General features: G+C 40.2%; 2 protein-coding genes and 1 pseudogene across 3 annotated transcripts; 2 read left to right on the top strand and 1 right to left on the bottom strand.

Moving 5' to 3' along the window:
* The first annotated feature begins 48,536 nt into the window (after window positions 1-48,536).
* LOC126183820 (presequence protease, mitochondrial) lies at window positions 48,537-141,129 on the top strand. 2 transcript variants are annotated; one of them, XM_049926073.1, is made up of 6 exons: window positions 48,537-48,757; window positions 75,404-75,603; window positions 123,527-123,731; window positions 123,856-124,080; window positions 130,462-131,464; window positions 138,974-141,129. In XM_049926073.1, the coding sequence occupies exons 3-6, from the start codon at window positions 123,528-123,530 to the stop codon at window positions 139,351-139,353; spliced, it is 1,812 nt and encodes a 603-aa protein (XP_049782030.1). In that variant the 5' UTR covers window positions 48,537-48,757; window positions 75,404-75,603; window position 123,527; the 3' UTR covers window positions 139,354-141,129. The 2 variants fall into 2 exon arrangements, with proteins under 2 accessions (XP_049782030.1, XP_049782029.1); XM_049926072.1 differs by lacking the exons at window positions 123,527-123,731; window positions 123,856-124,080; window positions 130,462-131,464; window positions 138,974-141,129 and adding an exon at window positions 93,684-96,979 and having other exon boundaries at window positions 48,547-48,757.
* Window positions 141,130-146,088: 4,959 nt separating this feature from the next.
* On the bottom strand, window positions 146,089-264,197 carry LOC126184771 (actin-like protein 6A). Its single transcript, XM_049927324.1, has 4 exons — window positions 263,500-264,197; window positions 205,001-205,252; window positions 171,794-171,973; window positions 146,089-146,751 (listed from the first exon to the last, which is right to left on the bottom strand). Exons 1-4 carry the CDS (start codon window positions 264,109-264,111, stop codon window positions 146,542-146,544), a joined length of 1,254 nt encoding a protein of 417 aa, XP_049783281.1. The 5' UTR covers window positions 264,112-264,197; the 3' UTR covers window positions 146,089-146,541.
* LOC126186144 (5S ribosomal RNA) lies at window positions 231,711-231,828 on the top strand (annotated as a pseudogene).
* Window positions 264,198-288,358: the final 24,161 nt, after the last annotated feature.

Genomic DNA, 288,358 nt, shown 5'->3' with positions numbered 1-288,358 from the left:
GAGATTTATGCAGTGCTGGATGTGTTCAGTAGGGAAAAAAAGTTACAAAACGTTTTACTACGGTTAACTCCGGCGTATAAAGTCTAGATGACTCTAGTGTTGATCTTTATGTCTACAGCTGGTAAAAATCTTTGCTTAAATCTAGATTACTGTAGTTTGTGTAGTTAGAGTCTCATATTAATGAAATAAACTATATAATAATTATGTAGCACCTCTGAGAAAGTAATTTTTAAATGTAATACTTTAGTTAAAACATTAATAAATCACTGATAAACTCTCCACTGCACTTATGCATGTGTTTTGAATCTGTAGCAACCCTGTGCAGATGTCATAGGCATCAAAAACGTTTCATATGCGATATGTGCGTTTTGGGGAGAATTGGTCATCATTATGCAGTTTTTAAGTTTCATGCGGCATTATACAAAACTTGTAAACGTTCTGAACACACCATTGACAACTGCTGTGGCCTGAAAATAAGTACGTTCATATTTTGCATAGATATGGGGCCCCAAGCTCCAAACTGAGTCTTATTTTCTGAATATATTTTGGCCTTGTTTGAGGTTTGATTAAAACTTGTCTGGTCCTCGGGGAGGAAGGGGCAGGGGATGGAGGAGGGGGCTCCAGTCTCGAGGCCCTCGAGATTTCTGGGCCCCGCTGGACCAGAGGACCGGGACTGGCTGCCCCATCCGCGCCCCTCCGCTTAGTCCACCACTGCATTAGTGTGTAACCCAATGACATTTATCATCTGTATTACGTAAATTTTCTTTGCCATTGAACTTGACCTTCTCTATTGAAGAAACAACAGCAGCTGTCCCTCACTGATTCTGCATGTCTCGAATAAGTGCTTCACTGTCCTGCTGCTTCCTGACTCTGCCTCCAAGTTCCTTGTATGACTTACATATCAATACAAAAATTAACCACATACATGTGCTCCTGATTTTTCCTAAGGAAGTTGTGCAAATAGCAACATGCTAATACTATAATTTTTACTTTGGTGGGAAACAGGTTCACAGGTTTTTGAAATGCATCACATCTTCATTCAAATCTTCTAAAATGCATTCTCTAAAACACTAAGTCTTCGATGGTCGAGAATTAAAAATTCGGTGTTCCATTTGTAACCCAGTTTAAGTGAAAAGTTTCAGGAAGTTATCTGTCAGTGGAAAAGCATCGACACCCCTCAAAGACAAAAGGAAGTTTCTTGTTGCTATTTGGCAATATAAATGTTCACTCCTCGCATTTTTCGGTATTATGTAGATCATGTGAAGTCTTTTGTCAAACTAAATCTGGTATTCCATTTCTGTACATCACCGTTTCTAGGCATTCTTTGAATTATATCAGTAAGATTTATTTTATAGGATATAACTGTTTCTTCAACTTAAATACATGAGTGTTGTTTTGCTCATCAACTCAAAATTTTGTTAGATGCATCTTTCCATACCTTCCGCCTGACAACTGAATTCGTCTGCTCATGTTAGCATGACAGCTGCACCCCACATTATCAACGATTAGCCTTACATACTCAAATGTAGGGCTGCCCCAGCCAGTCTTCTCCCTAACCATCTCTTCAGCTACTGTTTTCAGCACTGACTCGTGTCGTGATGGCCGGTCCACGTTAGTGATGGGACAATCGAATGGTTTAACAGCCTGTTGGCCTGTCGATTGTCGTCTCGTTAGACAATTTTTTCTGTTGAATAAAACTAGTCTCTGAAGCCATGTTAACTCTATGATTTTTTTCACTCACTCTCTGGGTATGAGTGGTTTCACTTAATGTGAGACAACCGACTGACACAAGACTCTGACAGTTGTGGCAGTTATATGAATGTTTTCACTGAGTCTCCCGGTTTGAATAACTTCATTTTCATACTTTTTCAACCTTTTCGGTTATACTGGGCGATCAAAAAGTCAGTATAAATTTGGAAACTGAATAAATCACGGAATAATGTAGATAGAGAGGTACAAATTGATACACATGCTTGGAATGACATGGAGTTTTATTAGAACCAAAACAAAATACCAAAGTTCAAAAAATGTCCGACAGATGCCACTTCATCTGATCAGAATAGCAATAATTAGCATAACAAAGTAAGACAAAGCAAAGATGGTGTTCTTTGCAGGAAATGCTCAATATGTCCACCATCATTCCTCAACAATACCTGTGGTCGAGGAATAATGTTGTGAACAGCAGTGTAAAGCATGTCCGGAGTTATGGTGAGGCAATGGCGTCGGATGTTGTCTTTCAGCATCCCTAGAGATGTCGGTCGATCACGATACGCTTGCGACTTCAGGTAAACCCAAAGCCAATAATAGCACGGACTGATGTCTGGGGACCTCAGCGGCCAAGCATGACGAAAGTGGCGGATGAGCACATGATCATCACCAAACGACGCGCGCAAGAGATCTTTCATGCGTCTGGCAATATGGGATGGAGCGCCATCCTGTATTTTGTTTCTAATAAAACCCAATGTCATTCCAAGCATGTGTGTCAATTTTTACCTCTCTATCTACATTATTCCGTGGTTTACTAAGTTTTCAATTTATGATGACTTATTGATTACCCGGTACATGAACCACAAGTACAGATGCCAACCTTTTAGAGACAAATGGCATACCTTATTTCAAGGAGAGGTGATTAAAAAGTATATTTTTTTAAAAAATGGAGTGCTTTAAAAATTTATGAGTTTATATAATTAAAGACGAATGTTCTGTACTTTTGGCATTAAATGTGGATTTTTTGGCTGATTTTACAGGTTTATAGATGGTGTTTTCATTATAATTTTATGTTTAACCCTTTCAGACCTGATTTTTTATTTACTTATTAAAATAATATCTGGCATCATTTTTACATTCAGGTGAGTCTCCTGACAACATTTTTCTAAGAAAAAATTTCATGTGATCTCTAGTTTTCTAGATATTTAATGTACACAATTGTGTTCATCAGGTCTCGAGCTTGATGTCATACATTATGGAGGTTAACACTATGGATCAAGTATGCCACTCTTTATTTCACTTTAAAACAGAAGAAACAATAAAAATAATTCCAAATTACAGTTCTTTTTTAAATAACAATGGTCAAAACACTGATTTTAAGGTTTCGTATGAAACTGCAAAAAAAAAATCTGTCCTTTTGGAGACATAAATGTGCTTTACATTTTCTGCACTGAATTCTAGAACGCCCTGTACATTTTGGCAATTTGCAGCGACTTGGAACTCCTACATCATGCAAAGGCAAATGGTCAATGGAATCAAACTGTATCTCTGTAGCTAGTCATAATTCTCCTCTTTTTCTTGGTATGACTCTCATGTCTGAAGCCAGTCCTTCATCAGTCGCCCCCTCTTCTTTTCGGTCACTTTCTTCTGGCACAGTATCAATCCATCTGCTACCCTGATACGAAAAGAAAGAAGGTCCATTTGCTTCTTCTTTGGGATAGGCAGGTTGTCTGCATCTCGTCTGTATGCCAACCAACTTTGCACGATGGCAAAGTCAACAGCATGAAAAATCATACTGAAAGGCCATTTTTGAGATCTGATGAAAACTTTGTAGTGGCTTATCAATTGATCAAATAGTTCCACACCATCCATTGCATGAATACATCTTCTCAATATTTCAGGTCTTTCTACTTTCACATATTTATGGTGTTTTTTGTCCCAACACTCAACTTCATCCACTAAGCCTTTACCAACAAAGTTTGAACACAATACAACTGGCCTATTGTCTAACCACTTACACAGGGTAATGTCATCAGCACTTGTGATTTCTTCTCAGTAACCTCTGGTTTGTTTCATTATTGTTTTATCATCTGAAAAAAGGCAAGTTCTTTCCAAATCTGTTTTGACAGACAGTACCTGCTGCATTGATGCCTTGAGATTTCAGAACTTGAAACAGATGATAATGTGAAAGGAAGTTGTCAACGTATAATTTATGACATTTACCTTTTGAGAGTGGAACAGAAAATTCTAAACCAACAGCAGGAACTAATCCAAATTTTTTGCAGTATGAGCGGTATTTAGTTCAGTTGTAGCACCTTGATACAAAGGGAAATCATGCACTATTCCAATCTTTTCACATGAGGACTTTGATTCCTCATGGACCTGGTTTCCCCTTGACATACTGCTTTGCAGAAAACTTCCCAGTGAAAGGACTAATTCCTTCACTGATACAAACATTCTCTTCTATAGGAAGTTCACTGCAGCGTTTTCGAATGGCTGTGTAAATTGGCCTGACTTTGTAAAATTTATGTGTATTTTCAGGTGGCTTTTCCAGATTGTTCACCAAGTGTAAATTTGTTCATAATTCTAAAAATCTGTCTCGTGACATGTTTCCCAAAACATATTTACCTTCAGGTTTGTTTCCCAATACATTCATAATCTGGGAAATTTCAAGGTGCCAGTCAATATATGCAAACCAAATAGCTTCTCTAGTGCTTGAGGAGTTGTCTGCTTGAATGAGGATTTGCCTCGTTGTAATGCATAAATATGAGTATGTGCTGCCATGCTAGTGAACAAATCATCTAGTATATATCTTTTGAAGTATTGCACTGGAGAACACAAGAGAGATTCTTCAAAATTTGGAGCTTTGTATGTTTCTGCAATGGTACTTAGAAGCTTTCGTTTCCATTTTATGGATTCTTTAGGTGTCACCATTATGTTGTCACACAGGTTATTCAATTCTGGGTTGTTTTCATTGCATAAAAAGTTCATTTCAGCGTCCACCACCTCTCCATCATCTTCATCTTCAGATATGGTGTCTCTACACACATCATTCAAGCCCACTTTATTTGCTCCAACATGTTTTACTATTTGTGGAGCTTGCCTTTCAAAAAGTGGTACACTGTCATCCTCATCTCCACTCAAACTAATGTCAGAAACGCCACCATTTTCAATTATGTCGATAATCAAGTCCCAATCTTTCTCCACAGAAAGATATTCCTTATCCATATTTGTAAGTCAAAAGCCAGCAATATAAAATAAAATCACATGTACAGGTACTTTATTCTCCTCCTTGCTGCTGGTACTGAAATTAATGGAAAAACTACCACATATAACTACCATAGCCATGCAAATATAGTGGAGGCACATTTTACGTTATGTTTCATATTTTACACCATTAAGGACCTGTTGTACACAAATGTGTACATTAATCTTACCTGATACATAACACAAATATGAACTGAATGAAATTGCTGAAAATTCCACTGAAAGAATGTCTAATGTTTCCAAAAGAAGGAAATCATACAAAACATTCATAAACAAAACCACAATGTGACTATTATAGCAATAAAGTCAACGAGTAATGGCTTCCCACAGAGAGACAACACCAGAGAGTATATTTTACTATGTGGTTCACAGACTGCTCACAAGAGAGCAACAGGTGCTGGAGCATGGCTCAAAGAAACATACACAAATGTGCACAGTGGGTTTGGATGCACCTGACATTTCTTGTCAGTGAAATATTAGTGAACAAACTTTATGTACACGATTGTGACCACCAGGTCTGAAAGGGTTAAATAAATGAACATTTATTTTTTATTTAAACATGTTGCTCTGTCTCTCTCTTACCACAGACTTGCACACATTGCCGATAATTCTCTTTCGGTAAATTCTGAGGTGATATTAACGGAAAGCATATAGAAAAGAATATTTTTTAAATGTTTGGTAGATTAATCATTTGCTTTTTAACCTATAATGCCAGTTGTTGTTAGTTTTTTTATGGGAAATATTTGTTATCGTCTGTTAGTTTTCATTGCATTTCATTAATTAATTTACACAGTCCAGCGACATTAATGTGACCATCTGTCAAAAGCCTGAATAACCACCTTGACCAGTGTGGACATGAAGGAAGAGAGTCAGTAATGTGGAAGGTACCATTAGCGACATAGAGCCATGCCAACTCCAGTGCTGTGGACAGCTGTGCTAGATTCACAGTTGAGGATTCCCATAGATACCCAGTTGGGTTTAATTCCGGGGGTTTTGTGGCCATAGGAGTAAGATAAACTCATTATGGTGCTCATTGAACTATGCATGTACACTGCAAGCTGTGTGACACATTGTCCTGCTAGGAAAAACAAACTGCATGTAGGGTTCCACATGGTCCCCAAGGATAGATACATACTTGTGTTGGTCCGTTGTGCTTTCCAGAGTGACGAGATCACCCAGGGAATGCCACGAAAACATTCCCCAGACCATAATGCTCCCTCTTCTGCCCTGGATCCTTCTGACGATAGTTGCAGGGCCATACATGCCAACCATGATCTGTCCAATGGAGCATAAAACGTGATGCATCTGAAAAGACCGCCTGTCACCACACAGTGGGCGTCCAGTTGCGGTACTGGCGTACAAATTCCAGCCTTCGTCGCTTATGAACAGCAGTCAGCATGGGTGCATGAACATGGTGCCTGCTGTGGAGGCCTATACACAGCAACGTTTGCTACACAGGTCGTTGAGGAGATGCTGTTGGTAGCTCCTTGATTCGTCTGAGTAATACTCAACAGTTGCACGTGTATTCATTCACCTGTACACATCTCTGCAGCCATCATTCATCACTGTCGTCTACACCGATGAGCCAAAACATTATGACTACTTATTTAACCCTAGGACACCGAAGGGGGTTCGTTGAACCCACAATTTTTTTATGTCCCCTGCTTTTGCCCAAGTAGCTTTCATACTACATATTCCCTTTCAGTTATTGTTTGTTGGCTATTTCATGAAATGTTAGTGTCAATATATTTTATAGAAAATAAACTTATTATGGGTCCAATAACCCCCCCCCCCCTTAGGCTTCCATGCTATAGAAAATTTCCCTTAGTAGAATTTCGTATTTCTCACCTCTACAACAATGCAAGTTGGTTTCTTGTTGGTTGGTATTCTTTATATTCACAACAATCGGTTTACTTTCAGAGGAAGTGATTGTTGATGTCAGTCAGCTGTTATTTATCTTGTAAACTTGCAGTGAGGTAGTGCAGTTCCCTACTGTTCATACCCAGACTTAGAAATGACTAAAAGAATACGTGACTCGTCTTTAGAAAGGGTTCTGAATGAAATTTTAGATGAAGATTCTGACTCGGGGAGTGAAAGTGAATATGGGGATGGTGTTATGGAGTATGATCCAGATCGGGAAAGTGATGTGGATGGAACTAGTGAAATTGCAGGTAGAAGAAAGAAGTGGCAATGCAAGAGGGTATCTAACCAAATTGTTCAATCAGTGGAGACTATTCTACAAAAGAAAATCAAAGAAGTGACAACAGAAGCACGTCAGCCTCCTGCAGGGAAAGGTCATGCCATATTTGTGTAAGAGAAGCTAAAACAAAGAATCAGAAGTACAACAATCTAAGTAAACCAAAACAGTATTGTGGACAGTGTCATAAACATGTGTGTAACACACATTCAGAAAAAATTGTGAAGTGTGTCTCTTGCCTTGAAGTTGAGGACTCAGAGTAGTCTGTTGTATATGAACACATCTGTATTTTGTATTGTAATATGTCAATTTTTTATTCACTCAATCCAATATTTATAACAATTAACAACATTTATAAACCAATGCCTTATTTAAAATACATAAACCATTTTGAATGTTGTAATTTTTCGTCAGTAAACTTATTTAATACCTGTGGGCTCGCCGACCCCCTCCCCTCCCCCCTTAGGCATCTAAGTTAGAAAAAAAGGCTTGGGCGTCTTAGGGTTAATAGCGTGTTGTTCCATTTTTCAAACACAATAAAACAGAGATTCTACTTGACATGCATTTCCACAAGTCCTTGACAGGATTCCAGCAGTATGTGGCACTATATGTCTACGCACAGATCAAGCAATTCCCGCAAAATTACGGGGTGGTCGTATACAGGCATGCAGCTGACGTCGATATGTGTTCCAGGGGGTACAGATCAGACACATTTGCTGCCAAGATATCAACCACTGTAGCACGATTCTGACCTTTGAACATGGACAGTTATTCTCCTGGAAGATATCGTTGTAGGGGACACTTCAAGCATGAAGAGACGCAGGTGGTCAGGAATAATGTTCACGAAGTTCACTGCTGTCATCATGGAAACCCAACTAAGCGTACCCCATAGCATAATTCTGCCATCACCGGCCTTCATCTGTGGTGCAGTGCATGTTTATGCAGCCATTCGTGTGGATGACAGCGTGTAAAAACCCAACCACCGACCTGGTGTAACAGGAAATGTGATTCATTCTACAGGCGACACGTTTTTATTGATCCACCATGAAAACTCAGTGATGCTGTGCCCACTGCCAACATAACTGATGATGTCGCTGGGTCAAACACAGGAACACGTAAGTGTCATGTAACGCGGAGCTCCGTGTTCAATAATGGCCTTTGAACAGTGTGCTCCAAAACACTTGTGCCTGCACCAACATTGTACTCTGTCGTCAGATCTACCACAGATAGCTACTTATCCTGGACTACATTTTGTGATGAGACACGGTCCCCCAGTACCATGCGGCCTACTCGTTATTTCACCATCCTTCAACAGTTCCCATAAGTGCTCACGACAAAAATACTCCAACAGGCGATCATCTTTGCCACTTCATAGAATTTCGTTTCCCCCTGCAGTACCACAACACTGTTCCCTTTGTCAAAACCCCTTATATGAGTGGATTTCCGCATTTACAGTCCCTATCTTCGCTATAATGACAGCCCATTCGTCTCTCTTCCACTTACAGTCTTTTCTTACTGCATCACATGCCTGCAACATCACCAGGAGGCATTCAACCTCGCAATTGGCTGTGGTCATAATGTTTGGATCATCAATATATGGCCCATGGTGCACCACAGTTGTCTCTGTGCTTGGTCTGGATAGCGCCTTTTTGTCATGCACAGTGTACTTTAATACAGCAGCACGCAAACAGTTTCCAGACTTAGTTGTTTCAGAAATGCTTCCACCTTTGGCCCAAATGCCACTGGTTGTGCCAGTTTAGACGTCAGACAAATCGCTCCATTTCTGCATTATAACGACTGCACCGGTTTCCGCGCCAATAGGATGGGGCCCCTCCACGCCCAAATCAAAAGTTCTACCGTCACCTCCGTATAACATATTAGTTTTCAAATCGTGAGTCACAGGATGCGGGCTGTGATGTTGTCCATGTGTCTGGGTAGGATTACTTATTGACATGGTCCATCAGGAGACAGAAAGTGACGAAAGCGATCGAAGGGTAGCGGTTTGTAAGGGCAGAGGGGATAAAAGTGCCAAGGCAGGCGCCAAGGGAAAAAAATCTGTGCGATAGTAGAATGGGTAGTAAGGGCAGTAGTGGCTTGCTAGCTGCGACAGTGCATGCAAGGTGTGGTTATGTTAGTGCGAGGTATCGTACAATCGTTACCTTTGTTGTTGCGGGTGCTCGTTGTAGGGCTTGCTGCAGCTGCTGCGTCCCTGTGACAATTCAAGTTCGTCATACATTAGTGGGCGATCGGTCATAGATCAGCTCATAGTTTAGGGGGTGTGTGTGGCTGGTTTGCGTGCTGTGTACAGTACGGTTTCCCTGCGATTGCCTGTTTTTCGGCGGGTTGAGCATCTAGGGTTGCTGGTAGTAGCTGTGTTGCAGGGGCTTGCCAGTACTGTCGTGTTAGCGTGTTATGGACTATAAATGTTTAGTTTCTTGCTATTAGTGTCTTTGGTCTATTATGTTTCCATCTATGGTTGTGGTCGTAGTTACCCAGAGAAAGGATAAACGGCTTACGCGAGTGTCTCGCGTTTGTGTACAGTCGTGTGGAGAGTTTTTGGAAAACCTGCAAGATTGTATCTAGCCGATATTCCCGGTGAAGATCCGCAGTGCATGTGTAGCGCGGAGCGTTGCTTATGACTCTTGAGTACTTCGTTGCGTATCAGCTGCAGACGGCGCAGGCGTGTGGGGGCAGCGTATCCCCAGACGGGAGCAGCATACGTCATCAGAGGTCTGATAAAGTTTCCTCCCCGTCATGCTTTATATACCCTCCACTGTTAGTGCTGCCATCTGCCGCCTGTGAGTGGTACTGCACGTCGACGTCGAACACAAGTGTTCATCACATTAATGTGACTTGACCGTACAGAAGGTGCAACCGCGTAGTTTCCACCTTTGGCAAGTAAGTCTGTTTCATTCTACACCTTTGGCAAGTAAGTCTGTTTCATTCTAGACAGAACCCTGTCAGACTTATCAACAACAGTATGACTCATATCTGCATGTACGAAGGTTACTTTCTTCTCTTGCAGCCTCTCGAATTTCTCCTTGTCTATTAACTGATACTGCAGAATTTACTTCCATGGTTCGGTATGTTAGGCAATCGATCTTGTCCCAAGTATCACTACACAACTTATTATTGAGGAAAACATGTAACTCTGTTAATGTACAGGTCACAGTGACAAGGTCCTCGGAACAACGCTGACTCTCGGAAGAACTCCTCACTTATACTAACCCTGCAGAGATGTCTCACTTTAGGCAGGAGGTCCGTAGAGGATGCTATAAGAGGCGTACAGCATGACTGGAAGTGCTTTTCCACCCGAGTTTTGTGGAGACTGACAATCTGTCCTTGGACTGTCTTAGTGAGTCGTTGTGTAGGATACTTTCTACCTGTTGTGCCGAAAAGCTCTCGAAGTTTATGTCCCTTGCAGAAGCAGTATCAGCGCCGTCGGGTTCTCTGTAAAGCGCAGTTCTACTCCCTGTGATTCTAAGTGATGAACAGGAAGCTGTATTGTTAGGAATAACGTTCAAAAGGGGCGCCATTATGATGTATTTATTTACTGAACACTATAAACTGACAATACCGACGCAATTGGTAGCGATTAACTGGAAACTAGCAATATCCTGAGAGCATGGTCTTACGACAGAACTAGACTGGAAGGCATAAAACTTAGTATACAGAATTGTAACTGAGTCAGTAAAAACAGAAAATCGGCCTGGAATCGAACCCAGGACCTTTTCCTTTCATATAATCAAGAGTTGTTTAACCTGTAGAATACTGTAGCTGGAGCGTAAGGCTACAGAATTAGGTTTACTTAAGAAAATAAAGCGAAAAGGAATGCTGTGCATGAAATTTACAAAGGGAGAAATCTCCATGGAGAATTTCATAAATATCAAATATGAAGATCACCAGAAAAATTCTTCGAATACACGTGAATGAGCAGAGGAGCATTCGAGTATCTCATCAATAAATTAAATACGAATGTTTTTTTTACATGATCAAGGACTTTTAACAGCCAATAAATGCGGAGGAATGAGCACTACATGACTAACTACGCTAAATACAAACATAAGTATTTAGATTGACATTACGGAACAGAGACGAGTTGAGGTCTAGGGGTGCCGGCGCGGTAGCTCAGCGTGTTCGGTCAGAGGGCTGCTCGTCCTCTGTGATAAAAAACAGAGTAAAGGAATCAACGATCAACTTGAACGGACGTCTTGTGACGTCCGCCCAGATCAAACGCAACGAACAATACCGAAGAAAAGGGGGAGCGTAAACAACGCGTGATTATGTGAAAAGAAAAGGTACTGGGTTCGATTCCGGGCCGATTTTCTGTTTTTACTGACTCAGTTACAATTCTGTACACTAAGTTTTATGTATACTGTTTACACTGCATCGCTAAGTATATTTTTAAGGTCTTGACAAATAACTTGATCTTCACACCTATCCCAGCATATCACACACATTTAATTCCTAATAAATCGCCATGAAATTTTACAGATATTTGATGTTGCGAACGTAATTAATCAGCAGTCAGTGTTAGGGCTAAGCGTTTCAATTACTCTCAATAGTATGTAAAAGTACAGCTTACAAAATGTTTGAAAAGAAAGTCAAACATTTTGTGTAATGATTTGTCTAAAATTATGAAATTAAAAATATTAGGGAAACGTTTGGTGCACCTCATTTTCTGCTCATGATTTCGATCATCTACATCTACATCTACATCTATACTCCGCAAGCCACCTGACGGTGTGTGGCGGAGGGTACATTGAATACCCCTATCGGTTCTCCCTTGTATTCCAGTCTCGTATTGTTCGTGGAAAGAAGGATTGTCGGTATGCCTCTGTGTGGGCTCTAACCTCCCTGATTTTATCCTCATGGTCTCTTCGCGAGATATACGTAGGAGGGAGCAATATGCTGCTTGACTCCTCAGTGAAGGTATGTTCTCGAAACTTCAACAAAAGCCCGTAGCGAGCTACTGAGCGTCTCTCTTGCAGAGTCTTCCACTGGAGTTTATCTATAATCTCCGTAACGCTTTCGCGATTACTAAATGATCCTGTAACGAAGCGCGCTGCTCTCCGTTGGATCTTCTCTATCTCTTCTATCAACCCTATCTGGTACGGATCCCACACTGCTGAGCAGTATTCAAGCAGTGGGCGAACAAGCGTACTGTAACCTACTTCCCTTGTTTTCGGATTGCATTTCCTTACGATTCTTCCAATGAATCTTAGTCTGGCATCTGCTTTACCGACGATCAACTTTATATGATCATTCCATTTTAAATCACTCCTAATGCCTACTCCCAGATAATTTATGGAATTAACTGCTTCCAGTTGCTGACCTGCTATTTTGTAGCTAAATAATATGGGATCTCTCTTTCTATGTATTTGCAGCACATTACACTTGTCTACATTGAGATTCAATTGCCATTCCCTACACCATGCGTCAATTCGCTGCAGATCCTCCTACATTTCAGTACAATTTTCCATTGTTACAACCTCTCGATATACTACAGCATCATCCGCAAAAAGCCTCAGTGAACTTCCGATGTCATCCACAAGGTCATTTATTTATATTGTGAATAGCAACGGTCCTACGACACTCCCCTACGGCACACCTGAAATCACTCTTACTTCGGAAGACTTCTCTCCATTGAGAATGACATGCTGCGTTCTGTTATCTAGGAATTCTTCAATCCAATCACACAATTGGTCTGATAGTCCATATGCTCTTATTTTGTTCATTAAACGACTGTGGGGAACTGTATCGAACGCCTTGCGGAAGTCAAGAAACACGGCATCTACCTGGGAACCCGTGTCTATGGCCCTCTGAGTCTCGTGGACGAATAGCGCGAGCTGGGTTTCACACGATCGTCTTTTTCGAAACCCATGCTGATTCCTACAGAGTAGATTTCCAGTTTCCAGAAAAGTCATTATATTCGAACATAATACGTGTTCAAAAATTCTACAACTGATCGACGTTAGAGATATAGGTCTATAGTTCTGCACATCTGTTCGAAGTCCCTTCTTGAAAACGGGGATGACCTGTGCCCTTTTTCAATCCTTTGGAGCGCTACGCTCTTCTAGAGACCTACGGTACACCGCTGCAAGAAGGAGGGCAAGTTCCTTCGCGTACTCTGTGTAAAATCGAACTGGTATCTCATCGGGTCCAGCGGCCTTTCCTCTTTTGAGCGATTTTAATTGTTTCTCTATACCTTTGTCGTCTGTTTCGATATCTACCATTTTGTCATCTGTGCGACAATCTAGAGAAGGAACTATAGTGCAGTCTTCCTCTGTGAAACAGCTTTGGAAAAAGACATTTAGTATTTCGGCCTTTAGTCTGTCATCCTCTGTTTCAGTACCATTTTGGTCACAGAGTGTCTGGACATTTTGTTTTGATCCACCTACCGCTTTGACATAAGACCAAAATTTCTTAGGATTTTCTACCAAGTCAGTACATAGAACTTTACTTTCGAATTCATTGAACGCGCCGACCGGAGTTGCCGAGCGGTTCTAGGCGCTACAGTCTGGAACCGCGCGATCGCTACGGTCGCAGGTTCGAATCCTGCCTCGGGCATGGACGTGTGTGATGTCCCTAGGTTAATTAGGTTTAAGTAGTTCTAAGTTCTAGGGGACTGATGACCACTGCAGTTAAGTCCCATAGTGCTCAGAGCCATTTGAACCAATCATTGAACCCCTCTCGCATGGCCCTCCTCACATTACATTTGGCTTCGCGTAATTTTTTTTTGTCTGCAAGGCGTTGGCTATGTTTATGTTTGCTGTGAAGTTACCTTTGCTTCCGCAGCAGTTTTCTAACTCGGTTGTTGTACCACGGTGGTTCTTTTCCATCTCTTACGATCTTGCTTGGCACATACTCATCTAACGCATATTGTACGATGGTTTTGAACTTTGTCCATTGATCCTCAAGGCTATCAGTACTTAAAACAAAACTTTTGTGCTGAGCCGTCAGGTACTCTGAAATCTGCTTTTTGTCACTGTTGCTAAACAGAAAAATCTTCCTACCTTTTTTTTTAATATTTCTACACTCCTGGAAATGGAAAAAAGAACACATTGACACCGGTGTGTCAGACCCACCATACTTGCTCCGGACACTGCGAGAGGGCTGTACAAGCAATGATCACACGCACGGCACAGCGGACACACCAGGAACCGCGGTGTTGGCCGTCGAATGGCGCTAGCTGCGCAGCATTTGTGCACCGCCGCCGTCAGTGTCAGCCAGTTTGCCGTGGCATACGGAGCTCCATCGCAGTCTTTAACACTGGTAGCATGCCGCGACAGCGTGGACGTGAACCGTATGTGCAGTTGACGGACTTTGAGCGAGGGCGTATAGTGGGCATGCGGGAGGCCGGGTGGACGTACCGCCGAATTGCTCAACACGTGGGGCGTGAGGTCTCCACAGTACATCGATGTTGTCGCCAGTGGTCGGCGGAAGGTGCACGTGCCCGTCGACCTGGGACCGGACCGCAGCGACGCACGGATGCACGCCAAGACCGTAGGATCCTACGCAGTGCCGTAGGGGACCGCACCGCCACTTCCCAGCAAATTAGGGACACTGTTGCTCCTGGGGTATTGGCGAGGACCATTCGCAACCGTCTCCATGAAGCTGGGCTACGGTCCCGCACACCGTTAGGCCGTCTTCCGCTCACGCCCCAACATCGTGCAGCCCGCCTCCAGTGGTGTCGCGACAGGCGTGAATGGAGGGACGAATGGAGACGTGTCGTCTTCAGCGATGAGAGTCGCTTCTGCCTTGGTGCCAATAATGGTCGTATGCGTGTTTGGCGCCGTGCAGGTGAGCGCCACAATCAGGACTGCATACGACCGAGGCACACAGGGCCAACACCCGGCATCATGGTGTGGGGAGCGATCTCCTACACTGGCCGTACACCACTGGTGATCGTCGAGGGGACACTGAATAGTGCACGGTACATCCAAACCGTCATCGAACCCATCGTTCTACCATTCCTAGACCGGCAAGGGAACTTGCTGTTCCAACAGGACAATGCACGTCCACATGTATCCCGTGCCACCCAACGTGCTCTAGAAGGTGTAAGTCAACTACCCTGGCCAGTAAGATCTCCGGATCTGTCCCCCATTGAGCATGTTTGGGACTGGATGAAGCGTCGTCTCACGCGGTCTGCACGTCCAGCACGAACGCTGGTCCAACTGAGGCGCCAGGTGGAAATGGCATGGCAAGCCGTTCCACAGGACTACATCCAGCATCTCTACGATCGTCTCCATGGGAGAATAGCAGCCTGCATTGCTGCAAAAGGTGGATATACACTGTACTAGTGCCGACATTGTGCATGTTCTGTTGCCTGTGTCTATGTGCATGTGGTTCTGTCAGTGTGATCATGTGATGTGGAAATGGCATGGCAAGCCGTTCCACAGGACTACATCCAGCATCTCTACGATCGTCTCCATGGGAGAATAGCAGCCTGCATTGCTGCAAAAGGTGGATATACACTGTACTAGTGCCGACATTGTGCATGTTCTGTTGCCTGTGTCTATGTGCCTGTGGTTCTGTCAGTGTGATCATGTGATGTATCTGACCCCAGGAATGTGTCAATAAAGTTTCCCCTTCCTGGGACAATGAATTCACGGTGTTCTTATTTCAATTTCCAGGAGTGTATTAACGGTTGAAATCATCGATGCAGTAACCGCTTTATGATCGCTGATTCCCTGTTCTGCGTTAACTGTTCCAAATAGTTTGGGTCTGTTTGTCACCAAAAGGTCTAATATGTTATCGCCACGAGTCGGTTCTCTGTTTAACTGCTCAAGGCAGTTTTCAGATAAAGCACTTAAAAAAAAATTCACTGGATTCTTTGTCCCTGCCACCCGTCATGAACGTTTGAGTCTCCCAGTCTATATCCGGCAAATTAAAATCTCCACCCAGAACTATAACATGGTGGGGAAATCTACTCGAAATATTTTCCAAATTATCCTTCAGGTACTCAGCCACAACAGCCGCTGAGCCAGGGAGCCTATAGAGACATCCAATTACCATGTCTGAGCCTGCTTTAACCGTGACCTTCACCCAAATTATTTCACAGTTCGGAGCTCCGTCAATTTCCTTCGATACTATTGCACTTCTTATCGCTATAAACACGCCTCCCCCGTCACTGTCCAGCCTGTCTCTGCGGTATACATTCCAATCTGAGTTTAGAATTTCATTACTGTTTATATCTGGTTTCAGCCAACTTTCTGTCCTTAGTACTATGTGGACATTGTGACCGTTTATTAATGAGAGCAGTTCTGGGATCTTTCTGTAGACGCTCCTGCAGTTTACTATTAGCACATTAATATTGTTATTCCCTGTTGCACTTTGCCTACTCCTACCTTTCCGCGTCTCAGGAGGCGTCTTGTCGGGCCTAGCGAGGGTATTCTCTAACCTAAAAAACCCACATGTGCACCCCACACGTACTCCGCTACCCTTGTAGCCGCTTCCTGCGTGTAGTGCACGCCTGACCTATTCAGGGGGACCCTACATTTCTCCACCCGATAGCGGAGGTCGAGGAATTTGCACCCCAGATCTCCGCAGAATCGTCTGAGCCTCTGGTTTAAGCCTTCTACTCGGCTCCAAACCAGACGACCGCGATCGGTTCTGGGAACGATACTACAAATAGTTAGCTCAGATTCCACCCCGCGAGCGAGGCTTTCCGCCTTCACCAACTCCACCAACCGCCTGTACGAACTGAGAATGACCTCTGAACCCAGACGGCAGGAGTCATTGGTGCCGACATGAGCAACAATTTGCTCATGGCAAAGGCAAGTAGAACGTTTCTCTGATCCACTTATTTCTTTTACAAAAATAATTTCATAAAATATTTTACTGATTTCTTTCATTTTTTAATTTCAAGTTTTATTCAGAAATCATGATCTTACTGACTCCTCGTTTGCCTTCCTAACGTACTTGATTCGAAGGAAGCCTTTTTGACATTTAAATACCGCACCAGTTTTTCTTTTCATGTGCAAAATAGGTAGGTCTTGAACAGATGAAATTTTCGACACTTCATTTACATAGCTTGGCAGCAGCTTTTCGTGAAATATTTCCATTTTTCCTCAGCATATTAATTAGGTTTTCGTTAATTACCTTGATTACTTTCAAGCAGTTAAATATTTTCGTGCCAAACTAGACCTCATGCTGGTCACTTTTATTCCCCGTTTACCCGTTTCTCTCCCTTTGTTTGGCTATGAAAATTTGGACAAAAGCTCGTGGTGTAAGTTATAGGGAGTCTCGTTTTCGCTCTGCTCACGTGATTACAAAAAGGTATCGAGTGTTAATCATATGATAAAATAGTCCTTTCTGCGTGCTGTCATTTCCAAAATTCGTCAGTTCGATACCTTGAACATTTTATGAGATACGACGATTTTTGCGGCCACTTGATTCCCGAGGCGCAGGAAAGGTTTGGACGCGCGGCGAGCCATCCGTCCGCTTCTACAGGGTGTTACAAAAAGGTACGGCCAAACTTTCAGGAAACGTTCCTCACACACAAATAAAGAAAAGATGTTATGTGGACATGTGTCCGGAAACGCTTAATTTCCATGTTAAAGCTCATTTTAGTTTCGTCAGTATGTACTGTACTTCCTCGATTCACCGCCAGTTGGCCCAATTGAAGGAAGGTAATGATGACTTCGGTGCTTGTGTTGACATACGACTCATTGCTCTACAGTACTAGCATCAAGCACTTCAGTATGTAGCATCAACAGGTTAGTCTTCATCACGAACGTGGTTTTGCAGTCAGTGCAATGTTTAGAAATGTGGAGTTGGCAGATGCCCATTTGATGTATGGATTAGCACGGGGCAATAGCCGTGGCGCGGTACGTTTGTATCGAGACAGATTTCCAGAACGAAGGTGTCCCGAGAGGAATATGTTCAAAGCAATTGATCGGCGTCTTAGGGAGCACGGAAAATTTCAGCCTATGACTCGCGACTGGGGAAGATCTAGAAAGACGAGGACACCTGCAATGGACGAGGCAATTCTTCGTGCAGTTGACGATAACCCTAATGTCAGCGTCAGAGAAGTTGCTACTGTACAAGGTAACGTTCCCCACGTCACTGTATGGAGAGTGCTACGGGAGAACCAGTTGTTTCCGTACCATGTACAGCGTGTGCAGGCACTATCAGCAGCTGATTGGCCTCCACGGGTACACTTCTGCGAATGGTTCATCCAACAATGTGTCAATCCTCATTTCAGTGCAAATGTTCTCTTTACGGATGAGGCTTCGTCCCAACGTGATCAAATTGTAAATTTTCGCAATCAACATGTGTGGGCTGACGAGAATCCGCACGCAATTGTGCAATCACGTCATCAACACAGATTTTCTGTGAACGTTTGGGCAGGCATTGTTCAATGGAGCACGTTATCATGATTTCATACGGGATACTCTACCTGTGCTGCTAGAACATGTGCCTTTACAAGTACGACACAACATGTGGTTCATGCACGATGGAGCTCCTGCACATTTCAGTCGAAGTGTTCGTACGCTTCTCAACAACAGATTTGGTGACCGATGGATTGGTAGAGGCGGACCTATTCCATGGCCTCCACGCTCTCCTGACCTCAACCCTCTTGACTTTCATTTATGGGGGCATTTGAAAGCTCTTGTCTACGCAACCCCGGTACCAAATGTAGAGACTCTTCGTGCTCGTATTGTGGACGACTGTGATACAATACGCCATTCTCCAGGGCTGCATCAACGCATCAGGGATTCCATGCGGCGGAGGGTGGATGCATGTATCCTCGCTAACGGAGGACATTTTGAACATTTCCTCTAACAAAGTGTTTGAAGTCACGCTGGTACGTTCTGTTGCTGTGTGTTTCCATTCCATGATTAATGTGATTTGAAGAGAAGTGATAAAATGAGCTCTAACATGGAAAGTAAGCGTTTCCGGACACATGTCCACATAACATATTTTCTTTCTTTGTGTGTGAGGAATGTTTCCTGGAAGTTTGGCCGTACCTTTTTGTAACACCTTGTATAACAACCAATATCTGAAGAATGAAAAGAGATATCATTCCGGTCTCAACTTTAAATACAATTTAGATACACTCCTGGAAATGGAAAACAGAACACATTGACACCAGTGTGTCAGACCCACCATACTTGCTCCGGACACTGCGAGAGGGCTGTACAAGCAATGATCACACGCACGGCACAGCGGACACACCAGGAACCGCGGTGTTGGCCGTCGAATGGCGCTAGCTGCGCAGCATTTGTGCACCGCCGCCGTCAGTGTCAGCCAGTTTGCTGTGGCATGCGGAGCTCCATCACAGTCTTTAACACCGGTAGCATGCCGCGACAGCGTGGACGTGAACCGTACGTGCAGTTGACGGACTTTGAGCGAGGGCGTATAGTGGGCATGCGGGAGGCCGGGTGGACGTACCGCCGAATTGCTCAACACGTGGGGCGTGAGGTCTCCACAGTACATCGATGTTGTCGCCAGTGGTCGGCGGAAGGTGCACGTGCCCGTCGACCTGTGACCGGACCGCAGCGACGCACGGATGCACGCCAAGACCGTAGGATCCTACGCAGTGCCGTAGGGGACCGCACCGCCACTTCCCAGCAAATTAGGGACACTGTTGCTCCTGGGGTATCGGCGAGGACCATTCGCAACCGTCTCCATGAAGCTGGGCTACGGTCCCGCACACCGTTAGGCCGTCTTCCGCTCACGCCCCAACATCGTGCAGCCCGCCTCCAGTGGTGTCGCGACAGGCGTGAATGGAGGGACGAATGGAGACGTGTCGTCTTCAGCGATGAGAGTCGCTTCTGCCTTGGTGCCAATGGTGGTCATATGCGTGTTTGGCGCCGTGCAGGTGAGCGCCACAATCAGGACTGCATACGACCGAGGCACACAGGGCCAACACCCGGCATCATGGTGTGGGGAGCGGTCTCCTACACTGGCCGTACACCACTGGTGATCATCGAGGGGACCCTGAATAGTGCACGGTACATCCAAACCGTCATCGAACCCATCGTTCTACCATTCCTAGACCGGCAAGGGAACTTGCTGTTCCAACAGGACAATGCACGTCCGCATGTATCCCGTGCCACCCAACGTGCTCTAGAAGGTGTAAGTCAACTACCCTGGCCAGTAAGATCTCCGGATCTGTCCCCCATTGAGCATGTTTGGAACTGGATGAAGCGTCGTCTCACGCGGTCTGCACGTCCAGCACGAACGCTGTTCCAACTGAGGCGCCAGGTGGAAATGGCATGGCAAGCCGTTCCACAGGACTACATCCAGCATCTCTACGATCGTCTCCATGGGAGAATAGCAGCCTGCATTGCTGCGAAAGGTGGATATACACTGTACTAGTGCCGACATTGTGCATGCTCTGTTGCCTGTGTCTATGTGCCTGTGGTTCTGTCAGTGTGATCATGTGATGTATCTGACCCCAGGAATGTGTCAATAAAGTTTCCCCTTCCTGGGACAATGAATGCACGGTGTTCTTATTTCAATTTCCAGGAGTGTATATTGGTTACATTTCATATGCAATAATGTATGGCCTTAAATGAACTACACGGGAAGACTACACAATATGATTTTACCTTCGCAAATTCTTAAAAATTTCGTGCAGCAATATAAATATTGCAAACTTTAGGGAAAGCCTACAGCAGCTAGACTGGGATGAAGTGTATAAGGAACCTGATGCAAACTTGAAATACAACTTATTTCTCGATACATTTTTGAGGGTATTTGAAAATTGTTTTCCCAAGAAAATAGTTAAATATAATTCCAAGAAAACATATAAAAAACCTTGGCTAACTAAAGTAATAAGAATATCTTGCAACCGTTCAAGAGAACTGTATCTAACAGCAAGAGGGAGTACTGACCCCAAAATTGTTCAATATTATAAAAACTCTTGTGCAGTACTAAGAAAAGTTATTAAAAAGTACAGAAGCATGTGTATCATGTCTGAGATCAGTAACTCTGATAATAAAATTAAAGCAATTTGGAATATTATTGAAAGGGAAACAGGGCAACCAAGAGCACAGGAAGACTTTAGTGCCATAAAACTGAATGACAAGTGTACTAACAAACAATCAGAAATTGAAAATATTTTCAATAATCATTTTTTAAATGTTGTGGAGAAAATAGGATCTAGATCTTCACTAGAAGAGGCAAGGCTACTAATAGAAGAGGCCATACCTGTGCAGTTTGATACAACTGTAAATCCACCAACCTCTCCCTCTGTAATCAGTAAAATAATAAACTCACTGAAAAGTAAAATCTCTTACAGAATGATGGTGTTTCCAGCAAGCTACTTAAAGCTTGTTCCCCACAGATAAGTAGGATTCTCAGCCACGTATGTAATAGCTCTTTGGAGCAGGGTGTTTTCCCCAATAGAGTGAAATATGCCATTGTAATACCACTGCATAAAAAGGGGGATATGTCGGATGTTAGCAACTACCGCCCAATCTCTCTTCTGACAGCTCTATCTAAAAATTTTGAGAATGTAACGTATTCAAGAATAGCCTCCCATATTTGTAAAAATAAAGTACTAACAAAATGTCAGTTTGGTTTTCAGAAAGGCTTTTCAACAGAAAATGCTATATACGATTTCACTAATCAAATATTAAATGCTCTGAATAACCGGACATCACCCATTGGTATTTTTTTGATCTCTCAAAGGCCTTTGATTGTGTAAATCATGGAATTCTTTTAGATAAGCTAAATCATTATGGTATGAGTGGGGCAGTGGACAAATGGTTTAATTCATACTTAACTGGAAGAATGCAGAAAATTGAAATAAGTGGTTCATGTAATGTTAAAACAACAGCTGATTCCTCAAACTGGGGGGTTATCAAGTACGGGGTCTTAGGTCCTTTACTGTTCTTGATATACATTAATGACTTACCATTCCACATTGATGAAGATGCAAAGTTAGTTCTTTTTGCTGATGATACAAGTATAGTAATAACATCCAAAAACCAAGAAGTAGGTGTTGTAATTGTAAATGATGTTTTTCACAAAATTATTAAGTGGTTCTCAGCAAACAGACCCTTATTAAATTTTGATAAAACACAGTATATACAGTTCCGTACAGTAAATGGCACAACTCCAGTAATAAATATAGACTTTGAACAAAAGTCTGTAGCTAAGGTAGAATTTTCAAAATTTTTAGGTGTGTCCATTGATGAGAGGTTAAACTGGAAGCAACACATTGATGGTCTGCTGAAACGCCTGAGTTCAGCTATTAGGGTTATTACAAATTTTGGTGATAAGAATCTCAGTAAATTAGTTTACTATGCCTACTTTCATTCACTGCTTTCGTATGGCATGATATTCTGGGGTAATTCATCGTTGAGTAGAAAAGTATTCATTGCTCAAAAACGTGTAATTAGAATAATTGCTGGAGCCCACCCACAGCCATCCTCCAGACATCTATTTAAGGATCTAGGGATCCTCACAGTAACCTCACAGTATATATATTCACTTATGAAATTTGTTGTTAATAATCCAACCCAGTTCAAAAGTAATAGCAGTGTGCATAGCTATAACACCAGGAGAAAGGATGATCTTCACTATGCAGGGGTAAATCTTACTTTGGCACAAAAAGGGGTAAATTATGCTGCCACAAAAGTCTTTGGTCACCTACCAAACAGCATCAAAAACCTGACAGATAGCCAACTAACATTTAAAAATAAATTAAAAGAATTTCTAGATGACAACTCCTTCTACTCATTGACTGAATTTTTAGATATAAATTAAGGGGAAAAAACAAAATACAAAAAAAACTTAAACATTAGTGTCATGCAATATTTTGTGTAATGTAGTATCTTGTACAGACATCTTTTATTAACCTGACTCGTTCCACATCATTACAAAGTGTCGTATTCATGATCTATGGAACAAGTATTAATCTAATCTAATCTAATCTACTCAATTTCGTGCAGCACAGAACTATGACGAATAATGAAAATAAATCCAGACCTTTATCGTTTAAAGATATCAAGCTATAGGTTGCGAAAGAATCAAATTTTTTCACCGAATGGTTTTCTTAAAATCGGATGTTAAGTAATTCATAACTGCCGTCGGGTCTGCTCCGCTGCTTTGCCAAGCAGACATGTGGCTGTCGCTCTCTGACGCACGTGCTGCAGCGACAAGATTCAAACACGTTTGAATTCAAACGTCGCCAGTTGCAGTGGGAGACAGGCAACGACACAGATGTCGCTCACGTAGGACACTTCTGTAGCTACACCTGTTGTTGTGTTTTTCGCCTGAAGCTGCCGCTTGCTTCTGTCGCTCACGTAGGATACGGCCTTATTCCCAATTGTGTGCGTTCTGCAACACCACCTTCACTCACTGAATGCTACATGATATCTGCAGATGCGATACGAAATTGTAAAACTGGAAAATAAGGAAACAAAATGTGGCTTCAACCTTACACTCTGTGCAATCTTAGATCCGATGTGCAAATGCCAAATGAAGTTTCTCTTCAGCCTCATAAAAATCACTGTTGTTGACATGTACCGGCATTGCAGCAAAGAGGTGAGAGACCTAACTATATGAGATCTCTTCCTCCTTGTGCCTTACAAATGTTTTAACTGTTCATGATACGTTCTCTTCACAAAGGCATTTAATCATAAAATGCAAGTCACACAACTGCTATTTGTGTTATTGCTGATATTTGTTTCTGGCATTAGGCCGTAGTCCAAGACATAATTCTCTGCCTAACATTTTGTCTCAATACAGATACAATATTTTGCAGTGATACTGCATGCAGTATGAAACTTTCCCAGATGCTACAGAGAATTTTGAGTGTAGTAGGATCGTGTAACAAGAAAGAACTCTCGTAAATCACTATTCAGAAAACAAAAATTCTTCCTTATCATGTATTTACATTTCTGACACTATTATATAAATCAAGAAATATGTACATGGAAATCTAAACCTGTGCCACAGAAATGAAGAATATCCATGACTGTAACACATGGCAGGAAAACGAATTTCCATCCTGAATAAATAAAAGTTAGTTTAAATCAGTGAGGGACATTAGATTATCATAAAAATATTGACAACAGGATGTACAAAGAAGTCAAATATTTAGATATTACGTCAAGTCATAATGTCAGATTGGATAATTTGATTGATAAATGTTTCTAATGCCTAGAGGAATTCCTCAGGAAGCAGTCTGTATAGAAATTTATGGACTTCTACAAACGGTTTGAAATTTCACAGTTTTGTAAGGAATTTACTTGAGACAAACAGTGCCATAAACGTTGCCTTCAGATGCATATCATCCGTAATTTTTTTTTCGTTGTAGAAATTACGACTCTTTCAGGTACTTGTACCTAAATAATAACTTGAAGAAAATAGGGTATTTTGTACTGTAATACAGTTCTAAACTATTTCATGTAGTTTAAGTATAAAATATATACCCATAAAATCATTTTTAAAAAAATCTACATCTGTCCTCTGAAAGTTACTGTCAGGTGTATGGCAGAGGGTACTTCCCACTATACCAGTTATCACAGCTTCTTCCCACATGGGAAACAGAAGGAATGATTGTTTAAATGCTTCTTTGTATGTTATAATTAGATTAATCTAGCCTCCACTCTTCTTAGCCAGTGATACATAGGGGCTTGTAGTATCATCCTATATTCCTCGCTTAATGCTGGGTCTTGAAACTTAATAATCTGGTTTTTGGTAGCATGTTGCGCCGAATGGTGACTCATCATCGGATGTTGAAGTAATTTCAGGTGTACCTCAGGAAAAAGAGTTGGGACTCTCGCTGTTCATTTAGTATGTTAACGATGTGACATACAATCATAATAGCGACCACAGACTTCTCATAGATGATGCAGTTATCGGAAATAAAGTAGCTTATGATCTGAAAAAAATGTGCAAATTTTCAGCCAGAGCTTCATAAGTTATTACAGGACACAAATATTAGCAACGGGCTTCGAATGTTCACAAATATAGAATCATGCACTTCACAAAATGTAAAAATGCAGTATCCTATAACTACAATATTAGTGAATCACAGTTGGAATCAGTGGATTCATACAAACTGCTCGATGTCACAATTTGCAGGTGTGGCGAATGGAATGATCGCGTAGACTCAGATGCAGGTAGCAGGCTTCAGTTCACTGGTAAAACACTGGGAAAATACGCTCATTATAAAAAGGAGATTGCTTACAAAGACTTGTGCGAGCCACTCTATAATCTTGCTTTGGTGTGTGGAATCCATACAAAATAGGACTATCAGCGAATATTGAATGTATACAAAGACGAACGTTACATGTTCGTATGACTCATGGGAGAACATCACATAAATGCTGAAAAACCTGAAGTGGTGGACACTAAAAATAGACGTGAGCTATCCCACAAATGACTACTCCCCATATTTCAAGAACCAGCATCATTTGAGGAATCACAACCACTTATGTATACCTTCCATTGAGACTGCAAAGACTAGACTATATTAATAATTACACCGTGCACAGCGCTATTTAAGCAGTCATTCATCTTGCATTATACATACATTTTCATGTAAGATTGTTTCCTCTAAGTTGTCATATATGGAGCAATAATGCTGACTGGTACTTCGAGGTTTTTACACAGCAAAGAAAGACCTACTGTCACTAGGATCACATAAGAAACCATTTATTGGTGGAAAACCTGAGTTACAGACACAGAGACCTGTTATGTTACTATACAAATTCTTACACTGTTATAATTATTACTTAATAAGAGTGTAATGTTTTGTCAGTGTAGACAAAATACTAAATTTTTGTTTTATTCTGAGCCACACAAGGATCTAAAATATTAATGCAAGTAAGTAGATTGAAAGATGGTCAGTGGGAGCAATTCTTGATGGTGACACGAGTGGTGAAAGAATCATGAGAGTGTGACCTTTGTGAAATAGAAGCAGGCAGAATATTGTCAGATTTCAGTCTCCAACGTTTTCTTCCAAATGTGAAAATGTTTGTTAACACTCACCTACATAGGGAGAAACGATCGTTTTCATAAAATAAGAGAAAGTAGAGCTCACATGGAAAGATTTAAGCGTCTGTTTTGTTGAGTGGTACTTAAGTAAATAAATTAGTGAAATCAAAGTGAAGTAGAAATTAGAATATAAATGAAAAACTTGGTTTAGTTTAGAGAGTTACATACTGGCATTCAGCGGGCAGAACAGCAGAGACAATGACCGTGAAGTCAGCAAGTTCCACATAAGCGGGCGCTGTTGATTCAGCCGTCAGGGCATCGCCCAACCGGCTCACGTATTTCTCAGTTGTCGCATGTGAGCAAAGGCCCTCGCCTACATCCCAAGAGCCAATGACCGACGTTAAGAAGATTCTTCGAGAAGCTTTTCAACGTGACAGAAGAGGCAATGACCGGCTCACGTGTTTCTCAGTTGTCGCATGTGAGCAAAGGCCCTCGCCTACATTCCAAGAGCCAATGACCGACGTTAAGAAGAATCTTCGAGAATCTTTTCAACGTGACAGAAGAGGCAATGGCCGTGAAGTCGTTCACCTCCTGAAGTGAATAAATACGCGAGACGCAGTGGGCCCGACAGATGAAGACGAGAGGAAGACGAAGGCGAAGACGGAGACGAAGACGGAGACGAGCGACGAAGAAGACGAAGAAGTGAAGAAGCGTAGCAGTTGTTTTAAGTTAGTTTCGGTGCTGAAGACCGTCATGCAAGAAGAGACTACATCATGCACAGACGCACCAAGTCCGCCGCTGTAATGGAATAGCAAGCAGCAACCTCGGCGCCAGAAGACAGAAGTTAAAAGGTATTTGAAGTCTGATCTTTACGTACCCGGGTGACTCGTGAGGACGGGAAGGAGACGGCCTCACTTCAGCAGTCACCTGTGAGCTGGGATGAAGACCTGACAGCCGAAGACTGGCAAGCGGGAGTCCGTGGTTCGAGTCCGGGACACTGGCCTTCCCCCGCCGCGCCGCTCTGCTGGCCGACGCACAACACACGCGGCAGCTTAGAGAAGAGAAACACTGGGACGCCACATTCAAGGTATCACCATCCGATGCACGACGTCGCTCGCAATAATTAAACGGGCCACCTCGCGCTGCGCGTCTCCGGTCAGCTGGGCGAGACGGCGACACGAGATACACACCGCTACGCGTAATCAGACGCCGCCGCCGCCGCCGCCGCTGCCGCAGCAGAAGGCTACGTAAACGACACAGCTGCCGCTCTCCGAACCAGAACATCCCGTAAGATACAGTTGTACAAATCTTCAATAAAAGTTATCTTATGTAAAAAGGATGTTTCATTCGACCTCATACCCGAGCCAAGGAAGAACCCACCCTGCCCACATGTTGTTAAGAGAGAAAAGTTAATTTATTTAATATTTTCACCCTGACAGAATGCTTTAGAATGCTCATCCAGACAATTGACAGCATCAAAAGAAAAAACCCAATTACATTGAGTGACATAGGTGTCACATTTAGTAACACAACTGTTACAGTTTCTCCAACATAGTGGATTGAGAGTGGAACAGTTAAGAAACAGAGTGAAAGTGGATCAATGAACACTCTGCCAAGCACTGAAGTGCAAATTGCTAAGAAGCCATGTAGATGTAGATGCAAAAGCTCGACATTGTGTGGGAAAGCCTCGAGACAGCTGGGGCAGTCAGCAAGTGTTAAACGGAGGGATTGTCACCATCTTGTGAAAGCTTGACTGAAAGACGTTTTATTAACCGACGTTAACACTGTAGCTACAGTTCAGAACTGCATTTACACTCCTGGAAATTGAAATAAGAACACCGTGAATTCATTGTCCCAGGAAGGGGAAACTTTATTGACACATTCCTGGGGTCAGATACATCACATGATCACACTGACATGTAGGATCCTACGGTCTTGGCGTGCATCCGTGTGTCGCTGCGGTCCGGTCCCAGGTCGACGGGCACGTGCACCTTCCGCCGACCACTGGCGACAACATCGATGTACTGTGGAGACATCACGCCCCACGTGTTGAGCAATTCGGCGGTACGTCCACCCGGCCTCCCGCATGCCCACTATACGCCCTCGCTCAAAGTCCGTCAACTGCACATACGGTTCACGTCCACGCTGTCGCGGCATGCTACCAGTGTTAAAGACTGCGATGGAGCTCCGTATGCCACGGCAAACTGGCTGACACTGACGGCGGCGGTGCACAAATGCTGCGCAGCTAGCGCCATTCGACGGCCAACACCGCGGTTCCTGGTGTGTCCGCTGTGCCGTGCGTGTGATCTTTGCTTGTACAGCCCTCTCGCAGTGTCCGGAGCAAGTATGGTGGGTCTGACACACCGGTGTCAATGTGTTCTTTTTTCCATTTCCAGGAGTGTATATAAACTACCAATTTTGTTGATAATACAACATTCATAAAAGATATTTGCAACAGTGATTTTTTTTATCTCTCTAAATCATTGTATAGTAGTGACCACGTCCACTGTAAACTTTCTGCCAAAAATTAAGTGAGGGACGATATTGGAGCAGGTAGTAAGCTGTCTGACATCTCCCCAACATCACAAGTAAGTGAACTCTTCGACTACTTGCAATTATGATAAGACTATTTACAAGCGATAGACTTAATTGGGTTTAATGCCTTTCATTTTATTTATTCTGCCACTGTTCTGGTTTGTTGCTGGGATCTTAAATACTAATTTCTTCAAATATAATCTCAGCAGTAAAATTGATAAGAAACTTTTATTTTTCTTATCAATTTTATTGCTGAGATTATACACACACACACACACACACACACACACACACACACACACACACACATATATATATATATATATATATATATATATATATATATATATATATGTGTGGATTAAGCTTCTTCCAAGAATTCGGTAGTCATTTTCAGTGCAATTGCCCAATGCTTTTTATTCAGAGCTCAGGTTGATTTGTAGTAGTGTAATTAACGCAACAAGCTTTACTTTTCTACGACCGAATACGCGGATAAGAGGAGAAAAGGCAGCAGAGAGTACATGTGAAGAAGACTACGGCCTAGCCTGTTGACAGGGGAAGAGATTTTTTGTTACAGGTTTTGCAACCCCCAGCACAGCGAGAACAGAGAGAGTTCGCTCTTCTTACGACTTCACTTGTAGGAATTTTGTACTACGCTTGTGTCGTATCTCACTTGCGAAATAAATGACACTGCAGAATGTCCCAACAAAGTGCGGGCAATGTATGGTCAATAACTTCTAGCACGGTCTGCTGTCCTCAGTAGGACGGTGGACGTACCCAATCACTCTAAAGTCTAAATATTTAACACAATTATGTTTGCACAAGCCTTTGTACTAGTAATGAGACAACCTAGCAAAATAAAGATTAATAAGTAATGGAATTAAGTGTGCAATAGTTAAAAAAACACCAAACGATAGTAATGTTGGCTAAACTTTACTGTTTTCAAGTAGCTTTAGATATTTAATTCAGATATGCAAACATACTCTGATCAGCCAGAACATTACGACCACCTGTAAAATAGCCGGTATGTCTGCCTTTGGCATGGATAACAGCAGTGACACATCTTGGCAATGAGGCCTTGGTATGTCGTTGGAAGGAGGGAGTTGGCATCACATCTGGACACACAGGTCACCTCATTCCCATAAATTTCAGGGAGGGGGTGATGAGATTTGACACCATGTTCAATCACATCCCAGATGTCTTCCTTCAGGTTCTGATTTGGCAAGCTGGGGGCCATCACATCAATTGGAAGTCACCACTGTGTTCCTCCAACCATTCCATCACACTCCTGGCCTTGTGATAGGGCGCATTATCTTGCTGAAAAATACCACTGCTGTCAGGAAACATGATGGTCATGAAGGGATGTACGTGGTCTGCAACCAGTGTATGATACTCCTTGGCCATCATGGTGCCTTGCATGAGCTCTACTGGATCCATGGATGCACATGTGAATGTTCCACAGAGCATATTGGAGCCGCCGCCAGCTTGTCTCTGTCCGGCAGTATAGGTGTCAAGCAGCTATTCCTATAGAAGACGACGTGTCCTCTCATCAGCATGATGAAGAAGGTATCGGGGATTATCAAACCATGCAACGTCTGCCACTGCACCAACATCCAGCGTTGATGATCACGTGCCCATTTCAGCCACAGTTGCCGATGTTTTTGGTGTTAACGTTGGTACATGCATGGTTTGTCGGCTGCAGAAGCCCATCGTTGGGAATGTTTGGTGCGCTGTGTGTTCAGTCACACTTGTACTCTGTGCAGTATTAAAGTCTGACGTTAGTTCCGCCACAGTTCGCCGCCTGTCCTGTTTTACCAGTCTGCCCAGCCTACAATGTCCGACATCTGTAATGATGGGTGGCTGCCCAACCCTACAACGTCTGGAGGTGTTTCCATATTGGTTTTACCACATGTTGAAGACACTCACCATAGCACTCATCAAACACCCCATAAGTCGTGCATTTTCTGAAGTGTTCGTGCCAAGCCTCAGGGCCATCACAATCTGCCCTTGGTCAAACTCAGATACATCATGCATCTTGCACATTCTACACATGGACACTCACCAATACTAAATGTACTGTGCGTGTGTCTGACTGTGATAGACGACACTGCTATCACCTGAACTGGTTTATGTCGATAATAGGACGGTGGTCATAATGTTCTGGCCGATCAGTGTATGCAAATGGTGGCCTCATACATTTAAAACTGAATGAATCATTGGTCAATATCTGAACCAGGAGAGCAAAATCTCTAAGCACTTTGTGCAGACAGAGAGCATTTATAGACAAGAGGGTGAGCTACATAAATACACACAGTTGTGCACTAATTGGCGAAAACCGTATCACTTTCTTAATGTTTGTCAGCATGATCTCTCACTTTATTAACAGCAAATCTAAATTTTATAACTGTCAGTGGTGGCCCAATTAACTTCATCCGGGTCAGTCACACAATTCAAATCGATTAAAAGCAGTGAATCAATAATTCCTTACTGAAATCAGAGTTCAGGAATTTACAAACTTTCACTCGCGACCTCGAAATAATTCTGTGTCCCTATGCCCACAGAACGAAATATGCGAAACATACCCCGCCCAGTACCTTAGACAGGGTTCACACACGCAACTAATGTGGCGCTACCGCTTGCAGCTTTCTGTAGTGGCATTGTGAGCTACCGTTCAGACAGATCGCCACAAATTCCACATAGTTGCACAGCTTTCAATATGGCGTCAGATGAAATCATATGGGCGGTTATGAATATCATAGTGCAGTTTGTGGCATCTTACAGTTGTGACAAGTGTTAAATATAAGGAAGACGAAACCCAAATGTTGAATCCGAAAATAGACTCTGCACAGGGGTAAATCAGAGGCTGCAAACACATTTATAAAAGAAATAACACTCGGAGACGAAACTGCTGTCTGCAATGTCAAACTAAACAACAGATGGCATGTAAATATCATCTGCAGACATGCCACTCTTCCGTGGTTTAAGAGTCTTGTCGTATTCGTTGATATAGGCTTTTAGTGTAACTAATTTTTAGTTTAACAATGACACATCACACTTGAGAACTATTTCCTGCATGCAATTCACGATTTATACAATGTTTGGTCCCATAAATTACGAATTTTATACAACTCTATATTTTGGTTACATATATTAAGTTTATTAGCTTATTCAACCAAAAATCTTTCAGGATGGTGTAATACATAATTGATTTACAAATATAGTGCACGCGCACACACACACACACACACACACACACACACACACAAACACACACATACACACTCACAGACACTCATACACTACTGCAGAAAATCAAACATAGGCTGCTGTTCTTGTAGTTCCAAGAAGTTGCGAAAGTGTACCTGTCGACCATTGTTTTCACTTTTTTTCAGTATTAAAACGAAAACACACTGAAATCGAACAGAGTACAGCAGCAGTTACTCCACGATAACTACGACAGAATATACAAGTTTCGAAATGCTGCCACGAAGGAGCAGTTGTGAGAGGCAAGTGGTGCAACAAAGTAGAACCAAATTTAACTTTTTGTGGCATGACGGAAGTTGCATCACTGAAGTTGAGCCAGTAAAAACTGGGAGTTCACACACACAACTACATTGCAACTGCAGTATTCAACTAGCTGTGGCGATACATTTGTTACATGTCTGAACCTGGCTTTACCACACCACCGCATACTGGCAAAGCTCCCTTCTGAAAGACAGAAGATAAAAAACGGTGTGCTCTGGTGATCTGTTGTGGATGCCTATTTAGACTTGGTCACATGACCACTACTTGACTCAATGTAAACACTTTCAACCTAACAACCACTCAGGAAATATACAACAATGTTACATAAATACATATAATATATCATTAACTGAATTTTTTGTCGACGTTTGGCAGAATATGATGATAATATTAAAGTATAACACTTCCTAATTTCCTGCAAAACTGTATTTATTTGGTCCTGAACCAGCTTTTGGCTTCTCAGGCCATCTTCAGGTTCAGACCTCCCTGCAGCAATTGAGCCAGCTGGTAATTGCTATATGAATTAGCACCATATCTCGCTGTTTGCATAATGGCAAATAACACCAGTAATACCTTAAATACTGATTTGTGACAAAAGTTGTGTAATAATTTCTGGGTGGTGAATCACTCACCATGAATACAATCATTAGAAACATTTATGTAGACATATCAACATATACCATAAATTATATCTCTAATCTAAAAATGAATTTAATAATTTTATTAAACAACCTTTGACTGATCTGCCAAAAAAAATAATTTTAAATCTAATAGGTGCCCATTTCAGTATTTGTATATGTTCTACTCAAGTTAGAGACAAAAAACACTTTCACTTTCTCACACAGTTGGTTTTGCAATTGCACCAGTTAGATGCGACTAGATTCTTGTGTCCAGTTCCTCATTGGTGTGTCTGTAGATATGCCATATCTGTCAATGTACAGCCAGGAGTGCTGTGTGCCCTCAGCCATATCGTATCAAAATGTTCAAACAAAAGACCCCAAAAAGTCATTCTTCAAACAAACAACCCATGACTCCCCCCAGTGATCAGGCTACAAGAAACCTCAGTGGTTCACCATGTGCCCACTGTATTTAGTTCTCAGTTGAGACATATGAAGGAAGCAAGGCAAATGCTTAAATCTGGATTAAGATTAATTCCCATAACATTCCATATACTTCAACAAATACCATTTAAATTTTAATGAGACTCATTTGTATTCCACAAATTACCTACAACACTAATTGACAATAATCAAATAAATCAGTTCCTGCTTTCCCAGCTGAATAAATACCCACCAAACTATTAAGCTAAACCCATATCTATTGATATCCATAATTCTGAACATAACAATTACATTTACATCCTTATATGAAAGAGAACTAATAAATCAATGAAATGTACTGTTTTTGATTTAATCACAATCAAATCCTGCTACTCATCTCACCATAACACACCAGATGTAACCCCCATTTCTAGTTTCCCATGCCACTGTTGTACATTTGGTTAATTTCTGACATTTTTCCATATGTGTGCATTCATATATGTCTCATACAAATATCCAAAACGCATCCCTTACACCTTCCAAATGAACATAATTTTCAAGCAACCTGAAATTTTCGTATGTGTCCACCTATATGCGAAAATAAATTCTCTTAAATCGTCGTTTATTCTTGAAAAATGCGAACATATCCGTGTTACACAGTCATATCCTCGCTGCGCTCATTTTGATGAAGCTTCAACCATCAGTATCATTTACATGAGCTGCGCCAGTCATATCACACAACATTCACACACCATGCAAATTACATATTACAATTAAAACCCCAAAATACTTACGATTGCACAACATTTCTAATGAATAAAGATACACTATTACACTTAATAAAGAGCCCATACAGTTATTCCACTGAGAACCATAATAAGCACACTCCACATAATCATACTCATCTTCCAAAAAACCATTATTTCACCACTTATAAACCTTACAAGCCTTTTTCCTTGTCCTCCATTCATATTCAGATTCATCCCAGCCGTGCACATTACATCACACAGAAAACATGCTATTATGGCTACACTGTACAATGAAAAGCCCCCAAAATAGCTACACTTACCCAGAAAGTCGATAAATAAACACACACTTCAACATAACCATTGTCTTATTTTCTTCTTCTTACGTTTTTCAATTTGTTCTGCTTTTTCGTCTTTATCCAAATACTCCTCATAGCCTTATCTAGAAGCATCTAATAAAAACCTTTCATGAAAAACCTGTACTTCCACTTCTACCTCAAGGCAAATTTCGTTAACAACACTTCCATTACAATAATTACTTTCACTTCACTCTCTTATTTAACATTAACATATTTAATATCACCTAGTACACCCACTGGTACAGGCACAACCTCAAAAAATCTCATAGAATATCCACATTATCCGCTGCATCATCACCACTTAAACCTCAATGCCAGGCACTTGCTCCCTTTGAACAGACCCATTGATTATCCATTAATCAAAAATACCATAATCACAAACTTAACAGCACATGCACCCTTCGAGCAGGGCCACATAGAATAATCCGCCGTTAATAACTTGATTTCTACTATCTAAATTGCTACTCAGCTCCAATTCTGCACATGTTCCCATTTATGCACCATCACTGCCGTTATTACAGACAATGGAGTAATTGCAGTTAATGCCAACTCAATGATGTTCATTTTCATTTTATCCGCATTACATGTACCACGCAATTTAAACATGATAAACATAAAAACATCACTTTTCTTATAACTACTATGTATATTATGCACATCCATCCCATTTACCATACACTTCTCTTTCTTCATTCCCACAATTTTCTCCTTTCCCTATAACAGACTCACTTTGTCATTGATTGTAGTCTCCCTCTTTTCATCCTTACCATTGTCTAAGCATCTATTTTACGAAAGAAAGCGTTCCAGCAAACTGGCAAGACACTTTTACCATAAAATTTTGCTCTCTTCCTTGCAAAAATTACAGCACATGTACTTTCCATGCCCCATGGCAAAATCTACCAACAAATTTCCTTGCTCAGCACCTACACTGCACATGGCTTCTTTTAAAATGAGTGACTTTCCTTCGCTTAAACTCTCAATACAGTTATACTTCCATGCCCACTGGCTAATTCCACTGATGAAATTCCTCCCCAAGATGCTTCATTGAACACAGCATTCCTGGAATGAAATGTTTCCTCCTGGAGGATGCTCATCTCCATTATGAACTTTTGATTAGTCTAATTTGTGCCCTCCTTGCATTTATTTACACCTGAACACCTGAAGTTTGCATTTCTTAGCAATTTATACTGCACATGCTTCTGCATTTGTACCACAATATGCCAAAGACCACAAAACACAGATTTCACATCAACTACCATTCCCTCTTCGACATTTTTGAGTTATGTACAGCTCCCTTCTATATCGCTAATTTCTTTCTCAATTTTAATTTCAGTTTCTGATGCTCTATCCTCACCACCAAATACTTAATTCTCAATGTGATCTGATTCATCACAGACTACAATTGTTTCTTCATATGTTTCCCCATAACTAATGTCAACATTCTCACAATCCGATATATCTTCCCCAAGATCATATGCCACATTTATCTTGCTAGAATTGCTCCGCTTTACCACGTCATCAGTTTTTGATTACAAATTATCAAATCTCTTATCTAATACTTCGCTTAACTTTTCAAATTTACACCTAAATTGAGTCACAATTTTTGTTAACACTGCAGTCTCATTTCCTAATGCACTGTGGTATTCCAATCCTATTTCTTTTTGCATACTTATTCTGTCTAAATCACTTCCGCTATCCTACAGTCAGTCATCAACATTACTTACCTGTCAGCCATGGTTCATGATCAGACTGATCTGTATGCACTGTGAATGTCCATTACAAATTTTGTTGACATTTTCGGAAATGCCATTTTCAACTTTGTTACATTGATTTGAAAATGGATCTCGGCCTGAAACTAGTCATCGAATGAAAAATAAAATATTTTGCAACTTGGACTGGCTTTCGTTCCATTGATCAGAAATAACTGTACAATGCAGCTGCTGATAGAACATAACTTGTGTTTCTCCCCTGACGTATACTGCTTTTGACTACAAATTATCAAATCTCTTATCTATTCCTTCCCTTGACTTTTCAAATTTACACCTAAAATCATTTGCTACATTCATTAACACTGCAATCTGATTTCCTAATGCACTTTGGTATTCTGTACCTATTTCTTTTTGCAAACTTATTTTGCCTAAATCAATCATAAACATTACTTTCCTCTTGACCATAGCTGTGAACCAGAAACAACTTTACAATGCAGCTGCTAACTGAAAATAACTTGCATTTCTCCATTGACATATGATGCCAGTTCATACAGGTTGTCATGTCGCAGCATGTCAGAACATTCGTAATGCATGTCAAAGCGCAGCATTCACACTGGCTGTCACATTGTGTCATATCACCTCGTAGCACCATCAAGGTTTCTCGAGAACAAAGTTTTGACGGAGGATGACACTGTAGATCGCTGATCACGTGACCACCAAGCTCATTTTCTGGTACACAGGCATGCTCTCGTCCTCCATACTTCGTTTCGTTGTGCTCTCATGCGCTTATGCCTTTTGTGCTTGATATCAATCATTATCCAACGTCTTTTTTATTTGTTCTCCATTATTTTTTGTTATTTGTTATGGATTGAAAACAGATTAGGACAACCATGTGAGTTGAGATCATGTGACTTGAATTGCCTTGATGTGACCTCACATGACGTGATGCACAGTGTGAATACTCCCTAATATAATGGTGCTGTGATGAGACGTTGGCAGATGACCAGTGTGAATTGGCTGTATAACATTTTGTATATTGGTTTAATTAGAAAAATGATCTGTTCATGTGACTGCTCTCATCAACAGCATTTCATTTGGCAATAATTGTAAATTGTGTAACGGGTTCTGTTGTTACAGTTTTATAACTAATAACAGTACTAAGTGTTAATGACTTTTTAAACATTGGAATTACAGACATGGTTTACGTTTCAGTGAGATCGGCCCATTGGAATGGTTCCAAATGTGTCATTACTTTTTTCGTACCAAGCTTGTAAGGCATTTTGTGTATTTTCAATAATATTACATTCAGTATCAATATTTCGAGTCACAGGGTTTCTACAGTTTAGTGCATACTGTAACCATGGTGCCAGAGCTCACACACACCTGACTACCTCTGTTCATCATCGCTTACCTGCCACTAGAGTACCTGTGCTTACCACTCTGTCCATTTCAGCTTGGCTGTCTGCAGTCCAGCAGACACCTGACAAGTCCAAAAAACATTCATGCTGGCCTTCAGCCAACCTGTCAGATTCAATCGAGCCAGCTGCTCATAACGTCCATTTCTGTAGTCAACTTTTTTTTTGAACTTGGAAATGTTATAATATTCAATGTGACTAAAATGAAGTTCAGTACCCATAAAATTCTTGTTACCTCTAAAGGAAAGGTGATTGTTGTGATAACTAGCACTTGATTTAAATACCCTAAGCATTAACGAAAATTACAAGGGGTACAATAGGAAGCATCATTTATCATGCATTTCATGGTGGTTTGCAGAGGACAGCCATAGAGGTATATAAATCTAACAGTTTTTTTTAGACTTACTACACTTTTCCAGTATTGTACCAATGAACTGAAGTCGGCCACCTGCTTTATCTGTGACTGAAGCGATGTGATCACTCCATTTCATATCCCAAGAAACTGTTACATCCAGGAATTTGTATAATTTGACTGCTTCAAGCTGCAACTTATTGATATTGTAGCAATAGGATTACGTTCCTTTTAGTTTTAGGAAGTGTACAATTTTACATTTCTGAACATTTAAAGCAAGTCACAAATCTTTGCACTTCTCTAAGAAGATCTGACTGAATATTTGCTCAGAATTGTTTGGAGACCGATTCATTGTATGATAACTTAATTAATCCTCACATGGTATCAACTGTGGAAAAAGATATTGTATGCCTGGGGTCTTTCTTGCCCCAAAGTGATTCAAGCAACTTTATGGCGATAAAATTCAAAATATGACCACAAAAGTAATTATAATTTATTGAGAAACATGCACAATGTTGATATTACAAATTAATAGCTTCTTAATATACACTCATGGAAATTGATATAAGAACACCGTGAATTCATTGTCCCAGGAAGGGGAAACTTTATTGACACATTCCTGGGGTCAGATACATCACATGATCACACTGACAGAACCACAGGCACATAGACACAGGCAACAGAGCATGCACAATGTCGGCACTAGTACAGTGTATATCCACCTTTCGCAGCAATGCAGGCTGCTATTCTCCCATGGAGACGATCGTAGAGATGCTGGATGTAGTCCTGTGGAACGGCTTGCCATGCCATTTCCACCTGGCGCCTCAGTTGGACCAGCGTTCGTGGTGGACGTGCAGACCACGTGAGACGACGCTTCATCCAGTCCCAAACATGCTCAATGGGGGACAGGTCCGGAGATCTTGCTGGCCAGGGTAGTTGACTTACACCTTCTAGAGCACGTTGGGTGGCACGGAAGACATGCGGACGTGCATTGTCCTGTTGGAACAGCAAGTTCCCTTGCCGGTCTAGGAATGGTAGAACGATGGGTTCGATGACGGTTTGGATGTACCGTGCACTATTCAGTGTCCCCTCGACGATCACCAGTGGTGTACGCCCAGTGTAGGACATCGCTCCCCAGACCATGATGCCGGGTGTTGGCCGTGTGTGCCTCGGTCGTATGCAGTCCTGATTGTGGCGCTCACCTGCACGGCGCCAAACACGCATACGACCATCATTGGCACCAAGGCAGAAGCGACTCTCATCGCTGAAGACGACACGTCTCCATTCGTCCCTCCATTCACGCCTGTCGCGACACCACTGGAGGCGGGCTGCACGATGTTGGGGCGTGAGCGGAAGACGGCCTAACAGTGTGCGGGACCGTAGCCCAGCTTCATGGAGACGGTTGCGAATGGTCCTCGCCGATACCCCAGGAGCAACAGTGTCCCTAATTTGCTGGGAAGTGACGGTGCGGTCCCCTACGGCACTGCGTAGGATCCTACGGTCTTGGCGTGCATCCGTGCGTCGCTGCGGTCCGGTCCCAGGTCGACGGGCACGTGCACCTTCCACCGACCACTGGCGACAACATCGATGTACTGTGGAGACCTCACGCCCCACGTGTTGAGCAATTCGGCTGTACGTCCACCCGGCCTCCCCGCATGCCCACTATAGGCCCTCGCTCAAAGTCCGTCAACTGCACATACGGTTCACGTCCACGCTGTCGCGGCATGCTACCAGTGTTAAAGACTGCGATGGAGCTCCGTATGCCACGGCAAACTGGCTGACACTGACGGCGGCGGTGCACAAATGCTGCGCAGCTAGCGCCATTCGACGGCCAACACCGCGGTTCCTGATGTGTCCGCTGTGCCGTGCGTGTGGTCATTGCTTGTACAGCCCTCTCGCAGTGTCCGGAGCAAGTATGGTGGGTCTGACACACCGGTGTCAATGTGTTCTTTTTTCCATTTCCAGGAGTGTAATTAAGTTACATATAAGTTGCAATTATTTACTACATTTGTTTGAAATATGAAAACATATTTTATTTAGTTTGTTTAGCTCCAAAATTATTTTACCACAAAATATACATAACCCACACACCAGTAACAATACTGTAATTTATTAATATTATATGTAATGTCACTTACATGGAATTTTATTAGAAATACGCTGCTACTCGCTCTCCATGCCGTATGATGAACAATCATTACACAGTACACTTATCCTAGGATGTTCTTTACAGACAGACTCGTGACACCCATCACATTGTTGATTGTTTCTTGTCCTTTGACCTTATGCACGAATCACACCATTTACTTTTCAGATTTGCAACATCGGCTTCCTGGTTATTATGTTGTTTGATCTTTAGAAGATCCTTGAAGCCTGAGGATATTATTACTGAATGAATGTATTGTATTCTGCACTGGGGCGATAGGATTTGTCATTCAATGTGAGGTTTGACAAGTTCTTTTCCTTGTTCTGAGAGGAATTCTCTTCTTGCATTTTTGTTTCTCATATCATGTAAAAATTTACAATACAGAATGTAAGCACTGAGACAAGCTAAAGCTAGTACATCAAAACATATAGCAAGTGGCCACCATCATGTTCCTTGTTTCACTGAATAATGTCTAGCCATCTTATCAACTGTATCAACTCCTGACTTTTTTGAGTCACAGAACATTGTTTTTTCAGGTTTTTTGTGCTAATGCTCACTTACATCAAATGTTTGGTGTAAAGTAGCCAATAACATGACTGATTTATTTTGTGTAGGAACATATGAAGCTAAAACTGTATTATACCCATATGCAAAAGTGATCGATAATGGACACGTCTATTTTGATGGCAAGATTTCGTTTGGTATCCCCTTTCAGTCGGCCTGAACAGTTCCTACAAGGCTCAATTTATTAGCAAGAAATTCTTGTCCCAAATCAAAACTTGTAAAGAAGTTATCAGTGAATGTTACTACCTCTTCCCTTCAGGCGATAAACTAAATCATGTATCACTAATTTCCTTTGATTTATTTCCCTTCCTTCAGCAGATATCCGCATATTTACTTGTGCAGTTATGACGTAATTGGTCTCACAATCTACAGCAGCTCACACTTTTATCCCATACTTTCCAGGTTTCGAAGGAATGTGCACCTTGAATGGACACTTTTATCCCATACTTTCCGGGTTTCAAAGGAATGTACACCTTGAATGGACACTGTCCCCTGAAAGTACACATATGCTCATCAACTATAATATAAGGTCCAGGGACATAAGACGAAGTGCATGCATCAACGAACATTTCAAACACAGCCCTTATAGGTTCAGCTTTTGATCCAGAGGCAGCTTTTCTTTCTTCCCCTGTAAGTTTGTTATCGAACTGGAGGCACATCAAAATATCACGAAATCTGGAAAAGCTCATTGTGGCTCCAAAAATAGGTAAGCCATACTTTTCTGATCAAAATTCTCTCAAAGGCTTCCCATGTGCCTTATGCAAGCCAGCTATTATTAGTAGACAAAAGAATGCGTGCAGCTCTGTAGAATCAAGTTCAATGCAGCATTCAAAAGTTGGATACAGAATTATATTATCTTTTGCATGGTTATTGGTATGCATTGCTATTACACTCTGCATATGATTGGTGATAAAAAGTCTGAAACAATCTGCCCTTGTCTGTAATTGTGGTCTAAGCTGATGTGGAATATGTGCAGTATCACATATTACATTCCTTGAAATCTGCTTGGGCACATCAGGTGGTACTGCATTATATGTTATCTGTCCATTTCTAGACAGAAAAGTAGATGCACTTGTTACCTGAATACCATTATCATCTTCTTCACAGTCACTCATATCCACTTCATCTCCAACCTGTATATCTTCCTCTGTCATATCTCCATCAGCATCAATGTCATCCTCGTTCCCAAAAATGATTCATTATCACTATCACTCTTCTGTAAATCTACCAAAGCCTTCTCGAGACTGTAGCCCCTTGCAAAATGCATATCACCATTCATGATGAATAAACGTCTTCCTTCCACAAAACTCAATTCCAAACTGCGAATTTGTCATAACAATGCAAGTGAATGTAATTTGTATTCATTGTTTACAACAATGTACAAATGAATGTTAGTTTATAAGGTTCATGTTGCCAAGACGTATTTTCATAACAAGACTTATATATAATACTGAAAAATCACATATTGTATATCTGGGATATTTTCCGTCCCCACTGCAAAAATTTCAAACTGCTGTGCTAGAAACTGTGATATAATCATAAATATTTTACCCAGATATAATAAAAAGTCCGTGAATAGCGTATCTGGCGGGTGAGTAGTCTACACCCACATTATAAGTGTTTATTTGTAGTTAAACGAGCCTTGGGGTCTAAAAAGACCCCAGAGATCATGCAAGGGATAAATGCAAAACTTCCGATATTACTATTGATGGTCATTAACATGCAGCAAAAACAGAAAGGGTCCAAATACGCTTCTATGGCGTACACCTGAAGTTACTTCTACGTCTATAGATAGCTATGTACTGCAGATAACACACCACCAATAAATCCTCAAACTAGACACTGATTTCATTTGATAAGTCTTATGCTCGTACTTTTATTAATAAGCATTCGTGTGGTACTGGGTCAAATGCCTTTCGGAAGTAATCTTCCAGGCTAGTGTTAGTCATGATTTTGATGATGTTATGTGAAGAAAGCACGAGTTGGAATCCTCATGACAGATGTTTTTGGGAACCTTGGTGGTTGGCATGGTAGATGTCATTCCGTTCAAGATACCTCATTATGATTAGCTCAGAATAAGTTCTATGATTCTGCAATAGATTGATGTCACAAAAATATTGGACAGTAGTAAAGTGGATCACTTCTGCTACTGGCCAATTAAACGGATATGACATGCAGGGCCAGTTTAATGTCCATGCAGAACAAGCCAAGCTGAGAGGACAATTTGTATACAGGGTGTATTTTATAATTATAGTCTGGTTCATGAACGATGGTGATTCACACAGATCGAGGTGGTGGTGGTTAGTGTTTAACGTCCCGTCGACAACGAGGTCATTAGAGACAGAGCGCAAGCTCGGGTTAGGGAAGGATTGGGAAGGAAATCGGCCGTGCCCTTTCAAAGGAACCATCCCGGCATTTGTCTGAAACGATTTAGGGAAATCACGGAAAACCTAAATCAGGATGGCCGGAGACGGGATTGAACCATCGTCCTCCCGAATGCGAGTCCAGTGTGCTAACCACTGCGCCACCTCGCTCGGTGTACACAGATCGAGACACGGGTGGGTATAGCATTGTTGCCAGTTCTAAGGAACAGTTGTGGTACACACATACACATGATTTACACGTAAAGTAAGTGTAATCCTGCAAATTATGTCTCTCATCAGCTTATGTAGAATTTGTCACTTACGACCACCATTAGCGATGACAACTCGCAACAAATGGAATAAAAATCACTTAATAACTCGCTATGTTCACGTTTAATGTCCACATAGACTTCTACGACATTCACACCAGAGTACTCAGAACACAACTTAACGCTAATAGGATGTAAGAGAACGCATGACGTAAAATTTCCAATACCCTATCGCGGTCAGGTTCGTTTAGACCCTGTTTGACAACATGCTGTGGGACACTCAATGTTATGGCAAGAAGGCGGCTTAGAGGGGTGCGTAACACTTTCTGGGGACTGACCTACTACCTGTCGGTACTCCATCTTTGCAAGCCAACGGCACTGCTTCAACCTCAGAAAACTCACCTGCCTGTATCTCTAGTGCAGTGATAGCTACGCTGCTCTCCAGCACGTGAATTCTGCCTGGTTTTCTTTACACACAACCACACTTGGGGAATTTGCATTGCACTACCAATAAAGAAAAACTAATTCTCATAAAAGTGAACTATATTAATGGAGCCCCAGTGTCCTCAAAATAAGTGGTTGTACAGTCCTTATTACATCAAAACAAATTCAAAATTCCCATCAAAATCAACATAATTTGCACAAACGCGAGTGAGACATTAGCAGTGGTAACAAGAATGCACACGAAACTGCATGCATGTAAGAGTTTACGATTTATAAGTGCAACAACGCAGCTAATCTGTGTTGCAAAGACACCATTCATGTTTTTTGTCGTGCACGGTGTATCTCACCTCGTCAGTGTAGTAAGGAAGGCCGTAAATAACTACTATGTCAGTCTCCAAGTCAATACATCTCACAAATTGAGAGTCGCGACCAGAGGGGTCATCGGGACTACAGTACAACAACACTCGACTGTTTAACAATCGGCAAATGATGACTGAAACGATCACTGTATCAAAAATTCTACAGTCACTGAATGCTGGCCCCTGATTTGACTGGACCAGAAGTGCAATTCTTCCTACTCGTTGGTCAGGAGGCCTGAAGATGGCGTAATATATCGCCAAAACTGCTTGCTCAATAAAATGTCAGTTGGAAATTTAGACGTCTGAAACGTGTTTTGATTCGACATTCTGTACTGAACAGCCGAGCTCCCGCAACCATCTGTATAAAAATGGACATACAGAGAAAAGTAAAGGGGTGTCCACCTCCGAGAACCGCATTTTAACTTTTCCACCGTCTCTCTTCTGTGTAACCCTGCCCCTGCATCTACCATTTCCACACTCCTCTGGCATGGTCTGCCATGCTGACTGGCGATATTGGAGTCCTTCGTTTATGCTTGGCCCCAATCGTGCTATCGCGCCTCCCTGCATTCCAGCTATCTCTGCATCAGTTCTGATAGGTTTGTCTTAATTACAGCTTAACTATCTCTTCTCTCTTTACTCTGATCTATATGGTGTTTTTACCATTATTCTTGCAATCACTCCTGCATCATTTAACATTTAACATTTAACATTTCACACGAATTATGTTATTGCTTTATTATTCTTAATTGGGTAAATAGTGAATTATCAGCTTAAGTGTACGCAATGTTATGACAGCACACTGCCATGTCTTAGTGTCGATGTGTGGAACAAGGGCGAACTCAACTGCCCATTGTTCGTGACTCCGACTACAGTAGCAAAAACTGACAAGGTTAGGTTAGGTTACACTAAAGCACATTGTAACAGAAGCAAAACCGTGTCAGTAAATGTGGGATGGCAAATGTGACATTTGCAAGATAGTTGTGAATGTATCCTTACAGACTGCCACTGCCTTCAGTATCAGGTGGTTTAACCCTGGTTTCACCATGTGTTGAAAACGCTTACCACAACTATCCTCGAACACCCCATAAGGTGTGCAGTTTCCGAAATGTTCATGCCGAGCTGCTGGCCCACCACAATCTGCCTTCGTCAACCTCAGATAGATGACACACCTTCCCCATTCTAAACACACACAACATGCTCACTGAAACTACATGCACCATGCATATGTCTGGCTAGAAGTCATTTCTCGCCAGGTGACACTGCTATCACCTGGGGCAGGTTTATATGGATAGTAGGTCGGTGGTCATAATATTCTGGCTGATCAGTGTATATTAAAGGAAAAACAGTCAATTTTCACAATCAATAGATTTATATTTATTTGTAAAGATGTTCCTGAGAGATCAAGGAAGGTCAATTGATGTTTCAGGGAGGGGGTGGGGATGAGGAGAGCGCCTAATGAACTGTCACTTGGGTGGAAAAATATTCTCGACCGTCTCTGATGACATTTGCTAGCTTCTAACAACTGGGCGCAGTTTGAGGCAAATCTATGGTTTGTTGTTTTTAAGGGGAGGGGGGGGGGTAATGAAACCACAAATTCTATATAGAAGCAGATAGGAGTGCCATTTGGCTCTGGAGTTTGTTTCAGTTTTAGCTATTCCAACTGTCTCTCATCGCCTCTGCTATATCTACGTCTGTCATTTTACAGTGGTGAGAGAATTGAACATGTAACAATACTCCTGAAATTTCCACCATAAAGGAATATTTCAAAACGAAGTTAAGCATTTCTGCTTTTAGTTTGAAACTCAGTTCCTGTGTCATCCACGAGCACGTGAGTGCTATCTTTCCTGCTATTGACAGCCTTTACACATGACCAGAATTTCTTTGGGATTTGTGAGAGAACTTTCGATAAGATTATATTATGGTGGTCGATGGCCAAACGCAATTCATTCAGTATTCCTCTATCCGTTTTTGTGTATTGTTTACATTAAACCAATTGTGCAGAAGCCATTGTTCCTATGGATGTTTCATTACAGTTATGTATCATATCATTTTTTGACAGACTTGTTCCCTGTTATATTATACCTTTACAAAAAATGATGACTGTGGATCGATGTACTACAGTAAAATACAATTAAAATTGACCCATGTTGTATGGTATTTGTTCATGTCAACGACTGCATTACAAAATGTATGAAACAGTTTTTCTACTTCTCTCAGCGACTAAAGCAGAAAAACTATTTTATAAGTCCAACACAGACTGTCCAGTTGAACATTTCGTTAGTATTATTTTCTGTCTGAGACTCTCATGAAGTTGGATTAAGGCAAGTTACACTAGTCATTACAGCACTGTCACATTCTGGTCCTGTTACATCAGGGTGTACTCACACTGTCCATCACCACTTCATTTCATGTCAATTCAGTTTAAGTTGTGCGATCTTAGCTTGCATGGCTGTTCTGTTTTCAATCTATAACAAATAACAAAGAACAAATAATAAACGACGCATAACAAAGACATAGAATAACTACTGATATCCGCCACAAAAATCATGACCTAAGAAAGAACATGGCTGCGTATTGGGAGGAAATGAGCTTGGTTGTCATATGATCAACAACTTATGCGACCTCTATCCAGGCCCTACTTGCTGATGCCCTCATTGGTATGAACAACTCAGGCGCTAGGAAGGTGTCTTGGACGAATGATATGATCGCAGCTTTCGAGTCACTCAAGACTGCCCTCTTCCACACTGTCACACTGGCTCACCTGGTACCCAATGCTCACATTTTGGTTACCACAGACATGAGTGACTCATTGATAGACGCGGTATTGCAGCAGCACATTGCCGACACAACTGATCCTCTTCAGTAATTTTCTAAGAAACGTTGGGCCTTTCAGCGCAAATGGTCAACATTCGACAGCTATCTTCTCGTGGTCAACTTCCCCAGCGATATCGAGGATGCAAATTCACCATCTTTTCAGACTACCACTCACTGGTTGATTCCATCCATAGCCCTGGAAACGATGTTCCTCCTCGACAGCTCAGGCATATGAACCTCATATGCCAGTATTCCACAGGTGCATGGTATATACAAAGGTCTGATAGCGTCGTCACGGATTATTTGTCCCATGTAAACATTATCTCGACTCCCCTAGACATGAATGAGTTGGCACTATTACAGACATATGATCCTGTGGTAGCCATTATGTTGGTGGCCACAAAGTGCTCTTTAAGGCTTGAGTGTTGTCTCCTCCCATGTTCCCCCACAATAATTGTTTGTGACACCTCAACAGGCACACTACATCTGGTCGTGCCAGACCCTCTGTGCCAGACGATTTTCACATCCCTTCACAGACTGACCCACCCGGCTATAAAAGCTACCATGAAGCTAACAATTGAAAGTTTCGTTTGCCCACGAATAAAAAGCGGTTGTCATGCTTGGACATGTGCATGTATCCCACCTCAGAGGAGAGATTGGACAATCTAGCATCTGCAAGAGTTGCCTATGCCACATCCATATTGATGGGACGATTAGCACCCTCAGACGGTTTTCGCTACATTTTGTCTATCATCGATCCAGTTACGAGGTGGGTTGAAGCCATTCCCATCTCCAACAACTTGGCTGAAGCAATTTCCCATGCTTTCGTTAACTCCTGGATGCCCCCGTTTCGGCGGCCCCTCATCAATTACAACCAACCAGGGCCGTCAATTTTAATCCTCAGTCTTCTCAAAACTTTGCGAACTGTGTGGTGTCAACAAATTACACACCACAACTTACCACCCACAGAGCAATGGTCTCGTGAAACGTTTCCACCACACACTTAAGGCACACTCATGTGCCATAGCGGTTCCTGGTCAGAAGTGCTACTGTGGAACCTTTTAGGAATACAGGGTCCTTACGAGGAGGACCTCCAGCCATCACTCACAGACATCTTGTACAGTGAGCCCTTTGTCCTACCTGCCGAATTCGTTGTGCCTCTTACTCCCCTACAGAACAATGAGCTTCCGGCATTGGTTGACTATTTAAGTGCAGACATCGCGCACATCTATATGCCATGTCCTCAGCCACATTCTACCCGATGTTTAAGTCCGCAATGAACTGGCTACTGGCGATTATGGGATGCTCCACGCGACTCTGTTTGCGCGTCATCCAGTGTTCTTACTCGGGTCCTTACAGACTTCTTGCTTTCGAACAGAACACCTTCGACATACTATTTAGCAGTGAACGTGAGACGATGTCTGTTAATCGATTGAAACCCGCCTCGTCACTCTCTGGCGACCTCACTCAGGTTGCACCTACCATCCCTCTAGAACACCTTATAATCCCTCCCCACTTTGCAGCCTGTGCTTCATCTTTCAGTGATCTTTTTATCTCGTGAAAAATTACTTGTTGTTTGGGAAGAATTTAAACTTTATTTCGTTTTTAGCTGTGGGGTATATTTTCGAGGACTTTTTTTGTAAAGTAAACTGTAGGTCCTAAAAGCTGCGTAAGCGCCTTAGATACTTCGACACGTTCTGAACTCTGTGACAACTTACACGAGTATAAAAACTTAAGTAATTAAGAACTTTGAATTTCGCGCGGAATGAATCAAACAGTTCCTTGTCCTAAAGGTGATGCAAGCTTTCGCTGCCTGCCACCAGGAATCGCAAACCTGAGCGCATTCGATCGGCATCAAGATTTGCTATCCGTAGACACAAGTAAATTCTTGCACCGAAGGAGAATCTCTTTGCGTAGCATATTTATAATACACTTTGAGATTTGCGGTAAATATGTGTTGGTGGGTGTGTGTTGTTCGATTGCAGTGTTCTTGTTGATATTACGTGTTTAACAATACGATAGGGACAGTTCAGCTGTAAGGTAAGAAACAAAATGATAGTGTAATACTGATGATTGTGCACATAACTACAATAATAAAAAAGCATGGCGCGCTACTGTCATTGTTTCAGAAATCATGTATTAACATATATTGTATTGGTATTGTTTGAATCGGAATTTTGTTCGTGACTGATTAAACATCTTCATTGCGAAAAGAGTATTGTTGTGCAGTAACGATGCGTGTAGTGGAAGCATCCTTTCCTTTTTAGCACTGTCGTAAACGTATATATAATTTAAATTCCCGATTTTATAAAAATGATGCCCTTATTATACGATTGCATGGAGCTGCTAAATATAGAAGGTACTTAAAATTTGCGCTGCCCGCAACCTCGTAATATACTTAGCGAGGTGTCTCGTTCAACAAATGTGCTTGTTTCAGGGAAGGGATTTTTCATGGTAGCAAATTGAGTTATAAACCGACCGAGATTTCAGGGGGTCTGATATAACATTCTAGCCGCAGGTAAAGCATAATTTTGAAATTACCACTTCATTTTGATTGCGTCATAATTCCATCATGAAAGGTATGTAATCAGCGAAATTGTTGGGGTAACTGTTTGTTGATTTTATTTCTCGTTTCTTTCGTTTTGAGCCAGTTTACATGTACTTCTGCCGTTTCGTCACGTGAAACGCATTTGAGTCAAGAGTGGTTTTCGACAAGCATGCGATTTTTGAATGGTATGTGATGAAGCAGGTTACTTTTGGTGCAGTTTGCACTATTGCAACCCACGTCCCCCCCCCCTCCCCCCCCCCCCCCCCCCCCCCCCCGGAGTCAGCAGCTAAACGCATTATGACATCAGTTGTCATTGTGTTGGCTCCTGTATTGAAGAAATAAAGTGTCACAATGTGTTTGAGAAATTTTCTACTTCAGATAAGGATAACTTGGCTGAAGGGCCTGCATGTGGTGCTGGACTTATACGTGACAGCCTCTTATTGTATGTGATAAGGAAAATTTTTGAGACCTGTTTATTACACACAGTAAAAGAGCTCTGTGTCCCCTTACAATGAGCCTTTACAGCCAGCTCCATACCAAGTCCCTGTGCTAAGGCTGGTGATCTGCCACTTAACCTCAGATACTGATGAAGTCCCATACTCCATAACAGAGTGTAGGGTATGATGCGGGAGACCTGCATCGCCGTACTAGGCAAGATCGTAGTGGAGGTGGTTTGCCATTGTCTTCCTCCGACCGTAATGGGAATGAATGAATGATGATGATGATGATGAAAACAACACAACACCACCCAGTCATCTCGAGGCAGGTGAAAATCCCTGACCCCGCCGGGAAGCGAGAATGCTACCGCGAGACCACAAGCTGTGGACTAACATCAAATGGTGACTCCTAATGCTGGGGGCCTGTAAAACATTATCCATGCTGCAGGCACCTGCATATTGTACTGTTGCTTGCCAACCAGTGGAAGGATTTTTTAATAATAGACAGTGATCAACAAGGCCCTAAGGTACTTTTACAAAGCACTGCCTTTCAGAAGTAAATGTGGCTGATTTTAACGTTTTATGGCAATGTAGGAGCAGATCTCCACATTGGCTCCTGCAGATGTAGATACTTATTTTAGGTGGGCATCACAGTTTTAATATAGTGTGTGCTGTTGGCTCAAAATGGATTGACATCGCTAGGTTGTTCAGTCATATTCCATGTTGTTTCATCAGGATTTGTGGTCTGAATTAATACAACCTATTTACTGCAGAGTTTCATGTGATCCTGGAGGCACTAGAGCAGATGATGTGTCTTCAGAACAAAAAGAATCACGTGTGCTCCAATTCCCTTAGTGCTCTACATGCATTGCAACAAGTGTAACCAGCGGAGATAATGATCCAGTTAATATAAGACAAACTGATCTTTCTTCACCAGCAGGGGAAGCATGTTTAATTCTGCTGGGTATCAGGGCACTTGAGAATTTGGGGAAATGAGCAAGCAGACCTTCGAGGATCACAATGTTCCATTTCCCTGCAGACTGTCTCTTCGCTGCTGGGGCGGGGAATTGTACAACTAGGAGAAGAACAGTGGCTTGCTGTGAGGGACAATGAGCTGCAGCTGTTTGGAACCATTTATATGATGGTGTGTCCCTCATACACTGTTCACACTGACGAGATGAAGTAACCTTAACTCCTCCAAATAGGCCACTATCCCTTAACACATCGCTTCATACTGCGTCAGGCGCTCTCTTCATCCTCCCTCCCTCTTGCTCTGCGATTCCTTTGATATTCATATGCCATATTTTAACTGAGTGCATCTCGTATTGTTGCGAGGGGGAAAAAAGCAAACTTACATGTTGGTCTGATGTCTATTTTATCTGATGATGAGACAAATTTGGTGATGCTTTTAAAATTTTGTTTAGTGTCTTATCTTCTTCGTGTGCTGCAGAGTGGCAGGCTCATCACATTTATTCCAGCAATCAGCCAACTACAGCTGTCTGTTCTACTATTTTAATTCTTTCCTCTGTATTTCTCTTTTAACTATCGGTTAAGCAACTCATTTGGTGAGCTAAATTTTCATGACTGTGTAAAGTGTCATTGAATGTAATTAACCCCACTGGCGAAGTGCTTGAGAGCTCCAGAGCAATTTGTTGTTAGCATTGACTGAAATTGCAGATTAGTTTTATTAAAATGTACAAACTGCTAAACTAAGACTTTTTTAGAGCTGCTGCATGCATCTCTTCTGTAGGTTTCAGGATACAGAAAATGGTAAACATTTTGGAGGCCATTCCTACTTTAAAGGTTCATATATTTGCTGATTTTGTAGAGCTGGTGCCCAGGTGAACTTGAATTTTAGGTGTCCATGCTACTGAAAGATTTGCTGTTATTGTAAAACTGCATGAAGTGTCATACTCAGCTTTATTTTAAAATCAACAGATGCAAACTGCTACTAATTTAGTCATGTGTTATCAAGAATGCCACTCTAGTAGTGTTAAAATGATTGATTGGTCTTTTGTTGCCATTTCAGTTAATGTAATAATTAGCATCATACTTGGTATCTGATTCTGTTACGAATGTTAATACTCAAATGTTAATTGAACCTACCAGTAACAAATTTAGTATTTCACTTCTGAATTGCTTCTATATTTACCTTCAATCTATCCTGGTGGGGATCACAAACACCTAAGCAGTAGGTTACTCAAGAATGAATCACACAAGTGCTATGTATGCGGACTCCATTGTAGATGAACTAAAACTTCCTAGAATTCTCCCAGTAAACTGAAATCGACCACTCGCCTTCCATCCAACCAAACTTTTGTGCTCATTCAATTTCATGGCGTTTTGCAATGTTATGTCTAGATATATAACTGATGTGACTGTATCGAGTAGTGCACCGCTAATATTGTGTTCAATTATTGCAGTATTGTCTTTCATACTCATCTATATTAAAATGCATTTTTTCAGATTTAGAGCAAACTGCCACTGATCACATCAAATAGAAATGCTACCCAAGTCATCCTATAATCTGTACAGTTATTAAATGGTAACACTTCCCCCTTATGTGACAGTGTCATCAGCAAATACTAAGGGATTGCTAATATTCTTATCTCTTAGATAAAGTTCTGTGGTTCGTCGGATACATGTCACACCACTTGCTGATGATTAGTATGCCACCCAAAGCTAGTAGTGAATTACAAATCTAACTGCATACTTAATAACAGAATCATCAATCAAGTAGCTGCCCTGCTGCAAAAGTGGAATGTGTATTGCACACATTTTGCAAATGCACCTTAGTGAAGTAAAAAAACACTCTCTGTAAGTTTTTCTGGAGACCTACAGAATTATTGAAGACAGGAATATCATTTCTATTGAAACCCAAACAACACATGAGGTGCTTGAAAAGTTAAGTGCTTAAATAACATATTATTTTTGCTTAAATGCACTGTACATACTTTTTATTGGGAGTGATATCACTTGCAATCTTATTATCAATGTATGTACAAAATATTCATGGATTTAGTGAGAACTAAGGAGGCACCAGAAATGTAATGGTAATACATTGGAAAGACAAGTGCCTTTGTGTTAACTTTTCATTAATTTGTGTAGTCTGAGTGTCTCAAATCTAGGTTTATTCATTTTCTACTAAGATAAATATACTTATAATCATAGATATTCTTTTAAACGATATTTGTTTTTCTTCAGAGGTAGGCATATGTTGTAAAAATGGAGAAGAACCACACACCTTGTGATTTAGTATCCAGCTGATATCAAGGTCATTAGAGGTAAAGCAAAGTGTGGTAAAGAATGGGAAGCAGTAGATTTGCCACCTTGTGTGGTACCTGCATACAGTATTCATGCAATTATCTGTTATGGCACACCAGATGACTTAATGTCACAAAGTTAACATGTGCATCCACTCTACGCCGGTCAAGAAGAAATGGGATAACTGAAGCAGCTGATAAAAGCTGTCAGCTTTGACCCATGATGTCATCGAGATGGTGGTCACTGTCATTTCATCCTTGTGCAATATGACTGCAATGACATCATACATTCAAGATGCAAATAGGCAAAAACAATCCCATTACACAAAATTTAACCAAAGTAATATGAAGAACAAGATTCTAACCGGAGAACTGAGGGAATTAGGAGGGTTTTGGGTGGGGTCAAACAAAATTAATGCCATTACTAACATAAAACACATACCCAGACTAAAACTCATTCGAAAATCCAGAAAGCCAACTTTAGAAAAAATCCACAAAATTAATGCAAACAAAGACCCCTCCACCCCTACACACACTAAAAACAAAACAATAACGATCATAAGTAAACGAAACAGTGTCAGGAATGCTCAGCCTAGACTTATGTACATCAGTACTCGGCAAGCCACCTTGCAGTATGTGGTGGAGGTTGTTGGGTATACCACTGTCACTACCCTCCTTTTCCTGTTCCAGTCGCAAATAGTCTGTGGGAAGAACTATTGATTGTAAGCCTCTGTGTGGGCTTGAATCGCTCTAGTTTTATTTTCATGATTTTTTTCACAAGATATATGTAGGAGGAAACAATACATTTGTTGACTCTTCTAGGGATATATGCTCTCGGATCTTAAACAATAAACCATAATGTGATGCAGGGCATTTCTCTTGCAGCGCCTGCCACTGGAGTTGGCTGAACAGATCCACAGTGCTTTAATGCTTACTAAATAAAACTAACCAAAACGGCCTTGCTGTGCTGGTACTGCGAACGGCTGAAAGCAAGGGGAAACTACAGCCGTAATTTTTCCCGAGGGCATGCAGCTTTACTGTATGGTTAAATGATGATGGCGTCCTCTTGGGTAAAATATTCCGGAGGTAAAATAGTCCGCCATTCGGGATCTGCGGGCGGGGACTACTCAGGAGGAGTCCTTAATCGGGCAGGTAGGTTAGAAAATTTAAAAAGGGAAATGGATAGGTTAAAGTTAGATATAGTGGGAATTAGTGAAGTTCGGTGGCAGGAGGAACAAGACTTTTGGTCAGGTGACTACAGGGTCATAAATAAAAAGTCAAATAGGGGTAATGCAGGAGTCGGTTTAATAATGAATAGAAAAAATAGGAATGCCGGTAAGCTGCTACAAACAGCATAGTGAACGCATTATTGTGGCCAAGATAGGCATGAAGTCCATGCCTACCACAGTAGTACAAGTTTATATGCCAACTAGCTCTACAGATGATGAAGAAATTGATGAAATAAAAGAAATTATTGAGATAGTGAAGGGAGATGAAAATTTAATAGTCATGGGTGACTGGAATTCGGTGGTAGGAAAAGGGAGAGGAGGAAATATAGTAGATGAATATGGATTGGGGCTAAGAAATGAAAGAGGAAGCCACCTGATAGAATTCTGCACAGAGCACAACTTAATCATAGCTAACACTTGGTTCAAGAATCATAAAAGAAGGTTGTATACGTGGAAGAAGCCTGGAGATACTGACAGGTTTCAGATAGATTATATAATGGTGAGCCAGATTTAGGAACCAGGTTATAAATTGTAAGACATTTCCAGGGGCAGATGTGGACTCTGACTACAATCTATTGGTTATGAACTGTAGATTAAAACTGAAGAAACTGCAAAAAGGTGGGAATTTAAGGAGATGGGACCTGGATAAACTGACTAAACCAGAGGTTGTACCAAGTTTCAGGGAGAGCATAAGGGAGCAATTGACAGGAATGGGGGAAAGAAATACAGTAGAAGAAGAATGGGTAGCTTTGAGGGATGAAGTAGTGAAGGCAGCAGAGGATCTGGTAGGTAAAAAGAGGAGGGCTAGTAGAAATCCTTGGGTAACAGAAGAAATATTGAATTTAATCGATGAAAGGAGAAAATATAAAAATGCAGTAAATGAAGGAGGCAAAAAGGAATACAAACGTCTCAAAAATGAGATCGACAGGAAGTGCAAAATGGCTAAGCAGGGATGGCTAGAGGACAAATATAGGGATGTAGAGGCTTATCTCACTAGGGATAAGATAGATACTGCCTACAGGAAAATTAAAGAGACCTTTGGAGAAAAGAGAACCACTTGTATGAATATGAAGAGCTCAGATGAAAACCCAGTTCTAAGCAAAGAAGGTAAAGCAGAAAGGTGGAAAGAGTATATAGAGGGTCTATACAAGGGTGATGTACTTGAAGACAATATTATGGAAATGGAAGAGGATGTAGATGAAGATGAAATGGGAGATATCATACTGCGTGAAGAGTTTGACAGAGCACTGAAAGACCTGAGTCGAAACAAGGCCCCTGGAGTAGACAACATTCCATTAGAGCTACTGACAGCCTTGGGTGAGCTAGTCCTGACAAAACTCTACCATCTGGTGAGCAAGATGTATGAGACAGGCAAAATACCCTCAGACTTCAAGAAGAATATAATAATTCCAATCCCAAAGAAAGCAGGTGCTGACAGATGTGAAAATTACCGAACTATCAGTTTAATAAGCCACGGATGCAAAATACTAACGCAAATTCTTTACAGGCGAATGGAAAAACTGGTCAAAGCCGACCTCGGGGAAGATCAGTTTGGATTCCGTAGAAATATGGGAACACGTGACGCAATACTGACTCTACGACTTATCTTAGAAGCTAGGAAAGGCAAACCTATATTTCTAGAATTTGTAGGCTTAGAGAAAGCTTTTGACAATGTTGACTGGAATACTCTCTTTCAAATTCTGAAGGTGGCAGGGGTAAAATACAGGGAGCGAAAGGCTATTTACAATTTGTACAGAAACCAGATGGCAGTTATAACAGTTGAGGGGCATGAAATGGAAGCAGTGGTTGGGAAGGGAGTGAGACAGGGTTGTAGCCTATCCCCGATGTCGTTCAATCTGTATATTGAGCAAGCAGTGAAGGAAACAAAAGAAAAATTTGGAGTAGGTATTAAAATCCATGGAGAAGAAATAAAAACTTTGAGGTTCGCCAATGACATTGTAATTCTGTCAGAAACAGCAAAGGACTTGGAAGAGCAGTTGAACGGAATGGATAGTGTCTTGAAAGGAGAATATAAGATGAACATCAACAAAAGCAAAACGGGGATAATGGAATGTAGTCGAATTAAGTCGGGTGAAGCTGAGGGAATTAGATTAGGAAATGAGACACTTATAGTAGTAAAGGAGTTTTGCTATTTGGGGAGCAAAATAACTGATGATGGTCGAAGTAGAGAGGATATAAAATGTAGACTGGCAATGGCAAGGAAAGCGTTTCTGAAGAAGAGAAATTTGTTAACATCGAGTATAGATTTAAGTGTCAGGAAGTCGTTTCTGAAAGTATTTGTATGGAGTGTAGCCATGTATGGAAGTGAAACATGGACGATAACTAGTTTGGACAAGAAGAGAATAAAGCTTTCGAAATGTGGTGCTACAGAAGAATGCTGACGATTAGCTGGGTAGATCACATAACTAATGAGGAGGTAGGATTGGAGAGAAGAGAAGTTTGTGGCACAACTTGATTAGAAGAAGGGATCGATTGGTAGAACATGTTCTGAGGCATCAAGGGATGACCAATTTAGTATTGGAGGGCAGCGTGGAGGGTAAAAATCGTAGAGGGAGACTAAGAGATGAATACACTAAACAGATTCAGAAGGATGTAGGCTGCAGTAGGTACTGGGAGATGAAGAAGCTTGCTCAGGATAGAGTAGCATGGAGAGCTGCATCAAACCAGTCTCAGGACTGATGACCAAAACAACAACAACAAATGAAACTGTAATGAAATGTGCTGCTGTTCTTTGGGTATTTTCTATTTCCTCTATCAGTCTTATTTGTATGGATCTCATACTGATGAACAATGTTCAAGTATTGGTCAAACGAGTGTTTTGTAAACTACTTCCTTTGTTGATGACTATTTCCTGAGGATTGTTGCAATGAATGTGTCTGGCACCTGCCTTACCTGCAGTTAATTTTATGTGATCATACTACTTCATATTGTTCTGTCTGTATACCCCTAGATATTTTATGGAAGTGTGCCTAACTGCTTCCAGTGATTGTTCTGCATCCGTGTAATCATACAATAATGTATTCCCAGTGTGTTACATTTGTTTATCTTGAGGATCAATTGCCACTTCTTGCACCAAACATCAATCCTCTGTAGGTCTTTCTGCATTTCACTACAATTTTGTAGTCTTGCAACTTCTCTGAATACAGCAGCATCATCTGTGAAAAGCCTCGCAGAACTTCTGGCATTACCTCCTAGGTCATTTATATATATTGTGAAAAGTAATGGCCCTATAACATTTCCCTGGGGCACACCAGAAGTTACTTTTGTGTCTGAAGACTTCGCTCTGTTCAAAATTACATGTTGTGTTCTATTTACTAGAAACTCTTCAATCCAATCCCACAGTGTATCTGATTTCATACGCTCATATTTTGTTCGTTAGGCAGCAGTGCGGAACTGTGTTGAATGCATTCCAGAAGTCAATGGGCACAACACTCTCCTGGTTGCCTGTATCAACTACTTTCTGCATCTTGTAGACGAACAGAATGAGCTGGGTTTCACACGGTGTTATTTTTTGAATCATTGTTGGTTCCTACAGAGGAGATTATTGACCTTCAGAAATCTCTTAATACACAAGCATAAAACATGTTCCAAAATTCTACAACTGACTGATGTCAGAGATCCTTCATGAGAATGTGAATAACTTATGCTTTTTTTATAATAGTTGAGAACACTTCGCTCCTCCAAAGACCCCCAGTACACTGCTGCTAGAAGGATGGCAAGTTCTTTCGTATACTGTATATACAATCATACTGGTATTCTGTCACATCCAGATGCCTTCCCTCTATTGAATGATTTCAGCTGCTTTCTTGCCCCATGGTCACTTGCTTTGATATTGGCCATTTTGTCATTCATGCAACAATATAAAGTAGGCACTACAGTACGACCCTCCTCTGTGAAACAGTTTTGGAAAAAGAGGTTTAGTATTTCAGCCTTTTCTGTGACATCCTCCATTTCAACATCATTATGGTCACAGAGTGCCTGTACAAGTGGTTCGATCCATTTACTGATTTTCTGTAGAGCCCACAGATAGAATTTTACTTTCAGGTTCACACATGACTCTCCTTATGCAAATTTTGGCTTTGTTTAGTGTTTCTCTGTGAGGCTTTGGCTATGTTTAAATTTACAGTAAGGCTCTCTTTGCTTTTATAGCAGTTTTTTTTTTTTTTAAACACAGCTGTTGAACCACTGCAGGTCTTTTTCATCCCTAATAACTTTGTGTGGCATATACCTGTCTAAAGCATATTGTACAATGGTCTTGAACTTTTGCCATTAATAATCAATGTTGTTAGTGCAGGAGATGATAGTTTTTGCTAACAGCTCAGGTAATCTGAAATCTGTTTCTTGTTGGTCTTGCTAAACAGAAAGATCTTCCTGCCTGTCTTTGTATTACTATTTACAGCCTTATTCAGTGATGGTGTAACAGAACCCATCCGAATAGATTGCCAGACATTGTCATAGTGACAACAGCACGTACATTCATCCCGAATCCAAAACACATAAACTTTGGTTAATTTTATAAATTACCCGCAAAAATGGAACTTAACATAATTGGCAACTGGACCATACAACATGAGGACTTTTGTCTTTGTCATCTTATCATTACACATTGCCATGCAGCAAAAGATTAGTGGATTTTCTAGTAACAACAAACATAAAGCAAAAATTAAATCTCCAACCATTAACAGCATGCCGAACTAACATTTCCAATGCCAAAAACAAATTGGTAGCCAATAAATATTGACATTACAATAACTCACTAACTAAGCTCCAAACACTCAATTACAATATTACGCATACAAGTAATATGCAAAGCCTGAACAAACAACACTACACCAGTCCAGTCACTCAATAATGCCACTCGAAAGCAATTTTGAAACATACATTCAGTCCAAGAGAGTGCCATAACGTACTAATTTTTATGTCATCTCGTTGTCTCTACAGAGCTGTACAATGGGAAGCAAGAAGAGGATGTTGTTTGGTGGCCGGTATCCTCTTTAGTAACTGAGTTCTTTACTCATAAGAATGGAAAGTTTACTTAACTCAAGATATTTATTGTGGTACAAGCTCTTCTCTGTAAAGTCCATGTTAGCCTCACTACTGGTGAAGTACAAAGTCCACTACATACACTATTATGATTGTTATGTGCTGCTTGTCTCTGAGTTAGTGGCGGTGCTAACTGCTACTGCGATTCCCGCTGGGCTGCGACTGATGACACTGGAACTTATTCAGTGCGACAGTCTCGGTCCGCGGCAGCTATCTAAATACTGGCCACCGAGAGGGCATTGGCGGCACATTTCCTGCGAGTCTGTTTTTGGCCTCTATCTATCGGCTCGTAACCTCTTTGTCACATGGTGTGGTTACGCCAGCACAATAATTAGACTTGATATACCCACCTCTATGAGACACTTTAAATGGCAAAAGTTTGGGCTACAGCTGTTGTTTGTAAGAGTCAATCTATATGTGATAGATGTGGTTCAGAGACTCACGAAGGAGAAGAATCACATACTGATCTGCCAAAATGTGTAAATTGCTTATGTGGTCATCCAATACAGATCTGTGGCTGCTGTTCTTACACAGAGAAGAAGGAAAATTGAAAAACTGGAAGTGGCAGGGAGAATGCCCCGTGATGATACTAAGAAAACCTCCAATGCTGCAGCCTTCAGCATTTGCCACCTCTTAGGCAAAAGTTCTTGAAAGCCTTTCACCCAGTAATCAACCAAATATAAACTCATATGAATATGTATACTCCTAGCTGCTCTTGTCTGTAATTCCCCAACTGCCCTGAAGCCAACAGCAAGTACACCAGTGACACTCAGAGATAATATTCTGTTTCAACCACATAAAAAGTCAGCACCCCCATTCACACAAACACCGCCTCTTGTAAGTAAAAACATGACAACATCAATAAGTTGTTCAAACCCTAATCAATACACATTGAAACCATTGAACCTCAGATTACTTCCACTGATCAGTAATGAAGACAATAAAAAAATAAAAAATCAACTGCTTTTTCCTCCATCATAGGCTGCAAATCACCACAGCAGAGAGAAAAAGCAAAAATAAAAGCCTCACTGATTGAAAGCTATTATACTTTGTTTAAATGTGAATAGATTCAGAACTCATCTGGAAGAGCTCAAACTTTTTTAAAGGGAAAGAAAGGAAGAAAAAAAGCACTTTGCCTGTATCTATAGGATATAAAACTGATACTCTGATTTCCCGCCAGTACAAGTCTATGCCTTCCACAGGCAAGAAGACATTATAGCAGTAGGACTAAAGATTCATCCCATTATTCATTAGCAATACTCATCACATCTCACTTATCCCACTCACCATCAACTTGCTGTCAGTAGCTGTAGTCATCCATGCTTCAATGAAAATCATTGAACACACAGTGTATTTCCCACTCATGATGAATGATGAAGAAAGTAGTCTAATTAAATCTATGGGGGCCTACTTATTAAAAATGCCCTTTTCAGCCAGAAGAGACCTCAAAAGGAAGATGCAAAAATGGGCATTCAGCAGAGCAAACTACGCATTATACCGCCTGCTTGACAGGATTTAATGGCTCACATTAGAAATTTGAAGCAACCATGGCACAGACCTTCAGACAACTGAAGAGGAAGCTTGCTTTTTGGTAGAATTATAAGTCCTGATCTTCAGTGATGGTCAGTAATGTGAAGGTTCAAGTCCAGACCATTATAGAGAACCTAATAGCCTTTCTTGGTCACAAGGGTGAAAGTTTGACAATTAATTAGAGAGATCAGTAATAGATTACTGCAAAAGTTTGTGGACTCCTTTAATAATTACACATCAGCTGAAAGAGAGTGCAACAGTGGCAAGTATTGATCTTTTGCAAATAAATCTATATCAGTTGGCAGCCTAGACTCACAAAAACAAATATGTGCTGTACTGTTTGGCAGGAGTGACCACAATTATGATTGTTATGTAATGTGACTTATCCAGTTGAGTCTATCATGTGATTGGAATATGCCTCAGCATTTTTTCTTTCATTTTGACTTGATCTTGAAACTGCTAATAGTTATGTACATTTGGTCATGCGAATGCTGTTATGTCCTTAAAAATGACAGTGGGTTTAAAATTGGCCACTAGTGGCAAATAATGCCTCAGCAGAACCATGATGTCTTTTAATTGTTCTTTGAAGGACATAAACACAAGTAAAATAATAGGTTTGCTTTTTAACTAATGTATCAGACATAGGCCAGTAAATAACTAATTACTTTAATAACATAATATATGTTGGCAGCAAAGGTAACACTTTGTTAGATTAGAAAGAAGCTGCAGACATTAGACAATTTCAACAACAAAGATGAATGAAGCTGGCCTTACCGTATGTGAGTATTGGAAAACATCCTGTCTGTTGATAAGTTTGCAGTCCCTGGACTAGATACTATTATTTATGTCAGTTGTGTAAAGAGTTGAAATGAATCCTCCTGGATCTTTTTACCACATATAGTCACAAGTACTGTATTCATATGCATAGAGGGCTGTCACTATGGCCCCCTCCCAAAAAAAAAAAAGAAGAAAAAAAAACCTGGGAGTATAGTATCTTGGTAAAAAGTTGCTGTAAGGTTGCTCTCACAAGCTGTGTAAGAAAGACCAATGGGTAGTTATGCGCCACAACAGTGTGTGGCTGAAAGAGAGGAAGAAACTCAGTAAATTGCTTCTGATAGTGATTGAGGAAGTATTGTTTTAGCCTCGATAATTTGACCCTGCTGGATGTGGCTTTACATGAAGCATTCCCTATACAGAGAGCACCTCTTAATTTCAAGGGACATTTGATAATTCATATAACAGATGGCTGCAGAAAAAGTTATATACAGACAATGAAACTCACTTCTTTCCAGAATATAGATATTTATCCTATCACCCAGTGAGCTTTCTGACTCCAGTTGTCAATATTTCTGAATTGTACTGTACAGGTATCGGTAGGCCTTCTCATGATGTTTGATGATGTGGAAATATAAAGAAAGTCCATTTGGAAATAAATGCAGTATTTAAACTCATTTTCCTGTAATATGGAGTATGGAGTACAGTTAGGTGAACCCAGGACAAGCAAAGAATGATAGACTATCAGCCAGCAAAGGTGGTCTTGGAAAGACATTGTTTTGTCAGAACAAAGTCTGAAAAGAATTAGGAGAGGAGATGGTGCATGTCACATCTAGCTGAAGACTGGAACCAGAAAGATTATGCTGCCGTGGACCGACACACTGGCTGCATCCTACAACCAACACATTTCTCTCCTATACCTATTATCGGCTGTTCAAAATGTGGTGCGTAAGGGATTGTTGGTCAGCACATTTTACAGAACAAACATCCTATATGAGGTGAGCTATAATTTTTGTAAGTGGTCTGAACAGAAGAAAATCAGGTAGTAGGTCAGGGCTATAAGGTAGGCATAGCAATACTTATCGGCCCAAATTTTTTATCTTATTGTACTTTTTGTACACTATCACACCTTTTCGAGAAGGCACACTGATATTTTCTTATCATGTGTTTCACTTTATGTTGAAACATGTTATAGTGGTACTCATTGTTCACATTAAATTTCCTATAATAATAATAATAATAATTAGTAGGTCTAGAGAACCTCACAAGATCATTGGTGTTCATAGTGGTGAATAATTTCCATTTCTGGTTGTAATATGGTATGGAAAGTCATTGATATTCCATTAAAAATCATTATTAGTTCACAACACATCCGGATAATGCTGACTTTGTGGTCTGGGATAAACTGCTTGGAATATGTAAAGAACATTTTGTTATAAGTGAGCTTGCCATGAATGATTTAATGCACAATTGCAACATTAACATTACACAAATCAGCTGTTGTTGGTGTTTTTATAAGAGACAGTAAAATGAAAATTAGAGATGGAAAAAAAGTAAGTAAACTGTTTATTATTTCAAAAGTAATCTCCATGTGAACACATTTATACCGAGGTGAAACAAGACAGACAGTGTCTTCGTGGAAAAATGTTTACGGTTGCCTACGGGACCATGATCATACCCAGGCATGCACTTCTTCATCAAAAGCAAATTGAAGACCACAAATGTCTTTCTTCAGGGTTCAAAAATATGGAAACCCTCATGGGGAGAGATTGAGGCTGTATGTAGGGTGCTAAAGCGCTTCACAATGAAACTTCTGCAATGTAGTCGAAAAAACTTTGCAACATGTGGGCAGGCATTATCCTGCAACATGATAATGCTGTCTGTCAACATTCTTGAGCATTTGGTCTTGATGGCATGCTTCTGTTTGTGCAAAGTGTCCACATGACTCACATGTTACTAAGGTCGTTTCGACTGTGCTGCTGAAGTTTGACTGGAAAGCCCTTATGCGTCCCACGAACAGTCCTGATCTCTCACCATGCAATTTCCATATGTTTGGAGCCCTGAAGAAAGACATTCATGGCTGTCAATTTGTTTCGGACAAAGAGGTGCATGCCTGGGTACAGTCATGGTTCCGTAAGCAACCACAGGCATTTTTATGTGAAGGCATTGACCATCTTGTCTCACTGTGGGGTAAATGTATTAACAGTTGTGATGATTACTTTTGAAATAATAAACAGTTTATTGATTTTTTTCCATCTGTCTCATTTTCATTTGACTGCCCCGTATAAATATTGGCTTTACAAAGTAGTTTATTTATGTAATCTTGTAGGCCATTGGTTGAGACTTCAGCTGGTCATCATTGTGCAGTGAATGTCAGTGACAGTTCTTCTTCACAAAGAAATTTACCATACCTCTTGCTAATTCTAGACGGCCGATTATCTCACCTACATACATGTAACGTTACACACCTCCGCTTAAATGTGGCACATTTGCATGCTAATTTGGGACATTAAGTTGAACCAAATGTGACATAACTTATGTGGCATGATAAATACATACATAACATAATAAACAGAATACCCTACTTTTATGTCAGAACAATAGAGTAATTTTCTTTGTGGTAATGTGTGACCAGTATGTACCTCCTGGGATATGTGACATTATCAGCTTAAATTTTCTGAATGTAAAATAAATTATAAAATTACAGCAAATTAGTTAAATGCCAGAATACACATATAAATTTAAATAAACTCCTGAGTCAGATCATTCTTTTCAAAAGTTTTTAGTGCATTTGCACTCATTTGATAGTACCTTTTGCTTTGACTGCTACATTGTAGCACTTCACTTTCACAGACGCAGCACACTATTGGTTTTCTGGCATCAAAGTCTAGATAGCTTGCAGTCCAGCTGCCACTGCAGGAATTCATGTCACCCTTGGTCAAGTACTAGAACATGCATCATTCCACAGTCACTGTCAATGCTGAAGGACGATAGATGTTAATATGACTGTGGTGTAGTTGTCAGTATGTGACTTCCCAAATTCCCATAGATCAGGCACTGAACACTGGCCTCAAGGATCTTTCAGAAGCTAATGTTCACCTCTCTGATTCTATTTGGTCCTGCATAACTACTTAAACTTCAGTGTATATACAGTGTTTCCACAGTTTCTATTACAGCCCTCTAGGAATTGTAGAGGGGACTTAGTAGATAAGTTTTGAAAAGAATTGCCTGTCTGGATATGTACCGTTTGGATATAAAATAAGTTTTAACATCATATCACTTTCAAATCTCTTCCTTCACAGTACACACACAATGGAGACAATGAGCTCTGACTTATATGCTTCACAGGAGCTGCCCCAAGAGGCAACCGTGCTATTCATTGCACGAGGTGTATCTGTGATGCCTGCTTTCATACACGTGATCCACAAACCAACATACCATTTTTGTGCAGCTATTGTTGTAGTCAGACAAAGATGGTGTGTAATGACCTGAGGCAATCTGGTAAATGTTCTAGATACACGAGTTGTGCAACTCTATCATTATGTACTGTACCGTGATGTGGAAGGTTTGAAAGTGATCCAGTCATACTTATTTCATATCCAGACAGTTAATTTCCAGATATAGTGTTCCTTACCAAAACTTTGCCTGTTAAATATCCTCCTACAACCCCTAGGAGCCTGTGATAGGAATTTTGAAACACTCTGTGTACTGACGGCTCCAGTGATGATGAGAAAGTTGGCTGTGCTTTTATGATAAAATGTTTATGAATAACACTACTTCCTCCCATATAAAATATCTACATGGTGAAATAATACAGAGCTTTCACACATCTACAACCTTTTCACATAGATATTCTTCTGTGCATTAGTTCTCACAGTAGTTTGAAGCCTGTTGAAATTTGCTCTCCAACTCAACCCTTGGTTTTCGTGATTCACAATATTTTGTATGGTCTTCATAATATAGGAACATCCAAAGTATTTCTCTGGATGCCAAGGAAGATAGGCATCCCGGGCAATGATTGTTCTGAAGATTAACTGAGGAATCTTACACAATGGATCTGCTGCTGATAAAAATCCTAGATACTGAATACAGGCATGTGTCAGAAGCTGTGTCTTTAAAAAATAGCATAAGAGTGGATAACCAATGGCTGATCCAAGAAACTTTGCTTGATGAAAGCCTCCAACAAAAAGTGGAAGTATTTTGTCCATCTTGAAGAGAGACTATAGGATTATTCTTTGTATTTTTTCTTGCCCATCTCAGATTTTGATCAAACTTGGCTTATTTGTTCCCCCTTTGGAGATAAGTAACTATACTACATCTCTGAGCAAGTGATAACAGTGGTTTCTTTTTGGACAGGCATGACTAAGGAAGTAGCTAGCTTCTGAAGAGCTACCTGTGTGAAAATGCATAGCATGCTTTTTTGGTCTTCGTTGCAATCAATGCACTAAACACGTTACGGTGCCTCAGCTGTATTCCTTGGGGAGCCGACTGAGCACCTGCTGAACTGAATTCCTTCCTTATTCTTGTCCTTTCCAAGCCTTCTGCTCTCTATCTCTAATTGTCTCATTGTCAACAATCTTCTTTCCTCCATTCACATTGTAGTCCCATCGCAGCCTCCTTGTACTTCGTCTCCCCCTCTCCATCGAGATGCCCACAACTCATTAGTGTGCACATGGGTGGCAAGCATGGGGCCCCAAGCTGTTGCAGTATTCCTTCCTTCCAGTACTGCACTGCTACTGTCTATTTTTTTCTCTCACTTTGTCTATAGGACGGCTTCCTCGTTGATATACTGTCTTTTCAGTAGGACGTAGATTATTATTACTCGTTTGGATTTCACCAGATTTTGTTCTTCATCAGTTCTTTCAGCTAAATTACATTTTGTCCGATTTGAAGTTTATTCAGAATTTTACAGTGGTGTGGGGAAAGTTGTTCAATGTATCACACATTCCACCCATTTTACAGTTCTATCTTAAGCACTTTTTATGGGAGTGAATCACATTAAGTGCTTGAAGCCCAACACTGTACCCAATCTGTTTGGGGGCAGGGAAGAGTGTGTCATCAGGTACCAACATAGTCATAGCCTCCTTACAAAGCAGAGAACACTGTGATGGTGCAAGAGCTGAAACTTCCCGCATGGTGAGAGCCTCTAGTCTTGAGTGTTTGACACAATGGTGGATGATCTGCAGTGAAGAGGATCCAACTTCCTTACATGGGTGGCCAACTGTGAGTCCCGTCCCTCCCTACCCCAGGTGGTTGACAACTTTTTATAGTTTTTATTTAAAATAAAACTCCTCCAGTTGTACTTACGATTTCATATTTATTTGGCTACTAGTTTCGACATTGCATCAACGCCACCTACAGGCCCTATATAACACACCATACATAAAACAAATAATGTGAGACATCAGTAGTCTGTGAGCTATATATATATTTTTTTTTCCCACGTGGAATGTTTCCCTCATATATATATATATATATATATATATATATATATATATATATATATATATATATATATATATATATATATATATATATATATATATATATATATATTTTAATGTATACACACACACTAGGTGACAAACCGTTACTCTTAGAGATAATAATATAGGCATGAAACAGTACTAAAATTGTGTTAAAAGTGAATAATAATACCTTAAACCCTTCTTTGTGTGCACAGTTAAACTAACAAGAAGGAAAATTTAGCTAACAGGAAGGAAAATATGCATTGCCAATCAGACATATGTAAGGTATGATTCCATTGTTTATAAATAGTGAAAGGTGGGAAATGTGGAAAGGAGTTACGTTTGCATAACACTGTATCGTCATCACTATAAGGAACAAAGTGAAATAGGTTACTAAAACATCATAATTCATAATGATACGAAACACAAGTGAGGAGGAACTGGAAGAATGGTATGGAACCCAGTTAATATATTAAAAGGTAGTTAATGGTGTAAAATAAATACATATGACTCAATTCATTAATCTACTCATTCCAACAACAGAAATGTAAGCTAACATGCCACCAAGATGTACCATTTCAATGTCGGTGCTTCATTTAAGGCCGTAACTCAGATCTAAAATAATCCAATTGTGATAGGCCTGCATTATTAAAAGAACGATCAAGTACATAACAGTGCTCCAAATAGAAGTAAACAGGGTGTTGTCGGTCAAAACAGTTCATCACATATGTAAAATACTCATAGTTGTCGGTCAAAACAGTTCATCACATATGTAAAATACTCATAGTTCCTCTAATAACTAATTACTAAAGAAGAGTACACAGTAAGGTATACAAAGTATAACTCTCATATTGTTATACATAATATAGTCAAGGGTTGACATAAGTCAACAACCACCATTGAAACTCCTAATCATCCACTTACTTGGAAGACTAAAGTCTAATGTTTATATCATCACTACACCATAAGTACTCGCTCATTTCTCCTATCTTTATAAACCTGTTCTTTTATAAAATTACTAGTCCATGAACCATGGACCTTGCCGTTGGTGGGGAGGCTTGCATGCCTTAGCAATACAGATGGCCGTACCGTAGGTGCAACCACAACAGAGGGGTATCTGTTGAGAGGCCAGACAAATTTGTGGTTCCTGAAGAGGGGCAGCAGCCTTTTCAGTAGTTGCAAGGGCAACAGTCTGGATGATTGACTGATCTGGCCTTGTAACAATAACCAAAACGGCCTTGCTGTGCTGGTACTGCGAACGGCTGAAACTACGGCCGTAATTTTTCCCGAGGGCATGCAGCTTTACTGTATGGTTAAATGATGATGGCGTCCTCTTGGGTAAAATCCGGAGGTAAAATAGTCCCCCATTCGGATCTCCGGGTGGGGACTACTCAAGAGGATGTCATTATCAGGAGAGAGAAAACTGGCGTTCTATGGATCGGAGCGTGGAATGTCAGATCCCTTAATCGGGCAGGTAGGTTAGAAAATTTAAAAAGGGAAATGGATAGGTTAAAGTTAGATATAGTGGGAATTAGTGAAGTTCAGTGGCAGGAGGAACAAGACTTCTGGTCAGGTGACTACAGGGTTATAAACACAAAATCAAATAGGGGTAATGCAGGAGTAGGTTTAATAATGAATAGGAAAATAGGAATGTGGGTAAGCTACTACAAACAGCATAGTGAATGCATTATTGTGGCCAAGATAGATACGAAGCCCATGCCTGCTACAGTAGTACAATTTTATATGCCAACTAGCTCTGCAGATGACGAAGAAATTGAAGAAATGTATGATGAAATAAAAGAAATTATTCAGGTAGTGAAGGGTGACGAAAATTTAATAGTCATGGGTGACTGGAATTTGGTAGTAATAAAAGGGAGAGAAGGGAACGTAGAAGGTGAATATGGATTGGGGCTAAGAAATGAAAGAGGAAGCTGCCTGGTAGAATTTTGCACAGAGCACAACTTAATCACAGCTAACACTTGGTTCAAGAATCATAAAAGAAGGCTGTATACATGGAAGAAGCCTGGAGATACTAGAAGGTATCAGATAGATTGGATAATGGTAAGACAGATATTTAGAAACTAGGTTTTAAATTGTAAGACATTTCCAAGGGGAGATGTGGACTCTGACTACAATCTATTGGTTATGAACTGTAGATTAAAACTGAAGAAGCTGCAAAAAGGTGGAAATTTAAGGAGATGGGACCTGGATAAACTGACTAAACCAGAGGTTATACAGAGTTTCAGGGAGAGCATAAGGGAACAATTGACAGGAATGGGGAAAAGAAATACAGTAGAAGAAGAATGGGTAGCTTTGAGGGATGAAGTAGTGAAGGCAGCAGAGGATCAAGTAGGTAAAAAGATGAGGGCTAATAGAAATCCTTGGGTGACAGAAGAGATATTGAATTTAATTGATGAAAGGAGAAAATATAAAAATGCAGTAAATGAAGGAGGCAAAAAGTAATACAGATGTCTCAAAAATGAGATCGACAGGAAGTGCAAAATAGCTAAGCAAGGATGGCTAGAGGAGAAATGTAAGGATGTAGAGGCTTATCTCACTAGGGGTAAGATAGATACTGCCTACAGGAAAATTAAAGAGACCTTTGGAGATAAGAGAACCACTTCCATTAACATCAAGAGCTCAGATGGAAACCCAGTTCTAAGCAAAGAAGGGAAAGAAGAAAGGTGGAAGGAGTATATAGAGGGTCTATACAAGGGCGATGTACTTGAAGACAATATTATGGAAATGGAAGAGGATGTAGATGAAGATGAAATGGGAGATATGATACTGCGTGAAGAGTTTGACAGAGCACTGAAAGACCTGAGTCGAAACATGGCCCCCGGAGTAGACAACATTCCATTAGAACTACTGATGGCCTTGGGAGAGCCAGTCCTGACAAAACTCTATCATCTGGTGAGCAAGATGTATGAGACAGGCAAAATACCCGCAGACTTCAAGAAGAACAAAATAATTCCAATCCAAAAGAAAGCAGGTGTGACAGATGTGAAAATTACCGAACTATCAGTTTAATAAGTCACAGCTGCAAAATACTAACGCAAATTCTTTACAGACAAATGGAAAAACTGGTCAAAGCCGACCTCGGGGAAGATCAGTTTGGATTCCCTAGAAATATTGGAACACGTGAGGCAATACTGACCCTATGAATTATCTTAGAAGAAAGATTAAGGAAAGGCAAACCTGCGTTTCTAGCATTTGTGGACTTAGAGAAAACTGTTGACAATGTTGACTGGAATACTCTCTTTCAATTTCTGAAGGTGGCTGGCAGGGGTAAAATACAGGGAGCAAAAGACTATTTACAATTTGTTCAGAAACCAGATGGCAGTTATAACAATTGAGGGGTGTGAAATGGAAGCAGTGGTTGGGAAGGGAGTGAGACAGGGTTGTAGCCTATCCCCGATGTCATTCAATCTGTATATTGAGCAAGCAGTGAAAGAAACAAAAGAAAAATTCGGAGTAGGTATTAAAATCCATGTAGAAGAAATAAAAACTTTGAGGTTCGCCGATGACATTGTAATTCTGTCAGGGACAGCAAACGACTTGGAAGAGCAGCTGAATGCAATGGATAGTGTCTTGGAAGGAGGATATAAGATGAACATCAACAAAAGCAAAACGGGGATAATGGAATGTAGTCGAATTAAGTCGGGTGAAGCTGAGGGAATTAGATTAGGAAATGAGACACTTATAGTAGTGAAGGAGTTTTGCTATTTGGGGAGCAAAATAACTGATGATGGTCGAAGTAGAGAGGATATAAAATGTAGACTGGCAATGGCAAGGAAAGTGTTTCTGAAGAAGAGAAATTTGTTAACATCGAGTATAGATTTAAGTGTCAGGAAGTCATTTCTGAAAGTATTTGTATGGAGTGTAGCCATGTATGGAAGTGAAACATGGACGATAACTAGTTTGGACAAGAAGAGAATAGAAGCTTTCGAAATGTGGTGCTACAGAAGAATGCTGACGATTATCTGGGTAGATCACATAACTAATGAGGAGGTAGGATTGGAGAGAAGAGAAGTTTGTGGCACAACTTGACTAGAAGAAGGGATCGGTTGGTAGGACATGTTCTGAGGCATCAAAGGCTCACCAATTTAGTATTTGAGGGCAGCGTGGAGGGTAAAAATTGTACAGGGAGACCAAGAGATGAATACACTAAGCAGATTCAGAAGGATGTAGGTTGCAGGAGGTACTGGGAGATGAAGAAGCTTGCTCAGGATAGAGTAGCATGGAGAGCTGCATCAAACCAGTCTCGGGACTGAAGACAACAACAACAACAATAGTTTAAATATATTGACTATCCACTCACTTACAAGAACGATCATTAGAGTGTGGGTAAAACTATACTGAATAAAAGGCCCATCAGATGATTAGAATAAAACTGGATTATAGCACTGACTCGTATAAATGAAATATAATGTGTCAAGTATAGATTCTGTCTAAGGAAGGCTTGTTCTTTCATCGAAGTGACAAACATTTGGACCTCCATAGTACATACAAACGAGTGGAGAAACATGAACTACTTGTCTTGTACTTAATACTAAAGGGAAAAAGCTTTCCACCAGGGGAATCAATCCAAATATACAAGATTCGACACAATCTAGAGCCAAATTCCCATATGTAAGATGGATAACCGTGAAAATCCTTTGTAATGATTGGTATAATGGTTACCAGACATCTGGTAACCGTTAACATGAGGTCATATCTTGCGATAATGCATCATGTGATTGGAGGAATAATGTCAGCCATATTACAACACTACATTTGTAAAGATCTATGATACTATTTATCCATATTAACAAAGAAACAAAATTTGGAGTCCAATTACACAGTCATTATTACTGTGCAATAATCGTGAAACAGAACACATCAGCATCATTATTTCATCACCAGACTACAACTACAATCTCGTGCACTGTTTAACCATAGGTGAAATATAGTCTTATTTTCTGGTGAGAATGTCATTACTGTCACTGCCAATAACTCTTTTATGGGTATGTGTGTGGTGATCATGGGCCTTGACTCACTGGAGAACCAGAGCCCCTGCACCTTCAAAATAGGAAAAGCCATAAAAATATTACCATCAACTTCAAAAAATAGTACTTGCGATTGACAGATTCATTAATTACTAAATGTAGGCTTTTTATTTACCTAGTCTCCTTAACTGAATGTGTCGTCATGTCACACATAACATTACTTCAGTGAAGTTATGAGTCAGAGACCCCAAGACAGGCAGAGCAAGCCGAGCCATTCTCTTTAATGATCAAACCCAATCGTCTTTCACTTTAGAGAGAATACAGCACTCATAGTGAGGACATTGTTTTCATCTTCAGTCCATTTACAGGAGAAAATTTATTTACTCTGTATTATTCTCATGAAACCACTGGAAGCAAACTATCATCTGTCAAACATTAAAATATCTGTTACATTTTGTGGGTGTGGGAGTGATTTTTAATTGGGAAAAAGCACGAATTCCAACTCAGGAGCAGAGAAACTGCATATCAAAACGTAAGCACTTTATATAGACAATGGAAGCAAGTTTGAAAACTTTCTGGAAGATTGTTGGATGTTCATAAGCAAGAAGAAAAAGATGTTTTGAAAAACTTAATGACACTTTTGACATAGCACATGCTAGTCCATTAAATATCACTACTGTTGAGATAGATAAACAGTGTTCGATTACCCAAGGAATGAAAGGACAGTGAAGGTTTGTGTATGGAATCGACCACCAAGTGCTTAAGAAAGATAAAAGAAAGATAAAAGAGTATCTGAGTGAGCAGGGCAGCTGGGAAGAGACAAGAATGAAGTACGTGTCAAATTCAACAATTTGTTCTTGAATTTACTTTGTGTATATAAATACATTTGAAAAGAAAAGAAAAATCCACTACCCATGCAGTGCTGATAATTTCACTCATAGTTTGTTCATTTAACTTGCAATCATTCATATAGCTCTTATCATTTTTTCTCAAACCAATTTGCCAAGTTCATGATACCAGGTTCAAGGAGTGTTGAACCAGAATTACTGGTACTTGATCTCAAGGTTGGTTGTGGAACATGAACTAATAAACTGTTTTGAAACTCCATAGCCACAAGTAAAAAAGAAAACTGGACACCAAGCAGTTATTACTTCCAAATAGGCTGCTGCCTTTGATAAATGTAGCACCAGACACAGGGAAGCAGTTCACATAATGATAGCTACAAACAGAGTGTAGTTCAAGATATCTGAGATTTTCCACTTGATTGACTGAGACTAGGTTATCATTGAGGAAGTGTGAAAGAGCCACTCTTATTCTCTATATATATATATAAATGATCTGATGGACAGGTTGAGAAGCAAGCTGTGGCTGTTTGCTGATGGCACTGTGATGTACAGTTAGGTGTTGTTGTTGAGTGACAGTATGTGTATAAAAGGTGACTTGGACACAATTTCTGTTTGGTGTGATGTGTGGCAGATTGCTCTAAATATAGATAAATGTAAGTTAATGCAGATGAGTAGGAAAAACAATTGAATAATGTTCAAATACAGCATTAGTAATATGTTGCTTGAGATAGTTATGACGTTTAAATATCTGGGCATATTGTTGCAAAGTGATATGAAATGCAATGAGCATGTAAGGACAGTGGTAGGAAAGGTTCTAGAATGAGTGCAAGATCTTTTAATGACCAAACATTAGTTCTTCATGGAACATATCAAACATAACTTTGGAGACATGGCAACATTGCAAAAGATGTGGAGTAGCTCCCTCCAGATCGAGACGACAGACTACACTCAGTATCGAGTCTTGCATTTGTGTAATTCAGGGTATGCCAATTTATTGTACTCAATACAACAGTGACCATTATCTTTCATCAAGATTTGATATTACGATCTGATGACGAAAGATGTGCCAACCTGAAGGGCACAGTTCATCATCTGTGTCCACAAAGTGTCGAAGAATAATAAGAACTCATCTGAGAGCAGGGTTTACCATTGTGTCACCAGGCCCTACTAACCCTCCCTATGCATTGTGGTGTATTAAGGGTCTCCATTTCAGATACATCTTCTCGAGGGCTCAGTGAAACCATCTATGGCAATTGTGGACACTAAATAGTGTGGCAGAACACCTAGTCTCCATTCTACAGCATGTCAAGTCAGGACCCACCGAAAAGTAACTGACAGTCCAAGACTAGAATACCTTAGACTAATTATCGTACTTTGATTCTATAAAGAAGGTGTATATCTTCATGCTGTTGATATGAGAACCAGTTTTGCACCAACTATGGAGAAACCTTGCTGCTCATCCAGATGACATGTTTCCTTACCCTCCCTCATTTCCCTTACCCAGCCGTTCTCCCCTTCTCTCACCCTCCCTCTTCCCCCTCCTTACCCGCCCCCCTCCTTACCCGCCCCCTCCTTACTTGCCTCCCTCCTTACCCGGCCCCCTCCTTACCCGCCCCCCTCCTTACCTGCCCCCCCCTCCTTACCCGCCCCCCCTCCTTACCCGCCCCCCCTCCTTACCCGCCCCCCCTCCTTACCCGCCCCCCCTCCTTACCCGCCCCCCCTCCTTACCCGCCCCCCTCCTTACCCGCCCCCCCTCCTTACCCGCCCCCCCTCCTTACCCGACCACCTCCTTACCTGACCCCCGGTCCTTAACAAACAAACAAACACACACACACACACACACACACACACACACACACACACACACATCCTTACCCGCCACCCCCCTCCTTACCCACCACCCCTTTCCTTCATCTGATGCCCCTCCCAGCTCCCCATCTCTTCCCCCTCTTTTCAGGCCTTTTTCTATCACTAACCCCCTGTTGCTTCTCTTTCTTTTTTTCAGTAATAGAACTCATACCTAATTTTACGATGTTCTTATTGTAGCTTTGTCAGTTTTCCTCATAGAGTATTTGAAAAGTCATTCAGTATCCTTGTGCCCTGGAAGTCAAAAATTAATATTATGTGTGCTGTTACTGATTCCAACATTTGATGATGTGTGTCATCACACTTGTGTATACAAAATGAAATCAATAAATTTCATTGTAGTATCAACCATAAATGACTGCTGCTCAAGGCCAGTGCCTGATTGAGAAAGCTTATTTATCTAACTGGTTCGTGACATATACTGCTCTTCTTTTCAGGATGAAAGATGCCTGTGAAAATAGAAATAATTGGAAGTAAATGGTAAAGAACACACATCATTGGCATATTCTTAGGCATTGTTGAGCTGTGTTTGAAATTTAAAGATATGCAAATTTCTCATTTAGAAACATCATATTGAACTATTAAAATATGGTTGTGTTTTGACCAGTAACAAAATAGTTGTTATTTGTGTGTACTTGGTCTTGCCACAAATCATGTCATTATTTCATTTACAGCTTACTTGGCAAATGGCGAATGGACGGCTTCACTGCCAAAAACAAATTTTTAGGTTTGAAAATGAGCATTCAATCCTTAAGGTGAAACTGTTGAGTACATCTTCGAGAAACACTTCTGCTACAGGCTACAGTGTGCTTAGGAAATAATTGACTTTCTCACAAAGTCTTCCTGTACACAGTTCACACACAATATAGGGAAGGTAAGAAATCTTAATTAATTACTAATATTGTCTAAATAGTCTGTAAGGAAGTCATGCAGAGCTTTGAAGAGAGGCTCTGAAGTTGTGTCATTAAGGAGGACATCAATTCAGTGACATTATTTTCTGAACCTAATTAATATATATGGATCTCAAAACTAAAAATGTTGTTATTTAATGTAAAACATTTTTATATAAATAAAACAGAATAACTTATTCACTAGTGAAAAACGTGCATTTCCTCAGCTCCACCCTGCGCTAACCTAAAGGAGGTTGAGGAAATGATTTTGTGATATTATACTGGGTGGTGACTTACCTGGGAAGCCCATAAAATAGGCAGTTCTCAGAACAATTGAATTCATCACATGGCTTTGAATTTGTCATTCATACAAAAGCAAAGGATTTTTATGTAAAAAAATAATGGATTCATATTTGAACGTGCATGTTTTTAGATCACCACAGAACATTGAGATTTTGGCACTTTCTGATTGGTTTCATTGTGAAGTAGTACTTTGCCAACTTCCTCACAGTGCCATTCATGTATTCAGTAATGACCATAGTGTGAAAAGCGTCCAGTTTGATACGCGAGGCTCTGGTGCCATCAAATTCTATTATTCCATTCCAGTGACAACAGTAGGAACCATGTTCGTGTGAGGACCTCTCCTATATGAGGTTATTTCAAACTGTGCTGACAAAAGTTCAGAGGTTGTTCAGGGATATTTCTTGTGTACTTTGGTGTAAGGGACCTGTGGTCTCCATTGGCCCATAACAGACTAATTTCAGTTTGTGTTTTGCCATTATTATTACAGCGTGTATACGGCCCAGGACAGCCGGGAGATCCAGGAAAAACCCGGGAATTTTTTCATCCGGGAGAAAATTGAGAAAAACGCAGGAATATTTTAGAATTCCAGGAATTTTTCGTTTAGTTTTCAGTAAATTTTTGTAATTTTGACTGGTAAGAATCAATACTCTAACAAAGGATATTACTGTATCCCGCTGCTGCAGAATAATACTGCAACAATAAAATGTGAACGAGGAGAGAGGAAAAAAAAAAAAACTAAAATAAAACATAAATTCAAAGGAAATGTGCCATATACAACAACAAAACACAGTGCTCATACAAGCATTTGCCAACAGCAAAATGTGTCAAAGGCTTTAGGAAGACTATGCAATGCTTCATAACAAAAAATTGCATCCGATGAACGTGACGTCACAACTGTTTACATTAGATTTGTTTTAGCAGTTACGAGTGGGCTCATGCGCAGTAGAGTGGCGTATGAGTAGTACCTTCTCCCATTTCTGGCTACAGAAATGTGGCTGCTGCTGTGTAAGCAGTCGCAGCAAGCACCTAGATGCAACCAGGAAAAATTTTACTGCTGCGCCCAAGCTGCCAGATTCACGCATGTGCAGCGGGCCCAGATCTAGAGGAAGGGGAGGGGGCGGGGCACCAAATTCATATTCTTGATGAGTAAAAACGTATTTTCACAAAGTGCCTAGCATCCAGCGCACGTTGGTGTATCGATTACTCAAATGACTTTGATGCGCATCCCTGTCGGTCTGAAGCGACTTGTCACGGTTCGCGCGGCTCCCCCCGTCAGAGGTTCGAATCCTCCCTCAGGCATGGGTGTATGTGTTGTCCTTAGCGTAAGTTAGATTAAGTTGTGTGGAAGCCTAGGGATCGATGACATCAGCAGTTTGGTCCCATGGTAAAAAAAAAAAAAAAAAAAAAAAAAAAATCATAAGTTGATTTTTGAATGCGTGCATAGCATACGTGATGTCTCTGTCAGGGGAATCCTCATCGCATCTAGGAATAAACTTTCCTGCAGGCAAAAGGGGACTGAGCTATACAAGCTGAGCAGAGTAAAGCCGAATGAGTGAAAGCCAATCGCTGTCTGATTATGTGGTTGATTGGGTTTGCGAATGATCAGCGTTGTTATAATTACTAGGGAAATCCATAGATTCAGACTACCAGAGTGGAAATAAATGACTAACAGGAATAACAGGTAAGAAAGATTACATATTATCTTCTCGGTGTATCCAGGAAAATGAAATGTTGTCAGAATATTTTTGGCCAGATCACTACACTAGTAAGGGCCAGTTGTACAGTCTCCATCTAGCAGCCGCTTAAGTTCTATTCTGGAAGTAGCATGGAAAATGGTTTGTAGGAACATAACAACGCCTAACCGGAGAATAATCAGGGATACCTAAACCGGTGATTGTGGCTGGGTTAGTGAAGTTAACCGGCGAATAAGTTTTGACAAAGGCAGGAATAGTTCCAGAATTAGTCATGATAAGCTTGTTTGTTAGAATGAGGAAGGAGAAGAAACAGGGACATCACACAAATTAGGGAAGTATATGACGATTCCAAATTTATATTAAAATCTCGTACTACTACGTTTTGATCTCATGCTCGAGAAACTGGAGCGTATGAATGAAATGAAATGTGAAACTGTTTTCTAACATAAAGCTTTTTGCTTATAGGAGGCCGAATAGGCATTTTATGTTGGTCTTTGTGAATTATATTCTGACGTGTTAAAAAATGACCATTTGTGCCAAAACAGTCTCGTTTATTTGGTGTCTGTTAAAATTTCTGCAGTGTTAGAAAGGCCTATTTTGTTTTTTTTAGCAGACAGTGAGAAAATATACATAATCAGATCAAGAAACCACACCAGTCTTGGATACTATTTGTATTAACAGCCTACGCAATATTAGACAACGATATTTCGAATTTTCATGTAGCAAAATGTTTGACGAACTTTGTTGAGGTAATAGATTCTGTTGCAGAAAGGAAAGAATGCTATGTAAAGCTGTAGCAAGATTAGAGAGAAAAGAGTGCTAGCAGAAAAGGGTTGAAGAAATGTGTACTGTATTGTTTGTCTCTTGTCTTTACTGGTTTTATGTATCCTATATTTAATTTTATGTCACCCAAAACAGAAAGTTATTAGACAACAGGCAATAAAGAGTGCAAATTTTCTGAAGAGTTTTTGTTCTCCCGATTACAAATAATCCCATCCAGTATTAAGTGCAAGTTTTTTTAAAAAAAGAATAAGAGGGGCAAGACGTCAAACCGGGCGACTGGTGGTGGTGGTAGTAGTAGTAGTAATAATAATAATAATAATAATAATATCCCCTGGGGAGGTTTCATGTAGGCTTATGAATCTCATTTCATAACTGACAGTTTAGTAGAGAATGGTCAAGAAGTGACAAACTAAATTGACTTTTTCTGCGGGTTCCATTTGTTTATTGCCCTCAGCGTGTGAAGTCTTTGAGCAAGATAGCTGAGCAGACGTTTCTGTGTATGTCATTCTGGTATAATGGGCACAGTTTTTGTTAGATTTCTTAATTTAGCTGCTCTTGCTTTATCAAGAGCACATAAAGCCCTGTCTAAATTAAATGGTATGTGGGTCATTCCATGTCAGTTCAACCAGGGGCTCCAGCTCAGTCTCAGATTTGACTGAAATTTAGTACAGTAATTCTACCATGTGTGGAACACTCGTGTACAAAGTATTGGTTTCCCCTGCCAATTAGTTCCAGAATTATGACTTGTGAAAGAAGGTGGCGTGACCCGGAAATTGCAACCCGCATCCGGCAATCTATCTTCAGGCCCAACTTCAGGTCTTAATAACTTTGGAACTATTCCACACAGTCCAGTGAAATATTTACAACCTAGTAACATCCATTTAGAGAACACACTCCATGAATCAAAACACCAACAACATATTTCTGAGGGAAAATAAAAAATTCCAAAGTGTGATTAAAAAAATGTAATACGTTAAAAGGTACATATTGTAGGCGCCCTCTATGCCAAATATAATTCACTCAAAAAGGGTATAAATTTTTTTGTGGTAAGCTTAATGTGGCCTAAACACACACAGAACTACTCATACCCATATCAGTCACAAAAACTGAGTTACATGCACACGAAAATACAAAAATTACCTGTAAAACATGTATTTTCTAAGTGTGGTAGCACAAAAGGGACAAGTGGTATCCAAGCCAAATTTCACACACTGCATAAGTAGACCATAATGATATATATCTCAAAATTTTAGCATGTTATTGCAAGACATTTGTGTACAGTGGAAGTTGACAGATGTATTTGGTGATGTGGCCATTGTTCCACAACACAATTTTGTAAAAACATATCGTAAAATGTTCTGCCTCTTCTTATCCTCTCCCACAACTGTTTAATCACTAAGCAACAACATATAGACAGATTAACACAACCTATCATTAATGTTTACTGCACCTTAACTGCTAAAAACCAGTCAATTGTGCTTCGAACAGAAGTTCTCCCACACTTTAGCTACTGTACTCTGTACATTGAGTGGCAAATTGTACAGTCTTCCTGGCACTGTGGTAGGAACTGGAACTGTCATAAGAACATGTTCAAAAGGAATCCAACACCTGTCTTTCAAACGTGGCCAATGAAATGAGCTTGCTGGTCCTGCTGGTGCCATGAAGTTCACAAATACATCACCTTCTGCTTCACAGCACTGTGCAACACATCCTAAGTACCATTTGTCATCATAAACCGCAATAACATAGCAACCTGGTTGTATGTTGCTGCTTTTGATTCTGAATCCTGAGTCAGACAGACTGTGAAGACACATGTTGTGCATGAAGCTATAGTTATAACCGGACAGTCTGCTCATCTGCACATTGTCAGAGTCCACTGGACAGAAGTGATGATGGCTTCTTGTGCCTGCAACAGTTTTAACGTGTTCTAGTCTGCTTTTTAGCAACACTTCGACTGATTTTACCTCATCTTTCGAAACATAGAATGGTTGTATGCCAGAGATATTTTTCTGTACCCAGGTAAATAATTGAAGAGGTGTTAGATGTGACCTTCTGTAGGGTGCTGCAGACTAACTCGTGATGCCATGCGCTTAATGGTAGCACCAATACCATCACATTCATTTTTACCATGACTTGCTGCGAAAAAATTCCATTCTGCATGAATCTGAAAATCATGGTATTGCATGCATAAATTTTTAAGATTTTTACAGTTTTTGTACTGACTAGCTGCCCCATCACTGAGTGCGAATGTGGGCATGAACTGCAATGGCATCATGAATTAAACAGTCACTAAAAACACACAGGTTCATGACAGACACATCACCTGATTCACCTCTATAGTAAATCGCAAATGGCTGGAGAGTTGCTTGACTGTTGTCCCAATGATATCCTTGGATAGAATCTTGAACTAAAAATGCATAATTTTCAGAAAAGTCTAATATTACTATAATTTCATCTTGTTTCAAATTATCCTTACAAAACTGGAGATAAGCCAATTGTGCTGTTGCTGTGAAGCTGTGTGTGGTCAGTTTGTCCGTTTTTTGACAACACATTTCAACAAAATCTTCCACTGTACTTTGCTTTGTTTCAGGACTTGTGTGATCCATGTGTGTCCATTGTTTATAAGAAACAAGTTCATCATCATTCATAAGGAGTTCACCATACAGTTTGTCATTCATGTGTTCTGCAAGATTTGACTTGCCACGACACTTCTCACACCTGTGTATCATGCACTGGTAGGAACTGATGTCACACATTAGCAACTTCATTGCACCTTTGTAATCCAGACCAGAATCCTTTATAGCAGCAAACATCAGCTTAGCATTTTGATGGGTCTCACATACACAGACATTGTGTGTGCCCCTTGCACTTACAGGAACAACCCACTTTGGACGAAGATTGAAAAAAGATGACAAACCTACTTTGGTATTGGGATACTTTTCCTTGAATTCTACATATAGTTCCGATATGTTGCATAGCAACAGTCTGTTTTGCATCTTTACATGTACATTTCCCATTTTCACCATTACATAGTCTTTTTTTTCCAGGCATTATTCGGCTGTAGTCATTATTTTCATAAAACTCCGACACTAGCACCTTTATTTCTGAACTCAATTGCTTACCCTGAGCCTGCTGAAGTTGTGGAAGCACTCCTTGGATTGCTTTTATTTTCCTAGCTTGCTGTACCATATATGTAGAAAAATTGAATTCCTTTGCAGTGTAGTCAATAGACCAGCTGGAAGGTGCAAGGATAAGAATAGCTACTTTTTTCTGGCGTGTGCATATGGCACATTTTTCTTTTAAATCATGCACGATTTAGTCCAAATCAGAGAATTTTCTGGCATGATTTCTGTTCCTTTGGAGCTGATAGTTCTTCCTCTTCCACCATTAGTGTGTCAGCTATTTTGTGTTTTAATTCCATTTGAGCTTCTTGTAGTTTTCTTCTACCATAGCTCGGCCTGTCTCTTTTCTCAACTTTGTGTGTCTTCATGGGAGACAAACCAAGAGCAGTCACTGAAGTATTTAATTGCTCATCCGCTGTGGTTGTTAGGTGGCTGATACTCTTCGTCACTGTCATGTAAATTATCAGAATATTCTTCATTTTTTAGTAGTGTTACACACCAGGAACATAAATTTTGTCCTGGTTTCATGTTAAGTCCCATGCACTGATTCACTTTCAATTCTGATTTTATATCAGTTTCTCTGAGGCTACACTTCACTGTCTTCTTATGAATCCGAAATGGATCAAAACAACTTCTTTGTAGGAAAGAATACTTATCCAGAAACACTTTCATATGATGATAACAAACACTAAAGTTTCCTGGAACTGTACTTCTTGTGCCCGCCCACAGGGTGTATCCCTGATCTCCATAGCAACAAATCTTGGTCTGATTCATCCAGATCATACAGTACAAAGTGAATGCCACATTTTGTTCCATATGTTGTTTTATGACATTCAGATGCTTGTGCTCTACCAATACTGCAACTTGTTTGAACAAAAGCACCACTAGTACACTCTTCCACCTCCATACTGACTTTCCACAACAGGAACGACCAGTCTGAACTAGAATCTTAACAACATGAGTAACCTGTAATTGTTGCTTGTTTCCTTTGTTGCTCCTGCCTAAGAATGACTCATTCTGTCCCTGAAAACTACCAGTGTTTAACTTTCTGTTGCCTAATGGTTCCCAACAATTGCTGCAGCTTTATCTGAAACAAGCTGTCTGCATCGTCACTATTACTTGCTAAATCGTGTTAAAAGAAACGTAACCAAATACAACTCTGTCAACTTTTATTGTACACAATTGCCTTGCAACAAGAAGTTGAAATTTTGCCACATATTATATTATCGTCTACTTATGCAGTGTTTGAAATTTTGCTTGGATATCACTTGTCCCTTTTGTGCTACCACACTTAGAAAATACATGTTTTTCAGGTAATTTTTCAAATTTTTGTATTTTCGTGTGCATGTAACTCTGTTTGTGCAACTGATATGGGCAAGATCAGTTCTGTGTGTGTTTAGGCCACATTAAGCTTACCACAAAAAAAAATTATACCCTTTTTGAGTGAATTATATTTGGCACAGTGGGCACCTATAATATGTACCTTTTAACATATTATATTTTTTTAATCACACTTTGGAATTTTTTATTTTCCCTCAGAAATATGTTGTTGGTGTTTTGATTCATGGAGTGTGTTCTCTAAATGGATGTTACTAGGTTGTAAATATTTCACTGGACTGTGTGGAATAGTTCCAAAGTTATTAAGACCTGAAGTTGGGTCTGAAGGTAGATTGCCAGATGCGGGTTGCAATTTCTGGGTCACGCCACCTTCTTTCACAAGCCATTATTCTGGAACTAATTGGCAGAGGAACTTAAAATTTTGTACATGAGTGTTCCACACTTGGTAGCATTGGTGTGCTAAATTTCAGCCAAATCTGAGACTATCAGCTGGAAAATTTTCTCAAATTGGTTGAATTGACATGGAATGACCCATGTTTTTGTGAAAGGATTGCAGCAGTACTTTTGCAGGAAACAAACTGAGAGAGAAGCAAGGCTTCATGAATCTGTTTAAAGGTCATAATGAGACCATAATGTCAATAGTATTTACTAAGCAAGTCAAAATTCATTCAGCGACTCAAGTTCTTTTGACAAACAACCAGTTGTGTAATGTGGTATGTCAGGAGCAACATCTGAGTCCATCTGTCCTCCAGAAAATAAGTTAGCCACTCTTGTGCTAAAACACCTTGAAAAGCCTAGTAAATAAAAAAATTCTATTTTTTGTGCGTGCTTGATGTCTTAAGTTGGCAACGAATTGTTCAGTGTCCTCAGTGGCTAATTTCTTGGTTGTAATTCGAAAAGAACAGACTACCTATCACCTATAGATGGTTGTACAAATGTAATTAATATAGTTTATTACATCTGCCCATAGTTTTTTTCCAGGTGCACAAGGGCTAATGCATCATGTGTGTTAAGTGTTGGTGGCAGCCTGGCTGTTAGGGTGATAATTGTTGGTGGCTGCCACTGACCACTTGACTGAAGCACATGTTAGCCAGTGTGTGTATGGAAATGAATATGTGCACGTGTGTCTAATACTCAGAGTACATTTCTACAATGATTTGTGGGTGAGTAGTAGCCTTTTCTCCTTTTTCTTATTATTCCTGTTGTGGTTTCACATTCTTGTTATAATTTCGTGGTTATGGTATGCATAAAAAGTAAAAATATTAGCAAATGTATAAAATTCCAGCACATCAAAATAACAAAAATCTATCAGCATTAAATATAACAATAGTGAGTTGTGTTGTACCACAATATAATGTACTTGGTGCAGCCGAGTAAAATCCAGATGCCTTCCACGGCAACATGATGCCTTCCCCAACAACATAAGAAGCCAAGGAAAGTGGGTCAAGCTATAATGGCGGGACTGAATTTCAACAAGGGGAAGCCACAGATACCACTGTATTATGGACGCACCACCGAGCTGGTTACTTCACACCATAGCCAGGCCGGGCAGTCAGAGGCACCAAAGTACAGACACAGCAGGAAGATGGAGCATCCACAACTCGGATGGCTGATTCCCCATGCCCAGGCTGCATCTCTGTTGGGAATTGAGGTGAAGAAACTACTACGATAGCATAACAATCATGGGTGAGGCCCGAATAAGTATTTCTTATTTTCAGTACAGATATATGCAGCCAGTGACCTGCAATGAGGAGGGACCGATCCTGGACCGCCATTTACTTATCTAACGATCTATAAGCATCCATTTTGCTGCATATCCCACCCTGCAGACATGGGCACTGTTAGCCAAAGTGCTGCTATCCATGCAGAGTCTGATGTGGAAAACTTAGTCCCCTTCGATCAGTGGGCCACTTCGTGGCCTCCAGCATGAGCCTGGATGGGTGGCCACTCTTCTGCCATAGTATGGGCATCTCCTGTCTGCTGCTGTAGGCAGACTCTGCAGCAGCTGCTGCTGCTGGCTGCCTCTTCTGTCAAGAGATTGCAGCATGCCATGTCGTGCCTCATGCACTGCTGTTCAGCTGCCGCCAGGCAGTGTAGCTGATGTGCAGTGGGCAACCCACTACCTCAGCAGACTTGGGCACCTCTGACACGACATGGTCCACATGCTGATGTTGGCACCTTCCTGGTTGGGCATTCACTGCCACTGCTCAGATTCCACAAGCAGCCTGCAATGTTGCCACATCATCTGTGTATTGTTAGACAATAAGTGTTGGGTCTTTAATGCCGTTTTACTAATGCTCATTGGGCATCAGACAAGCACCTGCTCACCACGCCACTATGCACATGCATCCAGGGATAGTGATCCATCAGCATCCTGACCGTGACGTGCCCACAACCGCCACTCAACATAATGTCCATCGCCAGAGTCATTACAGTTGGTAATATTTAGCAGTATGGCATCAAAGTAAGCACAAATTTGGTAAAATAAGTGGTAGCTTCTTTAATATATTAATGACTTCTAGAACACACACAAATAACTTTTGTAGTAAAATAGGATTGATAACAAGTAACTTTCCTGGAGAACTGCTGGAAGGCACTTGGTGTACTTTGTGTATTAAAAAAATTACCGCAGCAAAGAAAAAAAAGTTTAAAAATTGCCACAGTTTATTTTGTCCCCTAATTTGAGCTTGTGTAACACAAAAATGGTGAATGACTCAGCCTTGAAATTTTTTAAAGTGTGTAGATCACGTTTTATGAACTGTTGTGGCCGGATTCAGCTGAAATAGACCAGTTTCAGATTTAACGTTAGAACAAAGAGAAATAAATAAAACATTGGTTATTGCCTAATCCCTAAATAACTAATGATTTAAGTTCTTGCCTTCTGCAGCTGGCTGCATAGATTTCACTGCTAGCAAGAGTCGCCACTGTTATCAGTATCCAATGTAAATGGTGATACTAGTACTTCCTGTTTAAATCTGCACTTAGGGTAAGTAATGGCAGGGTTTATACCATTGCCGGTGTTGGACGGGGGAGGGGGTGAGGCATAGTTGAGGTGCCCACCAAGAGATCCAGCAGCATGGCCAGCTCCAATGACCTGGCATGGTCCTGTGGCAGGAAGTGGAGTTGGAGGCAAATTTGGTATTGGGGGGGGGGGGGGCGCTCATCTATGTGCTTATGAGTGTGGCATAGGTTGTGCCTGTGAGTGGATGGCAAGGGGCACACAGTTCAGAGTTTTGGCTAGTGGCACAAAAAGGGGCACACAGTTCAGAGTTTTGGCTAGTGGCACAAAAGATGATTGCATAGGTGTGAGCTCTTTCAGTTAGAGGCAATGGGACTGTTTATGAATGCAGTTGCAGTTGGAGCTGGTTTCAGTGACAGGCCGTGACCTTGGGACCAGCCGCAACATCAATCAGCTGATGTGCACTATGGCCTAGGATGACCCCATGGGTCCTCCATGTATATCAGCCAAATGTGGGCACCCGGGCATAGGTGTCCTCCAAATGGCCGAACCTGTACTTCAGCTGGACATGGATGGTGGGAGGTCTAACAGGGTTCGATGCCTGCATCAGTACAATATTTCAGTTGTACTGGCCCCTTTGACAGGGGTGGACTTATACTTGGTAATGAATCTGTTTAGTGCTCCCTCGGTCAACGTTGTCAACAAGGTCTCATGTTTCAAACATTCTGACTGACTGCACAGCTTCTGAGTCAGGGCCGCGTGGAAGGGGGAGGTGGTCAGTTGTTCAGTGCTGTTGTAGTGGCAGAAGACTTTGGGTTTGGATTGCATTGAAGTAAACTGGGATCATTGTCTGGCATCAGTTTGTGTGGTGCTACCTCAATTGCAAAGATCATAGAAATGGTGTGGATGGTAGCATGAACAGTTGATGATGGTATCCACATCACAAAAAGGAAGTCGGAAAAAGCATCTACCACTAACAATCAAGTATCTCCCTGAAATGGCCTGGCAAAATCAACATGCTTTTCTCCAGTGGGTGGTGTGTGTGTGTGTGTGTGTGTGTGTGTGTGTGTGTGTGTGTGTGTGTGTGTGTGTGTGTGTGTTATATTCCCTCTTTCCCCCTCTCCTCTCCCATGGATAATCATGGCTATGGAGAGGAATGTCATGCAGGAGCCATCTGCTTCAGGGAGCAGGTACAACAGGAGTGGAATGCGTGTTCAGCTGCACAGTCACTACTAGACTGGTACATGTGCTGCCAACTTCCTTCATGTGCATTATCCCCTAGTGACCCATGAAGTAGTTCAAGAATGGTGAGTCATAGCGGAGGCAGAATGAGGACTCATCATTCATAGATGTCTGTGGCTAATGTTAAGATGCTGTTTGTTGCATTGAGCCTGTGCTTCATCAAAAAATTGCTAAGAAATCCCAGGTCTGCTTGTTTTGGTAAATGCTCAGGCTACCCCAACCGCGTCACTGACATTTGCAGTACCAGGTCGTTGGCCAACACTTTGGGCACATCATGCGCTGTCAGTAGGATGTTCCAGGATTTATCACAGGTGGTGGTAGAATGCAAAACGAACCGTTTCCTGGGGATCAAATTGTATGTCAGGACCAATGGGAAAGCAGGACATGGTGTCTGCATTGGCATGTTGATGTGTAAGGTAGAAGTGTGGCTTTCATAGTTATAACTGCTTAAGAACAATGCCTGTCACTGCAGACTTGGCCCTGTTTTCTCCTTGAGCTTGGACCTGTGCTAGAAAAGCAGTATCAATGGCTTACAGTCAGATGGAAATTGCTGCTTCACAAATATACATCAAACTTACTCACATCGTAAAGTATCGCTAAAGTCTGTTTTACATTCTGTGACTAGTTTATTTATACTGCTGTTAATGTTTGAGTACTGGAGGGCAGTGTTGAGGGTAAAAATCATAGAGGGAGACCAAGAGATGAATACACTAAGCAGATTCAGAAGGATGTAGGCTGCAGTAGGTACTGGGAGATGAAGAAGCTTGCACAGGATAGAGTAGCATGGAGAGCTGCATCAAACCAGTCTCAGGACTGAAGACCACAACAACAATGTTTGAGTTATAGACAATCTTTTGGAGCCATTTGAGATTTTATGGGGCAAAACTGCCGCAATCCCATATTGTGGTATATCAATTGGGAGCATCAGTCACATGTCCGATGTGTACTTGGCTGTTTTTAGATAATCTTAAAGGTATTGAAAAGCCTGTTGACATGATGCTGACCACACAAATTTGATGCCTTTTTTCTGTGTCTGGTTGCTGCTTTGGGTACAAACATAGTACAGCAAGTGAGTCTGCCGAGAAAAGACCAGTTGTTTCCGGTAGGTGGATGCTGGAAAGTTTTATAACGTCAACATGGTCACACATGGGTGCTGCTGGAAATGTGGTCCAGGTCTTTAATGCCAGGGGCAAAAAAGCTGCACTTGTCTGACAAAGTAAGTGTTTTTCCAAGAAAATCATAAAGTCCATAAACAAAGCAGTGCTGTTGTATGTGTAGCAATATGACTCTTGACTAGACACTTCATATAGTGTGAAACCAGTGCCAAAGGCAGTCTTTCAGCAAGGTTTACATATGGATTGGCAGTACCACCCACATGACACACCACTCTTGCTTCTCGCAGCCATCCATTGTGACTTCCCTGTTGCTGATTTCAAACACCTCTGTTACCCCTGCTATCATAGCTGCTGTAGGCAGGGACACTACCCTCGTCAGTTGTCCACCAAGAATTTTTGAAGTATCAGATAATTAGTTTTCATTTGGGCAATAGTGGAAAATTTTAAACAAAAGCTTTGGTCATAAAAACCAGTCATTGCAAAGATAGGACAGTGAAATTTCAATGAATTTTTCTTAAATAAAAGAGGAAACACTAGCTGTCTCTGGCCAATATAACATGGATGTCTTGCACCAAGATGCCCTGATGCCAGCTACGAGCACTTTTCACTTGCTGTGTTACGAGATAAGTAATTTAGCTAGTAATTAATTGTTTTTGCAGTATATTCTATAGTATTTACGTGCATTAGTGTCAGCTAGACTTGATAAATTGAAGATTTCAGTTTTTTATTTGTGTCTGAATAGGAAAAGCGAAGATTCTGTTTATAACAGTTTCGCGTGTACGCAAACGTTTGTTTACATTCTTAATTGATGTTAAATACATGGGATTATCAATTAAATCAGTGTACAATACTCAGTATTTATTTTTATTAGTGTCATTTAGACTCGATACATTGAAGGTAGCAGTTTTTTATACGTTTTATTAGGAAAAGTGATACTGACAGTGAATTCTCTAACCTCACTTGTATACATTTAACTAGTGCAACTTGTGAGTGTTAACAGTTAAGCAAATGTAAAATATGTGGTAAATTAGTGTTACATTACAATATCTGAGTAAATCAGTGTTCTGAGCCCTTCTTACACACGGTTTAGTTAGCAGAAAGCTAAAACTCACCTCGCCGTCTGCTTAAATTCCTTAGCTTGTTGTGTGCTTTACATTCTGAACTCTTATTGTTAGCTAAAGGTTTTGTTTTGTACCTGCATCTGTCAGTGTACAATACTCAGTATTTACATTTATTAGTGTCATTTAGACTTGATACATTGAAGGTAGCAGTTTTTATAGTTTTATTAGGTCATTTTGGTGTGTACATAAGCATTTGTTTACATTATAAATATGAGGGATAATCAGAAGTGTAGCTTAGCATAGGTTACTGTTGTGTGCAGATGCAGGAGTAGTTGGCCACAGTCCAAATGCAGCTGGAAGGTTTGTTTGCCACAGTCAACAGGCTCCTAAATGCCACCTTTTGGTGTGGTGGGGATGGGGTGCCTGGGGCAGCCTCTGCTGTACTAGATGTGTAGAGGGCAGGGGGGGGGGGGGGGGGGGGGGAATGTCACAGCTCTCTTGTCACTGAGCTGACATCAGGTGTGACTGAGCCGGCCAGCCCACTCTCACCTCAGTGTGGGTGGCGGACTGTGTCAAGATCTTGAACCTCAAGGCAAAGGCTGCATGGAGAATGCAGGCTCCTGCCAAATCCCATGCACTTTGCTAGTAGATTCAGTGTGCTGTCTGATGCTGGGGGGAGCGGGCTGAGCCGGATCAGAATGTACCTTCTGCCAGGATAATGGCCGCTCCTTCAGCACGGTCCGGGCAGGCCCATGGGGATAGGGGTTTGTTAGTTATTAGGAGCTCCAATGTTAGGCGGGTCATGGAGCCCCTCAGCAGCATAGCGGCTAGGGTGGGGAAGAAGTCCAACGTTCACTCAGTGTGCTTGCCAGGGGGCCTCGTCTGGGATGTGGAAGAGGCTCTTCCAGCGGCTATCGAGCGTGCGGGGTGCAGCCAGCTCCAAATTGTTGCACATGTCGGCACCAACGATGCCAGTTGTCGAGGTTCGGAGGAAATCCTTGGGTCCTTTTGACGGCTGGCTAAACTGGCAAAGGCGGCTTCCATCTCTAGAGGAATGGAAGCCAAGCTGATGATTTGCAGCGTCATACCCAGGGTTTGAAGTTAAGTGGAGAATCTAAACCAGAGGCTACATTGACTCTGTGGCGAAAATGGTTGTAGATTCCTCGACCTACACTATGGGGTGGAAGGTTGTAGGACGCCCCACGATAGATCAGGGGTGCACTACACACAGGAAACAGCTATGTGGGTAGCACAATACTTGTGGTGTGCACATGGAAGTTTTGTAGACTAGGTTCCTCCCCACGAAAAACAAACCATTGGCCTGAAAAATTACCAGTTCATGACACGGATGTGGGTGGGCCAACTGTAAAAATTGTTAGTTCACCTAAACAGGTCATTCCAAAGGATTTAAGTATACTAAATCTCATGTTAATAAATTGTTGAAGTATCTGTAGCAAGATCCCCGAGTTACTCTCCGAAATAAACAGTAGTAAAGCCAATATTGTATTAGGTACTGAAAGCTGGTTGAAATCAGACATAAATAGCAGTGAAATTTTGAACTCAGATTGGACAGTATTTAGGAAGGATAGGACTGATGCTATGGGAGTTGGTGTGTTCATTGCATTTAAAAGCTGTTTAAATGCAGTTGAGATCGATACTGGGTTGGACTGTAAAATAGTCTGGATAAAGCTGTCAATCAGACAAGGAGTGACCATTGTATTAGGATGTTTTTATAGACCACCAGCATCCACAACAAACGTCGCAGAATGTTTCAGGGAAAGTCTTGAGCACATAGGAAATAAATATCCAAATTATCCATTAGTTATAGGTGGAGACCTTAATCTGGCATTGACTGACTGGGAAAATTACACGTGTATCTCAGGGGGCAGAAACAAAAACACATGTGAAGTTATTGTAGGTGTGCTCTCAACATACAACCTTTAGCAATTGGTTAGGAAACCAACTCGAGATGGGAACATATTGTATATCTTGGCAACAAACAGACCTGATCTTTTTGGGGAAGTCAATCTAGAAGAAGGTGTTAGCAACCATAATGTCGTTGTGGCTTCTATGTCAGTGGCAGTTGCAAAAAAACCAAAGAAACAGCATAGAGTTTTCTTGTTTGGGAAAGCAAATAAAAGTGTCATTAATGAATATCTTCAAAGTCAGCTCCAAGCATGCACCACAGGGCACAAAGATATTGAGCATCTTTGATCGGAATTTAAAGTTATTGTCGAACACGTGCTAGAGAAATATGTGCCTAGCAAAAATATAGGGGAGGGAAAGGATCCATCTTTGTTCAACAAACATATTAGGAAGTTGCTGAGAAAGCAAAAAATTTTGCACAGTCATTTTAAACGTAGTCACTGCCCCACTGATAGCCGTCAAAAGGTCAATGAGAGGTTCTTTTAACGAATTTGAAAGCAATATTTTATCTGCAGATTCTAAAAAAAAAGTTTTGGTCGTACGTAAAATCTATGAACACTACAAATAATTCAATATCTTCACTTGCTGACAGTATGGGTAATGTAACGGATGATGATGATGATGATGATGATGATGATGATGATGATGATGATGATAATGATAAACAGAAGGCCAAAATTCTAAACCTAGCTTTCAAAAACTCATTTACGGTAGAGGATTGCAGCTCGATTCCCCCTTCCAATTAACGAACAAACTCAATGATGGCTAACATAGTGTTTAGTGTATCTAGGATTGTGAAACAGTTAAGATCCTTAGACACCAGGAAGGCATATGGCCCAGATGGTATCCCTGTAAGATTTTATGTTGACTATGCTACAAATATATCACCACTCTTATCCATAATCTATCAGGGATCATTGGAACAGTGGAGTGTTCCATGGGACTGGAACAAGGCCCAGGTCATAGCAGTCTATAAAAAGGGTAGAAAATCTGATGCACATAATTACTGGCCAATTTCACTGACATCGATTTATTGTAGAGTCATGGAACATATTTTGTGTTCAGACATAATGACCTTTCTAGACTCTGAGAAGCTCATGTGCAGAAACCAGCGCAGTTTTAGGAAACAGCACTCATGTGAGACACAGCTGGCCCTCTTTGTACATGATATACAACAGGCTCTAGATACTGGCTCCCAGGATGATGCCATATTCCCCGACTTTCGAAAGGTTTTCGACTCAGAGCACTGTCGCTTGCTCCAGAAAATGCGCACTTACGGTCTGTCCGATGACATATGCGGTTAGATAGAAAGTTTTCTAACAGACAGAGAGCAGTATGTCATCCTGAATGGCGAGACTTCAACAGAAAAAGCGTAACATCAGGTGTGTCCCAGGGCAGCGTAATAGGTCCACTGCTTTCTATGATTTACATAAACGATCTGGTTGATGGTATTGACAGCACATTAGACTGTTTGCTGATGATGATGTAGTCTACAGGAAAGTAGTATCACATGAAAGTTGTGAACAAATCAATGAGGATTTGCAGAAAATAAATGTGTGGTGTAATGACTGGCAGTTATCTCTCAATATTATTAAGTTAACCTACTGCATATAACAAAGCGAAAATCCCCTTTAATGTATGCGTACAAAATAAATGCCCAGTCTTTTGAAGCGGTTACATCCGTCAAGTATCTGGGTGTGACTATTCGAAATGATCTCAAATGGAACCATCAGATTACACAAGTAATGGGTAAGGCGAACTCTAGATTGTGGTTTATTGGTAGAATCCTGAAGCGATGCAGTCTTTCAACAAAGGAAATTGCTTACAATACGTTAGTTCGTCCAGTCTTAGAGTATTGTTCATCTGTATGGCCATTACCAGTAAGGTCTGATTCAAGGGATTGAGAAGGTTGAAAGAAGAGCGGCAAGATTCGTGACTATTACATTTAGCCATCGCGACAGCATTACAAATCTCATAGAAAGTTATAAGTCACACACACTTGCAGATAGATGACACGCTAAACGGTAGGGACTGCTCACTAAATTCCGAAATCTGATCTTCGCTGAGCATGTGGAGCATATATTATTACCACCAACTTTCAAATCATGCAATGATTACTATTCAAAGATAAGGGAAATTAGAGCTCGTACTGAGGTGTTCAGAAAGCCGTTTTTCCCTCGTGCGACCCATGAGTGGAACAGAGGGGGGGGAAATATGGCCTTGGCACGAATAGTGCCCTCCACCACACACCGCTTGGTGGCTAGCAGAGTATATATGTAGATGTAGAAATATTCAGCTCATATTCTTTTGGATCAGATTGTTTTTAATTTTAGCTGTTCAAAATGGGTCCTCAACTTTGTGTTAAGTTTTATATGCCATGTGTATAGGCAGATCTCTCCTTTACTTTTCTCCCAACGGCATATAACTTGAGAGTGTTAATTTTAAATTTTTAAGTACTTTTAGCTGAATATGTTGTCAGATATTTACTTATGGATGACAAAATATATATTTTCTTTTACAGGAACTGATTGTCATCAGAAGTACAAAATGTGGAAATTATCTCGTTATTTGAAGTTTCATCAGAAACATTTTGATACGAGGATCCAATTGAGATCAGATTCCACAGTCTCCTCGTTTCAGGAAGGGAGAGAAATTGAAGGTTTTGTTGTGACACAATCTGGAAGTGTTTCAGATCATATTAAAGCCATATGTTTAACACATTTGGAAACTGGGGCACAGTATGTTCATTTACAAAAGAATGATCAAAACAATGCTTTTGGGGTTGGTTTCCGAACAATTACTGCAGATTCCACAGGATTACCTCATATTCTGGAACATACCACTTTGTGTGGGAGCAAAAATTTTCCATGTCGTGACCCCTTTTTTAAAATGATTAACAGGTCAATGGCAACATTTATGAATGCAATGACTGGTCCTGATTTTACTTTGTACCCATTTTCTACTCAAAATTTCCAGGACTACAAAAATCTGATGGCAGTTTATCTTGATGCAGTTTTTAATCCTCTCTTAAATAAAAATGATTTTCTGCAAGAAGGCTGGAGATTAGAGCATGAAAATGTGGAAGACAGAAATTCTCCAATAATCATAAAAGGAGTTGTTTACAATGAAATGAAGGGTTTGTTCTCAGATAACCAATCCTTATTCTCTCAGCATTTGTTAAACAGTATTCTTCCAAGCCACACCTATGGCCATGTTTGGGGTGGTAATCCAATTGATATTCCAAAGTTAACGCATAGTGACCTGATAATATATCATAAGAAACATTACAATCCCAGTAACGCATTTTTTTACTCATATGGAAACTTTCCATTGGAATATAACTTAAATTACTTGAGCAAAAATTATTTGTCTGGAGCAAAATACTCGGAGCGGTATGAAGTTCCCTCTGAGAAAAGGTGGTCTTCACCACTACACAAGCATGTTGGTTGCAGACTAGACCCACTGATACCAGATAAAGACAAACAGTCAACAATTGCATTTAGCAGCCTTTGTTCTGATGTTACTAATATACAAGACACTTTTGAAATGTCAGTTCTTAGCACACTTTTGTTAAAAGGACCTAATTCTCCTTTTTTTAAAAGCTTGATTGAATCTGGATTATCTGCTGGGTTTGCGCCAGTCACTGGTTATGAAAGTCAGACTAAAGATACTATCTTTACAGTTGGTCTTCAGCATGTGCGTCAAGCTGATTTTGATCAAACCAGCGAAGTGTATAATAGTACTATTGATAAAGTGATTAATGAAGGATTTGACAGCAATAATATAGAAGCGGTGTTACACGAAGTGGAACTATATAATAAATTGGAGGGAGAAAATTACGGCATACGCCTCTTAATGAACATTGCACCCATGTGGAATCATGGTGCCAATATTGTAGAGAGCCTGCAGCATGACAAACACCTCTCACTTTTGAGAAACAAACTGAAAGAAAATCCAAAATATTTCCAAGATAAAGTTCTACATGAGATTAAAAATGAAAAACATAGACTAGTTTTAACAATGTCACCAGAGGAAGACTATGAAGCAAAGAAAATTTCTGAAGAAGAGAAGGTATTGAAAGACAAGCTAGTTGCTCTATCACCATTAGAAACATCTGAAATCTTTAAACAAGGGTTGGAACTTCACAAGTCACAGTGTGCAGTTCAGGACGTTTCATCATTGCCTACATTGACTGTTTCAGATCTTGCTCAGTTTGTTGAAAAAGTTCCTGTTACAAAACCATTTTCATCAGAGGTTCCCTTTTATGTTTATGTTCAGCCAGTAGATGAAGTTACCCATTTCAGAGCTGTTTTCAGTACAAAGGAACTTGACTCTGAACTAAAAAGTCTTGTGCCATTATTCTGTACTGTTGCACCACAGATGGGAACAAAAAACTATTCATTCCGAGAATTTGAACAGTTGGTGCGTTTAAAAACTGGAGGATTTACCTTTAGCAAACATATTTCAGAAGATGTTTTCAAAACACATACTTATGAAGAAGGTGCTGTTTTTTACTCTCATTGCTTGGATAAAAATGTGCCTGATATGTATTTATTAATGTCAGAATTTCTATCTGGTATGGATTTAGGCGATATTCAAAGATTTGAAACTCTTACTAGACAGTTGTCTGTGGACTTGCTTAACAGCATTTTTGATTCAGGCCATCATTATGCTATTTCATCTTCTGCTTCACTTGTAAGCCCTATTGCACGTCATGTTGAAACTTGGACAGGGCTTACCTACATCAAAAAGCTACAAGAAATTGTACAGCAACGTAAATTTCAGGAGGTCCTTTCCTTACTAAGTAACTTACCATCTGAATTAATACATAAATGCGTCTCCAGGGCTGCTGTCAATCTTTGTGAGAAGAATGCAACTGATAGTGTGGAAGAAGCAACCAATTTTTTGAAAAGGTTTTCTGCAGTTGGTAAACCCATAACAAAAACAGAAGAGGAGGACTTCAAACAGGTCTCAGATGCAGCTGTGCATCATGTTCACAGCATCCCTGTAAATTTTGTATCTAAGTCAATAATGACTGTGTGTTATGGTGATCTCCATTTTGCTCCACTTAGAGTTCTTGCAAGATTGTTGTCAAATTTATACCTGCATCCAATAGTACGTGAAAGGGGTGGTGCTTATGGATCAGGTGCACACATTTCTCAAAGTGGAGTCTTTAGTTTCTTTTCTTATAGGGATCCAAATTCAACAGCCACATTGGACACATTTGACAGTGCATGTGATTGGGTTAGTGCAAATAAATTTTCTGATACAGATATCGAAGAAGCCAAATTGGGGATCTTGCAAAAACTTGATGCGCCAGTTCTACCTGAAGACAAAGGAATGAGAGAATTTCTTTATGGCATAGATGACAGTATATTTAATGGCCATAGGCAGCAAGTCATGAATGTAACCAGGGAGCAAATACATCAGGTGTCAGAAATGTTTTTGAGATCAAACAAATGTGGTAAGGCGATTGTAGGCCCAAAAAATAATGAACTGGGAAATAGATTATCTGAAAATTGGAACACCATTAATTAAGAGGTATGATATTGGAAAAGATGCTATCAGTTTTTGAAAATATATTGTGGTTGAAATGTAATTCTGATTCAAAAAGTTTTTCATACTTCAGAGAATAAAGACTGCCCGTGTGTTGTGTTTTATTCATTTGTTAACTAAGAAATCTGAACTGAAACGTTGCAGCATAAAAATTTGATGTAGTCTTATTTTATAAACTCGTGTGCCAATTAATATTAATATTTATCATTACTCATGTATGTAAATGTTTATAAAGTTTTGTAAATAAATTTTTCTGTGTGATGTAGTATTTTACTTTTTGTGGTAGCATGAGGACCTTGAAATATAGTAAATATAAGCATCATTGATATTTAGAAAATTTCCAAATTTCCTGGTTCATAATGACTTACATTTATTGTATACTTTGTTATTCATAGAGATACAAGTTGATTAGTGCACACCTCCAAGAGAAAAGTACCCACTTTATGTGAGGAGGGAATATGGCAAAAATGAAGGAAAAGTTGTGTCAGAGTAGCTCAAACATTATACAGCAGTAAATTCAGTAAAATGGTTAAAAGGGAAAGTTTAGAAGAAAACTAAATATAGGGGTAGAAGAAGAGAACAAACCCAAAGTGGTAAGGATAAAACAAATAAAGTGCAGTAAATAGAGTTAAAGGGAGGAACCTAAGTGGAATAAATGTAAATAAATAAAAATCCCTGTGGAATAAGGAAAAAGGACAGACTAAGATAGATTCATTTTAAAAATCCTCTCCTCTTGCCCCCCCCCCCCCCCCCCCCCGCCCCACTACCCCCAATTCCTCCATTGGTGTTTGTTAGAATTCTTATTTAATTATTTTGTTTGTCTGTAGGTTCCCACTTCTAATTCTGTTAACTACACTTTATTTGTATTGTCTTCCTCTGACCCAAGAACAGGATTGCAATACTTTAAAAAATTAAGCTGCCTGACAAAAAAGGAAGTACTCAGAAGGGACGGAGGAAATGAAATGACACTTCACGAGTGAAGAGGGAGGGTAGATGATGATATTCCAGTGATTATGAGATAGTCTTAAATTTACGGAGAACTTGGCAGTATGAGCCCACTTATCAGTTTGATGTTTCATGCCTTCTGGCCTGGATGCATGCACCGATTTTTGGTTATGAAGGGTGTCGTAAAGCGGTTGTATCCTCTCCATAGGCAAGCTGGTCCTCAGCTGTTCAGCTGTTGTAACTGGTCCTTGATATCCTGGACACTGGCTCAGGGACTGAGTCGATGTATGAACTTCTACCATTCGTTCTATGGGGGACATATATGGGGATCTTGCTGATCACGAGGTACCTTAACAGTATGCAGGTAGTTTATAGAGACATAGGCTGTGTGTGTGTCTTTTTGAATAATGGTACAACAATATTGTCCCATGAGAGGTAACACATGAGGATGGGGGATGTCCTTGATGTACCATTGTGCTGTCATAGTTTCCTTGAACGCTACCAGCCATGAACTGAGATCATGCCTAATGGCTGCCAACACCATGATGCCAAGAGTAACACTGCTGTGCCTCTCTGAAACAATGGGAGATTGGAATCTCTCTCTAGATTATTGCCATACTCGCCAAGTGTGGTCATTTGGAGTATCGCCGAACTGCAATTTATCTCTGAACCCAACGTGACACCAGTCAGTAGCAGTCCATCTTTCCCAGTCATGGCACCACCACTAATGCAGCTCGCTCATTGTGTTAGGATGCGGTAATTCCTAGTCCAGCAGCTGTTATTCTCTGACAAATGGTACAGGAGAACACAGAATGTAGCAGGGGGTGCATTACTTGTTCTTGGATGGCAGGTGCAAATATGAAGGAGTCACGACACGCTTGGTGCACAATATGGTGAATCTCACTTTTAGTGGTCAGATATGGTCGATCAGGACCTTGATGACAAGTATGCCTGCCCTCACATTCTCATGCAGTCCAGCATTGGGCCAGAGTCACATCCAAATGCCCCAAAAATCTGGATATTGTGTAATTCAACCAGACAACCAAATGAAGACCCAGAATGAGGCCACTTTCAAACTCATCAGGTGGTGATAACTCTGTCTCGTGCAAGTACACAGCATCTCCATGTCCTGCACAGTGATCACTCAACATCTGATGCTGTTCACACTCCTTACATATCCTACAGGTCTAGTATAAGCACTAATGCACTCTGGTGTCCAGCCTACGAGCCACAGAGAATTACATCTCTACTTGTTTACATACCTACCAATGGTGTGCACATGTACCAAGTTACACAGAAATCTTACCGAGTCTTGTGGGTGCTTCACTTTTTTACACAGAGATTTCACACAGGCATCACAAATGAGCACTGGAATTTGTGGTTTTCCTACTACTTACACAGGAATTATTCTTAGTCCAATAGGTTGTACATTGGTTGTATTGAATGATTTTTTGAACATTCACATAAATGAATTGCACAATCTTTTATGAAATTCAGTCATGGAACAGTAATTTCAAACAACATAGTTTATGAATGTGTAGCAGAAAAAAAGCAAAAGAATACACATCCCACAGTACAAATTATGTCTGAATAACTTTTACAGGTGGGACACAATTATTTTCTTTTTTTTTAATTTATAGTACTAAGAAAGACATTACATTCTGAGTATTTAAACACAGATTTTGAACAATCAGTTCTTATTTCAGTAGCTCATCTGCTTTGTTTTCCAGTGAGTGAACAGAGTGGCAGATATTTACTCTATTTTCCTTACAACCAAATTGGGATTTGGAGCCATCTTTGGTCTTTTCATGGCAGCTGGTTTTAGATCATCAGGTTCAGTCATAGAACTCTATCATTCATCAATGTAAAAGTTCAAAACAAAGAGACGTGTGATGGATTTTCTGTTGACTCCCATGAGTTGACAGTGACCAAATCAATTAAACAGAAAAATATCCTTATAGACCACTTCCTTGCCCTTGTTGATATTCAATAATGGGAACTCATTCTGTCACAGAGACCCATACCTCCCAGTGATGTGCTTCATACACAAATACATTTGGGTTGCTGTGTTTGAGCATATTACTATACTTTTTGTCCTATCTTTGAACTATCCTAATATTATGAGCACAGGTATAAGTGAATGCTTTAGTAACAGAATGATTGCCCGTCTATTTCACAACTGAATTTTTCCCAACTCCTTTGAAAAATCTAGGAAAGGCTCTGCTACCTCTTTCTTCTCTTTGTCTGCAGTAAGTTTGAATTTGATCCTTGATGAAATACAGCGGGCTAAAAAATGTTCCTACTGCATGTATTTGTCTTTGAAGCAGGTATTCTAACAATGAGAGGAAAGTGAAATACAAATCAGAGTACATTATGTACTTGCCAGAAACTACCCTCTGTATCAGCTCTTTGATAACAGACTCTGTAGTACACAAAATAGGTTCTGGGTGCCCAGTAGGCCACGTACAAGTTCCCAGGTAAATGAAAAAGTCGAGCTCCAGTACTATGCAGTTGCTAGCAGAAAATTCATCAACCCCACTGGATTTGGTTCATATCTTCAGTTGCTGCCTAAGAGATGTTCTCCAATAGAAAGCAATTGTTTGTTCATCTGTGGACAGGTGCTTAGGAGGAGGAAAGGAGAGACTTTTTGTTCGTGCCATGTCACTGTTTGGTTGCACTTTCCGTAGCTTATTTTTTACTTTGGTTTCATCTAGAATGTTTAAATTGTCTACAAAGTGCAAATAATTCCCAAGTTTGATAATTTGATTCTTAAGCAGTACTGTTAGTGTAATGAAACACTAGCTTGTTACTTTTTGAAGTAACGTCTTTGCAGTACTGTAGAAGCAAAACAGTTACCTGAAGATCTGTACAAAGGACATCTACAGTGTTTAAAATGGAATTGACAGAAACATTTTATTGACAAAGATGAAAGTGTATTTTTCCAACTGAATTTGAGTGAAAGCCTGAAACATGTCTTGGCATAATAAACCTGTACTTAAAGTAACTGGTTGCTGTATTTCATAAAATAATGTTACAGTTAAGTATGCAAAGGGTTCATTGTGCTGGGGTTCAAAATTCTGAATTCACAAAGCACACAAGGTTAAAAACAGAGCTGAAGTGGTTAACAACTGTGAAAGGGAATTAACATCTGCACAAAAATAAAATTAGTGTGCCTACGGATGTGAAATTAGCATCATTTTGGTTAAAACTTAGGCAAGAAGTTTTGAAGGAGTGCTTTTGCTACTAATAAGTTCAGTAAATGCTGAACATCATTCGATAACTGAGATACTGAACCAATGAAAAGAATGTGGTGACTGTATAGGCACATCATCATGAACAGATAGCTTTCACATGCTTGAATAAATGCTTCACGGAGCTCTTGCTATGTTAGATGTTTCAATCTTGAGCTTTAGATGACTTCCTCAGTTGTCATCAACAGGAGGCTAGATTTGAGGTGGCTGTTACATACTTTAATTGCCCGAATTATGTTATGGAGATATCACAAAGTCAAGGAACTTCCATAAGTCACCAGAGATTATGTTTATGTATATGACTGAAGAATAATGGTAGCAATACTGATTTCATTAGATGGTGGATCAAGTACCCGTTTCCAGTAACCACTATGGGTGTATCCACTGTGCTGGTTAAAGTTGTTATTCTGATCTCAGTGACTTCTTTAGTGATAGAATCACTAGGTAGATACATGGGATAATATTTTTGTTTTATCAGACAAAATCATATGCTTGTTTGTGAGCAACAGCAGATTTGTCAAAATAATGATATTAAATATGGCATTGGTGTTAGTGTGCAGCATTCTGAAATTGTTCTTATTGTCAAGAATGTTGCTGCGATAAACTGTCTCAATAGCGCTCACTTGCATTGAGAAAAATGGAAAATAAATAAATTAATAGACACAATTAATCTTGTGCTATTTTACTTCTTACAGTTATACAGGGCTAGTCAGAAGGAAAGGTATATGCTTTGACGGGTGATAGTATTAGTGATTCTGAACAAAAAAAGTCACATGAACATATGTTTTGTTCTTAACTGTTTTGGAGGAAACTAATGAAAACAATGGGGAACAGGACAAGTACAGGTGTCAGTGAATGGAACATTGTGATCTTATGTTTTGTTTAATTGTGTAAATTTCCTCACAAAAAATGTTCAAAAAGTCCACTTTGTGGCATGTGGCAGCTCTTGTAGACAGCTGTTGTGTTGCTGATTTGAGCTCACTTGTACTGTCCTTTACTTGAGTACAGACATGTAAAACACAAGATAGAAGTTACTCATTTGTGTCCACTCTGTACTTGTAGACATCGCTCTGAAAGCAACCCCCCAAACTGTAATCTAATGAAGTAATATCGAGTGACCTCAGTGACCAAGAAATGACTCCACGGTGACCGGTCAAATGCCCATGATATGTTTCAGTGAGGTACTGTGTCACTAGCCGTACGGAATGTGCAGGAGATCCTTCATGCTGAAAGTCATGTTGCCAAAGGAATTATCCTCGATGTATTCTTGTAACACATTTTGAAGGAAATACGATACTGTACCCCATAAAGATGGTTATCTAAATCAAATGGCCTGATGAGTTGGGTCGTCATCACCCCACCGTGATCAAGTGAAGAGTGCATTGAAATTGTCGGTAAAGACAACACTACTAGCCCAATGGTGTTTTGGTTGTACTTGGGTGCAAGTGCTGGTGAAGGGCATGCGACTGACACACGATTTTTGAACAGCTGTATGTTGGATACAGTTAAGAAAAGAGCATATGTTGATTTGAAGTTTTCTGTTCTGAATGGCCAATACTATTAGCCCTCAGAGCATGTACTTTTCCTTCTAACTTGCCCTGCATAGGTGTAGGAATCACAAATGGGGGAAAAAAACTGTCTTTACATTTGCAAACAAGTATTCATTGTTGTACTGCAGTCAGGAAAAAAAAAAAAAATCTGTAGTGTTTTCGGAAATTCTAGTGCTCAGAACAAACCATCCTTCTTCTCATTAGTAATGTCTCCAGCTGTGATTATAGTAATGCTTCCGAAAGTAGATGAAATTCCAGTGCTTTCACAGATATGAGATGAGATGAACACAGTCAAAACACATTGCACGACTGTGAAGCTTCAGAGATGTAAAGTATGTTTAACTGCTTGTTTACTGTGATTGTGTAAAACAGTCACATGTTAAATATGTCCACAGGACAAGTACAGGTGTCAGCTGGAATAAAGTACTTGGTTTTAGAAAGCTTAAGGGGAGTACAAATGCCATATCCTTGTTAATGTTAAATTTAACATATTTACATCCCATTTCCTCAGGAACTACCCAAGATAATAAAACAAAACTTTGCTGGGATATGGAGTCATATCTTATACATTCACTAATCTACGATCAAGTATCTAACTTTATTAGGAAACAAGATATGAATATCTTAATGAAGGTTGTAAAAAATTAACTAATTATGTTATGAGCAAACTATGCTATTTCTACCATTGCAGATGTACAGAAACATAATACCACTGTCAGTAAGAGATAAAAACATCAGAGCTTTAGTTAAAGTAGTTTCTGAGAGATGGGAAACATTTGCAAAAAAAATAGTTTTTCATCATTTTTGGGCACCCAGGTCAATTCAGTATTGTTGAAAGACTCGTGTGCATTTTGAGTTTTTCCTGTGATGCTATTCTTCAGAAGATCTGGATGTGCTAGATCTCTATATGTTACCTTTATTACTGCTCCAAAACCTTCAGGCATGGTGTTTCTGTGGGTGTATTCGGCCCCTGCTGCCTCAGCTTCGTGGTATTTGCACCAGTCAATCGAACACAAGTTGTGTAGTGGCTTCTCATCACTTGATGTCTTGCGGAAAAACAAAACGTTGTCCATACTGCTTTTCTCATTTATTCCAGATTTTTTTGTATTCTTTCCAATGGCTTGGCCATAGTATTCACTTAACTGATTGCTTGTTTTATCAGTCGAATGCCCTCTAATAGTCTTGCCATCTTCAAGCTTTTTGCTAGAAAAGTTTTGCCTGATTTTATGCAGCCGGGTACCCATTCATTTCTGCATGACTGACACATTCTAAATTTTCCAGGGTTAGGTCATCATAGGGCCTGCTGTCAGTTATTGATTTGAATGAACTGGAATTGCCATCGCCAGTGAATATAGCATAACAAAACCCATGTTGTTCTTGAGAGCACTGAAAGATCTTCGCAGCTGAAGCACTTTCCATTCCTCTACTGGATTCCGTATATGTTTTGTGACAGTTGTGTTCATGCAATTGTTTCTTTTCATTATTAGTATGAACTTTTGTATATGCATCCATGGCAATGTTTTGACAATACTTCAACATCAAGCTTGTTCCTGGTATCAATACTTTTTTCAGCTGGCCCCTTTTCTGCCATGATCCATCAAATGCAACACATACATCATTCTTATCATTATTTTCTTTGAGTGCTTCCTCTGTTGCAGAATTCAGTGATTCTTCTAAAATTACTTATACTGTTTCCCCTGAGGCATGTGTGTATCTTGAAACATTAGTAGGGGCTTGACAAATTCATAAGAGCTCACCAAAGTTCCATTCCTAGGGCCTTCTTCAATGCACCTCAGCCTATGGAAGTATCTGATGTTTGTCTCAAAAAGGTTATTGTTTTTACTTTTTTTTAGATATTGAAAATACTTTCTTACTCTCACAAGTTGAACGGGAGACTTCCAAACAAAGAACTAAACCATTTCTTTTGAAGACATTTTCAGAAATTATTTCTCCACCATGCAAATTAAAGCATGCAGTTTCATTAAACATTAATTTAGTACACTTACTCCTAATATTAAACTGGTATCACTGGTACTGGTTTCACTGTACACTTTAATACTGTTCATGAGCTGCTTCTTGGAAGCACTTGGTGGTGAAGAATTCTTTTCAGTGTTGCTTGCCCTAACCTCATTCTCTGGATTTAAACTTCCAACATGACGTATTCTGTAGACTCTCTTGCCCTTATTTATTCTCTCTTAAATATTCCCAATGGTGGAGTCATATTAAGAAGATAAACACAACTCAATGAGCAACAAGTCCAAGTGAAATGTGTAAAGCATCTTACAAAACGTGGATGATACCGTGCATTCTACCACATACAGGAAGTGATATCAAAGCAATCAATGTAGCCAACTTATGCAGCAGGATGTTTACTATAAATCAACGTAAAGCACTGCCTTCTATAGCAAACAGATCCCAAGATATCTTGTCATGAGTGAAAAACTACTCATGAAACCTGTAGAAATTATTTGTGCAGTAAATTATGTCAAAATAAATTAAAAACCAGTGAAACATACATCAAATTAAAGAGGGAACTCCAAACAACAGTCTTCAAAAATAAATAAGTAAAAATTGACATTTTATACTCATACCACCTTTTGTACTCCCCTTGACCCCAACGAATTTTAAAGAAGATCCAGATCTGCTGTTTTTAGTTTGGTCATGTGTTCCAGGAATATTATGAGTGCTCAGGATATCCAAGAATCCTGCATTGCCGAAGACATTATGACAAAAATGTACAGTGTAACTCAGATACAATTTGTGTGTGTATTATTATGACTGTTATATAAAGTGCTCAAAATGTTGAACTTGAGCATTGATACATGCTATAAAGTGAGTCCAGACAGACAATACTACACAATGAATTTAATCTGGATGTATCACAGCACAGGTTCATGTAAGACATATTTTCTCCACAGATAAAAGTCCAGAGGTGATAAGTCTAGTGTATGTGGATGCTATTTTGTATTTCTTAAGCTACCAATCCAACAATCTTTAAATTTCTGTTAACAACGTTTCTATTTATCTGTGCAGAATGGGAAGCAAACCAGTCACACTTGCACAACATGGATTGCCTTACGTCCTATTAGATATCTTTTAATAACTGCAGCAATCTCTGATTTAGGAACTATTGATGCATATTGCTATTTAGATTCCTATCAGCAATTCACAGACTAATGATGCAATTCTTGAAAAACCTGCACCGTGTACTGAGAGACAGCTAGCATGGATCTTCAACTGTTCTGTTGTACATATTGTGAAGAGTGATTTTCTTATGGTTTACAAACAAAATATTGTATAGAAACATCACATCACATTGCAGCTTTAGTAGATACTTGTCAGCGGACTATAATAAATTTTGAAAGTTACCGTATATACTCGAATAATCCGCGCATGTTTTTTCCCGAATTTTTAGGACGAAAAACTGGGGTGCGTGGATTATTCGAAACATTGTTGGTACTGCTCCGCCTCCAACAATACATCCCATTATACTATTACATTGTTGCGGCCTCAGTCTGTGACGCATCAGTAACACGTTAGGAGTGAAGTATTAACGTCTTCAAACTTGTTAATTATGGCTACAAGTTCTCGTTATCGCTCGTACCCTGCTAAAGAAAAAGTGAAAATTATTGAAGAAGCCGAGAATATTGGAAATCGTGCAGCAGGAAGAAAGTACGATGTGAATGAGAGTTGTATTCGCGATTGGCGAAAAAATAAAACGCATCTTCAAGAAACTAATAGTAATCGCCGGGCATTTCGCGGCCAAAAAGCGAAACATCCGGACCTCGAGAAAAGGCTCTGCGATTATGTACACTCCTGGAAATGGAAAAAAGAACACATTGACACCGGTGTGTCAGACCCACCATACTTTCTCCGGACACTGCGAGAGGGCTGTACAAGCAATGATCACACGCACGGCACAGCGGACACACCAGGAACCGCGGTGTTGGCCGTCGAATGGCGCTAGCTGCGCAGCATTTGTGCACCGCCGCCGTCAGTGTCAGCCAGTTTGCCGTGGCATACGGAGCTCCATCGCAGTCTTTAACACTGGTAGCATGCCGCGACAGCGTGGACGTGAACCGTATGTGCAGTTGACGGACTTTGAGCGAGGGCGTATAGTGGGCATGCCGGAGGCCGGGTGGACGTACCGCCGAATTGCTCAACACGTGGGGCGTGAGGTCTCCACAGTACATCGATGTTGTCGCCAGTGGTCGGCGGAAGGTGCACGTGCCCGTCGACCTGGGACCGGACCGCAGCGACGCACGGATGCACGCCAAGACCGTAGGATCCTACGCAGTGCCGTAGGGGACCGCACCGCCACTTCCCAGCAAATTAGGGACACGGTTGCTCCTGGGGTATCGACGAGGACCATTCGCAACCGTCTCCATGAAGCTGGGCTACGGTCCCGCACACCGTTAGGCCGTCTTCCGCTCACGCCCCAACATCGTGCAGCCCGCCTCCAGTGGTGTCGCGACAGGCGTGAATGGAGGGACGAATGGAGACGTGTCGTCTTCAGCGATGAGAGTCGCTTCTGCCTTGGTGCCAATGATGGTCGTATGCGTGTTTGGCGCCGTGCAGGTGAGCGCCACAATCAGGACTGCATACGACCAAGGCACACAGGGCCAACACCCGGCATCATGGTATGGGGAGCGATGTCCTACACTGGCCGTACACCACTGGTGATCGTCGAGGGGACACTGAATAGTGCACGGTACATCCAAACCGTCATCGAACCCATCATTCTACCATTCCTAGACCGGCAAGGGAACTTGCTGTTCCAACAGGACAATGCACGTCCGCATGTATCCCGTGCCACCCAACGTGCTCTAGAAGGTGTAAGTCAACTACCCTGGCCAGCAAGATCTCCAGATCTGTCCCCCATTGAGCATATTTGGGACTGGATGAAGCGTCGTCTCACGCGGTCTGCACGTCCAGCACGAACGCTGGTCCAACTGAGGCGCCAGGTGGAAATGGCATGGCAAGCCGTTCCACAGGACTACATCCAGCATCTCTACGATCGTCTCCATGGGAGAATAGCAGCCTGCATTGCTGCGAAAGGTGGATATACACTGTACTAGTGCCGACATTGTGCATGCTCTGTTGCCTGTGTCTATGTGCCTGTGGTTCTGTCAGTGTGATCATGTGATGTATCTGACCCCAGGAATGTGTCAATAAAGTTTCCCCTTCCTGGGACAATGAATTCACGGTGTTCTTATTTCAATTTCCAGGAGTGTATTATCGCGAATTGGTAATGCGGATCAAATGCCAGTCTATTTTGAGATGCCGCTCGACAACACAGTGAACAGGAAAGGAGAATCCAGCATCATGATACGAACTGGCATCAGTGAGAAACAAAGATGTACAGTGAGGTGTGTAACTGGCGATGGATGAAAGCTACCACCTTAAGTGATATTTAAAAGGAAAAGTATTCCGAAAATATCAGTAAAAGGCATACCGGTATTAGTGAGAGCGAATCCGAAAGGTTTGATGGACAATTATCTTATAATTGACTGGGTGACACATGTTTGGCAACGTCGTCCTGGTGCGTTACTGAATGTACGCAATATGTTGGTCCTGGACAGCTTCCGCGGACGTACAACTAAGGAAGTGCGAGACAAATTACAAAAAGGGAAAACTGACTTGGTCATTAACCCTGGAGGCCTAACATCCATCCTACAACCACTAGATGTCTGTATAAATCAGCCATTCAAAGCTGCACTTAAACAGCGATATACGCAATGGATGGCTGATGAAAACAATAAGTTCACACCTAGTGGAAAAATCGAACGTCCGGATTTGTCCAAGATTTGTGAATGGGTGAAAAGTTCATGGAACTCCATTCCGCAACCACTGGTGAAAAAATTCTTCAAAAAATGTGGAATCACAAAATCACTGTATGGAACAGAGGACGACGCTCTATGGGAAAATGGTGAAGACAATGATTCTCCCGCTAGTGATGACGATGAAAGTGATGAATAGAGTGGTAAGAGAGGAATCGTAGCGGTATTGACTAAAATATTTTATTGCACGTACCGTATTAACAAATTCTTAAATAAGATAATTCACATTTCTTTTTTTGCTACTGTCCCGGCTGGAGGTGATAATGTTCCCCGTCCGCCCGCCCGTCTAATGGGCCAGCCGGCGAGCGGCATGCCGCTGAATCGGTTGCGTTTTAACGATGTATCAACCTGTACAGCAGCGTTGCTTCAAACCAGTAGTTATTATACATACTTTTGAACACATCATAACGTTGGAACAATTTTTTTAAAAATAAAACAAATTAAAGCAAAAAATAAATTTTTCCCCCTCTTCCTCAAAATTGGGGTGCGCGGATTATTCGAGTATATACGGTATTACCATGAAGCTGCTGGTGTAGCAAAAAATGGAAAGGATGTAATGCATGGGAATGTAGTATTCACAGAACACTCCTTGGCTGATCCCATTAGCACAATGAAACTGCCTCATAGTGCCGTGTGGACTGCATGTTACCTCTGCTGAAACGTTAGTTGAATCTCTCTCCTTGGTCTCTGTTCTGGGGAAATATTTTATTCCAAATTTCCAGTTTCTGGGTTTTTTCTAAAGGTTTCCAGAAACATTGTGAGGGCTTGACACAATCACAATACTTTTCAACATGCAACTACACTGCAGCTGTAGCAGTTTGGCAACATTCACTACGAACAAAAACCATAATCACTTTTTTGACTGCCATATAATACATTATACAAGTCTGAATAGCTTCATGAGCAAGCTGTATGATCACAACAGCAGCAGTGCACAGACTGTTACGTGAATCATACCTGAGTTGTGTGTTTGCTTACTTTTGGTACAGAAGGGTAAACATTTGTGTGATTTCTTTTCGTGATGGTGGGACAGTATTTTGTAGCACTGGTACTGTATTACTATTTGATCCAATTCCACACATGTTGTGTCATGAAAATCCTCTTCAAAGGATCTTTTCTATGTCACAGAAAAAAGTATACAGCTCTGTTTAAAAAGTTAAATCCATGTCGTAATTCAACAGCTACAAATGTTAAAAATTTCTTGCATACATCAGAAAATTTTCCACACTGTCCACTATACCATAGCAAAAATTTCATCTTGATATATTTACTCATTCTGGATACATTTGGAATGACCTGTCTTGGCTGCCTTTCAATCTTTACATTCTGAAGGTAGAACTGTCACTAGGGAGTATTGTACATAACTACTGAACAAACTGAACAATGCAATTTAGGTTAAACATATTAACAAACCAAGGAGAGAGTTGTCTTGTGTAATAAGATTCTCCTCCACGTCTAGGATAATTGTTGCAAAACTGTATGACATGCTTCCACATTACACACCATCAAATTTAGCTCCCAATGATTCATTTTTGTTACCAATCCTGAAGAAATGGCTGGGTTGAAACATTCAAATAAAGATGAAGCTGAAACTGACATTTTACACAGATGGACAAAATATTATTTTTTCTAGTGGTATTAGTAAGTTGGAACACCACTGAACTAAATGTATTTATAAGGAGCCTCGTAAAATAAATAAATCATTATCTCTGGTGTTTTTTTATATTACAGCAATGCATGAAGAAAAAGAGGGATTACAAAATTATTTCAGTAAATCCACATTGCTACTGAAATTAACTTGAATTAGAAATTTAAGTAAACTCACAGAAGGTAGATGAAAAAAAAAAAATAAGAATTGCAACAATAAGAAATAAGAACCTATAGAAATGTGCATAGGTTTCCATGTGGCATTTAAGGGAATGCAAATCTCTTCTATCTCTAATGTTCACTAAGTAAATTCAGCAGCTCTTTATTATTTTGTCCACATTACTTCAAAGGCCATCAGTGAAACCCAACACCTCCCCCCCCCCCCCCCTCCCCCACACACACACACACACACACACACATACACACACGTGAGTTAGAATTTATAGGCATGGGCAACACCCTGTGTGAAGTTCACAAACTAATATTGCAGTTTGTTCTAATTGTTTCTCTGGGCTAAGAATATTCTAAATTGTTAAACAAAGTAGTACTGAAACATGCTGTTGTGCGGTAAATAGAACATAAGTTAATAAGCGTTCATATTTTAGTATTGGTGATGCGAGTACATCTTTCATTCAGTTTTTGCGTAAGCTCTTGAATATGATATTTTCAAGATTTGTAGAATTGTATCTTCAGTCTTTAAAATTTAATGAGCATGACTTTACTAGTTCGTTTGATCACCTAGTGACAGTAAAATTTCACTTTTACAAGAAACAAACTATTTTCAATATGTTTTGTTTTAGTTCAGTGACAATCTGCTCTCTGTGAGCCATGAGATGATCTTACTCACTAGCCAGTTTGCTAAATTATTTGCATTATATACCTTTCACAATGAAATGATACGGGCCGTCTATAAGTAAAATGTTTTCTAACCACCTGTCATGTTTAGTGGCAGATGTTTGATATATAATTAGGACAGAACCCTTGGCCAACTCCCTCACTTTGAAACACCCAGTATATATTTTTGTGTTGCTGCTTGGTTCCTGAAGCTATACTATGACTCTGACAACAAATTATGTTTACTGAGATGTGTTTCTACGTTGCCATAAATTACCTTATCAGAATCCTTAAAAAACACTGGCAGCAAGGAAATTTCCCTGTATTTGAAACATTATTTCTTTCTTCCCTCTTATAATGTAGTTTTATTAAAGTATGTTTTTTTTTTTTTTTTCTGCCTCGAAGCACGCAGCACCCCGAACATACATTAAACAATGACTGAGTATAGGAGTAATGTATGGTGCTATTATTTTTATAAGCGTACTTCATATTTCATAATACCCAAGTGAGTTTTTACTCGTCAGAGATTTAATAATTGATTAATTTACTCTGTGCTTGTTTGCTGTAGTCGTATGCTACATAATTGTCTTGGTGCACGAGCAGCAGCTTGTACCAATAAAATTTTGATCTAACTTGCTAACTACTAGTCATGAGATGGTTACTAAATATTTTGCAAATCTCTGATGGGTCACTAACAGTTATGTTCTCCTACAGAAGAGAGAGAACATTTTGTGACTCAACACTGTGCACAGATTTTTGTTTTTGTGTTTTCCACAACGGACCATATAGTTTTTGTTGTAAGTATGCTTCTTCTACAACACATGTTCTATTAAGCAGAACTACAATTAAGTCATAGAGAGTACTAGTTTCTGACTCTTCAGGAAATACACAAAACAAAAGACTTCTGGAGGTGGATATACGTTGTCAATACAGTACTCTGAATATTTGTTGAATAACTTGCACATCAGTGCTGGAGAACTCCTGGGTACGAACCACACTCTCAGTTCACCCATATGATGCCAGTTCATTCACTGAAAAAACAATGGTAAGTTTAACAATGAATGCAAGCTGTCTCACATCAGGCAGACAGGCAAATCCATATGCTAGCCAAATGTCATTGGTAGGTTCCAACAAAGTCCAAACCACATAGCTTAGGGCCTTCATCAATGGATACACCAGAGAGCTTGCTGTAAACATGGGGTGGTTGACAAGTGAGACCATCACGGTCTCTGGCAACCCTTAAATTTGCTGTGGATGTTTGCCACTTGACCTGACACCAGCAGATGTGTCCTCCCATGCCACACCAGACACATGCATAATACGTCCAGTGCGGTTACAAGATCACTCCCCCCTTGAATCAGCCCATAGGGCCAGAACTATCCTGGCCAGAGCAGAGGAGGATGACGTGTGGCTTTGGGTGCTGTCAGTGGTGGCGGAGCCATTTCTGGGTATGGCACCAGAGAAGCAGGAGACAATGGTGGGCCATACTCTCAACTTGCTGTTAGTTCCAGAGAAGACTGTGAGTTTGACATCAGACCCAGGACACACTGGGAAGCATATGTCGAGGTCCTGATCCATAACCATGACTCAAGGTGGCTGGAAAACCAGGAAGAATGAGGCTCCCGCCCCTGGGATGTCGTTTTTGAACCAGACCCTTATGTCTCCTGTTGTTGGTCTGTGAAATGGGCAAGGTGGTCTGCCCCCACATGTGTGCCAGATCCAAAGGTGGATCTTACTGCAGAAGAGGCAGACAGAGCTGGTTCAGGTACCAGCAAAAGATGCCGTCAGGTGTGGGGATGCCTTGAGATATGGTCATCAGGACCAGCTGGCAGCCGTGATTGGATGGTGATGGAATGTCTACCCATACAGGGACGGTCACCTTAAAAATGTGGCTGCTTCTTCTTCTTGTATCAATGGAGGCTGAAGTAGATCTAACACGAAATTACTGTGCAATAGTCCTGCTGGGCTTTTATCATGATCGGTGCCACCCAGTAAGACAGTAAAAAGAAAACCCGTGCAGAACTGGTAGCCATGGATTTTGATAGGTCTTCCATCTGTGGTTTAAACACTCAGACAAAATGTTTAGCCATCCAATTAGAGGCAGGGTACAACAGAGGTGTGGTAATGTTCTTGATTCCATTCCAGGTACAAAAATCAACCACATGGCACCTTGGAAAGGATCCTAAAAGTCTGCATCCACCTGATCCCATAGCTGGATAGGCATAAGCAATGGCTGGCAAACTTCAGGCAGTGCAGGTTGTTGTGTCTGACAAGCTTGGCACTGTTGAGCCACGTGCACAATATCCTCATTGATCCATGGCCAATACACTTGTTGCCAGACCAGATTCTTCATTCTGAAAATGCCCCAGTGACACTGATACAGGAGTAGCAGTATATGGGAATGCAGAACCTCTGGACTCACTACTCGATACTGACTGTTATCTTGACTCAATAATTTGTGAAAAGAAATAATGAAGTTCCTGTGAGGATGGCATTAGAAGGGCCTGTGGCCAGCCGGTTTGTAAGTTCATAGAAACTGGCAAACCTGTCTGCAACATGCCTGGAAGTGATGGGAAACTTTTCCATCAACTGTTACAGTTGTGAACCAGTGTGAAAGCAGTCAGTCTTGTTTATCACATTTTTCATTGGGACCCATAGTAACTGTGGCAGCACATCTGAAATTCACGTGTTGGGTCAATATACGATAATGAATGGAATATTGGTAATTAGACAAGAGAAGAGCCAAGTGTTGTAACCTCTGAGACATCCATTTAGGCAACTTTGACTTAGGGCCAAATATGGCTAACAACAGCTTATGATTTGGGATCCGATGAAATTTATTGTCGCACAGGAAAATGAGAACTTCTGGATACCAAAGATAATTGCCAGTGTCTCCTCCTCTATGTGGGAATAATTTTCTTGTTCCACAGGTAGTACCATAGAGGCAAACACGATATGTGAAAGAAAGGCCCCATTGCCATTTGATGATGTGTCCATGGCCAACACTAAAGGTACATGAGGCTGATACCAGGTCGGACAAGTAGTAGTTTGGAGACATTTCTTCAGCTTAAGAAATACTTGGTAACAGCCCACGAACTACTTGAAAGGGGCCCCTTTTCTCTGCAATTGATTCAACAGTTGGGCTAGTGTTGTAATTTGGGATATAAATTGGGCATAATACATGACCTTGCTCATAAGAACCTGAAGCTCCTTTATGTTCTTTGGGTAACCTATGATGTCAGTTTAAGGTCTTCCCAGCTAAGGAAATATCCTATATAATCAACACAAGCCTGAAAAAAAAGGAGCATTTTGTCAAGCTACACTTTAGCCCAGCTGTCAAAAGCACTGAAAATATTTGCCAGACATTCAATATATGCTCATGAGTTCTTCCTGTGACCACTATGTTATCCAGATAACTGATGCATTGTGGAATGTTGGCAATAGTTTGTTCCAGAGATTTCTGAAAGATTTCTGGTGCATTAGCAAAATTATATCAAGTGATTTACAGAGTCTCACACCATTCTTCAGTAATTTGCAGCATTGTCAGTAGTCAAATTCTGTAACTGACCTGTCATTGTCTTTAATTTTATGATACAGCTTCAGTTTCATCCTATGTGGTATTCTAATACCAATAGTTATTGAAACTGACTGAGTAGTAATGAATTTCTGTTTTTAATTTTTTTACAGAAAAAGAACTGCCAAAGGCAGATTTGAAGCTTTGTGAAAATTTAGTAAGTTTGTCATTCATTTTATATCAAGGAGGGTTTTATATTGAGGAATATACTGTTTGAAGTGGATATTTTTGTTTTATTTCTTGCAGTTAGGGCGTAATAGTGAACATAATACTTGAGGCCTGGCCTTTTTGGTTATTTAAGGGTACATAGTTATCAAAGGTTTTGAGGGGAGGGCTTTTCTAGTTCTTGGTTCTTGGCGATAGGTTGCCACAAAATTATGTGGTTCATGTACAGTTGCAGTGGGGTTGGTTTCACCTCTACCGTTAGGTTCTCACATCACATATACACCTTTGGCATACGTCTTTAAGCATTAATGAACATCTTTACCGGGATAATGTCTGATATTTGGGACCCTTTGTTAAATTTATACAGTAGTACATTGTGTTGATTTAATGGTTAGGTTTGGAAGCAGCGAAAGTTGCCTTTTTAGATTCCATTGTTTTCACATATGATGACAGCCATATGTTTTGTGACTGTGATTCAGGTTTCTTCTCTGTTTATGTTTTATACGCTAATACATTACTGGACTAGAGCAGGGAAAAAAATAATGGAGGTACTACATACGTACTCTGTTGGTACTTCGCAGAATATTACCTTAAGGTTGCTTCAACTAATACATTAGAGTACCATAATTTTTATGTTTGTTGTCTTATAGTTGTTTAGTTTTCAAATATTGGAATTGTGTACATGTTCTTTGGTAGACAGGGCCTGAGGATGATAGTAGTGAGCTGCCAAAACTAGCCGTGTGATAGAATAAAGACATTCTCAAGATACAGCTGTGGTAGTACTTTTCTCATATATTTGTCATTCAAGTTGTCAGTATTGTAAACTGCCTGCCAAGTGTTCAAGATATGGAGTCATATCACAAAATCTTTTTTATTTTTTTGAAATACAATCAACTTGATTCATTTCAGTGTCAATATTTAACTAAAAAATAATCAGTGAAAGTATTGTAAATGATTGTGCCACTGTTTCTCTTTACTTTAGTTTGATAGTACACTGTATTATGAGGTTTTAGTTTTTAGTAGCACCATCAACATTATTTTCCCTGGAGAAACAGTCAAAAAGGTCAGGTTCCATTTGACTGATAAAGTCGTCCTTTTTTGAGGTATGCAACCATTCAGATTTGGTGTATAGTAATTCCTTGGAAACGTCTTGATCGCTATGTAGTTCACTTATGACGTGTTTTGAATAATCATCAGACAAAATATGCTTAGAAAAGCTCATACAAGTAAAATTTACTCTCTTATGTGCAATTGCCATTAAGCATCTTTTGAAAATATGCGTAACAGTAGTTACACAACAAAGGTTCCTCTCCACTGGACTCTTTGACAGCTGACCAAACATTCAAAATAAAACAATCAGAGCACATAACATTACTGATGGCCTCTCTTCCAGCTGTCTGTGCCCATTTTTTTCACCCCCTTCCTTCACAGACTGTGTAGTTACTGCTTAAGGTACCCTAATCGTGCATGAAGGTTATAGGTTATAACTTTCTGTTACTCTATCAATTTATCTGAACTATCTATACTGTAGCTTGAGGTGAATTCCTTGTTTGATTCCCAACTAGTCTCCCCACTACATTTACCAGATGAAACTACACTCAACTCTCACTAATCCGGTCCTCAGTATTCCGGCTTCTCAGTAATCCAGAGTAAATCCAAAAACACGTGCACAATGAATTATCGTGTGCAACAATGCTTAGTTAAACAGTGCTTTATATACTGTATTCGAAATTGTAGCTTTCTTTACAGTTTGGAATCATGTCTTCTAAAAGGAAACATGTTACACTAGACCTCAAGCAGAAACTTGAAATTTTAGATAAGTTAAATCGAGGTTCTTTACAGAAAGCCATTGCTGCTGAGTTTAATGTTTGACGATCATCTATTTATAACATCAAAAAGAAAGATGTTATTCGACAGTACTCAACACAATTTGATAGTGAGTTGGGAAAACGGAAAGTTATGGGGAATAGTGAGAATAAAGAACTGGAAGTAGCAGCTTATAGATGGGTCATACAACAACACAGTAAAGGAATTCCAGTCAGTGGCCCGATTATAAAGGAAAAATCAGCTGCATTTAACAAATAACTTGGCGGTAGTAACTTGTTTGCAGCGAGCGAAGGTTGGCTATCAAACTGGAAAAAATGACATGGCATTCGGCAGCTGACAGTCACCGGGAAAGTCGCTCAGCTAACAATAAGGATGCTGACGAGTTTGTAAGCAAGATACAGAAGATAATACAGGAAGAAGATTTAACTGCTGATGCCTTGTATAATGCTGATGAAACAGGACTCTTTTACAAGACGCTTCCTTCAAAAACATTAGCTGCCAACAGTGAGAAGGAAGCTCATGGTTACAAGCAACAGAAAGAGCACATAACATTAATGGTGGGTTGTAATGCAAATGGGACTCATAAACTACCACTTATGGTGATTGGAAAAACCCAATGTCCATGTTGTTTTCAACACACTGACATAAATACTCTACCAATACAGTTTTGTGCTCAGATGAAAACGAGGATGAACAGACAAATATTTTCGCTGTGGTTCCATGAAACATTTGTACCCCCAGTGAGAAAAGAGCTAAAGAAGACAAAGCTTCCACTGACAGCTATCCTTATAATTGACAATGCTCTCAGTCATTCTTCAGATGTTTCTCTAAAGTCTGATGATATGCAAGCACTCTTTCTGCCACCCTTTGTGACAGCCCTAATACAGACCATGGACCAGGGAATTTTGGAATCAATTAAATGTCATTATCGACATTCACTTCTCATCTCCTTGCTGAATGAAAGTGAGACTATGCTGAAGGTGTGGAAAGCAATTAACATATGTACTGTTGTTTTGTAAGGAGCCGAAGCATGGGATAAAGTGGACAGCGCTACCATAATGAAGAGCTGGAGAAAACTGTAGCCATCCATTGATGCTGAGTTGGATCCAGTAGTGAGTGACACAATGAGCCAGTCAATTTGGAATTATCAATTACTTTGTACACTGACATGTTCCACAACCCTCCAGGAGGAGAAGAATTTGATGACGAAGATATTACTAAGTGACTGAATGAGGAAAACTGTGATGCGGACCAAACTTTAACAGATGAAGAAATAATCAAAAGCGTGCAAGAAAGTAACAATGAAAGTGATGAAGAGCATCACAGACTTACAGTTACCTATAATCACTAATGGTAACCTTCTTTAACAACAACACTCAACCTTTCTTATTTGTTGAAAAATAACCAAAAACAGACAGAACTTGCCCTCATGTGTGAACAGCAAGCAAAACACAAGCTCAGAAAATACACACTGCAAACAACCGAAACTCACTCTGTATTAGGCTGACAGTAACAATTGTAGTCTGATTATGGTTACATGTTTCACAAGTCATCTAGTTCACCACATCAAAAATTTTGGATGCAGAGCACCATGAGGGAGGGAATTAGGCTGAGTAGAAGTGCATTTAAAACATGCTTCAGTTTCCGACCTCTGCACCAAAGTTCATAAGTTCCCACTTTACACCATGTGGCAGCTTCTCATTGTGCAACACACTCATAAAATGTTTTCATACTTCAGGGGTTTGTGTACTTATGCGTGGAATGAAATTTTAAGAGATGTTTGTGAATTATGAGGCCTTTTGGATTAATGTAGAGGTATCCTTCAGAAAATATTGATGTGAAAAGATTTGGGTGCCGGCCGGAGTGGCCGAGCGGTTAAAGGCGCTACAGTCTGGAACCGCACGACCACTACGGTCGCAGGTTCGAATCCTGCCTCGGGCATGGATGTGTGTGATGTCCTTAGGTTAGTTAGGTTTAAGTAGTTCTAAGTTCTAGGGGACTTATGACCACAGCAGTTGAGTCCCATAGTGCTCAGAGCCATTTTAGATTTGGGTAAATCATCACCTTGATTCCTTAGGAGACCTAAAACAGTGTAACATTTAACTTACGTAAGAGTTGTAGATTTCCATTTGGCAATATTTTAAATTACCATCAAAATATGCTGATGGGTTTATGCAGAATCCAACCCCACATTCAGTTACTTGGGCATTTTTCTGACATTGTTCTTCTGTTTATCTTCCATATGAATTCACTGCTGAATTTTGTAGCACTCTGGGAGGAATGGAGCAAGTGAATCATGATAAATGGAAGAAGTTCTGTCTTCTACTTTGATACCTGAGTACTTTTTGGTCTCTGACCAAACTGTCTATACAATTGAGTACCTACTTCCTTCTCTTCCTTTAAGAGCAAGATAATGTTATACCATTCTGTTGGGCAAAGCACATTGAAATGCATTAAAAAAAAGAAAAAAAAGCAAGCTCACGCAGGAGTCAAGAAGGCTTATGGGAACACTCCTTGGTGAAGCATCACTCCCCCTCCAAACACCTCCTCTCAGCAAGCAGTAACCTCATCATTGGTTCGAAGAGAAGACTCAATAAGAGGAATAGCAGCTGGGAGTAATAACAACATACTGTGTTGGGTAAATACAACAGTCCTGTCACATAGTGTATCATTCTGGTCAGACTAACTTAAGAAATCTTTATTTTCACTTCATTTACATATATGTCCGCGTTTTTGAGATCCGTGAGTGTGTGATGAACAAGCTGTATACAGGCAGTCTTGTTGTGCACATCTGGCACAAAGTAACAGAGTTGTAAGGAAGCAGTACGGTACAATGAATCACAGTCAGCACCAGTTTAAATGTCACTTAGTGTCATTGTCATGATAGGTGAGGTCTCTCATGTTGTAAGACCCAGTGCCAGGACTGTTATTTTCTTTTAAGTGTTTGAAGACATACAACCAGCATAGAATGTCTATAGCTAAAGACCTGGTAACAGTTTGTTGTCTTATGTATCCTGTGTCCCATGACTTCAGCAACACATCAGCAGGAATCAACAAAAAGTTTCCATAAATTAGAACGTCCCTGTTCTTTGTTCTTCATACATATTTGGTGAGGGCTGTATCGTTTTTAGTATACATATCTGACATAGTTTGTAGTGGAGGTAAGCGCTGACATGCGACCTGCAAAATTTATCTTGTTCTGTGAGTAGAGATTGTTATATTTTTTTATACATTGTGAAACAATGAGACTCACTATTTACAAGGTAAATCATTTAATTCATATGCTTAGTCACTTTAAGAGAGTGCTGATATGCCCCACTGTATTTTCCCCATTGTTGTCCATTGTCCATACATTCAGGAGTCTCTCTTTCCCCAGTAATGCACTGTCAATGAATTTATAGCTTCCCTGATACCTCAAGCAACATGCCAAGTTCATTCTGCCAGTTCAATAATGCACTCTGCAATACTGCGTAATTTTTCCTGTATCAAATCCTTACACATATATTTTTAAGTTACCATCAAGGCTTTCTTAATGTAGCAAGTAGATATTTGGAAACCATAGGTATGTTGCCTAACTGTTACATTCTGTACAAAGGTGCTAGAAAAAAACAGAAAGAATATTAAAAGACAGCACATCTACATATCCAGAAAGAGCAAAAGGTCAGCCTTAAATTACAAATCTTCTAAAATCTTGTATCAAAGGACAATTCTGCACAATGGGAAATATACAGCAGAACTAATAAGTAAAAATAATTCTGCAGTTATACAATAAAATTTCAAATTATACAAAAAATTTCCACCTTACTTTTTCCCCAAAATATGTTACAGCCTCATTGTCCATTTCTCACATCTTCTTTTACAAGCATCTCTCTCTTTCCAAAGATCTCCTTTCATCCTTCCTTCCATTAGTACCATCATTTGTTTTATCTAATTCTATCTTGCTTGCCCCCTTCCTTTTTCTTCGTCTTCTCCATTATGGCTGCAGTTCCCATATATTCCCTTGCCAAAAATCTTACTCCTTTCATCTCATGACAGTAGAATAAAGAATACTGAGGAAAGAGGAACTAGTTCTGGTGAGGAATTTGAATATTTAAGTCTGTTATTTGCTAAACAAGAGTGTAATAAGAGAGAAATTTCAAAAGAATATCTCAGGTAAAACTAACAATAAATAAAATGAACTCATTGATATGGTAAAAAAATGATGACGGTGAGAAAGAAAAGTTTGTATGGAGAAGTTATTCAAATTACATTACTCTGTGGATCAGAAATACCGAAAATGACTTTTTGAGGAGAAGTTGTTTAATAGTGAGACTACAATGGAGGGTTAATAATGAAATAAAGTGGAAGAAAGAGATGTCCTAAAAGAAATAGCAGCATAGGCTGAAATGGTATAAGCATACATAGTTTTTGCTAGTTCGTAATTAAATACAAGGAACAAGTACTCACTTGATACACACACTAAGGCAATATCCAAACAGCAGAAACAAAGTTGATCACAACCATGAACAAGGGAATGAGAAGTGGAAAAAAGTCATAAATGTAACGAACAGTAAATAACTGTGTGATAAGGTAACTGCTGTCAATATGTACAGTTATAAACTTGACTTCTTGAAGTGTTGGATGTTCTACCAGTATATCAATTTGTCATAGGAGTGTTGCTAAAATTTTTGGATTTTAAATAAAATTTTTAAATAAACAAGTAATGTTTATTCATAAAATTTCCACAGCTTTGAAAAACTGGGTTGTTATAGAAAATGAGAAAAGCAATCAGAGATACTTCAATAACACCAGCAGTTAGAAATGAGCAATAAACATGACATAAGAATTAGTAGAGCATTGTTGAGACAATAAGGTTTCTTTTGTCCCCACCCAGAAGCAGTGATCCTTTCAATGTGTGGTGTTTTTTTTTTTGGGGGGGGGGGGGGGGGCAGTGTAAAAGGTGTATGCCAGGCTTGTCATTTGTAGCTCAAAAATATTTATCACTGGCAGGAAGTTCTGTGGCTTCTGAAGGATTGGTATCGTCTTTGAATAGTATTGTTTTAATGAAAATAGTCGACTTAGATTCACACACTATAGAATGAGTATTTATGAACAGAGTGGACAATGAAAATTGTCCAATGGATTAATTCAATACTGAAATTTTAACTCTTGTCAAGTAATTGTTCCTGCTAAATATTCTATTTTGTGCATTATCAAAACAGTTTATTTTACTTTTTTGAAAGAGCATTTTTAGTTTTTTCATCAAAAAATAACTTTTATGCTAATTCTTGTTAGAAAGTAAATATATTTGACTACAATATATTTTAGCTCAAAAATATTTATCACTGGTAGGAAGTCCTGTGGCTTCTGAAGGATTGGTATTGTCTTTGAATAATATTGTTTTAATGAAAAGAGTCAACTTAGATTCACACATTATAGAATGAGTATTTATGAACAGAGTGGACAATGAAAATTGTCCAATGGATTAATTCAATACTGAAATTTTAGCTCTTGTCAAGTAATTGTTCCTGCTAAATATTCTATTTTGTGCATTATCTAAACAGTTTATTTTACTTTTTTGAAAGAGCATGTTTAGTTTTTTCATAAAAGAATAACTTTTATGCTCATTCTTGTTAGAAAGTAAATATATTTGACTACAAAATGGGCTTCCCTTTCGAAGTGTTTAAGAAAAAGATCACTACAAATTTTACACAAAATCTTTGTCTACCAGTTCTAAGAAATAATAAAAGAGAAAGGAAATTAAGGCAACAGTAGAAAATTAAAAACTTAAAAATTCATTCATTGTTTGTATTAGAAATAGAAAGTAGCTGATCTGCTGCCTGTGTCTACAAAGTATGCCTTTATCCATTTTGCAGCCCTTGGAGATGGACAACGTAACATGGAAAATTTTAGTTCTCCAAACTTAGTTTTCATACTTTAGCACTGACTATTTGTTATGCCCCAATAGTTGTATGAGCCTCTCATTACTTTTTAAGAAAAGTAGGAAACAGTATATGGACTAAGTTTTATTTTGATCTTGAAGTGTATAATGCAAAATTCTGAGAGAGTCTTACCTTTATCCGATCTCTGTTCATTGTCTATGTTTATTACTGGAAATAATAGCAATAAAAAACTGAAAATTGGTTATTTCAGGAATCAATTATTTTGAGCAGTTTTAACAGACAAGTTAAACTGCAGATAAAAAAAATTAAATTAAAAAAAATCAGTATAACCGAACACCTGTAGTTTCAGGTGCACCTCCAAGGTCGGTTCTGTGTGTTACATCCCTCATCTCAGGATTTTTTTAATGGGCATAGGCCACATGCAGAATGTCTAGAATTGACCATGGAGATGCTCCAGACTGAAAATGGAACACCAGCTTGTGCCCTGGTGCAGTGGACCAAAGACGGAATTGTTCAGAATGCTCATAGTGGGATTCAGTCACAGAATGAATCCCTAGAACTGACCACAGTGAGAGGAGGCCGTAGGCATAAATAATGGATCTGTTCCTCTCAACTACCAGTCTCAAGTAGCACCTTATGAAGACGATTTACATTGTCAAAATATTGTGCATGGACAGCACTAATATCCAGCAGAACACCTGACACCTCAAGATGAGAACATATTCCCAGGAAGCCTGAATAATTACAATTATAAACCTCACTGGTGTGGGCATACAAGAACAAAGAATAGTGGGACATCAAAAAAAGCTTGTACAGAAAAATGAAAGGAAAAGACCAAGGAATCATTGCTGCTAGAAACATTGAGAACACAAATTGTTAGATAAGGTCTGATGCTGTAATATTCTTAATAATATTAATGTCAGTAAGATAGCAGATTCTCATGCCTCATACATGTGAGTTGCAAATCAACAATGATGATTATTTGATAATAATACGTATTTTCAAATGTTCTTCCTATGTAGCCTTATATACATCCTCTATTCCATCCAGACTATTGCTACTTTGAGTCTGAAAGTCCAGACATAAGCTAACTGTTCCACAATTTCAGGTTGACAGTAATCAAAAACTAACTTGACAGATCTGTAATCTGTTCGGAATAGTATTCAAAAAGGAATTATATTTCTGTAGTAGTTTTGTGTTGGAGCACTTAAGAAACTAGTTTTTATACCACAAAAAATGTTACTTTAAATTAACTGTACATCTTAGCTTCAGGATTTTTTTTTTATTTTTCAGAATGTTACCTGAAAATTATGTCACTTTCGAAGCATACTTTCGGGATGCACTTGCCTTCCTGAAGGAATATGACTGGCTTTATTCATGTCCAGTAACAGAAATTTTGATTAATGATATTCTGAACAAAATACCCTCTGCATGGTGTGAAGCACTTTTAACTCTTTCAAATGAAGAATTAAATCAGCTCCCTACAGGTTATATTAAGGTTAGTAAATGTTATTCTTTGTCATTCAAGCCTATGCAAGTGTTTTAAGAATATCTTTTTCTTAGTAGGATAAAATGTTATAAAAGCATGGGAAAACTTATTTGTGTGACTTATCTCTTGGCAGGATGACTGGCCAGATTCACTAAAATATTTCTGCAAAATGTGCCAAAAACTGAAGTCGGTGGTTAAAACATACATTTTAAAGGAAGAGTTATATTGCATTCCTTCTATTATATGCCATCGTTTATCTGAGAAAAAGCTCCATGAAATATGTCATTTGGCTCAAGTTATTCATGACGAGTGTCAATCAGGTGGCATTAGAAGAATCGTTGATTTTGGATCTGGAATGGTAATTACAATTAATATTTTCAGTCTTTTCCTAAAGCAGTATCAATTAAATGCTAAGAATTTCTGCTGGAACACTAACTTTTAACTCACTGCAATGTGATACTGTAAGTATCTCAAAGTTAGGAATGAAAACATTATTTTCTGTATGACTATCTTTTACAGAATTTTCAACAATGCATGCCTGCTGCTATTGCTTTATGTTTTGTGCTGATTCAGAATCCTTGATGTTCATAAAACAGATTTTAATTACAGTCTGACCTCTAAGACCTACTTGTCCCATATATTTAATGATGTGGTACTTACCTTAAACAAAAGTCTTTCAACTCTCACTGTTAGAGCTGTAGTTGTCGCTGATTGCTTTTGGACTACAATTCGTGTCCTCACCCTTCCAGTTTTAATGGAACCAAGTGGGGTGCCACATTGATTAGGATGATGTTGTTGTTGTGGTCTTCAGTCCTGTGACTGGTTTGATGCAGCTCTCCATGCTACTCTATTCTGCACAAGCTTCTTCATCTCCCAGTACCTACTGCAACCTCCATCCTTCTGAATCTGCTTAATGTATTCATCTCTTGGTCTCCCTCTATGATTTTTACCCTCCACACTGCCCTCCAATACCAAACTGGTGATCCCTTGATGCCTCAGAACATGTCCTACCAACCGATCCCTTCTTCTAGTCAAGTTGTGCCACAAACTTCTCTTCTCCCCAATCCTATTCAATACCTTCTCATTAGTTATGTGATCTACCCTTCTAATCTTCAGCATTCTTCTGTAGCACCACATTTCGAAAGCTTCTATTCTGTTCTTGTCCAAAGTATTTATCATCCACGTTTCACTTCCGTACATGGCTACACTCAATACAAATACTTTCAGAAAAGACTTCCTGACAAATCTATACTCGATGTTAATAAATTTCTCTTCTTCAGAAACGCTTTCCTTGCCATTGCCAGTCTACATTTTATATCCTCTCTACTTCGACCATCATCAGTTATTTTGCTCCCCAAATAGCAAAACTCCTTTACTACTATAAGTGTCTCATTTCCTAATCTAATTCCCTCAGCGTCAACCAACTTAATTCGACTAAATTCCATTATCCCCGTTTTGCTTTTGTTGATGTCCATCTTGTATCCTCCTTTTAAGACACTGTCCATTCCGTTCAACTGCTCTTCCAAGTCCTTTGCTGTCTCTGACAGAATTACAATGTCATCAGCGAACCTCAAAGTTTTTATTTCTTCTCCATGGATTTTAATACCTACTCTGAACTTTTCTTTTGTTTCCTTTATTGCTTGCTCAATATACAGATTTAATAACATTGGGGAGAGGCTACAACCCTGTCTCACTCCCTTCCCAACCGCTGCTTCCCTTTCATGCCCCTCGACTCTTATAACTGCCATCTGGTTTCTGTACAAATTGTAAATAGCCTTTCGCTCCCTGTATTTTACCCCTGCCACCTTTAGAATTTGAAAGAGAGCATTCCAGTCAACATTGTCAAAACCTTACTCTAAGTCTACAAATGCTAGAAACGCAGGTTTGCCTTTCCTTAATCTTTCTTCTAAGATAAGTCGTAGGGTCAGTATTGCCTCACGTGTTCCAACATTTCTACGGAATCCAAACTGATCTTCCCCGAGGTCGACTTCTACCAGTTTTTCCATTCATCTGTAAAGACTTCGCTTTAGTATTTTGCAGCTGTGACTTATTAAACAGATAGTTTGGTAATTTTCACATCTGTCAACACCTGCTTTCTTTGGGATTGGAATTATTATATTCTTCTTGAAGTCTGAGGGTATTTTGCCTGTCTCATACATCTTGCTCACCAGATGGTAGAGTTTTGTCAGGACTGGCTCTCCCAAGGCCATCAGTAGTTCTAATGGAATGTTGTCTACTCCGGGGGCCTAGTTTCGACTCAGGTCTTTCAGTGCTCTGTCAAACTCTTCACGCAGTATTGTATCTCCCATTTCATCTTCAGCCACATCCTCTTCCGTTTCCATAATCTTGTCCCTTGTATAGGCCCTCTATATACTCCTTCCACCTTTCTTCTTTCCCTTCTTTGCGTAGAACTGGGTTTCCGTATGAGTTCTTGATATTCATGCACATGGTTCTCTTTTCTCCAAAGGTCTCTTTAATTTTCCTGTAGGCAGTATCTATCTAACCCCTAGTGACATATGCCTCTACATCCTTACATTTGTCCTCTAGCCATCCCTGCTTAGCCATTTTGCACTTCCTGTCGATCTCATTTTTGAGACGTTTGTAGCCCTTTTTGCCTGCTTCATTTACTGCATTTTTGTATTTTCTCCTTTCATCAATTAAATTCGATATTTCTTCTGTTACCCAAGAATTTCTACTATCCCTCATCTTTTTACCTACTCGATCCTCTGCTGCCTTCACTACTTCATCCCTCAAAGCTACCCATTCTTCTTCTACTGTATTTCTTTCCCCCATTCCTGTCAATTGTTCCCTTATGCTCTCCCTGAAACTCTGTACAATCGCTGGTTCTTTCAGTTTATCCAGGTCCCATCTCCTTAAATTCCCACCTTTTTGCAGTTTCTTCAGTTTTAATCTACGGTTTATAACCAACAGATTGTGGTCAGAGTCCACATCTGCCCCTGGAAATGTCTTACAATTTAAAATCTGGTTCGTAAATCACTGTCTTACAATTATGTAATGTATCTGATACCTTCTAGTATCTCCAGGCTTCTTCCATGTATACAACCTTCTTTTACGATTAAGTGTTAGCTATGATTAAGTTATGCTCTGTGCAAAATTCTACCAGGCGGCTTCCTCTTTCATTTCTTCCCCCCAATCCGTATTCACCTACTACATTTCCATCTCTGCCTTTTCCTACTATTGAATTCCAGTCACCCAGGACTATTAAATTTTCGTCTCCCTTCACTACCTGAATAATTTCTTTTATCTCATCATACATTTCACCAATTTCTTCGTCATCTGGAGAGCTAGTTGGCATATAAACTTGTACTACTGTAGTAGGCATGGGCTTCATGTCTATCTTGGCCACAATAATGCATTCACTATGCTGTTTGTAGTAGCTTACCCGTAATCCTTTTTTTTTATTCATTATTAAACCTACTCTTGCATTACCCCTATTTGATTTTGTATTTATAACCCTGTATTCACCTGACCAAAAGTCTTATTCCTCCTGCCACCGAACTTCACTATTCCCACTATATCTAACTTTAACCTATCTATTTCCATTTTTAAATTTCCAACCTACCTGCCCGATTAAGGGATCTGACGTTCCACGCTCCGATCTGTAGAATGCCAGTTTTCTTTCTCCTGATAACGACGTCCTCCTTAGTATTCCCTGCCCGGAGATCCGAATGGGGGATTATTTTACCTCTGGAATATTTTACCCAAGAGGACGCCATCATCATTTAACCATACAGTAAAGCTGCATTCCGTAGGGAAAAATTTCGGCTTGCTTTCAGCCATTTGCAGTACCAGCACACCAAGGCCGTTTTGGTTAGTGTTACAAGACCAGATCAGTCAATCATCCAGACTGTTGCCCCTGCAACTACTGAAAAGGCTGCTGCCCCTCTTCAGGAACCACATGTTTGTCTGGCCTCTCAACAGATACCCCTCCGTTGTGGTTGCACCTACGGTACAGCCATCTGTATCGCTGTGGCACGCAAGCCTCCCCACCAACGGCAAGGTCCGTGGTTCATAGGGGGGTTTTCTGCATAGACATGAACAAAGTTGTTCATTGACATGGTTTTGTATTGTGCAACATACCTGATGAATATTATATTCCACCTTGGGAATCATTTCTGTAAGTTGGGACTATCTCTAAGAGAACGCAAGAAGTTTTTCTGTTGGGGTGACTTACTTATTTAATGTTATGTTTGTAATGTATTCCTCTGGTAATTTAAGAATTACCTCCAAAGTACATGAAGATGGCCATGTTGTCGAGTACTGTATTTCTTCATAACGTACTATAGACTGGAAACGGTTTGCTTCCAATGTGTGCTGAATTTGGTTTTGTGAATATGCAAGCTGTTAGAATTGAAAACGATGCGGAGAGAGTGCACCGTATATCAACACATTGTACAGGCTACAACTTGTAATCTGCAAATATAGACCAGTTTGAGTAGGCCTGCAGTAGATGTTTTGTCCCAGCATTTCATTGTCTTTTCTTCATAACAACACACCAATAAAAGGAATGTGCCAGCTTCTTCTGCCTTAAACTGAATATCTGGATGGAGCTATTAGATGCTGAATATAGTGTCACTACTACATTAGACCGCATTGCAAATGGGGTCATCCATGCAAGTACTGGTCATTAAATAAAAGATTTGTTGAAATAAGCAGATTTGTAAGTAATACCACAATATCCAACCAAAAGTTTCTACCAGTGAGCCATGAACAGCATGTAAATAAAGAAACTTCATTAAAACTAAATAAAAGTTGTGACAGTTGTAGTTACATCTTCTTTAGTTTGTCTGTAAAATATGAATATGTGGTTGCAGTTTCCTACTAGAGGACCGAGTAATAACGTAAAACATTTGGCTGAACTGTGAATCAACACATTAATGTTGCTAAAAATAGGAAGGGAAGAAAATTAAGAGTTTAACATCCCATTGACAGTTCACTAACACAGAGTACACAAGCTCAGATTTTGAAAGGATGGGAAGGAAATTGGCCATACACTTTTTAACACACAGACGGCCAAGTGGCCACTGCTGGCCACAGCAGAGCCTTAATGCTGAACGATGTGTGCCTGGCCTGGCAGTGTAACATCTGTCACTAAGCATGTGGCAGCCAACATGTTAGAGAAACCATTCCAGTATTTGCCTGGATCAATTTAGCAAAGTCCTGAAGACCAAAACCTGGATGGCCAGATAGGGATTTGAACCATCACACTCAAAATAAGGTGAATTGAAACTCTTTGTTTTTTATCTTTGTGAAACTTTTAGAGGCCATGGATATTGTACAGGAACAAACTTGCATAAACCCTTAGTAACATTGTCAGGAACTAAGCATCTTCTCTGAATCATACCATTTCTGCCATTATTTAATCTGTTTATTGCACAACCACCAAATAATATGTAATCTTGACACTATATTTGAAATAATAATGTTTTGTCAGTGTGTAAAATGGCAATACCTACTCTTCTCTCAATGCTTAGAGGGCTACTGCTTCTGCTAAGGAGATGTTGAATTTTGTAGATGCAATTGGACTCGTAATTCAGACTAAGATCTTTACAACAATTGCCAGCTTCATACATGCATGGGACAATTCTCCCTGCAGTAGCTGAATATTGCCTTAGCATGGCGTATCACATTATGTACAAGAAGACTGAGGTTGTAATCTTCCTTCCTCGACTATATTGTAAAGGCAGAGTAAAAATCCACACAATGGATTATTTCGTTAATACAGATTCGAGTTCTACCTCAATCTACTGCAAGTCTTGATCTTTATGTTGTTAGATACCAAATTTCTGATGGTGGCCCTGCTGAAGCATAGTGGATAACTCAGCTGGTAACAAAGTTTGGTTTTGATACCAACCACAGCAGCATCATAAATGTAGTAGCAACGTTCTTATGCACACATGACATCTTGTCCTCTATTACATATGAACAGCTCAGTAATCCAGACCACCAATTGCTGCATAATGCTGTAAATATTTGACTGCTTTTTTATTTACTTTGCATTTCTGATACTAGATATTTTGAAACATGTTTCACAGAGACATTATTTTACTGTTCACATTCGTGTGAAGTAACAATGAATGTCCAGTATATCAGTTCGATCTACCCAGCAACATCATTGGATCATCTATTTTTAAAATACTGACAGTATTCTCAGAGCGACAATACCTTGACTAAAAACATTGGGTTGACCTGTGATAGATTAATGTATTAATTTTTGTTGCACCTGAAGATTCAGCTGTAAGCTGTGAGACGAAGTTTGGTAGATTAAAACCACATTTAACCAGCTGTCAGCGGTGTTTTCGTTTATGATGATCATGGCTTTTTCTTCACGTTGAAAAGATTGTATGTATTATAACTTCAAAGTTTTTGTGGCAGAACCTACACAGTAAATAACTGTGCACATTAACTTACATTTGATGATTTATCTGTTTGTGAGTGAAGTAGCAGGTATTTCTTGATGCATAACATTGTTCAAAAACTGTTTCAGACAGTGCAAGTTCAATAATTTATTTCTTATCCTACACAGTATGCACTCTCCAGCAGTATGTAGAGAGAGAGAGAGAGAGAGAGAGAGAGAGAGAGAGAGTGTGTGTGTGTGTGTGTGTGTGTGTGTGTGTGTGTGTGTGTGTGCGCGCAACTGAACACTGACACTGAGCTCAAAAATGCACTGATATGCAGCTTCAAAATACTTCTCATGAACTTTTTTGTTTCTTTGCAGGGATATGTTGGCCAGTTACTTCATGCAAAATATGGATACACTGTGCTGGGTTTAGAAGCTAGGCCTGAACTGGTTGAGGCAGCTGCCAGACGTCAAACAAAAATTTGCTCAGCTGCACAAGTAGTTTACACCACAGTTGAAATAAATTCAGATACTGAAGGGAACATTGCACAAATAATTCAAGATAAGATGCCCCCTGATTGTTTGCACAAGTGTCATTCTGACTGGCCTGGGGGTAATATCATATATAATCTGAAATCTGCCAAGAAAAACAAACATTCTAGTGAAAAGAGCAAAATGGGAATTATTGCTAAAGGACAGAGTGGAAGTAAAGGATTAATTAAAATCACAGAATCTAGAACAACTGATCATTGTTGTGAAACGAACTGTGGTCCCTCAAAGGATAAGACCAAATATGACAACATGGGACACATCAATGTAAATACCGCAAATGATGGAAAAGTTTATTCACAAGAAACTGAAAGTAATGTGACCTCACTGTGTGCTGATAACCCAGCAAAGGTATCCAATAAACCAGATAGTGGAAGAACTACACAAAGAGAGGCTCAGGACTCTGTCTGTCTGATTGGGCTTCATGCATGTGCTGACCTCAGTGCAAATGCAGCAAAGATATTTGCAATGGTCCCTACAATCAGACGTTTGATAATTGTTCCATGTTGTTATCATAAGATGTCAGCAACAACCTCTTCACAAAGAGAAGATATATATCACCGACCAAACTTGGCTCTGACCGACAACTTCAAAAGACCTAGTGTACAAAGTACAAAGCAAGAGAAAATTAATTTTTTTCCAATGAGCAGTACTTTAAAACAGTGCATTAAAGAAATTCCTTCCAAATTTCATGTTGTCTTGCAGAAACCTTTCTTGAGACTTGCAGCTCAAGAGACAGGGATTAGATGGAAGTCCGCTTCAAAAGAAGTTCACGACATCCATGCCTTAAATCTAATGGCTCGAGCAGTATTATACCTATGTGCTTATGAAGGTAATACAACATTTTTCATACTTAGGTACCATCTGCATACTGCTTGTTGTCGTTGTTGTGGTCTTCAGTACTGTGACTGGTTTGATGCAGTTCTCCATGCTACTCTATTCTGTGCAAGCTTCTTCATCTCCCAGTACCTACTGCAACCTACATCCTTCTGAATCTGCTTAATGTATTCATCTCTTGGTCTCCCTCTATGATTTTTACCCTCCACACTGCCCTTCAATACCAAATTGGTGATCCCTTGATGCCTCAGAACATGTCCTACCAACCGATCCCTTCTTCTAGTCAAGTTGTGCCACAAACTTCTCTTCTCCCCAATCCTATTCAATACCTCCTCATTAGTTATGTGATCTACCCTCCTAATCTTCAGCATTCTTCTGTAGCACCACATTTCGAAACCTTCTATTCTCTTCTTGTCCAAACTATTTATCATCCATGTTTCACTTCCGTAGATGGCTGCACTCTATACAAATACTACTTTCAGAAAAGACTTCCTGACACTTAAATCTATACTCGATGTTAATAAATTTCTCTTCTTCAGAAATGCTTTCCTTGCCATTGCCAGTCTATATTTTATATCCTTTCTACTTTGACCATCATCAGTTATTTTGCTCCCCAAATAGCAAAACTCCTTTACTACTGTAAGTGTCTCATTTCCTAATCTAATTCCCTCAGCATCACCCAACTTAATTCGATTACATTCCATTATCCTCGTTTTGCTTTTGTTGATCTTCATCTTATATCCTCCTTTTAAGACACTGTCCATTCCGTTCAACTGCTCTTCCAAGTCCTTTGCTGTCTCTGACAGAATTACAATGTCATCAGCGAACCTCAAAGTTTTTATTTCTTCTCCGTGGATTTTAATAGCTACTCCGAATTTTATTTTTGTTTCCTTTACTGCTTGCTCAATATACAGATTGAATAACATTGGGGATAGGCTACAAACCTGTCTCACTCCCTTCCCAACCACTGCTTCCCTTTCATGTCCCTTGACTCTTATAATGCCATCTGGTTTCTGTACAAATTGAAAATGCCTTTCGCTCCCTGTATTTTACCCCTGCCACCTTCAGAATTTAAAAGAGGGTATTTCAGTCAACATGGTCAACTTCTGAAATAACATTGTAAATATAACTTGCAGTTATTAATTATATTGCCTTCAGTTACTCAGTAATTTATGTATTTTCTCTCTTTGCAGCAATAATTTGCGTAGAATTTATGGTGCCATACTGTTTCTCTGATGACACTGTCAAAATTTTGTTTAATAAGTTTATGAGGCAATTTTGTTCTAAATTTTCACCCAGTTATCGGCTGTGGACCTTCGTGTCTTATCTGTTCATTGCAATACTGAATGTTGTTAAGAAAATGTGACAATCTACATCTACATGGATACTCTGCAAATCACATTTAAGTGCCTGGCAGAGGGTTCATCGAACCACCTTCACAATTCTCTATTATTCCAATCTTGTATAGCGCACGGAAAGAATGAACACCTATATGTTTCCGTGTGAGCTCTGATTTCCCTTATTTTATTGTGGTGATCGTTCCGCCCTATTTAGGTCGTTGTCGACAAAATATTTTCGCATTTGGAGGAGAAAGTTGGTGATTGGAATTTTGTGAGAAGATTCCGTCGCATCGAAAAACGCCTTTCTTCTAGTGATTTCCAGCCCAAATCCCATATCATTTCTGTGAAACTCTCTCCCATATTTCGTGATAATAGAAAACGTGCTGCCTTTCTTTGAACTTTTTTTATGTACACTGTCAGTCCTATCTGGTAAGGATCCCACACCTCACAGTAGTATACTAAAAGAGGACAGACAAGCGTAGTGTAAGCAGTCTCCTTAGAAGGTCTGTTACATTTTCTAAGTGTCCTGCCAATAAAACGCAGTCTTTGGTTAGCCTTCCCCACAACATTTTCTATGTGTTCTTTCCAATTTAAGTTGTTCGCAATTGTAATACCTAGGTATTTAGTTGAATTTACGGCTTTTAGACTAGACTGATTTATCGTGTAACCAAAGTTAAACGAGTTACTTTTAGCACTCATGTGAATGACCTCACACTTTTTGCACCATTCAGATATTTTTTCTAAATCGTTTTGCAGTTTGTTTTGATCTTCTGATGACTTTATTAGTCGATAAATGACAGCGTCATCTGCAAACAACCAAAGACGGCTGCTCAGATTGTCTCCCAAATCGTTTATATAGAGAAGGAACAGCAAATGGCCTATAATGCTACCTTGGGGAATGCCTGAAATCACTTCTGTTTTACTCGATGACTTTCCGTCAATTACTATGAACTGTGACCTATCTGACAGGAAATCGCAAATCCAGTCACATAATTAGACCAAATATTAACACTAGAGTATCTAACAAAATAGTTTCCTTAATGAGCTGCACAATGACAAACACATTTCGACTTTAAGAACCAGTTGTGGAATCCTAGTGCAGTTCCCTTCCACTGGAGTCATTCAAGGCACTGGCACATTTGTTCCATTTTTCTGGAGTCTGCGAATGTTGTTTCCGACAAGAAACATGATGGACTTCCAGCATTGTCAACACATATGATTAAACAGCTTAGTTCACATCTGATAAATGTATAAACCATCAGTTCTCTCCTTCCACACACTACTTTCCAGATCATTCTTCATTTATGTTGCTGGATATGAATGACACAAATACTTGTTCAGCACCTACAGAAAATCTTGGTAACTGTTTCAGTAGGAAGGTACATGCTACAATATACACTCCTGGAAATTGAAATAAGAACACCGTGAATTCATTGTCCCAGGAAGGGGAAACTTTATTGACACATTCCTGGGGTCAGATACATCACATGATCACACTGACAGAACCACAGGCACATAGACACAGGCAACAGAGCATGCACAATGTCGGCACTAGTACAGTGTATATCCACCTTTCGCAGCAATGCAGGCTGCTATTCTCCCATGGAGACGACCGTAGAGATGCTGGATGTAGTCCTGTGGAACGGCTTGCCATGCCATTTCCACCTGGCGCCTCAGTTGGACCAGCGTTCGTGCTGGACGTGCAGACCGCGTGAGACGACGCTTCATCCAGTCCCAAACATGCTCAATGGGGGACAGATCCGGAGATCTTGCTGGCCAGGGTAGTTGACTTACACCTTCTAGAGCACGTTGGGTGGCACGGGATACATGCGGACGTGCATTGTCCTGTTGGAACAGCAAGTTCCCTTGCCGGTCTAGGAATGGTAGAACTATGGGTTCGATGATGGTTTGGATGTACCGTGCACTATTCAGTGTCCCCTCGACGATCACCAGTGGTGTACGGCCAGTGTAGGAGATCGCTCCCCACACCATGATGCCGGGTGTTGGCCCTGTGTGCCTCGGTCGTATGCAGTCCTGATTGTGGCGCTCACCTGCACGGCGCCAAACACGCATACGACCATCATTGGCACCAAGGCAGAAGCGACTCTCATCGCTGAAGACGACACGTCTCCATTCGTCCCTCCATTCACGCCTGTCACGACACCACTGGAGGCGGGCTGCACGATGTTGGGGCGTGAGCGGAAGACGGCCTAACGGTGTGCGGGACCGTAGCCCAGCTTCATGGAGACAGTTGCGAATGGTCCTCGCCGATACCCCAGGAGCAACAGTGTCCCTAATTTGCTGGGAAGTGGCGGTGCGGTCCTCTACGGCACTGCGTAGGATCCTACGGTCTTGGCGTGCATCCGTGCGTCGCTGCGGTCCGGTCCCAGGTTGACGGGCACGTGCACCTTCCGCCGACCACTGGCGACAACATCGATGTACTGTGGAGACCTCACGCCCCACGTGTTGAGCAATTCGGCGGTACGTCCACCCGGCCTCCCGCATGCCCACTATACGCCCTCGCTCAAAGTCCGTCAACTGCACATATGGTTCACGTCCACGCTGTCGCGGCATGCTACCAGTGTTAAAGACTGCGATGGAGCTCCGTATGCCACGGCAAACTGGCTGACACTGACGGCGGCGGTGCACAAATGCTGCGCAGCTAGCGCCATTCGACGGCCAACACCGCGGTTCCTGGTGTGTCCGCTGTGCCGTGCGTGTGATCATTGCTTGTACAGCCCTCTCGCAGTGTCCGGAGCAAGTATGGTGGGTCTGACACACCGGTGTCAATGTGTTCTTTTTTCCATTTCCAGGAGTGTACATGCCAAACTAGTTTGGCTGGCCAGTGAATATGAGTTCCCAGTCTGGGAGCTGGTTAGTGTCATCTTGGGTATGCAAACATCTGCCAGAATCAACATTTAATTTTTTAACTGTTTGTGGCATGAAATGTGATCATATTTCTCCCAAAAACACTCCAAATGTCAATTGTATCACCAATTGAGACTGACACCAATTTACCTAAGAATCAGAACAATCATAATGTGATATTAAGAAGTCTTTGATAGTAAGAGAGTACATTTGTATCAACATGTACAAGATGAGGTAAAAACATTAAATGGGTGTTTACTCATGTGAAATTACAAGGTATAGTTTTTGTTACAGGGTTTCAATTTGGCACCCATCCTGCTCAGTGCACTTATAATGTCTGTCCATTGTTGATTGTAAGGCCCAATGGACCATTTGGGCAGGGATAGAAGTAATGACCTAAGTGATACAGTGCTTTACGTTGTCCAAGTTGCTAGGTTTTCTGACATAGACACGATCCTTGACTACGCCCATCAGCCAAAATTGGCATAGCTTCAGATTGGGTAAAAGTGCTGGTTCTGGGAGAGGATCACCTCCACCAATCCAACATTTACCAAATGTGTCATTCAGGTAATCCCAAAACACCTAACTGTTATAGGCAGGGGCGCCATCTTGCTGAAAGTACCTTTCTGGAGAATGGCAAGTGGGATGTACTCCTCCTTGCCTTGCTGAGCATGGCAAGGTAATTACCTCACCTGATTGTCTGTTATTCAGAAAAGAATGGCCCAATCACTGCACACCAAATGTTCACCTTAAGGGCTCTCGCATGTACTCTCGAACTTCCAGGGCTTGCTCAGTCACCTAGATGACACACTTGTGCTTGCTCACACAACTGCTGAAGTGGAATGTTGCTTTGTTAGAAAACATGAACAGAATATCGGGTAGTGTGTGCACTATTTCCAAGATAATATGTGCATCACACATGCTTGCTAATCCAGTTTTTGGGAGATGTTGCACAGTCTGCAAGTGGTATGGCTTCATTCCTAAATCATAGTGCAAAATTCTAACCATTGACCTTTGAGATATGTTAGTCTCTAGAGAAAGTCTGCATGAGGATTTGGTTGGGATGACTACCATCACTCCCTGGATGAGGATGATATGCTCTTCAGTTCAGACAAATCACTTTCTACCACTGTTTCCCTTGTAATCATCTTGAATGGATCCAGTCATTATAAACTTCTTGTAGGTCCTACCAACTGTCAGGTGCGATGGTGCATCACATCCACTCCAGGCCTTTAATTTTTTTTGTATGATGCTTGGAGACTGAACAACCTCCATCCAGGCGGTTATCTTCAGTCAATGGTATATCAAGACACCATAGTTTAAACTGTGAAAAAACAAAGAAGATAACAGCCATTTAAAGTTAACACCTTTTTGCTTCACCCTGTATTTATTTCAATTAAAGGGAATGAAGTATCTTCACCTTTCAAGATTCAGAATGGAGTGGTGTCCACTTAAATTATAGTTAAAGAAGCTTAATGTCTTCATAAGTACAAAGAGAGAGGAAAATACTCACCGGTGTTGAAACATAATTCGCTTCATTCAAGAAAAGGTGTAGATTTTTGCTATAATTTTGTGAATACAAATATGAAGAAATGGTATGGTAAAGAGGTGACATCTGTCACAAGCATAATCATTTTGGCAATTCTCCACATCTCTGACTCCTAATGATAAGAGAAATCAACAAGCTAAAAAAAACTGCCACCTTTAAAACTACATTTCATTCTGAAATTTGACTGCTTACATTAACGAAAGTTTCTTCTGTAAAGAAGAATGCCAATATGTACCAAACACAATGTGTGTTATGCGCTTTGTGTGTACAGGGCAGATGACATGATAGGGGTTACTTCTAGATTCCTAGAATTATGCAGTATGTAGACAATGCTGTTGATCTTCTCAGACAGGAAATTTAAGTCTCCAAACAAATACTTTAAACTTATGCAGATACGTTACATGAATTGATAGGGACATCCACATCAGGGTCGTTACTCAGGAGGAGGAGGAGGAGGAGGAGGAGGAGGACAAGGACAAGAAGGGGGGCAGGGGGGGGGGGGCATCACGCCAGTAATGACTTTTCTTTCCTTCAGTTGAGAGATACTATCCATATGCAATAGTTTGACTGGAATTTTTGAACATCAGTAATTTACGGGGAATAATATTCACATTATTAACATACTTTGAAATATTAAGTATTTTAAAATTTGTGATTTATAAAACTCAATAAAATCAAATTCCAATGCTAGGTTAAAGACACACAATTCCCTGAGATTTCCGTGATTTTTCCAGGTAAAATGTAATTCCGTGGACATTCAATTAATTCATTACCTCAGTAGTTGGCCATCAGCATAAACGCAAACCCTTGCTACATCAAATGCAGTTGTAAAGTCATCATTGCTTCAACATCAGTAGCTAAGAGTTATGCAAAACACTGGAACTATCCACAAACTTAATGCTACATATGAACATAAAAGCAGTTAAACTTCAACACATAAGGTGCCAAAACTTACAGTATTGATAAATCAAACAATCATAAATGTGAATGGGTGGGTCAACAGCAGTAATACCACACACAATTGTATGACGAATCTGAAGAGAACCCAGCCAGTCCACCCTCTGAACCGTCAGCTACTATATAATTACAATCTTCACTACAAATTGTGAGAGTGGGTAGGGGAAGGGGCAGAACCTCATGGGTTCAGGATACATGTGAAGGAGTTGTAACCAGTGGCACAGGGGCAAAGGAAGGATCATTGTACGCATCCCTCCAAGAGTCACATTTTAGAAGATACATATGTTCGCATGTGTTAAGAGGTTCTCGTCTAAAAGGGCAGCTTCAGTTCAAGAATACAAGCTACTCATCAGTGCATGATGTTACCGATGTACATGGCAATTGCACATCTTTTACACTGTTCCAACTGTTAGGGAAATGATTGTATCCCTCATTTTTTGATAAATCACTGTTTCCATACATCTAATGCAGCATGTTACAACGTTAACTTGTCATTTTCCCAAATTTGAAACACACTTTCACTTTTGAAAAGTGCTCTGTTTCACCTACCACAGCGAAAATGTCAAATTAATGTTGTGACATGCTGCACTAGATGTATGGAAACAGTGCTTACACATGACTTCCATAATTGATACACACATATCACATGTTAGGACAACCAACAACCGTCCTCGGGCCCATAATACCAACTAATTATGCATGCCAGATATTAATTCACCATATGTATTGATCATGTGTGTGTTATTTCATAATAAATTTAAAACTATACTTTCTCAACTATATTTTGCAGGTGGATATAATGTTCTAAAGAAACATCGACATGGAGTTAGAAAAACTGGAAACTCCAAATTTGGGGCAGTGCTGGATGATATGGTATCACGCTACACATTTACTACTGCCAGTTCAGGAATGGAGGTAGCAAATGAGGAAGTTCGACAGAAAATATTATTACTATGGGACCGGCACAAGAATTTATGCAGTTTAGCTGAAGTATTCACTGCACTGCAGCTTACAATTCAGGGGACTGCTGAGAGTTTTGTTTTGTTGGATAAAATTGCTTACCTGAAGGAGACAACGAGCTACCGTGTGTCATGTGATCTGACAAAAGTGATGAATGAACAAATCTCACCTAGATGCCATACTATAATAGCAAGGAAAGAGAGTCTCTAGTAACATCTGTCGATAATGGAAAGCAAATTGTGGTTACAGGGACTACTGAGAGTGAAATAGGTACAGAACAATTGAAGAGTTTTTCCAAAAGTCATTAAATGCTCAATTGTTAAAAATTTAGATTTTTGTAATTGCAAATCAAGTGTGTTGCTATGCATGACTGGTCAAAACAATTTTGTCAAAAGACGATATTTGCTCTGCTCTCGGACAGTTCAAGCAAAATCCAGTAAATGTAAGCTGGGCTTTGCTTCTGAGAGACTTGAAGGGAGTATAAGAATGTAGGACATCATTGTCAATGATAATAAGAGAGGCTTTTCTGCAAGAAGAAAAAAGATTGTGACTTGTAGGCAAGCTCTTGCCACCACAACCCACAACAGAATGAAATTAGTGGTTTTCACAACAACATTAACTCCTGATTACTACTCTATTTGAGCCAGCTTTGTCAGGGAGAAGGAACTTCAAGAAAGAAGCAAAAAGGAAGAACACTATTTTGAAGAAGTACACCACAATGGAAAAAGATGGCCAGACAGTATTTGTATATGCTGCAACATTTCACTATGCAGTAATGAAGGAGGAAAATTGAAATGTAGTTAATGTTGTATTGGTGTACAACAGGAGCAGCCAATAACAAAGCTCTCCATAGGTGATGTACTCTATTTACACGGGTTTAGCTACACAATTTGTGTGTATCATGATTCATTACCGAGCACAACCAAATGAAAAGACTGCTTTTTATACTTGGCTTGAAACAAGACCGAAAGGATGCAAACAAGTTGCCTCTGCTGTATTGCATTTTCTCAGAAATTTTGAGGCATTCCAGCCAGAAAATGGTCCAAATAAAATTCATTTATTTTCTCACTCTTGTACCAGTTAGAATAAAAATACAGTAATGATGTGCTCACTAATGGCCTTCATGGATGAAAGCAGACAATTTAATAAGATGGTACATTATTTCCTAACTCATGGTTGTGACTATAATCCTGACCAAGTGTTTGGTAGGATGAATAAAGACTACCAGATAAAGAAAAATATTCTCTCACCAACTGAATACTATAAAGTTCTGGAACAACATGGCAGTGTCAAGATACTAAATAAATACTGGGAATCAAAGGATTTTGAGCACAGTGCACTAAAAGCCCTACAATCTAAGATGCCTTTCAAAATAACTGCTGAGCAAGTTGTGGCTTATGAAAAGTCGAAAAAGAACATATTGTTGTCAGTATTGGACATTTATAATGGAAAATCTGTAGAGGTTTAGGTACAGAAATCCAGAAACCTCAGCCAAGAAATGAGGAAATTAAAAAAAGAAGAAGTATGTCTTAAAATTTATAAGTCATTTTAATATAACTGAAGGAGCAGAAGAGTTTTATAAGGACATTATTGAAAGTGGTGGATGGATTTCCATTTTAGTACTGTTGTAGCCAGTATTTTTTGTTGCATTTCAACAGTGTTTGTTGCTTTTTTGCACTTCTGCTTACCAAACATTTATGAAAAAGTGTGATAAAATCTTATAATGAAGTACGTTTTGTGTTTCTATGCTAAATGAACTATAAAATAGCTTTCTTTGTAATTAATGTTAAAGATAAAAATTAAATAGAAAAAATGAAATTAAATGTGTGTATTAATGAAACTTTTGACTTTTGAAGAAACTTCGTCCCACTATTCTGAAATAAACAATGAAAATTTTATGAAAGTCAAACACACAATCAGAATCATGCCTACAAAAGCTGTGTAAATCTCAATTTGTCTTTTTTTTATAATTAGTACTTTTGTGTGATATTTAAAAAATGTGTTTCCTGAAAAATTTACCTTTAATATTTATCGAGTTTTGAAAAAAATGCTCATCAATTGACATGACTGCATGCTATGCTGTTGAGACACAGGGGCATCAAAGGAGAGACCTTAGCAGGCAGCCATCATGTGGAAGGTGAGTGGTTCCCTCTTCACATAGTCAATGTTTGATAATAACCATCATTTTTTTCACGAGCTTACTGCCGCCATTTGTGGTTGAGTGTGTCAGATCTAGCTATTTAGTGTAGAAGGCTGTGATGAGAACACGTACAATGTCAGCTTTGTAATACTGTTGTTGTTGATGATAGAGGAAATTTGGTGCCAGCATGTAATTTGTTTATTTCTAATAGCACCATGACACCTTCCACAACCAGTATTCAAACTGGTTACCTTAGAGTACCGTGATAGTAACCAATGTTAAGGTAGAAGTTAAATGTTGATAGGAAATTTGTGAGACGTATATTTGGTGACTGTGAATACATTCTACTGTGAAATAAAGTAAAGCTCATAGCAAGATACACAGGTTCTCATATTAGATGAATGTTTTGTTTTAGATGTCTATAGCTCTGTGTGGAAGCCTTCTATACCTTGTGCCCACTTTCCGTATATGGTGTGGGAAAGATATAAAGCCCCTATAACAAAATGCACTTTCCTGCTTTAAGCTTAGCAAGTTTATTGCAGGGCTCTCACAACAAATCTACAAACAACATTACATGCCTGTGATGTTAACTAGTGTATATTTCAAGACATAAAGAAATTAATGACACTAGCTGCCTGTCGGCATTGATTTGAATCAATGGGAAAGGTTGAAAATTTGTGCTGCACTGGGATTCAAATCCAGGTCTCCTGCTTACTAGGCAGATGCGCTGACCCCTGTGTCATCCGGACGCAGTGGTCATCGCAATTGCATGGACTATCCTAGCACACTTCCCAACAGACCCAAATTCTCAACTTATACACACACTTCTGATGTGGTGCCCCTTGCCCATTATTCTTATTACTCATGGCATTTCGCCGATTCCCATAAAAGTTCGTTTGTCGTGTGCATGCACTGAAGTGATCATTACATGTCTGAAGAACAGACACCACGCATCCAATTAAGGCGGCGGCTAATGATCACTTTAGTGTGGATGCACACCTCACATGGACTCTAATGGGAATTGGCGATATCACAAGAGTAATGAGGATAGTGGGCAAGCATCAGTAGTGTGTGGATAAATTAAGAATTTGGGACTGTTGGGGGGCATGCTTGTCTGGTCCATGCAGTTGTGATGATCACTGGGTTTGAATGGCACAGTGGTCAGTGCATATGCCTAGTAAGCAGGAGACCTGGGTTCAAATCACAGTCTGGCACAAATTTTCAACTGATTTAAACCAATGCCCACTGGCAGTTAACGTCATTAATTCCTTTCTGTTACTTGATTCAAAGTGGCTCCAGGATCAAAATGGTGTCTATTATTTCAGACATGTCTGAAAGGACAGACATAACATATTTAGTGTATATTTGAGAAAACATATCCAAGTCTGCCACAGTGCCTCAGCAAATAAAGACAAGTTTGGTTTAATAATATTTAGATATGTACTATCTTTCTTACAATATATTTTCCTAAACTTTGTGAGCAGCAAATCAAGATTGTAGGACAGCAAAGAAAACTCAAGTCCATAGAAAATACTTTTCAAGCAATGATTTCGTGAATTAGTAAATATATCTTTATGGTATATAAAAACAGACAAAACCAATTGTATTGGAAATACACCAAGTGCACATGAATTTCTTCTTGGTGTGTCCCATTTTACTGAGGCAGACCAACAAACAGCTGCTACCAGCAAAATATGAAAGAGAATGTTAACAAAGGAATGATTAAGATGGATTTGCTTAAATATGCAATGAAATGTGTTCCTGTGAAATTCCTCCCCCTCCTACTTGACTTGCTTTCAACTGAGTTGTTCTCCCTGCAAATTATTATTCAGACTGAATGATTCTGGTGCCATGACTCGGAAAATACATCTTAGAATGTGAATCACAAACACACCATAGAAATGGCATGCAGCAGAGGCAACATTTAATTACTTTGTAACCAAAAGCAGTACTTACTCTAGCAAAATTCTGAGATTATTTATCACTATCATCATCTTCACAACTCAACAATGATTGTCCAAGTAATGTTGAGTTGTGAAAAAGGAAGCACACACTTTTTTTTTCCTCCTTTCAAATAGTAAATATGAGGAAAGCAAAAATGGCAGTATTTATGTGTATTACAACACTGTTGTTTATGTACACACTATAAATGCCTAGCTACTGAATGTTATTACTATAATAGTCTACATTACTCAAAATAACTGACACATAAAGGTACACTAGTTAAGTGACGAGTTACCTTCTTTTCTATACTTATTATGAAGGCAGTATTGTGTGGGATACAGTAACTCTGTGGCAATGTGGAAACAAATCCTCAGGAAAATTTGTAGCTGAGATCCATAAAACTACGGGTGCTTCCAGCTTGCTCAACAGTCTGATGCCCATGATTTTATAGGTGTTCTTTCTCAGTGCACCCCTTGGTTCATTTCTGTTACTACTAGATAGTGTAGGCATGCTGAGAAAGTATGACTTGCCTCTATTTGCCTCTCTTTTTGTGTGTCTTCACAGCAGTACGTTTCTGCTATGCCAGCTCAGTTGCATCAACATTGTGAGGTGTTGTTTGACTGATGAAATTGCTTGTGAATTATCTCGTGACTACCTTTTTTTCTTTTCCTTTAAGTGACATAGGTATTTTCCTCCTAAAAAATCAAAACAACAACATAGTATGTGGCAAGCATCTGTTGAGCTCTTGCAGAAAGCTGAGCTCTCAAACCAAGCTTCAAAGCATAAGGATTCTCCAGGTTATCAACCAGAAACCATTTCCTTAAAAAGACTGAGAGAGTACGAAGGAAGAGAGAGAAACATAAACAATTCATAACGTGCTCTCAGAGAGGCAAGACATTAACTGGAAAAGCGTGGCACAGAAGCACAAGCTACTAGTGTAATGAATGTGAAGGGGCCCTTCACAAATTACCATGTTTTAAAATGTATCAAACAAAACAAAAAATTTTATTCTAAAAGAGGTCATTGTACATAAAACAAACTGTATGCTTCATTATTATATTAATTTCTGTAATAGAATAAAGTTGGATTCTGGAAAATTAAGGATGTGTATTTTTAACGACAAAGTTATCAGTAAATTACTTTATGAATGTAACAATATTATGAAAAGGACAGTTGCGAAACACCATATAATGGAGATGTTGAGTCACAGATAGATAGACACAACAAAAAGACTGTCACAAAATGAGCACTTTCCGGCAACGCCCCCCCCCCTCCCCCTCTCTCTCACACACACACACACGATCACGGTGTCTGGCAGCTGAAACCAGACTGTAGATATTTATCAAGAACAAAGTACTACAAGCCACTTTAAAACAGAATGAGCAGATTTTCTATACCATTGTTATTATTATAATCCTTGCAGTGGTTTGAAAGTCACGTTTTTTGTTACAGGTTCACTTGTTATGGCTTAGGACCACAAGCATGAATAAGAATTTCTTCCAAAATTTTTCGATTGTTGTAATGTAAACAACATACAATCAGCTGTACATTCGGCCACAATAAGAGAAAATGAATGCAATTAAATACCTACCCTTCTTTTTACATATGAATAGCTCTGCAACAACTAAATTCATTCATAAATCTGTGCTGCTGTATATGAATAAGTTTCTAGTTCAAATGGTTCAAATGGCTCTGAGCACTATGGGACTTAACAGATGTGGTCATCAGTCCCCTAGAACTTAGAACTACTTAAACCTGACTAACCTAAGGACATCACACACATCCATGCCCGAGGCAGGATTCGAACCTGTGACCGTAGCAGTCGCGCGGTTCCGGACTGCGCGCCTAGAACCGCGAGACCACCGCGGCCAGCCAAGTTTCTAGTAAATGCTGAACTGAGGACATGTTAAAAAAAACAACCACACTGAAATTCACAAGGGTTTGTTTTTATTTGATGCTGCTCAACAGTTTAAGCAACTCTTACAATAAATTAAAAGAGTTAACTGTTTCAGTCACTACTTACTAATTAACTAAACAAAATCCACTTTGGCACTGCAATCCTCTGGTGCAGTATTCTTGCTGTAATTACTGTTTCACAATTTCATCACACTACCTAACTTTTTAGGTATGGAATGTCTGCTTTCTCACAGAATCAACGTGTCAAACTATCATAAATTAAACCAACTACTTTGAGCTACATATGGACATTGCTTCTTTGTAATTACTCATAATAGGCATACAAACTATCATCGGGCATTGAGACTACAACACATGATCAACTGTTTGTATACAATCCACGACAGTGTGAGCCAGGGTTTACAATTCAACACTATATTACCTGAATTATGTAGGGGACATTTAAAATTTTTGTTACCTTGACAAGTGACACTACACACAAAATATTCTTTCACTGGAAAACACATTAAATAATGCAAAAGTTTTTGTGAAAATTTTGAATTTCTCAAATAAATCAATTTTATTGCCTGCAATAACTCAAGTGAGCTACTACACTGTGAATGGATAACCTGTTTCTTTTATACAGGCAGTATGCATTATTATATTCCATGTTTTTTCAATCCTCCATGTTTGGTCCATGTACCAGGTTTTGCAAGTGTTAAACACTATTTTGTGTCTAGTAAATGCAATACTGATGATTGTTTTCTCTAACTGTACTGAGTTTGGTTTGTAGATCTTTTTTACTGGTAGGGAATCTGGGTGCTCTGTTGCTCATTGTCCCGTATGCAACATGTTTGTGTTGTTGGGTTACAGTAATTCTTTTTTTCTGCAGTCAGTCATTGGACCTTTAGATGTTTCGTAGGTCTAAGTAAGGAATATTTCTGTCTATATGTCAGTTGCATTTCAAGAAAAAAAATGCCATAATGAGACTAGTTTACTGCAAATAGATGAGGAAACCTGCATGAGTATTTGGGTGTAAAAGATCACTTATCAGTCTGAAAATGCAATAGGTTGCTGTCCCTTGTCACATACAAAAAGCACTCAGCTATACATTTAAAATGTCACACTGAAGTGAAGTGCCTACAAATGTAACAGCTGTTGTCGACAGTGCAACAAGGTACATAGCAACCTACAAATAACACAACCAAAATGTGTAAAAAACACAAACTCAAACACACACACACACACACACACACACACACACATACACACACACACAGAATGATACTGTTTCTTTTCGCCTTTTAAGTAAATCACGTACTTAATATAACAATTACGTAAATCAAGGTCTTGTTTCTCCTTGATCATGTGATATTTGCATGCGGCATTCAACTTCTTTACCAACAGTTCTTGGAAATTCATGGGCATTTCTTCTCAACCACATTTTTTCCAGCATCTTCATATTCCTGTGCTGAGATCCACATTTGCTGGAAAGTTCCCAAAGAAGCAACAATTGACCCTCCAATCCAGGAACTAATACGTCGACTTCTACCACCATGGATGACCTTCAAACGCATACTGCTTGGCGTTCTATGTGCCAACTCAGTACACAAACGTTCTGGAAAACCCTGTTGAAATAAAAAATATCAGAAGACAATATTGAATTTTGTACAAGAAATCCTCAAGCTAAAATTTAAAAAATAAAAATAAACAAAATGAAAAGGGTTACTTCAATTTTTTACTCATAGTATGATTAGTGGCCACATTACCTTAAAAACCTAACCAAATTTGATTTCTTTATCTCACCAGAAAGCTTTCATATTAAACTTCACCATCTAGCTTTTCATTCTTCCTCTTCTATTTCACTGATTTCAATGGCTAAATATTTAAAAGTAAGAATAGATACTAATTTTGTTAAATATTTGTACTAAGTGTAACAAATTAATGGTCTGGAGAGGAGACCATGGGGTTCCTTACACTAAAATACTCAGAAAATAATCCTAAAAAATTCCAGAATTCTGTTGGTGTAGTTTGGGTTCACTGTGTACTTCAGTAAATTAAAATAGGTTGACTCAATGTCTTCTCCAAACTCAATTCCTAGACAAAGTGAAAACTTATATTCTTACTCCATCCTGTAATTCTGTCAACCTGCAAACTGCTCATTGTCCTGTATCCATTTATAAAGCCAGCTCATTTCTTTGCTTGATTAAAATTACTTTTTATGCTATTGGTGATAAGTTGGTGAATAGCCTGTATATATTTTGCAGATAGGAGAATGATAGGTCTACAGCTTTTGTCTACTTTTTAATGAAATACAGCAATTACAGCATTGTTCCAGTTTTTTGGCATTATCTTCTTTCAGAACTATCCTGTAAATAGTTTCACTAGTTAATTTTGTATTATTCTTATCCTTATTTAATCATTTGTAATAAAACATCACCACCTTCCGGTGCCTTCTTGTTCTTCATATCTTGAATGCCTTCATATGCTTCATGTGACATTACTTCGACAACAGCATTATTGTGTTTCTAAGTCATATCTTTAACTATACATTTAATGAAATCTTCAAATACTTTTACAAGTTACTGTGCCATTGGCTATCCTAACTGATGCAATGTGGCATCTATCCAACAAAAGTTTATTTTGTTTTATTCATATTATTATTGTTTTTACATTCTCTTGAATAATTTTGTTTAATTCAGCATATTACATCATGTTTCTATTATCAGTTGTCTGAAACTCTCACTTTCTATAAAATAATTGCTTTGTCCTATTTGAAATTTTTCTGTAGATTTTGCTTTCTTCATTTCTGAATTTTGTTTGGCTGTTTATATAAGTACTTTCTGTTAAATAATTGCACTTGTCCTCTATTTTTGCATAACTTCCATTTTCAAAGATGAATTTGTCATTTAATCTGGTATACCTCACTATTTTTAGATAAATTCTTACTGCCTGGCGAGTCTGTTTCTTTCATGCTGTATATATTTTTACTCAATATCTTACAAGCCTGTCGTCACTTGCAGTTCAAAAGTGGTTTAGGACTGTCACATCCTCTATAATTTATTTTCTTTATTATTTGATCAAATTTACTAAGTTTCTCTTTTATTTCTATTTCATTCTAGCCAAGTCAATTTTCTACTTGTTTAATTCTGGAAGAATATGATAAAGAAAGATATCTTGTTTTTTTCTGCAAATTCTGGAAGCATATCCAAAGTGTAGTTTTTAGTTTTTGTCCTACTTTCTTATTAAAACTGTCCACATTGTTGTCTTATACAAGCTTCTGTAACTTTTTGCAAAGGTATTATTTCTTCTCATCAGGATGCGATCATGACGTTACATAGATTTGACAGATTTCCATGGAATACTTTTTAACCAGTGTTGCTATTAAATGTGCGATTCCTTCCATACCTATAATTCTTTAATTTTCATGTTTACAATGCAGCGTACACCTGGACTCACTTCCTGCCCTGTTCCTCTAAAATAAAACACATAGCCTGATTTTAGTTCTGGTTGTTTTTCTCTCTGATAACCCTATTACATCCCATTTTATCTTACTTAATGCCTCTTTAAATTCCACTAATCTATCTCCACAACCTAAAATTCTGCAATTCATTGTCCTTAAATAAAAAGTAATATATATGAGCCCAGTATATTCTGCCACCTCAGCTAATCTTGAGTCTCAGAAGTTATCAAAGACAACTTCTTTTTCCTCAATAGCATATTCTAGTTTCTAGCAATTTAGATTTGCAACATCTGCAATAACTAATCTGTTGTCCTACTGAATGTTCTTCTGTGAACTCAATTATATCATTATTACCTTTGAATCGCATCACAATCAGACCCACAGGAGCACACTCAGCTGCTGCAGGCCTCATCCATCTACTTTTGACCTACCCAGTGCCCCACTTCCACCAAACACGTGTGTGGGCGTGCGTGCATTTCGAGTTTATGGGCACTCAACGGCATGGTTATCAGTGCCCTTACATGTATTAAAAGAAATGATTGTGGATAAAATAGCTAAAATTGTTGCACACAGTGAGGACGAAACCTGCAAAACGGCACTCACGCACTCACTCCCACCTCACTTGCGTTTAACCACACAATCACTCTGTCTCGCACATCCTAAGACAACAGAGAAAGGGTGAAATGTACTATACCAGGGATTAAAACATAAGTGAAATGACAGAAGTGCTAAAACAATGGTCCACAGATATGTGACCAGCTGACCACTTACAAAAATTATGGATGAGCTAGTTACCATATCAGCACAATATCTGCCTCTCCCTAAAATCTTAGAACACATGTTGAACAATTCACAAAACTTTAAAACCCTAACCACATCCATTTCAAAGTCACTTAAAATAGAGGGCAAGTCTGTTGCTGCCCTCTGGTCTGAAAATAAAATGCAGTCTAATAAAATGTGGTGCACAGTGATCTGTACACACATTAGAGGGCCCTCTCGATGGAGCAAGAAGCCATGTGTCATAGTGTTGTGGCCTATGTGAAGACGAGGAAGGGGGACCTCGTCCCTTCTGTGTGGCTGGAATGAGGTACACCACAGCCATGTTGAGGACTTTACTAGATGGACCTTACTGTCTGTCACTTCCAGCCACTCATCCTTTCATTGATGCTGTTGTAACGGCGACCGTAACGGTCGCGGGGTTGAAGTGACGGCAGGACCCGCAAACAACACAACAGGAGAGGACAGACACGACCAACAAAGGATCTTACGACAACAACAAGAACGAAACAACAGAGTCAACAAAACCTAACTAGACAACCACGTCCACTCGTAAACAAAACACAAAAGTATATACGCTGTCTAAGGTAAGGCGATATGTCCTGAGACGTACGTAAGGTTAGACTGGCAGGCTGAGCAAGAGGCAGGCACTTAAGTACGCTATCGAGGATGCCACTATTCGCCACTGCAACCACATGATCCACTGTGGCGCCCTCACTCTAAATGTGGGGCAAGAGGCGCGCGCCACCACAGCTTGTGGCATGATGGTGCAGAGACCTCTAGGGGTCTTCGACGTCCATGACGTCTGGCGGGGATTCAAATTCCGTGGCGTGCAGTACCACATACCCCCCTGAAACTTGTGTGAAGGGGCGCAAATGCCCCAGACGGTGCCGAGGTGGGAGGCAGTGGGAAGAGGAGCCGGGCTTATCAACTGCTACTGGCGGGGAGGAACGGATGCCCGAGGTATCCATGACAGCCGATCCAGAGTCCAGGACAGGGGAGGGAGCTGCCGATCCATCCGGAGGCGGGGAGGGCCGGCGGCAGGCCCTCGGGGAGGCGGCAACCGGGGGCAGGGACGGTGACTCGAGGACCACGTCGGTACCTGAAGGAGGTAGGGAAAGAGGCAGTGGCGCAGGTCCCGCTGTGGCACGCATGTAGAGCTGATTATGATGGTGGCGCTCCAACCTTTTCGACGTCTGCACCGACATCACACGACGCCCATGGGTCGCGACGACCGTGGCGGGTGTCCAACCCGCCTTGCGCCCGTACTCGTGGGCCCACACAGCTGTGCCAGGAGCACACTGTTGCAAGGGCCGGGAGTGGGGGCAGGAGGAGGATGGCATCAGCAAATGGAGCAGGGTTCACGGCTGTCACCCATGAAGGAGCTCTGCCGGACTGCATCCGTCAATTGGCGTAGTGCGATAGGTGCTCAAAAACAGGGTGAGGGCTGACGTGGTTGGAGAAGTGTCGACCGCCTTAGTCAACTGTTGTTTAAAAGTGCAGACAAGCGTCTCCACCATGCCATTGGACGAAGGGTGGAAAGGGGGGCTATGGATATGTTTGATACCGTTGGCCTGACAGAAGGTGTGGAAGGAGGACGCCGTGAATTTGGGACCATTATCGGAGACCAATGTGTGTGGCAGACACTCGATGGCAAGAACCTTGGCCAGGGCCGTGAGTGTAGCCTCCATGGTGGTGGATGCCATTCGGACAACATATGGGTATTTGGAGTAGGCATCGATGATGAGTAACCACATGGACCCCAAAAATGGGCCCGCAAAATTGATATGGATGCAATCCCAGAGCCAGCGAGGCACAGGCCAGGGTGCAAATGACTGTTGGGGACTCGCTTGGTGACGCGCACAGACAGTGCACCCATGGACCAGTTGCTCAATATCGCCATTGATGCCGGGCCAATACACATTCCGGCGTGCCAAAACCTTCATATGGGACATACCCCAGTGCCCGTGGTGTAGCAAACAGAGCACCTGAAGCCGCAATTCCAGACCACCCGATGGGCATCTGACTCCGCGGCCAACAGAAGGACATTATCGACCACGGAGAGACTGTGGGACAGGTGGTGCCAGGGGCTGAAATTGGACTGCATCCGACAAGTAACATAGGATGGCCACCCATGGACCACGTAGTTGAGAACCTGCCGCCAGACAGGGTCGCAGCGGGTAGCCGCAGCAATGCATGCAGCCATAAGAGCCAGACCATCCAGCACATCCCAGTGGGTGGAATCAATATGAAAGCAGAGAATCTCCTGTTGGTCAAAGGCAGGATTGGGGCCCGCTGGGAGAGGTGACAAAGCGTCTGCGTTAGCATGGTGGGCGGTGGGCTTATACTGGATGGTGTAAGCATAATTACGTAAAAACAATGCCCAGCTCTGGAGACATTGAGCCGTCCACTCTAGGAGGTGAGAGTGGGGTCCGAAGTGTAACCAAGGGTTTATGGTCCATCAGGAGGGTGAAATTTGCCTCAAAGAGATAGGTGTGAAAGTTTTGGACAGCGAACACGATCGCCAGAGCCTCCTTTTCAATATGGGAATTGTTCCACTGCGGTGGGGTCAATGTCTTAGAGGCATAAGCAATGGGCTGTTCGGAGCCATTGGCATCCCGGTGCACAAGGATGGCCCCAATGCCATATGCCAACGCACATCAGCCGCCACAACAAAGGGGCGGTTCAGAGAAAAGGGAGTAAGACAAGGGGTGGACCTCAGCATCACCTTTAAACGGAGAAAAGCCTGATTACAGGCAGGAGTCCAATCAAAAGGTACCTCTTTGCGACGCAAGTGATTGAGGGGTTGAGTAACGGAGGCAGCCTGGGGCAAGAACTTAAAGCAATAAGTAACCTTGCCCAAAAACACCTGGAGTTCAGATAAGTCTTTGGGACGAGGAAGGGCCTCAATGGTCGCGACATTATGACCCGAAGGGCAAATGCCATCTTTGCTAAGCCAGTGGCCTAAGTATTCCACTTCCGGTTGAAAAAAACAACACTTGTACAGCCGACAGTGTAAACCAGCAGACTGCAGAGCGTAAAATAAGGCACTGAGGTTTTGCAAATGTTCTTGGCGGCAATGCCCGGTGACCAAGATGTCATCCAGATAATTCAAACAGGCAGGGATAGGCTGTGTAAGCTGCTCCAGGAATCTCTGGAAAATGGCTGGTGCCGAAGAGACACCAAAGGGAAGGCGCTTGTACAATCCAAAAGGCGTGTTGATAACCATGATGTTCTGAGATTCGGCATCCAAGGGCAACTGGTGGTATGCCTCAGCCAGGTCGATCTTGGAAAAATACTCTTCCCTGGCAAGCTTGGCAAGAAGGTCTTCCTGTCGGGGAATGGGGTAAGTGTCAACGAGGGACTGAGCATTGACTGTAGTGCCGAAGTCCCAACACAGCCGAAGGGACCCATTGGGTTTCCACATGACCACCAGTGGTGTCGCCCATGCACTGTAAGTTACAGGCTCCTGCATGCCAGCGGCCTGGAGCTGATCAAGTTCCTGCATGACCGCTGGTTGTAAGGCCACCAGAAAGGGCCGGGCCCGGAAAAAGCGATGCTGTGCATCCGGCCGTAGGGTGATGTGTGCCTGAAAGACAGCAGCACATCCGAGATCCGGTGCAAACAACAACGCAAAAGCGGAGCACAGATTGTCCACATCCTGAAAGGGAACAGCCGTGGAAACGACCTTAACTTCATCAGAAATTGAAAAGCCAAACAGTTGAAACGCATCCAGGCCAAAATATTCAAAGCCGATGGATGGTCAACGACAAAGAGGGTAAGGAGCAACACACTTGTACGTCACCTGGATGATGAACTGCCCAAGAAGGGAAATGGAACCGTCTCCATAGGCGACCAAATGGCAAGAGGGAGGCGACAACGGAGGGGAGCCCAGCCGGGTATATGTCGCCATATTAATCAGGGAGACGGTGGCCCCAGTGTCGACCGGAAAACTGACATCCTCAGTGAAAATGAGGACCGTGAGGAAAAGCTTCCGCGCCGACAGGTCGTCTTGGGGGACGAACGATTGCAGAGCATGGACTGTATCTTGAGGCCCAGGAGGGGCAGGACTGGAGAGAGTCGAGCAACTACGACAAACCGATCGGCTGTGGCCCTCCTTGTTACACAGCATGCACGTTTTACAGCGGTGTGGACAATCAGCCTGCGAACGTGCAGTAAAGCACTGTGGGCAAGATGCAAGTGGGCCGCGTGACCGGCGACGAGGGGCGACCAAAGGCACCGATGCAATAGAGACGTCGGACAACGATGAGTCCCGACGGTGCTGGCCTCTGTTGTTCAGGCCACGCCGATGTCGCGAGGGTGGAACACGCTGTGACACCGCGATTGCTGCCACCTGCGGTTGCGTCATAAGATGCTCATTAGCCGCTTGAGCAATTTCACAGGAGTGGGCAATGCGGAGAATCTCTTCCAAGGAGGGGTTTTCGAGTTTCAACGCCGCATTACGGATCTCAGGATCGGGAGCCACCTGAACCACCACATCCTGGATCAGGGAGTCCGCATAAGAAGCCTTACACTGCTGATTGGTGCACGTAAAATCACATCGACGGCTCAGACCCTGCAAGCCCATGACCCAGGAACGATACGATTGACCAGGCTGTTTATGGTACTGGTGGAACTCCAGCCGAGAGGTGACCACATGGTAGCATTGGGAATAATAGTTTGTCAGCAAAAGGCAGATCTCCTGGAAAGAGAGAGCCACAGGATCGGACAATGGTGCCAACTTGCGGAGAAGAAAGAATGTGTCTGGAGAGTGCCAAGACAAAAACAACGACTGCTGCAAGCAGTCGCTCGTGACTTGAAAAGCTGTGAAATGTTGTTTCAGCCGATGTAAGTAGGTTTCCCAGTCCTCGTTAGCATCATTAAAGGGTCGAAACGATGGCGGACGCGGGAAAGCATCGGACACCAGAGGACTCGGCAGCTGTTGTGGTAACGCGTTCCAGGCATCGACTTTGTCTGTTAGCAACTGCAGCAACTTTTGTAAGATGACTAACTGGAACTGCTGCTACTGCATGAGCTGCTGCTGTTGCTCCAGCAGACAGACCAACTTCACCTCCATACCAACAACGACCACCGTTTACCTCATCGCCAAAATGTTGTAACGGCGACTGGAACGGTCGTGGGGGTTGAAGTGATGCAAAACGTGGCGGGACCTGCGGAGTGGCCCGCGAACAACAACACAACGGGAGAGGACAGACACGACCAATGAAGGACCTTACGACAACAAGAATGAAACAACAGAGCCAAGAAAACCTAACTAGACAACCACGTCCACTCGTAAACAAAACACGAAAGTATATACACTGTGTAAAGTGAGGTGATATGTCCTGAGACGTACGCAAGGTTAGACTGACAGGTTGAGCCAGAGGCAGGCGCTTAAGTATGCTATCGGGGACGCTGCTATTGGCCGCTGCAACCACGTGTTCCATTGTGGTGCCCTCACTCTAAATGCAGGCCACGAGGCGCGCGCCGCCACAGCTTACGGCGTGATTGTGCAGAGACCTCTAGGGGTCTTCGACAGCCATGACATCTGGCAGGGATTCAAATTCTGCAGCGCGCGGTACCAGAGACGCATAACCCTGTACTTTAACATTGAGGCGATAGCATGCAGGGGGATTCCACACCAAACTAACGGAGGATCATGACATGCCTCCTTGGCTGCTACATCCACTCTTTCATTCCCCGCAACACCCATGTGCCCTGGTACCCAGCACAAAGACACCACCTTCCCCACCCTTTGTAACTGAAGGATGGTATCCTGCTGGGTAAAAGCATCGGAGAGTGTGAAGGGCACTCAGGGAATCAGAACAGACATGGAATTTAACACTCAAAATATGTCTCACGTGCTCCAGTGCCCAAAATATCGTGTATAATTCCACGTCATAGACAGTAGAGTCTTGAGGCAGTCGAATCCTGAGGACTTGATTGGGGAAAACAACAGAGCAACCAACGGAGTCCCCTCAGCTTAGACCCATCCATAAGTACAGCTAGCTACAGAGTTGTGGTGCTTATTTAAAATATCAGATAATTGTGTATTAAAACGTATGCAGGAGTGCAACCTCCCCCACACTGCACTCTGCGCCTCTGCAGTAACCAGGGTAGCACTGGTTAAAACCCCAGATTTCAGCCTGTACATGCCCCGCACCATGGGACTCCAGCACACACTTCACACAGATTCCAAATGGCCTCAATGTCTTTGGATGAGCGATAAAGAGGCATTCCAAAGCTGGATGAGACCCTGTATGATATACTGAGGAATTGGGAGTAGCAAAGAACCTGACACACCATGAGAAGCCACTGAATGGCACATGGCAGTTCGCCAGCCTCAACACACAGACTGGGTATGGGGCTGGTCCCCTCATGGCATACAGCGTCAGTGATCTTCTGGTATGAAGGTGTTGCTGACCCACACCCAGCTGCGTTTGCACAAAAGGCCTACAAAATATGAGCAGGTCCCCAAGACCTGTGGCTAAGATGCTTCAAAATGTTCAGTGCCTTCTGGGACTTTAGATTCAGGTCCTGTAGGTGTGGTAACCAAGACCATTTGGAGTAAAAAAATGAGGTCCAAATTACCGCACAAAGTATTTAAAGGGGAGAATGGTATTTCACATAAACAATTCAAGTAACTTAAAAATACAATAAAAATGATTAAAATTAACGCGCACACGCACGCACACACACACACGCACACACACACACACACACACACACACACACACACACACACACACACAGATATATTCTCCTATACACAAAATGTAAAACCAGCCCAGTCCTCCGGCCTCTTTTGTGCAAGGGTCAGGGATTTTCACCTGCCTCGAGATGACAGGGTGTTTGTGTTGTCCTCATTATATCATCATCATTCATGAAAGTGGCAAGATTGGATTGAGAAAAGGTTAGGAATTTGTACGGGCACTGATAACCACGCCGTCGAGCGCCCCACAAACCAAACATCATCATCATCATCGTCATCTTTAGTGCAAGCTGCAACTGATGAGTTGCTGTTGCTATACTGGAGGAAACAGAAAACTGCAAAATTGTCCACAAATAAGGAGAATTGTATGGGACTCCTTACCATAGACATGATACTGTTTATGACTATAGCAAAGAGGGCAACACTTAAAACACTGCCCTGAGGAATTCCATTCTCCCGTTTGAAACTATTTGACAGCACGTCAACAGCACACTACCGAGAAAGATAAGAAGGACCAAATGAAGACGGGGAGATGGCCATGGAAGCCCCAGTGGTGGACATGCCCTAGAGTAAAGTATCATGAAGTAGTGGCATCCATCTTACTCATATCAAAGAATATACCTACACAATGCTGTTTCCATAGGAAAGCCTGCTGGATAGCTGCCTCTAGCAAGGTCAGGTTGTTGATAATTAATCAACATCTCCTGAATCACACTGAGGAGCTGTCTGGTCTCTATCATCCAGACCAGACTTGGTAAACCATTCATTCCAATTTCTTTCCTACACAGCTCATTAAGGTGATGCTTCAGTAACTACTGGGACACATTTGGTCCTTTCTTGGCTTGGGGAGAGGTATGGAAATTGCTGTCCACCACGAGCTGGGACAGTGATCTGTCTACCATATCGAATTAAAACATCCTAAAAGGACTTCTTTTGACGCTGGTTTCAAGTTCCAGAGGATGCTGTATCAGATTTGGTCATGACCAGGCACAGAATCTTGAGTGTTGGACAGTGTCAAATCCAGCTCCCACATCGAGACTGGGCAGTTGTAGGATCCTGCAGTGCAGGACCTGAGGCCCAACTCAGCCCTTTCCATGGTGGCATGGTAACAACGGAATGCTTGATCCTAGCTAGCAGTGGTAGTAGTTGTTGTGAAATTCTCTCCCATTGTCTATGCGATGTCTCCTGGTGTTGTTTGTTGACAACACCAATTCAACAACACTGCTATAAGTGACCAACTGCCTTCACTGGAAATCCTCCTGATAGCTTCCCATACTGTTGTAGGGCAAGTATAATTGTTGATGGAATCTGGAACGCTTGCTATGACCTTTTCTTGCTCTTGTTGATGATGCGCTGAGCCTTAGCCCTCACCAATGGAAACACTATGATGTTTTCTGCCATTGGGTGGCACTTAATCTGTTGCAGAGCCTCACGGCTGAGCCAGATTACTGAGTAGCACTCAACAGTCCACTAAGGAGCAAGTTATCTCCTAAGATAAGCTGAGAACTTTGGCATGGAGAAACCAGCAGCATGGTGGATTACTCATTTGATGTGGTCCACTCACTCCTGGATGCTGTCAAAGCATTCAAACACAGCCAACTGGCTGAACAGCATACAGCTGGCTCTGCTGATCATTCATTGTGACAGCATCCTTTCAGTGAGAGCTCCATACAGTAGGTGAATGCAGAGTGGTTAAATGGTCATTGGAATGGAGGTCATCAGTGACTTCCCACTAAATGGAGTCCGCAAGGGCTTGAGAGAAGCAAGAGAGGTTGATGGCTGAGAATGACCTAGTACTAGCATAAGAATGGGTGGGAGAGCTTGTGCTGAGGATGCACAGCTCGTGAGACATCACGAGGCTCTCTAAAACCTGACCCTGAGGGGAAGTGGAGGTCGAGCCCCACAATACATTTTGGGCATTGAAGTCTCCCATAGGAGAAATTGTCGGGGGATTTGTTCTATAAGATCTGTGAGAGTCTCACAGTCTATCACATGTTGCACACGTAAATACAATTGAGCAAATAGTAATCCTTTGTCACAAACAAATTTAAACTGCAGCTCAGTAGCCGGGAGAGTGCAGAGGACTGGTACATGTTATTGACAAACACAACAACCCCTCCCTTGGCCCTTTCCCCAATCAGGTCATCCATGCGATAGCATATAGCCACATAGTACAGGGGCACCATACACTTTAAAATGTGTTTCCTTCAAACACAAACGGCTTTCCTGCACTAGGAGTTTCATTTCCTCCACATGTGTCCTGAAACCATTAATGTCCCACTGCACTTTTGGAGCCATCTATCATGGGGGTAACGCCTGCCTGGCTAGCCGTGCTGTCTAACACGCTGCTTCCCGAGCAGGAAGGCATTCTGGTCCCCGGCATGAATCTGCCTGGCAGATTTGTGTCAAGGTCCAGCATGTCAGCCAGCCTGTGGATGGCTTTTCAGGCGGTTTTCCACCTATCTCAGCAAATGCAGGCTGGTTCCCCTTATTCCACCTCAGTTACACTGTGTTGGAGATTGCTGTGCAAACACTGTTTCCTCCATGTATGCGTACACCATAATTATTCAACCACACACACATATGGGGTCACACTTGTCTGGTACGAGACGTTCCTGGGGGGTCCAATGGGGGCCGCACCGCACAATAACCCTGGGTTCGGTGTGAAGCGGCGGTGGAGTGGGTGGACTGCTCTGGCCTGTTGTGTGTTTGTGTACCGCTGAGGGCTACAGCGAAACAAAGCCTCTTCATCGTTTCTAGGTCCCCGGTTTAATACATACATACATACATACATACATACATACATACATAGGGGTAATACTTTCACCTTGACTTTATGCTGGGGAGGGGAGTCTGTTATGGCTGGAGGCTCAATTGTATGGTGAGAAGATCGACACAGTTCGAAGAGAGACATCATCAGAAAGGCTGATGTCGACATCGTCGGACTGTTTACTTCCTGTCTCCATCAGTGGAAGTGGAAGTGGTGGTGGTAGTGGCAGTGGCAGTGCTGGACAGTGGACCAGACTGAACCTTAAGAGGGGCAGAAGAGCTCTGATGTTCTGGGGGAGGTATGGGCTTTGAAATAACTAGAGCAGCACAAGTGCATTGACAAATGCAGGTAATAGTGCTAACACTAGCAACCTCCATTAGTGTAACAGCTTTGAATTTCTGAACAGGCTTTTTAAGAGCTGAATGTGGGGGTGCAGTATGGATTTTTACATCTTTTTGGCCTCACCAAATGGGAGATGCTTCATAGTTTTAAGCTCATGTATGTTCTGCTCAAGGTTTATGCTATAGTCCCTACGCCACACAGTGCAAGCCACAGAGCATTTCACACACTTCAAAGAAGATGAATAAGTAACTCCTTTGTGGGCAACCTTACCACATTTGCCCCAAGTGGCCTCTCCCTTACAACCAAGAGCTGTATTCCCAAAGTACTGGCATTTAGAACAGTGCATTGGCTTGAGGACATAAGGTCACGCGCTTAGGTGAAGGAAACCTGCCTTGACATGCTCAGGAGGTTTTGTGTTATGGAACTCCATGATAAAGAAGATAAATTTCACATTAACTCCATCCACTCTCTTCATGATGTTTTGTACATTGGCTACACCTTCTCGACCCCACTCATCTTTCTATTCCTCCTAGGGAATCTACACCAGCTCACTGCACATCACAACACTTTTGCTGTAATTGAAGGTGGTGTCTAGCTCAGTTTTGATGGCATATTCTCCATGGCAATGAGCTTTCTGGAGGGTCTTAACTTCTTGGGAACTACAAGTTTCTACCAACAGTGTCCCATTATGCAATCACTTGATTGATTCTGAAGTGCCAGCAATGCCCTCTAAGCCTTTTTGAATACAGAAAAGCAAAACTGTCTGGAAAGTGTTCTCTTTCTGTTCCACAACTAAAAACACATTCTGATTACCAGCATGCATTCTGTTACTAGAGACAAAGCTTTTGGAATTAATTCCTGAGTCAGGAGGACTGACTACACAAGCCCTCTAGTTTGATTGGGTATTGGTACCTACCATTCGTCCCCGCCCCCCCCCCCCCCCCCCCACCTTTCTACTCAGATGAGAAGAGAGAATTTTGAAGGTTCCATCTCAGCCCCACGAGCAGCTAGAGAAATAAATGTCCACCTAGACAGAGCCCCGCATGCCTAGGTAAGCCTTATGCAGCAGGTTCCCCAGAGGTTGCCTGCTAATGACTGCTCCATCTCCACAGCGATGTATTTCATTGGTGCACAGCACCCCTTGAGATTAAGTGGTGGTGGTGGTGGTTTCTTTTTAAAATAAATGTTTTTATGATCCTCATGATCCAGACAGTCAAGCCAAGATCCCCGTTCCCTGTGACACACAATGTTCCACCACCACACCATGTAGTGATCACTAAAGCATGCCCAGAGTTTACAGTGGCAGAGGACTGGTGGCACTTACCGATCCCCAGCTCAGGAAGCCCAAGGCCACAAAGCCTATACCCAGCAAATGAGTGCTTAGTTTCTCATGGCCTCACTTTGTACCAGACTGGCAATCATCCTCAAGCTTTTCAGTTAAAAATGAGGAGAATGGGAAAGCCTTTTTTTTCAGAAACTCCAGATCTTACCCATGCAATAACAATATTTAAATCAGATTAAAACTGTGTGCTGGACCGAGACTCGAACTCGGGACCTTTGCCTTTTGCCGGCAAGTGCTCTATCATCTGAGCTACCCAAGCTTGGGTAGCTCAGATGGTAGAGCACTTTCCCACGAAAGGCAAATGTCCTGAGTTCAAGTCTCAGTCCGGCACACAGTTTTAATCTGCCAGGAAGTTTCATATCAGCGCACACTCCGCTGCAGAGTGAAAATCTCATTCTGGAATATTTAAATCATTGTCTAGATAATATGGAGTGTAAACTTTCTCTTTATAAGTTGATCGAGAGTGTAGTAATGTAAATTTGTGAGTTGGGTCATCTCCTTCACCTCTGTTAAGACGTATTTCCTATGCGAAAATTGTTCTCAGCTCCATGAATTCTTAAGACTTTCATAGTATCTGACAAAAGCAGCTGGACTGGTCATTTTTGCACTGTACTCATCGCTTCTAATGAGGAAGGACACCATCTGCTTCACCGATTTTTTTATTAAATGTTACAGCTAGTGCTTCAGAACATTACTATTGGTTTTCCTGATGGCTCTCTGCTTTAGTAAGTATTTTACAGTTCCTCTGTCAGATCTGCAAGAACCTACATGTAAACACAAACTCAAAGATAACTATTACTTTATAAGCTAAGAAGAATCAACATGTCAAAATTAGTGTTATCTGTAAGTGGGACAAAATGGTATGATATTTTATTTAACTACAGCATATTAACTATTTCTACTGAGTTTACAGTTATCTAAAAATATTCACGAATTTTATGGCCAGAGGAGGAAGATAAAGGTGCTTGATGCTTATTATGATCAAATCTTTGCAAACATGAACAACAGTCTTATTGCTTTACGCGCTACCTCTAAAGAAGAGTTGTTTATGCAAGTGTTTTATCTAACATAGTACTAAAAAAGAAAAGTCAATAGTTGTGGAACTTAAACAGGAAAATGTATTCAGAGAACTCTAATGCATATAGTAGATGGCTCAGTGTTAACAGAAAGCATAGCAAGTCTTGGAAAGCCCACCTTGATGATTTGAAGGTTTAAAAACAATTTTTATAGCAAAATATACAGCTTCAGATCATAGTATAATAAAATACAACTCTGGTTAACAGTTCAGAAAATAAATCTGAGCTGTAGTAAAATCAAATAAACTGTTACTGAGACCAAACATACAGGATACAAAATTCCCAGAATCTGAACAAAATGTGGAAAAGTGGTCTGATTTAAAGGTTAAAAATGAAAATGAAAAAGGAAACAAGAACTGCAACAAAATTAGGGATATTGAAGAGTTCCTACTGTTTACGTGAACCTTGAAGAACTTACTTATAAACAAATTATCAATTATACTCAACAACGCAATTTTCATCGAAGACTGCAATATCATTGCATGTTAAATACACTGAAGAGCCAAAGAAACTGGTACACCTGCTTAATATCATGTAGGGCCCCGTGAGCACGCAGAAGTGCCGCAACATGATGTGGCATGGACTCAAATAATGTCTGAAGTAGTGCTGGAGGGAATTGACACCATGAATCCTTCAGGGCTGTCCATAAATCCATAAGAGTACAAGGGGTGGAGATCCCTTCTGAACAGCTCATTGCAAAGCATCCCAGATGCACTCAATAATGTTCATGTGTGGGGAGTTTGATGGCCAGAGGAAGTGTTTAAACTAAGAAGAGTGTTTCTGGAGCCAGTCTGTAGCAATTCTGGATGGATGGGGTATCGCATTGTCCTGCTGTAATTGCCCAAGTCCACTGGAATGCTCAATAGACATGAATGGATGCAGGTGATCAGACAGGATGCTTAGGTACGTGTCACCTGTCAGAGTCACATCTATACGTATCAGGGTCCCATATCACTCCAACTGCTCACATCCCACACCTTTATACCCAGAGCCTCCACCAGCTTGAATAGTCCCCTGTTGACATGCAGGGTTCATGCATTCTTGAGATTTGTCTCCATACCTGTACATGTCCATCTGCTCAATATAATTTGAAACGAGACTTGTCCGACCAGGCAACGTGTTTCCAGTCATCACCAGTCCAAAGTTAGTGTTGATGAGCTCAGGCGAGCCATAAAGCTTTGTGTCATGTAGTCATCAAGGGTACATGAGTGAACCTTCAGCTCCAAAAGCTCATATCGATGATGTTTCATTGAATGGTTCACATGCTGACACTTGTTGATGGCCCAGCATTAAAATCTGCAGCAATTTGCGGAAGGGTTGCACTTCTGTCACGTTGAACGATTCTCTTCAGTTGTTGTTGGTCCCGTTCTTGCAAGATCTTTTTCCGGCCACAGCGATGTCGGAGATTTGATGTTTTACCGGATTCCTGATATTCACAGTACACTCATGAAATGGTTGTACAGGAAAATTCCCCACTTCATCGCTACCTCGGAGATGCTATGTCGAGCGTCAAATATAACACCATGTTTAAACTCACTTAAATCTTGATAACCTGCCATTGTAGCAGCAGTAACCAACTGAACAACTGCACCATACACTTGTTGTCTTATATAGGTTTCGCTGACCGCAGCACTGTATTCTGCCTGAATGAGATTTTCACTCTGCAGCGGAGTGTGCACTGATATGAAACTTCCTGGCAGATTAAAACTGTGTGCCCGACCGAGACTCGAACTCGGGACCTTTGCCTTTTGCGGGCAAGTGCTCTACCATCTGAGCTACCGAAGCACGACTCACGCCTGGTACTCACAGCTTTACTTCTCCCAGTATCTCGTCTCCTACCTTCCAAACTTTACAGAAGCTCTCCTGCGAACCTTGCAGAACTAGCACTCCTGAAAGGAAGGATATAGCGGAGACATGGCTTAGCCACAGCCTGGGGGATGTTTCCAGAATGACATTTTCACTCTGCAGCAGAGTGTGCGCTGATATGAAACTTCCTGGCAGATTAAAACTGTGTGCCCGACCGAGACTCGAACTCGGGACCTTTGCCTTTCGCGGGCAAGTGCTCTACCATCTGAGCTACCGAAGCACGACTCACGCCCGGTACTCACAGCTTTACTTCTGCCAGTATCTCGTCTCCTACCTCCCAAACTTTACAGAAGCTCTCCTGCAAACTCTGCTGCAGAGTGAAAATGTCATTCTGGAAACATCCCCCAGGCTGTGGCTAAGCCATGTCTCCGCTATATCCTTTCTTTCAGGAGTGCTAGTTCTGCAAGGTTCGCAGGAGAGCTTCTGTAAAGTTTGGAAGGTAGGAGACGAGATACTGGCAGAAGTAAAGCTGTGAGTACTGGGCGTAGGTCGTGCTTCGGTAGCTCAGATGGTAGAGCACTTGCCCACGAAAGGCAAAGGTCCCGAGTTCGAGTCTCGGTCGGGCACACAGTTTTAATCTGCCAGGAAGTTTTGTATTCTGCCTGTTTACATATCTATGTATTTCTATATGCATGCCTATACTAATTTCTTTGGTGCTTCAGTGTACATTCTATATTTTGGAGAGAGATAGAAAGTATAATAAAAAAAAAAGTGTCTAACCCTTTTTCATTCAGCCAATTTGAGTGTTTAATGCTAAAAATGTCGTGTTGTAAACTGTCATGCAGTGTTCTATTTGAATTGCCATACATTTAAAAATATGAAAAAATACCTCTTGCCCACAAAAGTATGTAGTTTATTATGGTATACCCAGATTGTAATACTTCTTCACTTTATATTGTTTATAACTGCAGAAATAAGACGTATTTTTTAAAAATAATATAAATGTGATTTTGTTTCCTTGTAATTTACACTACACTTGATTTAAAGGCAGTTCACTAATGTCCATACAATGCGTACAAATTTCTGTGTAAAATGATATAAGAAAAATGAAATTTCAAATATTATTTACAGAGATAATAATTATAATAACTGTCCAGTACATTGCAGTCTGTCCAATGTATGCAGCTCTGTATCAGAATACATTTTACCAAACCATGAAAATTCATTAGATAGCTTTGTGCTCCCATGTGAAAACAATGTAGATCTTTTGTTGAGTCTCATATTCAGTGGGCATGCTATAAAACCTCTTACCTCAGTTATTTTGACATTCTTCCAGTTTTTATATGGGCTGTACAAAGTAGCAGCATGTTTAGATATAAATTGCTTAGCTGAGTGATTTGTTTTTATGAGAATTAGCTGAAGTAATGATGCAGTGAAAAATAAATTAAAATTTTCAACTGCAGAATGTCTCATGGGTGTCATATTTTTTGGTCCAAGCACCTCATAAAACGGATAAGGTAGCAAATGTAGTGTTTCAGGTGCAATCACTTTACTTCAGAGCATTGTGTATTTTCCAGTCTGTCTTAATTTTCGATCAAATTACCAGCAAGACCATCACAGTCAGTTTCTGAATCATTGCTATTTTCATTAAAATCCTTTGTATCACTAGTATTTTCCAATAATTTATAAATTTTATAGTTGGACATATTTTACAAAAATAAATCGCAAAAGCAAATGAAATAACCAAACTGAAAACATTAACTTAAGGAAAAATAGCACATAAACCATATTAAATAACAATACTGCACAAAAACATCAATGCTGGCTGACAAGAAAAGTAAATGAATATTACGAAGCATAAGAACAACAAAAAATGACAAGTGCAGCAGCAGAGTTATTGATCATCATTACTTCACTGCAATGACACTCAAAAGTCAATAACTATCAATGTACATGTAAATCAAAACACTGAGGATCAATACTGTGAAGACCTAGGGGGTAGCGATAGATCATTACCTTCGCATTCAAAGGGTTAGTATACCGTATGTGGGTACCGCAACAAATGCTTCCTACAATATGAGCATTTGTTGACATGGTTCAATGACATTTCCATTCACTGTAATCCTGCTTCTACTTCACAACACTGGAGGCAATAATAGCATCATCCCCAGCATGGAACAATGAAAGCTGCTATTATAATATTGTACAGCCATCATTGCCTTTTAATGTGATACTATTTGTATCTATTCTGCACTATAAAATTTGACATATACAATACATAATGAACAAAATATTCACACTGCATGAATGTAAACTTTCTTAGTGTATACAATTGATGAAAAGCTGTCAGCTTTCTAGTCAGGTGGCAGTACTGAGATCCATGAATGTGGATTACAAATCTCTACATGGAACACTTTGAGAAGCTGGCACTTCAAACTGCATGCTAAAACCCAAGCACTTCACTTCACACACTCATGGTGTGGATGCATGATAAATGGGCACTGACTGAGTTTCTGGATCACTTAAACAGCCACACAGAACTGTACCTACACGTAATGAGCTGCCACTGTCTGGCACAGAGGCATGCAGTGCTAATCACACTGGTCCATAGGCTGCATGTGATCTGATAAAGGAAGCCTCCAAGCCTAGCTACAATATCCAAAGAAATTGTTTCATCAAAATGGGTACAGCAAAGTGTAACATTAGAAGGGCATTGAAGGAACGAACACAGCAAACCAGGAAGAAGAGGAAGGAGACAAGAGGCTCACATTTTTTCCACTATATGAGGCCACTTTCAGCCAAGACTGTGAGGCTGCTTTGAAAAGCTACATGAAAACCGTCTTCTGACTACAAATGAAGATTGAAAGATATTCTTGGTTCTGCAAAGAAAACTGGAGGTACCTAGGATACCATCCAATGTGGCCACAAACACATTGAACAAATACAGGCTATGTACCTGAAAATGCTACAAGGAACACATTACATGTAAGCATAAAGGAATCAGCAGCATCAGAGCACAGCCTACATGAAGAACATAATTTTTATTTTGGAAACACCAAGTTTTTGTGCCAAGCTAACTAGCTATTGGGAAAATATAATGGAGGAATATTTATAAATTAGGATCCACATGAATTTTGGCAGTAGGGATGAAGATATCAACTAAGTTACATGAGGATCCCACATTAGTAGCTATACAATGAGGGCATATCCAGCAGTGGACAGCATACAAAGCGAATCAAGAGAGTCAACACAGGGATTTGAATGCAACCTCAAAGCCTAATGCAGCCTCCAGCCTATCTCCACCCTAATGCTCTGCCCCCTCCCTACCAACTGACTCCACAAGACCATGATGCCCACAGCCAGGTGGAGGGGTGGCTGTCTTCCATGTGTATATACAGGGGCATCCACAATATCTCAGCATTTCATCAGAAGATGACGAGTATGACAGTTGTTGAAATGTCACCGTATCTCAAAGCTGCTGCCTATTACACTATCATGACCATGACACACATTCTGTAGTGTCATCCTGTAATTTGTCTTCCCTCAAAGTCAGGTGTAAACCACTCAAGCTGATATAACCACAAAGTCTTTCCACCATGGATTTCTGGTAAACTAGTATCCATACATTTTGGTATAATTTCAAACTTTTTACAATATATAGCATTGTTTTCATCACAAAAACAACTAACTGACAAAGGACATGAATACACAGATGTAGAGATGTGAAGATGCTCCCTGTGGCCAGAGATTATACCAATGGCAATTGCTATATGTTGGCTGCAGCACCAATGTTCTCAGTCTGATGAGAAATATATAGCATACTGCTCTGTAGTCATTCAGTATGAAGACCTTACACCAATGCATTGCCGAGTGTGGATCACATATCTCTCTCTTAAAGTTATTACATTGATAACAACTCCTTCTCTTGAACCTACTGTACTACATATAACAAATCCCTTATCTGACATGAGCTGTTGGTTATGGATACAGACCAGACCATCAGTGCATGAACAAACCTCATAAATTCTTAATACACTATACACAAGCATTAATGTGAAACTTAGCCTATTATGGATTATTAGCCCATGATGATTGTGCAGTTGAATATGGTTGTTATTTAATCAACACATTCAATTACATTGTGATTTTATAGGGTATTCCAGATCTATATATGAACAATAAACCACTGTCTGTCAGATGCATACCTATAGCATCAACACATAGATCAACTGGTAAGCAGTTGCACAGGTGATACGTCTGGGAGTGAGGTGAGCTCTGACAACATGGATGAGCAATTAACAACCTCATGGGAATGCCCTCGGGCTTTTTTATATTAAAAAAAAAAACAAAAAAAAACAAAAAAAAAACCAAAAAAAAACCAGCAGTGATGTCACAACCCAAATGTGGTAAGGACACCTGAGAATTTAAGTATGCTATGTGCAGACACTGTTACTGTTGCCATAAAAATCTACAATTAACAAATGGTATGTATTCATAATTCTTGTTAATTCTGTGGTGGTGAACTAACAGAACTATTTCCTGGGTCTAGATAAACATACATCACACTATGGTGTGGTAAGATCATTAAAGGAGCAACTTTTGAAAGCATGTAAGAATAAGGAAGGTGAAGAACGATATGGATAAATGAACCGTGATTTTAAGGATACAACTGACCTGCATCAGCAAAAACAGGTCACAATAATGTACAGGGGGTGGACAAAAATATTGGAACACCAAAATCACAACATATTATCATGTCTGATATGATGTAGGAAAACTGTTGGCATCCAGGTCAGCTTCCAGTCATCTCAAAATGGATAAATACAGGTCCTCAATGGTTTTTAAGGGAATATTATACCATTCTTCTTACAAACTAGTTGCGGATTCAGGTAATGATGATGGACATGAATGGTCATCACACACATTTCTCTCCAAAGCAGACCACAAAGGTTCAATAATATTGAGATATAGTGACTGTGGTGGCCAAGAGAGATGTGACAATTCATCTTCTGTTCACAAACTCAGTCCTGGACAATGTGAGCTGTGTGAACAGGGGTCCTGTCATCTTGGAACACAGAATCACTACAGGAGAACAAACATTGCATCGTGGGATGGACTTAATCAGCCAAAATGGTCACATAATCCTTGGCAGTAATTATGACCTTGTATAGTAAACATCGGGCCCATGGAACACCACAATGTGGCTGTTCAAATAATCACCGAACCCCCGTCATGTTTCACTCCTGGCAAAACTCACACAGAAGTTGGAAACAGTGTGAAACAAGACTCATCCGCCCAACTAATTTCTGCCATTGTTCCACATTCCCGGTTTTGTAGCTTAGGCACCACATTTTCCTGTTATAAGCATTTGCATAACTGATCTGTGGTTGTGCCAATGGCCTTGCCACAGTGGTAACACCGGTTCTTGTCAGATCACCGAAGTTAAGTGCCATTGGGCTGGGCTAGCACTTGCACGGTTGACTGTCCAGTCTACAGAGCGCTACTGGAGAGGGGGTGCACTCAGCTCTTGTGAGGCAAACTGAGGAGTTGCTCAACTGAGAAGTAGCAGCTCCAGTCTCATAAACTGACATATGGCCATGAGAGTGGTGTGCTGACCAATGCCCTTCCACATCTGCATCCAGTGACGCCTTTGGGCTGAGGATGACACAGCAGCTGGTCAGTACCGTTGGGCCTTCATGGCCTCTTCAGCCAGAGTTTAGTTTAGTTTAGTTTAAATTACAATGAAATGAATACCCCTAGCTGCATACAGGCATTGATGTAAGTCAACGGGGACAGTTGAAAATGTGTGCCCCGACCGGGATTCGAAACCGGGATCTCCTGTTTACATGGTAGATGCTCTATCCACCTGAGGCACCAAGGACACAGAGGATAGTGCGACTGCAAACACTTATCTCTGGCACCCCCGCCCCTCCCCCGTGTGCCCCACATTCCCAACTTATTGTCTGGCACTATATTCATAGCGCCTCTGCCCATTATACTCATTACTCACAGCTTTTTGATAATTCCTGTAAAAAAAAAAAAAGTTAAGGGTCACCGGCCATTTGACAATCTTCTCCTGTGTGGATGCATAAGCAGTGCTCGAAGCAGGAGATCCTGGGTTCGAGTCCCGGTCAGGGCACACATTTTCAACTGTCCCCGTTGATTTATATTCCAACGAGTTGCATGGACATGTCCGAAAGAACAGATACCACCTTTATATATATAAACACACACACACACACACACACACACACACACACACACACACACACACACACACCGGGTGATCAAAAAGTCAGTATAAATTTGAAAACTTAATAAACCATGGAATAATGTAGATAGAGAGGTAAAAATTGACACACATGCTTGGAATGACATGGGGTTTTATTTGAACAAAAAAACAACGTTCACAAAATGTCCGACAGATGGCGCTGGACAGCAAAACGTCAGTGACTGCGCATGACAATCGTGCATAAAAGGAGCTGTAATGAGAGAGAGAATCAGATGCGCCAGCAGTCGCAGCATGTTGACGTTACCTGAAAAGGCGCTTTTAGTGAAGCTGTATTATCAGAATGCGGAATGTGCTAGTTCAGCGTTACGATCCTATTGCCATAGGAAGGGGATTTGAAAAGGTAAAGGTCTGCTAACAAATGCAGCTGTGGCGAGAATGATTTCGAAGTTCGAAGCCACGGGTTGTTTAGATAACCCCGTAGTGGCCCATCGAGCCCAAGGCGTTATGCTGCTAAGACAGTTCAGGAAGAAATGGAGACTGTAGCGGGTTCATCTATGCACGGTGAAGTCAGCGCTCATGCAGTCGCACATCACACAAGCATTCCATACACTACTGTTTGGTTGGCACTGAGGCGTACCCTCTGATGCTACCCGTAATAAATCCATCGCCATCATGAACTGTTACCTGGTGATTTAGTGAAGCAGAGGGCATTTGCGGTGTGGGCATTTCAAAAGATGGTGGAAGATGACGATTGGTTCAGTAATGTGTTGTGCGCCGACGAAGCTCATTTCACACTCCGAGGGTCTGTCAACGCCCACAACTGCAGAATTTGGGCTACCAAAAATCCTTGAAATGCCGTGGAAACTCCATTGCACGATGAGAAAGTCACGGTATGGGTTGGATTTACCACATCTACCATTATCAGGCCTTTTTTCTTAGAGGAACTGCATGATTCTGGTTTTGTAACTGCTACCGTGACGGGTGGGAGGTACGCCGATATGTTACAGAATCACATCATCCCCAGCCTGGCTGATAAACACCTGCTGGAACGTATGATTTTTGTGCAGAATGGCGCTCCACCCCATATCGCTAGACGCGTGAAAGATCTCTTGCGCGCATCGTTTGGTGATGATTGTGTGCTCAGCTGTCACTTTCGTCATGCTTGGCCTCCCAGGTCCCCAGACCTCAGTACGTGCAATTATTGGCTTTGGGATTACCTGGAGTCGCAAGTGTATCGTGATCGACTGACATCTCTAGGGATGCTGAAAGACAACATCTGACGCCAATGCCTCACCATAACTCCGGACATGCTTTACAGTGCTGTTCACAACATTATTCCTCGACTACAGCTATTGTTGAGGAATGATGGTGGACATTTCCTGTAAAGAACATCATCTTTGCTTTGTCTTACTTTGTTATGCTAATTACTGCTATTCTGATCAGATGAAGCGCCATCTGTCGGACATTTTTTGAACTTTTGTATTTTTTGGTTCTAATAAAACCCCATGTCATTCCAAGCATGTGTGTCAATTTGTACCTCTCTATCTACATTGTTCCGTGATTTATTCAGTTTTCAAATTTATACTGACTTTTTTTATCACCCGGTATATAGTTTAGTTCAGTTTAGATACATGGTTGTGTAATTCCAGCTCACCCTGCAGTATCCATCTTATGGAACCCCCTTCATGTTGCTTTAGTGCTGACAGGGTTCGCAAATTCGACATTCATTTCTGCAGTGACTTTTGCAGCTGCTGTCCCCTTATTTTTCATCACAATCACTTCAGCTACCTTGGATACGGAAGTACCCACCATACAAGCACCACCAATTTGCCCATGCTTAAATTCACTTAGCTCTGACATAATGTACTCAAAACTACAAAGAACACTGTTTTGACCATGACTGACATTTGCAACATAGTGAGGGCCACCTGCAGGTTTGGCTGACATCTGCATTATGTTCAAGCATGTATTTCTCATGGTGATTCCATATTTTTGGCAACCCCTGTATGTACATTATAGAGTGGCAACAATGGTAAATGAGCTGGAGGAAAGGACAGATACTGAGGAGAAAGCAAATACTTTCACAAGGCTGAAAGTAATAAGTGGCTTGTGTTTGATACTGTTCTGGCATTGTGGATTTCAGTACCTACCTTTAGCAAAGAATTACCACCTGCAATGACTACATTACTATACAATGCTGCTCTTACATCTGCCTCGCATCTTGACACACTTTTTTTAACAACGTAGCCAATTCCCAATGATGGACTTAGTTGGAACATTTCTGGATTAAATAATGCTTCTGGGATTTGCATACGTTCTTCATGAAAATCCTGAAATTAAAAAAAAGTACAGAAAGCATTAAAAACGCGCAATAGCATATATTTACCTAAAAATTTAAAATGCAAGTATACATTTAAAAACTTCACAAACTTCAGTATCTTACCCTTTTTCAAGTGCAAAAACATGTAATGTGAATGACAAACAGTGCAACTTAAAAACTATTTTGGGTTTCACCTGATGAATTTCTTACAACAGTGGAATACCAACAATAATAATGATTATGATAATAATAAAATTTTAATACCACCACTATAAACTGCAGCAGTTTTTTGGACATACTAATTTTAATCATACACAGTCGACATTAAAAACGAGGTTTTCATACTGCTGTTGCAGTTGAGAATATTTGGTTACATGTGGGAATAACAACCTCTTCCTCTTCAACACAAGTTCAGTGTCTCAACCACTGTAACACTTCACTGGCCAAATAACAGCACATCAAAGATAATCAATCCTACACTCCCATCAACACCACAGACAGGACATTACAATAAAAATGATTGTCAACTACATGATAAATATATTCTAACCAGAGCAATGTTAAAAAATTGATAACAACTACATTACTAATTTAAATTCTTCTTGGGTGTTCCGCAGTGTACAGTCACAGTAATTCAATTAATTTTCAGTAATAAGAGTTTCTGCTACGTTGAGGTAATGCCGATTACTGATCTGTTGGTCCACCGGTGTATCCCTTTATAAGGGTATCCCCCACTCCCCAATAGTGGTCACAATGAATGGTAAGGGGTTGGAGAGGGTGGGGAGAGGACATGCTCTGGGGCCTCAATTTCTGCTGCACTGTCACTGGATTCACAACCTGCTTCGTGCTGTGCCGTCAGTGTGCCAAGCGTTCAGTCACAATCTTTGTTAACATGCAGTGGCCTTTGTCTTGTGGCCACATGGGCAGGAAAGAAACACTGGACAATTTTTTGGAACATCTGAATTTGCTCTGCACAAGATTAAACTAAAACTCATTCACATATAATATCAATCACCTCAGGAGTCTTGCCAGGCTTAACCATTGGCTCACTCATCTTCATTCTTTTTATTTGCGATCTTTCAGAAAACTGCATTATTCATTGATGATACAAACTTCCTCTTGTGTATCATTTCTCCACAGCAGATGAGAGGCAACTTAATCAACAGCACTGGAAGGATCTTGCACAGGCTCCACGACAGTAGCCTCTTGTGCAATATGGGTAAAACAGCTCATATGATCTGCCCTTCAAAGAACCATACAACATACATAGGAACCAACAGTCACCGAAAATAAAGCTACTGAACAGGTCAGTGAGACTAAATTTCTTGGGCTGCAGACACAAAACATACTACTGAAAAACATACATATAAATAAACTGTTGAGCAAAATCAGCAGCCTCTACTACACCTTTCGCATCTGATTAAATATGGCATCCCTATCTGGGGATCAGTACACACAAACATATTTATTATTCAGAAATGAATTGGTATGATCACGATCCAGTTATGAATGGTGGGCTCCATGCGGTTCCCAAGTCGTGCAGCGACCGTAAACCATAAAATTACCAAATATGCAGTAACCAGTCGCAAAATCATGTTTTATTTATTCACTTTTGCAAATCAATTTCGACTGATTAAAAGCCATTATCAGTGCTACAAATACAAGAATAAAAATAATTAATAACAGTGACCAAATGAATAAATGTACATAAATCAACGTAAACCAATTAAACGTATATAGACGCATTAAACCAATAAAATGAACATACACATTTCCCTTTCAACCAATATGTGCCCTAAGTAGTAATACTGTCTTAAGCAGAGGTCAAACATAAAGTGATACATCGAGAATTGACTATGACAAAGAGAAACCATAAGGGGGCACTGCAAAGCAAATCCACACTCTATGCGAAAAGATACAGCTAAAATAAAATGAGAAGAAGAAGAAAGAGGTATGACATACAATGTGAGGTAAAATATCATGATATAATACTAAAATATTTACATGAAATGGATATACTGACAATGATTTTATCAATCACATAATACAGTTATATACGCCAAAAAGCAATTGTACAAATTAGTAAAAAGGAACAAACATAGATGAGAAGCAAACCATCGAAAAAATTTAAAAATTTTTTAAAAATTATTTATCATATTTTTATCCAAGAGCAAAAGTTAATCAAAATGCCAAAACGTAAAGCGGGGTTGGCATCCATCTACCATACAGTTAATGACATTCAGGAAGATCGGACTTTTTTTCAGCTGATGGCGCCACATTGCTGAATGCACATGTAATGTAAACTAAGTTGAGATAAGAAAATTACGGACACAAACGAAACAAACGTATTAATGAAACAAGGCCAAATGCAAAAATAAGGTGCTAGCACACTTCATACATGGGAAAATTAAAACTGGCTCGATAGGATGAATTGAGAACTCGTAGGGGCTCTTACGGTGTGCTCATATATCATGAGACATAAATTTACACCATATGTCTGTTAATGCAGCCGACAAGACAGCAAAAGCCCAATTAAAGGGCGTCAATGCAAACTAAGTCACAATAACATCACCGATGATGGCTGCACCAATAATGGCTGTTAATCAGTTGAAAAGCGATTTGCAAAAGTGAATGAATAAAACATGATTTTGCGACTGGTTGCTGCATATTTGGTAATTTCATGATCCAGTTGTCAACACATGCTAATTTTCAGAGAGCTGGTAATATATTGTCACATTATAACCAAATTGAGTCCAAATCCGAAAGTAGATCATCAATGAAGTACAATACTTAGTACTGAAAGCACCTTTATTACAAACATCAATGTACAACCAGAGCAGAACTGAACCATTGGATGGAGAGGGCTGTTATTTACACAAACGTCAAATATTCCATAATATACAAATATAAGAAAATTTGAGAACACTTCAGGAATAATGAACACCAAATAGCAAATAATTGCTGGTTGTTAGGCTTGAACTAGCGCCCCACAGCACGGCAGTCGGCGACGTTAACCGCTACACCACACTGCTTTCACCACAACTTGCAGCATTGCACCCTCTTCTGGAACAACAGTGACATGCAGTTTCAAGTGTTATCACTGGAACTGATTACAGCACACTGGATCTAGATCTTGTCATTGGTCCTCTGTATGCCAGCACTGGTGGATCCTCTTCACTATGATGAGCATCATATATGTGTGCTCTACGCAAACTACCGTGTGGTGCACGGTGGAGCACAGCTCGTATCACTGCTAGTCATCCCCCTTCCAGTACCACTTGCAAAGAGTGAGGCAAAAATGACTATGCCTCCATACGAGTCCTAATTTTTATCTGGTCCTCATAGTCCTCATGTAAAATTTATGTTGGCAGCAGTAGAAGCATTCTAAAGTTATCTAAATTTTTTCAATAATTTTTCTAAGAAAGAACACTGTCTTCCCTCAAGGGATTCCCAGCTGAGTTCACGTGAAACCTCCATAATACATACTGACTGAACCTATGGGTAACAAATCTAGCAGCACATTTCTGAATTGCTTTGATGTCTTCCTTTAATCTGGACTGTTGGGGATCTCAAACACTTGAGCATCACCGAAGAATAGGTCACACTAGTTTCCCATATACAGTCTCCATATAGATGCGCATTTTCCCAGAAATATCCCAATAAACTGGAGTCAGCCATACACCTTCACTACTACCAACCTTATGTGCTTGTTTTATTTCATGTCATTTTACAATGTCATGCCTATATATTTAATCAATGAAATTGCATCAAACAGCACACAACTGATACTGTATTCGAATGTTACAAGATTGTTTTCCCTAATCATGTGCATTAACATTCATTTTTACACCACACCAAATAGAAATTCTACCCAAGTCACCCTGTATCCTCCTACAGTCAATCAACAATGGTACTTTCCCTTACACATCATCATCACCAGCAAACAGTCACAGAATGCTGCTCACTCTATCTGTCAGATCATTTATGTATATAGGGAACGAGAGCTGTACTATCACGCTTCCCAGGGGCACATGTGAAAATATCCTTGTCTCTGAAGAACATTCACTGTACAGAACAACATACTGGGTTCTATTACTTAGAAAGTCCTCAAACTACTCACATATCTGAGAACCTATTCTGTACATTCAGACCTTCATTAAGTCTGCAGTGAGGTGCTGTAGTGAATGCTTTCCCGAATCTAGCAATACAGAGTCTGCTTGTCTCCCTACATCCATGGTTTGCAGGATATTGTGCGAGAAAAGGACAAGCCAAGTGTTGCATGAGCGGTGCTTTCTAAATCCACGTTGATTTGTGGACAGCAGCTTTTCTGTCTCGAGGAAATCTATTACATGCAGACTTAGCGTACCATTTCTTCCAGTCATTTGGGACTAGTGCAAATTAAGAGATCTGCAATAAATGCAAATGGGGCCAATGCGGAAGAGTACTCTCTGTGAAGCTGAACTGGAATTCAATCATAACCTGGCAACTTATTTGTTTTCAACTCTTTCAGTTGTTTCTCAGTTTCAGCAATGCCTGTTTCTATGTTCTCCATATGGGAGTCCATGCAATGGTCAAACTATGGTATGTCTGATCCTCCCATATGAATGATTCTTTAGACATTGTGAATAATAACTGCTTGGCTGCTCTTGTAAATAATTTATGTAACGACCAGTCTCAAAGGTTATTCCATCTACTACCCTTATGAGTATGGATGATTAAAAAACACATACATATCACAAGATCCCTTATTTTGATACTATCTCAGAAAAAATTGACCAACAGGTGTAGGGGAAAAAATACTGAATCTTGCTTTTTTTAATCCCTAATAAAGTAGATGACAGGTACAGGCATATAGTTCTAAATTCAATGCAGCAAGCGTGTACAGAGTTGCTTGTAACGATTGTCCAATATGTTTTATGGGGGCAAAGTGGTAGAAGTTTTAATATTAGATGTAAAGAACAGCATAACAGTTCAGGTTCCAGATCAGCAGTCAGTGCCCACATTTGGGAACAAGGGCTCACGGCTATTGATCCAACCTAAAATTTGCCCATTTTACATTGAGAAAGTAAGGGGAACACACTCAACATCCTTGAGGAAGTGGAAATTATGAGAGCCATTAAGCTATTTCCCGATCAGACAGTAAATGGACTACTGGAACTACGTCATCTTAACATTCTCAATAACTTTGAGTTTTTAAATAAAAAAGTCAGATAAGGTAGTCTATACATGTACTTCATGTTTCTTTAGCACTACACCAATGAATCTGTATTTTTATTGTTCCAGTATACCTTACTTTATCCTTTATTGTTTGGATTTCAGTATACACAGTTTTTACAACATAAAAAAGTTTTTTTGCCATGTCATTACTATTCAAGCAACCTGTTAACATTGTTCACTAAAATCTTCAGTCATATGCTTTGTTTACTTATCACTTATTTCTAACAATATGCTCAAGCAAGCACACTTCAAATAATTATTTTATACGTTCATATTCTGCTAGTGATTTTTGCCAGTATTATTCTCATCAGGTGTCTAGTTAACATATACCAAATCATACTAATTTATGCTCATGGGTCTTTGTCACCTGTAATTGTCCAATTATGTTTACTTTATGTTATTAAGGGCAGGATACTAATATTTTTTGTCTACAAATATTATCACGCATGCCAATATTTCTATAGATCAGATTGAACCATTGCACATGCGCAGCCCCAGTTTCCACCACAAACACTACTTCTCGCTCAGTCCATACCTGAGCATTCTTTTGCCTGCATATTCAGGTATCACAGTCTGCTGTATTTATGGTATGTTATTTTCATCAGCACACAAAGTTCCCCATCAGTTATCATTTTTATACTGTTGTTATTATTAAGTATGTTATTCTCAATACTTCCTACACTTTTTTATTAATTTCTAGCCTCTTTTGATGGATTGTGACTCTTGAACTACTTGTTAACCAGTTATGTTCATTCTACTGCCATCCTTTCCTGATTCATGCTATGTGTTTTTAATTATGATTGGACATTACAGACCATTACTGGTTTTAGGTCGCATTAGGTTGGTTGCATATTTCTTGACGATTCTTACAGCTTTTAAAACATTTCTTAGACACACTTGAGGACTCACAGATCCATGCCTTCTGCTTACCTGATGAATCACTAATTGAGTAATTTATTCAGAGACAAGGAATGTTCCGTCCCTTCCACATGACAAGGTTAATGTTGTGATTTTAAAGGTGCAGTGTGCACTCTATTATCCACAGTAGTTGTGGATAATCAAATTCTATGGATAACACGCAATTAAAGTACATGGTAATGAATTAGAGTTGTTCAAAAACAAAATTTTATTACAATGTCATAATTAAAATACTTAACTAATGTTTACAATAAATTATACTTTACTCATTGCATAATGTGTGAGAGTGCAGTACCCACAAAGAATTGAGTGCAAGCCAATTTCACCCTACATTACACTGCTTTGAAATAAAACAGTCTTGAATTGATTTCTGTCTCAGTGAGGTAACTTGTCTTTTACATATCACACTACAAGTTTTATACAACACTGAGCGTCTTCCAGGTGTTCCAGGTAGTCCAGTAACCCTTCAGCCCATTGAAGCACTGATGCATGACTGATTACAGATTCTGGAATTAAATGAATGTTGTCATCTTTGTCACTGTCATTCACCTCCTAGGATTTCACTTGTACTCGCTGAAAAATAGTGCTGTCACTCAACAACATCTCATGACCTGGCTCTGCGTGGTCCACGTCAATCCATTCAGAAATATTTTCTTTGTCAACAGTTTTCCACCCTGGAGTACTTTTCAAAACAGCAGTTAACATTGCTAATACGCAGTCTTCATCATCATCGGAATCACTGAATTCATCAATTCGAGATTGCTGCCCTCTCCATTAAGTTTTTGTAGCAGATTTCCTCTACACATTTTCTTCGTGGCAGCAATGACAACCTGATACATTGGCTGAATTAAAGCTGTCATCCGATTTACGACAAGTTCATTTGGATGCAATGGTGCATTGTCCAGTAAAGTTGCAGGTAGATGCTTCAACATTAAATGTTCTCGCACCTGTGGCACAAAGCAAATGTGGAACCCCATTTGAAATACTGTGTGGTTCATGCAGGCCCCTTTCGGCTGAAAATAATGGACAAGTAAATTGTGCATTTCTTTTCCTTTGAAACAGCACAGGTTTTTAGCTTTACTTATTACACCAAGCTTAACTTTATGTGATCCCATATTGTTAGCACAACACAGCACTGTTATCCTTTCCTTACTTGATTTATAACCAGGTGCACTATGCTCTGTCTCAAAAGCTGAAGTCTTTGTTGGTATACACTTCCAAAACAGTCCAGATTCGTCCATGTTGTATATTTGCTCCAGTTCTAAATTTTCTCGTGCAATAAACTCCTGGATATCATTACAAAATTCAGAAGCAATCTTATTATCTGCACTTAACTTTTCTCCTTGGACAGCAATCCCCAGATATCATGATGTGGTTTAAATCTTGTTAGCCAGTCAGAAGATGCATAAAATCTCCTTCAGTCTCCAACATTTTCAAGAAGAACTGGGCTGTTTGGCACATATTGGGCCAGATATTTGTGTGCTCTCTGCTCTTTTCTGATGAACCAACATGACTTTACACAGTTCTGCATATGGAGACTTTTCATAGCGTTCCACTTTGACGAACCTTTAGGTGAGTCAGACCTGCTAGCAAACTGAATTATTTGGCTTTGTTTTTCCAAATATCACGGGTCGTAATTTCACTCACATCGTAAATCAGTACCAGATCAGCTTACACTACTGCCTTCTTCAAATTTGTGTATTATTTCCAGTTTCTGTGGTATCATCAGCACAACACATTTTTGCTTTTCAGACTCTATTTAGGACTAAGAAAAACCAAATGAGTACCGTATCCACCAACACAGCACAGTCTAGCACTTGAGGTGTTGAAGCAGCACACTGTTTACTACATTCATCACCGGCGACCACTCCCACATAAAAGAAAAATTTTCAGCATCAGCATCTTAAGAAATATGGAAATGGAGGGGGTGGGGAGGGGGACACAGGCCGCAGTTCTAATTTACCTGCTCTAACCTGATGTGGCTTCTAAGCCATGAAACCAATCATTAAATAAATTATTTTCAATAGCAGCCAAGCAGTTATTATTTAAGATGTCCATTTATGGCTGCAGTTGTCCCTCATACAAGGTAGTGTATGATGATGTTTAAAACACGAAACTGAAGACTTCAGATTTTGTTATGCCGTATTCTATTGCTATGCAAGACTGGTCAACAAGTAACTAGATACCAGCCTTGGACTTGCTGATTTTTACTACATAGTACCTGAATTTTCTCAGGTACTCACCAAGATTCTTCCCTAAGGTATGATGATGGAAGTTACTGTATGCTCACAAAACGGTTTTTGATAGGAGCACAAATTTCTGCTGATTTTTGCGTGTAGACATTTCCACTTTTTTTTTTTACCTGAGGGTGCAACAGTCTCTGCTTCCTCAGTGTTTTTTTTTAATTCTGTTATTAAACCATGGTGGGTCTAACCATCCTTAATCCACTAACTCAGCACAATCTTCTCCAGAATGTGATTTACAATCAGTTTAAGCGTTGGTCACAATTCCTCCCATCAGAGCTTCCTGATTGTTGAGTGGCTCATCAGTTAAATCGAACAGGAAGCCATCATCGTCGATCTGTGCTTCAGGTCTGTAGTAGTGCTTCATATGAAGGACATGGATAACTTCCCTGCAAATTTGTCTTCTTGATAAAGAGTCAATCTTTGACTTCTTCTGTGAATCCAACAAGCACCGAAGGACATTATATGGCCCAAAGTAGCACTTTAGTAATTTTTACAATAGTCCCACTTTCTACACAGGTGTAAGAATTTGTAACTAGTCTCCCAGGCTGTCTCTCACTGACCAGTTCTTGGCATTACAGTGCTTCAGTCCTGGTGATGAGGTGTTGCATGTAGTCATCTTGAGTATCGACCATTTGAAATGGGGGAAAATATACCCACTGTCATTTCAGCCTCACAATCATTGAACAGAAAGAACAGTGTGAAGCCTGTAGTGTCTTGCTTTGCTGTTTTGTATGCGAGTGTAATGACGGGCAGCACTGTACCTCAATCTCTGTGTTCGACACCAATGTACATCAAGAGCATATCTGCCAGCGTTTTAATAAAGCATTATGTGAGTGGTGTGCAGCTGTCATCCTACGGGTAATGTCATAACATGAAATTACCTCTGATACTAATCTCTGATGAAAAACTTTTCCACAATCAGAGATCATCACACAGAGCGCTCCACCCTTCAGAATAATGTCTTTGTCCTTCAGAATAATGTCTTTGTCCTTCAGAATAATGTCTTCTACATGGAATCTTGCAATTTCTGGAGCTTTGGCAATTCGAACAGCATTGGTGACAGTGTAGCAGGTGATGTAGTTACTGAAGATCATTATCAATAGATTCCAGCGTGGCAACATAAGGAACCTCCTACAGAGTTCAATTTGAATTTAGTGGAACAGCACTGCTGTAGGTGGCACTGTTACCAGATCCCGAAAAGGTAATTATGACACCTATTTCTGTTGCTGGGATTCCTTGCAGTGGCTTACAAATGTCTAATGGATCAGCACAAACCTGGCCAGTGATACCTGTGTCTGATTCTTTCTTCATGATTCCCAGATGATCAGATGTTGGAGCATAGTGGAAAAACTTTAGGATAGCTATATGTAGGTGAACCAGGATGATGAGCAACCACCATTTCTGTCCCATCAGATCATAGTTCTTCTTGTACACTGTTCTGTTAATTAATCAAAATTATCCTTTGGTCAGTTTCTCATTCTTTAACGCTCCTATGGTTTTGAGCACTGCTGGACCTTCCCTCTGTTCAGCAGCAATGTCATTTAATACAGTGGCAATTGAGATTTGTCTACACTGATGTGTTATGCCAGAGGATTCTTTGAAAGGCAGTCAGCATCCTTGTGTTTGTGTCTGCTTTGTATACCACTGTGACTATGTACTCCTGAAGCCTCAAAGTCCATCCCATCAGCTGACCTAATGGATCCTTCAGGTTAGTCAGCCAGCACAGAAACTGGTGATCCATCACAATGGTGAATGGTCTGTCGAACAAATGACTGGTCTCATTGATGGTTCAAACAACTGCAGGGTAGTCTTTCTTGGCTGTAGAGTAATTTGACTTGGATAGTACTCTGGAAGTATGCTATCATCTTTTCAGCAACTCCCTGAATTTTTACTAGTAATGCTCCTACCCATAACCACTGGTGTTGATGTGAAGTTCTGCCTCTGCTTTCTTGTCATACAATGCTAGGACTCAGGATGATGTCAGCTCCTCTTCAAGGACGGGGAAAGATCGTTCTTGTACCTACTTACAAGAAAATTTGATGTCTCCTTGCAGTAGTTCTTGCAAGGGACGTGTCTTGGTACAGAAGTCCTTTACGAACTTCCAATTGTATGAGCACATTCAGTAAACTTTTCACATAATGAATATGCTGAGGAATCAAAAAATCTTTGATTGCTCATATTTTCTCTGTATTGGGCCAGACTGCACTGCCATTCATTAGGTGTCCCAACATTTTAATTTTTTGGGTGGTGAAGAGCCATTTTTTTGAACTGCAGTCAAACACTTCAACATGTTTGTCAAGTGGCTAGTCAAAAACAACCATGTCATCCAGATAATCAAGACACGTCATTCCTTTAAGGTGTGAAAGCAGGTTGTCCATTACACATCTGATGATAGGTAGACTGTTAAATATTCAAAATGGCTTAATTTTTAACTCATTGAGGATGTCAGGAGTTATAAAGACAGTCTTTTCCCAGTTAGGCACATCAACTTTAACTTGCCAGCAGCCTGTCTGCATGTCAGTAATTCAGGAATACTTTGCTAATTTTAAGAAGCCCAGGGTGTCATCAATGTATGGCAAAGGGTAGACATCTGTTTCTGTGATTTTGTTCAGTCACTGGTAGTCAACACAGCAACACAATGTACCTTACTCCTCCCACCAGAGAGGCCAAGGACACACTGACAGTTTAAAGATGTAATCCTGCAGCATCTTCTCCACTTCCTACTGGATTATCTGTCATTCAGCTGGTGACATCCTATAAGAGCTCTTGCTAATTGGTGGATGATCCCCAGTATTGATATGATGTTTTACCATTGAACCCCACTTTGTCCATTTTTTCCTCCACTATCGATATAAAAGCACCCAAAAATGGGCACAGAATGGTTAACACTTCCTGGTGTTGTTGCTCAGTCAGGCCAGATTATTTTTGCATTTCAATAGTAACTTCCTTTCCTTTGTTGTCTGCACTGGGGACGGAGTATGTTTCTTCTCCTTGCTGGACTGGTTCAGCTGTCCCTACATACATACCCTTGGAGATGAGTTGTGGCTGCTCATAATAAGTAGGGCTGATTGCATAAAGCATTTAACATTAGATTAAGACAGAAAATGACCTCAGATCAAGCTTAAACTGGAAATCTGCATTGTATAAACATTAATCCAAGGTTATATTGCCATAATGAAGGACTATATTTGACAGGCAGAAATTCACAGTTTAAAGTCAGGTTCAACTGTAATTGACAGTTTACAATATAATTACATTACAAAACAATGCTTTGTTTTTAGAAAATACAAATTAAAATCAATAATAAGTAATGGTAAGTAAATATGTAACTATGCCCCTTATCACACTGCTCATGCTTGAAATTTCTTTTTCGATCTGAAAGGTTAGGTTAAGAAAATTACCAGCTATGTATGTAATGAATGTAGATAATTGATCTCATACAATTCTTGGGAGACAACTCATAATTTATGTAATTAGCTTAAAGAAATTTTATACACACTTAGTGGCATAGTAAGTAAGGGAAATTCAAAATATTTGCAGTGAACAGTTAAGTATGTGTATTTTGACAGCACCAATAATGATTAAACATCTCCTATAAATGTGCTCTCTCATCTCGAGTAGCAGCAACCACACAATTTGTATTAAATTTTTAATTACTGAACACATGCTTAAACTGCTGTGACAACTGCATGCACACTGATGAATATAACATAAGCAAGCATAAGTAACTTGTGTGGTAACATAATGGTAGTGTTTTAGCATAGGCAGATGATGTGAAGCTCAAACCCAACTCAATTCCTGATTTTTTCCCCATATAATACTACTTTCACTACAGTACTGGTCGTAAAGGTAATTACAACAGCACTATCTTTTAAAACCATACCATACTTTGTGTTTTCCGAGTGCTCTGAGCCAGTGGGATGTTCAGCATTATATGGGCAGGAAAGTTATGCAATGAAAATAACATTGATTCCTTTCATTTACTTTACAGATATCCGAGTATTCTGATGTGTCTACTGAGGAAGATGATGAGATCCAACAAGCTTCCTGCATGTTCTGTGACAGTATGGGCCCATTTTGGAATTAAATGATAAACCATTTAAGCTGAGGTTTTGCTCGAACAAAATCACTGTGTGGCAGTTAGAACTAAGGGTGAGAAAGTATCTGCTGAAACAAATAAAAAGAAGCCAGCCATGTGCATGCTGGTATTAACATTAAGATTTTATGCTACCGGAAGTTTTCATGTGGTGGTCAACAATGTGTTTAGTACAGATGTAGCAACTGTTTGCAGAGCTGTCCACAAGGTATTGGCCTGCACTGTCTTGATGAAGAATGAATTTATGAAAGGGCTTATGGAAGAAAATGATGCAAGAAAAACCCAGTGTGATTTTTATCAAATGGTGCATTTTCCTGTTGTTTTAGGAGCTACTGAGTGTACCCATATCCCCACCAAATCTCCTGGTGACAAAAGTGCAGAGATATGTAGGAATAGTCACGGGTCTTTTCGTTAAAGGTACAAGCAATCTCAGATGCTAAGCTGAGATGTTTAAATATAGTGGCTAGATGGCCAGGATCTGTCCACAAGAGTAACATTTTTGGAAACTCACGCATACGTGCTGAGTTGGAAACGAGAGAAATTCCAGAAGGCATACTTCCAGGAGACAGTGGCTATCGGTGTTGCACGTATCTGCTGACGCCAGTAGTCCACAAAGAAACGGCGGCTGAGTGAACCTACAATCAAGTCCACAAGAAAAACAGGTCAGCAGTTGGAAGAATGTTCAGTGCGGCAAAAAGATTTCCCTGTTTAAGTTTAGGGCTCAGAATATGGGTAAATCGCGTGGCAGTTATTTTAGTTGCAGCATTTGTGTTGCATAATATTGCTGTCAATGCATAAGATAAAGGGGCCGAAATGGATGACAATGTATTTCCTGGGAGAAGAGTGTACGAAGAAATTCCAGTACCTCCAGAAAATGAGGCAAACTGGGGTCACAATGCAGTGAGGGCAGCGTTAATTAACACTGTATTTATGTAAAAAGTTAAAAATGGTTATTTCTCTGTTAACTGGTTATTTAAAACTGTATCAGAGTAAGATGTCATGAATAATATTATAAGCTATCTTTTACACAGCAGATTCATTTCAAAACATTAAGCAGAGCATATTAAAATGTTTACAAAGCACAATGTATAACTTCAGGATGAAAATCTGTCTACAAAGCAGTTCCAGTATCACCAGAAAATGAGACTAATAAGAGCCACAATAAAGTGAGTGCAAAATTTATTCAAAATGTATTTACACAAATATATTTACAAAAGTTGGAATGAATTTACAAACCTCCAGTTTCAATGACTGATTGTCTTTTCATTTCTTTTAGTTCCAGTTCTTTAATTTCTTTACCTACTCTCAATGTTTCCATTCTTACTTCATGTTCTGTAAGTAGGCACTGAACATCGATTTCATATTCATTTCACTGAGAACATTTTCTGTTCTTTTGTTTTGGGAGACCATTAGTTTTAGTTCAATATACGTGATGTGCTGTCATAGTTAAGTTAGTGCATTATTTTAGTACATTATTGTTCTTAGTAGTCAGCAAGAACAATATTTTCAGTTGAAGATACAATCTTCTTCTTATTTACTGATGATGTGAAAGAACTGCAACCTTCAGTGTTACCTTATCTGTATCGGAACAAGAACTTAATGAATAATGTTATAAAATACATTTTAAGTGGCAAATTTGCTTCAAAAAATTTATGCAAGCATATTAAAATGCTTACAAACCACCACATACAACTTTGGGATGAAAATCTGAATTGTCGTCATAGGGCTTAGCAATAACAAAAAATTGTGGCTTCAGGGCTGAAATTAGCTTCTGTCCACTTTCCATAAAAGCAGACCTGACAAAATTAAAGCTTCAAGTTTTATGTATTTCAAACATGAAAAGTTTTGACACTCTTTTTGCTCCAGTTTACAAACCACAATGCAATTACATAGAGATGAAAAGTAATAACTGTAAAGTGGATCTTAAAATTGTATCTCACTATGTGCAAATGCTTTCTTGGTCATTTTCTTAACATTTTTGTTACACATTTTCAAACTCTTCCAGTCACAATCTGGTCTGATGTTCTGCAAATTAAAGTCAACAGCAACTTCTGTCCACACCTTTACATTGTTGGTTGTAGGAACTTTGTTTTTATATTGGCCCAATACTGTTCTGGTGTAAAGTCAAGCGCCAGCATGCCAGCCAGGAATGTTAAAGCAGAGAGGGCTGTGAAGAAGACGTCAGCCAATAGTACGCTAACCGACCCCTCTCTAGGACGACAATGAGACAGCAGCAGCATCTACACACAGAAGACATATGCGCCGCACTGCCTGGCCACAGCCCAGTTGAAGACTAACTGTTCTACGAGCTCTATAGCAGTGACTTAGGAACTGTATTGTTTCACTTGAATTAGAAAATGTGTATACTGAGACACCTCCAATAATAATACATTGTTCTACATTCGTGTTCTGGCAACAGACTGGCTGCCTACATCGTCTCCATATTCACCCACCTCCAGCAGACAACTGATCACCCACACCTTCCCAAACCAGCTGCCCATTACACTTCTTACACAGTCCACAGTTGCAGTCAGTATTGTATTGCATTATAGTTACAAAGACCCCAAGAGAAAGCCACAATGGCAATTCTATGCATTATTTCATCTGCCTTTTGACAGATTGTATCCACATGTGCTGAAAAGTTTCTTGTGTTGTTCAGGAATACTCTTCAGCACCTGTAAACAAGGGCTACCCATTACTGCACTGTTATCTAGCACACAATAGAATTTTCAAAAAATCATTTCTTTTTTATTGGCTTAAAATATGGTTTGAACCTTCTAAAATTTGAGGCAAAAAGTCTAATCCCTGAAAAAAATTTTGTTCTATGGAATTCCGAGCACCTCTTCAAGTGCTTTGGATGACCCGAAACAGCCTACCTACACCAAATTGACACCCCCTGTAGTGTCTGGGTATAGCTAGAAGCATTTCAAAACAATAATACATTAGCTTGACATCAGCAAGCATCAGTACATGTACGAAAAAGACAGTTCTTTCACTCTGACTCTCAATTTTTGTGTGCAGTATTGACTTTTGATAGTTTATTTGTGATTTTATAGTATACAGTTTTGCCTTGTGTGGTAAGAAAGTGTATTCTGGCAGAAAAAGTATGAAAACATCACACCCAACGCAGTGTCAAAGCAGTATGTCATCAAAGCATCCAAAGGATAGATATGAGGCTAAGAACAGTTCAGAATGAGACAGTGCCTTTGCTAAGAAATTGAAACACAGTGACTAGGATTTTTAAGTGAATTACAGATTGAGGTATAGGATTATAAATTTTCTTGCTGTTTTCTTTGTTATTTCCTAAAGTGTGAAATGTAAAACATGTAATGCAGACATTATCTTGCAAGTCCTCGAGGGTTAGGCTTCACAGTAATTATGGCTTGTCCAAACCACCCAGAAGTTGTTATACCAAATAGTAAGTTTATACGGAATGCATATAAAATCAACCCCATATCGTCCTAGTAATGTGCCTGCTTGGCATAGGGCTAAACAGAGTTGTAAAGTTTTGTGCATTCATGGAACTGCCACGACCAATATTTCAATCATTCTATGATAAACTAGTGGATATACTTTCAATCGCAACAGCAACAGTATGACAAGTCAGTCCCAAATCAGCAGATTGATGGCAAGAGTTTTCTAAAAGTAGAATTTTTTCATTTATGCATGTCTATAACACATTTAAAAACTTCAAATGCCTTTTTGTCAGAATACGATTTTTCGAAACAGCATGCAGAATAACTCCAACAATTTTCAATCCTTTTTTTTTAAATATTTAACCACACCTTTGAAATAAAATTTCAAAGTGTACCACATATGGCATTTTCAGTTAGTTAATTTAAACAATATTTACTAACAAATGACTGTCCTTTTTTTGGTGAAAAGTGAACAACTATTCAAATACTCACCAATTACACAAAAATCAGTATTCCTAAAATCCCTGATGTGGTTCACTAGTTACACTTATCTAGTTTACATAGATTTTTTTTCTTTTTTTCAGATTCAAATTGACACAGGTTATAGTGTGTGCTGCACATTGTCTCAAATCCGACATGCCTTGGGGGCCTTACTGCATTGTCGCCATTGTGTAAGATTTCCCGACAACTTAGTAATTACTCCAGGTATTCTCTCTCTTATCATCTTTCCTTCCAAAAAAAAATCTTGTTACACCCCTTAAAAATTGGATGCCTTTTTATGGACTGATTGCCCTTAAGCAACATACATACATAGTTTTATTTGCAGCTATTGCTAAGTTTTGAGTCTGTATCACTACTGCATCTATGAGAACACATTCTTTGCACTTTCTTCAGGTTCCTGTCCAGAATTCCTAGAAACAGCCACTGAGGTGTCAATGGTGGTATAAAGTACAACACTGTCACAGTCAGTTATTCTTTTTGGCTCTTGGAAATAAGAAATCAATAAAATCAAGACTCAAAGTGGAGCACAACATGAAATCCATTTTACATTTCCTTACATTATTATGGATCACACACACTGCCACATTTTTGTAAAAAAGTAAAGTAAATGTCATTCTTGTGGTGCCATCTGAAGTACACGGTCCCATGTCAAAGTTGGCACCACCTCACAACAGAACCACAAGTAAGGACGGTCACAGCCTGATGGAGCAACAAATGAGAGACATCAACAAAGACATATCCTCAAGATTTTCCATACGTCACCACTGCCGAAAGATTACTTATGTCAGAACGCAGCACTGCTCACCCACTCTCTAATCATCGCCTATGATGACAGCATTGTCTTGCTTCAGATCCTGCATTGCGAGTTGTATTACGAGTCAGAATTATATCGAAGTTTACCGTCAACTGTATATTGAGATGACTATAATTCTCTGTTGTGTCAAGTTGTAAGTGATAGAATGCAGCAACAGCAACAAATACATACATAGACATTTCTGTGGATATTGGTTGTTTTCAAGTTAAGTATTCTATCTTGTTCAAGCTTTAATAATGTGAGCTAATATTTTGTTGCATTGTAGTATCCACTTGGCCTTCTCCAGAAGTAAATCTAAGCTTGCTAGGACCCACTACAAAGCCGGTGCGAATGTCTTGAGTGCTCTTTTGTCCAGCACTTCAATTCTCCTCTTTACTGTAATTCTATTTTAATAAATAAAAAGAAAAGAGTCCAAGACTATAAAGGACGACTTTATTTATCTTCAGAGAAATGATAATACTGATTACTCTAAGCGAAAATAGTCATACCAATGTCACATCTGACATTGTCACACAGAGAATTGCCTGAAGATCAGATATCAAGGCACCTGTTAATGGCCAGATCATTGAAGTTCGATGCAGGTTGCAATCCATGTCTCCAATCATGCAGGCTCAAGTATTTTCATATCAATGGTCTACTACAGGTTTAAAAAAATCAACATAAATTGTCAAATAATGTAGCCAACAAAATGCAAAGATAAATTCCACTGTTGGCTAACTCACACTTTAACATCAGATGCAGACACTACCCTCCATCACATTGCTTTCCAATTTAAAACTTAAAAAATAACATGAGAGTAGCAGGATTAGCTAGATTTATCTCCACACTGCGGAGTACAGATGGCAAAGACTCAGTTTATAACATGATAGTTGGGTGTCTCACATTACGACGATTCTGCCTCTCTCCACTCCATGAATTTAATGGCATCTATTTCAATTCCTGGTAGTAAAGTGGATAATGAAGAATTCGATTCATAACATTTACCGTTAGTGGATCACCATCAGTATGATTTATTACTTAAACCATTACTTGTTTCAAATACTTAAATATGCACAGCTTAGCAATATCCCCATGCCACCAATAATGTTGATCAGTTAACACTGAAACCCTAACCCTCTGTGGACCAAGAATAAACATAGGAAGAAAAATATAATAATTTCTTTCAAAATCTATCTTTATTGTCACAGAAAGCAATAATATGTTAAAAAAAAACAATAACACTTGAATTCCATAATAAAATATTTTGGGTGGTTTCAAAGTGAAACCACTGGGACATTCAGATGATTTTAATGGCTACATTTTTTTGTGAAATTCAGTGAAACAGCTTTTTTTTAATTTTCATTATATACAAACCAAATTGCATGTTTTACACACTGATCTTGTGCCATGTGGTACTTTAGCAGTACTACAGTGTGCACATAGTTGGGATGGTCCTCTTTCTGGCATATGGGACACATTTCCATAGCACATTTCTGGTGTAACAAATGGCTCGAAACCATTCTGCTCGATCTGGGACCTCTTGCAGTTTGGAGATGATGAAGATGCTCCAACTAGACCACCTATTACAGAGTGTCTGAACTGCTTCAAGGAGATTTTCTCTTTATTGCAATGTTTGTTATAAATGACGTAGGAATTTACAATAGTGACACCAAAAAAGTGCTACAAAATTCTGTGCCACCACTTTTTGCTCTTTCTATCAATTTTATAGACTGATTTTAACACGTCAGATTTGTCCACAAGCTCCTTATAGGCATTGTAATCCTTTACAACATCTGAGCATGAAATTTCTACATGAGTACCACCTTTACATTTGAGATGCCATGCTTACATTTTCAATATTGTGAAAATTTAAAAGAAACTGTAATTGGTTTGTGATCTTTCTTAACCATTGCTGTGATGCCTTGGCTGCTGCATTGAAACTGGAATTCTCACCGGGACATGTGCTTTTCATTTTCAAAGTCTTTTGGGAACCCAACTCTCCCTTTTCTCACTGTTCCACAGGCATATATTCCTTGTTTCCTCAGATCAAGCATGAGGGGCACAGAAGTAATATAATTAGCAAAATACATCTACATCTACATCTACATCTATACTCCGCGAGCCACCTTACGGTGTGTGGCGGAGGGTACTTATTGTACCACTATCTGATCCCCCCTTCCCTGTTCCATTCACGAATTGTGCGTGGGAAGAACGACTGCTTGTAAGTCTCCGTATTTGCTCTAATTTCTCGGATCTTTTCGTTATGATCATTACGCGAGATATATGTGGGCGGTAGTAATATGTTGCCCATCTCTTCCCGGAATGTGCTCTCTCGTAATTTCGATAATAAACCTCTCCGAATTGCGTAACGCCTTTCTTGAAGTGTCCGCCACTGGAGCTTGTTCAGCATCTCCGTAACGCTCTCGCGCTGACTAAATGTCCCCATGACGAATCGCGCTGCTTTTCGCTCGATCATGTCTATCTCTTCTATTAATCCAACCTGGTAAGGGTCCCATACTGATGAGCAATACTCAAGAATCGGACGAACAAGTGTTTTGTAAGCTACTTCTTTCGTCGATGAGTCACATTTTCTTAGAATTCTTCCTATGAATCTCAACCTGGCGCCTGCTTTTCCCACTATTTGTTTTATGTGATCATTCCACTTCAGATCGCTCCGGATAGTAACTCCTAAGTATTTTACGGTTGTTACCGCTTCCAATGATTTACCACCTATGGCATAATCGTACTGGAATGGATTTCTGCCCCTATGTATGCGCATTATATTACATTTATCTACGTTTAGGGAAAGCTGCCAGCTGTCGCACCATGCATTAATCCTCTGCAGGTCTTCCTGGAGTACGTACGAGTCTTCTGATGTTGCTACTTTCTTGTAGACAACCGTGTCATCTGCAAATAGCCTCACGGAGCTACCGATGTTGTCAACTAAGTCATTTATGTATATTGTAAACAATAAAGGTCCTATCACGCTTCCTTGCGGTACTCCCGAAATTACCTCTACATCTGCAGATTTTGAACCGTTAAGAATGACATGTTGTGTTCTTTCTTCTAGGAAATCCTGAATCCAATCACAAACCTGGTCCGATATTCCGTAAGCTCGTATTTTTTTCACTAAACGTAAGTGCGGAACCGTATCAAATGCCTTCCTGAAGTCCAGGAATACAGCATCAATCTGCTCGCCAGTGTCTACGGCACTGTGAATTTCTTGGGCAAATAGGGCGAGCTGAGTTTCACATGATCTCTGTTTGCGGAATCCATGTTGGTTATGATGAAGGAGATTTGTATTATCTAAGAACGTCATAATACGAGAACACAAAACATGTTCCATTATTCTACAACAGATTGACGTAAGCGAAATAGGCCTATAATTATTCGCATCTGATTTATGACCCTTCTTGAAAATGGGAACGACCTGCGCTTTCTTCCAGTCGCTAGGTACTTTACGTTCTTCCAGCGATCTACGATAAATTGCTGATAGAAAGGGGGCAAGTTCTTTAGCATAATCACTGTAGAATCTTAAGGGTATCTCGTCTGGTCCGGATGCTTTTCCGCTACTAAGTGATAGCAGTTGTTTTTCAATTCCGATATCGTTTATTTCAATATTTTCCATTTTGGCGTCTGTGCGACGGCTGAAGTCAGGGACCGTGTTACGATTTTCCGCAGTGAAACAGTTTCGGAACACTGAATTCAGTATTTCTGCCTTTCTTCGGTCGTCCTCTGTTTCGGTGCCATCGTGGTCAACGAGTGACTGAATAGGGGATTTAGATCCGCTTACCGATTTTACATATGACCAAAACTTTTTAGGGTTCTTGTTTAGATTGTTTGCCAATGTTTTATGTTCGAATTCGTTGAATGCTTCTCTCATTGCTCTCTTTATGCTCTTTTTCGCTTCGTTCAGCTTTTCCTTATCAGCTATGATTCGACTACTCTTAAACCTATGATGAAGCTTTCTTTGTTTCCGTAGTACCTTTCGTACATGATTGTTATACCACGGTGGATCTTTCCCCTCGCTTTGGACCTTAGTCGGTACGAACTTATCTAAGGCGTACTGGACGATGTTTCTGAATTTTTTCCATTTTTGTTCCACATCCTCTTCCTCAGAAATGAACGTTTGATGGTGGTCACTCAGATATTCTGCGATTTGTGCCCTATCACTCTTGTTAAGCAAATATATTTTCCTTCCTTTCTTGGCATTTCTTATTACACTTGTAGTCATTGATGCAACCACTGACTTATGATCACTGATACCCTCTTCTACATTCACGGAGTCGAAAAGTTCCGGTCTATTTGTTGCTATGAGGTCTAAAACGTTAGCTTCACGAGTTGGTTCTCTAACTATCTGCTCGAAGTAATTTTCGGACAAGGCAGTCAGGATAATGTCACAAGAGTCTCTGTCCCTGGCTCCAGTTCTGATTGTGTGACTATCCCATTCTATACCTGGTAGATTTAAGTCTCCCCCTATTACAATAGTATGATCACGAAACTTCTTCACGACGTTCTGCAGGTTCTCTCTGAGGCGCTCAACTACTACGGTTGCTGATGCAGGTGGTCTATAGAAGCATCCGACTATCATATCTGACCCACCTTTGATACTTAGCTTAACCCAGATTATTTCACATTCGCATTCGCTAATAACTTCACTGGATATTATTGAATTCTTTACTGCTATAAATACTCCTCCACCATTGGCGTTTATCCTATCTTTGCGGTATGTATTCCATTCTGTGTCTAGGATTTCGTTACTGTTCACTTCCGGTTTTAACCAACTTTCCGTTCCTAATACTATATGCGCACTATTTCCTTCAATAAGAGATACTAATTCAGGAACCTTGCCCTGGATACTCCTGCAGTTTACCAATATTACGTTAACTTTTCCTGTTTTTGGTCTCTGAGGACGGACATTCTTTATCAACGATGATAATGTCCTCTCTGGTAAGCCGTCAGGTATTTTATCGTTTCGCCCAAGGGGGGGTCCCTCTAACCTAAAAAACCCCCGTGTGCACGCCACACGTACTCTGCTACCCTAGTAGCTGCTTCTGGTGTGTAGTGCACGCCTGACCTGTCTAGGGGGGCCCTACAGTTCTCCACCCAATAACGGAGGTCGATGAATTTGCAACCATTATAGTCGCAGAGTCGTCTGAGCCTCTGGTTTAGACCCTCCACACGGCTCCAAACCAGAGGACCGCGATCGACTCTGGGCACTATGCTGCAGATATTAAGCTCAGCTTGCACTCCGCGTGCGATGCTGGTTGTCTTCACCAAATCAGCCAGCCGCCGGAAGGAACCAAGGATGGCCTCAGAACCCAAGCGGCAGGCGTCATTCGTTCCGACATGTGCTACTATCTGCAGCCGGTCACACCCAGTGCGTTCAATAGCTGCCGGAAGGGCCTCCTCCACATTACGGACGAGACCCCCCAGCAAGCACACCGAGTGCACACTGGCATTCTTCCCCGACCTACCCGCTATTTTCCTGAGGGGCTCCATAACCCGCCTAACGTTGGAGCTCCCTATAACTAATAGGCCCGCCCTCTGTGACTGTCGGGACCTTGCCGGAGAATCGGCCACTGGCCCAACAGGCGAGGCATCCTGTGGTGGCTCGGAAACGATGTCATCACCACTAGGAAGCACCCCGTACCTGTTGGAAAGGGGTAAGGCAGCTGCCACGCGGCCAGATCCCACCTTCGCCTTTCGGCCAGGCACGCGCGAGCCCACCACTGTCCGCCATTCACCCTGGAGTGATGGCTGACCGGTAAGATGCTCACTGCCGGAAGACGCAGCGACATCAGGGGTTCCATGTGACTCCAAGGCCACCGAAGTAGGCATAGGTCTCACCACAGTTGCCCCAACGCCACTACGAGCCGACGCCTGCGCCTCGAGCTCGATGAGCCTAACAGACAAAGCCTCCACCTGCCCCCGAAGAGTGGCCAATTCTCCTTGCGTCCGCTCACAACAACCACAGTCCCTACACATGACTATGTTTACCCTACTCTATACGATGACAAATTCCCAAGATAATCTTCTGATGAGCTACTCTGATAATCAAGAAACACTCACTGAAATACGAGACGCGAAAACTACGCTAGGTTTTCCCAGAAAAACTATTTAAAAGCTAAGCGCAGCAAATAAGTACAAAAACGCTTTATACAAACAGTACTCGCTGCTGCTGGTGCTCTCACTCTGGCTGTCACAAGACAACTGCTGATTCAAGTGACTAGTGGCTAACGGCCGCGAAACAAACAAAAGACGGTTTTAGGGCGCTTTCTGTTCTAAACGATCAAGAAAACACTAAGAAATCTAACACGAAAACTACGTAAAGTTTTATCAAGAACTGTTAGTTACTATGCAGAGCAGATAAACACAAATAGAATCCCTTCCTTAGTGGAAGGTCGTAAACAAAATGCAAAATAAACGCTTTATACAAACAGTACTCGCTGCTGCTGGTGCTCTCGCTCTGGCTGTCACAAGACAACTGCTGATTCAAGTGACTAGTGGCTAACGGCCGCGAAACAAACAAAAGACGGTTTTAGGGCGCTTTCTGTTCTAAACGATCAAGAAAACACTAAGAAATCTAACACGAAAACTACGTAAAGTTTTATCAAGAACTGTTAGTTACTATGCAGAGCAGATAAACACAAATAGAATCCCTTCCTTAGTGGAAGGTCGTAAACAAAATGCAAAATAAACGCTTTATACAAACAGTACTCGCTGCTGCTGGTGCTCTCGCTCTGGCTGTCACAAGACAACTGCTGATTCAAGTGACTAGTGGCTAACGGCCGCGAAACAAACAAAAGACGGTTTTAGGGCGCTTTCTGTTCTAAACGATCAAGAAAACACTAAGAAATCTAACACGAAAACTACGTAAAGTTTTATCAAGAACTGTTAGTTACTATGCAGAGCAGATAAACACAAATAGAATCCCTTCCTTAGTGGAAGGTCGTAAACAAAATGCAAAATAAACGCTTTATACAAACAGTACTCGCTGCTGCTGGTGCTCTCGCTCTGGCTGTCACAAGACAACTTGTGATATTTTCCTGCAAGTTCTGAGCTAAGATGTTTTACAACTCGGGAATCTAAGCACTTTTCTGTCTCCTGCCCAAGTTTCCCAGTATAGATCTGACATTTGGAAATGCAGCCAGTTTCATTTGCCAGTACCCAAACTTTGTATCCACATTTTATAGGTTTCTGTGGCATATACTGCTTTAGGCTTGACCTACCTTTGAATCAAATCATAGATTCATCTACATCAAGGTGTTCTGTTGGCAAATAATTTTCAGAGTAGGTCTTACTTAGATAGTTCAGCAGTGGGTGTATCTAGAACAGTTTATCATAACCTTTTTCTCCCTTTTTTGGCTGCTGATTATCATCATTCACATGTATTGACGTAGCAACCATAAAAATCTATTCAGAGGCATGAGAGCTGTAATGTACAAATCACGGAGAGCTGGTTCAGAAGACCAATAATCCCTGTATGGAGGACATTTTTTGATCCCCATTAATAAATTGATGGCAATAAATTTCTTCATTTCCTCAGCATCAGTTGGTTTGAAAGTAGTGGAACCTCCAAGTTTCTGAGTCGCATATAAATTTGTTTGAAACACAAGATGCTCTAGTAAATCATTATGAAATAAGCAGCCAAATTTTTCAATGCAGCTTGTTTTGCCAGAAAGAATATTTGAACCATATTTATGTGAAAATTTGACAGTTTCTTTTCCAAGTGTCTCTTACACCCACTCTACATGCTTTATTAGTTCTACAGTATCACCAAACACCCTATTGTCATTGTTGAAGTCACTAATGCGAACAGAGTCACTCTCAACAGAAACACTTTCACCCACATTGCCTGCACGTTAAACTATGTTCGCATCGGGTACAGTAAGTTGTGGTTGTTGATCAATTTCATCTGATTCACTTTCAATGTCTGAAGCAGTCAACTCTGGATCACTTGTAATTTCTGGTAGTATGTCCATTAGCATGGTTGCTTCTTAAGGGTAGTTTACTATCCATACTGACAATCTATAAGGAATAAAAAAATCTACTCTTTGATATACTTATGAAGGTCATTTGAGAATGAAACCACCTGTACTTTTGGAAGAAACGAAACTGCTTATTATAATTATTAATAAAAACAATCTTACAAAATTCTGTAAATGAAGTATAAGAATGAATCATTACCCGATATTCCAAAAGTCTGTTGCAGAAACATCACAAATTATGTATATAACATCTAATTTGCATAACACTGTGCAGTGCTGGCGTCAAGATAAAACCAGTGGGCCAGATATGCAACCGAAGTAAAAATATGGTTTCAGACTGATATCAATGTGCCGCAAAGGGCTAAACCAACCAATTATGGTGTAGATTATTATATCAAAAGCGAATTACCAATTTCATCTGAACAATGCCAGAAAGTGCATTGTCTGAGTTACACTTGACTCAACTGTGGATTTCAGACTCTACTCCCTCCACTAGACTGCCACGCTAAGTGCTCTCACCCAGGAACAACAATCGTACATCATTCAAAGCACTGTCAGTGGGCAGTGATTACTTTGGAATTCAACCACAGTAAAACCCAACATAGCTGCAATATACACTTTGCAATAAAGAAGACTGATAAATTTATAATTGAATGTTACACATAATGACAAATATCTTCACACGTAACGATATAGGACCCTCACAAACTGCATGTCACACTGAAGCAGGAATACTTATGAGCACTCAGCACCTGGGGACAGTGTTTCTGCACTGATGAGGAAGGATGTGCAAATTTCATGGAAACTATAAAGGGAAAAATAATGTGAAATCAGTAGTTTTTATGACATTTGTGAACTGTTTCCTTATGTGTTGCGCTTCTAGCAACCAATCACAGCACAGAATACCAAGTTGATGCCATGTTTCTCTATGTGCTTGTGAAGATAAAAATGTTGTACTTCATGGTTTTGTATTTACACTTGTGTACAACAAAAATATGCAGTGTAACTGATGCACTGCATTAAAGATATTTGGAAAACATCATTTTTATATGATTTGTTGTGCAGAAGTATCAGAAAAAGGGGTATCAGTGGATAAAACTGTTACCTCTGTTCCAAGTTAGAGAGTTTGAAGGTGGCTTCATAATCAGGGAAAAAGTTTTTGTGATGAAACCATCCAAGACATGAACAGATAAATACTTCACATGGAATTACAATTATATTAATAAGGCATTGATATACACTCCTGGAAATGGAAAAAAGAACACATTGACACCGGTGTGTCAGACCCACCATACCTGCTCCGGACACTGCGAGAGGGCTGTACAAGCAATGATCACACGCACGGCACAGCAGACACACCAGGCACCGCGGTGTTGGCCGTCGAATGGCGCTAGCTGCGTAGCATTTGTGCACCGCCGCCGTCAGTGTCAGCCAGTTTGCTGTGGCATACGGAGCTCCATCGCAGTCTTTAACACTGGTAGCATGCCGCGACAGCGTGGACGTGAACCGTATGTGCAGTTGACGGACTTTGAGCGAGGGCGTATAGTGGGCATGCGGGAGGCCCGGTGGACGTACCACCGAATTGCTCAACACGTGGGGCGTGAGGTCTCCACAGTACATCGATGTTGTCGCCAGTGGTCGGCGGAAGGTGCACGTGCCCGTCGACCTGGGACCGGACCGCAGCGACGCACGGATGCACGCCAAGACCGTAGGATCCTACGCAGTGCCGTAGGGGACCGCACCGCCACTTCCCAGCAAATTAGGGACACTGTTGCTCCTGGGGTATCGGCGAGGACCATTCGCAACCGTCTCCATGAAGCTGGGCTACGGTCCCGCACACCGTTAGGCCGTCTTCCGCTCACGCCCCAACATCGTGCAGCCCGCCTCCAGTGGTGTCGCGACAGGCGTGAATGGAGGGACAAATGGAGACGTGTCGTCTTCAGCGATGAGAGTCGCTTCTGCCTTGGTGCCAATGATGGTCGTATGCGTGTTTGGCGCCATGCAGGTGAGCGCCACAATCAGGACTGCATACGACCGAGGCACACAGGGCCAACACCCGGCATCATGGTGTGGGGAGCGATCTCCTACACTGGCCGTACACCACTGGTGATCGTCGAGGGGACACTGAATAGTGCACGGTACATCCAAACCGTCATCGAACCCATCATTCTACCATTCCTAGACCGGCAAGGGAACTTGTTGTTCCAGCAGGACAATGCACGTCCGCATGTATCCCGTGCCACCCAACGTGCTCTAGAAGGTGTAAGTCAACTACCCTGGCCAGCAAGATCTCCGGATCTGTCCCCCATTGAGCATGTTTGGGACTGGATGAAGCGTCGTCTCACGCGGTCTGCACGTCCAGCACGAACGCTGGTCCAGCTGAGGCGCCAGGTGGAAATGGCACGGCAAGCCATTCCACAGGACTACATCCAGCATCTCTATGATCGTCTCCATGGGAGAATAGCAGCCTGCATTGCTGCGAAAGGTGGATATACACTGTACTAGTGCCGACATTGTGCATGTCTGTTGCCTGTGTCTATGTGCCTGTGGTTCTGTCAGTGTGATCATGTGATGTATCTGACCCCAGGAATGTGTCAATAAAGTTTCCCCTTCCTGGGACAATGAATTCACGGTGTTCTTATTTCAATTTCCAGGAGTGTATATCAATGGGGACAGGTGAAAATGTGTGCCCTGACCGGGACTCGAACCCGGGATCTCCTGCTTACATCGTAGACGCTCTATTCATCTGAGCCACCGAGGGCACAGAGGATAGCGCTACTGCAGGGACTATCTTGCACATGCCTCCTGCGAGACCTACATTCTCACCTTGTATGTCCACACACCACATTCGTAGTGTCCCACCGCACATGGAGGTTAAGGAAACTCTGAAGTGCACTGGGTTACACCTTCAAACTAGGTTGACAAGTATTATGGCCACAGATCCACTCAAGTCTATGTTCACAGTCCCAGGTTCTTGTTCAACATTAGGATGATGGTGGTGAACTCTATTAATGCTGACATGGCAAAGAGTGCTACATATGCCTGGAATGGCAGGTTTCAGCAATGCAGGTATTTTGAAAGGACACCAACCCCTTCAGAATTTATTGGAAAAGCAACTTCCCATGCCAGAAGCAAATCTGTACCTAGTCAAATGTCTGTCATTGTGCTGAAATGTTCAAATACAAACTTCGAGCAGCTGGTTTCCAGTATAGTGAAGTGTTGATGGATTGATGGAATAATGTCAAAGAAGACAACTTCAAAGTTATGACAATTGTTTCTTTTAAAAAAAACTTTCAACAGTGTGCAGTTACCTTTTTTCTTTAATACGATATAATAGGTGTGACATAGACATTTCTTTTTTAATAATGTAAATATATGTTATGTCAATAAATATAATGTAATTGGTAGGTATATTTTCATTTTCAACGTAATGCTGAGAAACAGACAAATATAAAGAACACAGGTTACTTGAAAAACAAGCAGTCAGAAACTAACATCAAAATTGGCAAAAAGTAAAATGAAACTGGTCATAACATAAAACATTTTTTTCATGTCTCTCCTAATAAGCCATGATACATGTTGGTATACGTCAAATGCAGATGAATGTAACCAAAAATACATGGGCCAGTGGATCCCCCTTGACCCGATGCTACATTCTGGGATAGTGCATCTGAATGTTTACATAGAATGAAATGGAATATCTGGTACAACTGCATCATCTCCCAAAAGTGAATAATACGTGTTGGCATATTATGTGCACCTGCTTGTCTACCTTCAGTGCCATCATGGAGACCAGTACATTCAAACAGTGCACCAACCAATTACATCTTAACAGTGCAGATATTGATGAACATTCCACAGAAATGGGAGTACTTGTCTGGCCCCAAAATATCACCTGAACTCAGTCCTACTTATGACCTCTGAGAGGCTTTTGAGGGGGATGTACAGATCTTGGACTGCACTGCATCCAGTCTGTAAGAATTTGGATGTTGATTGATCATGGATTATAATAAGCACCAGTGAATGTGGTTGATGGTGAGATAAGTAACGAGGGTTGCATCTCAACTTTTTATAGACGATTCATTCATTCGTATTCCTGTTCCAGTCATCATTCAGCAGACAACTAAGGGTATATTTATGCTGCAACCAAACTGCTAGCATCTCGATGCTTGCTTCTGGCACACTGCACCTCGCTGCTCGTTGGGAGACTTGTTACATTTACACTGCAGCCTCACTGCTTGCTGGGAGTAATTAACCTGCAGCTGTTCACATTGCTAACATACTCAAACACGTCACTGCTGGAGTGACCTTGAAGCAGCCAACCATGGCTCAAGTTTCAGGACATATGGCAATGGTCGTGGTGCAAAACACAAACCAACTCGACATCATCAACTGGCAAGAATTGTAGCGAGCAGCATGGAGAGCAATGACAATGCAGGTTAAACTGGCTGGTAAGACTCAATGTGTTTTTTTCATCAATGCTGAGCCATACCAGCAAAGAGAAAGGTGACAGCATAAACACATCATAAAGCCTTCAGCTGAATGAGCCACAATTTACTGTCAATTCCTCACATACAACAATGACTGGTTGTACCTTAGGCACTTGTTGATTATGACTTTCATCAAAACTGGTCATTTCATTTAAAACCACACAAACAAATGAAAAATTATAAATATCTACACAACTGTGGACTCTCTTGCAATGAATTTGTCAAAAATGGTAAAAATTTATGTTGTTCAGGAAACATGCAAAAAGAAGTAATGTGAAATGAGTGCATCTTTTCACAAAAATGTATCTGTGTTCCTTTTTTTTCCCTTCTGAATTTGGTTAGCAGCAAATCTCAATGATGGAGAACATACCAGGCTTTCATACCAGCAGTTTAAGAGATAATGATAAAAAACAAGGGTTATAAATGGGAATTTAAAATGAATTGTGCAGTGTTTCACAACAATAAGTACAGTTGACTTATTGGCAAGAATCTATATTTGTGTCTGTTAATTAGAAAAACAAATATTCATTCGGGCATTGTAATCAAATTACTTTTAGCATGTTACAATAAAAGTGGTTTCTGTTAGTTGAAAGTAAATAACACTCAGTTAAGACATCTATTAGTCAAACTAGTTGTTGACTTAATACTCTTGTTTATCATTATACGGGGGATGAAATTCAGAGGACATGTGCAATAATATCTTTCTCTTAGAAAATTCAAGTTTATATGCCAACTACCTCTGCAGACGATGAAGAAATAGATGAAATGTATGACGAGATAAAAGAAATTATTCAGGTATTGAAGGGAGACGAAAATTTAATAGTCATGGGTGACTGGAATTCGTCAGTAGGAAAAGGGAGAGAAAGAAACATAGTAGGTGAATATGGATTGGGGGGAAGGAATGAAAGAGGAAGCCGCCTTGTAGAATTTTGCACAGAGCATAACTTAATCATAGCCAACACTTGGTTCAAGAATCATAAAAGAAGGTTGTATACCTGGAAGAATCCTGGAGATACTAAAAGGTATCAGATAGATTATATAATGGTAAGACAGAGATTTAGGAACCAGGTTTTAAATTGTAAGACATTTCCTGGGGCAGATGTGGATTCTGACCACAATCTATTGGTTATGAACTGCAGATTGAAACTGAAGAAACTGCAAAAAGGTGGGAATTTAAGGAGATGGGACCTGGATAAACTGAAAGAACCAGAGGTTGTACAGAGTTTCAGGGAGAGCATAAGGGAACAATTGACAGGAATGGGGGAAAGAAATACAGTAGAAGAAGAATGGGTAGCTCTGAGGGATGAAGTAGTGAAGGCAGCAGAGGATCAAGTAGGTAAAAAGACGAGGGCTAATAGAAATCCTTGGGTAACAGAAGAAATATTGAATTTAATTGATGAAAGGAGAAAATATAAAAATGCAGTAAATGAAGCAGGCAAAAAGGAATACAAACGTCTCAAAAATGATATCGACAGGAAGTGCAAAATGGCTAAGCAGGAATGGCTAGAGGACAAATGCAAGGATGTAGAGGCTTGTCTCACTAGGGGTAAGATAGATACTGCCTACAGGAAAATTAAAGAGACCTTTGGAGAGAAGAGAACCACTTGTATGAATATCAAGAGCTCAGATGGTAACCCAGTTCTAAGCAAAGAAGGGAAGGCAGAAAGGTGGAAGGAGTATATAGAGGGTTTATACAAGGGCGATGTACTTGAGGACAATATTATGGAAATGGAAGAGGATGTAGATGAAGACGAAATGGGAGATAAGATACTGCGTGAAGAGTTTGACAGAGCACTGAAAGACCTGAGTCGAAACAAGGCCCCGGGAGAAGACAACATTCCATTTGAACTACTGATGGCCTCGGGAGAGCCAGTCATGAAAAAACTCTACCATCTGGTGAGCATGATGTATGAGACAGGCGAAATACCCTCAGACTTCAAGAAGAATATAATAATTCCAATCCCAAAGAAAGCAGGTGTTGACAGATGTGAAAATTACCGAACTATCAGTTTAATAAGTCACAGCTGCAACATACTTACGCGAATTCTTTACAGACGAATGGAAAAACTGGTAGAAGCCGACCTCGGGGAAGATCAGTTTGGATTCCGTAGAAATGTTGGAACACGTGAGGCAATACTGACCTTACGACTTATCTTAGAAGAAAGATTAAGAAAAGGCAAACCTACGTTTCTAGCATTTGTAGACTTAGAGAAAGCTTTTGACAATGTTAACTGGAATACCCTCTTTCAAATTCTGAAGGTGGCAGGGGTAAAATACAGGGAGCGAAAGGCTATTTACAGTTTGTACAGAAACCAGATGGCAGTTATAAGAGTCGAGGGGCATGAAAGGGAAGCAGTGGTTGGGAAAGGAGTAAGACAGGGTTGTAGCCTCTCCCCGATGTTATTCAATCTGTATATTGAGCAAGCAGTAAAGGAAACAAAAGAAAAATTCGGAGTAGGTATTAAAATTCATGGAGAAGAAGTAAAAACTTTGAGGTTCGCCGATGACATTGTAATTCTGTCAGAAACAGCAAAGGACTTGGAAGAGCAGTTGAACGGAATGGACAGTGTCTTGAAAGGAGGATATAAGATGAACATCAACAAAAGCAAAACGAGGATAATGGAATGTAGTCAAATTAAGTCGGGTGATGCTGAGGGAATTAGATTAGGAAATGAGACACTTAAAGTAGTAAAGGAATTTTGCTATTTAGGGAGTAAAATAACCGATGATGGTCGAAGTAGAGAGGATATAAAATGTAGACTGGCAATGGCAAGGAAAGCGTTTCTCAAGAAGAGGAATTTGTTAACATCGAGCATAGATTTAGCTGTCAGGAAGTCGTTTCTGAAAGTATTTGTATGGAGTGTAGCCATGTATGGAAGTGAAACATGGACGATAACTAGTTTGGACAAGAAGAGAATAGAAGCTTTCGAAATGTGGTGCTACAGAAGAATGCTGAAGATAAGGTGGGTAGATCACGTAACTAATGAGGAGGTATTGAATAGGATTGGGGAGAAGAGAAGTTTGTGGCACAACTTGACTAGAAGAAGGGATCGGTTGGTAGGACATGTTTTGAGGCATCAAGGGATCACAAATTTAGCATTGGAGGGCAGTGTGGAGGGTAAAAATCGTAGAGGGAGACCAAGAGATGAATACACTAAGCAGATTCAGAAGGATGTAGGTTGCAGTAGATACTGGGAGATGAAGAAGCTTGCACAGGATAGAGTAGCATGGAGAGCTGCATCAAACCAGTCTCAGGACTGAAGACCACAACAACAACAATAGAAAATTCAGAGCAAACGGCATACTGAAAAATGTGTATTAAATGCAGATAACTTACTCTGACATTTTCAAAGTCAGTGTTGCACATACCTGACAGTACCCATCTGGAAATTCATATGTTGCTGGTGGTATACAGGCATAAATTTCTTCGTGCAGCTGTGATCTGCTCACTTCTAAAACTTTTGCCTGAAAATCCTGCAATACCCTTTTAATCATAAATTTATGCCATGATGTAGTGACTGCAGGCAGATTTGAGTGTTTCATCCACTTGGACTTCTCGTTTTTGGCAACAGCTTCCTTTGATGCAACCATGTAGGGTGGGACAACTTCAACAGCAAATCCCTGGAATTACAATTGAAGAATAAAGAAACATTCAAGTTAAGAACTAAATAAAATTGAGAATCACATATTTAAATGAGGTGGATACATACTAATATGTTCCGAGATGTCATACTATAATAATATTGCTGTTTTTCGCAAATATTGCTAATTTTACTGCCCTGTGGAAACACCTTGTCACTTATTAAACAATTTCTGTCTTTACTTAATAATATCATTAAAATTGGTCGTGACATGTACAAGAATACTTACAGCTTGCACTTGCAAACTGCTTCAAGTTTCAAGTAGTGTGATTTACCACATACACATGAAATGAGCAATGTGTAATAAGGTAAACTGCAGTTTCTTCGAAGTCCTTCATTATCAACTAAACATTATTCCCTTCCCAGCCACACAATCAAGGCAACAGATTTCTCACATAACATTATCACAAAAAAGTGAAACTGCAATATAAATGAAATTAAAGCAGTAGCCCCCAGTGTTTTTTTGTTAACCATACTAGAATTGTCATCAACTGACTATTTAATTTTTGATAATTTTACTACTGAGATTTAGAATGGTAAGTATTCTTCCCACTGCCCTTTTGTGAGTTTTTATGGGTTGCCATTATATAAGAAGCCAACTCACTATGCACCATATACAAAAATTATGCAGTTTTTGTTCATTACAATAAGTGTATCAATATGCAGCAAGTCACAGTAGTATACAGGGTCAGTCACTAACTATTGCCACCAAGAATAATTCTGAAAGCATGAAATGAATTGAAAATTTTGTTGGACAAAAGCTGCATGGGACAACGGGGGTCATAATATGACGTTGGTTTTTTGTTGCTAGGTGGGGTCGTGTCAGAGATATGAAGGTCAACTTTGTTTTTTTAAATGGGATGCTATAATTTGGTACTTATTTTCTGATAGCGGCTATCGAGATGAATCCAATGATGTGTAACAGTAAGGTCTTTGAAGATCAACGTAGGTCACAAAGGTGGCATGAACGTCCATTTACAGAAGGTGTTCGAAGTGATGACCGATGGTATCAATGCAGTGCTGCAATCTTCTTATCATGGATTGAGTGGTATTCCTTACCACATCGGCACTTGTCAAAGAACATGTTCTGACAATTCTCTCTCTCTCATATCTTCAGGTGTAGTTGGAACGTCTTTATAAACAATGTCTTTTAGGAATCTTCCCACAAGAAAAAATCCAGAGGCATCAAGTCTGGCAAATGAGGTGGCCCTGACACATCTCCTCCGCATCCAATCCAATGATTTGGGAATGGTCTCTGCAATTTATTTCTACCCATCAGCGAAAAATGTGCTGGACAAACATCATGTTGATACCACATTCTGTTCCTTGTTCCTACAGGTATTTCTTCCAATGTTTCTTGCAGGAATGTGGCGTACTTCCTACCAATAAGATCTCCTTCAATGAAATAGGGACCTATAATTCTGTCCTCCAGAATCCCACACCATATATTCAGTGACCACGATTTTTGGTGTGCAACTTGCCGCAGCCAACATGGATTTTCAGTTACCCAATAATGCATGTTACGCAAATTAACATTTTCATGGTTTGTGAATGTAGCCTCACCAGTAAATAAAATCAAATTAATAATGTGTCATCCCTCTGAATCTGAAGTTGAGCCCATCGGCAGAATTCAATGCGACACATACAATTCGTACCAGTTAATTCTTGGTGGAGACTGATACAGTAAGGATGATACTTGTGGTGATGCAGAACACAAACAAAACTACTCTGGCTCATGCCAGATTCCCTTGCGATTTGATGTGAACTAACACAAGGATCTCTAACCACAGTGGCATGAGTACCACATTCCGTTTCCTTGTTAGTAACTTTCCTTTGCTTGATATGTTTCCGATGTGTTAAAGATCTAGTTGTTCTCAATTTATCACACACATAGTTAAATGTACGACATGTAGGATGAGTATGTTGAGGATATCTTTCAGTATATAAGTCTCTACCTCTGAATTTCGTTGGCATTCTCCATAAATGAGAAGCATATCGACTTGTTCTTCAAAGGAATAAATCATTCACATTTGCTTGATTTGACGATACTAGTCTTACCATTCCTATCAGTGTTGTATTGTCAAACTGTCAAATGGTGTTTACATGTCAATGGCACGGTAGATGGATACGTCATATTTAGCGAATATTTACTATTTGCACAATAACTGCCAAAGTGATAAGCAATACCACTCAATCCATGATAAGAAGATTGCAGCACTGCACTGGTACCAATGGTCATCACTTTGAACACCTTCTGCAAATAGATGTTCATGCCACCTTTTTGACCTTTGTTGACCTTCAAAGACCTTACTGTTACACATCCCTGGATTTACCTCGATAGCCGCTATCAGAAAATAAGTACCAAACTATAGCATCCCATTTAAAAAAAAACAAAGTTGACCTTCATATCTCTGATGCGACCCCATATAGCTACAAAAAATCAACGTCATATTATGGCCCCAGGTGTCCCATACAACATTTGTCCCACAAACTTTTCAGCTACTATCATACTTTCGGAGTTATTCTAGGTGGCAATAGTTAGAGACTCAATCCGTATATTGTAGAAACAAAGCAATGTTTTCGAACTTCCCAAGTGATCTCATGACAAAAAGAAACTGACTGTTGTTGCAGTTTTTATCCATCTTGTACAGTGTATTACCATAAGATATTAGGCACATACAGAGGTGGTAAGACATGCTCTCATAAGCATAGTAAAACAATTAAGTTAGAAGTAAGTATGCTTCCCGCAGTCCACAAAAAGAAATATTAATTTTGTGGAAAAATTACTTTGGTAGTAAGCATACTTCCCACACTCCTGAAAGGCAGATGAGACATTTCATGACAATTAACAGCTGTATCTCACAATAAACAGAAACTACAGCTGGTGCAGCAAATTACTAGATTCCAGGAACAAACAGAGGTGGTACGACATATTACCATGAATGCAGTAAAGAAATACTGTTCATAATCCAGACTGGGAATTTAGTTACTGCCATTAGAATAACATACACACAAAAAAAAAACAGATCATTCATACTGAATCCAGTAAACTGCATCTACAGTTCTACACACAGACAGACATTTCACTAGAAACTGCTCATTATTTATGTACCCAGTAGTTATTAATGGCTACTTTAATATAGATCTGCAGCACTTGTGCAAGAGGAAAACAGTTTATGTATGTCAGTATCCTTAAACCAACTACAATTCACAAAAATAGCAGCAATTCAAAAAGTAATGTGTTGAATGTGACAAATCATAGTGCAGAATATGTGTCATAACATAAATAAAATATTACAAACCAATCCAAGACAATGAATTTATGGTCAGATGAAGAATACATTTGAAATATTCAGAATGGACATGTCAGTTTGTTAGTTCATAAATGAGGTCAGAACAGGGGAGGATGCTGTTATTGTTGGTGTCAGAGATTCATAGCAAGTGGACGGCATTCCTCTCACAAAACTGCCCTCAACATGGCATGGATCTAGGAAAGAGTGTGAGCAACAACACACTTAGTGTGAGCATCCCAAACATGCTTCAGAATATTCAGGTTGGGAAATTAAGCATTCCACTTCACGGTACTCGCATTGCAACTCAAAAGTGGCACACACATGTGCGTGCCTCCCATACAGAGTACCTACCCCATGATATAAGCCTGCAAACTAAGAGTTGCAGTTGCGTAATCATAGTCTACATGTATATATGGCTGTTTCACAGAATATCTTGGATGAAGGAGCAAGCCCACGATATCTCTAGTGGAGAAAGGAAATACCCCATGGTAAAACCATTAACTTTAGATTAGAATGTTACATGAAACATGAACAGTGATGTATTATGTGATCATTTATTGGAAGACCAATAGCTGATCAAGCTGTCTTTTTTTTTATTTTTATTTTTTTTTCACAGCTACACTTTGTTTCCGTTTGTTTTATCTATTTACCTTTCATTCTTTGCTACTAGTTTCAGGGCAATAACCTCATTCTTAAGCAATTATTCATGCCACCAGGCTGGGATATGGCATCACCACTGGTCACAGCTATTTCACAGGAAGTGCAATTTTAGTTTGGCCAATGGAATGACTAATTGTTTCAGAATGAGCCTGCAACCCTGAAACTAGTTGAAAATGCAAAGTGTGGCTATTTCCAAAACAAATACCTTATCAGTTATGAACCCCCCTATCAAGTTCTCCTTCAAAAGTAATGGAGAAGGTCACAAAATACTGTTTGGTCAAGGAAGAATCACATTACAGTCTATTTCCATAGTTCAGGATCTTGCATGGGGGAAAAAAAAAAGACCCTTGGTTCTTGTTGGGAGGGTACTGCTGTGAGTGGTGTTAAGAGAGATTGTGCACTTTAGTAAACCATAAAGACCATCATTGTGTTGTTAAATACATGTATAAAGCAAATTTAATTTTTAAGTAAGTGTATCCATGTCAACTTATGTTTATATGTACGGTAATTCCTTTGTATTGTGCATCAAGAATAGATAATTACAAATGCCACGCAAAGAAACCAGTTCAGGTACAGTAGGTGCCACTGGAAAAAGTGAACAGCTTTTCACATGGAAGTTGGCTGTACTGAGCCAAAGTGCAGGTGGAACTGACTCAATAACAGTGCAATTAGCAGACATCACAGCTAGCAGTGTTTACAGAATTAAATTACATCAGCCAACGTCATACAGGAATATAAAGCAGAAGCAGTTTGTGTGTGTCTAGGAGTTGCTACAAAAATTGCTTCTTAACACACAGAAGATATTTATTTTTGCTACCTGTATGTTTTATATAAATTCACAAAATTCTCCTGTAAAATACCTAAGGCAAATATAATACGATATGGTTTTCTTACAGGTGTTTTGTCCTCCTTTCTATGTCCAACACTATGGTATATACATTTTTCTGTTACACATATAATGTAAAGATTTATATTTTAGAGGAGTTTAGAAGATCAAGCACGAAAGTGAGCAGGCCAAAGACACACATTAGTTGTAGCCCCAGGAGCTGGCAGAGTGAGGCACAAGTTCACAGTACCCACAGTAATCATCATCAACTTGACCACCTACCAATTCCTTGCAATCATTACAGTTAAAAAAGTTCAGTACTACATTTGAAACAAAATGCTTGTTATATTATTATTATTATTTTGAAATAAGTTGTGGGATAGCCAGGAAGCAGCCTCCAAACTGAGTGAAGGTCTACAATATTTTTGGGAAAGCACAAATAAAATCTGGTGGATGTTCTAGAACTCAGTAATATGCAGCTGGAGTGTTAAAGTAAAATGAATAAATAATTCAGAGTATTATTTTCTTCTGCAAGAGTTATCAAATATAATTATAAGAGATTTACATGGGGTGAAAACTACAAGCATATATAGTACATTACTAATGAGTAACCGTTGTGCTGGAAAACAAACCCAGGTTTGGCCTTGACAGTCAGAGACAGTGGTCATGTGTGTGAGAGTTGCATTCACACAAATATGTGTGTGTGTGTGTGTGTGTGTGTGTGTGTGTGTGTGTGTGTTGTCTAATTTAGAAGAATGCTTTTGGCCAAAATCTTACTTATTTAGCAGTCTTTTTGTTGTATCTGTCTATGACTCAACATTTCCACTATATGGTGAGTAGCAATCTATCCTTTTCTTAATGCTGTGTTTCTTTTGAAGATAGCACATGAGGTTCTGGCAGAAATAAAGCTGTGAGGGTGGATCACGATTTGGGCTCATATAATGCAGACAGTTAGACAAAAGACAAAAGTCCCAGTTCACAACACAGTTTTAATCCGGCAGGGAGTTTCAAATATACACGTTGTTTGTAGCGTGAAGCAAGTAATGAGGTTATGGCAGCTGTGTCACAGTTTTTACTCTTTCATGAGGCACTGTGAGTTTTCAGAATAGGCAAACACTGTCTGTGTGTACTCACACATGTAGTTTAGTCTTTGTTATGCCTATTTAAAAAGCTAGCCAATACGAGTGCTTTCATTATCATTTGTCTGACACTCTCTCTCTCTCTCTCTCTCTCTCTCTCTCTCTCTCTCTCTCTCTCTCTCTCTCTCTCTAACTGTGGTACACCTCAATGATCTCTCTTCCCTTTACATAAGTTGTTTACCCAACCCCATTTACTTCAGTTAGTATGTAGATGCTTAAAAATAGGTATGCAAGCCAATTCCTTCACCATATGAGCAACCAAAATCTTCTAATAAAAGCAGGCTCATCCCTGTTAAAGAATGTACGGAATTTCTAGGTGCGATAATAAAGCATGCATGAAGATAAAACCATCCCACTTAGTAATGGTAATGCAAAGTGAATGACCTTGAATTTGAAGTGCATTGATAGACTGCACACGCATAGCAGTTTTCAGTTCACCAAAAGCAGGAACTCTACAAGTGAAAGATGTGATTTCACTTGTCTCGGCTGCATTTAATCATAAGATGTCCAGCACTGAGCACTTTTTCCCTTCCGTTATTCTGACTGATGACTGGCTCTTGTCCTCTAGAATGACAGTCAGTTTCCATGGAGAAGCGGAGGTCATGTTGTACCTCATCCTGTGACTAGTGTTTATCACTACTTTCTCCTGGTAAAAATAAGAATTTTTTTTAAGAGACTGGGGTAGTAATTCTTAGTTAATCATACACTATCAACTCAAAATTAATTCTATAAACTGCTGAAATCAGCAAAATGATACTTGTGTTGTTGGCATAGATGACTGTAGCAACGATAATGAACTAAATGGAGGAAAGAAATCCAGCTGTAATAAAACTGCATTTGAATGATTAATTAGTTGTACCTGGAGTTTACACTAGATGAAAATTTGAAATTACTATCACCATTGGTGTTGATGTGCCAATGATTTGATGTCCAGCAATATATCATTTCCCTGTTAAAAGCAACACAAAATGAAATGTTTATGTCTCCAGCTCCTGCTGAGTTAAACGGTAAACCAGAGCAAATTAAACGTCCAGCTACAAATGTTTTCACATTTTTCCTATTGGAAAGGGCATCTATCCAATGTCATTTGATGTGAACCATGAAGCTGTTACACTTTCTTTGTTGCACTGGCTTCCATTTTATCACGTCCACCACACCAAGAAACTGTGCAAGATTTCCCGCCACTGACTATCAAAATTTTGGCGATTATGTTCTTCATGTTGCCCTCTTCACATTGCCCTAAAGGGAAAAAACAAAAAAAAAATTGCCGATTATGTTCTTCATGTTGCCCTAAAGGGAAAAAACCAAATAAGATTAGTCTGGTGACTGTGGGGGAAGGGGGGGGGGGGGAAGGGTTTGGAGGAGGGAGAAGAGTAAGTATGCTTGTGTGCCACTGGGATGAAACCATCTACTGTTAATATGACCAAAATAGAAGAGGCAGGTCAGGCATGTCGAAGGATGTAACACTGCTTAGATTTTGGACATGGTCACTTTACAGAGCTAACACAAGCACTGAATCCAAACTGGTGAACATCATGATTTTGACTGAGATAAGTGGTGGAGAATAGGAAGGGGTTGTAAGGTGGCAAGCGAGAGGAATAGAATGGGAGGTGTTTAGCAAAGATTGCTTCACTGCGAAATATTTAGTTGCTTGCAGGGGACGTGTCTGGCACATACCCACATACAGTGAAGCAGGATACGCTGTAGAGGTCCACTGGAAGAAACATTAAGAAAAAGAGCACAGAAGTAAGAGGAAGGGTTCAGTGCAACAGAAAGAGATGAAGGAAAGTTACAGTGTGAAAGTCAGGGCTGAATAGGAAAGTGACTGAGGGACTGTGAGATTGCTGTGGGAACTTGAGGATGGAATGGGGCATGGTGGGGTGGAGGAAAATAGGTAATAGTGACAAGCTGAGGAGGAGAGATCTGAAGGAACAAGAAATAGACTGCAAGATAGCATGAGTTGTGAAGCAGCAGTTAAAGGTGACCACATTATTTTCTACTGTGAACCTTAGCTGCATTTTGCAAGTGGCTATACATACCAACTTAGGCTATACATACAAACTTAGGGAACACAAGGTCATTGTAGTGCGGCTCAAAACAATATCAACCAAAACCACTAAAAATAAACACAAAATATATCTATTTAAAACAGCAGATAAAAATTCTGCTTGATGCCTTCCTAAGAGAGTGTCTCCATTCCTTCCAAGCTAATTATGTAAGTGTAGACCAGATATGGCTCAAATTCAAAGATACAGTATCGACAACAACAGATAGATTCATACCGCATACGTTAATAAGAGATGGGACTGATCCGCCATGGGACACAAAACACATCAGAACACTGTTGCAGAAGCAACGAAAAAAGCATGCCAAATTCAGAAGACCGCAAAATCCCCAAGACTGGCTAAGTATCACGGAAGCTTGAAATTAAGTGCAGATGTCAATGTCAGATGCTTTTAATAGTTTCCACAATGAAACATTGTCTCAAAATATGGTAGAAAACCCAAGGAGATTCTGATTGTACGTAAAGTACACCAGTGGCAAAAAATAGTCAATACCGTCACTGCGCAATAGCGATGGAAATGTTACCGATGATGGCGCCACTAAAGCAGAGTTACTAAATACAGTTTTCCTTAAGGAAGGGAAGGGGAGGGAAGGCTCCCCATGCCAGGGGAAACTCCTTCATAGAAAGAGTGGAACAAATGTTGAGTGTGTGTGTGGAATATGGTACATGATATTTGGGTGGTTGTTTTGGTCTGTAAAGGCTTTGGCAAGACATTTAGCATAGAAGCTACCCTTATCCTGTTTGTCACTACAATGCAGTACCCTCAGAGGGACAGGCTGTATGGAAAAGACTTTGTGGTTTGCAATGGGTAGCAGCAATCAAAGTGGGGGCATTGCTGGTGATTGGTAGGTTTGATGTGAACAGAGGTACTTATGAAAAAGTCAGTGATGTGGAGTCATCTCCCACAAAATTTACTCAACAAACCAAGGACTGGATGACTTGAAAGCATGCCTCAAGATATGTCATGAGCAGGTTTGTATACAGAAACGCCATTCAAGAGCAAACAGCAAGGTGTCAATTTTTTTTAAATTTATTTTTATTTTATTTATATTTTTTTAGGTGTTTTTCAAAGTAGTAGTAATTGCGAGTGGTCATGGTTACCAAAAAAGACATTCTGGGTTTGAAGTCAGCCAAGTGTTGAGAGAGTTCATGTTTAGAAAGACCATGGGCCTTGTAGATATTGCTATAGAGATAGGAGGCACTGACAATGTAAAGCAAACCACGTGGTGGTAAAGAAACAGAACCTGTGAATAACAAGTAGAGAGAGTGTTAGTGCATTTTATATAAGAAGGTAGGTTTTCAGTAACAAAATGAAGGTGGTTGTTAACAATTGTAGTGATACTTTCAATGGTGGATATTAACTAGGCAGAATAGATTTCCCAAGAGGTTGGACTTACAGATTTTAGGAAGAACGTAGAAACTGGGTGTCCAAGAAGTGGTGCGAATGAGAATTCCTGGAAGGTTACCAAGGGATGGTTAAGTAGGGGTAGGAGAGTTTCACATTTAAATAGAGGTAAAAGCTAAGAGACAGTGTTCAGTGATGAGGTTGGGTTGGGCTGTGAGACCAGACAGCGAGGTCATCGGTCTCATCAGATTAGGGAGGGACGGGGACAAAAGTCAGCCATGCCCTTTCAAAGGAACCATCCCGGCATTTGCCTGGAGCAATTTAGTGAAATCACAGAAAACCTAAATCAGGATGGCCGGACGCGGGATTGATCCGTCGTCCTCCCGAATACAAGTCCAGTGTCTAACCACTGCGTCACCTCGCTCGGTTTCAGTATTGAAACTGGGGTTTTTTGAAGATGGGTTGACTATACATTACAGATCCGTTTGTGTTACGGGTTCTATTGGGTGGAGGGAAGAATCTCTGAGGTTTTGGCAGGTTTAGCACACCAGTTTTAATGGTTTGAGAGTTTGGTGGGTGGTGGTATTCCAAGGTACGGATTTAGAGGTCTTTTTAAGGTGGCAATGTACATGTTGGCAGGCAAGGGTTCTGATCTGGGACATGGAAATTTAGGATAACAGAACAGGAAGCAGATGTAAGTCATGTAATGTAATTTCACAAAACTAGTATAACCACACTTTTATGTCCCTGGACAGGGTTGCCAACTGTCCGGTTTTAGACCAGACAGTCTGTTCTTTTAATAAAACCTGTGGTGTCTCGTCGAATGTCCTGACTGAACATCAAAAGTCCAGTTTTTGGGCCCCCTTAAATTAGGCTAAATTCATATTTACTAAGTTCATTTTTTAAAAACTTTTTACAGAAGCCAAATAATGAAAATTGAGTCAGTTAAACTTTTCAATTTGATTATTCTTTGGTTTCAATATTTTATATCAGAGTGTGTCACAAGTTTGTAGAATTGTGGACTTGTTGCTATGAATTCCCAATGTAAGTTAGCGCATTCATTTGTTTGACAAGCCTTGTCAAAGAGGCTTTGCATTTTTATAAGGGGCATTCAAAAAGAAACGAGCCGGAGTCTGGAATGCACAAACCAGTGGCAGGAGGGTAATATCATGGCATGTGTAATGAGGTGTGGTTCCAACCAGAGCGAGGAAGTTTAAAGCCCGTCGCTAGAGAGCACGCGTGCACATCACATGACTATACAGAGCTAGCAGCAGCATGCATCAATCGGCCAAGCGCTGCCAGTCGGATTGCAAACAGTGACACAGATCAGCATAGAGGTGGTGTTCATTTTCTAACAGTGGAAGGAGTAGGAGGAACGGACATTCATCAATAAATGTCACAAGTGTACAGCAAACATTGCATGTCCCTTGCAAGGGTCAAGGCATGGTACAAGCGCTTCAGGCAAGGATGGGTGTCATTAGCCGATGATGCACGGTCTGGAGCACCACACTATATTACCAATGACATCATCTAGCTGGTGGACACATTCATTACCCAGGACCGCTGAGTGACAGTGAAAGCCATGGCAGTCATGGTCGGATTGAGCATCAGAAAAGTTACACCATCATGAAGGAAAGACTGCACATGCGCAAAGTGTGTGCCCAATGAGTGCAGCACAGTCATGGTTCAAATGGCTCTGAGCACTATGGGACTCAACTTCTGAGGTCATTAGTCCCCTAGAACTTAGAACTAGTTAAACCCAACTAACCTAAGGACATTGCACACATCCATGCCCGAGGCAGGATTCAAACCTGCGACCGTAGCGGTCGCACGGTTCCAGACTGTAGCGCCTAGAACCGCTCGGCCACACCGGCCGGCGCAGTACAGTCTTCAACCACACCTGGAAGCATGTCAAATGGCCCACTGTCTTGCTCATCTGCAGTGCTATGCTCGGGAAAGGAATGCATTCCTGGCACGAGTGGTGGCTGCAGAAGAGTCATGGTGTCATCACTTCGCACCAGAATCAAAACGACGAAGTCTCCAGTGGAAGCATCCAGGGCCACCACCACAAAAAAAAAAAAGCCAAGGCCATTCACATGTGTGCAGAAAAGGCTATGCTGACGTTCTTCTTTGAACGAGATGGTCTCCTCCTGATTCACTTCCTGCAGCATGGGACAACAGTGAATGCCCAGTGTTACTCACAAACTTTGACCACCCTTCACCAAGCAATCAAATTGAAATGACTAGGCACGGCTAGTTTCTTTTTGAACGCCCCTTATATTACACCGTGGTGCCCACTGTCGTCAAGTCATTTAAAGTCCGCCCGAATAAGCATGAACCAGGAAAGACAGACCAATAATAGCTTTATTTTCTTATGACAGCTGCATGTCACTTCCACGTGGACAATAGGGCAGAGTTACAATATCAATTTACGACTATTTATTCTTCTGTACAGTTAAATTATATAGCGGGTAAAAAAAAACTAAGCGACAGTATTGCATTTTCATTTTATTATCAGTGCTTGCAATAAAGACATACTAATTTTAACAGAAATACCGCTGTCGAAACAAATGAACGTGCCGAGTATACCCATTACGCGGCTGATTGCTGTCACGAAATACACTCCTGGAAATTGAAATAAGAACACCGTGAATTCATTGTCCCAGGAAGGGGAAACTTTATTGACACATTCCTGGGGTCAGATACATCACATGATCACACTGACAGAACCACAGGCACATAGACACAGGCAACAGACATGCACAATGTCGGCACTAGTACAGTGTATATCCACCTTTCGCAGCAATGCAGGCTGCTATTCTCCCATGGAGACGATCATAGAGATGCTGGATGTAGTCCTGTGGAACGGCTTGCCATGCCATTTCCACCTGGCGCCTCAGTTGGACCAGCGTTCGTGCTGGACGTGCAGGCCGCGTGAGACGACGCTTCATCCAGTCCCAAACATGCTCAATGGGGGACAGATCCGGAGATCTTGCTGGCCAGGGTAGTTGACTTACACCTTCTAGAGCACGTTGGGTGGCACGGGATACATGCGGACGTGCATTATCCTGTTGGAACAGCAAGTTCCCTTGCCGGTCTAGGAATGGTAGAACGATGGGTTCGATGACGGTTTGGATGTACCGTGCACTATTCAGTGTCCCCTCGACGATCACCAGTGGTGTACGGCCAGTGTAGGAGATCGCTCCCCACACCATGATGCCGGGTGTTGGCCCTGTGTGCCTCGGTCGTATGCAGTCCTGATTGTGGCGCTCACCTGCACGGCGCCAAACACGCATACGACCATCATTGGCACCAAGGCAGAAGCGACTCTCATCGCTGAAGACGACACGTCTCCATTCGTCCCTCCATTCACGCCTGTCGCGACACTACTGGAGGCGGGCTGCACGATGTTGGGGCGTGAGCGGAAGACGGCCTAACGGTGTGCGGGACCGTAGCCCAGCTTCATGGAGACGGTTGCGAATGGTCCCCCAGGAGCAACAGTGTCCCTAATTTGCTGGGAAGTGGCGGTGCGGTCCCCTACGGCACTGCGTAGGATCCTACGGTCTTGGCGTGCATCCGTGCGTCGCTGCGGTCCGGTCCCAGGTCGACGGGCACGTGCACCTTCCGCCGACCACTGGCGTCAACATCGATGTACTGTGGAGACCTCACGCCCCACGTGTTGAGCAATTCGGCGGTACGTCCACCCGGCCTCCCGCATGCCCACTATACGCCCTCGCTCAAAGTCCGTCAACTGCACATACGGTTCACGTCCACGCTGTCGCGGCATGCTACCAGTGTTAAAGACTGCGATGGAGCTCCGTATGCCACGGCAAACTGGCTGACACTGACGGCGGCGGTGCACAAATGCTGCGCAGCTAGCGCCATTCGACGGCCAACACCGCGGTTCCTGGTGTGTCCGCTGTGCCGTGCGTGTGATCATTGCTTGTACAGCCCTCTCGCAGTGTCCGGAGCAAGTATGGTGGGTCTGACACACCGGTGTCAATGTGTTCTTTTTTCCATTTCCAGGAGTGTATTTTTTCGTGAATGTATTAGGTGAACCGCACACGGTAAGCGTTTATTTATAACTGAAGTGTTTAAGAACGACACTGTAGTCCCTGGGTGATACGTGTACATATATAACACAGTATTATGGTGAGCTCAAATGCAGCAGGCTAAAAAAAACAGTGCCGTGAGTGTCAGTTAAATGACAAATGCCTATAAGAAACAGACTTCTTGGGGTGGCTTTCGAAACATGACGAATATACCGGATATTGTAAAACATGCCATGTAAGTTTTACAGTGAAATACGACTCAGTGAAAGCAGTAAAGCATCATGCGATTACTAAGACTTATATTGATAAGGCGCAGGATGTGTTGAACTCCACTGTTCCAAGGTATTTCTTGACAGCGGGAACTTGTCAGGAAAAGGAGGTGTCAGCAACGGAACTAATATTAACATTCATGGAGTGAAATATCACAGTTACCTTTCACAAGGCTGTAATAATGCACTTCTATCTCACTTTTTTCCTTCTTCAAGATTCGAAACTATCATCAAAAATTCACTATTGTCGGACTAAAGCTGAAACTACAGTAGTAGAGGATGTATTGGCTACACATTCTCTGCAACAAATTCTGAAGAAAGTTGGTACAACTCCATTCTCGATTGCATGTGATGCCTCAAACAAAGGAAATATGAGATTATTTCAAACTGCTATTCAGTACTTTGAACAAGAAACGAGAACTTCAGCTGTTACAGACTTTTACGAAGTTGCTGACGAAACCTCAACTTCTATAGCAACGAGGCTTAAAGAGAGCATCATTCAGGCTGGCCTTTCAGGATCGCAACGACGGTAGATGGTGCGGGCAACTGTTCTGTCAATTACGGGAGAAACCAATCTGCTTTCGTGGAATTGAAAATATGTTTGAAGCACTACATCTTATTACAGGGCATTGTCACAAGCATGTACTGCACAATACTGCGAAATATAGTCTAAAACTGTTGAATCGTTAGTGGTTAAGATATTTAATGAGTTTTCTTCAAGCGCATAGAAGGTAAGTGAGCTGAAGAACTTTCTTGAGTCCCTGCAGCCCGAGTACTACACACTTGTCCGGCATGTTCCAACACGCTTTTTGGCTTTTTTTCTGCTGTAGACAGATTGCTCCAGAACTGGCAATTGTTGAAGTCCTATTTTCTAAGCCCATGAAAATGGCAGTGAAGTGAACGATGAAGTAACACTCCCAGAGATTTACATTTATTTTGTCCACAATGTTATACATTTATTTAATACAAACATACAACGCGTGGAAAGTGATTATATACATATAACTGTAATATATTCTGCATTCCTGAAGTTGCGTACAGAAATTATTAATAGACAAAGAAATAATTTCTTTGGATTCAAGGGATACAAAAGCTGAAAAATGTCCATTATATGAACAAGCAAAATTTCTCAGAGAAGCTCAGCAAGTCCATACTAGGATTCTGGTCTATCTAGAAAAATGGTTTGACTTCAGTCAAGATTTTCGAGCTTAGCTCTCGGTTCAGTCTTGAAGAGCTCCTTGAAATGGAGAACATAATGCAACTTGCAGATTATTTCAACATAAATGTAAACGGTGACGAACTATTTTCTGAAATATGTGCATTGAACGACTTCTTGCCATTCATTAAGGGCTTACCAGACGCAAACAATTCCGACAAATGGGTAAGATTTTTTATGAAATGGCACATAATTTGCTGAAAGTTGTTCAACTTGCGTTAGCAGTGCCAACGTCCAATGCGTTTGTAAAGTCGATTTTTAGTGTGATGCTAAATATCCGGAGCAATGCAAGCAACGGACAAAGTGGAAATTGTGAAAGCCGAACTATTTGTGAATTTTAACTACCGTATGAAATGTTCTGAATTTGCTAAATTTGTGAAATCCGACAACAGGAAAGAACTTTTTAAAGCTGTGAAGTAAGGAAAGAAATACAGCAAAAAAACTAAAAGACTCGCACAAATGGCTGGATCCGCAGTATTAACTGTGAATGTCGTGTTAAATAAATGTGTGCTTCCCGTTGCAGCAGCTATAATGTATGTATTGTGTAATGTGTTGTGAATAACAATAATAACAATGCATTTTTCAATTGTTCAGTTTTGGCTCCAGTTAAGGCTGCGTTCACAGTGGCACCGATAACGGTCGTCAGACGGCGACGCGAAAGGTCGGCCGATAACATCGGACGACAGCTTGGTCACGGTGCGTCCGATATCATTCGCCAGTTTCTGACGGGACCGAGCAGGTTAGGTTACTATAGAATATATTCTGTGTATGAAGTACGTTAGATTTTAACCTCAAATTTATTTTGGATACCACGGCGCTTCTGTGATTGGAGAAGAGTGTTGCAATGCGGCGTTTGCTATTAAAAATGTGACGAATGAGAGATCTGTCTCGAACAGAACGTGTCGAGTACTGTACACACACTCTTCAGTTATTTGAATTACCAGACAAGTTTTACGAAATACCTATCTAGTACGAAAATACGTAGTTTCAATGGTACATCGCACTAAGATATCGACAAAACGCGTTGTTCACAATATGGTTTATTATTAGTATACAGTGGCGACTTCAGTGTATAAAGATTTTGTCAATGAGGTTATGAGCAGATAATTGTGAATTTACATGGTGAAAGTGGATGTTTCTATTATATGATGAATGTACAAAATTTGTGTGTGAGTAAGCAAGTATTATTTAATTGATGAAAGAGAGACTTGTGGTTTCACAGTAGCTCATTTTATTCTAAAAACGGTGAATATTAATGCAATACTGGCAGTTGGTATCATCAGATTTTAATACTGAAAACCTCACTGCTCTTTGAACAATTGCCCAGTGGATATGAGAAAGGACTAACAAGATTTCTGAGGGCAGTAGACTATTATTTCAGATTCAGTGAAGCTTTTAATAAAGAATATCGACTATTACAGTGTCTTTTGTGGCACGTGCATGAAGCATAGCTCCAAAATTTTAAAAATTTCGTAGTATTTGGGGCGTACGAGTGGAAATGTTTACTTTAAAATTAGTTAAAATGGCTCTGAGCACTATGGGACTTGACATCTGTGGGCATCAGTCCCCTAGAACTTACAACTACTTAAACCTAACTAACCTAAGGACATCACACACATCAATGCCCGAGGCAGGATTCGAACCTGCGACGTAGCAGTCGCGCGGTTCCAGACTGAGCGCCTAGAACCGCTAGACCACCGCGGCAGGCTTTAAAATTGGTATTTAGCGCATCGTAAATAGCATCCAACATATCGTGTAAAAACTTTGAAATGTACTTTTCAGCAAGCGGTATAGGCCTAATCACTGGAAAGATGTAACTTCCAGATGTTGAATATCGAAGTGTCACTTCTAGTTTTACCTGAGCCAGAACTGCATCTGTAATGTGAGAATGAATTTTTTTAATAGAGCTCAAATTACACCTCTACAAGCACTCGAAATCTATTTCGTTGAATTTATTTGAAGTTGTGCAGATGTATGTCAGTTAACCTTCCATTACTATCATTCAGCATACCTGTGAAAGACAAACACAAATTGTGGAATAAGATACCCTGAACACCTAAAGCATTGTAAAGTAGAAACACACATGTGCTCCACATATGGAAACTACTTCTGTAACAGAATTTCCAGCCTACTGGCATAAAAATGCCAGTAAACATAACAATAATTTGTAGACAGCTTGTGTCCCCCTTCCAGAACACAAAAAGATCAACTACAGTAACTTCAGTCATAAGATACTCTATCCCTGTCACTTGAGCAAATTATTTTTCGAGATTATAATCTGCACCTAAAATTTCCGATTAAGATTTTCCCTACTAGTGGTTTCCTTTAAACCTGCGATTTCAGTTCATAGATTCCGAATTATGTAATGATTAAATTTTTCTGCCCCAGGATGGCACAAGCTGCTCCTTTGACCAAACGTATCAGTTTCTCACAAACCATGTTTCGTGTCGTGTCGGCCATTAAGATTGGAAAAACAAACTGTTTTGAATTTCACAGATTGTCGTCCGAAATCTGCACGCTCAGTGACCGCGCATGTAATGGCGTACTGATTTGAAAAGATCCGCCGTCTTCGGACGATGTCGGCCGTCGGCGGAATCAACCGATATCGGTGTCACTGTCACCGCAGCCTAACATTGCCAACCCTGTTCCCAGAATTAACGTTTACGACATTTTTTTTCGATCGGGTCAAATTTCTCGTGTTCACAATGTTGACGCGCACCCGATTTAGCGTTTAGCATTTATAATTTTCCCGCGAGTTATGGAGAAATTAACTCACGAAATTTACGTTAAATAACGCTGGCCGTCAATTATTGTTTACAGACTTTACATGGTTACGTTTCTTGACACCAGGTAACTCTACTCAGCAGATCTGAGGCGATAAATGGATAGAAGTCGGAAGAATTCGTCCTGTATCTCCTGCTTCTGTCAAGCGCTACTCACAAGGGAACCTCCCCATCGCACCCCCCTCAGATTTAGTTATAAGTTGGCACAGTGGATAGGCCTTGAAAAACGGAATCAGATCAATCGAGAAAACAGGAAGAAGTTGTGTGGAACTATGAAAAAAATTAGTAAAATATACAAACTGAGTAGTCCATGCGAAGATATGCAACATCGAGGCGAACGAACGTCTAGGAGCGCCGTGGTCCCGTGGTTAGTAAGAGCAGCTACGGAACAAGAGATCCTAGGTTCAAGTCTTCCCTCGAGTGAAAAATTTAGTTTTTTATTTTCAGTTTATGTGACAAACTCTTATGTTTTCATCACTTTTTTGGGAGTGATTATCACATCCACAAGAAAACCTAAATCGGGCAAAGTAGAAGAATCTTTTTACCCATTCGCTAAGTGTACAAGTTAGGTGGGTCGACAACATATTCCTGTCATGTGACGCACATGCCGTCACCAGTGTCGTATAGAATATATCAGACGTGTTTTCCTGTGGAGGAATCGGTTGACCTATGACCTTGCGATCAAATGTTTTCGGTTCCCACTGGAGAGGCACGTCCTTTCGTCTACTAATCGCACGGTTTTGCGGTGCGGTCGCAAAACACTGACACTAAACTTATTACAGTGAACAGAGACATGAATGAACGAACGGACAGGTCATAACTTTGCGAAAATAAAGAATGTAAAATTTTCAGTCGAGGAAAGAATTGAGCCAAGGACCTCTCATACAGCAGTTTCTCACGCTAACCACGGGACCACGGCGCTCCTGAGCTTACGTTCTCCTTTTTGTTGCCTATCTTGCACATGGACTATTCAGTTTGTATATTTTACTAATTTTTTTCATAGTTCCACAAAACTTCTTCCTATTTTCTCGATTGATCTGTGTGTAGTTTTTCAAGGCCTATCCACTGTGCCAACTTATAACTAAATCTGAGGGGGGTGCGATGGGGAGGTTCCCTTGTCAGCATGGTGGCCAACTCTACTGCGCACGCGCAGCTTCGAGATTATTCTCGTCGTAAATCCTTTGCGTTATTCGAACCATATGAATAAAAATAGGGCTAGTTTACACCCATGCTCACTTGCGGCAAATGTTTTTGGTTCAAACACAGCACCAGTTACACATTTTTAAATGCTTAGTAAGTCGTGTTTTAAGAATTAATTCTCGTTATCAAATGCAAATATTAATGTAAGTATTTTTTGCGATGGTTTAAAAAAACAATGTGAGTGATAGTTTGCGTGTATGTGGTTTTCCAAATCACCGAGACAGCACAGTACCTGATAATCTCAAAAAGACGATTAGTGCAGAAGACGCAGAACAACAAATATGCAAGCGCCACACAAAATACTTATGTAAACATTTGCACCTGACAACAAGAATAAATTCTCGAAACATGTCATGTTAAGCATGAAAAAATACGTAACTGGTGCAGTGTTTCATTCCAACGCATTTATGTGATGAATGACAGCTGCAGGCTTTCCAGAAACATCGAAAATCATGTATGTAATTAAGTCAAACTTTTGTACTTCCCAGACAGTTACCAGTTCCAGTTACATCAGCGGTTTTTATTAGATGATAAAGCATTATTAGATAATAAACAAGTCCCAGACTAGAGTTGTCATGCTTATTATGTGCGAAAATGTAAGGGGGTCCTGTACGTAACTTTTATTGCTTAAAACATTATTTCCAACATATTATATTTTCCCACATTTTACACCTTTTTCTAGTCCCTGGAAAAGTGTAAAAACGAGGTTTCACTGTAGTTTGTTTTATGGGAGTTCAACTTGGTTGTAATTGTGAAAGATGTTGCAGAAAAAAGAGCAATTTTGGCAATCAGGCTATAGGAGGCAGTATACGTCTTTCTAGAGCAGGGCGTTCCAACAGTGCCCCCTGGGCAGGTGTGTGCGTGCGGAGGTGGCGGGGAAACAGCATGCGACACTGGGTTTTTGCTAGAGACAGGGAATACTTCCTATAAATTTAAACATTTTCACCAAAAATTCAACATTATCTGAATTCCAGTTCAGAGCAGAAGTTAAGACATGCTACATTATCTGATGCTCATCACACTATGAAATCACTTTATCCCTTAAAAATTGATTGCATTCTATAAATAAGAATGGCGTACAGTTCTTTGACTCAGCAAAATTTCACCTGCTGTAATTTTAATAGGGTAATTCTGCCTTTCTGGAGAAGAATGCTTATTCAAACGTTACATTGTCCATATCCACTATAAGCCTTAGAAATTTACACACAGATCTTATGTTAGTGGATTTGGTCAGACATTCTATGAATAACGCTTAATAAAATACAAAAAGATTGAAGTTTTGAATGTATATGTTTTACAGTAAAACACACACACACACACACACACAATATAATCTCCACGAAGTTTTAAGGCATTACCCTTGATATCTTTAAAATTACAATTTATACCATTAAAAAAGCTCTTAAAATATGTCTGTCTAGGACAGGCTGTTCCAACAGTGCCCCACAGAGCAGGAGCACTCACCAAAATGTCTCACATGGGAAAGGCCACGGACACGGCCAACCGATTCGGCTCAAATTTGGCAGGTCGCTTGTGTACAACCTAAAACGAAGGACTCTAATAAGATATTTTGGCTCAACACCCTCCCGTTTTTGTGAAACTCACCCCTAAAGGTTATGACGAGCAATCGATTCAAAATTGGCGGAATCTATAGATAATCGTAAACAGAGCATTTTTCATCAGGTATGGTGTCCGCAAACGCATACTTTTCCGTAAACCGAAGAAAGAAACTTTTACAACTGCCACTTATTTACCCACGTGAAAAACGCTTTTCGGAGAGAACGCCGTCAAGGTAACTGGCTGGGAAGCCAATCTGGAACGCCGAGAAACAGACTGCCTGCTTCCGGTAGTGCATTGATAATACATCTGTCTTGCAATACTTTTACACACCAAAACACAGCGTCGGTAACTTCCCGCTTGCTGTCGTCTATGACAGGCCCCCAGCTATATATTTCAGCACTGGTCGAAGAGTGTACATCCTCCATTATTCAGATTATGCAGTTGAAAGATATGACACAACAAACAATAACTAGTTACTACGGCAAAAACAGAAAAGCTAATTACTGCAATATACATACAGTGCAAGTCATATGTTATTTACGGAAGTTCACTGTATTCTTTCACAAAACATATTTTATTTATTCGCCGGATTAACGATGAAAAACCATTACGTGTATCCTCGAGGTTCGCGGCAGCCTGAAGATGGAAAACAACTCTTTCCGATTAACTTCTATAAGATTCGTGCTGAACACCCTCACTCTTCGAGGTTCACAACTATGATATGATGAACAGACGACCGGGACAACATAACTCTCCCCGCGTACATTCTGTCCCGTGCCTCGCTGTAAACCAGCTTCGCGCGGTTGGCTATCTGTGGTCCGTAGTGAGGAAATCGCCGCACTCTTACTCAGAGTTGTTTTCATGTGACAAGGCTAAAAAAGTTTCAGAAAAATATGTGTGAAATCTTATGGGACTTAACTGCTAAGGTCATCAGTCCCTAAGCTTACACACTACTTAACCTAAATTATCCTAAGGACAAACACACACACCCATGCCCTAGGGAGGACTTGAACCTCCGCCAGGATCAGCCGCACAGTTCATGACTGCGGCGCCCAGACCGCGCGGCTTTAAAGTTTATTCACGTCGTTTGGGAAATTGGTTTGCCTACCTTATTACAATTATTATTCTGGGTTGAGTTGCGTACCTTATTAAGCCCCCTATCCCTACGAATTCTGATACAAAAAACTACAATAAAAAAAATGAAAATCCTACAGTTTCTTCGAGATTCGAATATGGGTTCTCTGCTTCCCAGCTAGTTACCTTGGCCGTTGCGCAATCGGCGCTCTCCCCGAAAAGCGTTTACCATGTGGGTAAACAAGCGGCAGTTGTGAAAGTTTCTTTCCTCGATTTCTGGAAAAGTATGCATTTGTGGACCCCGTACCTACTGATGAAAAGTGCTCCATTTACAATTACCTATCGATCCCGCCAATTTTTAATCGATTGTTCGTCATAACATTTAGGGATGAGTTTCACAAGAACGGGAGGGTGCTGACCCAAATTATCTTAGAGTCCTTCGTCTTAGGTTGTACACAAGCGACCTGCCAAATTTGAGCCGAATCAGTTGGCAGTGTCTGGGGCCTTCCCATTGTCAGATGCTGTTTGTTGGGGGAAAACAACCTCACTGCTCTTGACCGCATGAAGCTATAATTTACGAAAAATCCTAGTTAAAACAGTGACTGCAATGGCCCTCTTGTAGCAAAGTACTCATTATGCTAATAAGTGTAACTTACAGCATCATTATACACACCTGCAAGCAGTGCATTACGAGCAGGTAGAAAGCAGAGCATACACTGAGCTAGGCTTAAAAATAATACACATCAAGGCATAAGTTTAAAACAGAATTCATAGTACAGAGGTTGTAGAACTATGTAGCATTAGTTCAAGTATTAATACTTTCCTCAACAGTTCAAGCAAGTGCATTACAGCAATGAGGGGTGAGCCTTTTCATTCTCATAAAATCGTGTATGACAGCAGTTACAAAACGTTTATTTCCAAGGGAGTTGCAGGCAGTTGAAGGTGTTTGCCTTTCGAAGCAACCAGTGGATTGTCGAATCCTGGATATGACAGTGGGCTTAGGCAAACAGCTCAGCAAAAGTAGGAAAATTGTCTTGCATTTTTGCTCACTCTTGATGAAAGTACAGATGCTTATAACTGACTGCGCTCAGCTTTCAATATTTGTTTGTGGTGTCGATATGGCGCTGTTAGTAACTGATGAGCTGTCAGGTGTGGTACTGCTCAGTTACCCATCCTTCAAACTGTTTGTGATTAATGGATAGTATGTATTTGCCATGAGGCAAGCTCCATTCTGTAGCCACAGATGGTGCATCTAAAATTATCTAGCATCACCAGGGTTACGCTTCTTGTTTAAAAAATAAATTCAAAAGTGAAATTGAGAAAGACCTTGTGACTTCACTGCTTCATTCAGCACGAGGTTGTGTACTGAAACAGAGCAGCTCAGTCATGTAATTATAGTTCTGGTCAAATGTCTTAATTTTACATATCACAGCGTAAGTCACTGCTGATTCCGATTGCTGGAAGATATGGAAGCCTTGCCACAGAACAGTTTGTTGTGTTAGTCAGAGGAAAATTCTTGAATTTTCATTGCCATTCTGGAGGAAATATCTGTTTTACTTTAAATGAAAGAGGAAGAAATTAACTTAAAGATTTAAAATGGATTGCAGGCTTAGCATTCCTAGCAGGCATAACTATGCATCTCAAAAATTTAAATATATAATGGTAGTGCTAAGTGCAGCTAATAGGTGACATTCACGACAAAATCAGCATTCATGGAAGAGTTACATTTGTTTGAGACCCAAATGAGTAAAGAAAGTTTAACAATCTTCAATCTTCTTTGAAACTTCCTGAAGGTACCAGTTTTTGTGAGCACCAAACTGAGATAATGCAATTCATCATGTCTTTTGAAATAAAACGCCAAGAGCTCACCATTCTGTAATAAAATTGTTCAGCACTCCTTTCTTGGTATCACCCAATGATTTATCAACATCACTCCAGTTAGAAGTTACAGATTAGAAAAATTCAAATCTGATGAAAGACAGATAGTACAACAAGCTGAATTTGTCACGGTGGTATCATCCATTACAGCAAAAAATATCTCCCAAGCTGCACAAAAATGCCACATAGATCATATAGATGTTTGTGTCTACATACTGTTGTGAGCAGCGTTTCTGAGCAATGAAAAGAACAAAAACGAAAGTACAATCTTTTCTTCAGGACCTGACAATGAAGAGCATCTTCCGCATTCACACTGCGAACACTTTGACACTCAATATTTCCACCATTAATCTGAAAAGAAAATGTCAGATTTCAAAAGCTCAATAAAAACATTCAATACTTTTAAAACAATTGTTTCTTATTTCCTTAATTTCCTTATTTCTCAGACATAGCATGATGCTACTTCATAGTGACCACGACTATGAGACTGGTGATTGTGTAAGGTACAGCCGGCAGATTACAAGACTCTGCCACGATGGCCATTCGATTGTTCACTGTGAGTGACAATACTCCATGGAGTAGTGAGTGCTCCGCAGTGCAGCAGGGAGTGTATGAGCTGTACGGGCTTGTTCGAAGGGATATAAGACAGGAACTAATATTGAGCATGGAGCCTCCAACTGCTGCAAATTCTTTGGTCCATTCTTCACACTTTGGCAGATGGCACATCGGATTTAGTCAAATTAGCCATGGCCTTGGAAAGAGGAAAATGCTCTTCAGACTAGTGTGTTGGCAGCACCTGCTCACAGAGGTGTGTACGAAATCAAACTGAAACCTTACAAACTAATCAGGAGATTTATCCCAAAATGTCCTTTTTCTGATAAATATGGCTGCAGATACTGTTGCCTGACATCAGTACTGCAACTGGCTATTGCAGTCGGTGCATGATGGAGAGGTTGATCCTGAAATGCTCTAGTAAAGTAGGGCTTCATCTATTGGGATACATGAACTTTTACAACAATCAGTGTTGAAGGTCTGAAAATCCTCATCAGTTACATTAAGGGCCCTTTGGATGACATGAAAACTATATGAACAATATACTGCAACATTCTCTGCATCTTCTCCCCTCTCCTCCTCCTCCTCCTCCTCCTTCTCAGACGATTGTATTTAAACCAGTAGCGGAAAGTATTTCTGATATTAAGAACTATCCTCATAATACTCTCATACACACATCACTGCTGTGTGCTCTTGCATTGTCCTGTATGAAATAACAATCCCTCTTTTCATTTGCTGTTAGTTATAAAAAAAGTTTACAGCATATTGTTTACAAACCTATCAAAAGTTACAGTTTAGTGGGAAAAGCTAAATCCAGTAATGTGTGTTGCTCCAACTGAACACTAAACTCCTGTTTTCACATCACACAGAAATGATAAGGATTTTCAGAAGTCCAACATTAACTGTTTTTTAAGTTCATGTAGTCTGATAAATGCAGCCACACTTCATAAGAAAAAAGGAGCATTTAAGTATCAATCCTCCCCACCATGCACAGACTGCAGTAGCCAGTATCAGTATCTGAATTCTTCAGTTGATGCACTAAAGTTATTTTGTAAGATTTCAGTTTGATTTTGTGTACAGGTCAGAGCAGATGCAACAAACACTAGTTTGAAGTGCTGTATAGCTAAACCTAATATGCCACCTGCTGAAGTCCAAGGAAGGATCTGAAGCATATGTGGCAATCAGAGCTTTCCTACTCTTATTGGTTCCAACACAACACCAGATGCAGTGTATGCATTGTATGTGAAACACGCCATAAATACTGTTCATACAAGAGACAAACCTACTGCTGAACTACACTTTGTCAAGATAAAAAACACATGAAAAATGAAAGAAAGGTCATTTATGAATATATCTTTGTAGCGATACATATAAAACACTATTTATCCGCACGTAGTACACTCCTGGCTACACAGAACATTAAGAAAGTTATCTACAGCACAATCCTGCACAAAACAACTCAGTATACTACCATTCATCATTGTAGTAACAATTAACATTCAATATGATTACAAAGCCACATAATTGAAATGCATACCCATGTAAATGAAACAAAACTGATCAAACCCCTGAACTGCAAACAAAGTATTAATGATCTCCTTGCACCACTAAGGAACACAGACAATTTGTAGGAAACTATAACTTCGTAACTCAAGCAGTTAATCAGGCCTCAAAGGAAGTGTCTCATGCTCCTAGATTCTGTTAGTGGCACTGCAATGAATAAATTATTCATTGTTTAGGAAATGGGGCAGATAAGCTGTTCCTCAGCTGAGGGGTCATTAATACACAATAAAGATGTAAAACAATGAACAATCAGTACAATAATGATTCTGAGATGTCCCACATGTCAATAAACATGATGCATGAATCATAGGTCACAAGCAGTGATCTGCGAGAAAACCTCTGTTATTTGCATGCAGATCTCTGGCAGTAAGCACAAGAGAATGCTGCATGGCCCCTCACAGACTGTCGATTTAAGTATGCTCCCTACATGTTCCAAAATCATCCCATTCTTCTATGGAATAAATGTCTCTTTGGCAGCACTGCTCAAATCTGGTGATAAAATAAATGAAACAATTTTTAATCATAATGTTTGCGGCCTGACTCATGCAAATACCCTTACTCTCAAATGACTAGAGTTAATGACATTTTGTACAGACATTCATTTGATTGTTACAAAAATGTATCACATCAACTAACTGTAGTGGTATAATAACAAAAAATTTAAAGTCTATTTTATGGATCTGGTTCATTCCAATTTAAGTTGACACATTTTCTTAATCTACAGTACGTCAAACTAAAGTTGCAATTGTATTGTGAAGGCAATCACAGTTGACAGTTTCCCCATCTTTACCTACGTGTGCTATTGCTTCACCTCTGGTGGCCCACAAACAACATATGACAACATGAAAATAGTTTTTTGAGTGGATGAGGGTGCACTTAACTTGAAAATTTTCAAACATTACACAACTGCTTTCTTACAATATTCATATTTACAATAAAAATCAGATAGCCCGATGTTTAGAAGCCAACAGCCTTGTCGCAGTGATAACACTGGTTCCCATCAGATCACCGAAGTTAAGTGCTATCGGGCTTGGCTAGCACTTGGATGGGTGACCGTCCGGTCTTCTGAGCGCTGTTGGCAAGTGGGGTGCAGCGCTTGTGAGACAAATTGAGGAGCTACATGACCGAGAAGTAGCAGCTCCGGTCACAAAAACAGGCAACGGCTGGGAGAGAGGTGTGCCCCTCCATATCCGCATCCAGTGACACCTGTCGAGAGAGGATGACAAGGCGGTCGGCTAGTACTGTTGGGCTTTCTGAGGCCTGTTCGGATGGAGATTAGTTTTAGTTCTATGTTTAGTACTTTATGCAACTGAATACTTCATATATTACCAAATTAAAAGTAGAAATTAAAGCAACCATCAACAAAGCTGGTTTGAATGTCATAGCACTTATTTCAGTATGGTCCTATTAGATGTCAAATGCCCATTCCTTCCTCCCATCTGAGAACTGGTTCTGCAAGTTACTGTTTAACGTGGACTCAAAAATCACTGTAGACTTTGACAGGTTTTCCATTTGGAGAAACATGCAAGCGCGCGTGCGCGCGCTCACACACACACAAACACACACACACACACACACACACACACACAGAGAGAGAGAGAGAGAGAGAGAGAGAGAGAGAGAGAGAGAGATATCCCCAGCACCAGTGATATTAAGGTACACTAAAAAAGGAGACAAAAAGAGGTCTCTCATTCTGATACTTGATCTGTCACATTGATCCATAAAGTTTTCTTCGTTGGACGAGGTCAAGTCTTTGAATATTTACATTATGTGCTTAAAATGGCATAACTAGCTGACTGCATCTGGCCTATCTGGTTTTTAGTTCTACTGACGAAAATGATTGCAGTCTTATGGAATACGGCACATGAGATGAATAACCCTTTCAGACCCTGCAGAGACTTACCATGCATTAATCAAACTGAAGAGGCCTGAAGTTCATCCTCCAAGATGCCACACATACCAAGAACACCATAAAATGGGCATTTTATAAGCAATATGTTGCATATAACTACACTCAGAGTATGGCACACGTGCTTCACTAAACCATTTGTAACTGCATGTTACTACATTATCGGAAGGAAGGATTGAATACAGTGAAGCCACAAATTATATCTCCTTCCCACTGTTATTCTTCAGCAGCAGCCAGCCAGTTAAAAACACTGGCTACAAAACTGATGGTATGATTTTCCAGTGCAAACAATTATGACCCTCTGCTACAGCTACTGTTACAGCACAACAGTTCAAGTCCAATGGAGGTTGGACTAAAATAACGTTTCAATCATGATTAATAAGTAATTCCATATGATATCTTAACATTTGCTGTGACTTGGTATTACTCATAGAGGAAGTGTGCTTGCTTATGTTCAACACCCTCTATAAGTCCACAGCTTTGCAGTAAATTATGAGGTTCTACAAAACAATAGCAACAATGATTTTTTCACCACATACTTGCTGAAAGTCATTAATAAGCCTAAATAAATTATAATGCGTATGATAAAAGTTAACTCGTCCCAAACCCGGCTGTGGAAGAAGGAGGAGGAGGAGGAGGAGGAGGAACACTTCTATAAAAACCCTTGGTTCAGCTGGCTCTGGGTGGCAGTACCTCGTGAAGGCCCCTCATGGGGGTTACAATGAAGATCTCAATGACAATGTTGGTATAAGAGAAGGACTTTGGTATGGAGAAACTCGTGGAAGAAGCAACACTATCTATTCTAGGAAGAGGATTAAATCCAGCAGTACCTGTCTTATACTGAGCTGCTCCCTGGTAGGGATCTGTTCACTATGTGAGATGCAATCTTTCCTGTACATCTTACCATCAAAAGTAAAAGTTGGTTCCAGTTAGCATAGTCTAATCACGAAACCAATAATCAGTATGGATAAGAAAACTTTATGCAATCAGAATACTCTATGGGACCAATTCTCCACCATACCCATGGGTAAAGTGTCAAATAGTCATGTGGATTCTGGGGGTCTGGGGGGACAACTGCATAAAGTTTTGGATGGATTGGAGCACCCTGACAATCACACATGCAAAATTAAATCCAAGCAACTGAACTACAATGCAACTTTAAAAGTCCAGCCTCTCATTAAACTTGGAAAGTTAAAAACAATAACAGATTTCTTACATAAAAGAGCGTTATGAGTGCAGCTGTATAGGAAACTTGCTACAAGGACAATGAACCTTTTGAATCAAACAGATACAAAAGCTACAGAGGAAATCCAAAAGCAGCAGATTAAAAAGTGCGCCTATTTACAGCATAGGTTTCATAATTTCTAAAATGGTACAACCCACTAAATGAAAACAAACAAACAAACAAGATGGATTGATCGATATGACAAGTCTCTACCAAAAAGAAAGAAGGTATGGGAAAACTGGGATGAAAATAAGTCAGGAAAACAGAAACCACCTTCTAGGAAAAAAAAGAGAAGCCACTAGTCTTTTAAAGGAGACAGAAAGTTACTCATCAGCACCACTTTGTGAAGATCTTATACATGATAAGATAAGAAACTATTATCAACTGTTTAAGAAACAACAGACCAAATTTATATCACCAACTTTTCAACTTGTAAACTCAAAAATAAACCAGATGGCTCACTGTAAGTGAAAAACTCTGAGATACCGGCAACCTTTTTTGAAGATTTACTAAAATGCCATGAAACTGGATAAAAATTTATCATTAGCAAACACTGTATTCAGAACAATTACTCAGTGGCCCCAGATTTAGAAGAAATTATATGCTAACTGAAAAACAATCAGGCAGTTTGGTGAGGATGGAATTAAGGCAGAATTATGGAACTCCCTCAATGATGATGTCCTTCTTAAACTTAAAGATCTAATAGGTAAAATCTGGGAGAAAGAAGAAATACCAGAGGAATGGAAAACAAACCTCATATATTGATATTCTTCTTGGGTATGCAGCCAGATAATGTAGTCATCTTGACACAGTATTTCAACAGACCAACTGGCCACCACCATCAGGTGAGTATGCTGATGCACAATCTCAGCAGAACTGAGTTCCCAAAAGAATCAGCAGCTCCTCTATACTCTGCAACTGGCCCACCACATGTGTGCGAGCTGCACCACTGCTGCCCTCAAGTGCATGTCAACTAGTATCAGACCCATGAAAGAAATAAACAAAATGATATACCACTAGCAGAACACTAATTAAAATGATCTTCTGGTTGGAATTAAGACCATTGCTTAATACCAGATAAAACTGGGTTCCATGTCTTTACTTCAAGTGTAACTGTTATCCTGTTAATAATATTATCAGATAATCAAATTTCAATAGATTCCTCTAGAATGAATTTCCAGCAGCGGCAAGCAGGAGCGATCATTTTTAACTCATACATCATCTTATGTCCCTCATTAAGACAGTGTTCTGCCACTATGGATTTCTCTGGCTGGAGTGTGACAATGGTGTTCTATACATCTGTCCTGAATAGTACGGATAGACTGGCCAATATAAGCCATCCCACAATGACAAGGAATTTTGTATACTCTGAGTTTCCTCAGTTCCAAGCAAGGAAGCCCATACTAGGGGGCAAGGGGGAGCCAGGTCCACCCTCCTCCGCACAGCTCTCAGGGAAAGAAAAAAAAAGGTAATCAGGTGTTTTTCTTTCAAGAAAATGGTTAAAAAGTCAGCATTATGCAAGATTTTAACAGGGTCGGAACTGGAACTCTTTTATCGCTACTTACAAGTGTCCATTCATCTTTCAAAATATTAAAAACAGTCCACACAACCAGGTCTAGCCCCTAATCTCCCCCCCCCCCCCCCCCCACAAACTACTGTATGGGCAACCCTTGGTCCCAAGTCATGCTTTACTGACCCAAGAAGGGCTGTAACCTTAGTTGCTGGTATATATACACTTTTGATGTCATATCCTCCTAAAATTCTTGAAATTTTCAAGGATATACTCCCAGTGAAAGTAAAAAAAAGCAACAGATTTACAAGTATTATTTTATGGTTTACCCAGCAGTCTGAACTGAAGAGTATGACATATTTCTTGGTCAGGACAACCATTCGGCTTAAAAACAACTTTAAGATGATCCAATTCCTGCATCAAATTTTCTGCATCAGAAATGGCATGCACCAAAGTGTGCAAGACCCCCATGCACTTGTATGTTGGATGACAGCTGGTCGCATGAAGACAATAATCGGTATGTGTAGGTTTATGATATACACTATGCCCCAAAGTCCCATTGTCATTTCTGTGAACCGAAACATTAAGAAAAGGAAGTCTGCCATCCTTTTCAATTGCCATCCTAAATCTGATACTAGGATGAGGACAATTAACATGATCCAAAAAGCATTTCACAGCATGAATCCATGAGGCCATGCCATAAAAGTTTCATCAATCTATCTCCAAAACCAAATGGGTTTATGAAATGAAACCCTGAGCGCCACTTACTCAAAGTCTTTTATCAAAAGATTGGTGACTATGGGAGGAAAAGGAGGCTCCAAATAGCCATGTCAGTTTGCTCAAAATACACTGATGTAAAAAAATTGCAACACCAAAAAATTATTATTGTACAGTAATGAAATTTTGGGAATACATTAGTCTAGGCCACATATTTAAGTGATTAACACTGCAAGATCACAGGTTAATTAACATTGCAAGGTCACAGGTTAATGTAGGTGCAAGATAAGCCATTGTAAATGTGAAATGCTGCTACATTAATAACTTGTATAACAGCCAAAATGTCGAATGCATGCATGCATGCCTTGTGTTGTACAGTGCCGGATGTCAGTTTGTGGGATTGAATTCCATGTCTGTCGCACTTAGTTGGTCAATATAGGGATGTTTAATGCTGTTTGTGGATGATGCTGGAGTTGTCATCCAATGATGTCCCATATGTGCTTGCCTGAAGACAGATCTGGTGATCGATCAGGCCAAGGCAACAAGTCGACACACTATACAGCATGTTGGGATACAACAGCAGTATATGGGCAAGCATAATCCTGATGGACAACAGTCCCTGGAATGCTGTTCATGAATGGCAGCACAAAAGATTGAATCACCAGACTGACATACAAATTTGCCACCAGGGTGTGTGAGATAACCACGAGAGCGCTCCTGCTGTCTTATTGCCATAATTCCATGTGCAGACCCAGTGTGTCTAGCATGCAGACAGGTTGGTTGCAGGCCCTCAACTGGTCTCATTAACCAACACACAGTCATCACTGGCACCAAGGTAGAACCTCCACCCAGCCCTCCAACGAGCTCTCGCTTGACACAACTGAAGTCAAAGACGGCGGTGGTCTGGGGTCAGTGGAACACACGCTTCAGCGCACCTGTCTCGGGGCTTTCCTTGAAGTAACCTATTTGTAACAGTTCATTGTGATACTGTGGTGCCAACAACTGCCCAGATTGCTGCTGCAGATGCAGTACAATGTGCCAGAGCCACAAGCCAAATACGGCAGTCTTTCCTCTCGGTAGTGTCACATGGCCATCCAGAGCCCAGTCTTCTTGCGACCACATTCATTCTTGTGACCACCACTGCCAGCAGTCGTGTACAGTGGCTACATTCCTGCCAAGACTTTCTGCAGTATTGCAAAAGAAACATCCAGTTTCTTGCAGCCCTGTTACATGACCTCATCCAAACTCAGTGACCTGTTGATAATGTCATCTGTTGCCTTAAAGGCATTCTTGACAAACGACAACTCACCATGTCCAATCTCAAAGGCAACTAACGCTTATGATAAACCTGATTTGCATCCTCATAGTGGCATTTAGACATCATCTTCCAGATGTACAAACACGTCTACAAACTTACATTTATGTCACACTACTACTTCTGGATGTTGCCTCTTTTGTGTCGGTGTATGAATCATTAAATAAGAAATGTATCAATGTTGGTACATGCTGACATAACTTAGTTGTTTCATTGTTGAGTTTCTCACTAATTAACAACAAGGACTCATCCAGGGGAAACCGGGCTGATAAATACCACTAAACTAGAAATGTAATGTTCACATTTTTCAATGTGGGGCCTGAGAACAAAAGCTAAATATTTGGCCAAATTGTTGCTAGGAGTACCCAGATTATTCACATTGGCTAAAGAGGAAGCACATGCTTGTGAAACCATACAATCTTAGAGTAACAACAGCTCTAGGATGATGTTTTCTAAGCACCTCTTCATCAGGAAAGGAGTTCTTCTTAAGGAGTGAAAGAGTCTTCATTTTATTCATTTGGTGTAGTCTTTGATATGCCAAGTCCTCCCATAAAAGATCCACTTTAGCCAAATAACCTCCACGAGAGGGAAAAGCAATGGCACTGCTTTTTTTGCCTGGAAGAATAAGTAAATTCTGATCTTCTCTTATGGATTGGATGGTCGCCTTTTTATACGAGATAAAATATTGCTCTGTAGGGGTGGTGCTCGTCAAAGCTTATGGGAGACCTCCACTACATCTGCAGGAAATCAGTAATAAAAACACTCCTATGTGTGGGAGTAACATTTATACCTTTTTCTATGACAGATAACATGATTATCATCCAGTTCCTTTTTAGTGAGATTCATCACAATCCATCGATGGGTGTTGTCATCATCACATATAGTGGATTAAGCACAAAGCTGGTAAAATGTAAAATGACTGTTTACTGATAGCACTCCTCTGCAATGAGTCTGAAAATGCCCACAAGGAACTATCCATCCATTCCCACGAAGCGGCCGAAAGCCAAGATGAAATCTCCAATTGCAATTAACACACTGAAGCACAAAAGAAACTGGTATAGGAATGTGTATTCAAATACAAAGATATGTAAACAGGCAGAATATGGCACTGCAGTCAGCAATGCTTATATAAGACAACAAGTGTATAGCGCAGTTGTTAAATCAGTTACTGCTGCTACAATGGTAGGTTATCAAGATTTAAGTGAATTTGAATGTGGTGTTGTAGTCAGCGCATGAGCAATGGGACACAGCATCTCCGAGGTAGCGATGAAGTGGGGATTTTCCCATACGACCATTTGACGAGTGTACCATGAATATCAGGAATCCACTAAAACATCAAATCTCTGACATCACTGCGGCAGGAAAAAGATCCTGCAAGAACGGAACCAATCGTTCAACGTGACAGAAATGCAACCCTTATGCTGCAAATTGCTCTAGATATCAATTCTGGGCCATTAACAAGTGTCAGCGTGTGAACCACTCAATGAAACATCATCGATATGGGCATTTGGAGCCGAAGGCCCACTTGTATACCCTTGATGACTGCATGACACAAAGCTTTACACCTCGCCTGGGCCTGTCAACACCAGCATTGGATTGTTGATGACTGGAAACATGTTGCCTGGTCAGACGAGTCTCGTTTCAAATTGTATCGAGCAAATGGACGTGTATGGGTATGGAGACAACCTCACGAATCCATGGACCCTGCATGTCAACAGGGGACTGTTCAAGCTAGTGGAAGCTCTGTAATGGTGTGGGGCATGTGCAGTTGGAGTGATATGGGACCCCTGATATGTATAGATACAACTGACAGGTGTCACATACGTAAACATCCTGTCTGATCACCTGCAACCATTCATGTCCATTGTACATTCCAATGGACTTGGGCAATTCCAGCAGGACAATGTCACCTCCACACCCATCCTGAATTTCTACATAGTGGCTCCAGGAACACTCTTCTGAGTTTACACCTTCTGCTGGCCACCACCACTCCCCAGACATGAACATTATTGAGCACATCTAGGACGTCTTGCAACATGGTGTTCTGAAAAGATCTTCACCCCCTCGTACTCTTACAGATTTACGGACAGCCCTGCAGTATTCATGATGTCAATTCCCTCCAGCACCACTTCAGAAATCAGTCAAGTCCATGTCATGTTGCGTTGTGACACTTTCGAGTGCTCACGGGGCCTCTACACGACATTAGGCAGTTGTACTAGTTTCTTTGGCTCTTCAGTATATAAATCTTTGGATATAAAATTCAGTTGTCCATGAGTAAAATGAATGCATTCATGTACTAGAGCAGCCATTACATTTACATCTACATCCATACTCTGCAAGCCACCATACAGTGTGTGGCGGAGAGTATCCTGTACCACTAAGAGTCATTTCCCTTCCCATTCCACTCGCAAATAGAGCAGGGGAAAAACGGCTGTCTGTGTGTCTCCATATGAGCCCTAATTTCTCATATCTTATCGTAGTGGTCCTTATGTGAAATGTATGTTGACAGTAGTAGAATCATTCAGCACAGCTTTAATGCTGCTTCTCTTCATTTTTTCAATAGTGTTCCTTGAAAAGAATGTCACCTTCCCTCCAGGGGTTTCCATTTCAGTTCCCAAAGCATCTCCATAATACTAGTGTGTTGCTCCAACCTGCCGGAAACAATTACAGCAACCCATCACTGAACTGCTTCAACGTCTTCCTTTAATCCAGTGTGGTGCAGACCCCGAACATTCGAGTAGTACTCAAGAATAGGCCACACTAGCATCCTATATGCCATCTCCTTTATGGACCACTTTCCCAAAATTCCCCCAATTAATCAAAGTCAACCATTTGCCCTCCCTCCTACAATCCTCACATGACTATGTCAAGCAAAACACTACTAACACTGTATCCAAACATTATGGGTTTGTTTTTCCTACTCATCCCCATTAACTTACATTTTTTCACATTTATAGTTAGTCGCCATTCATCACATCAACTTGAAATTTTGTCTAAGTCTTCTTATATCATCCTAAGTCACTCGACCTTGACACCTTCCCATACAGAACAGTGTCATCAACAAGCAACTGCAGATTGCTGCCTACTCTGTCCACCAGATAATTTGTGTGTGTGGAAAATAATAGTGGTCCTATCACACTTCCCTGAGGCACTCCTGATAATACACCTGTCTCTGACGAACACTCGCCGCTGAAGACAACATACTGGGTTCTATTACTTAAGAAGTCTTCAAGTCACTTACATATCTGGGAACCTATTTTGTAAGCTCATACCTTCGTTAAAAGCCTGCAATGGAGCACCATGTCAAATGCTAATTATGCCAGGAAAATCTACATAATCAACTTTTGGCAGTGACACAAAATTTTATCTAAACCACTGCTTGACTGTGCACAACTGGACCCACAACTAGGTGAATATCAAGGTGGATTTTGCAAAAATAGAGCATGCAGAGAACAGATCTGGTATTTAAAAGCTATCCTGCAAATAACACAACTGTAAAACAAAGATACAACAGTTACATTTGTAGATTTCAAGCAAGCACATAATCCCATTAACAGAAAATCCCTCATCAAAATTATGAAACAATCTGGTTTAGATCCAAACACTACAAACAATATCCAATATATATTAACAAATGCTTCATCAAAAGTCAGGTTCTGTGGAGAACTCTCCAAAAACTTTGACATAGAAACAAGAGTCAGTCACGGGGATGGACTGTCACCTTCGCTTTTCAACTGCACTCTGGAGAACTTCGAGAGGAGAAAATCCAACAAGAAAAGAATCAATTTGCGAAACCAAAGAGATAATATCTATGTGGACTGCCTGGAAGTTGCAGATGACATTGTCTTGATAGCAAACAAACAAGAAAATGACAAAATCCAGATCGAAAACCTAACTGTACAAGCAGAAATCAATTTACTATTTTTTCCCCCGCAGACAGAATTTATAACAAACATTAAAGACTTTCCACAGAAATTACTCACAAATCAAAACAAAATCAAAGTCAGCTCATTCAAATATCTAGGTGAATGGCTAAGCACACACAACAATGAGAATAGTCTAAAGATAAGAGCAAATAAGATGAACATTCCATACCAGTACACCAGCAACATATTGGAAAAGACAGCTTTATTGTGGGACACAAAAATTAAATATAATAATACAACAGTGAGACCTGAGGCATTGTATAATGCTGAAACACTAAAACTACTGGAGAAAGGTGGCGTAAACAAAGTTATGGAAATAGAGAGAAGGCTGGTTTGAAGCATACTTAGCCCAAGGACAACAGGGACAGATTAAAACACGCCATGACCTAGCAAAGAGATCTATGAACGTGTAGAGAACATAAAATACACAACGTACAAAAGAAGAATGTTGTTCTTCGGACATTGGCTAGAATGGACTGACAGACTGACAAAGTATATCTTTAGTAAAATTATGAAGCTGAAAGGACAACAGCATGATTTACATTGACACTAAATAACCTCGAAGAAGCAAACAGCAACATAATTGACACACATTACAAGGATTTATTTAAGAACAAAATTCAAAAAGTGATTTTCAGTGACAAATAAGAAAGAAAAATAAAACAGCCTTATAACACTGCACAGCTCCAGAAGCAGAGATTGGAACATATGAAACGAATGTGGGCAAGGAGGAATAAGAATGCACACAGGAAGAAGTGAAGAACCGATTTAATGTACTGTGTACAAGGACAATTTCAATAAATAAATATTAAAATTCGGCAATAGAATGTTATATACAACAGGGATTAGGGACCTCGGTTTAACCATTTGAAGTATCAGTAAAGCAAAATTCATTAATATTCTTTTGAAAGCATGTATTTTGATGTTTGACCCAATGTGACCATGCAAGATAGTGGTATAAAAGATTAAAACTAGTCTTATCTTTGCATTAATTTCAAGGCTTAATACCTCAACTTCAATATGGTTTTCTACATTAGGATTTATATTCATTTGGGTGATGTTACAGTCATATTCGTACATGTCACACTAAAATTACAAAATGTAAGTAAGTGAAACAACCACTACTGACATGTCAACATTTTACACAAAAGTTTGTATAACTAGCTGTTTTCCACTGCTGAGTGTGGACAGCTACACAACAACATCACTGCCTGACAAAAAAATTTCAAACACCCAGAAGGAGTGCAGGAAATGAAATGAATTTACATTATCGAGTCAAATTTATGAAGAACTTTGCGGTATGAGCCCATTTACTAGTATGATGATGTACCTCTCTAGCCTGAAGACATGCCACTGATTTGGTTGTAAAGGGTATAAAAGCCAGTGCATCCTCTTCTGTGGAAAGCTGGCCCACAACTGTTGTAACTGTTCCCTGATATTCTGGATAATGACACGACATCCAAGCTGGTCTCTCAAATGTTCTATGGAAGACAGATCTAGGGATCTTACTGGCCAAGACCTCTGTGTCATGCACGCAATTTACAGACACAGGAGCCATGTGTCGACAAGCACTGTCCTGTTAAAAAAATGTCAAGATGGTGCTTTTGCATGAGAGGTAACGCACGAGGACATAAGATGTCCGTGATGTACCATTGTGCCATCTGAGTTCCCTCAATGACTACCAGCCACAACTTTAAGTGATACATGATGGCTCCCCACAGCATGATGCCTGAAGTCATTGTGCCTCTCCAAACATTGGAAGAATGGTACCTCTTCCTACGTTGCCACCATAGTTGTCAAAAATAGTCATCTGAGGTAGTGCAGTGTGACGCTGGTCATCACCAGTCACTGCTTCCCGGCGATGGCACCAATTCAAATGCAGTTGTTTGTGTTGCGTTGTTAGCAGCAGCTTACATGAGATGGTAATTCATTAGCCACCTGCTGGTGCTCTTCAACAAATGCTGCAGGATGACAAAAAATGAGAAGGGAGTGGATTACTTGTTCTTGGATACCAGATGCAGATGTGAAGGGGGTTACAATGTGCTTTCTGCAGAATATAGCGATCCTCGCTTGTGGTAGTCAGACAGGGTCAACCAGGACCCTTATGACTACTATGCCTGCTCTCATTCCCATGCAGTCCAACACTGGGCCACTGCTAAATCCAAATGCCCCACAAATGTGAATATTCCACAATTTGCCCAGCTGGCCAAATGGATACACAAAACAAGGTACATTTTAAATTCTGTCAGGTGTCAATAATACGTTTCACATGAGTACGCATAATACCTGTGTCCTTCACAGTGATCATTCAACATTTGACGTTGGTCATGCTCCTTATATACCCTACCAGACCTGGTGACACCATTAAACTTGGACAACACTGACCGACTCTGAAAGCTGTTGCTACATGGCACAGAGAATTACAACTCTAATCATTTATATACCTGCCAATGGTGTGAATATATACAAAATTACACTGTCATCTGGCCATGTCTTGATTCACCAATATAAATATAAATTAAAAAAAACAATTTTGGTTACTCCATTGGCTGCATTACGTTTTAAGAACCAGATGTTGATGTCTGTATTGACAGTTTATCTGAAGAACATGCTGTAAATTTGGTGAATGGATGCTGACAGTCATCACACAAATTAGCAACTAAAGACTGGTAATGGGAAATGCTGAGCAGGCTGAAATTGGATATTTTTGTTTTTCTCCTGCACACTGTTTAATGCGCCATGGCTAATAAACTGTGACTTGTTGGAAGTACTACAGAAGCATCCTTGTAATTCAAAATACCTCCATTATATTTAGCAGTGTGTAAGTTTTTTTGTTCATGACATGAGGAACGCTGAATGTGCTGAGCATGTCTGACCACAGTGGTATGCATATTTCAACCTGTATCTCACTCACTTTCCTACACGCAACAAGCTATAGTACATTTTACTTCATTTTAATTATTTTTGACAAGAATCTTTTGTGTCCAGTGTTTTATGATGGAACATAATGAATACTGAGCTAAGAATTCAAAGAAAACCATATGTAACAAAATAAAGGACAGCTGTTGGTCACAAAGAACCGCCACAATGTGATGTAAATTGAAATCATTAGAAATGAACTGTGTCTTGAGCAGCAAAATGAAATAAAACAGAATACCACATAATTTTGCAATTCAAACTGTATGATCTTCCCATCCTAGGAAATGTTCTTCATCTTCTATTGGCCAACAAATTAAGTGCTGAAAAAAAGAAGGAACTATTGGCCAAGGTCAATCTTCTTGAATCAGAATACAGGTAATTTTATTTCTCATTGTGTCAGCGACATAAATACTGTTTCCTACTGTTCAGAAATAAGGGATACTGTGCACATTCAGTATTTTCTTGGAAGTGAAGCATGGCAATTACATCTTTACCTAAATTTTCATTTATATATATATTTTTTAAAATTCTAAACTTGTTACACGTAAAAGTGTCAAAAAATACAAATTATGTGAAACTATCATAATTTTCATCCTTTCACATAAAATGATTAGTAATGTGATTCTCTAATGGTTTTTTCCTAATTTCTTACATTTTGCACTTTCAGCATTTCCCATTTCTATTCTACACCTGAGAGCCGAAGTTCATAAGTTTCTGTAAAAGGACTGCTATAATTTCACATCTTGTGTTACTGCAAAAGAGATTTCTCCCTTCCTCTTCTCTAAAGAATGGAAATGTGTCCACATGATGTTTGAGAAAATGTTCTGTGGAAGATATTTTATAGACTTTGGAACACACACAAATTCTTGCATGTTAGTCATTCTTGTTACCAGTCTTCTACTATGCCTATTCTAATAAGGTCAGAGGGTTTGGAACCATAAATGTATATATTCAGCTTACTTCAGGACGCTGTCTTAAAAATAAAGCCAAAATTTTATAAATTTAATGATCATTATGATCATGTGCACTGTTTGCTATTGACTGCATAAAAAGGTACATTAAATCAAGCTTGAACATTACAGTTTTCCATGAATAGTGTAATCATTAGGGACATTGGACGAAGTCATTTAGACAAGGATTGGGGAGGGAAATTGGCTATGGTCTTTTTGAAGGAACCATGCTGGAATTTGTTTTAAAGTGATTCAGAGAATCTAAAAAATCAGGATGAGGTTTTCATTGTGCTCTCTCCTAAATTATAGTTCAGCATTTTAAGAACTGGGCCTTCTTCATTTCACCTAAGTATAACGGTATCTTTTATCTCTATGCCTCTCAGAAGCATATCTAATCCATTATTTTAATGAGTTACCTTGTACACTTCTTTCCTTCTAATCATCGTACATACCCTCCTCTTCCCTCGTATCATAATAGAAAGAAGTGCAGGTATTATGAACATACAGAACAAAAGTGCATGACAAATATGGATATCAGAATTATGGAAAGTGGTATAAGTGACATACAAGTGTGTGTGAGTGTGTGTGTGTGTGTGTGTGTGTGTGTGTGAGAGAGAGAGAGAGAGAGAGAGAGAGAGAGAGAGAGAGAGCACAAGTATGTGCACGTGTGCATTCTAGGTTGAAAAAGGATTTGTCTGAAAGTTTTGTTACCTTTACCCCTAAATAATTTACATTCTGCCAGAAATTCCCACACTGTATTTGTAAAAGCATCACACTGAATTTGAAACAATGATATCTATGAATGCACATAAATAAGTACCAAACTCTAGCATTTTCCTAATAAGTTAAATGTGTTGTGCATTGTACTACAGCAATCCTCTGGATGCAATCAAAGTTATTGGCATTGGATACTGTGGGTAACCTGAATAGGAGAGATGAAGACAAGTAACACTCTTATTTTTTGTAGGCCGTACAGCCACAGACACATTACTAGACAGGTAACTTTTATTTCCAAGATGGGTCATTGCAATATTGATGGTGGTGGTGATTTTAGGGCACTCATTAACAAAGTTATCAGTATATCTGCTTAATATGAACATCTGCATCCAGTAATCTAGATAGTCTTGGCTATCGAGTAATATTACATTGATTAAGTATTCCACACCATAGAGGGTATATGCAGCAACGAGTCATTAAAAGAGACAAGACAACTTAACTGAGGCTGCAAATGGCAATGCTTGTAGCATGAAATGTATACTAAGGAAACAATTTTGAGCACTTTGTTCACTTCCACGCGATTCAATTGTTTCATAAATTTCACATTTGCCATCAAGAATGAGAGCTTCTAATGTCCTAAAATATCTTATGTCTACAATAATGAGAAGTGCCTCACTGAGTGACCATATATTACATGGAATGATGATGATGATGAGCGTTTGGCGTCATTGGCCGGGAGGCCCCTCGCGGGGCAGGTCCGGCCGCCTTGGCGCAGGTCTTATTACATTCGGCGCCACATTGGGCGACCTGCACGCCGGATGGGGATGAAATGATGATGAACACAACACAACACCCAGTCCCTGAGCGGAGAAAATCTCCGACCCAGCCGGGAATCGAACCCGGGCCCGGAGGACGGCAATCCGTCACGCTGACCACTCAGCTACTGGGGCGGACCATGGAATGATATCAGATATTAAAAGATATGTTGCAATAAATACAGGAGACACATGAGGAACATGTACAATAGTGTGGCTAGTACATATGGCACTTTTTTACATGTTTCAGATTATTTTTGGGTACTCTCTAATGCTTTAATTCAATGCAAACATGAGCTGTGAGAAATTTGGGGTCAGTATGATAAGGAGAAAAGTTGCCCCTGGGCCCTCAGACCAAAGTCCAGGAGAAACAAAAATCAACTTTGTAAAATAGTACTTCTGCATGAAAAATTCAATCAATACCTAATGTATACAGGGTATTTACTACAGTCTTCTTAACCCCAGGACAAAATGGGTTTGTGTTTCACATTATCACATTGGTCAGATGAGGTGATGGGTCAGTGACTCCAAAACAGGTAAACCGAGGGCACATCCAGCAGACATATTCCTTTTTACAACCCTGCCCCAACCATCCTAGTTGTCTTTCGATTTTGAGAGATGTTATCAATCATACCAAATACAATGTGTTTGAATTTTGTTAATTTATAAGAGATAATTTATTTGCACAGGCAGTGTTTTGATGGACAAACTGAAAGCAAATTGCCATATGTCAAACAAACATTACTGGTTTTAATTTAATTTAATCAATCATTTAATTTGTGATTGTGCAGATTAATTGTGCATCAAAGTGACACATTATCTGTGTAAGAAGTAAAGATATATTAGGAAAAGCATGAATTTTGACACAAAGGTTGAGATACTGCAGACCAAAATTAGACAGAGGTAGCTACAAGACTCAAAGAATGAGTAGGACTTTAACTCTGAGGGTTCTGTACAAACTTAATTATGTGTATAGATAATCCACCTACAGGTTTCAATGGGTGAGTTTGCGAGTATCATAATATGTGACATAAATGGCTGTAGCTTTTAACTGCATTGACTTAGAAGCTTAAATAATAGTTCACATCAGCAAGGGACTGCTTACTTTAGTATTTAACATAAGTTTCAAGTTGATACCTCTACATGTTATTGAGAAAAAGGGGTCTCAGATGACAGACAGGCAGACAGACAGATGGACAACAAAGTGATCCTATAAGGGTTTGCTTTTACCGATTGAGGTGCAGAATCCTAAAAAGCATTCTAAAAGTTCGCTGGAGTTAAAAACAAGTTTCTTTTGTAAAAACCCAAGGAGATAACACATACAAATGCTTTGGATATAATTACTATTGTAGAAGATCCACAGTTTTTGGTCTAGCAATGACTGAAAGAAGACAAGGTTCATACATGGAATCTACCACCATTTACACCAGTTATTTGACAAAACAGAGACGCCGAGCAAGCAAAGGGTGCCACAAAAGGCCAAGATTGGAGCAAATATTAAACCCAACAATCTAGTAAATTGTGTATATCTGTGCCCATAATATTGTGGAAAAGAACAGGCTGTTTATGAAACTCTGGCTGAATACAGTTTTGAGTCCTATGTATAGCATTAGTTTTTGACAGAACAACATTGAATATAGGCATCTTTAATGGCAAATGTATTTTGATTGATTTCTTTTTTGAGAAAGCTGTCTCGTATACATGCAACAGATATACGAAATCATTCTCAGAAGTGGTTTTGGGTAAAAGATGAGCTACAGAAACACAAATCTGACTATGGCAATCTTGATACAAATTCAAAACACTAGATCTTGAACAGACGTTATGATATTCCAAACTAGAACTCAACTCGAAAAGGTCAAAGAACATTTGGATCAAGCTGATGTTTGCTTTGTGGGGCACTCAACTGCAGGGTCATCAGCGCCCGTACCAAGTCCCAATTGTTACACAGTCAAAGGATCAAGTTGATGCTAAAATGCTGACAGACACTGCTGGCTACGAACAAGTCAAGAAAAAGTTACATTTTGTTTGGGTCATTGGGTGATGATTCAATGTTCAGTTATTTGCGACTATGCAGTGCCAAGTTTTTTTGAGTTACATCACTATTTATTAAAACTTACGGAGTTAGTTACCCCCTCAATAGCCGCAGTCACTAACACACACCTATGTGGTGGCACTCGATTCTGAGGTAATCTGGTTCGAAACCTAGTAGAGGAATATATTCACTGTCAGTATGACCAGCAAGATGAGGAGGGGTGGCAGCATTAAGTTCTATGTGCCAACTTTTTATTTATGTGCAGTACCGAGTACACAGTCGTATTTTCACATATTACTGGTTACTGTCAGTGACTGTACTTCTTGTACAAATTGGGACTGGTTCTCAGAGGACTGAAGTGTAGAATGTAGCAGAGATATATGTACATTCACTTTCATTACTCAAATGATATGGTTTACTATTTCAGGGACTTCAATTTCCTTACATTCAATAAAGATAAAACACTTTCTCAGGGGTAGGCCTGCACATTTATAAAACAGATGTGACTTTTAATTATGAATGATTAATTTTGATCAGCACTAATCACATGTGCTACTTTTCAGAAACAGCTAGCTTGATATATGTACCAAACTCTCTGAAGCGTGGGTAAATTTTTATGGTATTCTTGCTAAAACCAAATGTTCCACAACTGTCTGTAAATTTACGAGGAAGGAATCTAATGAAAGGTGCATAGTTAACTCATTTGGTTTTGAGTCTACAGGGATATAACTCTAAACTTACTTCTTACCTACAAGAACACAGAAATACATTTAAAATAGTGAAGGAAACGCATAAAGAGGGAAATCTTTCTTACACCATGATTTCATTTTCCTTAACACTTTTTGCGTATTAAGACTTTCTCTACTGTTCCACTCTCAAACAGCATCCAGGAAAAATGAGCACATAAATCTTTCTCTGTGTGCTCTGATTTATCATATGTTATCATGATTATCATTTCTCCTTATGCAGGTCGGTGCAACAGAATATTTTCACAATCGGGGCACCCCAGCTCACATATCATGTCCATGGCTCGCTCTCTCTCTCTCTCTCTCTCTCTTTCTCTCTCTCTCTCCCCCCCCCCTCCCCCCTATTTCACAATAATACAAAACGAGCTCCCTTCTTTGAACTTTTTCAGTGTTCTCTGTCAGTACCGTCTGATGTGGATCCCACACTACACAGCAATACTCCAGAAGAAGGTGGACAAGTGTGGTGCAAGAAGTCTCTTTAGTAGACCTGTTGCACTTCCTAAGTGTTCTGCCAACAAACCACAGTCTTCAGTTTGCTTTACCAATAATACTATCTATGTGATCCTTCCAATTTGCGTTATTCATAATTGTAATTGCTAAGTACTTAGTTGCATTTTCAGGCTTTAGATGTGCGTGATTTATCATGTAACTGTCATGTGGATGACTTCACACTTTTAGTTGTTTACAATCAACTGCCACTTTCCACACTATACAGATTATCTTGTCTAAATCATTTTGGAATTGGTTTTGATCATCTGATTACTTTACAAGAAGGTAAATGACAGCATCATCTGCACACAACCTAAGAGGGCTGCTCCGATTGTCTCCTATATCATTTATGTACATCAGGAACAGTAGAGGGCCTATAAGACTTCTTTGGGGAATGCTAGATATTACTTCTGATTTACTCGAAGACTTTCTGTCAGTTGCTATGAACAGTGATTTTTCTGACAGGACCTTAAGAATCCAGTCACACAACTGAGGTGATGCTCCTCAGTCACGCAATTTGATTAGAAGATGCTTGTGAGGAACAGTGAGAAAAGCCTTCTGGAAATCTAAAAACATGGAATCAATTTGACACCCCATATTGATAGCATTTATGACTTCGTGAGGATAACGAGCCAGTTATCTCTCACAAGAAAAATATTTTCTGAATTCATGCTATCTGTTAATAAATCTTTTCCTTCGAGGTAACTCATAATGTTCGAACGTAGTATATTTTCCAAAACCCTACTGCAAATCAATGTTAGTGATGTGGGTCTGTAATTTAGTGGATTATCCGTATTTCCTTTCTTGGGTACTGGTGTGACTTGAGCAACTTTCCAGTCTTTACGTACGGATCTTTTTACGAATGAGTGGTTGTACATGGTTGCTAAGTATGGAGCTATTGTAACAGCATACTCTGAAAGGAACCTGACTTGTATACAATCTGGATCAGCTGCCTTGCCTTTATTAACTGATATAAGTGGCTTTGCTAACACCAAGGATATCTAGGTCAAAGTTAGTCATCTTGGCAGTTGTTCTACATTTTTTCTTTGTTGAAGGAGTTTTGGGAAACCATGTTTAGTAATAATGCTTCAGTGGAACCATCATCAATGACATCATCATTTTTATCGCACAGTGAAAGTATTGGTCACATCTTGCTGCTGGTGTACCTTACGTATCATCACAATATCTTTGGGTTTTCTGCCACATTTTGAGACACAGTTTCGTTGTGGAAACTACTAGAAGCATCTCGCATTGAAGTGTGTGCTAAATTTCAAGCTTCTGTAAAGCCTTGCCAATCTCAGAGATTTTGCATACTTTCAAATTTGGCGTGTTCTCCCCCACCCCTTCTGCAACAGTGTTCTGGCCTGTTTTGTGTGTCATGGAGGATCAGTATCATTACTTATTAATTTATGTGGTATACAGGATGTCCCATTTATCTTGACCACTCTAAATAACTATTTGTCCAGATGCAAGTTACAAAATGTTTCAAGCAAATGTTCTTTAGCCTTCACGGTGACATCAATCAGCATAATTGCCTTTGTTGTAGCTTTGTTTTTTACAAAGATATGAACAGTGGTATGACTTTTTTAAATGGCACCCTGTATTTTTTATTTGGTAATTCATTTCCTCTCCTAAAGACCTATTCAAAAATGTATCACAATGAACCATTCACTGAAATACATTATTAATTACATAACACAACATTGATGCTCCCAGTGCTTAGGGAAGGTACTCGGGGTAATGGAACACATCCACGTGCTGACGTTGACAGAGGACAAATGTATACATCAGTAGAATGCACACCCATCATTCCATCAACCATCGTCAGTTGAAGAGTTGTGTGAGTAGAATGTAAACCAACAAAGCGAAGGTAGAAATGCTACTCATCTATGGGGAATGTAAGTTACCAGAACAGTAATTGCAATACTGTTTTCTTATGTATAGGTACATTTAGTACAGTAGTTTAGTTCTTTTAAATATTGTTGTGTAGAGTAGTCATACAGTAAAGGCTGCCCTTCTTACAAACTGCATCGACATAACATTTCTTTTGTTTTTGTTCTTGAAGGTAGGCGAAATGCTATGCAGGCAGTGGAACTGTACAGAGAGCAATGTCCTGACAAGAACCCACCTTCCCGATGGATGTTTTATCATCTTGTTGTTACAACGCTTCAGGAAAAGGGATGTTTCAACCCACGACAATGCAATTGTTGTAGCACTAGCACAGACGAAGCTGCCGAAATTACTGTTCTCGCTTCTGTTGCTATGAATCCACATGTGAACACATGACAGCTTGAACACGAGATTGGTATTCTTCAAACCAGTGTACATCGTATTCTTACATGTCATCGGTTCCATCCTTACCATGTACACCTACATCAAGAGTTACATGGGAATGATTCCCAGAATCGTGTACAGTTCTGTCAGTGGGCACGGCTGCAAATCCTCGTCAACCCAAACTACTTCTTCAATGTTCTATTTACAGATGAATGTCCCTTCTCAAACAAAGACTAGGTAAATACAAGGAACAAGCATTATTGGTCCAGTGACAATCCACAATGGCTTAGACAGGTGGAACATCAGTGTCACTGGAGAGTTAACGTCTGACTACTGTCAGCTGCATCTCCTACATCAGCCACATTTGAGGGGAAAATGAAATACAAACAGATATTTTTAATGCATTCCTCCTTCCCAAACTGCCACAACAGAAGACACTAAAAATAAGAAATACATTCCAGAGAGGAGATATCAACCAGAGAATGTAATCAGACTAAATTTTTTTGAAACAATCACACTTTCTAAAAGAGCTACTCTTGATTAGGACACTAAAAGAAAGGTTCATAACAAAATTAAAATAAACATTACTTGTTAAACTATACTAAATAAGATATCCATAAGGCTGACCTCCATTTTACATACAGTTACAGAGGAATTTGAAATAAAAAAAACTAAAAATGCAAATAGCTTAACATCAGGCATTATTTTTGCACTACTTTTGACACTTAAGTGTCTGGGTTAATGGGAGTACTGTAAATGGAAAAGTTGCCCCTCTGAAGCAATTCACAGATGACAGCAGTTGTATACAGGGAAGTTATATTGTCTAAAAACTGCAGAAAAATGTGAAGATAGAAAAGACTTGCAGTTGACCTCCCCCTAAAGAAACAAGTGTAATTTAGAGTACATAGATCGATAAAATGAACTTATATCATTTGCCTCAATGAGGAACTAGAAACCTTTACCTCAGGACAGGAGCATGTAGAGGAACTATGGCTCAAGTTAAGAAGAGTTGAACATTCACTGGATAGATATGTACCCAGCTGGGCAGTTCAAAATGGGAAAGGTCCTATATGGTACAAAGGCACTGTATGGAAACTTTTAAAGAAATAGACACTATTGCTTAATATGCATAAACAAGTCATACATACATAGAGAGATGCTGAATGAAATGCATTTGGCAAACAAGGGAGCAATGTGTGAAGCCTCCAGTGAGTACCGTAGCAGAATACTGTCAAATCATCTTTCACAAAACCAAAAGAAATTCTGTGCATATGTGAAAGCTGTCAGTGGCACCAAATTTTGTGTCTAATCACTAATAGACAAGACTGGAACTGAAGTTGAGAGTAGCAAAGCAAATGCAGAAATACTTAACCTTGTTTTCAAGAGTTCCTTTGCTCCAACTTAATTTTTGTGCCACTAAAGAAATGTTGTGTGAAACAGATATTAGTTTCAGTGGTGTTGAGATACATCTGAAATCGTTAAAACTGAACAAAGCCCCATGGCCTGATGGAGTTCCTATCAGATTCTATACCCAATTCACAGCTGCATTACCCTCTCTGTTCGTATAATCTATTGTAGAGCCCTCGAACAAAAAACAGCATCCAGCAGGTGGATGAAAGCGCCAATCATACCTGTCTACAAGAAGGGTAGCAAAAGTGACCCACAAAACTCCTGTCCAATACTTTTGACATCCAATTGTCGTACAATCTTAGAATATATTCTGGGCTCAAACATAATGAGGCATCTCAAACAGAACAACCTCCTCCTTGACAATCAGCATGGGGTTCGAAAATTCAGATCTACCCAACTCGCACCTTTCTCACATGACATCCTGAAAGCCATGGGTCAAGGTAGTCAGGTAGCTGCAGCATTTCTCAATTTCTGAAAAGCATTTGACTCACTACCACACCTACGCTTATTATCAAAAATATGATTATATGGGGTATCAGACAAAATTTGTTGCTCAACTGAGGTTATCTTGTTAGGGAAGATGCAGCTTGTTATCTTGGATGGATAGTAATTGACAGATGTAGAAGTAACTTACAGGTACCCAGGAAAGTGTGTTGGCTCCCTTGCTGTTCATGTTGTTTTATTAATGAAATTGCAGACAATATTAACAGTAATCTCAGATGTTTTTGCAGATGATGCAGTTATCTACAATGAAATCCAGTCTGGATGAGGCTGTACAAATATTCAGTCAGACCTTGGTACAATTTCAAAGTGGCGCATTGATTGGCAGCTTCCTTTAAATGTTCAAAAAAATAAAAATTTGGAGTTCACAAAACAAAAAACACATAGTATCCTATGAATATAATATTACTGAGTCACAGTTGGAATCTGTAAACTCATACAAATACTTGAGTGTAACACTTAGTATGGTAATGAAGTGGAACAATCACATAGGCCCAGTCGTGGGTAAAGCAGGGAGCAGACTTTGGTTTATTGGTAGAATATTAGGGAAATGCAATCAGTCCACAAAGGAGATTGCTTACAAATCATTTGTGCAACCCACCCTAGAATATTGTTCAATTGTGTGGGACCCATACCAAATGGGGCTAGATGGGGACATGAAACGTATACACAAAACGGTAGCACAAATGGTCACAGGTCCGTTTGACCCGCAGGAGTGTTTCATGGATATGTTGAAAGAACTAAACTGGCAGACTCTTGCATATAGATGGAAACTATCCTGAGAAAGTCTACTAACCAAGTTTCAAGAACCAGCTGTAAATGATGACTAAGAATATACTACAAACCCCTACATATTGCTCTCATTGGGATAGTGAGGATAAGATTAGAATAACTACAGGCACATTTAAAGAATCATTTTTCTCGTGCTCCATACATGACAGAAGGAGAAAAAAATGTAGTCACATAATTAACAGTCAGGTACTGAAATCAGTATCTATGTGTACCATACCCCTAGCTGTGGGAAAAGCAGATGTCAGATTTATCAGAGGAATCCTATTGGTATTTCATGTATGATACAGGACTGTTACAAAGCCCTTGTGAGACCACGTCTGAGTCAATACATAATTATGTATGAAAATCTGTGCAGAGCGATATATGAACAACAATATCCTCTTTAGAAAAGGGAATTAAAGCTCAGAGAGAAGAAATAAAAGATTTGCAGTTTGCCAATGACATTTTAGTTCCGCCAGAGACAGCTAAAGACTTGGAAGAGCAACTGAACGGAACGAATAGTGTGCTGTACGAGATTATAAGATGAACATCAATAAAAGTAAAGCAATTTAATGGATGGAGTCTAATTAAATAAGATGATCCTGAGGGAACTGGGTTAGAAAATGAGACAGTAAAGTTGTAGAAGAGATCTGCTATTCGGACAGAAAAATAATTGATGATGGGAAAAGTACGGAAGCTATAAATTGGAGACTGATAATGGCAAAATGAATATTTCTGAAATAGAGGAAGTTGTTAATATCTAATATTAGTTAAGTGTCAGGAAGTATTATCTGAAAGTATTTGTCTCGAGTGTAGCCTTGCATGGAAGTGAAATGTGGACAACAGGCAATTCAGACATGAAGAGAATAGACACTTTCAAAATGTGGTGCTATAGAAGAATGTTAAAAGTTAGATGGGTAGAATGAATAACAAATGAGGTGGTACTGAATTGAATTGGGGAAAAAAAGAAATTAATGGCACAGCCTGACTGAAAGAAGCTATCAGCTGATATGACACATCCTGAGGCATCAAGGTATTATCAGTTTGGTAATGGAAGGAAATGTGGGGAACATGGCTTGCAGAAGTTAAGAACAGATTGACTCAAATTTTCAGTATTGCTGTGGTTTCCTTCCAAATACTAAAGCTAGCCACTCTCTCAAAGCATGTGAGTGAACAGCACCACTGTGTGAACATGTGTGGTGGATAACTACTGCTTACCAGTGATGCCTATCTTTTTCACCTCAACTAACTTTTGACCCATTAAAGATACTTGCAATCATTTTCACTTTTCAAAAGTGACAAGGACATCATGAAACGAAGGCCAATGTGTTTTCATAGATTCATTAACCACCAAATTACAGGTATTACAATTGCTTTTCAATTTTAAATGGAACGATAGTATTTTTGCACTGCAAGAGCAGATCTATGTGAGTGAAATTAGGCGATTTAAATTTTTTTTTTTTTTTTTTTTTTTTTTTTTTTTTTTTTTTTTGGCCTGACAAGAAATTAAAGAGTAAAAATACATTGAACATGCAAACTTTGCTGCTGTTGCAGCTATTTGAATGTCATACCACCAGGAAGTTTATCTACATCTCCATTCTGCAAACCACCATTAAGTGCATGGCAGAGGGTATGGCCAACTGTATCAGTTATTGGAGCTTTTCTTATTCCATTCACAAATGAACATGGGAAGGATGATTGTTTATATGCCTCTGTGCATAATGTAATTAATCTAATCTTGTCCTCACAATCCCTATGGGAGTGATATGTCGGGGGTTGTAGTACAATCCTGGAGTCATCATTTAAAGCTGGTTATTGAAACTTTGCTAGTACACTTTCTTAGGAATATTGCTCTTGAGCTTCAAGAGTCTGTCAGCTCAGTCCTTTCAACATCTTCCTGACACTCTGAAATGAGTTGACTGAACCTGTGATCAGTTGTGCTGCCTTTCTTTGCACCTACACTCCTGGAAATGGAAAAAAGAACACATTGACACCGGTGTGTCAGACCCACCATACTTGCTCCGGACACTGCGAGAGGGCTGTACAAGCAATGATCACATGCACGGCACAGCGGACACACCAGGAACCGCGGTGTTGGCCGTCGAATGGCGCTAGCTGCGCAGCATTTGTGCACCACCGCTGTCAGTGTCAGCCAGTTTGCCGTGGCATACGGAGCTCCATCGCAGTCTTTAACACTGGTAGCATGCCACGACAGCGTGGACGTGAACCGTATGTGCAGTTGACGGACTTTGAGCGAGGGCGTATAGTGGGCATGCGGGAGGCCCGGTGGACGTACCGCCGAATTGCTCAACACGTGGGGCGTGAGGTCCCCACAGTACATCGATGTTGTCGCCAGTGGTCGGCGGAAGGTGCACGTGCCTGTCGACCTGGGACCGGACCGCAGCGATGCACGGATGCACGCCAAGACCGTAGGATCCTACGCAGTGCCGTAGGGGACCGCACCACCCCTTCCCAGCAAATTAGGGACACTGTTGCTCCTGGGGTATCGGCGAGGACCATTCGCAACCATCTCCATGAAGCTGGGCTACGGTCCCGCACACCGTTAGGCCGTCTTTCGCTCACGCCCCAACATCGTGCAGCCCGCCTCCAGTGGTGTCGCGACAGGCGTGAATGGAGGGACGAATGGAGACGTGTTGTCTTCAGCGATGAGAGTCGCTTCTGCCTTGGTGCCAATGATGGTCGTATGCGTGTTTGGCGCCGTGCAGGTGAGCGCCACAATCAGGACTGCATACGACCGAGGCACACAGGGCCAACACCCGGCATCATGGTGTGGGGAGCGATCTCCTACACTGGCCGTACACCACTGGTGATCGTCGAGGGGACACTGAATAGTGCACGGTACATCCAAACCGTCATTGAACCCACCGTTCTACCATTCCTAGACCGGCAAGGGAACTTGCTGTTCCAACAGGACAATGCACGTCCGCATGTATCCCGTGCCACCCAACGTGCTCTAGAAGGTGTAAGTCAACTACCCTGGCCAGCAAGATCTCCGGATCTGTCCCCCATTGAGCATGTTTGGGACTGGATGAAGCGTCGTCTCACGCAGTCTGCACGTCCAGCACGAACGCTGGTCCAACTGAGGCGCCAGGTGGAAATGGCATGGCAAGCCGTTCCACAGGACTACATCCAGCATCTCTACGATCGTCTCCATGGGAGAATAGCAGCCTGAATTGCTGCGAAAGGTGGATATACACTGTACTAGTGCCGACATTGTGCATGCTCTGTTGCCTGTGTCTATGTGTCTGTGGTTCTGTCAGTGTGATCATGTGATGTATCTGATCCCAGGAATGTGTCAATAAAGTTTCCCCTTGCTGGGACAATGAATTCACGGTGTTCTTATTTCAATTTCCAGGAGTGTATTTAAATCTGCTTTCAGTCCCATTTTGTACAGGTCCCACACACTGAGCAGCAGTCTAGGATGGCTTACAAAAGTGATTTGGATGCAATCTCCTATGTAGACTGATTACACTTACCTGGTATTCCACCATTGAACTGCAGTCTGCCACTCACTTTATTTATGATTGAGCCTGAGTCATAAGGTACCACATTTTTTTCATTTTGCAAAATGCACAATTATACGTCTCTGAACATTTAACATAAGTTATCAATCTTTGCACTGCTTTGAAATGTTATTAAGAACTGGTTGAACATGTGTGAACCCTCTCTCAGACAAGTCTGATGTTACTCTTAGTATTGTCTTTGGGTGGTGGTGTGGTCTTCAGTCCTGAGACTGGTTTGATGCAGCTCTCCATGCTACTCTATCCTGTGCAAGCTTCTTCATCTCCCAGTATCTACTGCAACCTACATCTTTCTGAATCTGCTTAGTGTATTCATCTCTTGGTCTCCCTCTACGATTTTTACCCTCCACACTGCCCTCCAATGCTAAATTTGTGATCCCTTGATGCCTCAAAACATGTCCTACCAACCGATCCCTTCTTCTAGTCAAGTTGTGCCACAAACTTCTCTTCTCCCCAATCCTATTCAATACCTCCTCATTAGTTACGTGATCTACCCACCTTATCTTCAGCATTCTTCTGTAGCACCACATTTCGAAAGCTTCTATTCTCTTCTTGTCCAAACTATTTACTGTCCATGTTTCACTTCCATACATGGCTACACTCCATACAAATACTTTCAGAAACGACTTCCTGACACTTAAATCTATACTCGATGTTAACAAATTCCTCTTCTTGAGAAACGCTTTCCTTGCCATTGCCAGTCTACATTTTATATCCTCTCTACTTCGACCATCATCGGTTATTTTACTCCCTAAATAGCAAAACTCCTTTACTACTTTAAGTGTCTCATTTCCTAATCTAATTCCCTCAGCATCACCCGACTTAATTTGACTACATTCCATTATCCTCGTTTTGCTTTTGTTGATGTTCATCTTATATCCTCCTTTCAAGACACTGTCCATTCCGTTCAACTGCTCTTCCAAGTCCTTTGCTGTCTCTGACAGAATTACAATGTCATCGGCGAACCTCAAAGTTTTTACTTCTTCTCCATGAATTTTAATACCTACTCCGAATTTTTCTTTTGTTTCCTTTACTGCTTGCTCAATATACAGATTGAATAACATCGGGGAGAGGCTACAACCCTGTCTTACTCCTTTCCCAACCACTGCTTCCCTTTCATGCCCCTCGACTCTTATAACTGCCATCTGGTTTCTGTACAAACTGTAAATAGCCTTTCGTTCCCTGTATTTTACCCCTGCCACCTTCAGAATTTGAAAGAGAGTATTCCAGTTAACATTGTCAAAAGCTTTCTCTAAGTCTACAAATGCTAGAAACCTAGGTTTGCCTTTTCTTAATCTTTCTTCTAAGATAAGTCGTAAGGTCAGTATTGCCTCACGTGTTCCAACACGTGTCTTTAGCACCATCAATATATATAAAAACCAGCAAGGATCCCCAACACACTTCCCTGGGACACACCCAAAACTGCTTCTACACCCGTTGATGACTCTGTATCCAAGATAACTTGCTGCATCCTCCCTATCGAAAATCCTCAATCCAATCACAAATTTCACTTGATACCCCATATGACTTCACTTTTGATAATAAGCATAGGTATGGTATCGAGTCAAAATGTTTCCAGAAATTTAAAAATCCTGCATCTACATGACTGCCTTGATTCATGGCTTTCAGCATGTCGTGTGTAAAGTACAAATTGGGTTTCACATTTTCAATGTTCTCCATCCTTGAACATTGTCATTAGTCCATCCTGGATTTGATAATATTCTGCTGTGCTAGTCATTGAACTCATCACACTTTGCTCTCTTGACACCCAAACAGGTTTCATTCAGTATCTGTAGCCCTACACACTGTTTTACACCTATTATGCAATAGTCTCTGTTTCTTTACAGTGACTGTTTACCATGAAGGATTCATCCTATCATGAACTCTTCTACTGGGTACATATCTATCAACTGCACGATCAACTATGAGTTTGAACTTAAGCCACAGTTCCTCAGCCTCCTCCTGTCATGGGCTAAAAGTTTCAGGTTTTTCACTGAGATGTGACACACTGCTTCTTTATCTAGTTTATTGAACATACCAATATTTCTACTTCTTTTACATATCCTTTACATGCTTTTGTAATCATTACTGCAACAAATGCCTCCTGGTGACTGATACCAGTTTCAAAGATTAGGTTTATTTGCTGCCACCAGGTTCAATATATTTCCATCATACACACTGTTCCGAACCATCTGTTCTAGGTAGTTTTCTGAGAAGGCATTTATTTGTAGAATATCTTATCACACCCATATTAATAAAACTGAAATTACTCCAGTTGACTGTTGGATTGTCAAAAGTCTCCTCCATTGATTACCATATAATTGGTGTACTTACATATTAGCGAACTGAGGTTTTTCGAAAGTTTTTGACTACATAAGTAGAGGAGTCTGGTTGTTGCTAGAAGTATCCAATTATATTTTTATGCCCTCTCCTGATACTGATTCTTGCCCACATAATCTTGCATACAACCTCAGTTTCTATCTCAGAAGACTGAATTTCTTAGTTTCCTTATGGCTCTCTGCATGAGAAGTAGTGTGATCCACGCATGATGTTTGAGCCACTCTCAATTGAGAATGGGGCAAACTTCGAAGCGAGATGCCATTCAAACTGCTAAAACAACAAAATCCTTACATTCCACGCATTTTTATTCCATAATTTCTTGCCAGACCTATAAAAGAGTTGTATCACTGAATTTGTCCCATACAGATCTGCTATTCTGGAACAAAAAATATTCCACAGTTTCACATTAAAAAAGCTGACGACTGTATCTGGGTGATAAACGAAGTTGTAAAAGTACATTGGTCTTTGTTTTATGAGTAACTCATCATTATGTTTGTGAAGAGAGATTGCCAATTTCTTTAAAGAGCCAAATGTTTTTACAGGTGCAAATTTAGGTGGTTCGTCCAATATACCTAGAAGAATAACAAGCTACATACAAATCACAGGAACACATCTTTAACAGTGACTAATAGAAGGCAAAAGCCAATCATGAGAGATCAGAAACACCAGACACTGAAGAGGATTGCCATACATGAAAGTAAATGTAATGTGACTTAACACTTTGACTGCCATACCTGTAATAGTACACTGTGTTCAGAGCAAGAAAGAATGCCATCCCCATAGTTCTATGGGCACAAGGACTGCCATGCCTATAATATTACACATATGGCAGTCCTAACTAAGATGATGAGCCTGCAATATTACGGGCATTCCAACAATGAAGACAACGCAGTATCAAGGGCATGACACAAAGTTTTAAGAAACACCAGAACACAAACATAACACTACACTATACACACATCCATTACACTCACCTACACTCCACAAACATACATCGGACACATCTCTCACGCATCCGCAAGTAAAGGGGCGAATGTGTACAGAGGAAGAACATCTTTTTCAATAGGTGGCTGAAATTTCCCCTTGGGATATCACAGCCAATGAAGCCGTATGACACTCACATTTTTTTAGTATAATTGCCACCTTGTAAAATTGTTTCTACACTCACATTCAACCATGAGCTGCACAAACTGAATGCCCTACACATGGGGATAGCTCTGTGATGCCATTACCAGTAGTATATTGGTTCTGTTGATGCTCTCCAAGGAAGAATTATGATCAAGACTTATGAAGATACATCACCAAGTCTTTCCAGTGGTCTAAATACTGTTCCAGGGCAACTTTATTCTAAGATGACTGTATCACAAGTAACACAACTACAGATAGGTCTGCTCAGTTGTAGTTTATCACGCATGTGTATAAACTTCGGCTTAGGTCTGACCAAGCATGTATGGAACACTGTAGATGATCTGTGGTAGTATTGTCATTGATGGGCAATGTTTGAGCTGGTTTTGAAGCAGAGAAGTGAAAACAGATTTGCTTACGTTACAATTGCTGGAATATGTACTTCAGGTTATGCATGACAAATGGCAATAAATACTACTAATAATTGTGACAGTAAATCAAAGGTGTACAATAGGCTACAGAAGACACAACAGCAGAGTAATCCTGTTTGTTCATGATGTGTTTACATTATGTACAGTCATGACAAGTGAAATTCGTAACTTTGAATTAATGGTTAGATCATACTTTACACTGATGGTGTTATAAACTCAAAACTCACCATAAATGAATTAAGCTTTGTCCCAATATTTACAGCATCTCAGAGTGGTGAACAGGATAAACAATGATTTAAATCAGAGGGGGACAACCTTATAATTTACTACAGGCGATAAATAATTCTTAGAATTATTAAGTATATAGTAAGCAGGAATCCTCCTCAAGTTTACTGACAGTAGTGACACAAACAAATTATACACCACATGAGACTCTAAAATGAACTGCACTACAAATGGCGGGCTTGTTTGACTTGTAGAAGAGTATCACAGAAACGTTGAGGAATCATAACTGGCATAAATCAAACAAACATATTTAACACTGACTGAAAATCTACTCAGAAAATACAAGAACATTTCATGGTTGGTTGGTTTGGACGATTGAAGGGATCAGACTGCTATGGTCATCGGTCCCAACATTTCATGGCAAGAGCTACGAGTATTATACATACGTTCAACTTAGAGTAATAGCAGCTTGGTTGGACGTGTGCAAACATGCAGTCCCATCTTAGTTCATTAATTAATGGAATAGGAACAAATCTTAATGTATGATTCAATAAAAAGTGCCCCCCCCTCCCCCCAGGATTTGTAGAGTGCAAATCATGGGAAAGGGGCTATCAAGGGAACTATCTAGCATTCATCCAAGGTGAATTAAAGAAATAAAGATAATTCTATGCACACGGCTACATTTATATCTGAAACACGTTCCATCCCAATGAAAGCCAATTTGGCTCAATCTTACACAAAGAGGATCACAACCACGAACAGCAGCTGGCTGAAACTGCGAGGTGGAGTAGTTATTGACGTTTTATTTATTTTTTTTTTCACTGCGCTGGGAATGTTTATTACATTACATTTATACAAACCTTCAGCAATTCTCCACACTGTGTAGTCAAAAAATCGCCAGCAAGTGGAGTTCGCACAATGCCACGTGACAGAACGAATCCGTCTTGGACTGGAACTGCTGAGGTATGAGTTGCTCCACTGTCAATCACTAACGCAGTCGTGCGTCTGTTTGCGAACGTGGTTAAGGCAGCATTTTTTACTAAAAAAAATGCTGGAACCTTGAACTTTTCAAACATAAGTTCTGTCAATTGTTCGCGTTTCCTTCTTACATTCCACGCCGGTTCCGAAATGAGAATGGGATGGTGTTCGGAACGTGAGTGAAAACATGTGTCATAAGCAAACTCCAACATTTTTTCAAATGAGTCCCAATCGTCAATCATACCATCCTTAAAGAAAGATGCGCTCTCCATACCGCCCCGGGGTATATTAATATCATTGCCAAACAAATATTTTTTCGGTTGTGTTACGTAGGAACACGACGCTTTTCCAGCTTCCGTCGAACTCAAATGATCTAAAATTCCAACTTGAGATGGCAATTCCATTCTTGGACTATCATCTTGCGAACACCCTATTCGCACTGTATAATGTCCAACATCTATCACCACTGAATAAGAATCTTCTGAAACTTCCATACTACCGCCCCAAATAGAACTACAGCTTCACTACTTTCTACCGGTAGAACTAAGTTTGTAAACAAACAATGCTTCTCTCGCACTCACAAAACGATACCCAATACACAAATTCGAGTAATCGATAACTCATCGGGGTGTGCTTCTACGGCAAAACTCCACCAAATTATCAAGATATGTAATGTAACTGTATTAAATCTCTCAGTGAGACTGCTCTCATATACCAACAATAAGACATCCTTCTCAAGTTATCAACAAGATATGTAAAGTAATTGTATTTAATCTCTACGCGAGACTGCACACACAACCAACTCACTAACTAACTAGCTCTCAAACAATAAGACGATAGCAATTATACGTTTTAGAAACAAATGTTGTAAAATTCATCTCCGAATAAAATAGAGATAGTGGTTGATTAAGGTCTATTTAAAGACTCGACGTCAACAAAACGGCCAAATGACCGTGTTTATATGCAGCAGCTAGCCCTTGTTTCACGCAACACGTCCGACCTGGGAAATCCTACCCGTAGTGCGTCGGGGCGAGCTGCGGCAACATTTACTGTGCGTAGTTTATATCCACTATGGGCTAAATTTCGTTAAATAAGACTGCGGTCCTTGCATTATATTCTGTGATAATTGTACATACACGTCGGAAATGACGGCATGAGTAAAAATATTGGGTTAATCCGCTATTAAACGAGAGATCAATATACGGAAAGTCTGCGCTTCTATGCACCAAACTGAAAAGCAAATCAAGACAAGTTTTTCGAATACTGCAGTACGTCTGTTAACCCGTTTGAAATGCTTTGAGCATTGTTAGAGTCGGTGTTTCTAAAAGCAACACAACCATGATAGAATGTATCAGTGCAGAGGAAAAACTCCCAGTAACCTAACATAGGCTCATTTGGAAGCATGACGGCTCAAATCCGAGCCTGACCATCCTGATGTAGGTTTTCCGCGATTTCTCTATACCGCTCCAGGCAAATGCAGGGTCGGTTCCTTTGAAAGGGCACGGTCTATTTCCTTCCCCATCCTTCTACATCTACATCTACATCCTACTCCGCAAGCCACCTGACGGTGTGTGGCGGAGGGTAACTTGAGTACCTCTATCGGTTCTTCCTCCTATTCCAGTCTCGTATTGTTCGTGGAAAGAAGGATTGTCGGTATGCCTCTGTGTGGCCTCTAATCTCTCTGATTTTATCCTCATGGTCTCTTCGCGAGATATACGTAGGAGGGAGCAATATGCTGCTTGACTCCTCAGTGAAGGTATGTTCTCGAAACTTCAACAAAAGCCCGTACCGAGCTACTGAGCGTCCCTCTTGCAGAGTCTTCCACTGGAGTTTATCTATCATCTCTGTAACGCTATCGCGATTACTAAATGATCCTGTAACGAAGCGCGCTGCTCTCTGTTGGATCTTCCCTATATCTTCTATCAACCGTATCTGGTACGGATCCCACACTGCTGAGCAGTATTCAAGCAGTGGGCGAACAAGCGTACTGTAACCTACTTCCTTTGTTTTCGGATTGCATTTCCTTAGGATTCTTCCAATGAATCTCAGTCTGGCATCTGCTTTACCGTCGATCAACATTATATGATCATTCCATTTTAAATCACTTCTAATGCGTACTCCCAGATAATTTATGGTATTAACTGCTTCCAGTTGCTGACCTGCTATTTTGTAGCTAAATGATAAAGGATCTATCTTTCTGTGTATTCGCAGCACATTACACTTGTCTACATTCAGATTCAATTGCCATTCCCTGCACCATGCGTCAATTCGCTGCAGATCCTTCTGCATTTCAGTACAATTTTCCATTGTTACAACCTCTCGATACACCACAGCATCATCTGCAAAAAATCTCAGTGAACTTCCGATGTCATCCACCAGGTCATTTATTTATATTGTGAATAGCAACGGTACTATGACACTCCCCTGCGGCATACCTGAAATCACTCTTACTTCCGAAGACTTCTCTCCATTGAGAATGACATGCTGCGTCCTGTTATCTAGGAACTCCTCAATCCGATCACACAATTGGTCTGATAGTCCGTATGCTCTTACTTTGTTCATTAAACGACTGTGGGGAACTGTATCGAACGCCTTGCGGAAGTCAAGAAACACGGCATCTACCAGTGAACCCTTGCCTATGGCCCTCTCAGTCTCATGGACGAACAGCGCGAGCTGGGTTTCACATGACCGTCTTTTTCGAAACCCATGCTGATTCCTACAGAGTAGATTTCTAGTCTCCAGAAAAGTCATTATACTCGAACACAATACGTGTTCCAAAATTCTACAACTGATCGACGTTAGAGATATAAGTCTATAGTTCTGCACATCTGTTCGACGTCCCTTCTTGAAAACGGGGATGACATGTGTCCTTTTCCAGTCCTTTGGAACGCTACGCTCTTCTAGAGACCTACGGTACATCGCTGCAAGAAGGGGGGCAAGTTCCTTCGCGTACTCTGTGTAAAATTGAACTGGTATCCCATCAGGTCCAGAGGCCTTTCCTCTTTTGAGCGATTTTAATTGTTTCTCTATCCCTCTGTCGTCTATTTCGATATCTACCATTTTGTCATCTGTGCGACAATCTAGAGAAGGAACTACAGTGCAATCTTCCTCTGTGAAACAACTTTGGAAAAAGACATTTAGTATTTCGGCCTTTAGTCTGTCATCCTCTGTTTCAGTACCATTTTGGTCACAGAGTGTCTGGACATTTTGTTTTGATCCACCTACAGCTTTGACATAAGACCAAAATTTCTTAGGATTTTCTGCCAAGTCAGTACATAGAACTTTATTTTCGAATTCATTGAACGCCTCTCGCATAGCCCTCCTCACACTACATTTCGCTTCGCGTAATTTTTGTTTGTCTGCAAGGCTTTGGCTATGTTTGTGTTTGCTGTGAAGTTCCCTTTGCTTCCGCAGCAGTTTTCTAACTCGGTTGTTGCACCATGGTGGCTCTTTTCCATCTCTTACGATCTTGCTTGGCACATACTCATCTAACGCATTATCTGACGAGATACCCTTAAGATTCTACAGTGATTATGCTAAAGAACTTGCCCCCTTTCTATCAGCAATTTATCGTAGATCGCTGGAAGAACGTAAAGTACCTAGCGACTGGAAGAAAGCGCAGGTCGTTCCCATTTTCAAGAAGGGTCATAAATCAGATGCGAATAATTATAGGCCTATTTCGCTTACGTCAATCTGTTGTAGAATAATGGAACATGTTTTGTGTTCTCGTATTATGACGTTCTTAGATAATACAAATCTCCTTCATCATAACCAACATGGATTCCGCAAACAGAGATCATGTGAAACTCAGCTCGCCCTATTTGCCCAAGAAATTCACAGTGCCGTAGACACTGGCGAGCAGATTGATGCCGTATTCCTGGACTTCAGGAAGGCATTTGATACGGTTCCGCACTTACGTTTAATGAAAAAAATACGAGCTTACGGAATATCGGACCAGGTTTGTGATTGGATTCAGGATTTCCTAGAAGAAAGAACACAACATGTCATTCTTAACGGTTCAAAATCTGCAGATGTAGAGGTAATTTCGGGAGTACCGCAAGGAAGCGTGATAGGACCTTTATTGTTTACAATATACATAAATGACTTAGTTGACAACATAGGTAGCTCCGTGAGGCTATTTGCAGATGACACGGTTGTCTACAAGAAAGTAGCAACATCAGAAGACTCGTACGTACTCCAGGAAGACCTGCAGAGGATTAATGCATGGTGCGACAGCTGGCAGCTTTCCCTAAACGTAGATAAATGTAATATATTGCGCATACATAGGGGCAGAAATCCATTCCAGTACGATTATGCCATAGGTGGTAAATCATTGGAAGCGGTAACGACCGTAAAATACTTAGGAGTTACTATCCGGAGCGATCTGAAGTGGAATGATCACATAAAACAAATAGTGGGAAAAGCAGGCGCCAGGTTGAGATTCATAGGAAGAATTCTAAGAAAATGTGACTCATCGACGAAAGAAGTAGCTTACAAAACGCTTGTTCGTCCGATTCTTGAGTATTGCTCATCAGTATGGGACCCTTACCAGGTTGGATTAATAGAAGAGATAGACATGATCCAGCGAAAAGCAGCGCGATTCGTCATGGGGACATTTAGTCAGCGCGAGAGCGTTACGGAGATGCTGAACAAGCTCCAGTGGCGGACACTTCAAGGAAGGCGTTACGCAATACGGAGAGGTTTATTATCGAAATTACGAGAGAGCACATTCCGAGAAGAGATGGGCAACATATTACTACCGCCCACATATATCTCGCGTAATGATCACAACGAAAAGATCCGAGAAATTAGAGCAAATACGGAGACTTACAAGCAGTCGTTCTTCCCACGCACAATTCGTGAATGGAACAGGGAAGGGGGGATCAGATAGTGGTACAATAAGTACCCTCCGCCACACACCGTAAGGTGGCTCGCGGAGTATAGATGTAGATGTAGATGTAGATTATGTACGTCGGTTTTGAACTTTGTCCACTGATCCTCAACACTATCTGTACTTGAGACAAAATTTTTGTGTTGAGCCAACAGGTACTCTGAAATCTGCTTTTTGTCACTTTTTCTAAACAGAAAAATCTTCCTGCCCTTTTTAATATTCCTATTTACGGCTGAAATCATCGATGCCGTAACCGCTTTATGATCGCTGATTCCCTGTTCTTCGTTAACTTTTTCAAATAGTTCGGGTCTGTTTGTCACCAGAAGGTCTAATATGTTATCGCCACGAGTCGGTTCTCTGTTTAACTGCTCAAGGTAGTTTTCAAATAAACCCCTAAAAAAATTTCACTTGATTCTTTGTCCCTGCCACCCATTATGAACGTTTGAGTCTCCCAGTCTATATCCGGCAAATTAAAATCTCCACCCAGAACTATAACATGGTGGGGAAATCTACTCGAAATATTTTCCAAATTATCCTTCAGGTGTTCAGCCACAACAGCTGCTGAGCCAGGGGGCCTATAGAGACATCCAATTACCATGTCTGAGCCTGTTTTAACCGTGACCTTCACCCAAATCATTTCACATTTCGGATCTCCGTCAATTTCCTTCGATACTATTGCACTTCTTATCGCTATAAACACGCCTCCCCCTTCACTGTCCAGCCTGTCTCTGCGGTATACATTCCAATCTGAGTTTAGGATTTCATTACTGTTTACGTCTGGTTTCAGCCAACTTTCTGTCCCTAGTTGTGACCGTTTATTAATGAGAGCAGTTCTGGGACCTATCTATAGACGCTCCTGCAGTTTACTATTAGCACATTAATATTGTTATTCCCTGTTGCATTTTGCCTACTCCTACATTGCCGCGTCTCAGGAGGCGTCTTGTCGGGCCTAGGGAGGGGATTCTCTAACCTAAAAAACCCCCATGTGCACTCCACACGTACTCCGCTACCCTTGTAGCCGCTTCCGGCGTGTAGTGCACGCCTGACCTATTCAGGGGGACCCTACATTTCTCCACCCGATAGCGGAGGTCGAGAAATTTGCACCCCAGATCTCCGCAGAATCGTCTGAGCCTCTGGTTTAAGACTTCCACTCGGCTCCAAACCAGAGGACAGCGATTGGTTCTGGGAACGATACTAAAAATAGTTAGCTCTGATTCCACCCCGCGAGTGAGGTTTTCCGCCTTCACCAATTCCGCCAACCGCCTGTACGAACTGAGGATGACCTCTGAACCCAGACGGCAGGAGTCATTGGTGCCGACATGAGCAACAATTTGCAGTCGGGTGCACCCAGTGCTCTCTATCGCCGCCGGTAGGGCCTCCTCCACATCTCGGATGAGACCCCCCCCCCCCCCCCCCCGGCAAGCAGACAGAGTGAACACTGGCCTTCTTCCCCGAACTTCCCGCTATTTCCCTAAGGGGCTCCGTCACCCGCCTAACGTTGGAGCTCCCTTGAAACGATCCGAACTTTGCTTCTGCTCTAATGACTTCGATGCCACTGGGACACTAAACCGCAATCCTCCTTTTTTAAAAAAAGGTACGCTTGTTTTCCATTATTCTCTCTATAATTTAAGGAGAAATATTTCTTTAAATAGTTTTTGCCAATGTTAAAATTCTTTGCTCTCAAACAACTTACAAAACGTATCACTGCAAATCAAATAGTGAAACAAAAGGTTCTTCGCTGGTTGTCTCGATTTCTTCGGCACATTGTGATACAGCGCTAGATTAGCAGAATCACCACTTCTTCCTTGTTGGTTTTTCACATATTTCATATACGAATCCTTCTTGATTTTCCATCTTTTCTGTACTTCTGCCCCAGAAGGTCACCAATAAAAGCGTTACAAATTTATGTAATTACTTCCTGCTTATGTAATAGCTGCTATTTAAAATGAAACGATTTTACAGATTTACTTACGAAAGAATTTTTCTGCTATAAGTCAAGATTTTCTTTTTATTTATATTTTGCATGACACGTTTCGGGTAATGATTTCAGTTTTCGGTATGCTAAGTGATGTTTTCGATGTGTGAGATGTTGCATTGTTTTGTTCTCTTTACTGTAATGCATAAAAACACGTGCAGTTTTAAATTAATATTTGATCTTTGTATAGAGTTAATGGCGAGATCTGGAAAGAGCTTCTACTTACAGTTTTCCTGTTTTACAGTTGTGCAGAAACTCACACAAATTGAATATCTCACACTATTTTCTGTACAAGGTATACAACGAAATTAGCAAAATTACATAAACAAACGGTTGCAAAGACGTTTTTATATGTAGACAACAGAAGGAACACTATATGTCATCTACAGCCTGTGTACATAACAAGTATACAAGCTCTCACAGAAACTGAATAAAATACCAACGAAGAATTGTACAGATGAAACAATATATTCCATAAAAAAACAGCATGGTCTTAGCTGATGAACTGTAAGCCAAAAGTCTCCCTGAAGATGCTCAGTTTTTATCGCCAGACATTGTCAGTCTTTATGAAAACCAGAGGCGTAACGAATGCATGCAGACCTCGAACTTTAGGGACTCACGAAAACCAAATAAAATATTATTGTTAATATCATTATTCGTATTAATATTAAATGAATATAAGATTAAAGCATATATAGAAATATAAATACAGGTATATGCATAAGATAAATAGGCAACTCAAATGCCAGGCCCCACAGAAATGATCAGATCACAAGGATTTCATAGAGTCGGTCAGTAGCATAGGTTTAAGAGTGTGTGAAAAATGTTTCACCTTGCCGTCTCTCGTAACACTTGGCTTGCAGCATACTCCTTGGACATCACAAAAGAGTAGCGCATACTAGTTTTTACAAAACAATGACAACAATGAAAATTTAAAGCAAAGTATCACATTTAGGTAGAAAATTACTCCTTGCTGTTGTGTAGTGTACCAGAGACTGTATAATGCGTATTTTTTCTAAATATTTGACTTTTGTCACACCTTTATTCTACAACAATGTCAAGTATCCAGTTTCGTATTGTGATGTAGTAACGAGCAGATGACAGACAACTCAGATGAGCTCTGTGTGTAGGAGGTTAATAACAGCTGTTTCGTGAAGTGCTGTGATATTTTCAAACTTGAATTGAAGAGTTTAAACTTAAACATTTTTTCGTATTTATCTGTGTACTTCTGTAGAAATATGAAACTTTTATAATTAACTATGAACGTCTAAATTGTACACAAAAAAGAAGGAATCAAGAATTACTAAAAGAAACATATAAATCAGTGAAAATGTATTGTCTCTTCCTAGTGGTAGTGCTAGGTCAATGATTCTTGAAGTTTACAGCGCCATAAGTGAGTGCACTTCTGAAGTGAAGAGTGATAACAGCAATTGTGAAAGTGGAAAAGAATATTGTCACAAAATCGCGATAAATATAATTCATATCAATATCGCAAACCATTCAAATTACTTTGCAGTTTATCAGTTTGATGTGGATGATGAAACTAAAAAGTTCTTTCTTAGACACAATCCTTGTTAGTCAGTGAATACATTCCCCAAAAATGTTATGCAGGGAAGCAGGTCCTTCTCCACTAAATATTACTAAAGAAAAGTGAGGATATATGGAAACAGGTTCTCAAACACATTGTGAATGAGACATTAACATTGACATCCAGTAATATAGCCCTTTCAGATATAGGAAGGAAACTGTAAAATTGAACATTGGAGACTTTAAAACAATTATCAAAATTCTCACAAAGTATGATCAGGTATTACCTGACCTAATAAGCAAACTAAAACGTATGCACAAAGTACCTTAGCCCTTAAATTAAAAACGTATTAATTAATGTCCTATACCATAGAGTTAAAAAAGAAATTATTAACGACATTACAGGTACCCCATTCTTTTCTGTAATTACAGATACAACATAGGACATTACAAAAAGAGATCAATTAATTCAGATACTTAGATATGTTAAGTTTAACATGATGTCACTGGAAAGCCTAGCGACATGAAGATAAATAAAAGATTTGTAGGTTACTCTGAAATAAAAGATCAAAGTGCATTAGGAATACAAAAGAAAATACTAAATACAACCGGCATAAACGGATTCTTGTTAATTAAATGCCATGTCAGACTGATCACAGTTGTGTAACGAGAATTCAACAAAGACAAAGAACTGCAAAATATGTATATTGTGCCGTGCATAATTCAAATCTAGTGCTTAACGATAATGCATGTGGAATTCAAGAAGTCAGGTCCTTTTATTACACAGTTGAAACGTTGTACCTTTTCTTGAGTTATAGTACTAAAAGATGTCAGCTTTAGGTATAATTTGTATCTTAAGAGGGCTAGTATATGAGTTATTGTCAAAAATGGATTATTTTTACTTTTTGTCTTAAGAATTATCCGTGGTTTTCTAAATAAGAAAAAGTTTACTTCAAGGAAATTGTACTGAAGAAAGTCTCACATAATTTCGTTCTCACTTGTTTGTTTATTACGACTTTTTAGCCGTTAATGTCTTAGTGGTTCAAGATTATTAGACAAGAGTTTTAACAACTGTATATAGGAACGAATACCAAAAACTGTTCAGGAAGGACTAAATACTTTGAAAATAGGTGTGTTGGATGTGATGCTATGTTTCAATGATGGTGCAGTGTCGAGGTTTGAGGTTATGGAATTGATGTGATGCCTGTTGGACTAAATATGCAAAGCGCATTAATCGCCACTGAGTGGAAGAGAGTCTTCAAAGCAGAGAAAACAGTGTTGAAAGCCATCAAAGAAGCAAGAATAAGAAGAAGTCTGAAAAAGAAAAGGGACTGAGAACAACACCAGAAACATGATGAATACAGACCTGGGATGCATTAGTGTTATACAGAGTTGGTAGAGAAACAAGCTTTAATTTTAATTTCTCAGAAGTTCCGATTTTTTATGATCTGGTACACAATAGTTAAAAGTCATTAAAGATAAATGGTTGAAATTTTGTATACTGTTTTATTACATACTTAATTAAAAAGTAAACTATACTTATGACTTAAAATTGAAAACTGGAGACCTTTGAAAAGAAAAAGTGTGAGTTAATTACTGACATTTTTAACAATTATTACTAAAAAAATTTTGAACCATAATTTATCACTGCAGCAGCTTTTTAAAAGTTTGCTTTAAACATACTAGTGTAAAGATCTTCCAGACAAAATTCAAGCTTCTACTTTATACTTTTTTATTATTTATGTACAGCACAAGCATCTATGCTGTACATAAATAATTAACATACTTAATTTCACTTGCAATTCAGAAAAAAATATGAGACCAAAATCTGTAGTTCATACATCAAAAATCGTTCCCAAAATCTCTGTTAAAAATGGTAAGCATCACATGGGCTCACAACTCTTTTTCTTTGAGCTACACTATTTCGAAAAGTGACAATTTTTTCAAGATTTCCCCATGAGTTCAAGAACCAACCCATTAAAAAGCCTTTGTCCAACAAGTTAGTCTTTGAGATACTTTCTGTTAAAGCTCTTCATTATGTTTATGTCCATATACTTAATTCTCTCTCAAAAATAATATTGATTCTAAGGAAGGAGAAGGAGAACAAGCTGTTATTTTGAAAAACCAATTACATAAATTTGAATTCGTTTTCCAGATAGTGCTGTAATCAAAGATTACTAATTTAGCAACTCAAATTATGGTGTCGAAAAATGTAGAGTCTCATGAAGCAAGTTCTCTTGTTCATAATGCAGCTGGTAATTTACATTGCTATTAAAACAATTTTTAAGAAGCAATGTCATTAGGCATTTCACCACCATTTGAAAATAAAAGAATTCATAAAGGAAAAAATCATTTTGATGAACTGTGTCAAGATGAATGGCTAGTGGGTCAACATATGTACTTAGGTATCACTGTTTTTTATGTCTGTTTGGACATTATCTTAGACCAGTCGAAAATCAGATTTGAGTGTATGCATAATGCGAACCATTTCTACAAAATTATTTTCCAAAATTTCAAAATACTGCATTCAACAATGTGATTTACTATACAATGGCAATTTTTCAAAATAAATATGAGAATTTATCCAAGCAATTCCCAAACCAAGAAATACATTCAAAAACACTTTAAGAAAATTTCAGGTAGCCTCATTAATCTCTGTAGTTGACATAATAAAACTATAAGTAACAGAGAATTCTACTAGTGTTCCAGATTTATGTACAATATTTTACCTGTTTTTAACTATTTCTGCTGCTGTTTCTTCAGCTGAATACTCATTTTCGAATATCCGACTTATAAAGAACTATCTGTGGGATCCTATGGCCCAAGACTGACTCACTGAACTCAGCCTCTTCAGTATCAAAAGTGACAGAGCTAGATCTAATGATGTCAGGGAAATCATCAATAACTTTGCATCACAGAAAGCAACCTGCATAGTCCAGTTTCACCAGAAATCAAGGTGAGAACAGTGTGGCGTTTTGTTTAATACTTTGATAATCTGAACAAATACTCCCTTTGCTTATATTACATGGGATAAAAACAACAAACTGCATTAAATTTTTACTCTGCCCTCTTTATTTAAAGTTATGTCAGTTACTGGTAAGTTATATATAATATTTTAGAGGGTTCAGATTTTTATTTTTGCAGGTGGGTCTGTATTGCATACATTACACCTTTGACTCAAACATACCTATACAAGAAGCTGTACAAGTAATGCAAAAGAACCTTACAAATCATAAGAAGCTTGCATACACAGGTAATATTGAAATTATTGAACTCCTCCAGCTAATCCAAAGTTAGAGCTATTTTACATTTCATGGCAACATCTATAAATAGCTACATGGCTTCGCAATGGGGTAAAGTTCATCTAGTACTACAGCTGACATATACATAAATCATTTGGAACAAAAATTGTTTAACAGGCAAGGACCCTGTCTAAAAGAAATTTGACATTATAAGAGATGTGTAGATGACATACTATTGCTAGTGAAAGGGGATGCCAAAGACATAGTGGATATTCTACACTGTTTCAATAAAAATGAAAATATAAATTACTTCAACATTGGTATAAGAACTACACAAGAGCATCAGTTACCTAGACCTAAATATCACAAGACACAACAGATCTTACTGAAGCGCCACATCCCCCAGCACTGCACATTCTTCAGTTTACAGACAGATCATGTACATGTAGCCAGTGCTAAATGGCCCACAGCATAAAAAACATGCGGAATGCAGCTATCTATGAGCATGCAGTGTCCGAAAATGCATTGTGCAGGCAGTCCCATTAAACAAACAGTGGTCTATATTGTTGGCATAAATTCCAGCACAAATGCGTGTTAAGAAAACGCTTATGTATCCATTGCCTCAGACGGTGGTGAATTCACACTATCCAGAAAGTCAATGCAATGTCGCCTAGTACTATCGCCTCCTTTAATGAACAGACTATTTGGCTTAACAAAGTTGAACTAACTAGTTTTCCTTGGCCAGTTGTCGAGAAAAGAAGACAGATCGCTGTGGGCATTAGTCAACTACACTATAAAACAAAAAAAGAAACGACACACCATGAAGGAATTATCTGAGTGGGACGAAAATCGACAGACGTGATGTAAATGTACAAACAAACAAATAATTACAATTTCAGAAAAACTTGAATGATTTACTCTCAAATTTAGCAGTCAATAACAGGCATTATCTTGATGAAATGTAATCTCAGGATGTCTTGTCATGAAGGGAAAAGGAATGGTGCATATAACATCATCAACAGCCAAAGCAGTCCTGCTATGAAAAGGAGTGTTACCATAGACCATCACTCCTGGTTGTCGGGCTGCATGACAGGCGGCAGTCAGATTGATTTCCCACCACTTACCATGGTGTCTACAGACACTTACCGGCCTGGAATCTCAATTATTGCAACAGAATTGACTTCAGTTAATAGTCCCTCTTCAAACTGAACCCTGATGGACAGCGAAGATGTTTCTGGAGACACCACAGTCAGTGGTGCAATACCAACCTAACTGTCGCCCGCCATATGGCCCAACAGCCAGGAGTGATGGTCTGGGGTACCATTTCCTTTCATAGCAGGACCCCTTTGGTTGTCATCCGCAGAACCCTCACAGCACAACTGCACATTGCCGATATTCTACACTCCATTTTGTTGCCCTTCATGGCAAGCCATCCTGGGTTTACATTTCAGTAAGATAATGCTTATCTGCACATGGTGAGAATTTCTATTGTTTGTCTTTGTGCTTTCCAAACTTTACGTTGGTCAGGTAGGTCGCTGGTGGATCTCTCCCCACTTGAGGAAGTCTGGAGCATTGTGAGCAAGACCTTCCAATCAGCTTGAGATGTCGAAAATCGAATGCGTTAATTGAGCAGAATTTGGCACGGGATCCCTCAGAAGGACATCTACCAAGTCTGTCCATCAGTGTCTAGCCGAATAAGTGCTTCCATAATGGCCAGATGTAGACATATGACTTACTGACTTTCTCAATTTGTGAAGCTCTTCCACTTGAATAAATCATCCAGATTTTCTGAAATTGTAATAGTTTGTTTGCTTGTACATATACATCACACCTACTGGCTCCCAATCCTTTCATGGTGCATCTTTTTTGTCTTAGAGCATTGATATTGAAAATGGAAGTGCTGTGGTATTTAATTTATTTCAGTAGAGTTAATTACAGTTTCACAGATATACATATCCCTTCAGCCAAAGATTAGCTGAATTTCAGTGATTTCAAACATTTTCATACATTACGACTCTTGTTGATTTCAACACACACTCAACGACTATCTCTCATAAATGGAGTTCCACTACTGCTGGTTAGGCACAAAATGGTGAACAAAAGCCGAAATATGAGCAAGATATATTTTACATAGCCCATATGTACCTCTTCCTACGAAATATTTCTTCCAATGCCACATTTTTCACACACTTATTGCATATGTAAATATCCTGGCAGTAAAGCAGAAACTAATATGGTCACATGTGTACACCAATTTAGGTCTTTTCCCATTCAACTCACTGTTATTAATCTCTTAGATTTTAAGAATTACAATGCTGATTCCCAAGCTCATCATTAGAAAGCCTGGTACATGAAAGCAGAATGTCAAGAGTCTTAAACTTAGTAAGACAGCATATACCTACTGGAAATGATACTCCAATAGTTACAAGGTGACACTTTCCAATATTTTTATGGAATTATACACATCAGTAACACTCATTGTTTCCCTGAAATATATTTCAAAACCTCGCTGCTCTGGTGTCTTCTAAAACATATCCTTTGCTTTACTTTGTTTTAGATGTATTTGTACTAAGTTACACTAAAGAATGAGAAGACCATTACATTGTGATTGGATAGGATTAATTTCTTGAAACTGTATTTCCATTTTGTATCAGCTGTCATCAACATAAGTGAAAAATAATAGAAACTGTGTCATAGCAATGTAAAAATCTGCCAGACTACAAATTTTCTTGTTATGTAAGTCTATCCTTAAGTGCATAAAGTGACGACAAACCTAACAACCTATGAGGAGAAAAGTGTTTTGAAATTTTCCTATTTAAGAAACTGCCACTGTGAGGCTGCACCTGTGCCTAGCCGTGGCATTATGTCTGATGTTTAGAGTGCAGAAGAGGCTCTGATTACAACAAGAAATTAAGGAAAACGTATTACAGGCACATCCAGAAAAGTTAAGTGTATAAGTATACAATGAAGGGTCCAAATATTATACAGATATTTCTACAGTTAATGTGGCAAAAAGTTTAACCCAGATACGGCTGTTGTCTTCCTGGAAGGATTTTTACAGTGGCGCTTAAAACTGCTTATAACACTTAGTTATTCTGCTTGTCAATAGATGGCATTAGTATACACTTCATCCAATAGACCCTTCCCATTGTTTAAAACATAATTTAGCTTCCATTGTTGAGTCACGCTTATTCTGTGTGCATGTGAAAACTTGGTGTGCTGAAAATGGATTATCTGTCCGACTTTCTCATCGACGGGTAAGTACAATGTCTGTGTGCATATACAGAGTTATTACAAATGATTGAAGCGATTTCACAGCTCTACAATAACTTTATTATTTGAGATATTTTCACAATGCTTTGCACACACATACAAAAACTCAAAAAGTTTTTTTAGACATTCACAAATGTTCGATATGTGCCCCTTTAGTGATTCAGCAGACATCAAGTCGATAATCAAGTTCCTCCCACACTCGGCGCAGCATGTCCCCATCAATGAGTTCGAAAGCATCGTTGATGCGAGCTCGCAGTTCTGGCACGTTTCTTGGTAGAGGAGGTTTAAACACTGAATCTTTCACATAACCTCACAGAAAGAAATCGCATGGGGTTAAGTCGGGAGAGCGTGGAGGCCACGACATGAATTGCTGATCATGATCTCCACCACGACCGATCCATCGGTTTTCCAACCTCCTGTTTAAGAAATGCCGAATCATGATGGAAGTGCGGTGAAGCACCATCCTGTTGAAAGATGAAGTCGGCGCTGTCGGTCTCCAGTTGTTGCATGAGCCTATTTTCCAGCATGTCCAGATACACGTGTCCTGTAACGTTTTTTTCACAGAAGAAAAAGTGGCCATAAACTTTAAACCGTGAGATTGCACAAAACACGTTAACTTTTGGTGAATTGCGAATTTGCTGCACGAATGCGTGAGGATTCTCTACCGCCCAGATTCGCACATTGTGTCTGTTCACTTCACCATTAAGAAAAAATGTTGCTTCATCACTGAAAACAAGTTTCGCACTGAACGCATCCTCTTCCATGAGCTGTTGCAACCGCGCCGAAAATTCAAAGCGTTTGACTTTGTCATCGGGTGTCAGGGCTTGTAGCAATTGTAAACGGTAAGGCTTCTGCTTTAGCCTTTTCCGTAAGATTTTCCAAACCGTCGGCTGTGGTACGTTTAGCTCCCTGCTTGCTTTATTCGTCGACTTCCGCGGGCTACGCGTGAAATTTGCCCGCACGCGTTCAACCGTTTCTTCGCTCACTGCAGGCCGACCCGTTGATTTCCCCTTACAGAGGCATCCAGAAGCTTTAAACTGCGCATACCATCGCCGAATGGAGTTAGCAGTTGGTGGATCTTTGTTGAACTTCGTCCTGAAGTGTCGTTGCACTGTTATGACTGACTGATGTGAGAGCATTTCAAGCACGACATACGCTTTCTCGGCTCCTGTCGCCATTTTGTCTCACTGCTCTCTCGAGCACTCTGGCGGCAGAAACCTGAAGTGCGGCTTCAGCCGAACAAAACTTTATGAGTTTTTCTACGTATCTGTAGTGTGTCATGACCATATGTCAATGAATGGAGCTACAGTGAATTTATGAAATCGCTTTAATCATTTGTAATAGCCCTGTATTTATTAGAGATATAATTATTCTCATAAAATCTCAGAATATTGTGTTATATTACTAAAGGATAATATAGATATGATAATATAGATATTTCTTTGCCAAATATTACCTCCATGACCATCTATTTAAGCACATCCTTCTAAAAGGACATTAGCTTATTGCATATAAAAATCAGACATAGTGTTTGATGCCATTTCCATTTCGTTACAACGTAATTACGTGTACCTATACAAACTTTTAGCGACAAAGTTTGTGGTTTTAATCACTAAAATGTATATAATATGCCCTTAAACACATTTAACATCACATAGTTTTTTTTATTCTCGTTGTTTTAATATCAGAATTGAGACCCCATGTTTATACTACTTTTTCATAAATTCTGATATAAAAATCCCATTTACGAAAGTACTTTTTACAAGCCACCCTTTTGTATAGGATTACTCTTATTTACTTATATGCAAATAAAGTGGAGCAGTAAGAGTAAATACTATTACAAGTATCGCTAATATAAGCAAAAAACTACATTTCCTGCACAGCTATTTACAGGGAATGTTTGACATTAGATGAACTTCTTGAAATTATAGAGAGTACTGATGATGGCATTCCTGAAAATGGTTTGGATGTTACTTTGTTACCACCCAAGAACGTTACAGATGATCTGACAGATGAAGATTATGGTGATGAAGAAGCACCAAATATTGATAATGTTCCAGCAAGTCAGTTGAAACTTCCATCTGCAATTTGCAGTAAGGCTATGTCTAAAAACATAGAAATTCCAGTTCCATCTATCTTTACCAATTATGGAGATACTAACCTCTCATAAACTAGAGATTCTTGGCCTTCCACATCCATTGCTGCAGTATCCTATGCAACACCAAAAAATCCACTGCACTAAAACAAAAAAAAAACAGTTAAACCGTCTCATACATACAACTTCGTAAAACAGACACTTTCACCTACAACCACAGTCTGGCCACAAATGAGTACTGCTTAGCATTCATTGAGGTCACCATTATAATATTTTGAACTATTTTGTGATAATGATGTTATAAGCACAGTGGTGAAACATGCCAACCAATACACAACGAAGAGGAACCGACTTGGAGATTGATCTGAAGAGGCAATGATATGTTTTTTAGCTATTTTGCTGCTTAGTTGTTACGTCGTCCTGCCAAGGAAAGAGATGTATTGGCAGATTTCAACAGATGTACACAACATTTTAGTTTCTAATGCAATATCTAGGGATCGCTTCAAGTTCATTATGTCAAATATTCATGTTTGCAGCAACGATGAACTTGATAGTGCTGATAGGTTCGACCCCTTATAACCATGATAAATAAAAAATGCAGAGAACATACGCCTGATATGCAAAATCATTCAGTCGACGAAAGCATGGTGCCTCATTTTGGGAGGCATTTCATTGAATACCTGTCACTGCAATTCTGGAATCAAACTGCTGTGTTGTTACGCAGAGACGAAGACCACCTAAAATGGTAAATATTGCTTCTAGATATGACAAGCTGGAACATTATATTGCAAATTTGCCACTAGACCCACAGGAAAGAAGAAACAATTTTACTGTCACCAACGTAAAAAAAAATCTGCAATGCAGTGCATTAAATGTAGTGTACCACTTCATGTATCATGTTTCATACTGTTTCACACAAAATAGTAAAGCAGTATTGTTTGAATAGTTAAATAGCGACATTGTGTTAAGTGAATGTATATTCAGCTAAAATCCTTCAAGAAGGATGGGCCGTTTTTCAAAATCCATGCAAATAAAAATTGTAAAACTACTATATACATGTAATTTTCATTATAATTAAGTGATTAAATAAAGTTTTTATCAAAATGCAAACAAAACATAAATTAGCCTTATCTGGGTTAACGAGTATCGTATTTTAATGTGCTGCAAAAGAAATAAACATGCATCAGAAAATGGTATTAGTACGAAAATAAAATTCTGCTATGTGATCTTTCAGTCATTTCTAAGAAATACTATTTTGATCACTTGCATTTGAACATGATGTGTCGATCACCTCAAAAGAGAATGAATTTAAATCTTTCAAGAAGTTTAGTGATTGCAAGCAGCAGAGTGAACGAAATATGTTGTGACTTAACATAAAAAAGGGCAGACCATATTATACTTCAGATAATGTCACATGACATGTAGAAGAGGACAGTGTCTGTCCTTTCAGTATTGAAGTAGCCAAGACTGGAAATGACAGCTGCAAAATCAAATATGTGACTACTCATGTGTGACATCAGAATTTGTTATCTATTGATGACTAATTGACTTGTTATGCTTAAGGATGTTGGAGGCCAGCGAGGGAACACAGAGATAGGAAATCACAGCAGAGAGTAGGAAAGTGTGTTAGCATTTACGTTACAAGAAGTAAACACTAACGGGGGGCGCCTGCAATTTGCAGGCACCCAGAATAGAACTTCCACATCAGAGAATTAAGCAGAAATTCCATCCACGACATAGACGTTGTTGTAAGGTGTCACAGTAGATGTTGGCAAACAAGCGTGTCTTAGCATACGCAGCAAGCTTCATACTTACTCCTGAAAACAGCAACATCAGTGGGTTTACACAGGCTAGAATAAGATGGGAAATGGGTCAAATTGTTCGAACAGAGCTGTTGGAACACGAGAGACCTCACGGCAGCGCCAAGTGAAACTGAACCTTGTGTTGCTAACAATGATGTTTAGCTATGAGCTGAACGTTGTTGCTACCAAACGTGGAGTAGTTTGTTAATATAAAGTCCCAAAATATCCCCACTTACAGAGTAGGTGGAGAGAAAGTCTGTTAATGTGTTTGACTGGGGGACTGGGGAGGTACAGAGCCCCATGTCTAATTGGCCAATGCCTGTAAGTGCTGTTGGATTGACAGGCTGACTATAGATAGGGAGAAATAGTGTACCACCACAATCCTTTAACAATCCCAGGGTTTTTTGTATTTAAGAGAGTTCTCAGTCAAACTGCTGTGATGCCATCTCCAAGTCGCTCATTTACAGTGCTGCTTGTGATTGCTACTTCTGTTAGCTCTCACCCCATGGACTCAAAACACTGACTTATGTTGTGTAACCAAATGCATTCTTTGTTTTTTCTAATGCTTAGAATTATACTTTAGCGTAGTAGTTAATCTAAATGTAAATAAATAGGGTTATTCAGATCTCCAAGCTCCCTGAATCTCCTGCTGTGAATATCCTATCAAGTCCCAAATCTGCACCTCTTGCAGGTGCCCTGTGACAGTGTGTGTGGAGCTGATCTAAGCAACCAACGTACCATAATAAGAATTTCTCTCTGCATTTGCCCCTAACCACTTGGAAATTACAGATTGGCCTGTAACCCCCTCACTTTATCAGGGCACAACAGACTGTCATAAGTCATTTAAACTTGAGAAAACGGCCCATAGAATTCAAGTCCATGCAATACATGACAAAATAAAAGAAACTCTATCTGCATTAAAGTTAGCGCGAATTCATCTGGTAATAAAAAGATTTGTATAACACTAAGCAATACAATAGTTTACATTCAAATGTCACAGCACATAAAGACATAAGCATCAAACATAACAGCAGGTCAATGAGATCAACGTTTGCGACAACTCTAATGTGTTGTCTTACAAGCCAGAAGATGTAAGCAGCCTAAGGCACTCACTCGTGAGAAAAGAAGGCTTTGTTCTTATTATTACTAATTGTGCACTACATGAAATGCTGAGAAAGTATCACAGAGGTTGTATTTGCATCAACAGACCCAACACTTGTGTTTAGAATTTATTTACACCCTTGTGCTTGACGACATGAGACAAGGTTTTCCTTACTTCGACCAGATCGGCTCATGAGATACCATCATTGTTTTTTGATGAAATAAGAACTGAAATGCGTAAAATATGTTCTGAGATGTGTATATTAGATTGAACTGAAGTATTTTACAATGTTTGGCTTTCACAGATAGAAGAATATGTGAGAAAACTGTAATGTTCATGGCACAATCACAAAGTACATGCATAGAGAAAATGTTAAGTATGAAAATTAAATCGGTGGAAAGATAAACTGAAGTGTATAATACAGTGAGAAGTCTGATGCAAGAGGGACAAGTTATTGTTTTTGAAAAACGTGAATTTCTGTTTTGATTTCTACAGCACAGTAGTATGCTTTTCTCTGTTTCTGAAGAGTGGTATTTTCTGCTACTCTCTCTGTTAAAAGAGTAAATTCATCTTAAGTGACCCGAGGGGCAGTAATACGCAGGAAGAAGCTAATCTGAGTAGCACAATGTTAGAATCAGATACTGTGACCAGCAGAGAATGGGAACGTAACACAATACGTATAATAAAAAACTTTCCCTTTTGAAATGCGTTTAATTTCAGTGCGTTTACGTACATACATTCATACATTAATCCTTGTTCCATAGATCATGAACATAACATTTCGTAATGATGTGGAACGTGTCACTTTAACATAAGTTTTCTTTAGACAAGATAATTAATTATTATTACTTTTTTACACATTATAAATGCTTTCACTGATAATACGGTTTAAATGTCAGCTGTAAAGATCAAGATGACTTTGTGTTGTGTGCCACACAAAAATCTCTGAAATTCGTATTTCTCACTTAAAAGCCTTCCATACGCAACGATCTGTCTGTGCAAATATCTGTGCATGTCACACCTGCACAGACGATCATTGCGTATGCACAGGAGATTTGTACAGATATGAATATTTACAAACCTGGAACTTGGAAGTTTGAGGAAAATTCCTCATATCTGGGCTACCAGTCACATGTGCACAGATAAATCATAGTGTGTGGATAGGAGTTCGCCACAAATCTGGCGCACAAAATGTGTTTCAGACACATATAGTTAGTGGCAGAAATATACTAGCAAGTAGTCCGTTGTGACATGATTGCAGTATGTGATGTAACTGTCTCTTCATGATCTTTGCATATACTAAGAAATAAACGGTCAAATATTTGAGAAAAGGAAGAGTGTCCTCGTTTGACACCCTGCAATTTAAGCTGTCCTCTTAGGTTCTTGCCTAACCACACACTAGCAAATCGCCTCATATTCGGAAATAAGCAGCCAAATATTCATTTCATTTTTCGTTTTCTAATCAGACGTAAATGTAAATATCAAATATTGCAGGACACACTTGCCTTGCGTTTATAAGGTCTCTGAACATGCTAATGTGTTAAGATCTCTAAGGCCAAAATTAAAAAAAAAGTTAGCACCTATTCACCTAATAGGACGTGAGCATACTCCATTCGAATCTGTTATGCACGACGTTATCCGTTACACTATTCTTATGTCATACGAGTTTCGTCTTTTGTCTTGATTATCATATAGCTGTAGGAGCATTGTGCAAGGGTTTTAGAAAGCAGGAACAGGAAACAGTATTGATAAGAAACAGGCCTACAATATTTGAAACATCCCCTTTGAAAAATTTATGAATGACTGCGCTGAGAAACCCCTTACGTTATTTGACTTTCAAGCAGCTGAGCAGAACAGACGAACTCAGACATTTCGCTCTTTACTTATTCTGATCAACACTAAACTGACACACAATATTTTTAGCGCAACGGAATCTGACTTTCAATAATCCATACGAAAGAATGGCCCTGACTAACAATAACCTATACCTGTCATGATTCACTTACCTCACAAAATCTTCGTTACTCTAACTACTACAATACAGCGATAGAGAACAAACAATGTATTTACCTTAATAATGTTCAAAAGTCATCATATATATTATCAGTTCATGATATCCAATATTACAAATTTACTCTTTCTCATGGACACACGTCCAGATCGTCCGCTCTCAAAATTCTGCAATCTCTCTCCCCACATCCACCACTGCTGGCTGCTCACCTCCAACTGCACAACGCTACACGCTGTTCACATCCAACTGCCCAACACTACAATAGCAAATATTCCAACAATGCCAACCAGCCACAGACTGCACACAGCACAGTCAGTGATTTTCATAGAGAGTGCTACGCGACGTTACCAATATAAAAACCTAAACAGCCTACTTACATATTGAGTGTGAGCCGGTAAAAATAGCGTCTGCACGAACCATGCAAATGTTGGCTTGGTTCCTGGTTTCATGTAGTGTGATCAGCCCCAACTGAACAGCTCTGTCAGGTGGGTCAATATGGAGCTACATCAGCTGCTTTGGGTGGCTACTTTGTCAGACATAGGTTTGATTTCTGTTGATGCTATTGGTAGGTGGAACTTCACAAGGTATGGCTTGGGTCTCAATAGGAAAGGAAAGGGTAAATTGGCTGGGATAATAGTAAAAACGTTAAGGGGGGGCACTGAAACTCATGAGAGTATCCCTTTCTTAGGCTAAGATCAGTGTCTAATGATTCAACATCGAATGAAATTAAGCTTAGTGAGAAGCTCAGACAGGCAGGTACTAGAGATGTTAAAATATCACAAGATTCTCATAAAAGTACAGTTAAAAATAATGTTAGCATGGCACAAGATTCTCATAAAACACAGTGAAAAATAATGTTAGTCTACTGCATCAGAATATCAGGGGATTAAAAACAATGTAGATGAGCTTCTTGTTTGTTTAGAAGATTTAATAACTGAGAGTGGAACAGATGTACTAGGCCTGTCTGAATATCACTGATGTGGAAAAGGTAAATGCAGGCGGATATAAGCTTTCAGCACATGTAAGTAGACACACTATGGAGAGAGGATTTATCACAGTGTGAAAACTTTAGAAACTAAAAAAAATTGTGTGCAGCAATGTATAGAAGCATATGCCTGTGAGCTTAAACTAAAAATGGTATTTTTATAATTGTAGTTGTGTATAGTTCCTGATTGGGAAATTTTCAGCTATTTTTTAAAAGCTTAGAGTCTTTATTGTAGTGTTGTCAGACAGAGGGAAGCAAATTATTGCTTGTGGGGATTTCATTGTAGATTGTCTGAAAGAGTACAATAGAAAGGCTGAGCTTGTAGTATTGCATGGTTCTCTGAATTTGACATCAGTTAGTGATTCTCCAGTTTGGGTGGTACAGGAAAGCAGCACAGCGACAAATAAAGTTTTATATATCAAGATAAATTTAATCAAATAAGAATGGTCAGTCTGATAATGATGCACAGCTAGTTACAGTATATGACATAGCTCCATCCAGTAATGCAAAACAGTCTTCCGAAACAGTGAATTCGTTAGCAATATAACAGTTCCAAAGTTTAGGGAAAGATTGCAACAGTTAGACTGGAATGAGGTGTACAGGGAACCTGATGCTCATTTAAAATTTAACCTATTTAACTATAACTTGGTGAGTATATTTGAAAACAGTTTCCCTAAGAAAACCATTTAAGTAGCCATGGCATACTAAAACGATACAAATACCTTGTAAAGAGAAAAGGGAAGTGTATCTTATATCTAGATGGAGTGATTACGCAGAAACAGTCAAACATTATAAAAAGAGATGCACTGTATTAAGAAAAGTTATTAAAAAGTCCAGAAGTACGTGCATTATGTCTGAGATTAGCATCTCTGGTAATAAAATTAAAACAATTTGGAATATTGTTAAAACGCAAACAGGACAACCGATATCACAGGAAATCTGCATTTCGATCAAACTCAATGAAAAGTTTGATAACAAAAAGTCAGAAGAAGAAAATATTTTTAATAATCATTTTCAGGTGTTGTAGAGAAAATAGAATCCAGCTGTTCATTAGAAAATGCAAGACTGTATATGGAAGAGTCAACTCCTATGTAATTTGATAAAATTGAAATTCACCTCTTCTGATGAACTTAGGAAAATAATAAATTCACTCAAAGTAAAGGCTTGCATGGCACTGATGGCACTTCCAACTGAGTACTAAAAGCTTGTTCCCAATAGGTAAGTAGGATTCTCAGCCACATATATAGTAGCCCACTGAAACAGGGCATTTTTCCAGGTAGACTCAAATATGCTGGTGATAAGCTATTACATAAAAAAGGGATTGGTCCGATGCTAACAACTGCCATCCAGTCTCACTTCTGACAGCTTTATCCAAAATTCTTTCAAAACTAATGTTTTCAAGAGCAGCTTCACATATTTGTAAAAATGAAGTACTAACAAAATGTCAGTTAGGTTTTCAGGAAGGTTTTGCAACAGAAAGTGTTATATATGCTGATCAAATATTAAATGCTCTGAATAACCGAACATACACACTGTTATATTTTGTGATTTTGTGATCTTTCAAAGCCTTTTGACTGTGTGAATAATGAAATCCTTCCAGATAAATTTAAGTATCGTGGTATGTGTTGGACAGTGTATAAACTGTTTAATTTATATTTTGCTGGAAGAACGCAGGAGGTTGAAATTAACATCACAGATATCTGCAAAAATCAGGAGAGTCCTCCAACTGGGGAGATATCAAGAATGGTGTCCCACTGGGTCCAGCCTTGGGTTCCTTATTGTTCTTCATATATATTAAAGGCTTGCTGCTATACATTCATGAAGATGCAAAGCTACTT

This window comes from Schistocerca cancellata, chromosome 4 (genome assembly GCF_023864275.1).
Source record: "Schistocerca cancellata isolate TAMUIC-IGC-003103 chromosome 4, iqSchCanc2.1, whole genome shotgun sequence".
Classification (NCBI taxonomy): Eukaryota; Metazoa; Arthropoda; class Insecta; order Orthoptera; family Acrididae; genus Schistocerca; species Schistocerca cancellata.
Note: the sequence above shows the minus strand (reverse complement) of the source record. Positions and strands in the feature narration are given on the sequence as shown.

Coding starts and splice junctions, on each gene's coding strand:
- LOC126183820 (XM_049926072.1), top strand. CDS start 93,710: ATGTGGAAATTATCTCGTTATTTGAAGTTTCATCAGAAACATTTTGAT.
- LOC126184771 (XM_049927324.1), bottom strand. CDS start 264,111: ATGGAAGTTTCAGAAGATTCTTATTCAGTGGTGATAGATGTTGGACAT. Junction 205,253..263,499: donor AGTGTGGAGAATTGCTGAAG/GTTTGTATAAAT, acceptor TTGTAATTCCAG/GGATTTGCTGTTGAAGTTGT. Junction 146,752..171,793: donor GTGGTAATTCTTTGCTAAAG/GTAGGTACTGAA, acceptor TTATTTCAACAG/GGTTTTCCAGAACGTTTGTG.